Source organism: Trachinotus anak, unplaced genomic scaffold, assembly GCF_046630095.1.
Source record: "Trachinotus anak isolate AG129_WGS33_773 ecotype Australia unplaced genomic scaffold, CSIRO_AGI_Tana_v1 ptg000019l, whole genome shotgun sequence".
In the NCBI taxonomy this organism is placed as follows: domain Eukaryota; kingdom Metazoa; phylum Chordata; class Actinopteri; order Carangiformes; family Carangidae; genus Trachinotus; species Trachinotus anak.
This window is the reverse complement of record NW_027273870.1, coordinates 19,690,918-19,902,256: the sequence shown is the minus strand read 5'-3', so window position 1 is coordinate 19,902,256 and position 211,339 is coordinate 19,690,918. Positions and strand designations below refer to the sequence as shown.

General features: G+C 42.7%; 1 protein-coding gene across 6 annotated transcripts; it reads left to right on the top strand.

Moving 5' to 3' along the window:
• The first annotated feature begins 3,512 nt into the window (after positions 1 to 3,512).
• On the top strand, positions 3,513 to 168,408 carry bnc2 (basonuclin zinc finger protein 2). 6 transcript variants are annotated; one of them, XM_071504235.1, is made up of 8 exons: positions 70,459 to 71,031; positions 72,078 to 72,461; positions 76,106 to 76,168; positions 121,289 to 121,391; positions 123,337 to 123,572; positions 153,214 to 155,621; positions 161,494 to 161,567; positions 162,602 to 168,408. In XM_071504235.1, the coding sequence occupies exons 1-7, from the start codon at positions 71,029 to 71,031 to the stop codon at positions 161,522 to 161,524; spliced, it is 3,228 nt and encodes a 1,075-aa protein (XP_071360336.1). In that variant the 5' UTR covers positions 70,459 to 71,028; the 3' UTR covers positions 161,525 to 161,567; positions 162,602 to 168,408. The 6 variants fall into 6 exon arrangements, with proteins under 6 accessions (XP_071360333.1, XP_071360336.1, XP_071360337.1 ...); XM_071504232.1 differs by lacking the exons at positions 70,459 to 71,031; positions 161,494 to 161,567 and adding an exon at positions 3,513 to 4,257; XM_071504236.1 differs by lacking the exon at positions 76,106 to 76,168 and having other exon boundaries at positions 70,462 to 71,031.
• The last annotated feature ends 42,931 nt before the right edge of the window (positions 168,409 to 211,339 follow it).

The following is a 211,339-nucleotide window of genomic DNA, read 5'->3' as shown; positions in this document are numbered from 1 at the left end:
CCTTGAGTATGAGAGAGGAGACCAAGGACATGGGACATTGATTGCCAATGTTGAGTAAATGTTGTCCAGTTGGAAAACAGCTTTTAGATGAGAAAAGTATTTGACTTATCTCCAACACTTGAGTTAGGAGAGATGACAATAAGAAAATTCTGCATAGAACTTTCTCTGTATCCTACAGTTTAACTCTACTGTTGCTCAATAAATTGTTTACTCTTTTATGATCCCTGTGGCTTTTTTACTTTCCCAAACCAAGGGTTGAAGAATGGATGGTGTCTGAGGCAGAGGCCATAAAAATAAACCTGACTTGACATGATAGTAGCACATTACTTATCTAGGAGAAAAGATTAAGTTACCTTAAGTGCGCCGTTTATCAGGCATCAGAAACTGGTAGCTACTGGTAGTAGTAATAAAGAAACACCCTTGGAACCATTAACTACCTCATGATTGCTGAAGAGAACTTGCAGTATGAGCCAGTCCTTTAAAAAGTCTTCTGGGTCCTTGGGAATGGTCCAAATGACCTTTCTGGACCTTTCTATGCTTCGGTAGTGACTGGAACTTAATGAACAGGAGCACCTCTGTGGATTTGATGGATCCATGAGTGCAGAGCAGCCGCTGATGGCCATCCCAGGAGGTAGAACACTTCAGTAGCAGGTTCAATAGCTCATTATCAGTGGTCCCGCTGGGTAATTAGTGAACAGTGGGATCCCTTCACAGGGACAAATAAACACATACTCTTTTTCCCTATCAAGCTGCCGTTACTGGTTACGTGTCCAGTAGACAATGTACGTCTGTGTCTACTTAAATGTCAGGCTGGTGCACAGCTGGTATATCTAATACTAGATTCTTTGGGTCTAGTACCGATATTAACAGCTTTCACAGCCAATGATATTTGTAAAAACATAATAACATTTGACAAGGTCTCTTAAATTTGTGTTTGAAGGGAATTGAGACCAAAATGTGATGCACATTTTACAGTTAAAAATAAACTACTAGCTACTGATGAAAATAATGTGTGTGTCTACACAGGCTGCATAGTGAACACAGCATGTCAGTAGTGCAGCTTCTGTCCTCCATCAGGATGTTTAGCCCTGTTAGTGCTGACGTATGATCACCAATGTTTTGGAAATTTGGAGACCAACACGCAATTACTGTAGTTTCATATGGAAAACAGACTTGAATCCCAGTATTGATTCAAATGGAAGTGCATCACACACACAGAGCAGACAAATGAAAAACGACCTATGTAGAGTCAGTGTAAATGGTCTAAACCATAGCCTTAGTATTTCTGTACATTCATTTCTTGCTTTTTTTTCAATTGACATCCACACTCATATTGATATATCTGTAATAAGCTACTATCAGCTGATTATTGGCCTGGCTGTTTATCAGTCTAGCTCCACATAGTGCCATGCTCCATTTAATTCAAATGTTGAAAACAGTAAAACGATCGTAACGTTTTTATTTGTAAACCTGCACCATACTTACTCATGATTTTTTTGTGGCATAATCCAAAACAGCACCTTTCACTTAACACATTGTTTAAATGTTACAGGGTTGACGGGGCCAATGCAGACATGTTAGTGGGGGTTACCAAATGGGCCCCTGTAACTCTTTCCCACAGATATTCTGTTTGCATGCTTCTAATTTTTTCCAAATACATTTTGAGGGAACTTAAACTTGCTTGGCTCCATAATATCAGAGACTGACTTTTGCATCCTGAGTCTTGGGTTGACATGGTCAGGCAACAAAATGGTTGGTTAAATATTAAATGTCATGTCTCATACTTCAACTTTTAATCAAGAATGGGATCTTTTCCTTAGTCAAATGCTGTGAGTACCTAAACACAACCATCAAAAACCTGATTCATACATTAGTTATTCTGAACAAATATTATTTTAAACATTTTCGCAAATACATTTGGTATCAACATTTTAAAATTTTTAAGCTGATTAAAATTTTTCCTCATATTGTTAAGAAACATTTTGTCCAATTCATATCTGTTGCAAATCTGTGTAAATGTAATTTCTATCCAGTATAACACTCGCCAGTAACTGAGCTCAGAAGTGTCAGAGCATTAACATTATCACTTCTAAGTTAACTTCTTGCTGCAGCAACAAGAAGCTAAAGGAGTGCTTGACCCTGGTCATGCAATGCAGCCCACCCATCAACACAGAAGCACAAGTTTTCCATGATTATGAACTAAAAAGAATAACCAGGAGCTAAAAATGCAGCACGGCTATCCACACACCCACAATCATAACTATACCATCGCGCATCTTGTGTTTGTCATATCATAGATTTTTCATCTGATAGTTTGGCAACATGCTAACAGCAAAGAAAAAATGGGTATGTTGTGCTTTGATGTGCGGTTCATGTCATATTACTCATCCAGAGGTCCACTGGTGTCGATCAACACTGCTGAATAGAAAACACTTCCTGAGACAAATTAAAACAGCATCAAAGCCTTTGAAGCAGGCACAAAATAGATTCAAACATTGTTATTTCCTACACAATCCTTTAAAGGCTTTTTGTTTTGTTGCTCACATAAGTATGTAATATCTCATTTAATTAGCAATCTAAGCCCTCTGACAAACAGGCATATGGTCCTCGCTCTCCCACGGCCTTGGCCAAGGAATGAATATGCATATCCTGGGACCTCAGTAGCTTGTTACCCTGGAATGAATTCTACACAAGCCTAATCCCTGATCTATTATTTACCCCTTGACCAAACATGCAAGTGGGGCTTCCAGACGCTTGACTTGATAGAAATGACTGCCCTGGGACTCGGCTGCCTCTCTCACCCCAGTGGAGGAGCCAGGCTGAGGCAAGCAGTCACTCTGAGGAGCGCTGCATGTCTCTCTTTCTGCTCCACTCTATCCTCAAACGCACACACACTCAGTTAAACACACACACACCATACCCACACACCCCTCACTCCTTCAACTCTTCACTCTTGAGATGTCTCAGTCAAACGTTGAGCAAATCCTCATAAAAACAAGTGCACAATGAAACTTTAATGAGCGCGCCCACTTCTTCTGAGGGATCTGAGGGACACAACTTAGGAAATCAGTGTCACATCCCTGCAGTACACACACAGAAACCATAAACTTATTTCCTAGTGCCTAAGACACGTGCGTGTGTGCATGTGTGTGTGTGTGTGCGCGCCCTCGCAGTGCCGTGCGTGTAATGTGCTAGAGAGGGCAGACAGTGAAAAAAGTGAAAGTTTGCTCAGTATAAAATGAACTGCTGTGCGTATCAGCAAAAAGTTCACACAGCGTTTCAGAGATGGCAAGAAATTTAAAAAAAAACAACACTTGTATGTATTTTGTATTATTTATTGTCTGTTTGGCCACGTTTGATCAAACTCCTTACTGTTTAAAATACACATTATTTTGACAACAATAATATATCTGAGCAACAAATATACAGAGGCATCATCATCATCATCGCTGCTTTTCAGGAGTTTCCAGGAGCTGAAAGGCGCGACTCTTTGCCATTTCTTATCTCGGGGCTAAGGGTTTTTGGCACAATTTTGTCGCACACAGATGTGACTCTTCATCCCGACATCACATCGAAAAATCAGCTCACCGAGCACAGAAAAAGTCTTTGGACCCACAAATCGCTCGGGTTACAGTCACACACGGCGGGGTAAAACACTGGTCTGATTCACCCAGCAGAACACAGCAGCCACCTTCTCTCCAGCCCGGACCGTCCGCAGCTCTCCTCGGCGCACTGCGCTGACTCTGCAGAAGGAAATCATCGGGGGAGTGAAGGAAGGCGTTTTTTTTTTTCTTTTTTTTTTTTTCCTCCTTTTTTCCTCAAGGTAGGACAAGCAGTTACAACCCAGCGTCTGACTGTCAGCGATCCCCACTGTCTCCTTGGCTTCAGAGTGCGGTTTGGGAAAAGAAGAAGAGGGGACGGGGAGTCGTGGTCGTGCGTTCCTCTCCGTGAGACCGACGCGTTTCCAGACGCCCTGACGCGCGTTTTTTCTCAGCGAAGCAGCCCGGACCCAGTGGTTCACAGGTTGAAAAAAAAAAAAAAAGAGAGACTGTTTTCCCGCGTTACACCTAAAAAACTGTCATAAACGGCGATGATAAGTTTGTGAAAAGGACACCGACCGTGAATCACCTCAGACAGCGGACAGCATTGAAGAGGAGAAAGTTCCCCACTTGAGGGCGAAATCAGACTTTTCTGAGGACGCCAAGTTTGAGAAGTGCCAGGAGCCCCGGGGTCTGTGAGATACAACATGCAGCAATGGTAAATATGAGTTTTCTGCTCGGGCTTACTCCAGTTACTCAGCTGAAACACACCAGTCGAATAAACTGGGGAACTTTTTTTTTTTCTTCCTCCAACTTCTGTGTTGGTCTGTCATCTCTGCTCATCAGAGCGGATAAAAGGTTAACCAAGTCTTTCTGAGTAATTTAATTCACCCTATTTGTTTTTCATTTAAATGACTCATCCACTAGATACACAGGCGATGACTATATGCCTGCATTTAAAATAAAATTTCCTCTGCTTGTTCTGATTTGTCTTTACTTTCTCTTCCATTTTTGTCTCTCAAAATCATCAGTGATCACTGTATTTGTGTTGCTGTTAATCAGAAATGAGACCTAAAATCTGTGACATTAACAAGTAAATTAATAAAATGGGCTGTTACTTCACTTAATATAATTTTATAGTTTTCCTTGAAACTGTTTCTCAATTCCCTGCTGCCCACAGTGGAGTTACAAACTTTTACATGAGGTCTGAGTGACAAACTGTCAACTCCAGACACAGTGTAAAGATTTTTAAAATAGTTTTATTCATTCTTAACAAGTTATTTATGCCATAAGTCACTTTATACTACCTGTAGATTTGCGCCGTACCTTCTCACAAACTCATACAAGCCAGTGACTTCTAGAATCCAGTGCAATTTACACGCAAAACAAAAATAAATGGTGGTGATAAAAATGTATCAAGTGTGTTTACGAAAATAAATGTGAGCAGACTTCATTTTATTGCCAGCAGCAACAGCAAAAGTTATTTCTCAGGCCCAAAATCCCTCTGCTGAAAATCCAGCTTCACCTTTCTGCAGAATTCCTCCTTGTGGTGTTTTTTTTTCTGCAATCTTTTACTGATTTCTTCAAATATTTACTATCTTGTGTCAGTTGATGTTAAGTCAGTTTGCAGTAGTCCATCAAAAAAAAAAAAACATGTTTAAAGCAAACAAAGCTTTAGACTATTTTATTGGAGCTGAGCAACACTGTAATCTGACAGTGTCATTTTTTTTTTTTTCCTCCAAAATACACTTGCCTTACAGTGCCCCACAGAGTTTTTGCCTGTTTATGCGTCCCCGTGTTACGGTTCACCTCTAAAAGGAAAACTCAGGGAGCTCATGGGTAACCTGTGACAGTGAAACACAAGCAGAAGCTACACAGAGGCATTTCATGTCAATGTAAGACATTTCAGCGCGGACATATGTGAATGCTTCAGGAGACAGAGAGAAAGAGAGAGGGGGCTAGAAAAAGAGAAAGAGAGAGAGAGAGAGAGATTGAGATGAATGGTCCAACTTAAAAGCGCCACAAAAGTACCTTCACACTTTCATCAGCGAGATGTGTGTGAGATTAAAGTCTAGCACAGTGTTTTGGCCTGGTCTGTGTGTGTGTGTGTGTGTGTCAGGGATGTTTCATGAGCTTGAGCTGGTGCTGCTACTATAGTGAAGAATGCCAATTTACATTCCAGGAGTGTCATTTCATTACTTTTATCTCCATGCTGCTTTCTCCCTGCCAGGGAAGTCAGGGATCTGGATTTCCTTTACAACATAAGTCACACAAGTTAAAATGCTGGTATTCCCTTTTATCTGTGTGTTTCCTTCTTTCCCTCGTGTGTCAGATAATTATACACTTATTACATTCTCAGAGTTGCTGACAGAGAATAAGTGCTGGTGTGGCTGAGAGGAAAAGAAATATATATATATATTTTGAGGAAAAGCAAGATTGGACAACAAAATTCCACATAAAATAATGGGGAAAATGTCGAGGAAAATGTCCTCGTTATGCAGCGAGCAGACGCCCCGGTTCAGCCTATATAGCACTGCTACGTGAGGTTAAAGAAAAAAGTTAAAGTTGTCAGTGAGGGTGCAGCTAGGTCGTGATTCCTCTGGGTCCGTAGGAATCAGAGAGGGGAGAGTGTGTGAGAGTGTGTGTGCATGGGGTGGGAGCCACTGGTTAGTCGGTTCAATAATCTGCTGGACAGGTAGGCCTGTGACGCCCCCCTTAGAGAGGCTGCTAATGAAGAGAAAGGCTGCTTAGTGGTGCTCTGCTCTGACCTCACCAACCCTCCCTGTCCCCCCTGCTGGTTTCCTCTGATTACTGCTCACATCCAGAACTCTTCCCTCCTCTTCACCCTCTACTCCATCGCCTCTATTTCTCCCTGGTTTTCTTACTTTCTCATCCACATCCTCTTAATTTGAAAAGTGGATAATGGATCCATTGATAAGACATTTGGTGCATTTATATATTTTCTGCTCTTGTGAGTCATTGGTTATTATTTGTGTACTTGCTTGTGTTCATACTTTCTGTGATTCATTTGGGGAAATAATCACTTCTTGACCTTCATGTCCCTGCTCGTTTTCTGTGCAAGATTAGTTATGATGAGTCTGCACTCTGATGTAAAGAGCTTAACCCCGGTGTTGCACGGGTGAAAGGAAATAGGTGGGGGTGTGGAGCAGGAAGAAAAACAAACAAACAAACAAAATGTATTTTGGATGAAGGGAAATATGGACCTGCACTCATGCTAACAGGTGGAGATATTCAGCTCCCTCCTAGCTCCCCCCTCTCCATATGATACGTAAAGTCTCTGGTGACGCCGCAACACCATCAAAGTAACATTCTCACAGTGTTTTTATTTATCCAGAGGTGGGTCACCAGTGTACTGATATAGCCCTGCTAATCTCCATCTGTCCTCAGCCCCAATAATCTCTCGAGTGACTGATAGTGTGTCTTGGCAGTGACAGAAAAGGTAATATTTTGAAAGGGGGAGTGGGGTCATATACCTAACGGTGACTTGAGACGAAAATCTTTGAACACGACACGGCAACCAAAGCTGTGGGATCCAGCGACTAAACAGAGACACTGTGAAATGTTAAAACAAATTGGATCGCAGAACACCTAATTTAATAAAGAGCACAGTGTGAGACATACTTGATTTAAAACAATATACATATGAGAGACATAATTACATTTTTTGAACCTCAGCATACAAAGTTAAGAAACTAAATCTTCACACACTTGCACTCATGAAAAATATCAAATTTCCTCTGAGCACATTTTGAAATTTGGTCTGTGTTCTTAACTTTGAAAAAAAAAAGAGAAATAAATAGCAGGCGGTAATGAATAGAGTTAACAGTTGTTATGACATGAACATTCAAGATGTGTTTTGTCTTGTACCATCACACCGATTGATATCTTGAAAAGCTTTAATCTGCTAAATGATAGTAATGTGTCGGTGGCGAGAGGATAGATCACACATGGAAATGGCAAGTTAATCAGATTAAAATCAGGCTCAGCGCTACAAGCTGTGTTTAAACTGTAAGACGATACTCCTACTTACATGTGTTAAATTTTTTTTGCGTCCTTTTTTTTTCTACAGGCTTCATTTCACATGCTAATCCAAACACTATCATATTCCTTAAGGAAGGAATCAGGAAAACTTTGGTCTCAGAACATGAACACACCCAGTGTGTGCAGAAGCCGCACACTCCCTTAGTCTTTATTTGTTTAAAGTGAGAAATGATAGAACACATTTTGCACAACTCAACCTTTAGAAATACACCCCTACTGCATTTTTCTGTCTTCCTAGACACAGCCATGATTCTTACATTTTCAGCTGTAAGTTGGGGTGGCTTTAATTGATTCTGTCCAGAACTAATTACTGGCAACTGAGTAAAATAAACACTTCAGTGTCACTGGGTGGCAACGGTGCGATCGGTAGGGAAATTGCATTTCACTTGTAATCCATACGTTCTTCAGCAGGGCTAGAATATAATTCATGTCGACGCTATAGAAATACCAGAGAGCTGGACCTATGTAACGAACAGGAGTATAGTTGTAACCAAATGGCTCAGTTGGGAGGTATAGGGTTATGTGGTATAATTTATATTTTATAGCTCCCTCCTGCACTGACTGCGCTCCAGAATAAAGTTGTTCGATTTTGTTCCATGAACAGTGAGTGAGAAAATCTGGGATTTCACTTGTGATGGAAACTCCAGACACCACTTTGTTCCTTGCTTTCTTTTTGTACTTTTTTTTATTTTCCTGTTGAGTCTCATTTCTTGCTTTCAGATAAAAAGACACCAAACTGCTGCTGTTTCTATGCACAGTGTGTATGTGGATGTTTGTATGACTGAGTGTATTTTTTTATTTTTTTTATATATTTTTTTTGGGTGTGTGCATTAGTGGCCCATGCCCCAGTGACTCAAAAGGCACGGAAAGATCTCCTCAGGCCATACAGAGTGATTTGATTAAAAGAGAATAATTTGCGCTAAAGATGTCTTTTCTCTTCCTTCAAAAAAAGCTAGTGGAAGAAATCTGATATGACAAGATAAGTGGTGGCTCATGAAAAATTCCTGAGGACTGAGATGTAGCATGTTGACTTTGGCATGATTGCCCAGAGTGTCTACGTCTTTGCTAGTAACTGTGCTGACAATGTTATTTTTACCTGAATTGCCTTTGAAATAATTTCCCTGGTTTCTCAATCCAGAATTCTCTCATTTGAAATCTGTTTATGTTCTGTCAGAAGAATGGTCAAACGTCACACTTCATTCCAGGCATTTTTTCTCCTCACTGACTAAAGTACTCTTTAATGGTGCGGTCTTACCTAATGTGATTCCATACTGTTTAATACAAGAATTATTAATGCCTGTTTATTAAGAAAAATCAATTTATTCTACCAATGCAGTGTACTGAATTGGCACGCACTGGTTCGACCAATCACGATAAGCCCAATAATCCTCCAATATCACTGATTGCATCTAGCAATGCATAAGCACCTCAACGAAAGAGATGACAACCTGCGGTTAAGGTTTTCTGATGCAACACTACACTTCCTGACCTGGTCTCAGTGCCTGGTACATCACAGGTGAAATGTACTTCCACTTCTTACCCCAATGCTCCTGCTGTGGTTTGCAGCTCTGTTCGGCCCCCTCCCGTGAGAGGGCTGAACTGCTCCTGTGTCCAGTGTTTTATCGACCCATCCATCCACCAAGAGCTCCTCCTGAAGTGGACTCTGTGGCTGTGTAACACCTGGCTTCCCTGTTTTCTCCCAACATACATTACAGAGACCAATAGAGGGATTTGTCACTTTGTCGCTTTGGGGCATTTGCTGAAAGGACTGATGCTGTCTTACAATGACCGCTGGATATCACTTCACAATAAAATTGAACTGTGGGTGAAAATAAAATGTTCGCTGGGAGGACTGTCTCCTTTGTCCAGCTTTCCACTTGAGCCTGACTTCACTGTATTGGATGTTCACATGGATCACAGAAGATCTTTGGAAACAGGGTGTGCGGAAGGCCCCTGTTGAAACATGTATCACATTTACTAAATGGTGTTATGATGGCATTTCAAATTACTATGAACCAGCTGGCTCAGATATTCCCCAGATCCTTGAAGCTACACTCTGTTCAGACTACGTACTGTGTACCTTAGCACTCCCTTTGCTGGACAGTCCAAGATACATGTGCAGCAGTGGAGTTTACATCTTTCATTTTTGGTCACTTCTTCTTGCAAGCTGGGTCATTCAATAACAATGTGCTGTGTTTTTGTACTGTGGCACAGACTCCCTCTTACTCCCTGTTTCTTTCTTTAGCATCGAGAGGTTAAGACAGGCCATGGGACTAGACATGGGACTTTCTTGGGCCCAGATACTTAAATCCACACGTTTTGGGCTCCTTCACCCTTTCTGATCTATGGCATCGTGACCACTTGACTCTGAGGAGCTGTGATGGGTGGGAGTTGTGTTGTTGGCCAGATTTAAGTAGTGTGTAAGGCCAGTAAGGTCCGGTTTGCTTTGCCTCACCTTTCACTCCTACAGCAGTTGGTGGTCGGGGTCGTAACTTTGTGTCCTGTTGGTGTCACAGAAAAGGATAAAGCATTTTTTCAGGTTTCAGTCAGCCATTAGTTATATAGTGATTATTATCATTCCAAAGACTTCAAACAATCTCAGGATAAGTTCCGATCAGTTACAGTGAACATTTTGTTGCCGTGTTTACTTTGCTGAAAATACGTGACCATAGTTGTGGCACAGTTGTAACATGGATTGTTTGTTTGTGTAAGAAGATGCTGCGGTGACAGGACTCTCTGTAGTACTTTGGAAGAAAATACCGTCAGGGTTAAGTGACTGATCATGGTGACACTCTTTTGACTTAATATATGTGTCTCACTTGAGCAATGCACTTCCACAAAGACCAACTTTTTTTTCCAGCGTGTGGATTGGTAAAATAACAGGGAGAAGTTTCAACCGCTCTGCAAAATGTTCATGGAGGAGTCGTGGAGTGCTGCCACGATTTTGGAAATTTCTGGTACGTACTGCAGGTTACATTCTGAACTTACTTCATTTTTTTTATTGCAGAGTAGAAAGGGAGTAGAAAAAAAAATCTATTTTCCGGATATGCAATTATCCTGTAATAAATCCAACCATTTTCAAACGTAATACATTCAATTAATAAAATTTTGTTTTAGTTTAATTGAAAATGTGAGGTCCATGAGTCCATGTGAAAGAGGTGATGATGTAACACATCTTTTGTTTATGCCCTTTTTTCAGGCGACACAAGAAGACAGAGGCTTAATAAACAGGAAGCAAGCGTTTAGGTACTGATGTCGTTTCCGAGGAGCCTTTTCCTGGTAATTTCATTTTGAAGTTGTAACATGTTTTTATGTTGTCATATCTTATAAAACTTATTTCGATATCTATGTAAGACCTGAACAGTCAATAAACTGCATTTCTATTTAACTCCTAAGCTGTATACTCTTTGTTTTATTCTCAAACTTCATTTTAATAACTTTATGTGTAATAGTAGTTATGCTGTACATGCTATTGCATGTAGCATGATATTAGGCTTCCCTAATCCATTCTCTGCTCATGAGTATGTGGCAAAATATGTCCATTTTGATCAGCATACAGCTGGTTATGACCAGTTTTATTCTTTTTTCTTTTCCACTTCTATCACAATACAAAAGCAGTGTGCAGCTGTATAGCCCACATCTGGCTCTTGTTGGGTGTTTTTTTTTAGGTTGGGGATCTGGAATTTGAACATGGGTAACTTTAATCTGTGTGTTCATGTCGGGGTGTAGTAACCCAATGCGTAAATCCCATGTCGACTGGGTCAAGAGGGAGCAGTAGTCACCTTGGTTTTTTTAAGACTTTACTTTCACCAGACTTCATCTGACAGTGATTCTTACCTTAATCTATTGATAAAATTTCAGACACACTAGTAACCTTGTGGGCTGAATGTATAAGGAAGCTTCTATTAACCAGAATTAATACAGAGTTTTGGACTCTTTATCCTTGTATGAATCATGTCTTTGATTTTGGATATTACTTTTTAAGAGATCTGTGAAGGATGTTAGTCAGTGCATTGTGCATATGTTCAATTCTGTTGTGAAGATTTTCACATATTTATGTGACCTGGCTGGGTCAAGAGGGAGCAGTATTCACCTTGCTTTTTCAAGACTTTACTTTCACCAGGCTTTATCTGACAATGAGCCTTATCTTAATCTATTCATAATGTTTCAGACACACTAGTAACCTTGTGGGCTGAATGTATAAGGTAGCTTCTATTAACCAGCCTCAATACAGAGTTTCGACTATTTATCTTTGTATGAATCAGGTCTTTGTTTTTGGACAATATTTTTCAAGAAATCAGTGAAGGGGTCAGTCAGTGCATTGTATCTGTGTTCTGTTCTGCTGTAAACATCATCCTATATTTATGTGCCTAGTTGAGCATGAGAATATGTCACACAAGCTCTATACAGCATCAGTTGTTTCAGCAAATGCCCCAAAATGGCATTTGTTTACGTTCAAGTGATAAAGCCCTACAGTGGCACTCGTTATTATATCCCTAGTCCATCCAAAGGAAGAAGTTGAATGATGTTATTATAGAACTACATAGGGAGGAGGTCACAGTGGATGGATGGGTCAACAAAATGTGGTACAGGAGACTGCCGTTAGCTTCCTGTTTCCTACCAACAGTCAGCTTTGGTTTCTTTTAACCATAACCATGATCATTCCATAACTTTAACTAAGTGGTTGTTATTGTAACCAAGACGAAGAAGGTTCCCTATCCTTAATGAGGAAGCAATTTTAAACCAAACCAAGATGTTTTTCTTACTTTACTTTTTCTTCTTTATTTCGGTACTTAATTTCTCCGAAACCATTCCCTAAACCTAACCAAGTTGTGTTTGTGCTTAAACCCAACCAAACCTTAACCAGAGCACTGCCACATCGTAAAACAGATTTATTTTTCCAACAGTGATTTCTAATGTTTCTGAAAGGCACTGGTACTCTGTTCAGACTAGAGTGTCGTTTTGGATGGCAGATAAAAGAAATTGATTTTTTCTTTTAAATCTGGAAGACTTATTGTTATCAAAACCAGTCTTGGGATTGAAACAGTTGAAAAACCTTCATGAGGCCAGTCTTTTAAGCATTTCAGATGAAACAAGATATGTAGCTAAGCATGGCCACTACACACCTGCCAGCAACCACTCAAGATAGTGGGCATCTACATTCATATTGTTTGGAATGGGTCCTGACCTCATGGTTTGGGAGGCACACATAGATTAACTTTACAGAACTGACTTGATGCAATCTAATAGAAACATTTCATGGATTATGCTGCACCCATTGAAGTGTATAGTGCCATTCAATACATCGCCACAAACCTGGATGACATGTTAGAAGACCTACCCTGTGATTGTTAGTGACAAAGGTGCTTTTTATGGTGATAATCATAGTAATTAAGCAGTCCGAGGATGATAGGATTTTGTGTGTTTGTTTGTGTCTTAGTTCACTTTTCCTGTTTCAGGGAAACCTGACGCTCATAAAGGGTACATCTGTATGTGTGTGTCCCTGTGTGCATGTGATTGTGTGTGTGTGTTTTTGCTTGCATTTGTGGCTGTGTGTGTTTTTGGAGCTGAGAAGAAATCTGCTGACAGGTAGTGTGTCAGGAGGGGGGACAGTGGCGCTTTTGAGACAGACACAAGAGACGAGTCTCAGAGAGAGAGGGAGAGAGAAAGAGGGCCTCTTTCATGTGACTCCGCATTCCACCAAGGCACAGGCAGAGAGAGGCACAAGACGAGACATGCGTCCCCCCTCGTCACTCCCTCTGCCTCTTCCCCTTCTGCACCCGCTCTCCTGCCCTCCCCTCCCCATCCAACCTCCACCCCTCCCCTCTGCTAGTGACCTTAACATTTATCAAAGAACCCCATGCTGGAATTCCTCTTCAGCATCTGTGTCCTGGTGAGAGAGTCAGACACACACACACACATACATGACACACACACACACACACACACACACACACACACACACACACACACACCACCGTGTCGCAGACCAATCTGTTTTGAATATTGTGGCGCTGTGGAGGGGCTGTCCTTGTTGTTCCCTGAGCAAGGGAGGGTGGCCTCGAGACACACACACACACACACACACACACACGCACACACAGACATGGACACATGCTTGCGCACACATTCTCTCCTCCTTCTTGTTTCTTTATTGTACCTCCTGTCACTTTGTCCTATTCATTTAACCTTTCATTACAGCCAGCAGACAGCCCTGTGTGTGTCTGCACAGCTTCAGGAACAATGCCAAAAAAGCCCCACTGTCACAGTTATTAGATTCCTCTGGCCCCCTTTTACCCTGGCAACTCAATATTAAGAGAGTGAGAGTGAAAGCGGGGAGGCAGGATGAGGGAGAGGCAGAACAGGGAGGGAAGAGGGGGTGCATGGTTGACACTGCTGTTCAACTCCTATGGTGAAGGATCCTCTTGACTTGTCAAGGACATGTGCCACATGTTGATAGTAGACAGGTCTCAGACAGAACAGTGTAGGGAATGTTAGCCACGACGGAAAAGAGAGGGAGAAGGAGAGGACGGGTGTGGTGTGACTGTCTTGTGCTGTGGCGAGCAGCACCCTGGAGGAGTTAGACTGAAAACACAAACAGTTTGTGGAGGAATTCTGTTTTAAATGGGCAGCCAGGAGGGGCGGACTGGTCCCCAAGGAAGGATAGACCGGTTCCCTCTCCTTCTCCCTCCCTTCTTCCTTCTCTGTCTGTCGCTCTCTCTCTCTCTCTCTCTCTCGTCCTCTGCTCCTCCTCCTCCCCAAACCATATGAAGAGAATCTTTGTTTTATGACCCCTGTTATAAATATGTGTGTTTGTGTGTGTGTGTGTGTGTGTGTGTGTGTTGAGGTCTAAATAGCTATCAAAAACAATTTTCTCCTTTGCATTTTGAATGAAGTTAAAAGAATACATCCCAGGTTATTTGATTAGTTTCATTGTTCCAAGAGCCATTAGAGCAATAACATCTTTAGAGGGCCAACAGGTAATACACAGTAAGACAGAATATTTTGTAAGAAACCATTAAAACTCTGTCATTCACTCATTCACTCAGCCCTCTGTAAAAGCCATCCTGAAGAAGAGAGATATCTCATTAAAATTATGGAAGGAAGCTACGGTGATATCGTTATCTTTTCTTTCTCTGTTCCCTCTCTAACAAATACTCAGTAGTTTACTGTAATTGTCAAACACTTAAAATAAATAATCATTATCATCATTAACCAACGGACAGGTGTAATGTCACATGACAACATGTTTACGTTAAAGTAGCAAAGCCCTCTACTGGCCATAGTAATTATGACAGGAGCCAAGGAGGAAGTCAGGTGGCGTTATTATAAAGCGACAATGTCTGTGTAGGAAGGAGGTAGGGGTGGGTCGACAACACGAGATGGGAGACTGCAGTGTGTGTCATGTGTCAAACTGAGAGTCAGCGTTGTTTCTTTTAACCGTGACCGCCATTCTATAACCTTAACCACATTTATTCTTGTAACCATGACAGCATGAAGGTCCTGTAACCTTAACAAAGCGCTTACTTTAACACAAATCATGATCCTTCCCTAAATCCAACAAGTTGTTTTTGTGCCTAAACCAGATCCAAACCAAACCTTTATCATAGTAATGCTATTATTTTTCAAGAGAGATTTTTAATAGCTTTTGTCTGAGCTAATTCAGGAAATGCTTGAATCATATCAGAGGGTAAGTAAGAACAACCTACATCATTGTTTAGGTTCAAGGACCTGCTTGAAAGAAACCTTGTCTCCTGAAAATTACAGTTAAATATATTACTAAATTGTTTTCCCATTTGTTTTGTGCAAGCAAATGTAATCAGTGGCTGGATTATGTCCGGAGGCAGTGATCTTTTTAAGTGGATTAAGTGCCATATTAATGTACCACACAGGACTCACAAGTACTGTAGGTGGTCAGGTTGGATGGTTGGCATATAAAGCACAGGACAACATTTTGTTCGAGGTTAGGGAAAGATTGTGGTTTTGGTTAAATATTAATAAACACCTTGTGTCTCATGTAGGTAGGTAGGCAAGGTATTCTAATCCACAAATTCCCCTTGCACCATTTCTTCTTTGTTGCACACAGGTTTTGGAATATTTTTATTGAGTGGTGAAGCCAAACAAAACTGCATTTTTACCAAAGTGCAGTCGTTTCAGGTTCATTGTTGAATTTCAGATGTGTAATATGAACACGCTGTAGAAACGTCTTTAGGTCGGTTTCATGAAGGCTATGCTGCCTCTCTTGTAACACTCACTAAAGCCCAGTGCAGTCCTGTAAAGCTTGGTAAAGCTGTGTTTAGGTCAGTCCAGCCCAGTCAGCAGACAGTGGACAGTGATGCTCCTCCAGTAATACATTAGCTGAAATGGATCAGGGCCTGGAGTGGAAAGGCATTGGTCACTCTGGTGGGGGGCAATGAATCGCTCACCTGTCATTGGAGATTGAGCCAATACACACACACACACACACACACACACACACACACACACACACACACATAAATGAACGCACACACACTTTCCCTGCCCTGAAGACAGAGGGGCAGAAACAGAGCAACAGTCTGAACCCGGACCATCAGGCAGCAGTCTTGATGAAGTCCATCTCTCACTTCTGTCATCCCCCTGCACCTATCCCTCCCCCCTCTCTCTCCTCTGAGGCCACCGCTCTCTCTCTGTGTGACTGACTCTTTATTATCCTCATCCCGTCACTTAGTTAGAGCGGTGACCAGCCGTCTCTCTCTTCCTCTGTCCTCTCTGTCATCCCCATTTCCACCCTCTCCCTCTGCCTCGAGGCTGTCGATCCACCTCTCTGCCCCACATCTCTCTAATTCTCTGATTGGACTCTCCCCTTCCCCTCTCAGGGCTGTAATTGATGGTGGTGTTATTGTGCCCACTTCTCTGGCCCTAAAGCTGTTCCTCCAGGTCAGCACTACTCCACCATTTAAGACATGCTGGGAATGGGGTAGAAAGCGAAGAGCTTTTTCTTTTTTCCCTATGTGTGTGTGTGTATGCATGTGTCTGTATGTGTGCAAATTTGTGAAAAGTGCTAAAACCAGGCTAACCCATCTGCTTTGTCTCTTTAAGCAATCGAAGTGTACCTGATTGGTTTTCAAACAGTTCTTCAAAACTGAAAACAATCTTGACATTCACACTTGAACTTTGTCATTTTGAATAAGGGACAACATTTCCTCAGAACTACATGTTCCCTCTCAAGTGTAGTGTTTGCCCTTGGCTGCCATAGAAGTGCACACAGTGGCTTTGATTGTATCCTTTGTTTGGTGGTCCTTTATTGTAGCATGTTTCAACTTTTAAACTATTTTGCAAGCAAAATACGTGCGTGGTGAAGTAGTTTTCAAAGCATCCTGGAGGGTAAAAAAATATCTCTACGTGTTGGGGAGTTTCAGTTCTATTTCTTACTGTTTCTTACCTGTCACTTGTACAAAAATCAAGGTTCTCGTGCTCAAAATTCATTTCTGTTTTGAGTTTTTCACTTTTCATTTGATCTCAGTTGAAGCTATCTTGATGTTATGGTTCTTGAAAGATTTGCAAGGTTAAGTACGATACCTGCAGATATATTCACATTTACCCACTCTAGTTTTTTTTTCCATTGCTTGTCTTTGTGATGTATAAGGATGCTGGTTGGATGTGTGTCTTACCCTACACCAGATCTCAGCAATGGTACTTAGTAAGACAAGAGATGTGAAGTTTGTTTTATTCACTAAGCTCTTTCTCTCTCTTTTTCTGTCTCTCTTTGTCCCAGTCTCTGTCTTCCTTGCTTCCTCTCTCACTCTCGCCCCGAGTCCCACCCCAGCATGGACCTTGTATTTATTACCCTCTAAGTAATCACTTTGCTTTCTCTTTTGATAGACTGTTATTGCTCTAACTAGCTGAGGTCCCTATAGGTATTTGGAGGCTTTCCAGTTTTATTAGACAAAGGCCTCATTATTCAAGGCCAGCATTAAGACTACCATTAGATCCATTTGCCCCCTAGTCACATGTATCCAGTTGCAGCCAATTCATATTATAGCCCCTGCACACTTAGTATTTACAACACAAACATACTCATTCCCTCTTGTCAAAGTTAAATATAGACGATATTCAGAAAGCAACTTTGCCACTTTGTGAGAGGTTGGTGAAGTTTACAATAATAGTTTCTACACACATTTTAGATAACATAAATGTCTAGTACCTGGACATTTAAAAAAAAAACAACAACCCAAAAACTAAAATTTGAATTCCCCTGTGCTTTTGTCCAAGCAAATATGATGAAACTCCAGTGTTGGTGACTATTTCTTTCATTTTCAAGAGGATGAAACCAGATTTGAGCGTGGAGGCAGTGTACAAGCTTCAAGCATCTGGATAGGTGTTTCCAAAAGCAGCTGTTGACTGATGTTAGTGAGCTGACATTGCTTAAAGACGTGCGGCTGACTTACACAAAATGATGTGTTACTGACCAGAGTGCATTATACCTCCACGTCAAAGATGTTTTTTTCATTCTTTTCAACAAGCGCACATAGTGTTGGTTACATACTATTAGCAACTTGAGCTGTCTGTTCCGTTACAATATTCAGCATTGGTGAGGACCTGCTGTGTGGTAAAGTTTGTATTCCACTTGGAAGGCGGGAGCTTGGTTTGCTAATGAAGTGAACTGAAGTGATATTACAAACCATTTTTAGCGCCCACCCACACTGATATTGGACCAATCAAATTACAAACTAAAAATTCACATCCTGTGAGGAAATCTTGGAAATCAAGGCGGAAACGTTGTGCCTTTGCTGCAGATTGCTGTTCTGTGTAAAAGGTACGAATATGAAATGGGGGCTCATCGTTCTGGCAGTGTAGGTAGTCACAGAGCTGGATTGATATCTGTGAAAAAGGGAGAACCAACACTGTTTACCTTACATGACACACCTCTGATTCTGAAATGCCGTATGCCAGCTCGTTTGCTGGCATAATGAGTGGTCTTCTTAACAGCACTATAGCGCAATCTCTGTGTAAAAGACGCTTTCCTCTTCAGGCAGCCAACACACCCTCCACCCCGGGGATCCAAAGCATAAACAAAGAAACAACTTGTGGCAGAGAGGCAAAGAGATTTAAGGTGCTCCAGTTTTGATTTCTTCCATTTCTTTGTTGCAGCTTTTTAATTTCTTTGTAGCCACCTGTGTGTCCAATATGGTGCTCATCCTTCCTAATCGATGGGCCCTTATTGGGTTTCTGCGTTTGGTCAAATATCTCATCGCTTTCTGGCCCCTCAGGCAACAAGATCCAAACTAATAAGAAATCTCCTCAGTCTCTCGGGTTGGGTGTACAGATGAAAAAAATGATTAGTGCTGAGATAGTATGTATCTGTGACCAAAACCAGGTTTTCAACAAGTTCACCAAGTTAAAACTAAAGCCTCCAACACAGAAGTTGACATGTTTACTGATCTTGAAGAGGATGTCAGCCCATGTCCATACTAAGCTGCTTTTATTTGAAAGAGTCAAATTTATGGGTTTTTCCACAACCAAAAATGGACTTTTTCAAAAATGTTAATCAGAATGCAACAATCTAAAAGAACTGTTGTTGCGTGGTGGTGTGGATGGGTAAAAAAATCTAAAATCTTCAGATTGCTGTCAATATAGTGATCAAACAATACAGGAGTATTAGAAGTTGTTACACCTCTGTGTTCAGTAGTTCTGTATACAAATTTGCGTTTGTGAAATAATAATTTCATTGATAGTCCAAGTACAGCTGTGCAGGAATTGCCATTCACCTCGGTTAACACATGCCATTTACAAGACACAATCAAATTACTATTTATTTATTTTTTATTTGTCTGACAACAGTAACAAAAAAATATGTAAATGCAAATTTGTGTAACAAATTAGCCTTTTTCCTTTTATTTTTGAGCTTCAGTTTAGACACAGAACCTTCTGAAAAAATCCTGAAAATGCGAGTTATCTTAACATGTAAATGCTATTTTCTGTTTTAGTGTGGACATAGTCTTAGGCAGCTGTGTTTACTTATCGTGGTCATGTCTAAGATCAGTTGCAGCTATTGTAGCCTGTGCGCAGGTGGTGCTTGTGAATGTAGCTTACTGTACCTGAAGGAGCTTGGAACCTGAAATTTGTTAATTTGCTCAAGCTCAAATTTATACGATTAAAAAAAACAAAAAAAAAAACTCCTTGAAGAATGAAGTTTGACTAAAATGTCCTTACTTTTGAAGCCCGACCCTCATTTTTTTTTTTTTCATTGTATAGTGCCACACACAGACTTGCTCTCAAACACGCAGACAGAAATAAAAGGTCTCTTTAAAAGTGTCTCAACATGCAAGGATGGTCAGAGTAAGAGAGGGAGAGAGAAATGCATTAATGTCTTACAGCAAGATAACATTTACAGTATCTGAATCTATCTATATCTCCACAATTTATATCTTTACTGGATGTATACAGATAAATAGAGTGTGTGTGAGGGAGAAAGAGAGGGAGGGGAGCATAAAGAGAGAGAGAGAGAGAGAGTGCCACTTTGGAGTAAAGCTGTCATTACTCCGGCTGGCGCACTCCCTCATAAATACTGATAATGAGATGCTTTCAGCAGCGTAATCATTTGCCAATGTAGCAGTAGGTAATGTGAGAGGAACACTCTCTTTGCTCTGCTTCTGTCTGGAGATGACACAACAGATTCTATTTAGTCATTACCACAGCTAGCCTCATTGAGTGGAACAATAGAAAAGAACTGATTTTTTCTCTGGTTCCTGCAGGAAGAGAAAAAAAGTTGTGCAGATTCTTAGTCTGCATCTACTTTGCCTCTTAATTGAACTGCTTGAAGCAAAGCAAAACAAGAGGTAAATATGCAGGTTTGCGTACTATTCCCTGATCTGCATTTTCTTTTGTTTTTTTTGGGGGGGTTGCTTGCAATGGCAGCATGTTCAAGCAGGTCTGTTTCATTAAATTTGTGACTTTCAAGCTGCTGTTTGCAACATTTTCTCTTTTTTAAATTTAGCAGTGTTTCAGTAATAAAAGCAGCCCTGTCGGCATCGCAAATTTATTATAATTAGTAACAATCATATGTGAAACAGGACGCTGCCATCTGCAGTCTGCGTACAGATGGGCCCCTGATCAGATGGCGAAGCCACAGCTGGAGCAGTTTTTGAAAACCAAAACTACAGTTCACTTCTTCACATATTCTAAAGTCAACATGGTTTCTTTTAACCATGACAACCAAACATACACAACAATAAGTATAGAGGTGGCTGATCAAACTAACATAAGTGTTTTGAAAAGCTGTGGTGAGCCATGCTGCAATCTGACCTGACAATAGGATCAAAAAACATTTAAATATGTCGCAATTTAGTTATCACACGTGGATCAGTAGAGTCACATGGGCAATGACAAACAGCCTGTTTTGTCATTTAGGTTGGAGGATTTGTGTTCTTCACCTCCCTTCTTAGAGGCTCTTTGGCCTCTGTGTACTTAAGCTGAAATAGCCAGTGGGGATGTCAGACACATTTGTCACAGAGGAATGGAGGAGTAGTTTTGTGACACACCTTGAATATCCATGTTAAAACATTGTCTCTATAAAGCATAGGCGATGTTGCATAAGTTGTTGGTGTGTCTTTATATGTGGGTCCGTGTGTTTCTCTCTCATCATTTGCACCAACAGGTTCACTGTGTGTAATGTCCTAAAAGAGTTTGGGAGTTTCCCGCGGCAGGACGGCCACATTAAGGGCCTCAGACGCCCCCTCTGCTCTTGCCCCATGGCTCAGAATGAACTCAGATCTCTGGAGGCATTCCCAGGATAAAATAAACAAGAAAATGCCTTTGAAAAGCAGCCATTGACACTCCACTATATATATCTTTTCTATGGGCCATCACTCTAATGGGTGTTCCCTAAGAAGCCCTATGAAGGCACTGTACAGCATGTTATCTCCTGCTGCCTATCTTCCACTGGCCATTAACCAGCATCCTTGATCATTTTAATAGTCCCCCTATACTGAATCTCTCCGACTCTGCAGTGATTGGACAAACACTGGTTTCCCTAGTGATATGAGACGAATACATTGAGGAGCTATTGTGGTTTTCCAGGGCATCGCTGTGTATTGTTTACTGGGTCTGCTTGATTGCCCTCTGTCCAAATCAGAGGGTACAGGCAGGCAGGGCAGGGGTCTACAGGGACGCACTGTGTTGTGGACTGTCCCAACGTGCTAAGAATATTCACTCAACCCATGGCTCTGAGAGGGAACCCATCCATAGCTCAGTAAACACACACAAACACACACATAGTGGGAGTCATACATTTGTGCACCAGGGACCATGTGGCCGTGCATAAATGTTGTGTGTATTTGAGAGTGCTTGTGTGGTAGGAAGCCATGTCTGTCTCCACGTCACAGATAATTATCCCCTGTGTGACTCTGCTTTTCACAGTGGGAAAACACATCAGACCATCCTCATTGACAGTGGCACATACTGAACAGCTCCAAAATAATACCAACCATATGCTGGCAAGGACCTAGTTATGGGCTTAGTTTGAATAAATGTGTACATACATCTTTTCCTCTAGCCTTGCCTTTTCTTTGCTTTATTATTTAATGACCTTTGTTCATCATCTCTGACCATAGGGTCACATGGCTCATTGCTAGTGGCAACCAATTCAGTAAAAGGAGAAAAAAGAGCTGCTTTTCTCTGTTGTAATCTTCACCCACCTCTGATTTTTATCTGTTAATCCCTCGCTTAAAACTCATAATTAAGCTAATTAGACACTCTATCTTGGTACAATTGCACCTCATTGGCCAGATAGTGGGACTATTCAAAGAGCAAGGTTACATCTCTGAGTTAGATTTTGATAAATGCTAAAGGCCAACGCAGTCATTCAAGCTTTAAATAGTTTTAGTAGATGGAATTTTTTTTCTCCTCTTTAATCTTCAGTGCCGTTATTTTCAGAGGCGTATGAGTTTTTTGAAGCTTCATGGAATTCGTGTTTCACGGTCGTGGTTTCAGAGCAGGTCTGGTCTTCAAGGCTGCCTTGGCTGAGCTTGCTAACCAGCAAGGTAACATTACCATGTCTTATCAGACCAAAGCACAGTGAGCAGAATGTCTTTTTTCATTTTATAAATGAAAAAACAGAGAGGATTAAAGTAAGCCAAAAATATTTTTTTGTCTTTTACAACATTCTGGTTTAGCTTTGTCAAAGGGGTATATTAGTTATATTTTTGTGCCCAAAGAAAGAATAGAAATGCTGTTGGTCACACATTGAGGAAAGTAATTTAAGTTTGTCCACCTTGTTTTATTCAGTGTGTGCTTGCACTTGAAGAGGGTGTATTTGTATTTGAAGTCAAGATAAATTTAAATGTAAAATGTCCTTGGTTTTTGTTTTGACCTGTGTATTTGTGTGGAAAATATGTAATTAGCAAAAGAACAAAAAAAAATTTTTTCGGCTGAAAGCGATATCTTTATTTTCAAAGGAATGTGAATTTTTGGTTCTGGCTGACAGTAGCGGTGCTGTAATTTGATTAGTGCAATATCTGTATGTGCAGATACACATGCAGTTAACCAGCTGGGGACCAACGTTGTTGCCTGGTCCCATCTGTGATCTGAGCACTCCTTATGTTACTCTGTGACGCGGCACAGTAGTTACTCCACCTTCATGTTGTGATGGGTACAGGAATAAGCGTCGCTGTGAGTTTTGACAGTCTGGTCATTTGCTGTCAACACAACTGGACCTGTAAGAGACAACTTACGCTAGAGCCCCCTCTCCCATCCCCCTCCTGCAGTGCTGCTGAGTGTGCTTAGGAGCTGCTAATGACCCTGCAGGTGTTGAAATAACATGAACATAAAGTAACGTCTAGTGGGAATCAGTGTTAACGTTAGAAAGCTAAGTTAGTCTAGTCAGCTAGTTAGTCTAGTTCACTGTCTTCCACTTTTTGAGCAGATTACAAACCCGAAAGCACAATGTTGAATGTTGTAAAGGAGCAGATGGCAGTAAACAGCCCATAACCAACACTACATGGGAATGCTGAAAAGTAGAAAAAATGTCATGAATCAATGTGTGAGAGCTCCACAGGCCGATGACATACATGAGTGTAGAGCAACACTGGCTGTCAAAATGCCCATCACTGTTTCCAAAAATATGTCCCATAATGGTTTCATCCTCACAACAAAACAAAACAAAACAAAACAAAACAAAACAAAACAAAACAAAACAAAACAAAACAAAACAAAACAAAACAAAACAAAACAAAACAAAACAAAACAAAACAAAACAAAACAAAACAAGTTTGATGTTAAATTTAAGCACAACAAAAACAAACAAAAACAGCAGCAACAGCATCAACAAACAAAGTAAACAAACAAAACAAAACAAACAGGTGAGTGACACTTTTCTATTGATTTTTACCAATAGGGCTGTTTCCCATGATGCTGCCATCTGGTTCTGAATTTGCGGAAGCTGAGTGAAATAAAACCTGATTATCACAGAAAGATGTTGGGAGAATTCCACCTGTATGTTTGTTTGTGCGTGCAAAAGTTTTGACCCCGTCTCTGAGGGTTGCGGTGACTTGATGTTGTTTAGACCCATCTCCCTGCCTTCTCCCCCCCTGGAGACCTGTCTTTGTAGCAATCCCAGCATCCTGCTCACTGCTCCACTGCATCCATATCGCACTAATGATCATGGGAGTGGACAGCTGCTTAATGCAGTAGTGTCATCAGTGCTGCTTTCTGATAGCAGCTCCACTGCACTTGACGGGACTCAAGTGTATCTGCTCCACTCGAGCCCCCCACGTTCAGCGGTTCAACTAATGTGATTTTGGAACACCCCGGTAAAGGTGTATTAGATGTGTGCCATATCACATTTTCAGTGTATGATTACAAGACATAACACATTTGGAGTGTATGATTACAGATGGGGTTCCTATCATTTTTCATTGGTCATGACGCCATCAAATTTCAAAGTGCAGCTCTCAGTGACATTATGAATATGTCATAAATGATTCTCGAAAATATTCAGATGCTGTACTTAGGTAGCAACACCACAGTGTAAAAATACTGCATCACAAGTTCAAGTCCTACATTTAAAATTTTACTTAACTACAAGAGCATAAGTAAAAAAAAGTAAAAATACTCTATTATGCAGCTGTCAGTGTTTTATTATTACATATTTTACAGCTGGAATAACATTACTAGTAGCATTTTAAGGTGGTATGGTGGAAATAATTTCAATTACTTTATATACTGCTAGGCCGCTGTGTCTAAAAATCACCATATTCTATTAGCTGATCATGTATTCTGTATGTAAAATCAGTTAAACGAAGTGGAGAAGAAGTAGAGGCACTAAAAATGGTAACTCTGAAGTAAAGTGCTGCTACCTTAATAATTAATATCTCATAACCACAAATAGAAATTCATGACAAAACCCTGTGCTGGTTTTATTCACCTTCTCTCCCAGATTTTTTGCCCTACTCAGGGTTTGGTGACGACCTGGCAACCCATCGTGCACTGGGGGCTGCCCACTTGCTCGGGGATGGTCACCTGACTGCAGTATATGCAGCCATCCAATCATGCGCTCTCTCTCACACTCCGCTGGAGCGCTCCCGTCCGGTGCAGCTAAAATAACATCAGAGCAGTTGGAATAATACCACACAGTACAAGTTTCATAAGAGTGTGAAAGGTATACCAGTTCAAGGTGAACATGGGGAATCTTCTGCTCCACTTGCATGTGTGTGTGTGTGTGTGTGTGTGTGTGTGTGTGTGTGTGTTTCTTTGTGCCAAGTATTTTTGTTTTCTAGGCTTACCTTAAATAGCCACTTAACTCAAATCACAAAAACACATACTTTCTCATTTACCTCTTTTGGTATCTAGCTATGCACATAGTTTTCAACTTCATTGTCATTCCAGGAAAGGACAGGCTGGCATTAAACAAACAGGTCAAAGGAATACATTGGTGACGTGCAGCCCGCCTCACCTTGCTAACCTGTTTTTAATTACCAGACTGAGACTGAGACAACCAAACCAAGCCAGAAATACAGAAGAACAGGTTTAATGCAAACTGATAAAATAACTCTCACCTTAGAAAGAAAAAATGCTGCCAGACCCATTTACAGACAGCATTCGCATTTGTCTCAAAAGCAAGACTGATATCAATCCTAGTGGTTTTGAGATATCTGCTGCCATCCCAATACAGTGGACACAGACCATAAGCAGTTTTAATTGGAAAACCTTTCTGCAAAAGAAACAGTCCCATTAAAACTACTGTTAGTGTGCACCATGGATTATTCAGTGTAACAGTGGAAGAGATATTGCTGTTTAATTTATTTGGGGGAATTCTTCTCTTGTTCGAGCATTGAAAAAAAAAAGGTTACACTCCCCTCCTTTGTATTGGGACAGAGAAATATTTCAAAATCTCGGCAAATAAATCCAAAACTATCTACATGGCAAGATAATCCCAAAGATAAGGGGGAATATGTTTTTTTTTGTAATTTGGGTGATCCGACCCTTTAAATCTGTCAGAGAGTAGATGGGAGAGATTATGCTGCTCATGTGTGGACATCAGGGGATGGACCATCACAGCTCCCCTCCTCTCAGATGCCTGTCTTACTCAGTGCCTCTGTCTTTTCTTTCTTTCCCTTCTCTTTCCTTTCCTTTCTCTCTGTCTCTCCTCCCGTCCTCCCGTCCTTGCAGTTCATATTTCAGTTTGCTCCCAGGAGCTCGCAGGTCTGTGCCAGACGGAAATTCGCTGAGGCTGCAGGAGCCCCCTTGGAGGCCACATGGAGGAGGGACAGGAGGGGAACAATCAAGCCCAGTCCTCCCTCTCTCTCCCTCTCTATCCCTCCCTCTCGTTCTCTCCCTTTCCCATGTTCTTTTTTCTCCCTTTCCCCCTCTTTTTTTTTCTCTTTCTCCCTTACTCTCGTTTCGTCTCTCTCCCGTCTTTCTCTGTCTTCTCTGTATCCAGCCTGCCAGGCTACACAGGTCCTCAGGGTGACTTGCTCTTGGCTCAGGTCCCTCACCACAGAGCCCCTCTCCTCTCCTTCTTCACCCACCACTTCCCCCCAACTCCAACTCCTCCTATTGCTCCTGTCTGCCCCCCACCACCACCACCACCACCCCGCACCCCTCCCCCCACTCTCCTCCTTCCTTCTCCAACTCTCTCCCCGGGGGGGAAGACGGTGAGGCCATCCAGTCCCAAGCTGTCCATCAGCGAGGGTGTTTACTTGCAGCGTGACAGGCCGACACATCTGGAGCGCATATTCACTAGTGTTCACACTCTTTCTCCCTCTCACTCTTTGCTGGCCCTCTATATATCCTACCTCTGCCACCAGATGCATTCCTCGAGCTCATTTCAGGGCCCTTCGTCGTCGTTATGGCGAGCCCACCTCTAACTTTCATGCACGCACAGGCACACAAAGACACGCACACGCAAAGATTTGTTTTCATCCATTTTTCCTTTTTCTTTCACCCCTCCAGTGGTTTTTCAGTTGCATGACAGAAATTGGAGTTAACCACCAGCAGGGGTGGGCTGGGGGGTGGGGAGGGGGCAGAGCAATGATGGGGATGGGGGCAAAAGTCAGACTTCTCCCATCCACTTCTCTCTCTCTCTCTTCCTTTATCTATATCTCTATCTCTTTGCCTGTTCCCTTTTTTTCTCCTTTTCAGTGAGTGCAAACTAATTACAGCAGCTCCTCTGCTCCTTTTTGGAAACCCATGACTACTGGTCTAATGAAGTGACACTCTTTCTTCATCCTGTGTCTCTCTCTCCCCCCTTGCTCAGTCATCCTCCAACCCCCACCTCCCACCCTGCATCCCACCCACCCACCCTGTCTGTTTTCCCAACATTCCTGCGCTGGTGTGTGACTGTGATGGCTTGTCATCTCGCAGGAATGTCCTGCTCTCCCACCTCGTCCCCCTGATTTGGCGTGAAGCATTTGCTCCTGGTTTCCGACTGCACATGTACACACACACGCGCACACATACACACTCGAAATGCTAGCTTTTAAAAAATGTGTTCATGCAGATGGTGTCCATTGGGCTGCATACCTACCCTTGGCGTGCGGCCACAACAAGCACAGCCATTCTCAGATAGTCCCCAGCTTGTTTTTCAACTGTAAAAATTGTGCACAAAGTTATTTTATCTTATGTTGCCTGTGGTAAAAAGAGCCATTTGCTCTCTATGGTAAACCCAAAGAATTCTCTTGATTACACTAATGACTGAATGCAGCCTACCAGAGTGGTTTTTAAGGAAAAACACTTGTTTCATATATGTACAATATACGATACTACAATTTGCAGCTCATAAACCAAGGTCAGGCAGCACTGCACAAACTTAATTGTGAACAGGATTATTGGCTAAGTGTAACTAATGTTGAAAATTGAGGTTTTTCTGAAAAAGAAAAGAAGAAATAACATGGCTACAGTTTTATGTATCCTTCGTACAAAAAAATGGAAGAGATCTTGTAATGTGAAGCACATGTGACATGTTAAGATAAGTTTTAGCTTGGAGAGGGACACACAATGACTTTCCCCTCATCCATGCATGTTTTATATACTGAGGACTTATCAGAGGCCTAATGGCACACAGGAACATGCTACACTCAGTGACCCAAGGGAGAACTTTCAATGGAAGGTAATAAGGAAGAATATTGTATGTACGTTTCTATCTATGCGCGCGTGTGTGTGTGTGTGTGTGTGAACGCACGCAGCATAGTCTCCTGATTGGCATCATCCTCTGAAACAAGTCTGGCTCCTTCTAGATCCGGTTGACGTGTGTGCATGTGTGTGATTATTTGTGTGTGTCATTATTTGTCTGTGTGTGTGTGTGTGTGTGTGTGAGTGAAAGAGTGTGTCAGTGAATGTGTAGGCGATATCACCAGGCTCTCATGTTTATTCAGCTCAACGCCTGGATGACCAGGACTTATCCGCTGTCCTGATTACCCTGCCTGGCCTGCCACCATTAATCCTTCAGAGACCTCAGGCCCCTTAAACAGCCCTATCTTACGCACACATGCAGAAACATACGCACAAAGCCACACATGCATGTTCAGAATACATACCAAGGACACATTGTGTTCCTCACATTCATATAGATGTTATAAAACTATACCTTTTTTGTTTTTCTCTCTCTTCCCCACTGTTATATCAGGGTTGTCATCGAGGCAGAGAGTCTGCGTCTGTGTGTTTTTGTGTATGCTCTGTCATTTGGGCCTCCGGGAACCTTCCAGGCATCTCTGGAGGTCCCCAGTCCCTTTAATTCCCAATGAATTGTGTATGTGTGTGTGTGTGTGTGTGTGTGTGTGTGTGTGTGTGTGTGTGTGTGTGTGTGTGTGAGAGAGAGAGAGAGAAAAAAAAAAGAAATGATTCAGTCTAATTTGTGCCACAGTATTTTCTTTATCAGCTCTTGTAAGTCTCTGTGAAGGCCCACATAATTATATTTTATGTTGAGTAAAAATGACTGTATTGTAGTTCTTTTCCCATAACAACCATATTTTTCTTAGGAGACACAAGGTTTTTCTGGTAAGGGGCCTGTTGGAGCAAACTGACTGTGCGAGCATGTGTCTGCTATTGTGCATGTGTGTGAGTATGTGTACATGTGTATTTAGGACACCAGGGTTCTTTTCAGTAATAGTCACTATGCCAAGACATAATATTGACCATGGCTGTGTTCCCTATTCTGGTTTTGCCCATAATAAATGATGCAGATTAGAAAAGTAGAAACACATTGGGCTGATAAGTAGCCTTTGGAGCTCACTTGCCATGCCATTGAGGAAGGATGGAGGGGGTTGGGGGGGGGGGACTCTCGTTTCCCACTTTGCCTCAATTCTTCAGTATTGCAGTAACTCAAGGGTAAAGACGCTGTGTATGTGTGTGTTCATGAGCGTGCACGCATGTGAAGCTTTATCTGTGGTCTGTGTACGTTTAGAGCGGGCGGGTGGTGAGGGTGTTTGGACTCTGAAGGAATGACGATGGTGCATGTTGCCAAGTCCCATTTGAATATATACACAGTAGGGAACCCTCTCATTATAAACAGAAGCTCATACTCATGGGTGTGCAAGAGTGCACATAAAAACACACATGCACACGCCCACACAAACCTTGCAGAGGATGGGGACACAGCACTGGAACTAGTACAGCTGGAATAAGAGCGTGACTAGTTCATATCTTGAGGCTAAGGAAAACAAACCTAAAGTTGAAAACTGCGTGTGTGTGTGTGTGTGTGTGTGTGTGTGTGTGTGTGTGTGTGTGTGTGTGTCTAAGCGTGTGTGTGTGGCGGGAGGATATTTGTTTAAATGTGACTCCCCTTGCCATTTCAAATAGCCTCCATGAGATGAAACGCCTGTTTACACACACTATTGCCTTTGTCTCCTTCTACCTTTCCACCTATTTTCTCTCTTTTATTTATATGGGAGGGACTGCTTGACCACCTGAGCAGACGCACACATACACATACACACACTGAGAAACACACACTCTTACACACCGAGTCATCTCCTCTGACTCCTTCCCCTCCTCTGACATCGCTCCCTCTCTCCCCTCCTGTCCCTGTCTTCTCCTTTTTCCCATAACAAATAACAGCGCAGAATTCCCCTTGCTTCTCTCCTGGGGAATTTTCATTACCGCCCAGTCCCCCTGCCCAGAAGGACTCCCCGCCTTGAACTGTTCAACAGCTGTGGTGTGGACACTCTCTTCCAAAACAGGCCCACTGTTCACAAACACCCGCCGGACTCAGGGTGGGGACTCTGTGTCAACTTCCACAGCTCCAGAGACCGAGCTTCCCTCGCATGTGGCCCACCCCAGAGCCCCCTTGCCTGGGGAGAGAAAGAGACCTGATGCTGGGCCCTCACCTCTCCTTATGTTAGATTGAGAACAGCTTTCGGTGGGCCAGTGTACGGGAGAGGAAAGATGCTGAAGGATAATTCCTGTTTATTACACCTAGGGACCTATTTTCGAAGTTTTGGCCAACATTTGCTAAACCTCTCTCCAAACAGTGGTCGTTCAGTCATAGCTTAGCAATCATAACTTATCACAGCAGGTCTGAGCTTTGGGCTGTAGTAAGTGCAAAACTTGGCATTGGAGTGTGGGGTCTTTTTTTGTTTGTTTTAACCAGCCAAAAACCAAAAATGTAACAGCTAAATTGTAAGGAACGGATTAAATAGTGTGTTTATTTGTACCAACATGTGCCGCAATCGTTAGCATGTCCTGCTAAATAGCTTACTACCTACAGTACTAACCAAGTTTAAGGCCAAGACTTAACATATCATTATCTAACTAGACCAGTTTTCTGATTTGCAGATCATGTTGTGATAATGTAACTTGTCAATGGCTAGCACATCTAGCTGACTTTTCTCCTGGGATGTGCAGTGTAGGCCTCAGTGTCTGAGCATATACAGTATGTAATGTACCTGTCTGGCCATCAAGTCCATTTCTAAGACCCCTTTTACAAGATTCTCATTTTAAAATGAAACAATCAATTTCAACCAACTCAAAGATCTTATGATAGCTTAATTACCTTGCTAGCTGCAGCTGATAAAATCAGTTAGTCTCATTTCAGCAAGTTGACAGGCCCCGGCTGGTTTTGTTCACCTCCGTCTGAAACTAAGGATAAGAATTTTAAGTGGTAAATCTGCCACAGTTATCATTGTAAACTACATATGCGCTGTGTACACTAAGGAAGAAGAGAACAAAACAACGCCACTGAGTCAAACAGGGGCAATGAAAAATATCAGATAAACAAGCCAGATCTCAGCAAATAAACTGGTGAGCAGAATGTTATTATCACCAGTAGGACTCAGTGGCATATTTAAAATAAAATATAATGAAATGAAGAAATACAGATAGATAAGATAGATAGATAGATACTCTGTCCTTAGCAAGAGCAAGACGAGGTGCTATAATCAAAGGCGATTACTCATCGCATGCTGTGACGCCCCACAGTCAAATGCAAAGCAGCTTAAATTAAAACACACTTCATTTGAATAGATGAAAACTACATGGGAGATGAGTCGCCTTGTATCCCCGCCTGGCGACATTTATTTCCGTCGGATCAGCAGAACGTGATTTGCTGGCTGGAGGGGTTTTCATAGAGGTGGCAATGCATTTGTTGGCTTCTCTCAGAACTGTGTGTGTCTGTGTGCATTTGTGTGTGTGTGTCTGTGTGCATTTGTGTGTGTGTGTGTGTGTGTGTGTGTGTGTGTGTGTGTCTGTGTGCATTTGTGTGTGTGTGTGTGTGTGTGTGTGTGTGTGTGTGTGAGAAGCCCCTATCTCACGTCTTCTTTGGAAGAAGCTAGGAACACTTGGCAGCAATGACAGTGGAAGTCCCCAGCACTTGGCCACAGTCCTGTGTGTGTGTGTGCATGTCAGTGTGTGTCCTTGCACGGAGGAAACGGCCCATTTGAATGTACTGGAGCTGGGATGGGATCAGTGTGTGGGAGGTATTTTGCTCATATACCAAAAATGAGATTATTAAGGAGCAGACAATAGTCGACCACAAGAACACAGCCTGTTCCCATCTTACATCGGTGTCACAGTTCATTTGTGTAAAATTCTGTCGTTGTTCCAATCATTACTTCTTTTCTCACCACGTCAGTCCAGACTCACCGAAGCTTTAAGAAAGAAAAATAAATGAAGAGCAAGTTACCTTCCATTCTTTCATCTTCCTCCAAAGCTATCAACATAACTGAGGACACATTTTTCCTGCTCAAACACATTCAAAGCAATATAAAGAACATCAGCATGGAGGAATATGTAACACATAACAGGGTGAAGAGTGGATTTCTTTTATCCTACAACTCTTCAGCTACACCACATTTGGATTATTAGCTGCTTGGGGAAAACCGTAAAAAGTTTTTGGGACATTTTGACTGTTGGAAAAATTGTGTTTCCACCTAGGTTGTTTTTTAAAGTGCAGTCATGGTGTATACAAAAGAAAACTTAGGCACTAGTGTGGAATTACCTTTATTAGTTACAGGGCTTATTCAGGAGACATTAAAAAACCGAGCGGTTTTACAGGACCAGGTTTACAGCAGGTGCCTGAAGTTTGCTTTTCTATATGGGAAAAGAGTTTGACCATATTATCTATTATATATTAAGAGTGCAGACAAACTTTCCTTCTGGACAACAATAATCCGGTTCCTTTTAGCCCAACGATCACTGCAGAGAAGAAGGTATGAGGTTGAACTCTCATGTACGGGATGCTCTCGGGAGCCAGTGGGAGGTACAGTCATGTAGTCATGTAGTTATTTGGTTGGGAGACACCTGGCCTGAGTGGAGGAGCTCGAAACACTATAGGGCTGCTGCCCCTGACCCCCCCCATCCTTCGTCTCTCTCTCTCTCTCTCTCTCCATGCTCTTCTCTTCTCTCCAGTGGACTGTTTTGCTGCTGTCCCCCCATCTGTCCACATTCCATTCACCAGGATACCTCTCCATCCTGTCCCAAAGGAGCGTGTCCGTCTTTGTGTGTGCGTGTGTGTGCGAAGTGTGTATGTGTATGTGTGTGTGTTGAAGGAGGTGGCCTACAGGCCTTGCCTCTGGTCACTTTATTAAAGTGTGTTTTAATTTACTCCTGTGCTCCTGTGAGCCCCTGCATCCTGACACACACACACACACACACACACACACACACACACACACACACACACACACACACGAAGCAGCCCCTCCTAAGACATGGCTTATTAACTTCACTCCTGGCTGTCAGAGAGTTGGTGGTGGTGGTGGTGGTGGGGGGGGGGGGGGGGGGGGGGGGGGGGGCAATATTTCACCACATTCCTCAGTGTGGTCTGGTCACGTTGATTTTTGAAATCCTTTTAATGCAGTCACATAGTGAGACACACACTGTCAGACAGATGGACAACACACAACTTACGCATACATATATCTTCATGGCCATATGCACGGACACACATAACCCATAAACGTACAGACATGTATAGTTATATGGCCCTCCATGGAGTCTTTATGGGGTCAGACCCCTGCGCACAACCGACAGCAGCAGGGCTACATTTGTTATCCTAACAATTAACATGCTGATAATTGGTTATATACCACTTAGCAATAATCACTATGTTTGGCAACACAATTACTGCACAATCAGATTTACTCAGCTTTGGAGAGCTAATAAAAAGCATGTGGCCTCAGAGGATTTGAAGAAACTGATCAAATAATTCTTTTTCTGTGCCCCACCCCCCCCCACCCCCCTTTGTACATTGTTCCCTGAGTTTCTCCTCTGTCTCAGTATTAAATATGGAGGGAGGAGGTGGAGTCTGTCTCAAAGGAAGGGAGAGAAGTCATGTTGGGCTATCCTAAGGTCCTGGTGTGTGATGCTTGGGCCTCGGGCCCTCAACCTAGTCTCACAGTAGTGGCTTCAGGGCACAGCCAGAGGCGATTTTCTGTGTACATTTGCAGCTGTGTGCTTGTGCGTGTCGCTGTATTTCCATCTACCAGGGACCCAAGCAACATAAAACGGCTTGCATGCAATGGATGGTTTTATGTGTATATATTTGTGTATGCACGTGAGTGTGTCACCATGGCGATGTGTGTGTCCTTCGCTGAATGTAGAGTGACTGAGGCGGCCCGCTTTACATGTGTCACTCGTGAGTAGCTTGTGAAAAATGTATTAAAAGTTGTGGAAGGGCCAGCTGGGGTAAGAAAGGACCGGGGGAGTGAGATGGTGGAGGTGGGGGCAGGAGAGAGGAGGGAGGGAGTCAGGGAGTAAGGGGCACAGCTGTAGGGGATTAATGCCCAGAGTGGAGGAGCTGGAGCCCAGGAATGTTCCCCAGCGCCCCCTCAAGAGGGAGGTGAAGAGGGAGGGAGTGCAAGGAAAGACAAGGGCACGGGCCTCAGATGCGTCCTGAGCTGCCCAATCTTTACGTATGTTTGTTGGAGAAGAGGAGAGGACGGTATTTCATCCTTGTCAGTCTTATCCACAATCTCAATCTACTCTCGACACCTCCACCTCCATCCCACCCACTCCTCCTCAGGCACTTTCGCAGTGATCGGCCCTGGTTCACAAGACTTCTCCTCCCTGAGCGCTTTCTGTGTCACATTCTTTGTCTTGTGAGCGCCGTGATTTATGGATGGACACAGGAAGCATTGAGTGTGTGCGTAATTGCACGGTTATGGTCAAAAGTGAGAAGAGGGGCATGTATCAGACGTCCTGAGGTTTTCACTAAAATATCGATCAATTTTTTCCTCTCATGATCGCTTTGCCCTGTTCACCACACCCTGAATAGCAAAGAGCCTAAAGCTATGAGGACTGCATGAGATAATAAGCACAACTCTAACCGGTAAGGCTTCCTGTCTTTTGAAGCCTACTCGATGTTTTGTCAGAGGGCTTTGGTTTGTGTGATCACAAACATAAAGCTGTATTCAGGTGTGTTTTCGGTCTTTCCACTCCCTTCTGTGGGTAATCACGGTGTTGTGTCAGAATTGGTTTCCTCCTCCATAGTGGTGCCCTCCACCATCTCCTATTCACATCAGTCCCCTCTTTGTTTCTTTGGACTCTGGAGCCTACGCCTCCTGTCACTCCATCCCAACTCCCAGTGTTGACAGTTGTCGGGGGCAACCTGCTCATTTCCCCGTGACGTGTTCAATGGGGCTGCACTGATCCCTACCGACGACTCTGAAGAGGTGACCGCGGCGATAGAATGGGGCGCCTGTCGTCGTGACGATAAACCTGTCCGTCCATCGTCCTGCTTGCTCACCCGTGTCTCTCTTCCTCCCATTTGGAAACCACTCCACCTGGTTCGGACAATTACCTCACGTCGACTCGTCTCCCCAGTGCTGCCTTAACTCCTCTTTCAGCCACTTAAGTTGTGACGGGCTAAAAGGGATGCTTGAGCCACCGCCTGGCCCCGGGCACTGTTATTAGATGCTCAGAGTTTTGTTGACAGCCCATAAAAAAAGCTGTACCCTCTTATTGTGTGTCTGTGTGTGTAAAAGTGTGCTAAAAACCATACTGCGCCTCAGTGGAATTTACCACAACTGCAGGGTGTCTGTCCATTAATGTCTCTGCATGTGTTTAAGCCCTTTAGAACTGTCTTTTCTGATAACTGTTTCCTGTTGAAATTATTTGCACAACTGAAAGAGAAGGGGAAGCCTCTCTAAGCCACCATACCGCCCCGTATACCTTGTCCTGCCACCAAGTACAAGCTCAGACTTTCTTCTCAGTCTGCAGCAGGGTGGGGTGAGACAGCAGGCCAGCCAGCCAGGAAGCAGCTTGGTCTTACAGGGATGCAGGTCTCAACACATCACCTCTCAGTCAGTGACGCTAATGCTAACACTCAATCCCCTCGGCCTCCAAAGACCTGATACACTTCATGCGCAGAGCACACATTTCAATTTACACATGCACATTTACGTCAAACTGTATTTTTTCCGACATACACACACACACACACACACACATAAACACAAAGTTATGCTTCCTCTCGCTGTCATTAGCCACGAGAAGGACTTCAAACACCAGGTGATATCATAGCAGCCTGGGAACAAGCAGCGCAGTTTCCTTAATCTTCACATGACTTCTCAGCACTTCGCCGATGCTTAATTGCCAGGGAAAGTTTTAACATCTGCTTTTATTCAATAGTCTTTATTAGCATGACTCACTCTCTTTGCTACTGCCAGCCGCTTTCTACACCCAGCATCATGTATTAAAGAAAAAAAAAAACAAAAAAAAACAAAAAACAAAACCAAACAAAAACAGAGAAGGAAAAATAGAATTTGACCAAAAGTCCTACGCACACACAATGACTGCTAAATAAGGTATAAGCCAGGCTTTTGTGGGCACTTAGTCCTCGGAGGAGCAGGGTTTCATAATTCCAAAGCCATGAAAAAATCAGGGGATAACAAGGGGAGTAAAAAGGCTGTGCTGCTGTATTTATAGGGGTAATCATTAAGGGGAATTGCAATCTGAAGTGGGAGGAGGGGGCAGTGATGGAACTTTGGGGTTTTCCTTGTTGGTCCTGCAGGGACAATGTTTTGTCTTCTCATGTAACCTATTTCTGTTTCTTTCACTAACATGCTAATTTGAACTGCACCATGAATCGTTCCTCTTGTGATCAGATTCTCAAAAAATATGCGAAAGGGATTTTAGTTATTCCCATAATTTTAGAGTCCTACTTAAACACACATAATCATACAACCACAAGACAAGAATCCTATTCTTTTTCTCTTATTTTTAATAAATTTGATAAAGTGTCCTCAATTACCTTATTTAATCCAGCGCCACTAGAAGCCATTCCCCAAAACGTCAGAGTTTCAAACTGTGCAGAAGGCAGCAGCCTGCGTGGGCTGATAAACTGTTAATGGTCTGAGTAGGGATTAGTAATTACTTTCTCCCATGAAGCTGAAGATAGAAATCGCTTGATTCTTTTCTTTAGACACAGTTGTGGGGCCTCCATGGATACTTTTCATGCTACTGATACAGGACAGCCCACTAAACCTCTCAAACCTGTGGTTATTTAGTGTTTAGTGATTTGTGTGTTCCAGTGTGTGTGTGTGTGTGTGTGTGTGTGTGTGTGTGTGTGTATGTTTTGCAGCAGTGGTCAAACAAGGCCAGGATGTCACCATGACCTGGTCACAATGTGAGATCATGAATGAGGAAGGGAGGGAACATGGACTGAGAAAGACAGATTACCCATACAGAGACGTACGGGTAAAGAGTTTATGAAGACACAAAAATGTCACAAAATATAGATATGTATAATACAGTATATCACATGTAGATTTTAAATAACAATTCGCTAAACCCCTCCCCCAGACAGTGATTGTTCAATCAGAGCAACCCCCCAAGCTGTTTATCTTGACGAACCAACTCCTAGTATTTTCGTAATGATATTGGATGATAACATGCATTAATTTGCGGTAAAGTTAGCGTCTCTGTTCTGCTCTTTATTGGATCTACACCCCAGTCAAAATGAAACAAGCCAGCAGCGCACTTGCTAAACACACAGGTGAATAGTGATTTTCCTTTTCTCCTGGACTGTTAAAAGTGAAACATACTATTTGAAAATATGAATAAATACGAAAGCTAAGCGGCCAAAGAGTTTCAGGTTTTCTTATTGTACTCATCATACTTATACTAGGACTAGCTAGCTCTAAACCTCAATACAAGAACTTCAGTTGGTGAGAATGTTGCTGGAGACTGGAGGAGCTAACATTAAGCCAGCTTCATTGGCTAGCTAGGCCAGCTGACGAAACTGACAGTTGCCACTTCAGCTGCTTAGAAATGAAAAGCCGGCTGAAAACAAGGACTCACTGTTTTAGAAATTACGAAGAATTTCAAACACTTAATCCGTCACTGCAAATGGCATCTGTGGTTGACTTAGAGAATGGTCAATTATAGTAAAAATTAGAAACAAAACAAAACAGCCACTGTTCAACTGAAAATCCCAAGATATCCTTGAGAAACTTATCTTTAAGATAACATACCGTCAGCCTTTATGCCATTAATTTAAAGTCATATCCATCCTGGCGGAAAAAAATGCGATACATCTGGCAAACCTGTGATCTGACACTGAGCCAAGGAATTTGTACAGCAAAGAAAAAACATGGAGAGTCTGATAAAGGGGACGTGATCTTTAGGGAAACGTTGAACCAGACAGAAGGATGCAGCGTCAGTGTCTGCAGAAGAGGTAGAGGTGAAGTTGGGATCAGACTTAGACACACTCAAAAAGGGACAAACTGGATAGAAATGAAAAAAATAAATAAATAAATGAAGAGAAACAGAGAAAATAGAGGAGTGGGGGAAGAAAGAAAGAGCTAGCCAGAGAGGAGTTGGAGGCTGGGTGGAGTGTTTTTAGGTGTCTGGCTGTAACAGCATGGGTCTCTCCCCTGACACCTCCACAACTTATCATCCCCGCATTCCTGCACAGGGACACTCCCCTGCCCACTGACACTCCACTGTGTGTGTGTGTGTGTGTGTGTGTGTGTGTGTGTGTGTGTGTGTGTGTGTGTGTGTGTGTCGTTTTAAGTGAAAGGGCATGTTGGCCTCTCTCTCCCTGGACATCTGGCTACAGAGAGAGGGTTTGTGTAAGACATGTTTATGTATGTTTGTGTGTGTGTGAGATAGAGAGAGGTGGAAGAGAGACATGATAGACACAGGTTGGAAAGAAAGAAAGAAACGAAAGAAAAGAATGAAAGAAAGAAAGAAAGAAAGAAAGACAGAAAAAGAAAAAGAAAAAGAAAGAAAGAGCTGTATTGTGAGTGTGTCACAAACACAATTTCCCTTCACCACCTTAGCAGGGCCTTAGGTTGTGGCAGAGAGTACAGAAAACATCTCAGGGATTTCCTGCCATTCAAAACAGCCCCAGAGTCCGCTCTCCTCTCACATTCTGTCCACCTCCTCAAAGCTCTTGAAGTGAAGGGTGTGGTTAGAGACCCTCGTTAATTCATTAAGGCATACAGTCTGTGTGTGTGTGTGTGTGTGTGTGTGTGTGTGTGAGACAGGTCAGAGGAAACTCTTTGAGCACCCTACTGATTACAGCAGAAGTGATGTGTGTTATTACAGCAGCTCAGTAGACAATGCAATGTTGTGTAATGACAGAGGTGGAACTGCAGCCGTTTATGACCTCCTTTGTGTCATTATTTTGTAAATAATTAACACAGTTTGTAAATTTTGTGAGATGATATTTGTTAATTTGTCATTTTTAGAGGATTTTTTATTTTATTTTATAGAAAATCAACAGAACTTGGACTGAAAAAAATGTCAAAATTCATATTTCTCCAGTTAGTTCTTTGGGTCTTAAAATTATCAGCAGTACAGTGTTTGGATAAGGAAAGTATATATTATAAATATTTAACATCCAAGTACCAAAGTAACTAATTAGAAATAAATAAAAACCAAAACGTAACTCCTGAGCTAAGGGCTGAATAATGTTTGTACTGCAATTCCAGACTGACCATTTTCTGATGGAGCTGGTGAGTTCATCTTGTTTCAGTAAAGAAAACACCTGTTGCTGCAAGAACATGTGCTGTACTATAGCTAGTTATTGTTAATGCTGTGACTTTGCTTTGCTGCTCTCTGTATGCTAGTTTGCTGAAGATGGTTTTGTAAAAGAAGAAACATCACTCTATATCGTTTATGCTGTTTGGGCCACATTTGCGTGCAATGATTATATTTCAATATTTTGCCCAAATTTATGAGAATATTATATATTCATAAATTAGCTAAATTAGCGTATCAGCTAAATTGGTCAATTTGTCTAAAGAAAACAAGGGAGGCTTACAGAGGAGTTTACTTTCCTCTGACTGACTGGCTTAAAAAAAGACTCCAGGCTGGAGCTCAGTAACAAGCAATGGCATAATTTCAGATGATATTCATGTAGATATAAGATGCATTTGTGATTAAGTTATATAAAATAATTAAAATTTTAAATCACAATTGCATTAACAGTCAGAAAAATTGCAAAAAGATATATATTTCCTCACATCCCTGAAGAATCCTGTGTTGACTACAGAAAACGTAAGTGCAGTTACTGGAATTCATTGCCGAGTCAGTACCAAAAACTAAAGTTACAAGAGGAGTTTTAAACTATGATTTACATGGTCTTACAATGTGAGAATATGTGTAGAGGGATACACCTGTGTGAAAGTAAAGTCCCAGGTGTGTGTGAGCCCCACTGTTGGAGTGTTTTAGCTCCTCTGTTACAGACAGCCTCCCTCTTGCCTTTGAGTGTGAACCATTGTGTTTCTTTGATTCACTGGCTGGCTCTTGTCAACATGCGGCTCGTTCAGCCACAAGAGCCAGAGGGCACAAAAGCTCTGCTGGAGCCGCTGTTGGCACAACAGAGGGCCGGGGGAGCGGGTGGCTCTCCAAAGTTATCTCTCTGAAAGGAAAGTGTGTGCGCGCGGTTGTAGATACAGGGAGTGTGTGTTGTTTTACAAGCGCTCCTTCCCATCTCGGCCGCCCATTGCTTTGCTTTTAGACTGTGATTAATAGGAACCCGAGGAGGCCATCAGAGAAATGCAACTTTGCACAACTATTAAATGTTTGCTGTGCTCTGCAATAGTGAATGCAACACCTCTGCTAATGTGATCAGTTTTGCGTAAAACAAGGCACTGTGGTATGTTTAAGTTTGTATCATAGCTTAAATTATTCTGTTTGACATTTTGTTTTGTGTGGAAGAGCTACACAGCGAGGTAAATAGATGTTAGGATGGTACATACAGTGTTGGGTGCTTAAACGAGTATGTGCAAACAGACTTGAAGTTGCAGTAGCGCTGGTAGCACTCTGACTAATTTCTGGACATTCCCTTTTCTTCCTCAACCCTGCCTGACATGCAGGTCCCATGGTCTATCCTGTGAGTGTCTCAGCATGAATTTGTATTTGCAAATGTGTATATGTGTGTGTAGATATGAGTGTAAGTGTGTGTGTGTGTGTGTGTGTGTGTATGCCAAGCCCCTGTGCCCTCCCCTGTCTCCACGCCTGGATGCTAACCGCTAGTGAAGGCTAGCCAATTATCCCCAATCAAGCTACCCTCTCTGGAACTGGCGCGAGAGGAAGCTCCCACTAGAGCTTATACTAGTCATTATGGGGCACATCCTGACATTAACTTTCTTCTTTTCCTCCTTGACTTCATCTCTCCTCCTCCTCTCTTTTCTTTCTTTCTCTCTTTTCTTCCTTTCTCTCTTTCTCTCTCTCTGTCTCCTCTTCTGCTTTGTCTCTCACTTTCTCCTCTGAACGCCTGATGCAGCCATTGCTGAAGCGAAGCAACAATCAAACACACAAACTAAAAGCACATGGGTGCTAATTCAGGCCTTCCTAATAATGCATTAAGGAAATTTCGACTTGATGATGGAGGGGAGAAGCGTAAGCCATGCGCGACGTCATTTGCAAAGGAAGAATTAGTTGTTTTTTTTGTGTGTCAACTGTAGATGCCCAGAATTGCTCGAAAGATTGTGCACGTCTACCTACAGGGCATAGAGCTAGGAAGGCAGTGAATTCTGGGAAATGTCACAGTTCCCCTCCCCTCTAAAGACTGAGCGACAGATTGGACTGAAATCAACTCAGGTAATTTACCTGCATAGAGACAGTGATTACCTCCCTTCCTTTGTCTGTGTTTGTGCTTTTTTTTCCCCTTTTTTTTACTCTCTCTGGTGTCTCAAACTCTCTGACATCTCGGCTCAGAGAAACACAAGACCTAATTTGCAGTCCCTGGTCCTGCTCAGTCAGAGAGCTTCACATGTTTGATGTGAACTGTAGGGTGACATTGCCTTGTCTGTGCTCAGCCAGATCAGCAGGCAGCGAGAGAGACAGAGAGAGACCAGGCGAGGTGTGGTGCCTGTAGGTGATCCACTTCATTCTGCTCCTGTCTTGTCGTGACAGGACTGGCATTAAATGGAAAGAGGCAGTGATGGAGCAGTGACAGGCCCAACCCTCCACCCTCCCCCTGTGTGTGTGTGTGTGTGTGTGTGTGTACAAGCCAGCTTGCAAGCTTCCATATGCATATTTTTTTTGTCGCTCATTGGGACCTGACAACTGAATGGCACTTGAATGGCACTTTTTCCCACTGCTCATCAAGCAGTGGCCACGTTATGTTAATAACTGTTGTAGCAACGCTCAATAAAATGCACTTTCATTTAATTTCCATATATAGTACTTATGTGTCAAAGAGCAGGGGGGCGTGGGCAAAGCTACACACTTGAGATCAGTTTATCAATCATCGTACCATTTTGAACATTTCACCACACTTCACATGTAAGATCAATGAAAGCTGACGACAACTGATCAAAATGTTTTTTTTCATGTGTGTACTGTTCAATATGCACTTCAGACTCTTTTCTCAGTGATTCTATGTGTGTGTGTGTGTGTGTGTGTGTGTGTGTGTGTTTGGGGTCGGTGTGCAGCTCAGTTTTGAAGATACGCTTTTCTCTCTCCCCTCTCGCTCTCTTGTCTCTATTTCAAGCCAATTAGGTGCGTCTTTTAGCAGAGATTTGGAGTATTAGTTGAACATCAGCACCCTTCAATGTTGAAAGGCACATCTCAAATTAGTGAGCAGCGCGCTCTTTCCCCCCTCCTGCCTTGCCTATCACCATCTTTCCCTCCTTTGCTCCTGTGAAGACACAGAGGCCCCCGGGGCCCTGAAATGTCTCCACACGCTGGAAATTGAATCAAACGGCATCAATCAGGACGCCCTTTTTTCCTCCCTCCCTTTCACTCCTTCTTTCTCTTCTCTTTCTTTTTTTCTCTGTGTTTGGCGTCTCTAAGCAATATGCCAGGGTTTATAAACAGCACCACTAGGAAGCACAATTGGATATGAAGTGAGACAGAAGCACTATTTTTTTTCAGGGCTGCTGATGCTTTGAATTCATGTTCGTTCATCTAAGTCAGATTGCAGGCGACAGTTTTTTATTTTGCACATTATTCTATCGGCCCAATGTCTTATAAACACCATCCCTACTCACACACACACACACACACACACACACACACACACACACACACACACACACACAGAGTGATATTATTATCCTCCTCTTCTGTGGCTCTCTGCTGTAAAATGAGTTTGCCCCAACTCCATTAAAACCCGCGCCAGCCTCTCCCCTGACGCTGCCGCCCTATTTGCATGTGCTAGTGAGCCACTCTACGGAACGAAGGATCTCCTCTCTTCCTCTTCTCTTCCTTCACTCCGTCCCACTGGAATGCACGATAAGTGGGCAGATGACATTCACGGAGATAGACTGCAATAAAGTGACTCTCCCTCCATCGCCTCCTCTCCCCATTTTCTCTCCCTCCCATCACTCCCTCCTTTCTGTGCCACCCCATCAGAGGCAGAAGGGGGATATTGCGAATGACATGGGCAAATCAGTTGTAAATGGGCACTAATTTGATTGACATCTGGGCTGCTGTCACCGAGGCGGGCGAGGACAGGCCCCTGCCAGCAGACAGTGAGCGGCGTTTACCCAGTGCACAAAAAGCCAGCTTTCAACTAAATCACTTCTTGTCCGGTGGGTCCTCCCTCCTCGTCCCTCTCTGCCTCTCCTTCGCTCCTGCTGTATCTCCCTCCCCACCTCCCGCCACCCACCGCCGACTGACTCGCCAGACTCTAATTGCGTGTGTCCTTCCTCTCAGTGCAATTTTCCCATTACCGCCACAAGAGCAGCCGCACAGCTCATCTGAAGCGAGGATGTCTCCGAAATATGTACCTCCAGGTTAACCCTTTGCTAGGTTTACAGAGCCTCCTGCAAACACAGGGTGTATGGTGGAGTAAGGTGGTGTACTGGGCTTTAGTAAAAAGATGGCATCAGAAAAAGACAGATAAATTCATCTCACTTGTTTTTATACAACTTGGGTCACAGTTACTAGACTGTTATGCCTTGGTGACAAATCAAATAAATCCAATGTGTGTGAAAAATAAAAGTTTAACTTCTATGTTTTCCTTTTTTTTCCATGTGGTCCTGCTGCTGTCTCTCCACTCCGAAGGTAAGTTTCTTTTTTTTTCTGTTTTCGTTCCCCCTGCAGACACGTAAGTGATAGGGCCTCAGAGCTCAGTACTGTTAGCACTCATGCTAGGTTAAGCATGGCTAAAAGGCACCAACGAGCATGTTGACTCACAGGCCATCAAAGCATGTTTAACTCAAAGACTCAAGTCTCTTTCTCCCTTTCTGACCCCCCCCCCCCCCCCCCCCCCCCCCGCACTCCCCTCACTTCTTTATTTATGTCTGTGGTGTCGGATTGTGCCAACAGCAATGCCCAGGGCAAACAGCATAGACAGCGGTGACAATGAAATGCTAATAAGTGCTGTGTCATTCCAATACACACAAAGGCTTTTGTGTGTGTGTGTGTGTGTGTGTGTGTGTGTGCGTGCATGCACAGGCATGATATGTAGATGTGTTTGTGTTTGTATGTGTGTGTGAGTATGGGATTGTGCAAAAGCTAAATGTAACTGTATACGTAAAACAAAACACATGAAGTAATATGGTATGTAAAGTATATATTACTTATTCTGATAAAGCTAAGTGAACTGTGACACAACTACGCAGACCCCAGTGTTTTTTTGTCAGTGTCACTTCCCTCAGATGCAATCTTTTTTTTTCTTCTCATCTATGCCTCTTTGCTCACTTGGTTACTACAGTGCTGCATCATCCACAGTCAGTATGACTGTCCCAAAGTGCACGGTGCAATGTACACTGGAGGCACACAAAACAGACTTTTTTTTTTTTTTCCACACACAAAAACTTTTTCTGTTGGTTAACTCCTTATAAAGCCGTGTGAAGGCAGCAGGTATGTTTTAAATCTTCAGCCTCTGATCTGAGTGACCTACTTTGTCAAAGAGCATTTATGCACGCCAGCTCCACTGATTAAATTGAGCATAGCCACCACAAGTCTGACGCAAAATGACCACATGAATTTCGGCGCTGGTTTTCACTTGATTTACTGCAACATCACCAGGAGGGTTGCGATAGAGACATTCAAATGGATGCACCAGACACACACCATTCATGCATTTCCATTAAAAATTTTAAGACAATTCAAACTTCTCTCTCAGTTCTACATCACTGAACTTCCTCACTGAGTCTCTTCATCCAGAAACCCCAGGTTAGCAGAGAGAGAAGGATATAAAACTGCATTCTTCATTTGCCCTCTTTTCACCGTGTCTGCCAAACACACCAGCTGAAGCACCATTTTTAGTCATTAGTTGTCAATGAATGGTCTCGGTTAAATTTCATTATGGTGAAACTGGAAACAAGAAGAGAACATCTACATATTTGTGCATTATAGACAGGATCAATAAGGGCGGTGTCACTTTACAGATTCAATCAAATGCGACTTAAAATAATCACAAAAGGCAGCAACTATGCCCTCTTTACATTACACTTAACTGTGCTTTAAGCCCTTGATTCACAAGAGCGGAGCGCCATGACTTGATTTACAGGTATGAAACCACCCTGATTTTTTACTCAGGTTAACTTAAAAATCAATATGTACTAGCCCTGCACATGTGACAGTGGGGGCAGATGACCGGAAATAATAATAATGAAAAAAAAAAAAAAAAAAGAATGAAATATGAAAAGTTAATTTAAGGTTTTGCCATGCATTTCCACATGTGAGGTACAACTATGGTACATATATATTTGTGGAATACTTTTACAATAACAATAGAACAGTGAATGAGCTGGCTTAAACCTGTATACTTCGTTTCTTAGACTGTGAGTGAATCACATTCACTGAACTCATGTTTTAGATCTTTAAATTACTAATTTTGCATTTATTGTGAATTTGTACAGTTTTCCTCTCTTTTTTTGAAATGACTAATTAGTGTGAATGGACTTATTTCATGCTAACAGTGTTAGCATGAAACTACACACTACTATCACACAAAACAATCCACCACTGAGGAGCACTGTTTGGCCTCTGCCTGTTAGTGTTGGCCTGACAGTGTCCTGTAAGGCCAATGTTGCACATCATGTTTTGTCAGCTAGTTTACTATCACACTTTATGCAATAATACAGTACATGTCTTGTGTGTCCTAGAGGAAAAACAGGGAGGTGGCATTTGTGACTCACTGCTCTGGGGCCAAATCTGCAGTAGATGGAGAAAATGACTGGATACACACATACAGTATATACACACATGCCATTAAAGCTATAAAACCATGTTTTTGCTTTGTAAAAACTCTGCTCAGTACATTGAATACTCTATTCTTTAAAGAAAGCTGGAGGAGATAAATCCAGGTTGTGCGCGAGTGAGGAAACAAGGTTGTCCATTAGTCAGCTGCTGTGATAGTCTGAAGAAGCCACCCCTGGCCCCTAATGGCTTCTCCACAATAATTGCTACACTACCTCCTCTGTTCCTATTCATTACTACGTGACATGCTTTTGCTTGCATAGCCACTGCTGTACATGTCCACATCCTACTTCTAGTCAAAGCATCTCTGAGGAGCCCTGTGCTTTTCAAGTGTTGCTCTAAAAGAGCGGATCCAGGTAAAGATGGGACTCTGAAAAGAAAGGGCTTTTTTGCTGCTTCAGTCTCTTACCTGCCCTCCACTGTGTTTCTTTAGCTCATCTCCTCACCCTTTCCTTTACTCTCTTGGTTGCAAGCTGTATTGATACAGAAACTTAGAGGTACTCAACATGTGAAGGGCCACGTTCTTCATGCCTACTCTTCAGGTAACACAAAAGTACATCTAATGGTTTGATTATGCTAAATGTTTTGGGGACTGTGCAGGTTTCTTGATAAAGTTCTGACCTTTTGCCCATTGTCACACAATGAAACAGTCTACTTCTCTAACAGCTTGTGTCAGTATAAGGGTCCTTATACTTATGTGATGTGTGTGTGTTATGCATGTGTGTGTGCGTGTGTGTGTGTGTGTGTGTGTATGAAAGAGAGAGAGAGAGAGAGAGACAGGAAGAGAGAATGAGAAAGAGGGAGACAGGGATGAATGGAGAGTCTCACAGGTCCTCCAACTCAGCCCAGGTTAATGGAAACCATTATCACACACAGCCACTCTGTCTGTACAATCAGAGCCTCTCTCTCTAAGGGAGGCACTTTGTCACACACACACACACGCACACACAGACACACACACACAGAATATATTTGTGCCATATTCTTCAACCTTCCCTACTTGTTTAGCTTCCTACCGAACAAGCTGTTCCTCAGCCTGTGCAGGAGAGACTAATTGTTTTAGCATGTAGCTGCCACTCTTATTTTGAGCACTAAGGAACACTAGGGGTCATTTTACTGAGATGAGTCAGAAACTGTTAGCTTGCAGGCCTGACTCAAATCCCCCCCACTTTCTCTTTTATTCTGCTCACCAGCCTTTTTTTTTTCACTTCCTGAACCTGGAAATGCTTTCATATCAAGCAGCAAATGTGGCCCAACAAACTGTTTTTTTCTTCTTAAAAAAGAAAAGAAACAAATTCTGCAGTGACATAGACTCGCCTGCTACATTTGCTGCGAGGCACAAGGCAGCATCAAACATTTAGCGATATGTGAGGCACACTTAAAAGCACAAAACAGTTGTTTGCTGTGGAAAATTTTGGGCAGTTTTGTCTATATTCATGCCACTGAGCAAGCTGGGGTGTAAAAATGTAGTGATGCCTTTGAAAAAGAAAAACACTATCCTCCCACAGTGGCTTGATTGCTGAAAGCGCAGAGAGGTGAAAAGGTCATATCCAGTATCTCTCTATTTGCCACGTGTATTTAAAGTTGCTATCAACAATATTTTTATTAATAACAACGTATCAAATGACAATGTGAAAACAATGTGACAATATGGAGGGGATCGCTTGTAGTGATGAAACTACAGAGAATTATCACCTGAACCACCTGTCACAGTGTTGTTTCAGTAGGTCCTCGAACTGTTTTTCCCCACCCTCTGATAAGACCCATAGAAGTGCCTCCCGTAATAGTGCCCCTATGGTGGCAAGCGTACCAGATTTACGTTGCTATGGTTTCACTGATGTGGTTAAGCTTATGGAGCAGTCACAGCTTGGTTATGGAAAAGATTCTGGTGAAGGTATAGATAAGTGCTTCCTTGAGGTTAGAGGACCTTTGTCATCATGGTTACAATAATAAGGTGTGGTCATGGTTAAAGGAAACAACAATGACAATCAGTTTCAAACAGGAAATGAGCAGTGGTCTCAGATACAAACAGCTTGTAATGTGGACTGTTGCTCCTTATACTACTTTTTTTTTTTTTTTTTTTTTTACAGGAGGATAGTCTCTGTTTCAGGTGCTGCAAGCAGCTGTTTTAGGTAAAAACTGTAAAAACCCACTGTATACTACCTGCTCAACATCAAACAGAAGAAAGACACAGTTAGGAAGTAGCTGCTGAACATAGTGGAGTGTTTAGCAACTGAAGAGCCAGATATTCTTCCCAAGAGTTGGTAGAGACCAAATACAGAGCTAGAAGAGAATTAATATTGGATTTACATTCACCAGGTGACCAGAAACAGGAGTCTAAATGAATGATGATCTTTCTCCATAACAATTATTATTATATGTTAACACTTTTAACATATAATAATGTGCAATAGTGCCCAGGAGCATTATTGTCCTTATTTGACAGCAACAGGAGAAAAGTGACAGAAAATGAGGGAAGAGAGTAGAGGGGTGGCATGATACAAAAGTTCCCAGCCCGAAAAAAAACACTGAAATTCAGTGGTCATCGGAAGGTAGGACAAAACTACTAACACAACTCTGACCCTACAACAAAACGTTATTCAGCAGCGTTTTGTTTAGTTCACTCCATTTCCATAGGTATGGAAAAAAAAAATAATACAAAAAACAAGATGTTTGTAGCAGCCTGTGATGACCATTTGGGTTAACTGTTGACATCTTATAAGACTGAGCCCAGTCAAGTGACCAACGCTGGACTACCAACCTGCTCCAGAGTCACTGTATGGCTATCACACGGGGTTAAAATAATAATAGTAAGTGCTGAGTATAATTATTTATCTTAGAATATGCACTATAAACCTCAGCTTCATCTTTTTAAACTGCTGATAGAAAAGCTCAATGAGAGGCCGTGCAGCTGCACAAGTTGCATCATGACCAAAACTCCTTGTAGTTGTGTGTGTGTGTGCGTGTGTGTATTGTTAAATGCATTTTTGTGTGCTTCAGTATCAGTGTCCAGCTCTGCAACTGTAAGCAGCATGTGTGTTTGTGTATGCACACATGCCACTGTCTCTTTGTTGATCCTGTCTCAATCAGAGAGGAGTTGACCCATCACAAAAGCCACAATATTGCATTGTAAACACACATCCACACACACACAGACACACACAGACACGCACATGAAGCAGTAACCCTGCATTCCCCTGTAAACAGTTTACAGTGCCTTCTCTTTCCCTTATGCAGACACAGGCCAAAGCGTCAGTGTTGTGTTCAGCTAATCCCACTGTTTAGGCTTTGTTGGCGGCCTCTAGCTACGACTATGCACTGTATGTCCACAGGGAAAAAGTGGTTCATATGTGTGCCTGTTTGAGTATGTCACACACATTAAGGACCCCCCGCTCCTTCCGCACTAATCTTCATCTATATCAGTCTTATAGCTTGTTTGGATTCTGTCTCTCCTCCGTGAATCCTTCTTTCCGTCCCAAACCCCATTTGTTTAGCTGAGCTTGTGCTTGTTTTCTTGTCGCTCTCCCCTTGATTGAGGTTGACCCAGTCATCTTCACAACCTCACAGTATACTCTCTCTCTCACACACACACACACACAGCCCCTGACTGTGTGTATAGACATCGTGTGGTTTTGGCTTGCTTTGTGTAGCAACGGCCAAAGGTAGGAAATGCTGTTTAGATTAAGTGTGTTCTGATGTCCTTTCAGGCCTTGTTCCTGCTGGATCACAACCCGTTTGTACCACAAACCTCTCTAACACTACACGCGGAAACACCAGTGGTTTAGGGTTAGGGATAGGACAGTGGAGGTTTCTGTTATAGGATTTTACTAACCTCTTACCACATCCTTTGTATGAGTCTGTGACATTGCCTGAACGAAAATGATTACCGTCGGTGGGGAATGTATTATTTTGAAAAAAATAATATGTTTTTTTTGTGTCTGTGCCACTGCTCAACTGTTTATCCCTTGTCGTAGATAGGTTTCTTTGTCCCATGCATTTCATTTTTGCTAGATTTTTCTTTTGTTTTCAGCTTGCACTGTAAACAGCACAAATAAAAACTCATTTTATATACGTGTGGGTTTTTTGAACCTGATTTTTCATTTGATTTCCTTAGAGGTGCTCACGACTGCCAAACACTGAAGTCCAGCCAACTAGGGCACCTAAATAACAGCTATCAGAAGTTAAGAGCTGACATCTGATGCCTGCTCTATGTTTTAATAGTGGAGAAAGGGAAAGATTTTTGTCCATAAAGTCAGTGTGGTCCACTTATTTTCTCTCACCAGGCAGTCCTTAGCCGTGAATTTTTCCACGTAATGAAAAAAGAATCAGACACCTAAGGCTCACAGGCCTCGGTGTGTGTTATATGTGTGCTGCGTGTGTGCAGGAGCATATGTGTGTGGGAGTGGGTGCTGATTAGATAAACAATAATTGCAGGAATATGCAGTTTTTGCCATATTTTTTGTCTCAGACATGGCAGTTTGACTGTGACAGAAAAAAAACCCTTTTAGCACTAGCATCAAGATCAAAAAAGACATATCCTACCCTACCCATAATACACCTACCTTCCCATAATGCAGCAGGCTTTCTATGGAGTTTTAAGTCTAAATCTCAAGCTGAGACAACCCAGATGACATCATGAGGGTTATTCAGAGTCATCCTAAAGTATCAAAGAGGACATACTGTACAACTGACTACTGTAAACTCAATGTCATGTTCAAAATTAAGAGACTGCCCTTTAAAACTAAGCAAGAAAAACAATCACTGCTGAAACTTTATGTCTAACTAAGACCAGCAATTTCAAAACTAGTTGGACTTGCAGATCACTGCATGAGTATTAAAAAAATTCAGCTTTAAAAAAGTCTTGAAAAATTAAATTAAGCCTAATTTTGAAAGGAGCAAGCTTGTATATAATGTTTCGTTTATTTCATTTTATTATGTAACGCAAATAATCAAAGTTCCTTTGTCGTATATTTCGAAAGTTTTGTTCTTTTTTATTTGTTTAAGGTCAGATATTGTTTCATAGTGGTCTAAATTTAATAGAAGTATAAAGATTTTTTTGCTTATCTCCTTTGTAGATTTTTTAAAATTTTATACTAGCACATTTTTTAAATTACAGAATATTAAGCTTGTTTGTGAAAGGGAATTTACTGTAGTGAAAGTGAAGAAAGTTCAACAGCAGATGACGTAAACAGGGGAGATACAGATGACAGGACCAGAAAAAAGAAAAGCATTAGAAAAAAAGAAATTGCACTGTTGATATACACTGTGAGGGTGTTTTTGTTAGGCTGTGTATAAAAAGTGTGTGATGTGATGAGATCAGCAAGAAGCAGCAGAGACACCTCCTCTACACTTGTCTCAGTGGTCCCAGCATCATTACCAGCACCACCGCGGTACACTGCCTTATCTACTGTGGCAACTGATACAGTGACAGCCACTCCTCCAGGATATACCCACACAGTGTTCAACAAACTGCAGCAGTTCTCCCAAGGGGGCCTCCTCATTGAGGCTGCAGTCTACAGGATGTGTGGTGGCAGAGGGATGATAGGCAGGGTAGTTATTTTCAGTATCAGATCTTCTGTAATGTTTAATGTTTATGCTCAAATAATGAAATATTATGTCACATCCCAGCTTCCCTAAAGATCTGATCAAGTCGGGAGAGGGCAGTCAAGTCCGTCTGTCTGTTGTTTTATAATTTATACGTGCGCAGACACACACACACACACACACACACACACACACACACACACACACCTGTACAGAACATACTTGTTCTGCCACCTAACTGGAAATCCTCAACTAACCCCACGTGCCTTTGATTTGTGAGCTCAGCCAATTCAGTCACACAGGCTTATAGTCATTTAAAATTACTGCTCAGGTGGGAACCATGGATGCATATGTGTGTGTGTGTGTGAGTGTGTGTAAAGTAGTCTCTGTGACTTCATTCATTTTAGTGGCTGAAAACTTAGCTCACACCTGTTCAACTTGCCATGCTAATGCTCTCAAGTGGTCTTACTCACATTAATGCTTTGAACCTCGCACACACACACACACACACACACACACACACAGTCTCTTTCTTTCTCTCTCTCTCTCTCTCTCTCTCTCTCTCACACACACACACACACACAGTCCATCTGCTATTTAAACTTCATTGGAACCCAGTAAAGTTAAGATTCATTTTTATGTAGTTGGCTCTTTTGGTGTCCAAGTTCAAGGCTCTGTACTGCTATGAGCTTTTGCACCTGGTAAAGTGGCTGTAACTGGTTTAAATGGCAACACTGATTTCCTCTTTAAATAATTCAGATTCAAAATACAGTATCTCCCTCTCTTCTTACCCGCTCCTTCCATCTGAAGGAGTGGGTATTTCCCCCTTTCTCTGTCTTCCAGTCTGCCTCCTTCAATCTTTCTGCTCTCTGGCTACGAAATGATCTCAGTCGATTTATGATATGTATGGAGAAAATGAGAATATTTTTTCTTTGTTGTTGACATGAGAGGTAGTGCATGACAGTCTGATGTAGCCACCACCACATGTGGTTACATATACGTAACACTGTATGTTTTCTTTTGGCAGTGGAGCAGAGGATGACTATTGTTGCCCCTTTCAGACCCACTGTTATTAATCATGTGCGTACGTGTCTGTGGGTGTCTATGTGTCACTAAGAGAGTGCACGAAACAGTCACTGCATGGTGAAGGAACCCGAAAATACATCAGACTAGAGCCTACACTGTTCATGTACTGAAATATACACACTCGCAGTGATACAAGAGGACAGGAAAAAAGGAAGCATAGATCTGTAACTGCTCTATGTCAGTAAAACATAGTCAAAACTACATTTGGACTTCAACATGACTGTACAGCACATATGGATACAAAGTACTTTTCACCTTGAAATGCAGAGGCCTGTTCAAACTGATGAGTGTTGGAGTCACTCATAAATCACATTTTCATTAATGAGGTACTACAACACATTATTAACATTACAATTTCAAATTTCAATATCCTGTTTTTCAACAGACATAGAGGATATTTAATACCCTATTCACTGACCATGCAATCATTTATATAAACAGTAAATATATTAATTTACATCTGCTGGCGTGAGCTGTTGCCTAGCAACAGCTGCTGTAAGCAACAGAAAACAGCGACAGAAAACAGTTGGGAATGGTTTGGAACAATTTCTTTAACAAGTTATTAAGAGTGGCAGAAGAGACTGGCTACAAGGGGAGACTTGGTGGACATACTGTCGTCAGTTGTTTGTCTGCACTGTCATCAGTCATGTTCTTTTCAGAAAAGTGTCCACAGCTACATCTGTAAGATATCTTCCATTAAAATCTAATAAAATAACAACTTGATTACTGCCTCATTTATCAAAGCCCACCAGCCACAACAGCTCTGTCCTGTTGAGGCTGAAACATGCTTCTCTGGGCTGCAGGTGGACAAACATGCAGAGGCTGTTTGGAGACATTCATGTGGCTGTTTCTTTTAAAATTATGGGTACAACTTTTGTAACATTCACACTGTATCTTTCCTGTTTTGAAGCTACCTTCTGGCAGGAGTTGGTTGAAACAATTAACTTGTTTGATGTGCAGGTAGAAACAATACATTCTTGAGATGTAGGAGGTGTGAGCATCAGTTTCCCTGCTGGCTCCCATCAGCACCCTTCTCTGCGGAGGCTCCCATAGGCTCCCTGTCTACAGGTATCTTTGCAGATGAATAATTCCAGCACTAATCCGATTCAGTCACTAATACTTTAATTTGAGGATTATTTGCATCCCTTTTGTGAGAATAGCTGAGTGCAGCTAAGCTGTTACTCATGCAGTAGCTCTGTGCCCTTTTTCTTTGTTTTATGACAAACCTGGTGCTTAAACATTAAAATAACGTAAATCTCAGTTTTTGTAGTTTTTTTTAAATGGTGGATTCTTATAGATAAGTGTCTGCTTTTACATTGCAAACAGTGTGTATGTGTATGTGTGTGTGTGCGTGTGTGACCATGGACGGGTCCTATATGGAAGCAATTACTGGCAGCGAGGGCCCTCAGACACCCACAGTGCCTCTCACTCTGGGCCAAACGGAATGTATCTCCCTCCCCCTTTCCCTTTCTCTTTCTGTCTCTGCCTTTCTCTCTCTTTCTCCCTCTGTCTTTTTTTTACTACCTCTCTCTTTCTGTACCTCTCTCCCTTTCCATCTTTCTCTCTCTGGACTAAATTACTTTCGTATGAGCCCCAACAAAGGGGCAAGGTGAAACCCCTTTCTGCTTTTTTTTTTTTACTGGGAACAAAAACCCCGGCCATATTTTAATTCACATCACATATTTCCAATTTGCGCAAACAAGCCCTGAAAATACCAGCGCTAATTAGACTAAACCTAATGTGCCTGTGTGTGTGTGTGCTTACATGTGTGCATGCTCCAAGAGAAGAGAGGCCATCTCCAGTTGCATTACTGTACCCCCTTTGGGTGCTGTGCTGACTAGTTAGTATGCACAGTCAGAGCCATGTAGGATATGAGTTTTTGGGGGGTCCCTGCATCATGTGGTTTTGGGTGGAGGCGAGCTGCTATGGTGGCCACGGTCCTTCTTCTACGTCTATCCAGTGCGTGTGTGAGTGTGTGTACGTGACCTTTTTTTAGTAAAGGTAAGCTTGTTTTTTCAGAGGATCTTAATTCAAAATTTAATGCTTGACACACCAGAAGAAATCGAATTAGGGGTAAAACATCCACTGAGAAAAGAGAAGCCACAGATAAACTGGCAGCGAGCAGTGACAGGATTGCAGTTGTCAGGGTTTGGCAAACCATTGTCACCCCCTCTCCTGTTACAGTAAAGAAAAGCTCAATGGAGGAATATTGTCAGTTCTGCCAGCGGTCTCTCTTCCTCTGTCTGTGGGAACTGAGAAGTCAGTATTTGCCATGTGTATATCCCTCCAAACTGATTCTAAATGAGATAAATAAGTTCAGACTAAATTGGCAGCTTGCGTCCAAAGTGATTATTCTTCCCTTAATGTCTCCTCATTGGAATGGGAGAAGACTTGGCCTGCACAGGAATACCACGGGGTGTGGCAAGGCGGTCTTTTCCAACACAAAGAAGTGACGAGTGATGGCAGCCAGAGTTTACTTGTCAAGGTTTTTAAACACACACACACGCACATGAAGCGTTCTCATGTGCTAACCCCGTTCCCCTTCAAACAGTTTGTCTCTCACTCCACACTCCTCCAAACTTGGCCCGTGACAAGGCCTTACATTCCCTTCCCATGAGTCCTAGCATGGCTAGTCAGCAGAAGGACCCCAGATTGTGCTGGCTGCGTCGCCGCCTGCCTCGTTTGGGAGCGTGCCTGGGCCCTCCGTCTCAGTAACCTTGGTTTGCCCCCACTGTTTGTGAATTCCTGCCACTCCAACGGGACCACACTGTCCCCAGCAAAATGCTTTCTGGCACTGGGCAGCTGGACGGACCGGTGGGAAAGTGAAGTGAAAGCTCAGATTGTCTTTCAGGCAAATAAATAAGGCATGATTGTGGTGTTTCACCTAAAAGTCATTTAGTGAGACTGTTGGACAAAAATAGACAAGCGATGGAGTGTGTCTGTTATTTGTAACCCCATGTCAGGTCAAGAGTCATGAATTAGTGATATCTGATGATGAATAATCTGTCACAGTTTTAGATACGCATAATTACCGGTTAAGAAAAAGACATCTTCTTTCATCAGGTTAGAAACACGTTTCGCCTTGTTCTGATATCGTCCTGGATATGATTGGTGCTTTAGGTCGAGCTAAGAGATGTGATTGGGTTGCGAGGTTGCGATCGGTGAGTTTTCAAAGCCTCAGATTTCATGCAGCGGCGATGTTTTGTGTCTGCCAACACCCAGACTCTGGAGTGTTTAGCCTTCACTGCTAGTTCTGCTGTCTAAGGAATTTCATGGGCTTGAGTAATTTTTAGTTATGTCTCTCTCTCTCTCTTGGTTTCTTTACTCTCTTTCTCTCTCTTTCACTCCTTCTTGTTTAAAATCATAGTTATTTGCGGTGCAGCGCTGGGTTTGTGGTCTTCGGAATGGCTATATTATTCCAGTATTAGGTATCTAGTCTTTCACCATAATGTTATAAGAGGCTTCCATGGCTTAAAATATCAGATTACCTAAAATGGTATAAATATTAGTATCCTCCCGGTATTTTTCAAGGTCTCATTTCAATAGAGTCACAATTTGAAGCTTTGATAATCTTCTGTATATTCAAACATTTCTTCCAATAAATGGGAACTCCACCAATTTCACACATCAGCGTCTTTGGACAGGTCTTGGGTAGTACTACTGCATAGGTGAAAAAAAAAAGTCGGAATAAGCCTTTTGCGGTTTCAGGTGGTATGAAATATAAATAAATTATATATAATATAAATTGACCTACGTGATATCAAGGCTACGTTAACTGCTACTAGCATGAAACTCTATAGTTGAGTTGCATTGTGGGTGACATAGACACCAGATTTCAAACTGTCCATGTGAGTCGGACAATCTGACAAGAAATCGGTAGAGTACTCTTTTAAGTGAATCATATTACACAAATGTCATTTTTCTGCATATATGCCAACATTTTTAAACCAGTTTATTTGTAACCTGTTAATTTTGTTTCTTACTGTTCATTTTAGAGCTGATGAGTCAGGATAGACAGGAAAACAATCGTCAGGCTTGGTTTGCCTCCTCTCTTTTGATGATCAGTTAATCTTTTCAGTCATTTATCAAAGTGAAAAATTTAATATTTTCCATTTTCATCTTCTCAAATGTCAGGATTTCGGACTTAGACTTCTCAATATTATATCACTGTAAATTGAATATCTTTGGGTTTTGGCTGTGAGTTGGATAAAACATTTTAAGACATACTGAGAAATTGAAATCACTTGATGATCAATCGATTATTAGTAAAGATTATTGACACATTAATAAACAATGAAAAGCTGTTAACCTGTTCATCTCTTCTCCTGCTCGCCTGCCTGCCCACATCCATGCTGGTTCTTCTGCCTGTCTATCTGTTTGCTTGACGGTCCACTGTGTCACAGCGCTACTAATGGCCATTGCTGAGCCAGCCACTTTCTAAATGACAGCCTCCTCCGCTCAATACAGCTGCCCTGCAGTTATGCACTCACTCCTCTCCCTCTTTTTGCTTCTTCCTCCCTCCAGTCTCCACCACTTCCTCTCATGCACAATGCGGTGGCCTCCCTCTCTCGCGTGGAACGAGAAAAGCAGTTTCTTGTCAATTTTCTCTCAATATTTTCCACTCAACACGCCTCCTGATGAAAGAAACCTCATCTTGTCCGACACACGCACACTTTCATACATCACATATCGCCGCCTGAATGACTGACTGACAGTGTACGACTGGAGCATCTTCTCCCTGCTGCTCACCAACACAATGATTCGTTCATTCATCATTCACTCCTATCCAACTTCTCTCTCTCTCCCTCTCTCTCTACCATCTTTTTCTCCCTCTTCAAACCGTATCCCTTTCTCTCCTTTTAATCATCTTCATCGTGTTGTATGTCTGTGTGTATGTGTGTATGTGTGTGTTAGCAGCAGAGGTTGGTGTAGCGTGCTTCTTCTATTGTGAGACAGAGCTGTACTAAAGATGTATGAAGGCCAAATTGAGTTTGGCCTTAGTTTGACTACAGCAGCCCTGCCAGACTAAATCCTGGATCAAAACACCCTCATGATCACTCTCATTCTCTCCACATAGCAGCTCTCCAACCTCTGCATACCCCAGGTGCCACTTGGATTTAATGCAGTTCAAATTACTTTATTAATTCTCAAAGGAAAAACAGTAGCACTTGTCATGACTGGATGTTCATCTTGTCTTGCCTCTGTATTTCTCTTTCCTTAGACCACACACGTACTCACAAACTTCCCCTCTCAAAGTTCATTGGTTAATTCGCAGGGGGTTCCAGCATCCTAAAAGATGGTGGTGGCAACATTTTGGCACTGGCAGCTCATAACTGGATTGCTGTAATTATTCATTGGGAGAGTGATGCCTTCCAGGGGCTGAAGATTGATTAGGTTTGATATGCGACTTAGTGTAATCTGTCTTTGACCAGGGCTCCTGTCCAAATTGGCAGGAATAATAAAAAGAGAGGAAGTTATTTTTAAAGAGAGAGGAGAAACGAGTGAGCAAATGAAGATGGAGGTGGGTGGACAAAGGGAAGAGAGAAAGATTGAGGCATATCCTGTGTCATGTCTCTTGTGGCGCCCTTTGTCATACACAAACCATCAATCTGCAAACAACAACAGCCGGGCAACCATGTTGTTTACAGTTGAGCAAGGCTCTCAAGCTAAATAAAGCCATTCCAACATTAAAATGCTGCACCTCTTATTGTCAGCATTATTGTGTACTTAGTTCAAAGTGTTAGTTTTCCATGCGCATTTGGGGTATTTTTTTTTTTATTACGCCTTGCTTGTTTTGTCAGCCAGACCAACGCGATCCTCGGTTGTCTCATTTTCCACGACTAAAGTGTGTCTTCAGTTAATCCTCCAGTGTAAGCATGGCAGAACTTAAAAGGCTCTGATTAGGCTGTTGTGTCCCACAGGTTGGCTGGATATAAACTCGTGACACACTCACAGTGCCCATACATCCCCCAGAGACCTCTCTTTGTGTTAATTAAAGGAGTCTCAACTGCAATTAGTGGGCTTTACAATGAGCGTACCCACAGATAGACACGTACATACGCACACATACACATACACACACTGATACAGATGCATCCAAACTGTGAGAACGTTTATGGGCCAACAAACACTCTTTAGAGTTGTTTAAGTATCACTATGCTGTCGCGTATTGCTGTTAGGTCAAGTACCATACTGTTCACACAGTAGGATAGTGATCACTTTTAATAATGCAAGTCAAATACAGCAGCCCTGTTTAGTGATGACTCATGGAGTAAATATACAAATGCAAATTAACCCTGTGGAAAATAACCGACATCTAAAATCCTATAATTTCACTTGTTTTCAACGCAAATAAACTTATTAAAGAATTTTCTGGGATCAAGTTTGATTTTATTGATTGATCGATTGATCGGCCATATTGTGTTGCTTTAAAAAACTCAATTTCTTGCAAACTCCAGAAGGAGGACAAATATACTAGAAACATGTGAAATCATCTCATTCCATTAGAGTTGTTTTTTTAACGTCTCATTCGTATTTCAGGATGAAAATGGAGTCCAGTGACCCGCACTACCAAATAAATGAACCCAAAACATATTTTTGTGTTTACATCTAGTGTATATTTCCATGTAGAAAGTTTGGGTTTTATTCATCCAGGGTTTTAGATTTCTCCGATGCAGTGGAGGCTAATGAATTTTCTTTGTGGTGCTCAGAGCATAAAAATCATTTTAAAAAACCAGAGGCTATCTTTCCAGACACAATGTTGAACTTGATTGTGAACAATTACTATTCGTCATACTGGTTTGGAGGCAGAAAAGCTGAAAAAATAAAACCAAAACTGTCTGTCTGTCTATAATTGGATACACTAGACATGAGTGATCATTTTATGTTAATGTTTCATTCTTTTGTTTGTAGTTTGGCTTTTTTTTCTTGTCTTTTTGATGCTCATGTCTTGTGTATGAAGGGACTATTTCACATGGAGAGTTTGTTGGTCGAGATAGGGAAGAACCTCAGTTCACCCAGCCACTTGTGCAATCCTGCTTCAGTCCCACAAGCTCAGAACAGAGTGGCTGTGTTCCTCTCCCTGTTAACATAGAGCCTAGGTCCATGGTGGCCAAATGGCCCTTCATCCTGCCTCCTTATGAACCAAATTAGACCAGAGCTCTCCCAGTGTGCTCCAGCCTTGTCCACAGGAAATCAAGGCCATGTGGACCTTAAGTGAATGAAGCCCCACTTTGGCACATTCTAACTGGGGAGATGGTGGCAAGAGCAAGGCCCCCCTGGAGCTTGTCAGAGGTTGGGAAAGGACACACACACATACACACACACACCCACACACACAGGTGCAAATACCTATTTGCTGATGTTCACACAGGGGCACAAACTCACAGTGGATAGGAGCTGTCAACTCTGTGGCAACGCTGCTTAGCCACTCCACTCCCATATTTACTTATTTATTGGCAGCGATGGCTGCGATGACAGGGTCACTCACTCTCAGAAAGCCTCCCAGGCTCCACAACGTCCCTTCAAGCAGCAGCGTAAAAATTTTAAGAGCCCCAGGCCTGGTTTGATGATTTTGACGTGAGTTAACGTGTAGCTGAGTTGTCGGGTGCATTCAGGGGGCTAACTGTTCTAATGCGTTTACCCTCTTGCCTGCCTTGTAAGTGTGTGTGTATGTGTGTGTGTGTGTGTGTGTGTGTGTGTGTGTGTGTGTGTGTGTGTGTGTCAAAGCGAAGCGAAGTGTCACTTAATAATTTAGTCTTCGGTTTCGTCCCCCTCGCCACCCATCCATCCATTCACAGCCCTTTATGTCTTGCCTCTGGGAATGCGGCGGCCATCCCTCTGCCTCTCAGGGAGTGATAGAACCAGCAGAGACAGGTGACAGAATCTGGTGTGGTGGTGTGTAAGGACAAAGTGAGAGAGACTGACTGCAAGAGAAAGAGGGGCAGACAGCAGAGTGAACATAAACGCTCAGACACAGATGAGAATTAAAGGAGCTTGAGATGATTTATGAGTGACTGGAAGATAATGAACAGCAGCCACTGTTTTGTGAATCTAAATTTTTACAATGCAGGTTCATTACACAGAGACTCACGTCCACTCTGTCATTAAATCTGTCCTACGTGTCCTGTGCATTAAAGCAATGCAACGCAGACATGCAAGATGAAATGTACAGCCATGCCCTACACAACACACACACACACACATACACACACACACAAACACACACACAGCTGGGTTTCTGGCCTCTGTGCATGCCAGATGTAGACAGGAGATCTTTTCTTTCTCTCTCTCTCATCACTGTTCTCAGACTAATAGGTTCTTGTACTCCATGGAAGTGGTTCTAAGGCAAGAGCAGGAACTCAAAGCCCACACGCCAAAGCTGTGGCTACGGTTGTAATAATCAAATAATGTAACTTGGCCACGTGTAAGAATGTGTGTTAATACATGAAAGCTTTCAACAAAGTCTCCCAATGCCAGTGGCCTCCTATATACTTTAATATGACTTGATGTTCACTTAACCCCCCTCTTCCTTGTAATTGAAACCTGATGGTGGAATAATAATCGTTTCTTCATATTTTCTTTTTGTCTTTCTTTTTGCATTCACTAAGCTGATTTTTGCCTGAGCTGTGGGATAGAATTCAATTACAAGAGACTTGGAGGGCAGCAGTGGGCATTACACTTACAACGTCTCCATGGGCTCACAGGGAGAGAAGCTAAAATGACTTTTTAATGTTCGGACCATTTGATTGGTGCAGACAACATGCAGAACTTTTAAAATAAAAAATATATTACTTTTGAAGCTACACTTCCTACTTTTCTCCTCTTCATACTCACAGTTGAAAAAAGATGAAGAAGAAAGACAGAGGAGAAGGGATGTGCTGGGAGTGAGAATTAAACTCAAACTTGTTTTTTTTTTTTTTTTGTGATAGAAATTCTTCTTTCCTCAGAAGTGAAGACCTAAATCAAAACTTTGTTGCTTATTTGCGAAATGGTTTTACTACCACAGGATGATTTGTGTGACATTTATTTGGGAGCGTTTTTTTGGCTGGGAAGAGTCACAAGTGTTTGTGTGTTTGTCGTGTTGTTAGCAGTTATGTTCCTTGTCATGTGTGTGCCATAAATAAAGACTCTCCTGGCTAATGTAACCCACATGTTTTTTGTTCCCACCTCCCTCCCACCTCATCATTAGCTTTCGGAGAGGATTCAGATGGTACACAGCTCTTTTGGACCACATCTCAGCTTTTGTGAGGTCATTGAATTTTTATTTATTTATTTTTTATATCAAAAGCAGTCGCGGACTTCCCTGTTACTCACAAAGGCTAACTGGTATAACGTATGATTCCCATTACTTCACTACCTCACCACTGAGCAGACACACAGCTGGTTACCGATGACCTCTCTTGAAACAGATTTGCATACACACTCATACCCAGACATACAGTAAGCATTAGACTGATAAATCCCCATTTGGTTGGATTTTTGCACCAGTTTTTGGAAAGAAAATTTGATCAGGCCAGACAAGTTTCCTGGAGATACTATTAGTCCAAGGAGAAAGTCCTTGAAGCTTTTTTTATTAAAAAAAAAAGTGAAATATGAAAACCTTCCCTCAAAGCAAAATGTAAATCTTATATTTGTGTATCTTGTCTAGCCTCATACTCTCACACTCTCCTGTCACACTGTAGTTTAATCTTTTTGCCTATTTAAGGCCATCATCATGACATTCTGTCACATCTTAAATCTTGGCTGCTTGACAGATGATTTGGTCCACTGTCAGTTTCTCCAGAACAGATGTTAGGAGATGCTTTTGACTTGTTTTTACTTGCAAGGAAATGTTTTTCTCCTCTGTGGCAACAATACAAGTTACTAGGTATGTCCCCCTGATCCAAGTCCATTTATATTTTGTATCTGCTGATACAGAGGCAGGTGTGATATTTACATTTACCTGAAATAAGATGTGTAGCCTATGAAATTTTGCCTTATTTCTTAATCTGCATGTCTTGGTTCAAAAATATTTATAGGCCGATATCATATGAATGACAGTTGAACAGGGAAGATGCAACGCCATCAGCGAGAGAGAAGGTGACACATTACAGCTGATATAACAGCTTATCACTCATAATACTGGGCAGAAATAAAAGATTTAATTAATGATTTGTTAGTGTCTGATCTTAGCAAATCCCTGTCAGAACTCTGAGTCACCCGAACCTGTGCGCACAAATCATTTTTTACAGTCACATGAACTAATTTTTACCCTGGCAGGGTGGGAACTCCAACTCTAAAAAACGCACTATAAATGAACATGAAGAAACTCACTAGCCTAGCAACTTTAAGGCTACAAATAAACCATAATTCATAGTTCTCTGTAGGAGCTGGCGCTACACTGGGACTCTCCATTCAAAAATCTGAACATGTGAATATGTAATTTTCTAGTCCTCAAATATAATATGAGGATAGTTTAAAAAACATAATATCCAGATAAAAATATGGTCTTATTTTTGGGCCAATAAGTAATTTAATTTACTACTTCTGGTGCTGTATTTCTTGTAAGTATTGTGTCTTCCCGCCACAACAAACAAGCAATCCTCAAGCAAATATTTATGAAGGTCACTGCAAAAACCACTGACATCATGCTCTCTTTTATCTGGGCCTCAGCAGGTTGAGACAGTGTTTCAGTGTCAAAGGGAGCAGAAAGCTAAAAGAGGTAAAGACATATTAGTCGGGTCAGAAAGTGAGAAAATCTTGGGGCCGTGAGAGAGGAAGGGCAAAAACAGAATAATGAGAGATGGAAAGTTAGCAAAGAGGAGAGGGAAGAGACTGTAGGGAAAGACTTTGTCAAACTCTCAGTGCTGAGTTCAGTGGAGATTGGGTTGTTGGGGAGGGGGGTGTACAATGGGGGCGCTGCCAGGGTTGCCACGGCAGCGTTCCGGATGGGCAGGCGGTCTCCTCTCAGGGGGTGAGGGGGGACGTGGGGCTGTCAGGGAGCCTGGCAGGTAGAGACACAACGCCCTGTGACTGGGGGGGAGCACGGGTCAGTGAAAGAGGACAGGAGCGAGGGGATGGAGGCAGCGGAGAGGTGGGGTGGAGGCCTGTCTGATGAGGTGAGAAGAGGCAGAGTGAAAGGGGAGGGAGACACGAGGGAAGTAAATGAGGGCGGAGGAGGAGAAAAGCTAGAGATGATTAGAAGAGAATTATCCAAGTGTGAGTGTGGATGACTGCGGAGTAAAGAGGAGGAAAGAAGACGGAGAAAAAGCAGAGGGATGGCCTCAGGGTGCCCCGATATACACGTCTGAGAAATGCCCTGAAACCAACCCAGTCATTAGGCTTCTTTTTCTTCTCTCTCTACGACTTCTTTGCTTTCTTCCTTTTCCCACACACAATGTTCCCACACCTCTAGGCTCATGTGTAAGCCTTTCCCTGAGCCAACACACTTTTCACGAGGTAGTGCGTAGAAAAGAACACATAACCGTACGAAGCAGCTTACTGTGACTCTAACGTCAACGTCATTAAGATAGTTTACTCTTCAATAAGATTGAATAGTGTGGTTACATAACTATGTCAATTCAGGGATGGAGATTTTTGTCCATTCTTCTCTATCATGAAATTGTTGCCCATCACAACTTCTGCTTCCACTTTGAGCCTCCTCCATATTTGGGTTCAAAAGTAAATTTAGTTGAACTTTTGCTGTAAAACCTTGTTGGAAAATCAGGGTCGTGTGCTCCCCTATGACTCGCACAGCTGCCCTCTCTATTGGAAATAATGGTCTTGCTCTGTACAAGATCTGACTCACACTTTTGGTGTGTGAGCCTCGTTACCTATGGACAATGGATCCTCCCTTCAGGAGGGAGATTCTCAAAGCTCTGGTGACAGAGGGTCAGTTGGTTGAGTCGGTGTTGGATGGAGGGTCGTGTGAGAAAACAAAATTCAATCAGAAAAAGTATCTTTGCTGATGCCTGTCGTGTTACCGACATACTTGCACATGAATAATCAAACTATTAATCAAGTAGTCACAGCAATTTTAACAATCGGAGAGTTCATGGGTTTTGGAAAACTTTGGTAAACATCTTTCACTTCGTTTGGACTGAAAGATTAATCAAAAAAATGAATCCCCAGATTAATTGACCATGAAAATAAGCATGAGTTACTGCCCTACTAATCTCTAATGTATATATACAATGCATAAATGAATGTAGTGTGTTATTGGATTATAGCGAGTCTGTTGTATTAATGTGAAACCCTACAGAAACAGGTGTTGGATGAATATGTGTGTGTGTGTGGGGGTGAAAGTGTGTGGGGTGCAGAAAACGGGAAAGAGGAGGCCGACTGGTTGCTGTAGGATTTGCTGTGATTCAGTGACAAGAACAAAAGTCTGATCAGCAAGGTGGGTCAGAGGCGCACATGGCACATGTGTGTGTGTGTGTGTGAGTGTGTATGCATAACTCCATGTGCACCAGTGGTTGTGCTAGGTGCTGATAAAATTGTTTTTTTGTCTCCTGACCTCTTGAGGAGAGTCTTCCTTTCTTGGAAAAGCAAAACTAGCACGTGGAGCATTTAAAACATAACATGTGTCATTAGGTCATTAATTGCCGAATAAGTTATTATCAGACTGTGCTCTCAGCTGTTAACCTTTTGCCACTGTCACCGCAAATACAGTTAAAAATCATAAATAACTCAAAGAAGATGCCACACCAGCGATCTCTCGTTTTTTTCACAAAGGTGCACTTATTAGTGGAGGCCAGTTTGCAGCGATCAGTGACACAGACAATCATGTGACTCCCTCTCTTTTCTCACAGACCTTTCGGTGCCCTCGTCTGTCTCTTTTCTGCGTCTTTCTCCTCATCTCTCTCTCTCCCACTATCACAAGTGGAGAGCTGTTCCTGTCGGTGTCATATGATGTCTTGTGGCCTTGTAGTGGTAGCAGAACAGTGACACTTCTATCCCTGTGCCATCTGATCGACACGCCATTCCTTGTCACATGCACACACACTGCCTGTTTCAATGTGTGTGTTTGTGTGTGTGTGTGTGAGCATCTTCGTATGACCATAAATCAGGTCAACGACAGTACCAGCCCTGAGCCACGTGCTCCTGCTTATGTCTCTACTGTAGTGTACAAAGGCTGCACTCACTCTTCTGGAAATGCCACTTCCCACCAGTGTTAAATCATTATTTTGCTTTGTTTATTACAAATAATTTAACATGGAGTAGATAAAAAAAAAAATCTTAGAGCGTCCAGTCTGGAAAGGAGTCTGACGGGCAAAACAGCTGAGAGGATGAACTCCAGATGTTTCTTTCACATGACAACCTTAAGTGAACCAGTGTTCTCTCGCTGCATTCGAGAAGCATCCTCCTCAGCAAACAGACACTCATCAACCTTTTTCTACTGGCCTTAATCATTTGTTTCTGCGGCACATAATCACCATCACTGCACAAATTATGTTGTTCCACTTTCCTCTCTGCCCCCTGCTTCTGTCCTTCCATTTGCCCTCGTTTTAGTGTGTAAAAGGCCAATTTGAGTTGGATTTTGCTCGGTTGTGATTTCATTCCATGAAAAATTATCCCTACTCCAAAAACAAAACAAAAAAACAAACACAAAAAACAACAACCAAACAGAAAAATAACACAGCAGACAAGCATCTTAATTATGATTTTTTTGATGACATTTGCATCTGTTTTGTGCTCACTGTTGTTTGCTTGAACAGGTTTTCTCACTTTGCACAGAAAATGAAAAGCAAGGTACTTTTCCTCTCAAGACTTCGCGTAGACAGGGGAATTGGTTTTCTTAAGACTGTTTTAACAACTCACTGCTGTTGCACCCAATTTCTGGACTATTTGCCCCATTAGATGTCAGTGTTTGGGAAACAAACAGGTACTGCTGAGAGGTTTGATGGGCACAATAATGTGGACTTAGTGAAGGAGGCTGCCTCTTGAAATATATTTGTACCTTTTGGTCAAAAGTGTTGTAAGAAGTCAAGAATTCAAAGCTTTATAGTCATACTGAGAATAAGTTGCACTGTCTCACTGACTCTACATAATAAACAGAAATATTGTGCCAGTATCAAATTCTGCTGCTGTTCTGTTAAAAGAATCTTATAAAAAAAATACTAATATATAAAGTTAGAACATGAGAATACAAACAGAAGAAAGAAATAATTGAATAGTAAAATAATCAGTGAATTGATATATTGGATATCACAGCATAACTAAAGAAATGACAACTCCAGAATGTGAAAACATGTAACTATATCATTTGTTACATTTAAAATGATATCAACGCGACCCCCAGGCTCCAGTTGGGGAAGGTCAGAGGTCAAGACAGCAGACTACTTGTCTGATGACTCAGAGGCTACAAGCTCTGGCCTAAAGCCATCATTATCAGATTTTATATTCACTCAACTCTGCGCATTGTAAAGGAAATATCTAACATAGAGTAGGAAGGAATGAAAGAAGGGGAAAATTACTTTTATAAATGACTAAGCTCATGTATCCTGAAATGTCAGAGAGTAATTTTACTTCATGTCTTTACACAGAGCAGAGGAAGATCTGCAGCCAGCGATTCTTTTAATAATGTCAAATCATGAAAAAGGAAGCAACAATTTTTCCAAACAAAGGCAAGCGCGTAAGCACAATAATCCATATCTCAGGTAGTCAGTAAATGTAGAAATGGATTAGTTCACATCATGTAGGCATTTTAGTAAAGATATCCAGGACACTTGATATTTGGAGCCTATTTCATAAAAAAAGATTTGTGAGCACTGCTTGCACCCAGATGGCCTATCAAATGATTGCCATTCACAAAATGCAGATACGTTCGGGAGCCCTACCGGGCTCACAGAGGTGCCACAAGTATCACGTTTGTTTTGATGAGTGAAACATGTCAAAATAAGCAAGGAGGAAAATGATCTCATGTTGCAGTTTCTAGTCTCTAAGATCCTTTTTTTGATGCGGCACTCCTAGTTAGGGGTGGGGGGGTTGGGGGGTGAGGAACTCATACATTAATTATCATTTTTGGATAACTTATTCCTTCTGCTTTGACTGGGGGGAAATGAAGGCTTTGTTCTGTAACTCTTCCATCTTGACAATCCCTTCCTGACTGCGTGGACTGTGGGATTGTACCCCAGACTGAGCGTGCAGGTCGCCGGGGAATAAGGATGCTATGGCAGAGCTTTAACCTCATGCACACACTCGTATTGATCCGTACAAGCCTCAGTGACTGTTGCTACAGAGCAGGCTGCACTCTGTCATACAGAGCTCCCCCTGTCACCCGTCAGTGGCAGCTAAGGAGTAATACAACATATCACACACACACACACCAGGATACCACACACACCCATCAGCCTCTGGGCTAACACACTGCCACCAAACCCTGCCCTCTCCTCCTGTCTCACCTAGCCACCCTCAATCCCCATCTCCATCCCCCATCCCTCTCTTTTTTCTTTTTCTTTTTTGCTCTCTCTCTTTCTCTACCTCACTTTTCCTCTAATGAGTTGCAACACTGATAACGAGCCTGATGATCTTCCATTGATTCGGCTATCACTTGCTTGTCTGGTAATTGATCCGTAGCTGAGCCTCTAGTTAATTATATGGGCTTCGACATGGACCCCTGCCCTAGGGAGGTGTGGGGTGGGGTGGGGGGGTTCTCAAGTCCTGCACAATAATAGTTTTAATAAAGGAGCCTGAGGATCTCCTGCATCCTCTTTTCTGCTCTTTCCTAATTCATGTGCTTTTTCATCTTTCTATTTCCTTCTTCCTCCCTACCCCCCCCCACCTTCAAAAGTTGTCCATCTCCGTATTTTTACTTCTCTGTCTCTTTCTCGTTTCCTCTGTCATCACGGCCATTACCATCAGCAGAGGCAAGGGGAGGGGGAGGGGGGGTGAGAAAGGGATAGGAGTAAAAAAAAAAAAAAAAAAGGGAGAGAGTGAGCAATATTGGCAGAGTCCACTCCTCCCTCCCACAAATAACAGCCATTAACCAGCCAGGTCAGAAGCTGAGCCACCAGCTTGACTTGAAACACTGAGTGCCACTTGAAAAACCCACAGACTAGCACATTTACAGACGAGAGGGAGGGAGCAGGAGAGGGAGAGAGCGAGAGAGAGACAGAGAGGAAGAGAAGCGTGAGCTGGAAAGCAAAAAGGAACCTCTGCTGCTAAATTGTCACTTAATATAATTAGCCTCAGCCTTATGCATTACCTTTTCAATAAGTTGTTAAGAGAGGAGCTGGCAGTACATGGACAGGAGGTGACACATTACGCCTTTTACGACAAGGCTGCTAGTGGCTTCTGACAAGGTGCGCCTGCACTATGCAAAAGATAAGTGAAGAAAGGATTGGAGGGGGGGGGTAGTAAAAGAAAGAAATGGAGATCAGGAAGTGGAGACAAATATCACAAAAGGCAAAAGCAAAGGATAAAAGATGTAGGCAGTGATGGAGACAGGAGTGAAGATGTAAATTCAGCTTGACACAAAAGACACAAGTGCACATTTTCACAGTGGTAAGACACACTGCACTTTTCTCCTTGCTCGATGAAATCCCCTGTACATAACTGTAACGACCAGTGTGATAATCTCAGCAAAGGTTAACAGTACACCGCCATTAGGAGACCGTACAAAAGGCTTTTAACAGACAACCAAGCAGCCGTCTGGAGCAATTTACCACAAAATTTGAAGTTACTTTATATATCAGAAGCCATTTAATGTGGCCGAGGAGAGAAGTTGGTCCCTTTCTCTATTGTTCCTCGGCGGTGAAGAGATCACAGTGACATCTCCCTCTCAGTGCGGACTGAGGCACCTGGTCTGTCATTTCTCTAATGATGGTGGGGTGAAGAGACGGGGGTGGAGGAGAGAAGAGGAGATTTAGAGGGAAGAGGAGGAGGAGGAGGTGGGGATGTCTTCATTGTTTGAGACATGTCCTATGCTCTGTCAAAGGAAGCATAGATCTCCTTCTTTTTTTTTTATCCTCCTGTGTGTCTTTTTCTCCGTGTCTGCCTCCCTTTACTCCTCCATCCCTCATTTTATTCCCTTACCTTTGCTGCTGTGGGGACCAATTTGGCTAAAATGGAACCTCTTCCTCATTTTTTTCTTAATTAAAATCTGAGAGCCTCCGCAGAGGTGGGGGGTTCCTGTGTGTGTGTGTGTGTGTGTGTGTGTGTGTGTGTGTGTGTGTGTGTGTGTGTGTGTTCATGTGCATGCTGGTGGCAGATTGCCTGCGTTCCATTAGTCTTTCATTAGAGCTGGTAAAAATCAAACAAAGGCACCAGATTTTTTTGGTGATATAACAAGTCTATTGATATTTTTCTTTGGTTTTTTTGTTTGTTTTTTTTTATAATTGCCCTACAAATCCGAAATAGAGCCATTTTCAGCTTGATCAAAGAGGCTTTCTCTAGACTACAATCCTGCATTTTCACTTTTTGAAACAATGAAAGAAATACTTGGTAACACTTTGTCTGCAACAGTGATGCTTCTTTTCAAACTGTTTTTTTCTCCTTCAAGGTAGAAACTGAGCTCTTTTGCTAAGCACCACCCTTGTGTGCGTGTGTGTGTGTGTGTGTGTGTGTGTGTGTGGTGGGACGGTCCCACAGGAGAACTAAGTTGCTCTGAGACATACCGGCCGCTCGCAGCGCAAATGGTAATAAGGCAGAGGGACAAACGCCCCCCTCCCTCCCTTCTCCTGCTCTGTGATGGCGCTTGCCCCCGCCTTCCTGCCCCTAGCAGAGGAGGTGTGTGTGTGTGTGTGTGTGTGTGTGTGTGTGTGTATGACAGGGAGAGAGAGAGAGAGAGAGAGGAAGCGTGCGGCGCGATGTCATTGAGCATCTCAGAGTGGAGCGGCACAGTTGACTCAGTTGAGCCTGCACCGACCGGGACTCACACACACTCTCTCACACACACACACACACGCACTCCCGCTCAACTCGCTCAGAGAGCCACCGTCCCTCTCACACACTCTCACTCGCTCGCCCGCTCTCACATGCTCTCGCTCTCTCTTGCGCGCACACACACACACACACACACACACACACACACACACACACTCAGGCGCTCAGTTCAGTTCCTCAGCGGCTGCGGCGGAGGAACAGAGGAGTCAGAAGGAGAGAGAGAGAGAGAGAGAGAGAGAGAGAGGACAGGCGGCGGCACGGACGTCGAGAGAGGGACACAATCACAGAGAGAGAAAGAAAGAGAGAGAGAGAGAGAGAGAGAGAGAGGAGCGGGAGGCAGGGAGAGCTGGATAGCTGGTGGCTCACTCCCACACCTCATCTTCACTTTGCTGGGACAGACACAGAATTGATGGTAAGAGACATTCATGCGTTTTATCGGCTCAGCTGTTGGTTTTTTTTTTTTTTTTTTTTTTTTTTAGTTTGCTTGTACGGGACTTGTTTTGTGTTTCGGAAAAAAAAACAATGTGACTTTTTTTCAACATTTCTGAACACTGGTTTTAGACGCTTGATGTTCGCGTTTTATTGTGAAAGTCTTTATTTACATTTCACATTTAGATGTTTGTACTTTTTTCTTTTATTTAACAATGTAGTGGATATTCTTTCCTTAATCTTTATCAAGATTTAAGAAGTAGTTAGGAAAAAATTTGGAAAAAAAATCACAGACAACAGAATTATACCGGTAATTGAGCTTGTGTTCAGTGTTGAGTGAGCTGATGGCAGCTCCCAGGTTGTTTAACTTTTTCTTTCCTACTTTTTAAAAAAAATTTCTTTGACATTAGAGAACTATATGTCCCTGTATGAATGAGTGCATGCATGCATGCAGGTGAACATGTGTTTCATTGTGTGTGTTTGCATGTAAGTGTGTTTGTGTTGAGTCCATGTCCAAGTATGAAATGACTGACGGATGGATTACTGCAAAAAACTGAGGCCATGGGCAACATCATGCACCCCTCCTCACCTATTCCCACAACCTCCCCTCCTCTTTTTCTATTTTACTCCATCCTTACTCACCTTCTCATCAGCCCCCTCCTCACCTCCATCCTTCTCCTCATCCCTCCTCACCTCCAGTGCTCTGCTCATCTTGCCCTGTCCAAGACGAGGCCCCCGAGGAAATTCACCGCAAGCCCTCTTTTCTCTCTCTTCACGAGAATTAACTCCACACACACACACTCCTCCGCCACCAGAGCTGCCAAGAAAGCTCACACACACACACACACACACATCTACTCCCTCTGGCCCCCCTTTCGTGCTATCCTCCTTGAGACCCGCATGAGACAAAAAAAAGGCAACACGACCCCAAAAGAACCCACCTTCACTGACTTTTTTCTCTTCTCTCCTCCTTCACACTCCCACATCCCTCCTGCCCTCCCTCTCTGTCTCTCCCTCTCTCTGTCTAAGTCCAAAGAGGCAGAGTTGGATGTGAGAGGCAGTGAGTGCGACACAGTCCCACCAGAGCCCAGCACAGACCCAGAACCGGCCAGGCCACCTTCAGCCAAGGCTAACGGACCCAACGGCACTGCTGGCGTTTGCACGAGCATCCCCTCCAGTAGCTACAGTAGCAGCAGCACCACCACCACCACCTCCACCAGCAGCAGAAACAGCAGCAGCAGCAGCAGAAGTGGTCTAGGTGGCGTTAGCATCGTTAGCAGCAGCGCTGAGGGAGCAGGCGAAAGCTCCATGCAGTTCAGCACCAGACCGCTTAGTGCTGAGCAGCCGGGCTTCATGGGGACATGGCAGCAGCAGAGCACTGACAGCAACCTCCTCTACAGAATGTCCCAGCAGGTACGTCAGCCCAGCCTCACCCCCTCATCCTTTCCACATCTGCCTCCCCTCTCCTTCCCTCTTTCACTATCTTCAGTCTATAGTCAAGGACCAAACTTTTATTTTTCCTCTCGTGGTGTATGCTCAGACGGTTGCTTTTGGTATTCTTACTATCTCTGCATCTGTGTGTGGAAAAAGACGGTGTTTGTGTGTGTGTCAGTTGGTGTGTATGTGTAATTTGTATGGTATGGTGGGTGGTTGTGGACAGTGTTTTCTTTGTGATATTTCAAATTCTTACATGCAATTGCATTTTTTTTGCAACTTTTCCCCACTTTTGTAATACATCAGATTTGATGTCTGTGTGTGTGCCTGTGTGTGCCTGTGTGTGTGTGATGGTGTTGTTGTTTTACACACACCATGCCTGAAAGTGTTTCCATCCATGTAGCCTCTGTGTGTGTTCCTTTTAATTTGACTAATGCATGTCATTTTCTTCTCTCTAAAACAACTCAAAACAGCAGATTTTTGTCTATTTGTAAAAACACACATTTAATGCAGAATTTGCCCACTACCAGATAAATCATTTATCACAGCATTTGATGGATTATCCCTGTCTGGATTCGTTACATACATGCTTAAGTCTCCGTAATTGGTCTATGAGCGGTGTGGAGTTTAAAAGCAAGCAATAGCAGTGTTTTGGTAACCTCGGTGCCGATAAAGACTCGGGAAGGGGCACCCCTCTGGGACCGGCTAATTGACTTCATGTGGCCGAGGCAGGAAGCCCCTTGCGCGGCTACAGAACAGCAGAGGAGCCGTGAATGAACGCAGGCTCCCCTGGAAAAGTAATGGTGATAACGGATAGCCTGCACCGGCTGAGGAAAGCCCACATTTCCTCCCGACATTTCTCGCCTGTTATCGTGGATGTTACAATGATTTTCTCTCCTGTTTTGTAGCTTTGAAAAAAAAAAAAAAAAAAAAAAAATCAAGTTGCCCCCAAGTTAGAACAAGAGAGTTACTTCTTAAGGGAAGCGTGGTTGGAAGGGGGGGGGGGGGGGGGGGGGGTTGTGGTTTGGTCGGATAAATGTCAGGTAAGGAGTAGTGGGAAGAGGACTGAGAGTCGAGTTTTGTGTGTGTGTGTGTGTGTGTGTGCGCGCGTGTGCGTGCGTCCGTTCGCGATAGATAGAGGATGGTTGCTCGGTTGCAGTTGATCACAGCGGGACCTGCAGGCGCTCCGTACCTTGCACACGCTGTTACGCACTCAGGTCACAGCGGCTCTTGCGCAACAGCTTCGCCGTGACTATGTGTTGTAAATGATGAGAAACTTACTCTGTCACCTTGTCCGTGCTTACAGCATGTACAGTTTCTCCCTCTCTCTTTTTTCTTTTTTTTAATCCCAGAGGTCTAATCGCGAAGGTGAAACTGATGTGTTGAGACTAAAACATGCTCCCGATGTGACTGTTTTAAAACAGCCGAGACTGTTTTGTGTGTGTGTGTGTTTTTTCTTTTAATGAAATAGGCTATGTCTCCTTTCCTGCATTTCACTCAGCCTTTTCTCACCAAAGATTCCGTTTTCACACTGAAATGAATCGCATCCCTGTAATTTTCATGCGGCCTCCTGTTTTTTTTTTTTTTTTTGTTACAAGCCCCTTTCCTCACATTTTCCTAAAGAAAAAAATCATACCAGCTATTGATAAGTGATTTGGATTTGATGGGTGTGTTGTATCCAGAGAGGAGAGCGCTCCTCTCCTCTCCTCTTCTCCCGGTGTGGAGCAGGTGGATGGGCCCCTGCGCTCAGCATCTGCTGGGACCCCACGTTTGCATCCCCAATCCTTTTTACAAATGCGCACCGTTGTTTCAATATAATCAGCTGTGGGACTCGCTGTTATTTATCCTTCCTCGCACCACTTAGAAGACATCTTCCCATGTTTAGTAGGCATGACATAAATTCTCCGAAGGAAGCCTGTTCCTTGACAGACTCGCCTTATTGGAATCTAACCGATAATGACTTTGTGTTTGCCGAGGCTGGCGCACCCTGGGGTGTTGGAGGAGAGAAATGGGTTATGGGCTTGTGTTTCAAAATCTCCCCTCTCTCTCCCTTAAAGATCAACAAGGTGGCACAAGGGATGCGGTATTTTTATCGTTGTTAGGCCAAATTATATTTCCACCTGATCGATAGAGACGCAAAACAGCTCTGCGCCGTGTGCACAGGACAGATGCGGCTGTGGTGAGGTGCAGGGCATCACCAAGCCAGAACATTTGCTGATGCTTTTGAAATTCCCTGTAAATCACACAAAACTCACACACACGCACACACACACACACACACACACTCTGACGGGAGTGTATCATTTTAAATGACAGAAATAAGCTGTGGTTTACAGCAGGTGTCTGGTCACCTCGCCGCAGAAACATCAGTGACCGATACAGAAAGATAAAGAAAGTAAAGCAAAGATCATGAATCAGGAGATCTGATGCTGCACCTGCTTCTTTCAGCGTGAAAGAAAACAACATGAAGAAAATTGATATCAATTTGAAATCGAATATCTCCCGAAAATTGATTGATCTCACCTGTGATTGACACCTGCATTGGAGACATTTGAATATTTTTTTCATTTTGTTATTTGTAAATTATTTCAGAATTAATAAATTCATTCATTTACATATTCACTGAGACTTTTTCAAGACAGCGAGTGGTTTCCCTGCTCGAAATATTCTGCTGTGCTTTTACAAGCTGGAGAAAGTGCTGGAAAAATGAAGGTGGATTAAATAATTGTATTTATGTTTTGTTAACTTTGGGGGGGGGGGGGGGGGGGGGGGTAACGATTACATATCGATATCCTCATCTACCTGCAGTCGCTTCTCATTATTTTGTGTTTCTCTAAACTGTAACGAAATTAACAACAGTGGCGAGGAAGGCATTTTTGTGGGTGGATAATTTACACCTTTCACAACAGGCCTTAACAGGCTTTTAATCTTTGAAGAAACTTTTTTTTTTTTCCCCTAAGTCACATAGCAGGAGATTCACAGCCTTCATAATCCACGCAAGTGTCAACAGGAAACAGCATAAACAGCATGCAGTTTAAATGAAATCAATGAAATGGATTCGATAAATACTGCCTATTTTCTCAGAAATCGGTGCACATTTTGACAAAACACTCCAAGAGGGAACTTTCGGAATTGTTTTTATGGAGGGGGGGAAAAAAATGTACAAACATTAATTAGGAGTTGAATTATTTCCCAGGCATTACGGAGTGATAATATTTGGAGCCTTAATTGACCCGCTGCTGTACATGCGTGGCTATGAATATCGACCATGCAAGTTAAAAACCCCGGAGTTAAGTGATGCTACGAGCCTAATTGGTTCATCGGGGATAATTCCTCCACAATACAGGAGCCGCAGGCCGCGTCTTTTTCCACTTATTATTTTTTATTTTTTTTTATTTTTTTATTTTCTCATCTGCTTCAGGTCGGAGGAATGTGGGAACATCTGAGGGATTAGGAGAGCTCGTAAAAAATAAAAAAAAAATGTGCCTTCACTTCCACCTGAGGATCTGCTGCTGCCACCCAGGCTTACAGCAGAGCTCGGAGAAAAAGAAAAGATAGGAATCAGTGCATGTCTTCAATCTGAAACTACCTCTAAAATAGCCTCTTCCTTTTCTTTTTGCAAGGGTGCTGTAACGCGGCTTCCTTTGAAGTGCGACAGGTCGACTATGGGCCGAGACCTGGAAGAGGTACAGTGGCATAACAGCTCGCCTGGCTTCTGTCTGCTCTCAGTACTGCCTGCTCCATCCCACACCGAGCCTCTTATGTCCACATATGATACAAGGAATTTACAAGGGTTTATAATGTAGAATATAGATTACAAATACATGTTGAATTTGACACAATCATAATAATAATAATAATAATGACAATATATAAAAATTGAGAGTGTTTAATCTTTAATTTGTCCATGCATTTTTTTTTTTTTTACTTATCTAAAGCCTGCAGCATTTTCCCTTTTCTCATTATCATACACTTAAAATTTTAAGATCCCAAATCTTTACTAAAATTAAACTGAAAGGCCGTAAAACATTATGATAAAATCAATACTGAGATATAATAAAGTGATTTTTTTTTCCTTTCTTCATAAAAAAATGTGCGGTGATTAGTTCAGATGTTTTTAAGACAGTGTCATAAAGCACTCAGGCATTTTTGGCAGTGATCATACAAATATGTTAGCTTTGTGTGGTTATATAAAAAAAAAAAAAAAAGTCAACCCTAAATTTGTAATCTAAATTTCTTAAGTCTGGCTTCAGTTCTTCCATTTGCATCTTTCTTTATTATTTTCCTGTTTTCATATCTTGTGTCATATTTTAACTTTTCATTGTGATGAGTGAAATTTGTTGAATTTCCCATTATTTCCCATATTTCCTGAATGCACTGTGCAGCCTATACAGTCCTGTGTGTTTGCGTTAAACCACTGAAAGTGAATGCTGTTAGCTCTGAGGGCATGGTGACAGACATATTTATGGAATAACATGCTCTGCTTTGTTTTGTTTGAGTGAAGAAATGGGGTTGTTATTATCCTCCTCAGTGCAGATCACAGAGTGTGCTAATCTGCCTATTAACACACTTACAGCGGTGAGTGTGAGTGTGTGTGTGTGTGTGTGTGTGTGTGTGTCTTACACAGTGGGGTACAGACATGCAGCATGTTGCATATGTGGTGCATATGCATTGCTTCTTACCATTGTGTGGGACTGGGAGGCAGTGATTTGATGCATATGTGCAGCATTATCCACAGTGAGTGAATGTGTGTGTTTTTGTGTGTGTGTGTGTGTCGTTACACTCTACTGTTATTATTTCCATGTCTGTCTTTGATGGGTCGTTGCACACAGAGCATATGGATGTCTATACGTACATGTATCTGGTGTCAAGAGTGTGTGTGTGTGTGTTTTGTGTGTTCTGACGCTGAAGTTTTCGTGTGTGCACGTGTGCGTTAAAGGCATTCGTGTCTGTGCTTTTGCCATTTATTTTTCTGAGTGGGTGGCTAAATACTCATATGCCATGTTGTGTGAGTGTGTGTCTGTGTGTGTGTGTGTGTGTGTGTGTGTGTGTGTGCATGTGAGAGAGTGAGCGAGTGCAGTTTTGTGAGTGTGTGTCCTCTCTCTCTCTCTCTGTGTTTCTGTGTGTTGGCTCTGGCTCCATGTGTGTGCGGGTGCGAGGTGAAGTGTCTCTTGGCTGGCCTTGGCTAGAGAGCTGGAGGAGAGCAGAGGTGAAAGAGGAGATTTGCAGAAAAGACACGCACCGCTTCCCCCATTACTACTTTTTCTTTTTCTTCTTCTGCTTGTACTACGTCTCTGTCTCTCACTGCTTCTTCTTCTCTCACTGTTGTTTCCTTCCTTCTCTTCTTCCTCCGCACACCAACCCCTGCTTTCTCTCTTCTCGACTATCTTTCCTACTTAAAACTGTATCTTCACCACCAATCCCCTAGATGCTAAATCAGATCGTTTTATTCTGCAGCTACTGCCTTTATAGAAAGGGCTTTTGGGATTGAACCTGTGTAACAGAGGACCATTTTGGGTATTGCATGTGTGCAGCATGTTCAGGATTATCAATCGCAGTAAGGCACAAGGACAACTGTTAGATGTTTCTTAAAGCTACTTCTTCACCACCAAAGTTACTATTTCATCAGTAAGAACACATCTCACTGATGAAATAGAGAGATGTGTACCTAACTGGGAAGTTGTGGTCGGCTCTTATACTGTTTAATGTAGTTCTTGCAATGCTGCCAGACGGTTTAGAAGGTCCAGATAACATAGGCAGCACTGAGAAAGGCCACAGTGGCATTCAGTCAGCGGGCAGCTCCCTCAGTCTTTGTGCATATGCAGCCATGATGATGTGAGTGTTTCCTGAAGGCAGCATTATTTCTGCAGGAGAGAGCACAGAAACGTACGAGTAAGACTGAGTGGGAAGGTGGTGGCAGCTACTTGTATATTTACTGTATGTGTGTGTGTGCACTATTAAGAGCCCATCTAGTTTGACGGAGTAGGAGGATGCACAAGGTCCCATTCATGCTGTGGTCCCCACTATATTTACCCAGGAACCAACCAGGGAGATATGACGTCTGCAGCATTTTTACTTTAAACTTGTTTCAACTGGCTTTTTTAATATTTTTAAATCTTTTTAAAATTTTTTTTATAATTGCATCACCAAGAATAGGCTTTCACTTTTATTGAAACCTGAAGATATATTAATATCATCTGTTTCCCTGTCATGACATCTAATAAATATTTTTCTGTTTTACATACTCTAGACGTTTAAGTGGATAAAATCAATATGTGCGATTTTAATGCTGTCAGTGTTTTCTGCTTTTCTTGCGTATTACAATGTCAGATTTTTGAGGAAATCTGTCAGTAGAACTCCTCATGCAGACATCTCTGTTCTCTTTTTTTTTTTTTGCTCCACTATCGCCTACTTTAATAACCTTAAAAAAAATTCAAATTTTATCTTCATAGTACATGTATAAGCTTGCCAAGAAAAAAAAAATCCACCCCACACATGGCCATGATCATGTGTGACCTGGGTCATACAGTAACCTCTGTAGCAGTGCAGTAATGCCCTGCAGGACCAGCGTTATGGATAAGCACCGACCCTGAGTCTGCGTGCACGACCTGGGGCAACCGGCGATCAATAAGCATCATGTGAGCATCACTCACGGCCTCCGTGTCAGCTGTTTCCTGTTTGTCCTGAGGAGACGGCTGCCTCGCTGCCATGGTGAATGCCTGAATAATGGGGAGGACACAGAACAGTGTAGAGACGCTATCACGGAAGTCAAAAAGGGTTTCTTTATCATATGTCTGGCAGGGCAGAGTACTGCGTGTTTTATGTGTGTGTTGAGCGTTGAGGAACGATAGAAATGCAGAGCCATCTGCTCTCCTCTTATCAGGGGGCTGAGTGGTGAAATCTACTGGAGCTGAGTCGTTCCCAGGGATTTGTTTGAGTCCTGTGTGGCCATGTGTATGCGAAAGGAAAGAAATACAATATTTGTTTCCTTCTGTTGTCTTCTATCTTCTTTTATTATGTGATACCTTTCCGACAATATCAATAATCATTTGTTTTAATTAAATCTAGTGTGGGGAGCTTAGTAATGTGATTAGACCCTCACTATTATAATATTAAAAATAGAAGAAATACATGTCAAATTGGAAGGAAAAGAGTGAATTTCCTTTTAATAGTTTTGTTTTTTTCTAACAGATTAATTGGATATATTTTAGTTTGATCACAAATGTATATTTTTTTCTACTTTCTACTCTTCTGTTCTCATTTTCTTTCCCGGCGAAGCGACTGCACACTTCACTCTTTACACCCTGTTTTTCCGTCTTTCATTCTCTGCATTTCTATCAAAAGAAGGCCGTTGGTTATTTGTCTTTGGGTAGTTTCCTGCAGAGGGGAGAAGTCGCCGGTGTGAAGAGGAAGTGTGTGTTTGAAGGGCCAGTCGCTCAGGATGTCACCACCCCGCCACTGGCTAACGAGGGGGACATGAGCACAGAGCCAGGGCAGCAACACACACACACAGACAAACACACACACACACACACACAATCTGACACAGCAGGAATGCAGCAGCTGTCACCAAGGTCCAGGCAGTTATGAAAGGGTTGAAGTATAGTTGTGTCTTGTGTGTGTCTGTGTGTGTGTGTGTGTGTCAGTGTGAAGTGGCAGTATTAGGGGTCATGGGGGGATTGAGAGCTGGGAGGGGCCCTTGTTGGCTTCGGTGACCCACAGATTGCCACCAGCAGAGAGGATCATCACACATAATTGACTTAAGTGAAAAGAGAAAGAGAGAGTCAGAGGAAATGTATACATTTGGCAGCGGCCTGCAGTATTTTAAGACGTGACCATATGGCAGAGACATTGTTGAGAGAGGCTGTTCTTTCCCGTTGTGCGTCCAGAGGAAGGTGACATTAGGTGTGACCTGTGCTAAGTGACAGGAACCCGGGCATACTTTCACCACGGCTTCTCCCTTTTCCTGTTATTCCTCAACTCCTGTTATTTTGTTTTCCTTGGAGCTGCGCCAGCTCAACGGGCAAATCGACAGCCTACTATTTTTACATCCGTCTTTAAGGACTCCTGTCTGCTCGCTCTGCCTGCCAATTTGCCCCATCAGCAGTGGCAACGAAGACGAGCTCTCAAGGCACCGAGCCTTTCATTTTTCTCTTAGCGATGTGGCTAATGCTGTCACTGTTATTTGAAAAAGCACTCAGGGTGAATTGCTATTATTATTGTTAAAACCATCATCATCATCAGGCTTATTTATGGTTATAGATAATGATGGTAATTTTGTTCAGAGCCTACGATTGACTCCTTCTCTTCCCCCTGCTAATCTGACAATGCTGTGTGAGAGTGTATGTGTGTGTTTGTTTGTGCTGTACGTTTTCGATGTGATGGCAAATTATCAAAGTTGTGGAGAGAAAATAGTTTTCCATCAGGTAACAGTGATTTCATGTCTGCAGCTCACATACGAGGTGAAGGGAACTTGTCTGCACACAGGCAAGAATAAATCTATTACATTCCTAATGCTTATGTTGTACTCTGTGGCTTATGTGTATGTGTGACAGGAAGAGGAGGTGAGAGGCCTTTTCCCCCCCTCTATTTTCTGTTTCATTGCTTTTTCTCAGTCTTTTTTTCGCTCCCGTGTTTCACTCTCCATCTATCTCTCCACTCTGTTCTGTTCTTACTCCAGCTTACCGTGGAGATTTGATTGCTAGAGGCCCAGGGAGGATTTTAGGGAGGTTCTGGAGAAGGGAGGCTAGTGGTACAGGCTGTGGCAGGCTCATAGCCAACGTACACACACACACACAAAGATATGTAGTCTGACAGACACAGATACCCGCTTTCACACACTCCTATTTTGTCTTGTCTTTATGCAGATTGTGTAAATTGCTTTCTTACCATGTTGTCATTTTAACCCTGTGAAAAAACAAAAAACAAAAAAAAAACCCAAAAAACTAAAGTCGAAACTCATTAGCTACTTTTTGTTGTGAGCAAAGTGTTAAAGCAACATGTGTAAGCATTTGTTTGTGTTCTCTGCTGACTTTGTAAAGATGTTTGCTCTGTTGGATTAATAACATTTAATGGCCACTGTTAAATGCAGCTGCCTTGGCATCCCACAGCTCGTGTTTTTCTGGCAATCTGAGACTCTGGGTGGCTTGTGTTTTTGTGAGTGTGGTGTGTGAGTGTGTGTATATACCACCACCGTGTGTGTGTGTGTGTGTGTGTGTGTGGGCTGGATGGGAAAGGCATTGTGTGTTGTCACTGAGCATACCTATTCACTTGGATGTGACCGCCCCACACACTCTCACACAGGCTGTATTGAAGCCGCCTGCATGTGAGATGATCACATATCGAGCAGCAGCGCACTTCACTTCTAACAATCCATAATGTCAATTAAGTCACAAATGATCTAATTAGCCTACTGTGATAGACATCAATTGGTCTGACCCTGCAAATGCGGCAAACAGCCAGGGGTGGGAGGCCGCCAATGCACGACCTCTGGCACCGCACATTGTTGGCCGTTCACCTCTTGTGACATTTATTGTGCGATTGAGGTGACGGCGTCACTCTTTAACAACGGGACAAAGTGAGAATTCTTGTCAGGAAAAAGCTGTTGTTTTTTTTTTTGTTTTTTTTTTTTTGTCTGTGTTAAAAGCTGAAGACGTATTTGTGTTGTTGACACACACACACACACACACGCACAGGCACACACACACACACGTACACTGTTGATGTTTTCTCTGTAAATGGCCTGAGCTGCCTCTTCCATTGTCGGGAAACACACTCAGCGATAAGTGCTTTGTTGGAGCGCTGTCCGTTGCATGATGTGTGTGACTCTGACTGGCATTTAATATTTCATGGCATTTAATCCATTTGATATGTTTCCTCCAAATACAAAAAAAAACTGCAGCTTTTGTTTGCTTTATCCAGGCCATTACTTCAGAGCTTGTTGATCAGTTTAGATTTGTAAAGGGTGGCAACAAGGGATTTATCACCTAGATTCACTGCTATTTTTCTGCCCCACCATTAAAATAATGAATTTAGCATCTTGTTTGTCTAAAAATGGGCCTCATGAGGGCAAAGGTGATCCTTTGTGCCTGGTCCTTGCGCGACCAAATATCTCAATAACATTAATAATAAAAATATCATAAGCAAAGGGCTGTGAGATTTATTGCATGAAAGAAAGTGAAACGAGAGCACTTAAAGAGCAGTCAGGTTCACAGGATGCAGCGGCTAAGAAAGATAGCGCATTATGACAAAGAAGAGTAAAAGGAGCCGACAGCTTGAGCATCAGTCAGGAGGTGAGGAGGAGGCTCTCTTTGAGATCAATTGGTAATAGGCTGAAGTCACAGGGGCGATTAGAGGCGTCGACTTGCCTGTGTTGTAAATGCTGTCAGATCGGTTAAAGGAAGCCTAATACCTCTCAGGTTGAAAGCTGTAATAACATCAACTGTAACTGGATCCGCGGGGAAGTGCAAGTGAGTTTGCGTGTGTGCGAGTGAGTGGAAAAGGAACGGGAGGAAGGCGAAAGTATTTCATTGTGTGTCTAATGCCTAGGTGTGCGTGTGTTTGTGTGTATGTGCGTGGCATAAAGCAGCAGCAGGAGCATGCATAAAGGCAAGAGCCGCGGGGTTGCTCCTGGCATTTTTTCGGCCACCAGATGCCTGTCACTGCTTAAAGAAAAAAAAAAAAGAGCAGGGAATGAGGAGGGGAGAAGGACAAAGAGGAGGGAGGGGAAGGAGGGGGGGGCTGAGGGAGGGGTAGGGGGTGAGGGGGCCACCGCTGTTCAAATCATGTCACGTAGCGCTAATTCATCCAGCCTCATTAGAGAGAGGAAAGGGACCAGAGGGCCTCTCTTAGGACAGGGCCCAGGCTCAAAAACACACACACACACACACACACACACACACACACACACACACACACGTAGATATATGCATACACACATTGTCTCAGTTTTTCTCTGGCACATACTTACACACAGATGCAATTTCTCTCGTCCTCACACACACAGACACACACACACACAGACATACATACACAGATGACACTGGCACATGGCGCAGTGCGGGGGCAGTTTGGGGAATAGAAAATTGCCTTCTCAGGAAGGCCCTGGCCAATTAAGGACCTGACCGTATTGAATGTCAAGTGTTAATTTAGGCTCCCCCTCCTTCCAACCCCACACCCTCACCCCTCAATTTCCCAGCAGTGGTGGTGGTGGTGGTGATGCTGAGGGGGTGCACGCTTGTGTGTCCCAGAGATGAGCAAATACATGTCAAGCCAAAGTTGATTGCCTGCTCCGTATTATGTGTCGCAGACAAGTGGCAAATGTGCTCCCTCCTTTTAGCCTTTCACGTACCCCCTGAGGGACACCGCGATGGAAGGAGGAGGAGAGAGGGAGGATTAACTGTACCGCAGTGATAAGAATGGGGGGTTTTACACTGGGGAAGACGGGGCGGGGAGTGAAGGGGACAGACAGACAGAGAGAGAAGTAGAAAGAGGGCAGAGGGTTTGTTTGATCTCATAGGACTGGGTAGTGACTTTGATAGTCTTTTAATTGCCTTCCTTTTTTGCAGAGGTGAAGTCCCTGCTTGTGGAATAAACACTTTTAAATAGAGGATGAGTACATTTTCTAAAGTTTAGAGAGACATTTATTTAAAAAAAAAAACAAAAAAAACTAACCATTTTTAACTTTATCAGGAACTTTAAATGATCTCAACATGATGACTGTGTATTACACTCACAGCTGTTGGCATGGTCCAGGGGCAGGCAAGGTTGTTTGTGAGGTGGACTGATGGTAAATGCCCACCTCCTTACCTCCATGATCTAATAGACATCCACTTAGTCTTAATGGGCAGATTCCCTTTCTCCTCTCGTGATGACTGTTGCACTCTTCAAAAGGTGGAATTGCCAGCTTGTCTTTCCTATCAACCCCCCCACCCCCACCCCACCTCTGTTAGCCTCTGTATCTCATGTTCACTACCTCTCTCCCAGGACAGACGGGAGTATTTCTGACAAAATAAATATTAATGCATCACTCACATTCACACCGAAGCCAATTCTCCTGCTTTAACCAGCCCTCTGGCTACATTATGTTGGTCAAAGGCCCTTTGTTTTACATTCATGTTGGTACATTTACGTAAACATATGTGCCCGAGTTCCCGAGTGTGTGTGTGTGTGTGTGTGTGTGTGTGTGTGTGCGCCTGGTGATAGTAGTGATGTTGTGAAATTGAATAGAGAGGGTGAGTATTGATCATTTCCCCCTGTGTGTTATTAGTGCCTGCTGCTACTGACAGAGAGAGCATGAGCCGCCCGCACAAACACATACACACACACACACACACTTACACGCACACACTGCCATGTTTGCTCAAGAAATAGAGTATGTTGTTTGCATGTTTTGACAACTGTAATACATTGCGTCAACAGGGAAAAAGTATACTTTACTGCTACATAATATTTTATGGTAATATCAACATTATTGCCCAGAACCCGGTGGTGGAAACCTGTAAAATTACAGCTCTGGTAATGTTATGACAGACCAGGCTATGTGTCATTGACTTATATGCGTTGCGGGTCTTTTCAAATAGAGCCAATTTTTGTCTTCTCAGCTCACACGCAGCCACACGTACATTTCAGTTCTTTATTATTACAATCTGTTTTGTCAATCTGCTGTAAGTGATAGCACGTTTTAAGGTCACAGTGAAGCGTAATTCAGTCTCTGATCACCAATATCCAAACAGCCACCCGTACAGGCCTCCAGGGCCAGGGGAGAGGGAGGCTGTTAAAGCCCAGTATAAGTGCTCTGTCTCTGGGTAGATAGTGATGCCTGCAAGGCCTCTGGAGCTCCAGTGGTCAGCCAGGACTGGGAAGTCTGTCAAACCCTAATTGATCACCCTGACCTGGGGAGCTGAGGACAAAGGGAGAGGGGTGTGGAGGGATGAAATAGATAAGGCTAAAGGGAAAAGAAAGAAAAAGATAGAAGGAAAAAAAAGAAGAAATTGTGCGACTGGTGGCTTAATCTCTCTGGACTGGCCATTTTTCCCCTCTGGATGATAGATATAGTAGGCCTAGCGTGTGACACAGATGGATAATGCAGGCGTCTGGGGCGATAGAGTTATAAATTAACACATTACTGGACCTTAATGTGGACCACTGTGGACGACCCCACAGCAACATCATCAACCCTCCAGGCGCGCACACACACACATACACACACAAAAACACACACAAACACGCCTACAGTCTCACTGATGCGTCTAGCTGAGCTCAGGGTGCAGATTGTACTCCTCAAGTGGCATTGATTTGTTAAAGTGCTGAATTAGCAGGAGCAGTCCAGCTGCTGGCGCTTCTCGACTTTCTTACTCTCTCTTTTTCTGTATTTTACAATTTCGCTCTCTTAACTTCTCCTCCTCACTGTTTCACTCCTTCCCTGTTGCTTCACTTTACTTGCTCACACGCTGATTTTTCCTCCCTTTCTGCTTTACTTTGTTCTCCAGCTCACATGCTTGTCTCCACTCTTTGTACAATTGACTCGCCCCTTTTCCCTGACACACTTTTTTGCTCAGTCACAAGTGCTCCTTCAAGCAACTTTGCTCTCCTTGGTTGTCCTGGCAAACGCCTGTTTCTATTTTCCCCCTCTTCTGTCTCCAGCTGGAAGGTTTCACCTAAAAGAACAGTTGGTTTTTCTCTCCTTCTTCTTGTGGCCCACACAATATTCGCCAGCCAAAACTGTTATGTCCCTGACTTTGAGACTGAAAGGGAAGTGGTGTGTGTGTGTGTGTGTGTATGTGTGTGGCTGGGGATTGGTATTTAATAGCCAGACATACAGAAGAACTAATATCCAGAGCAGCAGTAGCCTGGACATTGTAAGGCCACACACAGTGACAAGGTCCTGCACAGCTCGCGGTATTTAAAACTCCTGTACCGCGAGGCAATGGCTTATACATCTACAAGCTAACCACAGTGAATTCCACTGGTGTAAATGTCATTTAACAACAAATGAGTGCTTCTGGAAACTGAGCGGTGCACAGTAAGGGTCACTGGTCCCTCTGTCTGCTGAGTATGTTGTGGTGTGTTGTACTTGGGCTTATGAGTCGGACAGACTGTCTGCTCTCTGAGTCCGAGTCAAGGCCCCTAGCCAAGAGGTGCAGATTTGTTAGTGTCTGCTCCATTATCACCCGTCACTCTCATGGTTTGTTGTATGTGCGTGAGTGAGAGAGAGAGAAAGGGGAGTAAAGAGACTGTCCCCCTCTTCCTTGCTTGCTGTGGTCCAGCCCAAACAGTTACCATCTGGTGACCAGCGACTGACCCTTTTCTTGTCTCACACACACACACACACACACGCAGATAGACATATACACACACTGACTGCCGGACTGTATCCAAGTGATGAGTGAGTGACCACCCGCCTGCCCCCCACCCCTCCCCACCTCCCCTGCCGAGTGGCCGTCTCTGCCAGACCTCCCAGGTCCCTCCCCTCGCTGCACATGATTGGTCGATGAAAGGTTGATGGGCGACTGATCTGTCCACAGCTCCAATAAAACGCTCAATAAAGCACCGATTCTGGTCTTGACAGGCCTAACAGAACAACACCTAAGAGGAAAAAGCACCTAAACACACATACAGTACACATGGGTGCACACACACACACACACATGCACATCATATTGGCCCAAAGTAAGCACATCGCCTCCACAGTTCAAACCACATTGCTGTTACTCCACGATTTGCTTTACTTGTGTTTGCTTGATTTAGTTAGGCCCCTTGTGCTATCGTCGTGTGACATTTTAATGTTATTTTATTATAATCTTATTTTTCTTATCCTTTTTCTGTATGGAGTCCACTGTGCCCAAAAATGACATTAATCTGGTTGCTTGCAGCTTTTCAAATGTGAATATTGGTGGGTTTTCATAGTCTTATATGACAGTAAACCAAATACCTTTCATGTTTGGATGTTTGTACGGACAAAATAAGTCATTTGAAGACATTAATTCGATAATAAAGAATAATAAAAAATAAAGTTGAAATAGGTAGTACATCTGGTTGACAGGAACAACCAGTCACTGTTTTTGTGTGTAGTGAGGCGCAACAAGAGAAAAATGGTGTTTGTGTCAAGTCTGCTGGGTGACAGACCGAGGTCAGAGGCAAAGAAGAAGTGACACATGCATCACAGGGTTGTGACATGTCAGGGTCACGACAAAGGTCACGTTGGATGTCCAGAGAAAACACACTCATCTCATCACAGCTCCACTGTGTGTGTGTGTGTGTTTTCCGGTTGAAAGTGTGTCGAGAAGTGACTATCCCTTCATAGGAAATGGGAAGTAGAGGCCAACGCAACCTCTGCCTCTCCTGGCTGGTGTAGTCCGGGGGAACAAGGATTGTGCGGAGAGCAGGTCACAGGCAGGGCCTAATGGCTGTGTGATGTTGCGACTACAGCCCTCCCTTCAGGTTAGATGCAAGGCGGGGACAGAGAGAACGAGAGAGTGAACGAGGCAGGAAGTGAAGTGAGCTTTGGGAGGGTGACTGCAAAAAAAAAAAAAAAAAAAGTGAGACAGAGCCACGGAGAGAGATGGAGTGAAAGCACAAGTGGAGCATATCAGCAAGAAAAACACTTAAAGTGAGGGATAGTGAGCGGGGATGGAGGGAGGCAGCCAGGGGGACTGTGGGAGGGAGGGAGGAAGGGGGGAGAAGAGCGTGCGGGCGTGTGTCCCTCGCCTGAGGCTGATGCATTGTGACAGTCACTTAGAAGGATTTCACTTCCCCTAAACTGTGGCTTGCAGGAAGAAACACCATAAGTTGGGACAATTATGGGGCCGAAGGAGATATGACAGGACACATGCAGAGTGAGCCACAGAGGGAGGGGAGGGAGGGAGGAAGGAAGTCAAGCAAGGGGGGTGTGAAACAAGGAGCGTGTGTGCGCTTGTGTGTATGTCTATCTGCTTTGTGTGTGTGTGTGTGTGTGTGTGTGCGCACGTATATGTGTGCACACACTCAGCAGAACACAATCATATCATCTGCTTGCATTTGGAGGATTGGTCTGTATATGTACGTTACATGTGCTGTCCAAACACTGTGTGTGTTTGTGGGTGTGTTTCTGTGTGTGCTTGCCTGTGGGGGCCAGGGATGGGTTTTTGCTCGGTGCACACGCCATGTCAGGGAGGGCCCGGCGTCTCGCTCCTCATGGTACCGTATGTTACCACTCTGCCTCCCTCATTCCTTCAGCCTCATGTCTGTAACTTAACCTGGTGATGGCGGGTAGGAGGGAGAGAAAGAGAGAGAGAAAAAAAAAAGTTGGATTCGAATGCTGCCAAGAAAACAGGCCCTATTTTTTCTATTCTTTGGTTGATTTGATTTCTTCCTGTTCTTTTTTCTTTTTGCATGCTAATAGTTTGGTCTTTCGTGTCGTAGCCCTGATAAGTGTCCCAAAAGCTCTTTTTGCTACAGTACATTGTGTTACCCTGTGCTGTGAGCTCTGCCAAGAATGTCACTGTAATTTGAGTGTAAGTGGATTCCAAGAAATACACTTTTCCTGTTTCATTGAGTCGTTTTGCTCTCAGTGCTATTATGTCCTTCGTGCGAGAGAGGTGCTGGTGAAATTGTCTCTCAGTTTTTCTCTGGCTCGTGTCTTTCCACATGGTACCTACACTTACAGTTCACCTACAGTTCTCTAAAGTCTCTCTCCATTTCTGTGTCTGTGTTTGTCTGAGCACAGCGCAATAAATAATGACAACAGCGAAAAAAGAGTTTTCATTTTGAAAAATATGCCACACTCGACCGCCCTGTAATACCATCTGTTCAAGCATAAACAGATAGATGTGCCTCCCTCCTTCTGTCTTTGTCTCTATCTTTATTCAACAGTCTTTTTCACTGTCTCTCAAACGCTTTTCTTTTTTCCCTTTTCTTTGGTTTTGCCTTATGTGTTTAAACAAATGCCCTCTATGCTGAGCCCGTGTGTCATTCATAAAAATCTATCAAAGCAAAGCTAATTTAAATCCACTCAATCTGGTTTCTATGTAGAGACTCTGATTTTAATGTCTCTGGCATTTTAAGTATTTACGTACGGAAGAAATAAGGTGGTTTTATCTTTAGGATCAGTCCACTTTGTTAACTGTGGAAGCCCCGTGGATGCTTGAAATTTTTATTTCACATAGTGACCACCTATAGTGCTAGTCACCACTTGCATCTGTGAGCTATTTGATTTTGAAGATATGGATAAGGACATTTTGAAGATAAGGACTCTCTTTAAACCACTGCAGCCGCAGTTTCCCCTAAAGTGATGTATAAACTAACCGCCATCTTCGCCACCTTCCCCCTCTCTGCGTTTCTCCCTCCTCATCAGTATGGCAGTTGTGTTTGCTGAGCTGGCTTTTGATAGACTTCTGTTGGTTGGTTTGGTCATCTGAGATTTGGTATTAGCTCTCTTCCTCTCTTCTCTCCTGCCCTTCTCTCTCTCTCTCTCTTCTTCCCTCCCTACCTTTCTCCTGTGGGTTTTGTTCACATCCAGACTGTGTTGTAAGACTGGTTGTGTGAGGGAGTGATGGATGGATGGATGGAGGAGGGAAGGAGGGGCAGACTGGGACAGAGGTTGAGGGGTATTAGACCCTTGAGCACAGCTGGGACCCCTACTATCAAAGAGATGGAAATGACCGTCTGCTAGCATTAGAGGTGCTGGGATGAAAGAATGGCCAACAAACCCACTGAGAGAGGAGTTTGGCACTGTATCGAGCCTGAGTACATAAACACCACTGACACCTCTGCCTGTCTCGTCTTGGGGACCAATAAGTGAGACTACATGCTGACAGACTGTACTCTGCAAAAATTCTATTAGAAAAGGTCCAGAAGAAAATTCAGGCAGGTAAAGAGAAAGTCATTTAGTCAGTTAGCTGAGCTGTATGTATATATTAGCTGAGGCATAATAAACAGTTTGCTTGAGTAAGTCTGTCTTTATACCAGCAGTAGCATGGTGTCAAAAAAGGCAGGGTTTTTAAGTGTTCTCAGCTTTTGCTGCAATACAAGGGAGCATAACCCATAATCAACCAATCAAACGTATGAAAGTACACATTCCTGAAAAGATATTTTCTTGCAGCAATTACAATGGTGCATAAATTGATTGCGAGTGGAGTAACCTTTTTTGGCATCTGATAAGCCTTCAAAGTCAAACTGGACTTCCTGGATTGTAATTTTCTCACCAGTGGTCATAGCAACACATCCACACCAACACAGTGCCTCGCCTTTTCTTTTTTTTTTTTTTTTTTAACACCGTACTATTTTTGGTTCGAGCACCTGCTAAAAACCGTCTTAAGCAAACAAACGGACTACAGGAGAAGGAGAAGATCCTAGGAGTTGTGCAAGAAGTTGTCTTTATGTTTAATCATGGCTGTGTGGATATACCCCTGCTTAGATGAACCCACGTCCTGACAGGGATTAGACTATAGGTGAAAAAAAAACAAAATAAAAAAACAGGCTACTTCCCACCCCCTAGTGCATATTACCCATACACCCTTGCAGCAGTCATTACCCATGACAGGGGTCAAGATGGGTCGTGGGCTAAGCACTCCATTGACTCTACAGTCAATAAAGGACTCGTGTCTATCTACAATGACCCTTACTGTGATGTGCATTTGTATGTTGGTGGTGTTCGTGAGAAGGTTACAAGTCAGCAGATTATGATCCATGTTGTGACTTGCTGAAGCTTCTGCTGAAGTGGTTGGAAGTAAAGTAAGCCTACTAACACATTTTCATATTAGAGAGGCACCGGGAGCATCATTCATCAAATCCGCAAATCAGGGCAAGTTGCGTAATGACTGAGACCCAATAAGGAAGCGAACATGGGCGTCTGTGTCATTGTTTCCGAAAGTCTCACTTTCTGCCTGTCCAGACTAAAATGCAACCCGATGTTTTCAAATTGAAATTAGGCTAGAAGCGTTTTCCAAAAGTCTCTTTCTTAGGGAGTATGGATGCCAGACATAAACATCACAAAAGTGATGTGTTTTAAAACTAAAACATATGAGTGTGGATGTTGCCTAAAGTCTCTTTAAAGCCTATCTCCACTGAAAAAAGTAGTTTTAGGAAGGTGCAACCATTTTTTCTGGTCATTTTCACCACTGGTAGCTGCAGCTCTCCATACAGTCCACACGGGCTTAAATAATTTATCCACTCTTGCTCTCCCTCGATCTTCCACTCTCTCTCCATGTCGCTCTCTGTTACCCCCCCTCCCCATTCCTCTTAGCACTTGCTTCATTTGTTTGCTTTGAGAAGCTAAATCTTGTTTGCGCATATTAATAAGTCAAGGCGGATTATCCCCACCACCACCCCCACCACCCCACCCCCACCACAGCCATGTAACATCCTAGGCCTCTCTGCTTATACTGTATTTGCGCCCGGGTGGCTCTGTTTGCAGAATGACCCACCCACCCCCCCATCCCCACCCCCACCCCCCATACCAGAGAGGCCTAGTGCGCGAGGCTAATTAGATTAATTCTGATGCCTGTAATGATTGCTCGCCATCTATTTTTAATGACTAGAGCATATCAAAGAATAGTAAAGCATGCTACCAGCGAAGCCTGCTCCCAGTCCCCCAGTGTGTCAGGCACTGTAGGGGGCACTGGCTTAGTGTTAGAGTGTTAGCATACTGCCATTGTGTGTGTGTGTCTATGTGTGTGTGCATACATTTGTGTCACTGCAGGCTAAGAAGGAACATGTGCTCAGCTTGGCCTCTGCCTGCCCCCCTCAAAAAAATAAATAAAACACAAATAAATAAATTACTATCCACTCACTGACATGACACTGTGATTTCTTTGTGGTTGTGATATACGTACTTCCAGCTGTTGTTGTTGTCAGTTGCTGCTGTTACACGTTTTTTTTATTTTAAATTCTGGAGTGACTGGAAAATATAATACAGGACCATGGTTTGGTTATGCAGTAAAACAGATGCAGAACAAATTTAAAATCCACATAAAGTAAACAGTATGAGTATTACCTTTATTTTGCTCTCCCTCTTCCATCTGATGTTTTTTTCTCTTTCAAAACATATCCTATTTTCCCAGCACTCCCTCTCTTGTACGGAATCAAAAGTAAACCTACTCCATGGTATGTCATTAAGCATTACGCCATGGCTTACACCTTGCCATCCCTGAGCAAGTGTGTTCATCACACCCCTTTATGCATTTGAGATGTTGCTCATCTTTAATGGATTGATCTCAGTCTCTTCCCTCTTTCTCTGTCATAAATATTTGAGAGGCAAGCAGTTCAAAAGTGGGGAAAAGGGGGCGTTTAGCAAAGCCATTTGGAAACACAAATCTGAAATGAGAGACTGTGAAGAGTGAAGGAAGGATGAAAAGAGAGGCGCTAGATCATGAGGCAAGAACAAGAAGTCATTCAGAAGAAGCTCTCCATATAGATGTCTCTCTCTCTTTCCTGATTTTTCTTCTTCTGTTTCTCTCACGCTGAATAAATACGTGCAGCTTACAACTCTCTCTCACACACACACACACACACACACACACGGGGTAGATTTCCATAAAATATTAAAGGAGGTGTTTCCTGTAATTATAGCACTGTTTGCCTCTGCCTCAAAGCCTGATCTGTAATTAAACAGGACTGCACATGCATATGCCAAAGTAAAGCGCACACCTCCACACCTCAAGACACATGCACATACACGCACAAACACTGAGCACGGTGCAGATTAGATCGCTGTAATTCATACTCTCTCATAACACACGCTCAAATTTGTGCACACACACACACTCACACACACACACTCAATGGTCTCATTCATAGACAAGTGCTCATACACATTGAGGCTTGAGCAAACACACACCTTCTACCTCTTCTCACACACACACACACACACACACACACACACACACAAACATAAACTCACTTCCACAAGGGAAAAAAGTCTGTAATATGCTATCTTTCCCAGACACCCTATTGTGATGTTATCTCCATAACTATCCATATATTGATCCGCCTCCCTCTTCTCTCCTCTTTAATTCTTCCTCCATCTGCCCCCCTCCCTCCCACCTCTCACCCACCCAGCCCTTATCTAATCTGGCTATGCCACTAATGGCAGCCATTCCCAGCCATGAACAAGTGCCATAATGTGCTCTGGTAAGCCTTTATGATGTGAAATGACCCTATTGATTGGCTTGCATCCCCACTGACAAAAAAGAAGTGGCGGCAGTCACTTATTACTGTTAATGAGCTGTGGGATAGGCCCTAAGTGGCACGGCACACGTGCACACGCATGCTCGCACACGCACACACACACACAAACACAAACACGTGCGTACATTTGTGCACACATGCGCGCTTTGCATAATTGTGGGGGCATTACTCCTACCTGTCTGTGTCCCGCCACATTTCAGCTCGTTAGCGATGGGAGGTCCCACCGTGTGGGCGGGTGACGAGCTTTTAATGGCTGCCACTTGGCATTGTCATGTCGCGTTTTCGATGACTGTTGCATCTGTTTCTATTTTTGCGTCTGTTGTACACACCTGGTGTGTCCGTAATGAACAAAGCAAAAGACTGCCACTTAGTCTGACAAATGATACAAGCTTTTGCTTTTTGAGTAAAACGTGTTTTAGCACAGGAGCCCAGATGTGAGCTGTTGTAGACAGTGTAATAGGAGCTGTAGCAGCAGTAAGTGTAATGATGGCCAAAACAAAACTGGGAGGTTTGGTTAGACACCAGTGTGTCAGGGCCACAGGCGTAGATCTGACTCTGACACTGTGCTGTGTAGACAGAGGGAGGGTGTATATGCCAAGCTGCTTTATGAATCAGAGGAATCTTCTTGCTTATGTGTGTGTACAAACGCGGCTTCTGCATGTTTTCCAAGCTGGCAGCGCCTCACGGGGATAATCCATGGGACGCATCCAATCAGCCGCAGTGCATGTGCGACACATGTTTTTTTATTCAATCTTCTTGTCTTTTCATCTTCCGCCACCACCAGAATGCTTCCTGCTATTTTCTTCCCAGCTCGGGACAAACGAATAACAGATGTGAGAGGTTGGAACATACCCTCCCCTCCACCTCTCCCCTTCCCCTCCTCCTGTGCTGTGACTAGTCTGTGACAACCTTTGTCAACTTTTGTACTCTCCTCCTCTCCTCTCTCCCTCTTTCCCGCTCTTTTGTTTCCCTGAAGCCTGCCCATCCCTTGTCAGCTATGTGGGGACATAAAGCTGCACCCATCTCCCACCCGCTCCCACTGGATGACTGTGTGTCTAATTTGGAGACTATTTGCCTCTTTTTGTCTCTGTGTGTGACCTGGATAATTTTAGTGTGCACATGTAGCCGGGTCTTGCTCCTGAGGGTCCCGACGTCTACACAATGAATCAGAGATTTATTTAATTTACGGGAATGACAAGTCAGCATGGATTCGAAGAATAACTGCGTCATGCAGTCGCTTTCACATTTTATTGAGACACATAATTTATTTCAGTGGGACTCAGAAGGGGAACTGCTGTGGAAAACAAAGCAGAGCAAAACACTTTGGAGAAGTGTAATCATCTTCAAGTTGAATGTAATTTGGGTTTTTTCAAAAAGTTGACTAAGCACTGAAATAGAAACTCAAGATTTCCAGTTATTGAAGTTTTGATCAGATCTTGTAGCTTATAGTAGGAATTTGTGGGGTTTTTTTTTTGTTTTTTTTTGCTATATGGCATCTGCAGCACTCACAATTTCCCATACAAATCAATTGAGAACCTTAGTAATTAAACTATAATTCAATACATTTGCTTATTTATTAGGTCCTCAAACGAATAAATCAATGCCATATCAATATTGCATACTTGAAAAGATTTATTCATGCAAGGCTGCGGCTGGAACAGAGGATATAGTGGGGTGTCTGGGAAGAGTCAATATTTTCATATGTAAGCCTGTGAAATTAATGACCTAATATCTGCAATGAGAAAGCTCGTTTTAAAGGCATAATCCTCTGTCTGTTTCTTGGGAAGACAAGAGCAACTGAATCAATGAAGGTTTAGGCTCTGGGAAATTAGAACTGCATACACACACATGCACACACTCACATTGACACACACACACACACAAACACGTGGTTATATCCAGAACAACACACAAACACAGTTTTATTCTATGTCGTATACCAGGCCCACAGCAGGAGCGAGTGTGCTGTTATTCGATCGCACATAGTGACAACCTTTAACAATGAGTGCTGTTGAATTGGTATTAATGTTCTTTTTTTTTATAAGGTGAAAGGAACTGATTAAATTGAAATTTACCTCGCACAACCTCATTTGCTGTGTGAAACAAAAAGCAGCGCATGACATTTGGCAGTTCTTAAAAGTAGCAATCAGTTACTGTATTAAATCCAAAGGCCAAATACGAGGGGAAACTGTACCTGCACTTTACATAGTGAAAACACATGTTGAAGGGGTGATTTCTAATTTTACTGTACTATGCACCAGTTCATGAACTGTATACTTTGAGGATTCATTCTCAGGCTGTGGAGCAGATCCCCTTTTCTTGTCATTTTGAGGGCTCATTTATTTAGGGTTGTGTAACTTGTATGTATGTAACCCTCACCAAGCTTATTGCCTACAGTGCCAGGAAAGACAAAGGCTCTTTTGCGTTCACCAAAGAGCAGTAGTTTCCTGCACACACACACCCCCACATACTGTCGACACACTCACACAGAATTAAAATGTCATTACTTAGCTGGAACGGAGGAGCTCAACAAGACAGAGGAGACGGGGAAAAGGAGAAAAAGAGAGACCAAAATGGTACTTAATTCTTTCATTATCCAAATGAATGAAAATCACATCAATTCATCAGGACAAGGCCATACATCTGTCTCAGAATTAACTCAACAATTACACAAGGAAGCTAATGAAGGCAGGGCCTCGGTGTGGTGAGAGCTTGCAGCAGTCAAAAGGCTTTTGATTCCATTTGGAGGAAAGACATGTGAGGGCAGCCTGGTCTGGAACCCGCTGACCTTCTTTATCTGACCCCTGACCTCCGTAGTAGCTCGGGAACTGGGCTGATAGCTGATTTGTTGGCTTGCCCAATAGCCCAGGGAAAGAGTGAAGCAAGAGAGAGAGTCGCAGAGAGAGAATGTGTTTCCACGGAAATCTTGTTTTCACTGAACTTCTCAGCACTCGGTGCGCTCATGACAATTACATGCTGGTTGGGTGACTTGTTAACAGCGTTGCAGCCTTGCAGCACACTGACCCCGCACTCATGCAATGTGAGTGCCAACACTGTGTCTCTACACCATGTTTTAGTATCCATAGGCCACAGCGGCTGAGGAAAATAGGAAGAATAGGGTAGTAGGGGGCATGTAGAGGACAATCATTAGACTGCACAGAAGGAGGGATGAGAAGAGGCAGCTGGGTGTGAGAAGAAGAGAGCGGGAACTTCAGCGGTCCCCGAGCATCTGGCAACGCGTTGCGGGGAGCCACGGTCCCTGTCATTAATAGTGATGAAATCATTTAAGCCATCAGGACTAAACGAGCCAGTTAAGAGACACTCAGCGCTACACTTCTGTCTTGAGACGGAGAGACATCGTCTATGTGCGCTGCTGGCATCGACACACAGAGAGGGGGGGATAAATGTGTGTGTATGTGGAAGCTGACAGGGTGTAGGAAGTACATTAACTGTGTTTTGTTTTGTTTTTTTTACTCAGCGGTGATTGCGATGAACCCAAGATTGAATGAAAGCGGGTTCCAGGGCGTGTGTGGTTTTAAAGTTATGCCAAAATGATCTTAAATTTTGTTTTGAATTTGAATTGTATGTTCTGAATGTGAATTGTGTGGCCATCACAGAAACTGAATGCTGTGATTTGCATCTGAATTTTGAAATGTTTCCGTGGATCAAATCTGGTGTCATGTTACAGTAAGTGCTACTTGAGCCACAATTTCAAATTCAACTTGCAGCAAGCTTTTAGTTTGTGCCAACATCCAGCCACCAGGAATGGTAGTACATACAGGGCAACAGACAGATATAGTTATTTTAAATGCAGCAGTAACTTAAATGATAAGTAGTAAAAAATTATAACAATTCAACACTATAACTAAAAATGAAACAAACTCAACAAGCACTCAACAAGAAGCTCAAACTCAAAACAGATTATGTACATTTATTTGGTTTATGGCACATCTCTTAAACCTTGTGATGTGTTTTGATGAAAACTGTGTATCTTGGTTAGATGGAGAAACACTGTGTTGACATTAGCACCAGCATTATAAGGTCACCACTAAATGAGCAGAACAGTAAATGTGGCCGTTTTTATATCAAGTTCCAGCCTCAGCAGCAGCCCTGTTCAAACACTTTCAACAACAAACAGGTCAATTATCTGGTCCAGGCACTGCCTGTACATTAACTCTGTGTTCCCCACTGCATGTGCATTATGCCAATGAACACTCTGCATTCATTTTTTTCAGTGAGAGGAACATAAACTTTGCATGTGTCTGTATGATACATGTTGGTGGAATCAACCAACAAACTGTATTATTGGTGTGCCACAATTTACAAGAGATGTGCCATCATTAGAGCTGTAGTGAGCAGAGAACCAAACCACTGGCTAAATCTGCCATGAAATACTAGACTGCTGCAATAAAACCTGAGCATCTGCACCAAACTGGAAACAGATGAACCCTGTCAAGGATACATTGTGTTTTTTTTTTTTGTTTTTTTTTTTCCTTCCGTGTTTCCTACGAGGCTGCGGGTCTTCTCTGGATAAGTGGTGAGAATGGTGAATTTGTGCATAATTACGTGTGTTGATGTGCGTGCACAATGCACAGCACATGCCTTTTATGTGTGTGTGCTAGAGTGCACACACTGGTGTACGCTTGTCGGCCTTTGTGTGTATCATGTTATGGTCTACACAAGTACTGAGGCCACAAAGGAAATCCATTGCCAACAACAGCACAGCTACTGGCAAGGAGCCATACCACCCCAGAGGCTTATGGGATAGGGTTTACAACTAGAGATGGAGTGTAGGAGGGTGAAATCTGTAAGGGTCACCCTGTGTTATACTGTATATAGTGTCCACTTATTCCTCAGAACACTGTCATATGCCTTCCTAGAAATCCTTATTTCTCACATTTCTCAATAATGACTTTGTTTTCATTTTGTACATGTGGAGATAAAAAGCAAAGCTCGGCCTATAGGCTGCTCCACACTCGTGGTACATATCGGGCTATTAATACCAAGCATTACACTGATGTAGAGCAGAGTACCAGAGATTTATAGACTACATTAGGAGTCAGACGAGAACATTATGGTGCTTATTGTGAATTAGGGCATGGGCTCTCTGCCTTGTTTGCTCCTGGGGAGAGGTCGTGATATCCTGTTACTTCCTCAAACCCCTCACTCAGAGGGGACAAGTGTGCTTTTTCCATCTCAGTCCTAGACAACTTATTTCCAGTGTGTTGGCTTTTCGTTATATAATGATATTTGATCGTTGGAAGGCCATGCTGAATGGCTGGTTACACTGTACAGATGTACAATGGTGATTGGTTTATTAGCCTTATAAACATAATGATGTGGTGTGTTTGCCTCTTTGGCAAAGCGGACTAAAGTAGCTGTAAGATGACAGGGTTCTGCTTCTTTCTCATTCTCCTGGTGGCTCAGTTAGATGATGTGTTATGTTTGTGGTAATTCATCTGAGTCTGTGTTAATAGTCAACATACATTTTCTGGTGGCATAATGTAGAATTTGAAGCCAGAGCCAGAAACCACCAAGCTCACCACTAAGCTTGCCTCTCCCCATCTCCTTTGTCTTGTCATCCTTTTTCTCCCCTTTTCTCCAGTGAGCATCAGTGCTGCCTTTCGTCAGTGGCAGGGCCATCTATTGACAGAGCAGTACATTCTAGACATATCTGGGGGATTAAGTTGCAAATTTAAGCAATGGGAAAATCAATGGGTTCCTCTTTTAATTCATGAGAAAGGCTGTCACTGTGAAAAAACAGCAGGGAGATGTGGCTGTTGAGATCACATTCATCCAGGGAGAAGCAGAGTAGGAGGAGGAGGGTGCAAGTACAGCATCCTTTAAATCTCTCCATCAAATGGGGGAAAGGCTGATGGTGACTCACCAGAGATAAAACCACTGGAAAAAAAACAAATCCTTTGTTTCCACCTTTATCAGTGGCTTTTGTTTGACCGGTCATTCATAGACTGATTGCTGAAAAAATTTGAACGTGATTGTACTTTTCCTCTATCAGAAAGCAGTGCACATTTTTAAAATGTAAATTTGGGAGCAGGAGTGTGTTTCTTGTCTTTTAAGTCCATGTAGAAACACTAGTACTCAGCAGTGTTGGGAGAGGCTGCAGTAAAGGTTTAAAGTACTACCTGGACTCTCGGCCAATAAAAACAGGTATCTGCCTGCGCAGATGTATAATTTTACTCTTGCCAGAGGTTTTTTCACAAAAAGCTGAGAAGTCACTAAACCCTTTTGTTTTCATCTGCAAAGATTTCCATCACAGAATCTCTATTTTTCATACAACAAACTTCATTTGTTTAAACTTTTACCACCAAGAGTTTAGAGTACAACAAGCTATTTATACGTATAAGTGACAGAAGAGACTTTATCATCATTACAAAAAAAACATTAAACATTGTTTTCCCAAGCACAAGTCACTTTTCTGGCGAACATTCAGTAAAGTCATCAGATTGCTGTGTTTTATGACTCCTCTAAACAAGTTGCGTTCATCCCCAGGTTACACTGTGTTACTGTGTCTCCCCTGCTGACTTCAGGGAATTTGATTTTTTTTTAATGAACAGCTCAATATCTAATTCATTAAAGTGGCTGTTTTATTTGATGCATTTTCCTTACTCCAGCTGAACCAGGGGAGCAAGCCAGGGGATGTGGGGAGATGGCCCTGTTGATGGACATGCAGTTGCACACACAAAGTGTGTCGAGTGTGTGCCTGCATGTGTCCCTTGGAGAGACTCGGGGGCTCTGGTCGATTGTGGCTCCTCTCCACAGGGGCTGAGAGTGGGAGTTTTACTCTGTTTGACTGCTGAAGGACGGGAGCTGTAATTGGCCTTGCACACACTCTCCCTCGTTATTAGAGGCAGGCCAAGAGGCATGCTTAACAATCGGTGTGGGGCGCACTGCCAGTGCTTTCTCTTTTTCTCCGAGCGTCTATCTGGCAGTGAAAAAGCATAAGGAGGCACGTTAGGCTTTAGTGCCGTATTAAAAATGTCGCCCATGGCTCCACTCTTTGTGTGTATGTATCCTCTGCTGCTCTGTAATTAGTATGTCTCTCATTTAGCAGCTCCTCCATTGTCCTCTCTGATCAACTGTCTGATCTCTGAGTCTCTACACAGAGACACTTCCCTCTCCAAGACACATGGCGAGAAAGATACAAGAGATACAGGTCATCTTCGGAAACATCCATTGCATAATATAAAAAACAGGGAATCTGGTATTCAATAGGTTGAGAGGCGCTGAAGATGTTTGGTAAAGTGAAACCGAGGGCCTTGGTGAAATATGAAGGGGTCAGAATAAGACTGGAAGGGGCTCCCTGGTTGAGGCCTGGGGGGGCAGCTGGGGATGTGTCAGGTGCCTGAGCAGCTCTCTGTGCTGGGCAGTGTTGTTGTTACACCGAGGGCAGCGCCACAAGTCCGAAAGTATTGATTTCCCGCCTTGTAGAGAGGCAGAGAACTGTCATGTGGAGAGCACTGACCTTGGTACACACACTAAGACAACTATTCCCTCCGGCCCCCCATGGCACAGAGAGAAGAGGAGGAGAGAAGCAGATGCAAGACACGGTAGCGGAGAGCAACAAACAACAACGAGCTACAGAGTCTCCTGCGAGGGGGGGGTGGGGGGAGGGGTGGGGGGGGGGGGGGTGGAGGAGAGGAGAAGAGATGAGGTGAGCTTGTGAGGAAGAAAAAGAGAGGAGAGAGAGAGAGAGAGAGAGAGAGAGAAGTGGTAGCAGGAAGCAAGAGAGAGAGAGAAAGGGGGGTGAGGGGGTGCTAACAGTCAAAGCCAGGGCCAGTTCCCCTGAGTTGTCAGTGGGCAGCCCAGTGTCTGGTTATCACGCTGTTTGAAATGACAATGGCTTGACTTGTATTTTCCTCCAGAGACCCAACTCAGATCTATAAGCCGGGGGGGGGGGGGGGGGGGGGGGTTGGGGGGTTGGAAGGAGGGAGGGGGAGGGTGGGTTAGAAGAGCAGAGAAAAGAAAAGTCTGGTCAGAAAAAGAGATGATAGAAGAGGGAGAGGGAGGTAGGGAACAGTACAAGAGAAAGCCTGACAAAAAGAAAAGTGAGAGGGGAAAGGAGTAAGAGATTGACTGCTTCTGTCTCTGTATCACTGCTGCGGTTGCAGCCTTTGAGATCTACAGAGAGAGACAGAGAGGAAGGAAGAGAAAGAGAGCAGCAGCAGCAGCAGCGGCGGCAGCAGCAGCTCAAGTGAAATGTTTTTCATGTGGAAGCTCCATCAGGACTTGACAACAAAAAGGGCTCCCTGTCACCTGCAGCTACACGGCGGGGCTCATCCCCAGTCACTGCGGAGCGCAGCGCAGAGAAACAGACAGAGAAAACACAGCCTACAAAGAGCTCTCCCCGGGTTAGATCAGGGTGACAGACACTTAAGAGACCCAGCTTTAGTCACACATCTCTCGCCTCAGATCAGGGTATTTTGCTAACAAGCTCGGCAGCAAGTTCCCTCTCTTGTACACTGAAGCTTATGAATAAAGGCCACTTTTTCATGATGAAGAGTTCTGTGTGGAGTTGTGAGGGAATCTATTCACAAAGTCTCTTCTTTTCTGGGGGAATCTGAAAGAAGTGGAGTCCTAATTGAATTAGCTGGCTTATTAGTGTTTGACATTGTAAGCTTGGCTATAAGTAAGGAAGTGGGGACTTGGGAAGTGGATTTAAAGAGCAGTGTTGGTTTTGGTTCTAATTTTACACTCTCCTGACACACATTATTCCCCTTAGCTGCAGTTAGGCCCAGATATGGTAATGCTAATAATATGTGTGCAAGGGGGGTTTAAGTGGCTCTCTCACCTCAATAGACAGGCCTGGGAAACACAGTCATCTATAAACCCGGTGGCTACAACTTCATCAGTGGTGCAGACGCATTATTTATGGGAGAGGCACAAAGAGTGGTGTGATTTAAAGAGGATCCATAAAGAGTAGAACGGGTGTCATGAGACAGAAAAACAAAGATACTGAGTTATTGTTCCATTTAAAGATAAGAACATTCAACCTTCTTCATCCTCCTCTCATCTTTGTCTGTTCACAATCCTCTTATTGCAACATGTCTTGAAGGAACAAACACACTAAGCACACCTTTGGCTGTAATACTGTTGAGCAACCTTGATGCTGATTTTTGCCTCTGTTAGTCTGCCTTAATTTGGCCAAGTCTAATTGCTAATTACACGTGCTTTTATTATCTTAGTGTGTTAAATCCAAGGGCTTTACCAGTATTATCTTTACTCACTGAAAGAAAGAAAGGGCCTTTGATCAAGATTAACAACCTATACTCTCCTTCAGTTTGTGGAAAGACACACAAACACACACATACACTTGCATGCATGCACATACTGCACAAACTTAATGAATCTGTTTCATCTCTCTTCTTGACTTTCTCTCTGTGTGCTGTCGATATTCCCCTCCCCATGCCCTGAGAACACAGTTTCTAAAAAGTACAACTCCATGTTTTTGGAGCAGTGTATTAAATAATAACACACACTACCACTGAAATCTTATTAATCAACTTTTTCAGTCAAAAGTAGTGTTGTTCTTGGTGCCTTTACCATCCCAACAGGTCAGTAAAGTGTTAAAAGTGACTCGGGCTGTAGTTAACAACTTAATCTTTTGCCTCATGTTGATTGTCTGCTTCCTTTGGGAGCACAAAAGGAACCTTGTGGCTTTTACCACATCACCATGAGTGCTCCGACCATTTAAAAACACAGAAACACAAACATTGGCGTTTATTGCACCTTCCCAAAAATATACTGGGGCAACTGGCAGCAAACAAATGAATAAATGTAAGCCTCCACAATTAGCCTTCACTCTCAGTGGATGCATAATGGATCTCGCTACACAAAACGATTACGTGCCGCTTGAGATGATGACAGATTGTGCTAAAAGGAGCTACTTCACCCACTTAGTCAGCTCTCTTTGGGGGTATCGAGCCGTTTGTATCTGTGGCGGAGAGGGACATGCCAGTGAGGCCTGTGAGCCCCTCAGCCTCCCCAGGTGCCAGAGGGCGTAATGCCAAGCAAATGCCCCGGCTGACACATGATAAACCTGGGGACAGGTGACCAGTGTGAAGCAGGCCATTCTTTGCATTCCAGACATGCCAACAAAGAGCCTGCGGGTCATTTTCACATCTTTTAAATCGAGAGGGAAAAAACAGGTCAACACTCGACACTTGACTGGTGTCAACAGCTCCGATGAAACAAAGGAGCGAAAAGGTTACACATTTTGATGATATAATGGCAGCTCTTTTTCTCTCTGTCTCTAGCTCTGACAGTGCTCCACTGTACTAATGTTGAAGTCAAACTTGGCATGTCCTCAAAGGCTATCAAATACAGTGTTGAGTGCAAACGCCAGTATATTACACTGAAGCCCTTCATGCCAGAGGTTGGAGTGTGCGAGTCACATGAAAATACACTGTGACGGGAGAATCCAAAGCACAGAAAACACTACGTCCAAATGAGGTTCTAGCTAATAATCTAGGATGAACAGGATTATTTAGGATCAGAGTTGTTTTTATGGCAAGAAAAAAAGAGAAAAGGGTGATGATATGTTGGCTCCTCAAACCAAACAAAAAGAGTGTTTTCTAAAAATGAAATTATAGTGTAATCTGTAATTTATGCGAATTAACAAAATGGTGACAACTTCTGATTGGAGGACAATTCAACAACAGAAGTCCAGTTTGAGTTTTGCTTCAGTGACAAAAAAATAACAAAAATCCATTATACTGGTTCTGAGCTTGTTTCTTTATTTAAAGTGCACTGTCACCTTCAAAAACCTATTAAGAGACAGCAGCTTCAAAACAGAGACTGCGGAAGTGAGAGGAATAAAGAGAAAGAGAATCAGAGATTGGTGTATTTGTCTGAGAACATAATCACCTCAGCGCACAACACAACTGCATTTCTTTTCATTTTCATCCTTGTTTGTCTCTGTGTGTTTTTTTTTTTTTTTCCTGCCCTGGTCTTGTATCTATCCCACATATTCCCCACTGCCCATGACATACTGGAAATGCCTGGTTAAGTGCTGTTCTGACATTAGCTGAGTGTAGTCACAGCATTTGGCCTGGGGACAAATGCTAGAAAGGCCCTATAAATATGGATGCCACCCACCCCTCCTCTTCTCTCCCGCTCTCCCTTGGCTCCCTGATGAGTTTGCATGTGTCTGTGTGTGTTTGTGTCTGGGTGGCACACCATTTGCTCTGTCACACCATGTCCCCACTGTTTGTTTACTCACACTGACAGAGATACACTCGCTTGCTGTCGGTGCTCACCACCTACGCCTGCTAACCATGTGCCAAAGAGCTCGCTAATGCTCCAGCTCCTCCTGTAAATAATGCATCCGCCAATGCCAGGCAGCTAGCTAGCACTGTCGCCCCAGATGTCTGAACTATTTCATAGGCTGATGAATCTGTCAGCCTGCACGTCATTCTCAGTTTGCCTGAGTGTGAGCATGTGTGTGTGTGTGTGTGTGTGTGTGTGTGTGATAGGGAGTGTCATTGTCACCTGCTGTTACATCGCAGAGCATCACACCCAGAGAGCTCAGTGCAGTGTGTGAATGATGCCAGCCAAGCCAGGCGTCTTCCTATGTGCCTACCTCTGCCCGTGGCGCCGTGGTGGCCCTGTGGGTGCCCCGTGGCTGCACTGATGCCAGCACGTGCGGAGCTGCAGGGAGGGTCCCCGTGGGGAGGAAGTGGGCCATTAGTACAGTCCTTGCCTGAGCGTTTTACTCCACTTCAGTACACATCACAGAGGGCCGCCCTCTCACTAACTAGCTAACATATGCTAATTAGCCTGGCGACAGAGCCAGTTTCTCCCTGCTTATTTGTAGCTCCAGAGCAAAGCTGGCTGGGAGGACACAGCCAGGGATTGACGCTGCTTCATTAAGTTTGGATGGGACAGGGGTGATTCTTTTAAATACAGTAGTGAAAAGGAGGTCAGAGTTCAGTCTTATCTGCAAACTGGGATGGTTGGCTGGCAAGTCACTGCTTTGAACAGGCATCGCACATAAATTAAGCTTCCTTACCATCTAGATTAGTATGGCGTGCAGTCTGCTCTCCGACCAACTCGCCTTTCCTGCAATGTCTTCATTTTCTAGAAACAAGAACAACCACAGCCTTAATGAAACTTAATGATGATAGTCATAACACAACAATAATCCAGTGGTCTGGAAAACTAATCAATGCGTCTTCTCTCCTTCCCCTAATGACCTGTGAAAACAAAGCAATAAAAAGGCGCCGTGTGTTTATTTTGGCCAAAGCAACAGGCTGATAAGAGAGGCTGGCTGATTAGCGCCAAGCAAAGCCAGGACGGTCACAAGGATTAGGACACTGCACAAAGCTAATGTCATCACACGAGGCGAAGGTGTGTGTTTGTGTGTGTGTGTGTGTGTGTGTGTGTGTACTTCAGGATCTCTCCTCTCAATTGAAATTTTGCTGGCCAATTTACTAAAATGTGTTCATTCTACCACTGTAGGCTTGTTATCTATGTGTGAAATAGATGAGAATTTCCTGTTTGATGTCTGTACACTATAATTTTCCTGTTACTGTGACCCCAGTCAGCGGTGCAAAGTTGCTCATCCTAGCAGTGCAATGATAAACACATGTTGTTTCCCCTGTGTAGTGGCTGACTGCTGTAGACCTTGTTTTAGCAGGCCTCTTGTCTGCTGGTCTCTGGTTGATTCCTCACAGTCTCAGGTGAGTTGTGTGCAGCTTTAGGACACAAATGTACCTGCAAAGTGGTGCAAAAGCACCATTCCTAAGAGTCATCTTTTCCCTTTCGGTCAGAAAACTATATTTTACACTATATACTACACTGTATATGTTAGTATTTTTTTAAACAAGTTTGTGATTTCCACAGTTTATTTTACAGTAAGATGGAATGTGTTGGTGACTGCTTTTAATTAGTTAAATAAAGATATGGGCAAGAAGGAAAAAATAATATTTGCTTTCACAGTGTGGAGGGAATTTTATTTAAAAAAGGGGGGGGGGGGGGGACACTTTCCTTTTTCCTCTACTGATTAGAAGCTGTACCATTCTTTCTCAACACATACTGTACTATAGTACATTGTGTGCATCTCACCAATGATACAAATAAAAACTAGTTAGTAGATAATTCACAACACTGGAAATCATATGCACATGTGTTACACAAACACTCAGAGGAAAAGACTACCTCAACATCGTTCTCCAGGGCCCAAACCAAATACATGTCATGCATACTATATTAGCACACAGAGAATTCCTGAAATTCTCAGAATTAAAAATGATTAAACAAACTCTGTAATAAATGTGTGTCTTATTCCCTGGTCAGATCATATGAATACCTAAACACACAACACACTTCATATGGCAACATGGGAGATCAGTGTCAGGTGGATTACATGGAATGATGGGGTAATGTGTCTTTTTTTTTTCCCTGCTTGCTGGAGAGCCTGGTGTCCTGATTAAAAATTTCAGCTCCACTGCCTTTCTAATTAATTAGCGAGGCCACTCAGAGGAGCGCTGTGGACCAATTAGTCTCTAGCAAGCCGATGATGCCTATCGCTACAGCATCACTGTACAGCTGTCGCTCCCCGCTCCGAGGACGGCTGGGGATGGACCCTCAGGTGGTCACACAGGTTCAAACAGCAGCGTGCGTGCATCAGATGTATGCACACACACAGCATAATGATAATAGCGGAAAAAGAAGAGATATACAAAATGTGCATGTACTGACACAGGTTCATAATAATATTTCTTAGACTGACCTCATCTTTCATTAATGAAAATGATCATAAACAATGGTATGCCTTTGAAGCCATGAGAAATAGATGTTTTAAGTCTGGATTAAATAGAAACAGCCCTTGAACTGACCTGCATTGTCTGAGGCTTTTGGTCTGCTGCCCTTAAAATATGTTGAAAAAAAAAAAGACTAAATCATCAGACAATGATAGTTTTGTGTCAACTAAAAATTACACCTCTTCTCAAAGTTACTGTAAGGCAATGCATTTGGAAAACATCAATATATGTCTACAGGAAACAAAGCTAAGCTAAGACCAGCAGTTTAGGGTCCTTTGTTTGACATGTTGAGCTAAATGTGGGGTACAGACTTACATGAGTGTAATACCAGTACTTGACATTGCTAACAGCATGGTTTTGAAAGTGGCCTGACTTAGGACAAAAGCCACCTGAAGAAGAATAGACCTCTTTTACACTTCTTCCCTCCTCTGCACGTTAACAACAAAAGCAGCTGAAATAAGATGGACCTTGCTTCTGTTTCTTAGGTCTGATGGTGAATTCATCCTGCATGCTGACCACAGGGCTGGGTGGGGAGAGGCTGGGTTGGGTTGAGGGGGTGGGGGAATGGGGGGGTGGGGAGGTGTCTGCATTTCTGTGGAGAGGTGGCAGGGTTTGCTGACTTTGTGAGAACGGACTAGTTATAAGACAGAAGAAGCTCATTTCCACTTCAAGGGGTCGTCTGAAACATGGCATCAGCAGGCCTCTCCGTTAGCTCTCGCACTCGCTCGCTGCGCACTCACACATGTTCGCGCTTGCACTAATGTATGTACGTGCCTGTATACACACACACACACACACACACACACACACACACACACACACACACACACACACCATCTGATCGTCTCACATTCACAGATACTCTTAATGTCTCCCCATTGCCTCCTCTTCCACAGTCTAATGTTTATTCGTACTTGAGGAAAATGCGCTGATACAGTTTTTCTTCAGGACTAAAAAACAGCCAAAAGCTAAGAAAAAATGAGGAACTTCAAAGCCCCCTATGGTGGTGGGTACACATTAATGAACACATCACACATTTCACACACGCAAACACACTCACAACGTCCTGCAAATAATTCACTTTCTCTTACAAGTTTAATTACTAAGTGGATTTTGGATTGGCACGTTTGAGCATTAAAAAAAATGTGTGTGTGTGTGTGTGTGTGTGTATCTGCTTGTACAGCACAGACGCACACCAACACAAGTCACTCTGCAAGCACAAACAGTCAATACCATAGTGGCTGATTAGTATGAGAAGAGGGGATGAATATTGGAGAAGGACTCTCAGGAGCCGCCTATGAAACATGGAGAGGATGTCAAAGCATTTTGTTCCCATCTCGTTCATTAGATTTAACTCAGGCTCGTGGATGTTGAGAGTGTTTTTAAGTGCACTCAAAATCACACGCACACACACAAACACAAAAAGACAAAAAAAAAAGGTACACTCTGAAAACAACACTGTTGGAAACAGTTGTAGTTATTAGATCGGCGTGTCTGACATTTTGTCGACATAAGTAATTAATTTAGCCTTTCTATTGGGAAAGTCCAAAGAGCCCAATTAACATGGCTAATATTGCTGCATCGTGTAAAAACATCATTTTTTTAAATACAGAGGGAATATTCAAATGACTTGCCTTCATTATTCAAATGTATAAGCAAAGTCATCACTGGGGAAAGAGACAAGACGGGATTCGCACCCACAGGAACACGAAAATGATAATCAATCTTTTATTTCTGCAAAGCAATCAAATAAACAGCACTTGTGCTTTTCTTTTATCTGGGTTTTTTCCCTATTTGTGTCATCTGAAATTTTAGGGTTTCTGACATCTGTTTTTATTTTTACACAAGAAATTTGAATGGCTCATTTTTTTGAAGATAATATATTGATTAAGTGCCATGTTGCACTGATTATTGTTAATTATTCAAAAGAAAGAAAATAGCAGATTTGGACATCGTGGCAGTATGCTTGCACAAGCTTAAAAGCAGTTAGGTATTTGATTGAAATTACAGAGTAAGTCAAGGGTTTGGAGAAAGAGAATTTTTGACTTTTACAGTTGGTCCAGTACACATGCTCAGACAGGAAGCCAGGCCAAGACTCGCTCAGTTGCCAAATCCCACGGCTTTGTAAGCAACACGCTGCAGAAATGGAATCAGATGAATAATAGTCTTAATTCAGTGAGTGAAAATGTAAAGGTCAGAAGCAGGAGTGAGGGACATTTTATAGTCTATTTCAATCTGTTTTTATAGATTGCTATTGTGGTGCTGTGTTTTCTATTTTCACGGCTCGTTCGGGTATTTGTTTTCTAGCGAAGTCAGAGGGCCCCACTAGTGCAAGGCCCAGGCTCTTGGCTCTACTCTCCCACTCGTATAGCTGTAACAAAGTCAATATTACAAAGAGGTAACACATGTCGAGGTATGCTTCAGGCCTGCCCTGGTGTTGTGATCCTGGATTGGGACAGACACACACACACACACACACACACACACACACACACACACACACACACACACACACACACACACACACACATGCACAGTGTAAAAGAATGCATGCCTTCAATGGTAGGCAGCCTACCTCCATGAAGAAAAATGTATCCCACTTTTTTTTTTTGAATCTCTTTGCAAATTTGTTCTCTGGTTGAAGCTAGTGCTTTGGCTTTCACACATGTGAAATTGTTCGTGTGTGCGTGTGTTTGCGTGGGGGGGGGGGGTGGGTAAGTGAGCTTCTCCTGCTACACAGTGTTATGTGTGAACGCAAAGTACTTGTTGGTGTCTGTGCGTTCACATAAATTTTGAGTGTGTGTGTGTGTGTGTGTGTGTGTGTGTGTGTGTGTGAGGGCCAGTTTGTTTTGTTTTTCCCTTACTTCAGCACATCTGAGAGAGCTTTTCTGGAACTCCTGAGCCCTGTCCAAACAAAGATGGCCGAATGTGAGGGATGGAGGGGAGGTGGATCAGGGCGTGCATGCATGTGTGTGTGTCTGTGTGTCTTTGTGTGTATGTGTGTGTGTGTGTGTTTGTGATTTTTCAAGTAAGCTGGGACCAGAAGGGCCTTGCGAAAAACCAAAAGGAGGGAGAGAAAACCGAGCCCCTGAGAAAGGCAGCTGGAAACACGGAGACTTGCGGTCTTTCTCTCCCCCACTTCTCCTCCTCCTCCTCCTCACCCCTCTCTCTCCCTGGTCCAGCTGCACTCAGATGTGTCTGCCTGCCCCCCCCCCCCCCCTCACCTCTGCACTCCCAAGCTCAATGCCACTGCCAAGGAGAGAGAGAAGGAGGGAGAGTGAGAGAGAGAGTGTCGCAGCTGGTAATACTTACTGGCCATTTTACCGCGGTAAAGGCATGAGATTCATTAGCCCAGGGCCTGCGTGTTTTGTGCTGAGTACCGGCCGTGTTATTGTTAGGATGTGGTAAAATTATAAATATGAAGGGGTGAGGGGGATTTTTTTTTTGGGGGGGGGGGGGGGGTATGAATCTAAGTGGAACGGGTGGAGAGGAGAGAGAGTCTGAGGTGGTGGGGGAGGAGGAAGAGGAGAAACATGCCACTCATTAACTCCTCTGCCACAGTCTTGTTTCTCATGATTGGGTGGCAATAAAAAAGTCTGTCACAATTTGTCAAAGTTAATGACTCAATGGCACACCAGCACTCAAGGGCTGGAAGACACGCTAACATATGTCGAATTAGTCAATAGCTTTATAATTGCAGGAATAAGGATTCTGGCTTTAGCCAAATGAAGCGGATTTAGAGGGTCCTGAGAGGGAATTTGCAATTTGGTCAGGTCGATTGCAGAATGGCAATCACCAAGGCTTGGCATTGCTCTCCTCATGCAATTGTAAAACTCTTTCTTTTGCTTCCTTCCCTCCCTCCCTCCCTCCCTCCCACCTGTTTGAGCTGTGTCTTCTTTGTGACCTGTGACTCTGGATTAGTGTCTAGCCTCCACTTCAGCCCCTCTATCTGTGAACTTTGTAAGACTGATAAAGACGAAAGCACCCAGATGGACTTTTCCTTTGGTCTGCCGTCTCCCTCCCTCTCTCGCTGTCCCACCACACACACACACACTTGGAGTCAAGACATTCCTCACTTCTCTCCCTCACTGTGGCTTTGGGAGTGACACACTTGTCATTGCAGTAATGTAGCCATTGGTTACTCTCCCTGTCTCTCCCTCCCCTCTCTAGCTCTATCTCTTGTCTTGTGTCCTATTTTCTGTGTCATTTGCTGACTGAGAGACTGTAAATACTAATGGAAGATGCAGCTTTTTCTTGGAGTGTTGTGTCTAAAGTGGGAACTACCAAACTGAATCAGGAGCAGTCTTCTCACTATGCTGGCTGAGGTAAATGATTGCACATCTGTGATTGCGAATCTGTGAATAACAACAATATGTGCATTGATTTTTCTTTCTCCTTGTTGCTCCACCACTTTTGGTGATATTTTATGGTCGCAAGAAAAAAGTAAAACGCAAGTGGATGGAGCACTTGGTTGCAAATGAACGGAGCGGTTATTCCTGGTTCAGCAATAGCTTATACATAGTTTTGTATTTCCACAGCTGTTGGGTGTGCAGGCCCAGGTGTTTACAAGTAAACCGCCATGCTGACACACTGTTTGAACAAAACTCTGAGGAAAGAAACAAATATTATTGCCCAGTCGTGTGTCTTGAAAATCAGCCAATCTGTCTACAGTAGTGTTCGGTTTAGTTGAAAAAACACATATACATAATTTGGAGATTGCTTACACACAATTAGTGCAGGCTTTTTTACATTAAAAAATGGTCAAAGAAAATAAAGAGCTATTGGCAAGATTACATCTAGGAGCTCTTCCAGGATTTCTCTGGCTGGGAGCTAGTTTGAGTAGGGGAATTCACTGTGTGTGAGTGTTTGTGTGTGTGTGTGTGTGTGTGTGTGTGTGTGCACATGTTTGCATGACAGGGAATGTGGGAGAGTGTGTGGGCGCTTGTATGTGTGTAGTTCAGGAGGTAGAGTCCCACCCTGTAGACATAGTGTGACGACTAAATGTCAATTTGGGGTAATCTCAGCAGTGCTGGCCTCCTGTCGTCAAGTTGCTGTCAAGCCTGCACAGTGTGTGTGTGTGTGTGTGTGTGTTGTGTGTGAGTGTGTGTGTGTGTTCCTTCGCCCCCGCACCAAAAAAATGATCGCCATGGAGAAGTCCCCTCACAGAGAGGGGTCGGTAATATGTCTAGGCTCTGACTAACACTTTCTGTTTGTGTTAGGGTGCAGATGGAGATGGAGTTAAAGAGCAGACGATGTTGGTCATCTTCCCTCCTGTCTCTATTTCCAACACCCCCCCACCCCAACTCTCCTTCAATTTTTTTCTGTCCCCTTTCCTTTTACTTCCCCTCTCTCTCTCTCTCTGTTTTGTGTCTTTTCTACTCTCTCACCTAAACATGTGTCCGGTCGCACCGTGCAGTCATGTCGCTCCCTCATGTTGCAGTGCGGGACGTCACTGAGACATTTGCATTCGGCAGGGGTGTGGGCCAGCGAGTGCAGGTGTCAGATCTGACAGGGAGTTGTCCTTATCTGGTGTGGGTCGTTCCCTCCGATAGGCTGAAGGTCGCAGCAGATCTAGTATATATTGACGACAATGGCCTCTTTTATTTTCTTTCCTTTCCTGTCCACACAATGGCCCGAGATAAGGAAGCGTGTCTCCGAACAATAGAAAGCCTAACAAGTTGTGGAGTGATTCCTGCCTTTTATGTTATTTCATTTCATTTATCAAGCAAAAATAAACATTTGCTGTTTTTAGAGTCTCAAATATGAGGATTTATCACTTTTAATTGAACATGTTCGGTTTTTGGGGTGGACAAAAAAAGTCAACAACAATGTCACCTTGAGCTCTAAAGCCCGATTGATAAGGATTTTTTAAGGCAGATGATTCTCATAGAAGCTTGAGTTTGGTAACAATATGTGGAAGAGGACCGTTTTTATTATAAACAAGTGATATGAACAAACATTGTTGATGAGCACCCATCAGACCCCTCTGATGAAGCCCAAGGATGTTGTATGGAATGGGAAAGGGAATGTATATCTGTCAGGAAAGGAGATTGTCCAAATTTGGTTCTTAAAGAGCTATGACTCTGCAGGAGTAGTTTCAACTACTGTAAAGTGTTCAGTGGTGGTACCAACCTATGTACTTCCAACATATTGTGGGGATTTCTGTACTGTAATTTGTTATTTATTGGCCAAAATATAGGTTTAATACTGGTCATAGCACTATATCAGTCAGTCTTATTTGTCAGAACCTTATTTTTTCGGCCATTTAGTTGAATCCTAATGCAAACACAGTATTTCAGTTGATCATATACAGTTTATATATGAACTTAAGCCAAAAGTTGCATCTAACAGGGGCAAATCCGGCCGATCTAACCTGACATTTATAGCTCAGCATTTTCTCCTCGCCCTCCCTACCTCCCCTCAACAACTCTCCTCTGCCTCCTCCACCTTTGCTGCAACATCTCTTCCCCACCTTTTTGATACACCAGCTTGCCTGACTCCCCCCTCTGCTGCTCCCTTGCTGTCTCGCTTCTCTACCTTTTCACCAACTTTCCCCTTCATTCTCTCTCTTTCTCTCCTTCCATCCCTCCCCGCCTCCCCCGCAGCACCCTTTCTTTGAACCTGGCCTTGTGTCTGTGGACCCAGAGGTCTGTCACTGGGCAGATGGTTTGATCTCTGGCTGGGGAAATGCTTTGAGGAGAGCTGAGAGGGGCCAGGGCCCTGGACCGGGGGCCTCTGCCTGGGCCTGCTGTCTACACACAAGATGGGAGAAACCGCTGCTCCCTTGATGCTTAGGTATTTGAACTGACAGTACAGTCCAGTGTTGACGGTGTGGTTCAGCTCTCCCACTACATAGACTGCACTGTCTGAGAGCATGGCATATGATAGCGAGATCACAGAGTTGTGTTTCTGGTCTCAGTATTGTGATATTACGCTCACTCTCCCTCTCTGTTGTTTCACAATATCAAAGCCAGCTGGGTCCTTTATCTGTCCACTTCATAAACAAGCATGACTGTCCTGAAGTACACGCACAGCTATTTATCATGCGAGTGAGTCAGACTGAAAATTTCGTCATTGATCTGATTTGAAATTTTTGGGGTGGTGCTCATGATGGAGAGATTTACTTGCTATGACTGTTTCAAACCACACAGAAGGAGTAGGAATGCTGGAAATTTTACTCAGTTGTGTGCGTGTTGGATTCTGGACTAATCACACGGGAGTTGTGTGTGTATATGTGAAGTAGTGCAGAGCATGAGTCATATCTGACAGCTGACAAACACTAAAAGACAAGGACTGGACCTCTGGTTGAAGTTGAAACTGGACCTCATCTGGAATGACAACTGATCGCAGATATCATCACTCACAGTTCAGTTGTTTATATTGTCCAGTTATGAATTTCAGATTTATGTTCCTGATTAGTGATTCTCATCGATGATGACTGCGGTGTAATTTCATCACTAGCAGGCATCAGTACCATATTTTGCAAAAAAAGTCTTCACAAAAGGTTGAAGGAAAGACTTGAGATGACAGATGGCATCAAAAAATGGCTCAACGGTTATCTGATTAGATTTAAACCAGGCTTGGTATATTCTCCACCACATCTGACATTTTTACATTTGCAGCAAATCAGCAAATTGCGACCCCCTCAGCGTTTGAGGCGGCAGGACCCGACGCTGCTACATCAAAGCAGGTGATAGCAAAGTGCAACAAGTCTGAGAGGCAGTGCCAAACAGCTGAAACTTATGTTTCAGTTTTTCACAGACACAATATGTTGACAGACCAATGAAGTTCAGATGAACATCACTGCTCACTAGTCTTTGCTAAATGTTTATTTACCTTGCTCACTTCATTTCCTAACGTCATTTTCAAATCTGGCCTCTTTCAAATTCAAACTAAGTAGTTTACACTGTGTTACTAACACGCCTTTAAAAAAGGCCTAAATCTAAACACTGTAATAGCCTTTTGTACACATTTGATCAGATTTCAGATACATTTACAGATTGACAATAACTCTTCAAATCTGTCAAGTCGCAAAGAGCATTAATTGAGAGTGCGTGCAAAAAGCAGACATGGCCGCTTCCATTTGTTTGACTTAAAGAAAGGAAGGAGGGAAAAAGAGAGGAAGAAAAGAGAGGGGTCCCAGGTCTCCACATGAATACATGAAAACACATGCTTCTCTTCTCCTTCTGTAATCCACCAGGGACTCACGCCCCATTTGGTTCCCATTAGCATAGCTCTGGTCGCTCTGCCCCGTGTCGAAGCCCAGACGCACAGCTGCACAAAGGACAGGGACCTCTGGCTCTGCGACTGCCAGCCGCTGGGCTCAAAACCAGAACTGACATGTAGGACGGGCTTTGCACTGTGGGGATTGCAGAGGGAAGACACTAGTCTTTTCTGCAGACTACAGTTTCCCCTTGTAAAGTGTAGCAGTGTTTTAAGCTGAAGTCAGCACACAAGTGATTAATCATTGTTTATTTTGTACCACTTTCTGAGGCAAGAAAGCTCTGTTTCAAGTCAAATCCAATGTATAAAATCAAACAAGCAAAAATTAGCCCTGGCATGAGGTATTTGCTCCCTTGTATTTTGTGGCGTGCTGTGTCTGACTACAAAGACTTTCTTTATTCAGCGTGTTTTATTTGTCACCTGTTTCCAATATGGACATCGTGAAGCCCTGATCTATCTGACGGAGCCAGGGCCTGCTTTATGACACGCAAAGCTGCTATGCCTCTTTTCCTACACACGTTGGCTGCACATTTCTGGCAGGAAATTGACAGCATTTCAGCAGCTAACTCATGGATGAGATAATATCTTGTGGGTGGAAGAGAGGACAAGATGCTCCCAGTGTTTTACAGTGACCCTAAGCAGAGACAAATTTAAATCCGAAGCTGCTGCTGCAAAGAGGAGGCACACACATGCACACAGATGCGCACGTACACACAGGGTTTTCATTTAAATCTCGGCTTTGCTTAACTCACCAAACAAGAATTGTGGTCTGTGGCTGTGTGTTGAACATGGTAAAGGTTTCAATTAAAGTAGGAGGAACAATACCCACCCTGCATCCAGCAGCTGTCTGGGTTGGCTTTCAGTTGTGCACTGTCTAGAGAGGATACAGACAGGCTGAAAGGGACTAGGCAAGTGGTGTTTTAGTGGTGTTTTCTGTGGCATATAGTTACAACGTCAACTGTAAAAAAAAATGACAGGGTAGCAATACAGTTGTACAGGATATTAGTTTAGGATCACCATCAATTCTAAGGCCAATTCAGTGTCTGTGTTAACCTCTATATATGCCTTTGGGTTTTGGGTTGGACTGACTTGCATATAACGGCATTTATTCTGGGGCCATGTAAGCCTGTGTTTCCCAGTCAGTCTGTTTAAAATCCTCTTGGAACTTGACTACAAGAGTCCAGGCTGAAGCCATCTTGTTTTGCAGCTCTTCTTTCCTGCAGTTCTTCAGTCCATCTGTCCCACTAACAGTCTTTTAATTGAGAGTCCTCCCCTGTCTGATGCTGGCCATTGCTGACTGTCAGTGTTTATACAATTGGGCTGGGACAGGGACTGCGAGCCAAGCAAAACATCCATGAAACATCAAGCCTCGAGCTAAACAAAACCCAGCAGTGAGACACACACACACACTTGAGCCAGATAAGGGATGAAAATGATGCTTTCTGAACGCAGCTAGGTTAAGTTCTTGACCATAGAGGCAACACAGCAGCTGGAAAGGAGTGTTGACTGTTGTCTGGGTCTAATTGCTACAGCATTGTGGGATTTTATTCACTTGCTAACAGCGTTTGCTTCCTAGCTGCTCATTTTTCTAGTGATTTACCAAGTCTCACACACACTTGCTCAAACACACCCCTCTGTCCTTTTCCTCACCGTCGTCCTCTTTAGTTTTGAGCCAAAGAGGAAACCCTGGCGAGACGTTAGCACAGTGACTAATGCTGTGTATCTGGCCGGGGTGCAGATAACACAGCCTCCTCCCCCGGCCTGCTGTGACAAATATGTGCGAGTGTAGCAGTGGGATCCAGGCCCAAGCTTGTCCCTGACCCAGGCCAGGCCAGGACACAGGTTAAACCACGGCCAAATGCAACCCAGACCTACACTGTCCAGAGGCAGTTGTGAGTACGTGAGAATCTTGAGAAGACGTCTGCATGATTTTGTCTTTCGTGTTTCCTCTGTCAAGCCACACATGCAGGCAAATTCAAATCCTTGATGATCTTGTTTGTGATGACCATCTCTGACACATCCATCTGTTCCCTCTCTTAAAGATTCTGTAATCAGTCTGTAATCTTTCATCTTATTGCGTATGATCAATTCTGATGCCGTCATATCTCAAACATCTCTTCTGTTACGCTTCTCTTACACACTCCTGACTTAATGCACAAATTAATCCCAAGAAATAACAGGCACAGTCCGTCCCCTCCCTTCCCTTTTCTCCCGTCAGTGCCTCCTCAGTTGAGGGGGCTTGCTGCTTTAATGCTTCTTAATGCTGCTGTCTGCTTAATGGGCCAGATATGAGAGGTGCTGCTAGCCAGAGTAATAAGTCAGTGATTAGAGGGCGCCTTGTCACAGCAGCAACCCCGCAGACAGTGGCACACTTTAATTGCCGTATTAGACGCCCCTTAACTATTTTGTCAGCTGTCATACCAGCTCGTAAACAGCAGAGGTGCATTTGATATTTCCATTTGTTTATTTCCGTCTGCTTCTGCTAGTGCTGCTGCACAGAGAAGTAATTAGAAAAAGGCTTGTGTTCTGTGACATGACGGTGCTAAATCTGGATACTCTCAATTATTGTTTGCAAAATCTTAATGCATGCAGAGGCACACAAAAAAGGAAAATCATTTTTGGCATAAAACCTGACATGAATTCAGTTTAAGGTGGAATGTTTAAGGTGGACAAAAACGTGCAACATGATAAGGGCAGCAATTAATGATTCTCAGAGCCTTCATATTGCAAAATGTTGCATATTTTGTCTGTTACTGGACAATATTCTAACATTTGAGAAGCAGTAATATTTGGCATTTTTGCTTAGAAACTGACTTAAACAATTAATCACTAAAACAAAATAGCTGCTGATTGTCAAATAGATTAATAGACTGTTTTTTTTCCAGGTCCAGACATGGTTGGATGTTTAGAGAGTGGCACAAAATCATTTTTTTTGGACATTTGATGTCTTTGTCAGTTAAGGTCATTTTTAATTATATACATACAGAAAATAAAAAATAGATTAAAGAAGAGATGGATATATTATAGATGCATCCTTAACCATAAGTTTAGATCTGCCTCATAAGATTTTGGTGAAAACATAGAAGACTGCATGTGATAGTGAGGAACAGAATTACAGAACAACTTAATGCACACAGATGTTGCTTCAAAGACACCCTGTTAGGTCAGGAAAACATGCTGTACTATGTACCAGCGTGAAAGATTTTTCTAAATGCAAATGTTCTTTGACCCATTTCTGTTAAAGTAAGCTCAGGACAGCAAGGGCAGACTTTTGAGTTTATCCTGTATCTGAAAGGTCACAGGTTTGTCCCCCAGCCGTTGCCTGTGAATGTTCGTGAAGAGACATGTCTGCTGCGCAAGTGTCCTTGAGGGAAGGAACACTGAACTCACTCACTGCACATTGCTCTGGATAAGAACGTCAGCTCAGTGCATAACGTATGTACACTCCAACTGGCACATAATCCTCACTCACTGCGAGGATTGTCAAGCCCGCACCTGGAGAGCTTAAAAACGGTGTAAAGTCAAATAATCTCTCTCTCCTGTCTCATTCGGTGTCAAACAGTGAGGTGACATGGTTAGAAGTGGTGTGATTTTGTGTTTAATCTTGGATTAGCCCGTGTTCACTTTGACACCTCCAGTTACTAATCTGGTTTACAACACCTTAGGGCGAGCAAGGCGGGGGGTGGGGGGGGGGGGGGGGGGGTGGGGTTCTGATAGATTTTATGGTCCCTTAGTAGATTATGAGTGAGCTGACTTTTATATCCTGAATGACAAGATATAGGTGTAATCCACTGACAAGGTAATGTTGTTTGCTGCTTTTAAATGGCAGAATGTGCACTTGGGTCAATAGTGGCAGGTTTGGTGCGTACGCAGTAATATTCATCTACCTCAGCTGTACAGCGTTGTGCTGCTGATCTGTTTCTATCTGGAAGTGCTGATTGACTCTTTCTGACATTGTGAAATATAGGTTGCTGGCGCAGACATGGACTCCAACCTACGACCCTTTGAGTGCATGTTTGTGTCACATCGTTGTCACACCTCTGCCTTGTAAGAGTAACGGCGAGACAATGAGAGATAGCATATTTAGTGCAGATTGTAAATACATAAAGTCACGCACTCTGATAACTGGGGCTTTTTGATGTGAGGACAAGCAGTCACTTTGTCATTCTTCCTCCTGTCTCTGACGCACAGCCTCATGTAGCGCCTTCACTTTTTGATCTGACAAGTTTCTTCAGCACTGGATCATTAGGATTTTCCTGTCAAAAGAAATAGGCAGCTCCTCACAGCAGTCACCTTGTACACTACGCCCAATTTCCTCCCTCACGCATTCCTGAAATATTTTTGCTCTGTAGTTTTCATGATTACAGATATTTTTTTTCTTTCCATCCAAAAAAATTAACACATAGGAAAAACCTTGTCATTCAGTACTGACTCAACAGCATCTGTGCCAAATGTAAAATACATTATTCTCATAGTGTGGAATTGCTGTTTACTATGCAGGTTTACGATGCAAGTTATTAACTCAGAGTTTTTCTTTTCTAACATGAGCAGCCAACGTACTTAAATTACATATTAATGCTAAGAAAACACAGTATTTGATTAAAAAAGAAAAAACAAAGATAAGTCTGTGTTTTACAAATCAAAGGTTTCCAGTATGTTTTTTTTCCAGTCCTCCTACAGCTGCAGATTCCCTTCAGGCAGTTTGGGTTGCAAAAGTGTTACTATCTTTATTCATCAATTCATCTTGCTAATGTAAAAAAAATGTCTGATAAACAAAGGGCAGCCAGTGCTTATTAAGATTCATGTTTCTAATTTCTTTTCCTCTTTTCACTCCTTTTCCTCCGACTTCTTGTTTCTCCATGTCGTGTGAAATTTACGGCTTGCAGCTGCTGCACTCATTTGGGTGATGGAGCTGTATTCATTTCAGTGGATTTCTGTGTTCATCACACATTGTCTGCGTGCCGAACAATTCTTTATTGTTTCATGAAAATGAAACATCTCAAAGGATCAAATGACCTGCTGCAAAATGTACCTGATTTTTTGGGGGTTTTTTTTTGTTTATGAAGGCGTGAGCTGCAGCAGGCCATGCATTGTGCTGTACTGAGTTGCCCTCGTCAAGTCTGGACACTTAACCTCTCACTACTAAAAGCTTCCCGGGGTCAGACTAAGTGCAGCTCTAGTGTTGAGTAATGGAGCCTCAGTCAAAACAAGTAACATTTCTACGTTTTCAGGAAGGGAAGTCCTTTTGTCGGTTCGCTTGAACTCTGGGAAATGACAGTATGGAGAGGCCGAATCACACACTCGAATGAAATAGTTCTTGGGAAATTTGTGGGCTGAGAGTTATTCTTTGTGGCACAGGCTGCAACTGTGGATGTGTTTTGTATTACACACACTTCGAAGGAGGTAAAGTTACCACAAAATACTAGTTAGTGCTGTATGGATGAGCTCGGACTCCTCTGCAACAGTCTGTGTAAGAGTTTGAATGACTGCTTCTTCCTTGTATTTGTGGTTGCTAAACTGATGAGTCCTCTGTAGTTCTCAGCTTTTGTGCTCTCTTCTCACACACTCATCATCTCTCCTTCGTACTTGAGCTGTGACTGATGTGGATCTCTCTCTTTTTCTGCTGTGTTTCTACAGGCCATTCGCTGCACACTGGTGAACTGCACATGTGAGTGTTTCCAGCCAGGCAAGATTCACTTACGAACATGTGACCAGTGCAAACATGGCTGGGTGGCTCATGGTAAGGAAACTTTACTGTTAAAATGACGGGTGTATCTAAATATTGAATGAATACATTTTTGTGAACTTTGTGTCTGACCCTCATAAAACTGCTTCTCCTTGCTGTGAAGAGAAGGGAGGTCCTGACCTACATGTCTAGTCTTTCTACTGTGTACAGAAAATTAACACGCATACTGCAGCATGAATGCATCTCACATATCCTGCACAAAAAAAGCGTTTTGTGCTATTTTTTATTTACTGCAGAATCCAGATCGTCTCTGCCTGTGGTTGTGATTGTACTGAAACCCAAATGTTTTTACTCATTTGCAACAGTAGAAGTAACTTTGCTGTTTTTGTTTTGCTTCTGTATTTTCCAACTGCTTTCAAAGTCATGTTTTTACCTTAGATCAAAAACAAAAAAAAAGAACACAACCACAAGACAGATACAGAAGCAGGAGACCACACCTTATGAGTTTTTCACGCGGGTAGAAGAAAAAGGGAGAGGAGGCATGAAAGTACAAAGAGAAGGAGGAGGGGAAAAAAGATAAAAGAAAACACCTGTTTGGCTTGCGTCCGCACAAGAGCGGGCCATGGGCCCTTCAGCGGATCGCACAGGACCCCATTGACTATTTTTTAATCTCTCCCTCTGAACTGTCAGGCGCCCATCTCTCCTCTCCCCCACTTTTCATTTCATGTCGGCATTGGCAGGGACTCTGACAAGTAGTTCTTCATTTTTTATTATGTTCGTGTCTGGCTGTACCGTGTTGTCAGGCAAAGCCCTCGTCAGCAGGAAAAAGCCGTCCCAGGATCAGAGAGAGACCCAACCAGGTGTCACCCAGACAGGCGGGGGGGGGGGCGGGGGGGTATGAGGTAAGGGAAGAGAGAAGGATTGAGGCAGGGAGGGAGAGAGAGAAAGAGAGAGAGTCGACCAGGTGTCGTCCAGACAGCCAGGGGAGAAAGAGGTGACTGAGGCCATGTTAGAGGGGGCAATAACAAAACCTACCTTGCGCTCACAATTAAGCTTTATGACCATTAACGAGTGTTTGGCTTTTTTTTCCTTTTTTTTCTTTTTTCTTTTTAACCCCTCAGGCAACACACAGGTTACTTTTTCTTATTGCTGGAGTTTGCTGTGGCTCCTGAGAGACAGACCTGCAGACATTACTAAAGCACTTCCACCTCTTCTGAATGATTTCTGGGTTAAAAAATGATTTAATCAAAGTGTGTTTTTATTTACAGGTAATACTCTCCTCAAAACACACCACTGTATAGAACTAAAAAAATAAGACAATACGTAACAGTACTTGTTCTAGTGGATAGAAGTGGACAGCAAGTATTTCTCATAAGGTTTCAGGTGTCTCTCAAGGAAATTAAACAAGCAATTATTTGTTATACATTACAACCATTATTATAGAAAATATGGTAAACAATTTCGTATGTTATCTCCTAGACTGATTATAAATGTGGATCAATATAGTACTGGAAATATTAATATCATAAATACCAGAACCTAAAGGTGCCTTCTTGGTGCATAAACTATTTAAGCTCATACCTGATATAAGATATAAAATAATCCAATAAGAAAAGCAAGTGCAGTCACAAATAGGATAATTAAGATGAGAGACAAAAGGAGATGTAATGCAGGTAGGGGTCACGATAGATACAGAGGAGGCAAATAAAAACGAGACGCAAGAGCAGCGTAATGTGAAAGAGCAAGAGATTAGATTAAATAGGAAGAATGGCAGATGATTACATTAATGCCATTGCATTTATCTGATAGATATGTTATTATCAGCTAGTGCTGACTGTGCAGCAGCCTCCTGAGGAAGATCTGGGATGAGGGAGAAACTTGATAGTCATTAACCGTGTGTGTGTGTGTGTGTGTGTGTGTCTGTGTGTCTGTGTGTCTGTGTTTCTGTGTGTGTGCATTTTCTTTTCTTTCTCCCTTTGTCACCCGCTCATTCACACAGCTCTGGACAAGCTCAGCACCCAGCACCTCTACCACCCAACCCAGGTGGAGATCGTTCAGTCCAATGTGGTGTTCGACATCAGCAGCCTGATGCTGTACGGCACCCAGGCTGTACCCGTCAGGCTCAAGATCCTTCTCGACCGCCTCTTTTCTGTGCTCAAGCAGGAAGAGGTGCTGCACATCCTGCACGGCCTGGGCTGGACCCTCCGAGACTACGTCAGGGGCTACATATTGCAGGTCAGTGACCAACATTCATGCTACAGCGACGAACACACGTAAAGCATCATATGGGTTTAGTGTAAATGTCAAGGCCAAATATTAGCAGTTCTTGCTCCGTGCTTACACACAAATACATCCCTACACATGCTTTTATATTCGCCTGCAATTTACAGCGGGGATGGAGTCCACTGTTATCACTACCATTACTTTCTCACCAAGTGTAGTATCCACAAATTTCTTTGGCATTGCAGTTATTTTGAGAGGTATTGATCAAAACCACAACAGTGACAATCTAGGCCACTTCAGTCCCATTGCCCATCCATTTTCCTCACATTTTCCCTGCTGTTACTGCTACTTCTCTCTGCCTCCTTTTCCTGCCCTGTCAACACTATACCCCTCTGCTGGAAAAAGGAAAGGAATAAAAAAGCGAAGAAAAATGTCACCCCAGCAAACTATAAAACCACTGTAGTGCGTTTCCTCTCTCCATCCATCCCTCCCTCCCTCCTACCCATATAATTGCAGTCAGACACATTTCTCAATCAAAGGTATGGAGGTTTTGGTGTTGAAACCCAAACCAAAGTGTTCCTGAATGAATTAGTTAAGAGCGAGCGAACATGTGCATGTGGTTAGCTGTGTATGTGTTTGTGTGTATATGAGTATGTATGTGTGTGTGTGTGTGTGTATGTGCACATGTGCTTATCTGTATGCGTATATGGTTTAGTGTTCCAAGAGTGTAAGTGGAACAGCATGGTGAGGAGAGGGTGGTTTGTATGTGGAAACAGCTTCTGTGAGTAAAGCACTCGCAGATCCAGTCCCTGTCTGTTAAAGACAGAACACACACACACACACACACACACACATACACACAAATCAATATCAAACCAATAGTTTATCTATATGTATGCTGTATATTACAATTTGTAACAGAGTAAAAAATTATGTAAAAACATACATATATCTGTGAATGTATAATATAATATAATATAATAACTTGAGAGTGACTATATTATAATCCAGTAATATTAAAATATGTAGTTTATATTTTTACATTTAAATATTTTTTGTAATTTTTCTTATTAGGGCAAATAAAAACATTTTAGGGCTTCAACTGAAGATTATTTACATGACTGAATTATCATTTCATTAATGATTTCTATTATGTATTTGCACAAAATTAAACAATCATTTACTGGACAGTAAATTAAACAAACAGTAAAACATGAGCAATGATGACGCAGGGTTATATCCCCAAATTCTTCTCGTATTTGTCTGACCAAGACAAGCTGCTGAATGCTGAAATGACCATCCGAATTGTTGCAAAATTAATTTTCTGTCAATGTTGAAATGCTCCAAATCGGCAGTGTGAGAAACCCTTGTATTAAGTAACCATTGGAGCACCGTGGTTCCCATAGTCGTAGCTTCTGTGTTTTTATCAGCTGGTTCTAATAGTCAGCTGTTGGGAGCACCATTGCTCAACCGCTCAGCCTCATGTCACGCTACTGGCTAAATCCTCTAGATCTCCTCAGAAGGGCTTCAAAGGGGCCGCGGCCGTGGAGAAGCCGCCAGTCACTTAAGGACAGTAAGTAGTCATTGTACGGCCCTATTAGCCTGTAAGTAGCTATGAAATTCAATCATCTTCCCCGAGCCTCCGGGCAACGCTTTGTGTCAGGGGTGTGTTCCCCACTACTATGCTGCGCTAAATGAGAGATAAAATGATGAGAACAGTATTGCAAACGATAGATAATAAGTTGTCTTTTTGATATTGATGTCAGGGGACGTTATTTGATGATAAATTACTTTACCGTAATCCTGGCAGTCAGGCTTTCAAGTGCTTGCTTGTACTGATTTAGGATTTGAATAAAAGTGTTTAGGCCACAGGAGTAATCATGTTAATTTCTATTTTAATGAGATATGTTATAAATCGCCATAATTATCCAGCAAATACATCCACTATTTCAGAATTACGTTCTAATGAAGCCTTACATTTTCTTTGAAGGTTTTGGTTAGCTCAGCTTGTACATGAGCACATATGGCTGTCTTTGTTTTTCTTCACTCAATTTACTCGTCTCATCTCCCCCGTCTCTGCTAGGATCGCAAAACGTATGACAATAACAAGGAATAGTTTCCATCGAGAGAAAAAATTCTTCCGTGTGTTTGGTGCATGGTGTGTGCTGGGTGTCAGTGTGTATGGGTGTCAGTGATGCGTCAGAGAGCTCAGGACACTGAGCTGACAGAGTATACCCGCAGCTCCTCTGATGCCTGACCACTGAATGCATGCAGTGGAAGAGGCCGGAAAACACACACTTATATTTGACCAAACACATAGAAAAGACTCAGCTTCCATAATCTGCTTTCTCTTATCTGACCGACAAGTGCTCTTTCTCTTTGCGACAACACCCGACGTCTTTCTATTCATACTGCAATTATCTAATGTAGTTAATGCAGTGTTGCAGTGTGGCACCCGCTGACCTGTCGTCTTGCTGAGGCAGTGGTCACCTTTAATCACTCCCCAGCCACCTGCTTATCCTCATTTATGTTCCTGTGATCTCAGCCATGCACCTGGGCAAACACACCAACTTTGTCCTTAGTTGCGTTCTCTGTAATTTCGAAGCTGTAAGTAGTGTGTGTGTGTGTGTGTGTGTCTTTATGTGCCGCCTCCACGTGCACTGTCCTGGATTAGAGCTTCACCAAGACTCATCTGGTTTGACTGTCTCACTGTGAGGATATTTCAGAGACCTCTCACAGTGCTCACCTGCTCTTCCTCAGCAGCGCACCGCGGCAGTGAGCCAAACACCTACATACCTCACATATACACTGATGTACCAGAATAGCCGAGAACAATCGCTCATGTGTTGTTCATTCATATCAGAGGCATCGGTGTTGTCTCACCACCACCCTGCTTACGTTCGCCACTTTACCACATTAGCAACAATGCATTTAGGGTAGCTATCATTATTCTAACCTCTGCAGTCAAGGTTAGACCATGAACTCACAGCCTCTACAGTAAAGTAATACCACAAACATGTCATCATAGCCTTTTAGGTCAAATTTACCAAGTAATAAATCTGTGTCAACACCTGGAGTAAACTTTACCCTCCTGTGTCCTCTCTGCCATTCACTGCATAACAAAAGTAAATACATCAGAGGTGTGACTAAATATGCGTACTCCCTGCAATTTACCTTTGTAATAGGCTCCTTAAAGTGAAGAAATTAATCGATGTTATTAAAAGCTCAGTGGCTTATCATGTGGTTGGAATTTTGATTTGTAAAGGGGAGGAATAATACATGACATCAATAACCATTAAAATGAGTGATTGTCTTTCTGTCTCTCTCTCGTTTCATTCATCTATAAACACTGTAGCTTGACCTTCAGTTCACACACTGCTCTGTTGTAGCATTAAGTCGTATACCACCAAACCTGCACAGTCACTCACTACAATATCCATACGCAAATGTATGCACATAGGCTCATCTGCTCATGTGAACGCACATCGGCACAAAAGAGTCTGGATGTTTTTAAGTTCTCAGTAAATACATTCTCGAAGTTAAGATGAGCCAGAAGAGAATAACTCCATGTCATCACACGTACTAGAGTTTTTGTTCAAAAGTTATTTCATGACCTTTGCGATGTTCCTTACCACCATTGTATTCCATACGGAGATTCTCCTGAAAACTCGCACAACAATTTCTGCCAACTTTAGCAGAAGGTGGTGTAAGATCTGCTGCTCTTTTTTGCTCACAGCTCACAATAAGTTAGCTAACAGATGTGTTACATGCGTAAAATAATCATTATTATTTCACTGTAAATTTTCCATTGTCCGAGAGGCTGACGAAAATGGACATATACATATGCCTCACACTTTTGTGAAGCAGGTAAAACTAAAAACAACCACGTAGCAGGAAGTAGCATTTTGCTATTGATAGATAGAGATATTAACTGTAAACATTTCATGAACAAAGTAACCTGCCTTGCTAATAAACATTATCTTATTTTTTTTTAAAAGGCTGCAAGAGTCCAGGTCAGAGACATACTCAACTTCTTGCAGAGCAAATCTAAGGAAAACATGAAATCACCCAAATTAAAGCTCCAAGGCTTTCACCTGATGACTGAAAGTCATGTGTGTAGCTCTGGGTATAATATTCTGCCCTTCATACTGCTTTATAGCTCTCTATTTCTCCCCTATCCCCCTGATTTCAAGTTCAATCCGAGTCAATATGTGAACAATACAGACACATTTATTCGTTGCCAGAATTCTTTGCCCTTCACTTTGGCAGGACTTTTTACCTTCTCCACTCCTCAGCCCTTCATCCTTTTCTCCTGCTTTCTACTCATCCCTCTCTCCTTTCCTCTCCCATGGTTGTTTCCAGACAGACCCACGGCCAATGCGCACCAGATGCCCCCACCCCATCCCCCCCACCCCCCTCCGCCTCATCCCACAGCCTGTCACCGCTCACTCCTCTGTTCGATACAGACAGATGGAATTGCTATCAGTACTGGCTTCTCTGTCTCAGCCTCTGTCTCCCACACTCCACACTGTCTATTTTGTCTTCCTCCTTCTTATCCCTTACCAAGTGAAAAATAAGTAGAGGGAGAGAGAGAATGAGTGGAAAGAGATGGAGAGGGAGAGCGAGATACAGCCTTTGCAGCCAACATATGGGCCAAAGCCCAGGGTTTTCCTAAGCGACATTCTCAGTAATGTTCTGTCCTTGTAGAACATTGGGCTGCCTCCGCTTTTATGAGATGTGGTTTTCCTGACTCCACACGGCTTCCAGAAGACCCAGATGGAACCGCTAACAACCCCCACCACCGCCACGCAACCACACACACACACACACACACACACACACACACACACACACCATACACACACAAACAGTCTTAACCCTAATTGCACACACACTCGCAGGAATTCTTATTCAAACTATCAGGCACACACGCAGCCACAAAATCACACTCGTCTACCCCAAACGGCCCTCCAACATGGGGCTTTGTTTCAGTGGCAGTTGCATGGGCATGAGTTTGTTTTAAAGTTGTTAATAGAGGAAAATATTCTCCTAAATTATTTTATTATATAGCCACTTGTTTGGTAAATATATTGTTTATCTACTGAGAATGAAGGTCGGAGGTGGTGTTGAAAGGCCGCAGGGAGGATGTGCTCTCATTCAAAAAAAGACTAGTCACTGTAATGTTGTACATGTGTACTTACACATGTGGAATATGAGATGTAATTACATGGATTAGGGTGCAACAGTGTTTGTGTAAGACAGGAAACCATTTCCAGTTGCAGGTGGGTCCTGAGGCCTTAGTCAAGGTACCACTCAGCTTCTCTATAGTGGTTTAGAAAGGTATTTATTGAGTTAGAGTCACATTTCAAAACGTCTATCGTCTTTTTTCCTTCCCTCTCCCTCACCGCACTCCCTTTCTGCGTTTTCTGTCTCTCACTCTGTCAACTGTGAAGGTCACCATATCTCTTGATCCTCGCCTGAGAAACTTCCATTTTAGGTAGTCAGGCTCCGTGCAACAACATTTTTTGGACACAATCCCCTTCTCCAATCTCCTCCATAAGGCACACTTGTAACCTCTATTTTCCTCCTGTCCTCCTCTCCTCCTCTCCACCCTCCATCACCTCCCAGTGCCTCCCGTCTCTCAGAACCTGTTTTCTGTTATCACTACTTAATGCCTCACCCTGGGAGATGGACGGGGGAGAAAGCATTCTCCCAAGGTGGAAATTCTTACGTTCATATGGTTATGATTTGGTGGGGAGGTCAGGCTCGACTTTTGCTGGAAGGCTTACGGTTGGCTCTGTGCTGGCCGTGCTGGGCTCCAAGCACATCAAAGAGGGCCGGTGTACTGAATCAAGGTGATTCTCCAACCCCCCCCCCCCCCCCCCCCCCCCCCCCCCCCCCCCCCCTTCTGCACACACATACACACACTTGTCCTCCACAGTGCTCTTAAGGGTGTGTTCTCCCTTCTCATTCTCAATCGCTCACTTCTAAGTAAGCTGGAGATAAAAGGATGTGATTCCAGATTACAGGATCAGTCAGAGAAAGGTACAACAGCATTATCAACGAGGCATTAAAACCTTAATTTTTGATAACAAACTGTATATTAAAGAGAACACTTCTTTATCAGCAAGAAATATTGAATCCAGCATGCATTATATTATCATAAACAATCTTTTTTTTTTTTTTTTTTTTTTTGCAGAAGGTGTAAATGTCTTCGCTGTCACTTTTCTCACAGCTTGCAAAGCTCACAGCCAGCTCCTTACACAAGTTCTGCCCATGCCAAATCCCCAGTCCCTCGCTTTTGAATCCTGAACCCCGAGCCTCAAATGAATTCAAGCTGGAGAAGCAAGGTTATGAGCAGGTTACATTGTATGCTGGAATTTGGGAAATAATTCCCCTTATATTGGATTTGGATGGCAGTCTGAATTTTGCCATAGATTCGACAAGGCCTCACAAGCTGCTTAAAATCGAGAAAAAATAAAAAACTTACCACTTATACGTATTGACATTAAAGCAGTTTGTATGTTTTGAGAGGAAAATAGCTTCCAAAGAGAGTTAAAAAAATATATATACATTTTGTGTTCATCTTTGTCTTGCTTCTTAGCTCCATGAGCTGGACGGTGGTTCTAGGTTTACTGAATTCGTGCTCTCCCTTTAATGAGCAGAAGACCATTTATTTTTCTCTGTATTTTCTGTTTATTTGGCTTCACAGAGGCTTGAGTTGAAGTTTGGCTGACTTAAGGTTTCTGATCCTCTTTGCCAGATAGTTTTCACGCTGTAATATCAGAGCTGCAGAGATAAGACAAAAATGTGTGCTGTACCTGCTGGCGCATGGTCACACCCTTGCGTTTGTGTGTCATGCATTCACATCTTTTACTCATACTGTCCTTTTTTCTTTTTTTTTTTTTGTACACAACCTTAGCCTTTGATGTCATCAATCCCTCCCTTATGTTTTTTCTGTTCTGTCCATGTGTTGTCATTTCCACTCTCTAGTCTAACATAATACCTCCACTACAGTCTCCTCTGTCGCCTCTTAAGGATGTTTTCTCTGTGTGTGTACTCAGGTCTTAGCTGTTATGAACCACAGTACCTTGCTGGGTTGTGTTATTTATCTTTATATTTTTTGAGACCATTCCTACAGCAACAACATTCAACACTGTGATGTGCTCTCCTCCTTCTCTCTGTCATCGATAATCAATTCACACACTTTTTGTGGTTTAACTCTTTTCTACCAGTCTCATAAATATTTAATACGACTCTTTTTTTTTTTTTTTTGACTAACTGCACACATACATATTTACAGACAATATATTGTGTATGATCATTTCCTAACCCTTTTATTCAGGGAGTCATTCACCAGTTTAAAAACATAATTTTTTGACTTGATTATTGCATCATGCAGAGCAGGCCTGTAGTAGCAGTTCATGCACTGTGGCCTAGGATCATGGATGCTGTATCACGTTAAGTGATAAAATAAAATTTAAAAAGCCAATACACACTGCAATTTCTTCTCAAGAGACATTTAAGCAATTACTCCACGTTTGGAAATCCCTTTAATGCATCCATTACATGCTTGGTGGCCACATGTATATTTCAAAATCTTATTTTAACTTGCGGTGGATGACCCAGTAGATGGTCAAATTTAAAGATCATGAATATTCCATGACAAAACATATGGGAGTGAGACGTGTGTGTGTGTGTGTGTGTGTGTGTGTGTGTGTGGGGGGGGGGGGGGGGGGGGGTGCTCTAATAAAATCTGACTGGGGAGTTAACATGCTGTGCAGGGCAAACATGGGAAGTGAAAATGATATGTTTAACATACATGGTCAGGTCTAGGGCCCCCCATGGGATCCCAGTAGGGGTTTGATCAAACTACCCTCAGCACACACAGTATATGAGCGCCACCTTCTTCCCCATTTCCCTCCTAAATCCCCATGATAAGGCTGACTTCAAAGCCTAGAAGCCAATCCTACAGCTTTGCCTGAGATGCTGGTTTGATTCACTGGCTGCATCTCTTCCCATGGCCCCCAGCACACCCCAATACACACACACACACACACACACACACACACACACACACACACACACACACACACACACACACACAGATAGACACAAATCCTTCTATTCAGTTTCAATCTATATCTGAGAAAAGAAGCTATCTCTGTCCTCCTCACAGTATCTCTGGATCTAAGTGAGGAAGAGGGGCCACCAATGCTTCTCTTCTCCCCTCTAAGTTCCACTGGCATGTCATAATTAGAATAAAAAGGAATATTCTGCCTTTATTAATGGGGTGCACGCTTTCACCTAATCCCCTCTGAACACCCTGTTCCTCCCTCCTCCTCCTCGCCTGCCCCTTGTGATATGCGCCATACTGATGTAATGGGATCTCTGGCTCTCTCACTGCGCATTTGCCTTTCTCTTTCTACCCAGTGACCATACCCCCGGGGGGAATTCCCTCAACAGGTCCTTGCTGCTGCCCTGGTGTGGCTGGAGATGCTCTCATAGTCAGCTCATCTGCCAGGCTGCCTATCAGGAATTTTTATTTACCTCAGCCAGGCTCTGCCCTCTTTACTTTTTCAAAGAGGGCCATGTTATAATTACCTCCTCAAACAGAATCCCGCTCTATCTGTCGGCATCCCTGGCTTCATATATCCTTTTTCATAAGTTATAATATCCTGTCTCGCCTGCGCCGGAAGGAGGAAATGGCTTCTGAATTCTGAAGTGGCTTTTCAGGGGGCTACGGGGGTTTGTTGTTGCAGAGGGAAATTGAATTTTACTTCAAGGTCAGCGACACTAATGACAGTGTGGGAAGGTGTTGATCTCGTGTAGCGCTGGTTTGTCTAGCAGCATCCCACTGTATCGATCTGCACAAGAGATTCTAGTCCTGCATTGATTGTCGCACTGAATTGTTTTGGAGTGAGGAGGAAATCACAAGCGTAGTATAAGCTGTGATTTGGGACTGCAGACATCCTCTGGGGTCAGTGCATGCAGATGGAAAAAAAAAAAAAAACTACATGAAAATTCTCCCAAAACTAGTAGAAATGAAGTGCAGATAATGTACAGTAGCAGATACAGTCAATAAATGTCCTGAACTGCGCCCTCACATTATGACTGATGCTTAATATAGCCGTTGTAAGTATACATACACTCTAAATACCACATGAGAAACCCAAAATGTGCACAGACACTCACACAGTCCTACACAGGCTCAAAAAAAAAAAAAATACACCCACCCATACAGATACCAAGAGTGCGAATTTTAACCAATCACTTTCATGATTCACTGCTGTTTGTATGCAAGATGGTTAGTTATGGGTAGGTGCCCTGCGGTGTGAGTGAATGTGTGTCACTTCCCCCACAAATGGAAACATTTAGACACTGAAGTGTATCCTGAGGTGAGAGCTGTAGAAGCTCTCACTCATAAAGTAGCGGGGAGGCAGCCTGTAGAGGAAATGAGCTAGGCAGACTGGTGGAGGGAGAGGAACGTGACACACACTGAAGGACCTCACACACACACACACACACACAGCACACGCGCGCTCTGGTGAACCACACACTGGTGACTGCTGTGGTTGTGTCTATCAGCGTCTCGTTTTTCACCAGTGTCTCCAGCTGTGTTTGACTTCCTGTGTTTCAACGTGATGCTGTGGTGTCATTGGCAGGAGGACACAGCCTGTACTGTACCTCCACGTGGTGTGGTAGTGGTTGAAAGGTCCACTGACCCCATGGTGAACTGACACCAGTGCCGAGGCACCTGTGGAACCCACCACAGAATACAAAATAATGTGGGACGGTAGCTGAAACATAAAGAGGCTTCTCAGTTCAGGCGTTTTGGACGGATTTTGAAACAAGTCAACACCTTACCGCCTCCCTCTTGCCTCTTCTCTCTCTCCACTTTCACTATCCTCTCTCCCTCTCTCTCTCTCTCTGTTGTGCATGAGTGCTTTTATTAAGCAAGATGACCTGTCATGCAGGTGTGAGGAGGAGGTGATGACTACCCCCCCCCCCCCCCCCCCATCCCCCCCCATCCTCCACCTATCCTAATTTTCTCTCTCTCCCTCCCCTCCCTCCCTCTGTCTCTGGTCTAAAGAAAGACACTACCTCTCCTCTACCAATTGGTCCGGCTTCACTTCACCTCAGACAGGAGAGGAGAGCTGGACAGAGGGGTTAGAGGAGGAGGAGGAGGTGATGAGAGGTGGGGAAGTGGAGTGAAGCCTCGGAGTGAGAGCACAGCCATGCACTTCACTGAGAAGGACCCAAGAAACTTCAAAGTCAGTTGAATTCCATTGTAGGTCAGGCTGGTTTTAATGGTGATTAGTATTAGCATGCATTGCAGGCGTTGCAAGCTTTTGTTTGTTTGTTTGTTTGTTTGTTTTTATTCGCAGCCATGCCAATAAACAATCAGTGCATTAAGTGGCGAGCAAATGGAATCAATTCATCCAGTTTTGCGCAGATGAGTGCAGAAAACGAGGCGTGAAGCAGCCGCTCTCTGTGTTTGGAGTGGCTAATTAGGAGCCCATTACAGGGCATCTCAGCATGGTGCTACCCTGATTGTTTATTAGAATTTCACAAAGGTGAAGGAGAGTGAGAGAGAGAGAAAGAAAAGGGGACTAATAGTAGTAATAAATGGATAATAAATGGATACCTAACAGAGACACACACACACACGCAGCCTTGCTGAATGCCAGCCCCTGGGCCTCCTACAAAAAGGGCTCTTGTAAAAGTTGGGAAAAAAGAGAAAAATCTCTACCAGCACCGTGCATATGCTTGGCTCCGTCCTCTTAAAGACTGTCTTATTAAATGGGTAAGTGGCTGAGTGCTGGGACCACCAAGTGAGCCGTGCTGTCACTGGCACACAGCTTTCTGTGGGCTGAGTGCCGTAGGCGTAGACAGGATATGATATAGGGTCACCAGAAATGATGGTTTAACACTGGATGATGCATCAGTTCCCAGCACTCACTGCTCAGCACTGCCAGTGGCATTTTTCTAAGACTTTTCTGCTCCTGGATTTTCTTGTAGAAGATGCAGAGCTAAGTTATAGCCTCCCACAACTCTACCTTGGAAGAGTGTGTGTTCCTCTGTGTGTGTGCGCGCCTGTGTGTGTTGGAAGGAAAACGCAGTAATCAAGAACGACAACAGGGCTTACTGGAGAGGGAGGATCAATACACTGCTACAGGTGACTGACCTCAGTGAGCATACACGCATGCATGCAGGATAACCACACACACAAACACACACATTGAGGCGTAGGCACATGCACCAGTCAGTACTTGTGGCATTCTCTCCGCTCTGTTGTCTCCACCTAACTCTCTGGTTTACTCTGTGTGTGTGTGTATGTGTGCGCTCACACGCAACCAAGTATTACTCTCTCTCATCTTCAGGATCTAAGGCTTGATGCCAACTGGTGCTTTGGTGCCAGGCACTGCCTTATCACCTCCCCGGCACATACACGCATTCACACACACACACACACACACACACTCACTTGCATTCTTACTCACATGTGCACTTTAAACAACCTCGTTGCGAGAGCTTGTGCACAGGCGCTCACACACAGTCGTACATGATGATCTACCCTTCACATAAACAAAGATAAGAGCAGGAACGCGCAGCACAAGGCCCCAAGAGGTACAAAGCTATTACTGGGAGACCACAGTCGCGTGGCTGTGTGTGTATATGTGTGCGGCCGTGTTTGTGTTTGTGTAGTGCCAGTTGCAGGGCAGAGCTCTCGGAAAAGCAGCTCAGAGTTTTGTGTGTCACCATCATTTGCCAGTGTTGAAGCACTAACCATTCCTAACTGCGTAACAGGAGACTGCCAGTGGTTGCGTGAGGTGCTAAACTCTTCACTGACTTCCTGTCAAGATCTTCGCCACCAGCCGTCACCGCGTGCAGATTCAAAAGATATCTGACAATACAATCACAGCAAGTTACTGAACAATGTGCCAAAGGGCCCTGACAATTTGACAATGACTTTGTCAGCGCCAGTGTCTCACATTGAGCATCGGATCACACCTTATGTCAACCCTACTTAGGTATGGGGTGTGCCGTCTCCGTCTTGATCCCTGACAAAAATCCAGCCTGCTGAGGTGACACAGTACAAAGCGTTTTCCCACTTTGCCAAGCTGACAAACCTAATTACCGTGGAAAAATTCCTGGGATCATTCCTAGATCAAGTCTCCTTAGTACTGTGAGCTGCACACCCAGCGTCCCTCAGGATTCCATTGATTTCCCCGATTCCCAGGTCTGAACACTGAACATGTCTCGAAGCTTTGTAATTACTCCCTGAAATTCCCATGGTGTTATCTTTAGGTTTATAGAAATCACAGGGTAGAAAATATATGTTTTGCCTGTTGAGTGAGGTGAGATCTCATTACCTGTTTATTAGCTTTAAAGCCTTGAAGCAGGAGTTGTAAAAGTTTGCCAGTAGTGACATCTATGAGTCAACTTGCCATTTATTAATGTTTAAAGAGTTTTTTATTCCGTTCAGAATCATTCTCTGCTCAACACAGTATGATTTGAAAGCTAAAAATAGACAGTTTCAGGCACTTTTTTTTCTGGCTGAGTGACAGAAGTTTGCCTTTGTGTAGCAGTGGAATGAATTCCTCAGCATTATGACCACATCAGTTCCTTCAGCTCTTTGAAATAAATGCAGGACCGAGGCAGTTTTTTTTTTTTCTGTTGTTATCAGAGCGTAGGCCCAGCCACCTTCTCCCTTTATGGGCATGTTTTGCTAATCTTGCTACTGGCCTCTCTACTTTTTAAGTTGAAACAGGTGTTGCACTTATAATGCAATCTTATATTAGTGCAAGCACCTCAGCTCATACTCCTCTGAGGCTGTGTTTTCTTTTGCCGACTCCTTTCTTAGCAACAAGGCCTACACCTCATTTGGTATGAGTTAGAGACAAGTCATTAAAGCCATTTGAACATCGAAGTAATTGTAAGATGGACTTGTCAGAGGCCAGATATACTTGTTTGAAGCCCCGTCGATGCTTCAAAAGGCAATAAAGAATTCATGTGCTGGCTCTGAACCAGTCAAGACAAAAGTTGTGTCCAGTGTGAGTCACAACTCACCATTTCTGTTTTCACTAACCACTGTGTGCGTGTTAGTGAGTAGGTGAGTTTTATTGTCTCCCTTAAAATAAAATTGGTATAAAGTAAAAATCAATCTGGCACGGGACCCAGCAAAAGGTATCTGTTTTGGTCCCCTCAGCCACCCTCCTCTCGGCCTTTTCTTCCATTTTCATGTCTAAGGATAGAGAGATTAAAGGGAGGCCATGTCTCAACCCTAAAGAACTGCCATCACTCAAAGATGAGCTGTGCCAAGCTCCTTTCTCTCTCTCTCTCCTGTTCTCTGTCTCTGTCTCTCTATCCACTGGATGCACAACATCCCCTGGTGCTCTTTGGCCCTTCTCTTCATCCTCAACCCACTCACACACACATCACACCCATGATTTACTGTCATACACTCCTGTGTGTATGTGTGTGTGTGTGTGTGTGAGGGAATGTGTGTGTGCACATATGTGAACTGTGTGCATGGCAGTGGCCACATCAAATACACTAAAGCAGCACTCCTCTGAGACATTACCCCATCCATTCTCATTCCCCCATACTGATTCCAATACAGAAAAAAAGTCAACATTTCAAAACCTGAAAAAATTAATAAATAAAAGTAAAGGCAGACTACATCTGGCACAATGTCTGTACTTAAGGTTTCCAAGTATGTGTCTGGGGAGGAGATCTGGTGGGACGGAGCCCGAGTCGGCTTGGAAGCAGTAGAAACGGATGTCACACTGGAAATTTATACGGTGCGGTTCAGGGAGCAACGGCTGTAAATTGACAAGTGATGCTTGTGAGCAGCGTTACCCGTCTGTTTCCCTTTCTCTCATCTTCTATCTTTTTCCGCTCATCTTTTCTTCTTTTAGCGTAGCTGTTACTTCTTACATCTGTGCTCGCCCCGAGCGTTATTGTTAACGGGTGAGAGATACAAAAACAAGCCAGAAGACTAAAGGGTGGGGGGGTGGGGGGGGGGGGGGGGGGTAGCTCTGTGCAGAGACGTGGGAGAAAATTACTTGTATTCCCCGTGTGACATGAAATAGTGACAGACAAAAAATGTGAAGCGCATTTGAAGCCAGTACCTTTAATCTCTGAAATAAAGCAGTGTTTTGCTTGGATGAATGTGACCCTTAAGTCCTGTTTTGGCAATGGAGGGAGAGAAATGAAGGGAAACTGTAGTACAACTCGAACATTATAATGCAGTGTCACCAGCACCAACATTTACTATAATCGCTGTCATTTCTTCCTGGAAAAAATATTTTATACGACCTAGGCTGTAAGGCCACAGTGTTGAGGCTGAGTGCGTCTGTGTGTGTGAACCTCTGTGTGTATCTGTGATATACTGTGATCGAGTCATTCTAGTGTATAAATGTCTCTAATGGCAGCACTCTTTTTAATAATACATGATCCTCTTTTCTCTGTCCCTCCTCCCCATCACATCGCGTTTGGAGTGACGGCCACATGAGCCACCAGTCCTCCACTGTGTGCAGCAGGTCAACCAGACAGAGAGCATGTGCATAGGTCCATGGGGCTGGAATATGATGCTGACACAGAGATGCACACAAAGAAAGACAATTGCCGACTTGCAGTAATTTGGCAAGTGAAGTGCGCCAAAGTCATTTAGAGGTTTATCAAATCCATGATCTACATCGGCTTTGATTTGTAAAAATGCATTTGTGAAACCTCTGCTAAACCTCTTGTGGTTAATTCTGAGTGGGGGCCTTTGTAGCAAAATATGCTCTGGTTCAAAAAATTCACAATACAAAATAACACACATAGAGCTATCCTCTAAACTGCACAGAGTACGCTACTATGCAGTATTATATCTATCCATGTGGAGAGCATGTGTTGGAGTTTGCGGAGGATCACAGGAACTGGAGTCAGCCAAGTGAGCCGCAATCTGACAAAGACATCATCGACCCAGTGGATATTTTTAATAATTGAAAATGTTATTTCATTTTGATTCAATAGAAAATCAAAATCGTTACTCCCCACAGTGAAACCTTCTGAGAAGATGAAGTGTGCTGGTGATTCCGCTTCGCCGTGCCAGTCAGCGCTCACACTGCCTGGCCAGCTTCAGCAATGACATCTGGCAGACTGTGCTTTTCTCCCACCAGCGTTGCCCGCACACTACTTGAGAACAGACAGATGCCAAGACCACTGTGGCAGCTCCGTCTTGCTCCCTCTCTCATTTTTTTTTTCCATCTCCCAGTATACCAATCGTCTCTGATATGGGAAACATGCTGTCACATCTGGGCCTTCCAGAGAGAGAGAGAAGTGAACAGAGAGATAATATGAGACAAACACGGGTAGAGGGATCATCAGGGCGCAGAGACAGGAGCTTGTTCACAGCCGCTCTCATGCACGTACAGCACATACACACATGTGAAATGTCACAGGACCAAACATCAATGTGGGTGCCATGAGGATGATATCCCTTTAGGGTGACAGCGTGATAAGAAGGGTGTATTAAACTATAGCACCCGTACAGCATGGTGCACGTTACTTGCCGCACCCCTACCTCGTCTCTTCCTCTCTCTCCCCCTCTCATTAACCTCGCCTCTGATTGCCCCCAGGACTCCCTTGTGCTAATTAGAGGGGGGGAAATATGTCTACGATGCATGCACTCCTGTACAAACACACACACACACAGAGGTTTGCGCTGCTGACAGAAAACCTGCTGTAACTGTAGGTGTGAAAATGAAAGGCTCATCTGCCATTGTGTTTCATCTACGTTCTGAATGTGTTGGCAACTGCAGGGTTAACCCCAGCAGGTGACGGTTAGCAGCACTGTTGATTCCTTTTACACAGACAGCCTTCATCTCCGTAGTGCTCACTTCTTGATTTAGCGCGGCTAAATCAAGAGGTGAGCGTTTTGCCTCGACATGACACAATTAAGGCTGAACAGGATGTGTAACTGTGAATTGATCATTTCACTTTGTTCCCTCTTGCCAGTCACTTATTATATTGGATATTGCTATAATAATACAATTTACCTAATAGGATCAGTGAATTAAAAAAAACCAAAACAATATCATTAATGCAATTCCTTTATGTCTTAATGAGGATTGACCTCTTGTGGTGAGATAATCAGGAGGATGCAGATTAACTGATTGCCAAGATGAATTGCTTCACACACACAGAGACACAAAGAGTCACACAATGACTGTTCCCGGCTCCTTAGCGAATTAAAGCCTATTGACAGAGAAGCTGTGCGGCCTCTTCCAGCGCAGACATTTCTAACCGTGCTCTGACATCTCCATTCAGGGGGCTTTTGTGTGCAGGGGAGCAATTTGTGAATAAAGAAGGGGCCCATTCTCCTTTTTTTTTGTTTTACGTGTTGTTAGGGACAAGCACAAGCTGACACAAACATGTTGTGGGAGTTGTACAGCAAATAGCCATTTGTACCTGGACTGGACCTAGGGAGAAGTGGAGGGGGGGGGGGGGGGGGGTGTAGAGGGAGGCAGTGGGGAAATGGAGAGCGAATGAGAGAGTATTTAAGAGCACTTGAGTGCCAGCATAGATGTAGTCACTTCTCCCAGTGGACAAAACCAGGCCCCTCTGCACCATGGCATGATTTTTCACTTTAGCAAGCACCACTCAGTGCTCCTCCTTCAGTCCCCTCTCAGTCACTGCGTGCTTCAATGATTCCATCATTCCCTTTCATTCACTCTGACTACAAGGGGCACAAGTGCGCGCACACACACACACACAATTTGACCCATTTGCCCCCCTGCCATGGGTAGTAAATAATTCCATTGTGAGGGCCATTAGCGAGTATCTCAAGGGTTAAGAGGGGAAATACACAGGCAGTCAGATGGGCGATTAGACAATAAGAAGATGAAATGTTCACTATTGTTTTGTTGCTTAATTGTTTCACAGAGCTCACATTAGACCTGTGGCTAATTCATATGCTTAATGTCCTTTTATTTGCCCTGTTATTTTTTTTCACTCTCAGGGGCGTACATACTGTAGAGATGAAGACATTTACACACATACGCACATGTGCACAGACTCTCGCACACATTATTTGTATTGCTACCTCTCTCACATGTGGCAGCAGGTTACTCTGCCAAAATCTAATGATCAACAGACCTGGTTCCCATCACTGTTTAGGATTCAGCATCCCTTCAGACTTAAGGAAATGTAAAACGCAATTATGCAAAGTATAGTGAGGGCAGAGCCAAAACTCTTCGCCTGTCCTCCTGCATTCCAACGGCAAAACCAAACTGTTTGTGTTAATGTACTGACCTGTGTGTGTGTATGTGTGTGTGTGTGTGTGTGTGTGTGTGTATTTGGGTGTGCATGTGTTTCTGTATGAGCAGGCCTAGAGCAATGCAGCTTGCCATTTTAGTTGAGGACTGCACCTTACATGGCTAGACCACAGTTTTGCCAGTGACATAGCCTTTTAAGAATTAGTGTCACCAAGCCAGAAACCTCAGAAGGGAGACTGACGCGGAACAGTGTAATGCATCTTAATTGTGGGTGTATGTGTATGTCTGCATGCCTTGTGTGTGTGGTGTGTGTCTGTGTTGCCACACAGCCTACAGTCAGTCCTGTACACATGAACCTGTGGACACACTAACTGGTCCTCTGAGCCTTTAGTTCAGCCACTGTCAGAGGGATCCTTGTATTTTTCCACAGGCATGTCAGAGGATTACACAGTCCCTCTGCTGTTTCACTGACCTCCAGCTACACACATACACACGCACACACACACACACACACACACACACATATACACACACAAACACACGCATACATCAAAGCTGCTCAGCGTAGTGCCCGGCACTGAGTTAGGGGCACACTGGCCTACTCACTCAGCAGGCCACTGGCACACACCCCACATCTGCCTGCAGGGATTGCCAATGGCAAGCATGGCCCCAATGTGTGTGTGTGTGTGTATGTGTGTGTGTTCATAAGAAAACTGTGGCATATAATTTTTGTTGGTTACATGACTGTCTGAAGTGTTTACAACTATTTATGTGACACATTTTGTGGTACCATTAGTAAACAAGGCCACAGTTTTTTTGTTTTTTTTTATTATTTCCAAACTGCTTCCATTTCACCTGAAATATCCACATTTTCCACTTCTTTTTAGCCTAGCCTATGGTCTAGCACTAGGGAAAAAAACTTAAATTTTAATCATGCCATATATCAGCTGGATTCCAAGACCAGCTTCCAGTAGTTTCACTGAACTTTTAGGAAAACCTGAACTACACAAAAAAAGTCAAGCATTTGCTAGAACCCTCGCCCACTCAATTTTCCCATTTTTCATAAACAGGAAAATTAAGTTTCCTCAAGAAAGCAATGTAGGCTGGGTAATGAATAGAATAGGACATGTCCAAGCCTTTCCATTTGTTAACTTTAAATCTAACTGGTGCTTTACATACCACACTGACTTCTCAAAAGGAAATCAGACAAAAAGGTACCTGTACATGGGTATTGGGTAGCAATGAACAAGAGTTATATGCAATGTGAATTATTAAAGCACCGCGGCACATTTGCTTAGGGGAAGATATGGTGTGTGTGAATTATCTCTGATCAATATATAGAGTTTAGTGGTAACATGGTTCCTAATTACGCCTCCATTTGACCACACGCTCACCTCTTCTCCCACCTTTTTGTTTTCTTCTCTTTACAAGCTCTGCTTCCATCCCACTCTTCCTCTGTCAGCCGCTTTGGCCTACACACAGAGCAACTATACAAGCACAATACAAATCAATGGGTTCGCACATTAACACACAGACACACAGCAGACAAGGTGCGGGCTTCAAGACCTCTAACCCAATCACCTCTAGCCCTCCGGGTTGATCAATAGTCAGAAAAAAAAGCATTAACAGCCCATCGCACTCTTTCCATCTCTCTCATTCTTCACTAATAATTCTTTCAATGTTGTCTCACTCATTCCTTCCCATTTTCTTCTGCGGCAGAGAGGAAAGTTTATTTCCCAGAGCTCCTTAGAAATCCCAGAAGCCTGTATGCCCCCATCTCACCTCCAAGCCACAGCCAGACACCCTGTTAAAGGGTATTACTATCATTACCCCCCTCCCTCCACCCCAACAAGACTCAGACAGAACCTGGACATTAGCTAATCCATACTTATTGCATCTGGGTTCCTCTCACTGCCTTGTAATTCATATGGAGAGACATATTAGCACGACATATTAGGCTGGCAACAGGTCTACGAGGCGAGATGCTACACTGACACTGAATTGACTTAGCCGGAGCCTCGTGGGACGTTGTAGGGCACTGCTGCTAGCTGACGACTAGGGCCCAGTCTGCCTGTATTGAGTTTCTGTGATGGCTGTTTAGCTTGTAGTACTAGACAGGGCAGAGAGGGGGAATGGAAGGTGCTCCAGCTCATTGCATTTACTGACAGGAACCCTGCAGACCACAAGGCTATAGAGATCAATAGCACTGCACTGCATAGCACTGGCAGACCAGGCTAGACGCAAACACAGGAAGATTGCGTTACAGATAGGCTGAAATCAGGACAAGCATACAGTGTTATCAACACAGCAAAAACACATTCAGTTCGTACTTAAATTCATTTTCTGATGCACCATTGCATCCCCTTTTTAGACATAATCAATATAAACACCAGTGTATGTTCATACGTACACAATCTGTCCCTAAATCTTATAGACACGCGCACACAGGTTATGTTTTTGTCTGGTGGTCCTGGACCTCAACCTCCAGGGGGGCCCTGCATCCCCTCTCTGAACAAACAGAGCAGCGGCTTGCTTCACTTCCCCAGTGTCACCGGGGCCAAACCCAGACATTGTGTGGCTCACTGGCCTGCTGACACGGCCACCCAGCCTGCCAGGGATTTGCCGCTGGGTCACAGAGTTGACATTTATTAAAGGAAGTTGCATGGAGAGTTACAGGGAGTTGACAGTCCTCTCGTCACGTCGCACTCCAGAGCTCAGAAACCTGTACGGTACACACCCCTCTCTGTTTCCAACAATAAAAGAAACAATGAAGCTGTTAAGTACTGTATGACCCTCCCAGGGCTCACTACAATGAGAATGACAGCTTTCATTTGCCTGACTAGTGCCACTGGAGTTTGGAGTTCCTTGCTGGGTATTACACCTTATAACCTATTTCAAAAAGGACCTCTTTGCATCTCTAAGGGTATAAAATAAGGATGTCTGCTCATCACCAAAAAAATCAAATCTAAAAAAAAAAAAAAAAAAAGAACACCAACACACAAACACACCCTTCAAATCACATGCAAAAACAAAAGCCTATATGTTGAAATTACTCTTAAGTGGGTAGAATGAATGATTGTGAATGAATATTTGTGAGCCACGAGGGGGGATGCAGAGTTTAGTGGACCATGAGGAACAATGAAAATCTAAAAAGGAGAAGTCAAGTGAAATGGATTGAGTGTGGTGAGGACCAGATGTGCCGTGGATGGATCAAACATCTGCTGGACCTGCAAGGCCTCAGTGGTCTTGAATGACCCCCATCATTCCAACTTTCTCACCATGCGTCCCAGTAAACCTTTTGTTCTTCTACTATCTGCCCCCTCATATAGATCAAAAGTTGTTTTAGTAACTGTTTGATTTTATTATGAGAATCCAAATTAAAAGGTTCTCATCTGAGTTTTTGTGCGGAATACAAACTTACAAACATGTAGAGGGATTTTTTAAAAAAAACACAGATTTTACACTGCAGATTTGATTTTTTTTTTTCTGTTATTGTTCTCTAGTCTGTGTTTTGATGGTCTAGAGCTTTTCTTGGTGTATAAGTTACAGTACAAAGAAGCAGCACCAGATGGTAATGGTGTTTATTTTTGCAGTAAGTAATCACCATTCTGGAACTTATGACAGTAGACAGGCCCAGGGACCTGGAACCATGCCCCGAGAGACCTGAGCACCACTTCCTGTTGTACCCACATGATCACAGACGCATACATACGCAATCACACATACACACATTCACGCACACATAAACACGAACATCCTCTGCGCTGCTGGCGATGTGAGCCCCTGGGCCACAGGGATAGATGTGTTCTGGCACATAGGTTAGGGGAGTGTGAATTACACTGCAGCCACACTGGCACCCTCCGCCTCCAAGATGAATGAGCCAACTTACATGCCAGGCAACAATTCCAGTGAAGCAGTTTCAAAACAGGGAGACTGATTTGGGACCATTTTACCCACTCAGTGCTCTATTTCACTGTGATAAAACAATAATATTCCTAGCACACACTAATGCACTTCTAACATTCAGCCTTAGGTGTAATTTACAGTATTGTTATTAGTGTTTCTATCTTTCTTTCCCAGTCTGTGTAGAGAGAAAATGTCTTCTTCCTTTAATAACCCATTGGCAAGATGCCAAACTAGACTGAGAAACAATTAACCTATCACCAATTTAAATTTAAAATGTCCTTTTCACTAAAACACTAGAATCATTCTGAGTGGGTGCTTTTTCTTTCATATTTCAATTTGTATTCTTATAAATTTTAAAATAGAAATGAAAAGTCTTGCTAAAACAAAGGAACTTAAAAAATATATATAATACATTATATTTTGTACCCTGAATATATTCTATTTTATTTTAGCCCTTATTTTTAAATTTTATTGTATAGGTATCAGAAATGCCATTACCTATTTTAGTTTTTCTCTCTTGGAAAAATGTGTACATAACATTGCACAAAATTCACCATATATTATTTTTCAAATACAGATTTTTAAAAAGTGACTTGTAGCAACTTCTGCTCTATTAGACAGTTCAACAGAATAATAAAAATTGATTTAAATCCCAAGATGTTAAATTTGCATGGTTGGCTGCAGAGCCAACAAAACCATCAGGACATACTGCATAAAAATTTGAGCACTTGTCCAGCACTCACAGATATCCATTCCTCCAGTGATTTCTGAGGACAAACGCAAAGATTATACACTGCTAAAACTGCTAGAACTGATTTACGATTGGCAAGTCCTGAACAACATCTTGTTGCCAATTCTCCAAACAGTCCATATCACAGATTCCTAGTTAACATGACAGACAGAGACTCCTTTGGGGCACCCAGACCCCCTAGTGGCCCTTTCTCCATATGTGAGTCAGGGCAGCAGTGAAATACTGTCGGGGAAAGGAGTGGGGTGGAGGGAAGGTACCAGAGAGAGAGGCTCGAGTTAATGGTCTTGCATCTTCCTGGCAGCATGTCAATAATGGCTCTGATCACATTAAGTAAAGAGTCCATTAGCTTATTCTCTTTCCTCCTGCATGCTCCATAGCAAAAACACTGGAGGAAGCTGAAAAGCTCCTCTAATGCAGTGTGTCTGTGTGTTACAGACACCTCTGCCTGACCAAAACAAAACGACTTGGGAGGTTTACCTACACTATAATCCATTATCTATTCACATCTATTTCCTTTTACATTGTAACATGAAAGTGATGTGTGGATTATTTTGATTGTGTGAAGATCAACGTTACATTCCAGGAAATATAGAGGAAAATTCAGGTAAAATGTAACACATTTTTGCAATTGGGGTTGAAACTATTCAAAACTTTATATTCAGAATAGTCTCAAACAACTTGTCACATACAGGATTTATGAGCTGGAGCCCTCATGTAAAGTTTTCATCTACAGTAAATACAGGTTTATGCTTTTCTGAGTTTCACCTTTTTTACTTACTTACAAAAGACTGTTTGCTCCCCATTACTAGCCTAGGGATATAAAGAGTAAAGGGGCGGGAATTACACAAAAGAGAAAGAGAAATGACTGATGCATCAGGACACAGTACAAACATGTAACTATGTGGCCAAAGAGCAAATTGTGAGCATATGTTAATGCACCTTCTCTGCACCGGCCTCTTGCCAAAATAGTAATCAAGACAAAGGAGATGTGATATAAGAGGGAGAGAAAAGCAGGTTGTCAGCCCCCCCCCGCCCCTGCATCTCTACCAACACACACACACTGGACAGACAGACCATTTCTCAGCCGCTTCACTGCTCTCCATTGGCCCTGGAGGGAGCACAGCGGCCCCCACATCTGTCTCCCAGGCCCACGACAGACCTGGCTGCTGCATCCAGACCCAGGAGATCACACGAATCATCCTCAATTAATGTGAACCATCAGGCGTTCCCTCGCTGCTGCTATCACTCCACCCCTCTTCTCTGAGGCATCCCCTCTAGCTCAGTGCTAGGTCCGCTGAGTTTTACACATTGACCGTGGCTACGGTTCCTTAGCACAGTTGGGTGAGGCAAACCAACGTTATTGTGTATGCTTTGTGAAAAGAGACAGGGAATCAATACATCAGTCCAGACCCAGACGCTGCTCACATGTAAGTGCTGCGAGGCGGTTCTTCAGAGGTTCTGAACTCAGAGAACAGTCGACTTTGCTCTGCAGCGCACCGGGGCCTGAAATGGCTTCCATGTGCTGCCCCATCTGCACCTCTGCTGGGCTGTGGCCAAAAGACTGTCCTTTCCACTTTTTAAAGATGCCGAGGGACAGTCTTAAAACAAAAAGGGGTGGTGATGATGGTGGTGGAGGTCAGGTGGGGTTGGATGAATCAGAGTTTAGGAGACCTTTTTGAAAATGGCAGGTTTGTTTTCAAAAACAGATAATGAAAAAAGACAAGTCAGTGAGAAAAGAAACGGGAACTGTTTACAAAAGGCCACCTGGAATCTGGGATGTGCCAGATTGTGACTCACCCGTCTGTGGTGAAGTCCTCTATAATAACCCTGCCTGATCCCTCTCCCCATCCTTGCAGCCTGCAACTGCACTATAAATCTCACTCCAGTCGATTAGTGTGCCCTTAGCAACAACTAACACACACTCATGAATTTTTAACCAAAGCCATGAGTTAAATCAGGTTGAGAGGTGAAGGCAGGGTATCTCGCAGCCTGTTGGTTGATCAGCGCATCTGGCCCGCCGAAATAAGCCCCGTGGCCTCTTCACATTTACTCACACCAGAGCCCAGCAAGCAGTCCTCTCTGGCAGTCATGAGCATAATATTGACCGAGGCAATGCCCTTCGCATGGTTGTTAATTGAATTATAAAGTAGGAATCAAACTTGAATAGATCTGTTCCAAGTTGTAATCAGGAACATGAGCTGGTGCAGAGGGTCCTGTCTGGACTTTATTGAATCACCTGTGTTTCCATCTCAGCTGTCTTTTAAAGAGGTTGATGTTATATGGAAACAGGATTTGGGAAGTCCAACTTTTGTGTCTATGCTCTTCCACTTTCCTCCATTAGAAATTAATGGCTGTCATCTTTTAACAATTAAGGACTGTGACTATTGCATTTTTATCATATTCAGTTAAGCTTTTGGTGTGCACAAATTAACAAATGCATAAGATGACACAAGTGACAATAAAATACAATATTTGAGCTGCTGTTTCATCTCCAGTATCTTCAGCATTTGCCACCAAAACTGCAAACTGTCAGTCATGAAAACCAGACTACTATTAGGAAGGCATTAAGATTTTTTGCAGGCTGATATATTGAAAGACACCTGTAAACCACATAACACTGTAACCTTCCATAGATTTCTTTTTTCCTGTAGACATTTCAAAAAGGTTTCCTTCACTAAGTGATAGCTTATTTGGTGAATTCCCTGGGGCTGTTATAAGCTACCACAAGGTGACATAATTAGTTGTTCCACAGGGACACTACTCTGTACGTCTGATGATAAGATGACATGATTTTACTGTTGACTTGTTAACTACATATCTTTTGTTCAGTTGTTTGTCAACTTGCAATAAAGATGTAAAGTTATTGCTTCTGAAGTTTAGAAAACATCCAACATCTAAGGTGGATACACAAGGTCACATCCATAGTAACACATTCTTTTGATGCGCAGAGAATAAAGGAGGAATTTACAATGATCACAGAGTGCAAATTTCAACCTCTATGATTCTTACAAATGTCCTCCACCCACGTCTGGACGTAGCTACTGATTTCCCTGAGGTCCATCACAGGGGAAGAAGTAGAGCTGGTTGTTCACACATGACCTCTGACCTGCCACTGGGGAGCCAATGGGGGAGCAGCATGTGTCTTGGGAGCTCTTGCCCTCTGATGTGATGGCTCCAGGCAGTGGGCTTTGCATGAACCCATCCCCCCATGGCACCCTTTGCCACTAGATCCTCTGCATTATTCATATGGCCCGATATGGTGTGGAGTGGGGGGGGAGAAACAGAATATGAAAAAGGAAGCACCAAGGTTCAAGACCTTCTCAGATCACAAGGAACTTCTGCTTAACCTCCCCTGAAGTGGCAAACACAGGGATAGAGCAGTTTCTTTTTTAAAGGAACTGGATCTGAAAGCAGGACTGGAGATCAATGGGGATTCCCTCGAGGCTTGGTGGAGATCGCATTCACTGCAAGGTGATTGGTGAATCAATGTGGTTCCCATGGTTCACTTTGCCATTGTGAGAACTGATCCTCCTCGTGCAACTGTCTTATGATCAGTTGAACTGCCCTTCTCTTAATGTGGAATTAGTGTAGCTGTCATTCTACGCAGATGTACATAATTGCCAGTAAATGCAAATATCAGAGATGTTGTGTGACACAAGCTCTATGAGTGTCAGAGATCTCCCATTTGATCTAGTGTATACAGGCACAGGTCAATACGATGTATTCATAGCTAATATTTTCCTTTTTTTGCTGTGTGCTTAGCATAGTATCTCTCTTCATGCTTGCCAAATAGACTCAGTCATTGAGTATGATAGGTGATGATTAGTGAAAAGCATATACATGTTAAGCTGTTAATCCCAAATGCACACTATGCAACCTAACAACACTGCACACCCCGGCTCTTAATACAGCCCTGCACATAACCTGCTAATTGCATAATTGCCTGATTTGTTTTAACTGACAGTGGTGCCCTGGTCCATGACAAGGCCATCATTTGCTCATCCTCATTGTCAGCAATTTGCAAGGTGGATACCCCAGTACACACCCACTACACAACATCCAGCAGCACAGTATTAGAGACAGCCATGAATTAAGAATGCATTGCAGCGGCAGAGAGATGAATAAATACAGCCGTTGCTAGATTAATTCTGAGAGACATGGAGGCAGGCAGATAAAATAAACTAACAGCAGCAGGCTGTCCACCAGATAAAGTGGGTACCCTATCGTCTCTCTTCTGTAATTACTGGCTAATAGTCATTAACCTGGCAAACAGAGGTTTAGCTGTATTGTTTAAAGGACTCTGGGATGCATAATGACAGACTAATATGTCATAGCACTGGTGGAGATGGGGGAGGGGTGGATTAATGAGATTTTCCTGGAGGGAGTGTACAAGAAGAGGTGGGGCACGCCTGGAAAATATAGGGGAAAGAGGGCCACATTAAGCTAATTGGAAGATGAGTGCCTACTTGTAAAAGTGCTTCTAATGGCATATTTGTTTTTGTCTCACAGCATCACAGGGCTAATGCAGGGGAGTGGAGTTGTGAGACTTACTGTGGTAAGGACTACAGGGGCCTCTGTTTACCTACAAATGTGTGTCAACACACTTCTACTAGATACTCGTACAATTCATGCACATATTTTTCCACCTTTGATTGTATATCTTTTTTTTAATGTGGGTTATCTGCATTAAGCATTTTTGTCTGGAAATTAAGATAAAATGGTATATTGCAAAATACAGTGTAATTAATGATGTACTGCGATAGTATTTAACAAACAGCCATGCACTGAAAGGTTATTGCTATAAAAACCAGTAGCAGTTCCCACATGGACTGAGTGACCTTAAGCTTGTCCCTTCACATCCTTCTCTAGACTGATTTGCTCCATCTCTTGTATTGACTCTCTGCTCTAAGCCCAACCCCAACCTCAAAGCTTGTTGACTGGCCTCCAAAACTCAATTGACCAAGTGAATGAAGAGAGTTTGGATAGCGTCCTCTAGCTTTCTCCCAAGGTCCAGTGCATAGCAGAGCTACTGACCTGTTCTGACAGCTGGCTGGCCCTTCCATGCACTAATGGGTTGCAGTTTGGCCTGTGTCACTGTGTTTTGGCTTTTGTTTAACTTCATGGATGGGGAAGTGAAGGCACAGGGTAGGATTAATAGAGGATAGAATAAATGTCTAAACCCTGTTTGTTCCAGTCAGATTGTGACTGGGCTGGATAACTGCATGTTGGTTTGAAGGGCGGCACTGTTCAAGCCATCTTGTTGATGTGTGTAGAAATGAAAAGCTTTTCTAGTTTTACTTAATGATTTGACTTAATTCTTGAGACTAATGACTCGCATTTATTAAAGGAGCTCCTATTAAGTTACCGCCTTTTGGGGAGCTTGTGGTTCTTATTAATGTTATTTCAATCTTAATTTGAAGAGCAAACATCAAAGTGGGGCAGTTTGGAAAGTGATATTAAGATGTCTTAAACTGGCTTAAACTGAGTTAAATATGGCCAACCAATGATCCCAAGAATGCAAGTACTATCTATTGCTATTTGCTGCAGCAGATTTTTCTATTCGTAGGAATTATACACTTTAATTGCATTAAGAATTTTTTCTACTTATAATCAGAGTTGTAATTGTAGGCTAGTGTATTTAAATTTGTAACACTCACAAATTAATCTTTTTTGTCACTAGAAAATATCAAAGGACTGCACCACTTCTTAGAACTACAATTTCTTAAGAAATGTTCTGGTTGTGGAACTATTTAAAGATTCACTTTCTAATTTGCTTTCATTTTTTGTTTCAATTAAATCAAATGGAAGTACTAATGCCCAGATGGCCATGCAGTATGAAATAATAGTGCCCAGGCTAGAATTTAAAGTCATACCTCCAGGCAAAACTCCAGAGCGCACACAGAATGAAAGTGTAAAATGTTTTTTAATGTATATTTAACAACAAATACCCCAGTGACTATTGATGTTTCGTCTCAGAAGAATCTATTTCTCCAGTATATCTGAGGGCATGATATGAAACCACTCACACTTTTATTTTCTCTGTTTTTCAGCTCTTCTTCCTCTGTGTCTCTCCCTCACTATCTCTCTTTTGCTGTCTCTCTTAAAACATTTATCTCCTGTTTTCTCCTTACAGGCCCTTTGTGCTTTGTGATGTTGGTTTTTACAGCTTTTTACTCACCAGAGTTGCCATTTATGTTTTATAGATGCCAGCAGCTAGGAGCACATTTGAAATGTTACCATTTCACTGTGACTAATTGTCATCGCTTGCGTTACTCCCTTGATGTCACTTGCGTCTGGTCCCCTAGGAACCTGGTTGTGAACTGTAGTATTTACAGTCTCTCTCTCTCTTTATCTCACTCTCTCTCTCTCTCATCTATTTCTATCCTGTTCACACAAACACTCATACCTTCTTATATAACAACATCTGTGGCAGCAGTTATTCTATGAGTATAATTTTGTAAAGAGTTCTGTCATCAGTGCTATAAAGCAGCATAAGATGTGAGTTCATACACAAAGACAAAAATACTGGGTCAAACATTCATTGCTTCAAACTCAACCACAAAGTCAATTCTCAGGATCTGCCAAGATTATTTTCCCAGAATTCCTTGCCATCTCTTGATGTTTGACAATGTGCACATTTTCATGGGGTCTAAGCTTTTTATTTTTCATCTCCGAAAGACTCTAGCCAAGTAAAGCGCTCAGAATAACACCACAGTCTCATTGGAGCAGTTCTGGTCTCTTAGGATGGAAACTGTAGAACACAGCAACCGGAAATCCCAAGGGTTATTAAAAATAATCTATCATTAATATTTTTTGCTCCTTTCCAGCCTCTGTCAACTAAAAATGCATCATTAGTTGAGTGTGCCCTTAATGCTATGGTCATTTATTAAAAAGTATTTAATCATTAATATTTAAGGTGAAACAGGTTGTGCATCCTTTAAACTTTACTAACATACTGATATGATTAATAGTTAAGGTAACACAGGACAAACATCCTTTGGACCTCACTAACATAGAAGCATGATAAATATGCAAAGGAACAAAAGATCAATGTCACTGTCAAGGCATCCTCCAACACAACCTTTAATAAACATGAGTTTTTCTCTTTGAATGTCCATAGCCATTCCCCGATACATAGTGTAGCAAGTCCCATCCTCCCTCAAGCCTTTCACTGCCTTAGAGACATAGAACACACTGAGAAAAACGCCTGCCAACCAAGGTGCGATTAGTGGCTTGCATTAATTATTCTATTATTTCTGTTACCTACTTTTTTCTCACACAATTTTGTAAATATCCCTGGGTACTGTTTGTGTACAGAGGGAGTCCCAGCAAGAGTTCACGTCTTTTACAAAGCTGTTTTAGTGAGTCTAACAGTTTAACATCCCTGTAGTGCCGGAAGTCACATAGACCTGCTGATAGCCCCACCTCTGTGATTTTGATTTGTTTGCTTAAGACTCAATTAAAATCTTGCCTACTCTCATCATTGTGTGATTAATGATCACATTTACAGGGTTGGCTTATAGAAAAAAGTAGATGGGAAAGAATGACAGTGGAGGGGGGAGATTTAGTTACATTTTGCTCCAGGGGCCTCTGAATTTCATGAGCAGAAAAGCTTGCCCTTACAAACTAACCTCTGCTCTATCTTCTCCTTTGACCACACAGATTATGCACAATCAATAATGGTTTGTATTTTTGTCTTCTCTCTTGTCTCTTCTGGGGCATCTAGGATGCTGCAGGCAAGGTGCTGGACCGCTGGACCATCATGTCCCGAGAAGAAGAGATCATCACCCTACAGCAGTTCCTGCGCTTTGGTGAGACCAAGTCTATTGTGGAGCTGATGGCCATTCAGGAGAAGGAAGGTCAGGCAGTAACAGTTCCCTCCTCCAAGACAGACTCCGGTATTAGGACATTCATTGAAAGCAACAACAGGACCCGCAGCCCTGGACTCCCGACACATCTGGAAAACAGTAGCCCATCGAGCATTCACCATTTCGAGAATATCCCCAACAGCTTAGCCTTCCTCCTGCCCTTCCAATACATCAACCCCGTCTCTGCCCCAATGCTCGGCTTGCCCCCTAATGGTCTGCCTATGGAGCAGTCTGCCCTGCGGCTCCGGGAGCCCAGCCTGCCAAACCAAGGTGAACAAGTTGAGACTAGTGAGTCAGAAGTGTCCCTGTCACCTTTCCGCACAGGCCAGAGCCCTAGCCGTGGAGCCATGGGATCCATTAACAACAACATTGAACCCAAGACAGAGCCTAACAACAGGGCATCACCCATCTCACCAACCCCTTCCACCCAGCAAGCTCAACAACAGCAGCAACAGCAGACACAGCTCCAGCAGCAACAGGGCCAACAGCAGTCCCAAAATCAACCTCAGCAACCCAACAGCTTGAGTGACCATCAGGTTCACCACCACTTTGTAAAGGATGAGCAGTCTAAAACCATCACCCATGCCTCCTTTTCCTCCAAGATGCATCGCATGCGACGCATGGGAGCCACTTCACGCAAGGGTCGTGTGTGCTGCAACTCTTGTGGCAAAACCTTTTATGACAAGGGCACACTTAAGATACACTATAATGCTGTACACTTGAAGATCAAACATCGTTGCACCATTGAGGGCTGCAATATGGTCTTCAGCTCACTTCGCAGCCGCAACCGTCACAGTGCCAATCCCAATCCACGGTTGCACATGCCCATGCTGCGCAATAACCGCGACAAGGACCTCATTCGTGGCAATTCAACCACTGGCACACCTGTCATCTCAAGCACCAAGAATGGTGGCTTCACACTCACCAGCCCTGGAAGGCCACCACTGGGCTTCACTACTCCACCAGTAGACCCTATGCTTCAGTCACCCCTGCAAAGTCCACTGGTGTTCCCCTCCCTGAAGTCAGTGCAGCCAGTCCAACCAGTGCCCCCATTCTACCGTACACTCCTGTCCCCTGCTGACCTCGTCAGTCCTCCAGTGTCACTGCCCACCAGCCCCATCCTGCCCACCACCACTAACAGTACCACCCTAATGGACCAGCAACAGCAAATCCTGGCTACTGCAGCTTTAGCTTCACATAACAATGTTCATGTATCAGAGGCTGGACACATGTCCCACCGTTTACCTACGCCTACTGCCAATCAGGACCTCATCAGTGGCAGCAGTGACCCCACGCCGAAAAAGAAGCCTCGTAAATCTAGCATGCCAGTGAAGATTGAGAAGGAAGTGATTGATGTGGCGGATGAATACGAGGACAAAGATGAGGATGACAATGATAACATCCACCAAAATCACCACCATCACCAGTCATCCCTTCTTCACAACAATATCAAAATTAATGGAAATTGTAACAGCAACAACAGTGGCAGTGGTACCGGGAACCACAGTGGTGGTAGTGGGCAGCAATCCCCTTCTCAAGATGAGATGAGCCCTGGCTTAGCTCTGAGAGGCATGATGAGACAAAGTGAAGATGAATGTCGGGAAGGGACTGGCAGTGACAGCAGGGGTGGAAATGATCTGCGAAGCTCTGGTGAGCTACGTTGCATGGACAGCTTCACCTCCGAGGACCAGGACCATGAGAGAGACTTTGAGAATGAGTCCGAAACCTCTGATTCTAAGATGTTCTACCGTGATGAGCTCATGGATGTGGAGGAACAGCATAAACACAGCAGGGGTGGAAGGGGTCTGGACAAGGAACAGGATGATGAGGGTAGTGAGGAAGCCCATTTGAGAAAGGAATTGGAAGGCAAGGGCCATTCATCACCCTCCCTTCATCAACCCCCTATTAAGATCAAGGAAGAACTCAGTGATCCTACTTATGACATGTTCGGCATGGGCCAGTATGGCCTGTATAATGGAGGCATGGCAGCAGCTGCTGCCGCTGCTGCAAGTATGGCTGCCCTGCATGAGAGCTTCATTTCTTCGATGGGCTATGGTGCCAGCCCACCCAAATTCCCTTCTTCTCAATCACCAGAGGGAGATCCATGCTCAAGTCCTGACCCCAAGATCTGCTATGTGTGTAAGAAGAGCTTCAAGAGCTCCTATAGCATGAAACTGCACTACAAGAATGTGCACCTCAAAGAGATGCATGTGTGCACTGTGGCTGGCTGCAATGCTGCTTTCCCTTCCCGGCGGAGCCGCGACAGGTTAGTGCTAGAACTTGGTAATGTAACCATTTTATTTTAATGTTATTGTGAAAGTCGCAGGTAGGTTCAATGGAAATGTTTGATTCAGTTGTAAATCCGTTATTATTCAATAATCACACACTACATAAATCTACAGAGTATACGTCTTTTTTGCAAGGATATAACAGTTTAATAAAAGCCATGCCAAAACATGGTCAGTAGATAGTAGCATTTTTGTGAGATATGGATTTTCATTTGATGTTAATAAAACAAGATTAAACTGCAGTATTTCATTACTGTATGAGATTTACCTGCATAGGCTATCACTTAACATCTGTTAGCTAATGGAATACTGAAAAATGAATTCAGGGACATCTGCTCCTTGTCAAGTCAAAGTTCAGAAAAGTAGGGTGTCAGGATGAGACACACACACACACACACACACACACACACACACACACTTCATACAAGCACCAGGTTGTATCCATCATCCCTCCAGCAGCAGTGTGTTGTTTACTTGCCCTTACTACCCCACCTTGTCACAGGGAGGTGAAGGCGCATATATTAACATAGACAGCGGTTTGTCAAACCACTGCATTTATTAGCACATTAGGAGGTGAGGCTAGCCATGCTCACCTGGGCTTGTTAGCACATATCAGTCCCACACACACAGAATACATATACAGCAGCAGCACTGGCAGCAGATTGATGAGGAGGAGGTACATACACATCAATAGAGCCCTGGGCTAGTATGGGATCCAGAAGGGATAACGAACAACTGTTTTGTTTTAGGTTTTTTTTTGTTTTTGTTTTTTGCATCATGGGAGTGACTTTCAGGTGTTAATCTGGCCAGCATTCAGCCATGCTTAATAAGTAGAATTTGTCTTTCACAATCCTTTAAACATCACCAATAATTTTATCCATTAGTGGTGGTATTAGAAAAATTAAACTGATATTAAAATAAATGTGAATTCATATTTCACATTTGATGACACAGACAATCATACTCCCTTGAAACAAATTGTAAATGCCTCCTGCCCCTCTAAAATACACAGCACTTCAAGTGTAGCAAATACCTCTCATGCTCACACTCCATCTCTTTAATAGAACTCAGCTGCTCTACATAAGTTTTATTCCCTCTGTTCCTGTTGTTTTTTTTTAATTAATAATAATAATCTTGTAATATCTATGACAAGTGAGAATTTAATTTTAGTGACAAGGAAAGTTACAACTTACTGCATGCTTCCAAATGGCAAACAAATCTTCCCAGACGGAGCTCTATATTTCTCTTCAGTGTTTTGTCACTTTGGGGGAGCAGAACAGGAGATAAGTTAACGTTAGTGAAGGTGCAACCCTGCTGCTTACCTGACACAGCTGTGCCGACAGCAGCAAGATGACAGCAAGTGTTATTATAGCATCCAGTGCCTCAGTGTGCTGTACTGCCACCAGTGAGTTTGTTAGCTCCTTTCTTTTGACAAGGCTTTAGAAATAGAAAATGCCCAAGGCATGACCGGCCTGCTGTGTAACATGAGCGTGCACACAGACGCATACTCACACAGATGCACACACACAGATTTGACAAACAGATAAAAAAGAAACAAGAAGAAGAAAATGAATGTATTCTTGACTTAGAGTACAGTTCCCTAGTACATTAATTAAATCAACATGAGAAATGTTTTTAATGTTAGATAGGAGTTAAATTGCCACTGGTAATCAGCAGATAATGCCTATTGAATTACAGTGAATCAAGAAGTTAAATTCCTACAGCTGCCCTGCTTTTTTTGCAGTGATGTGATTTAGTCTCATTTGTACTGAAATCTGCTGTCACGACCCCACAATGGCTTATGGAACAGAGACAATTAAAAAAATATTTGTCAGAAAAGGAGAGGGAAAAGGTTGGAGATGGGAAGGCACATTTTCACAAATATGCAGCCAGACAGTTGGTACCAAAGCCAGGAGTGAGTGGAATGCTTTATACGGAGCACAGAGGCTTCAAAGATTAAACTACACTGAACAGAGAAAAGGTAACACCTCAGCATGAACTCTCCCTATGCTCTCTCCTCCTGTGTCACTCTGGATGTGTGTGTGTCTGACAGTTTGACTCCATGATGAGAAACACCAGTATATAAACGCCATTCAAACACATAAAGTGGCAAAACATATGGGAGACAGAGATAACTTTGTAGCAAGGAGGGACAACTGTGAACATAATGCGTCTGTGCTGTATAGCTCTGGGTGGGTGAGACCTAAGCGCTGTATTGTTTCCATACTTTTTCTGTGGGGGATAAATTCCTGATGGCATATGGGACATATTACTCCGCCGCTGGTTCAAAAAGTGAACAAAACAACAGAAGAAGGGCATTGCATAGCTTAAGGAATCCTGGGGCTTTTAGACGAGTCAATGCACAAGCCAGGCTCTCATCAAATCTGTCCCTGGATAATCCTCTAATGATATAATGTATGTTTGAGTGTAATGGTAGCAATAAAATGGGAAAATAATTTGTTTTTTTTTATAAGAGCAATTGCTCTGATATGATTAAGAAACTGCAGGTACAAAGATATTTGAACAAAATAATGTTTACCATGTTTATTACTAGTAAATTAGATCAAGTCAAACTCCATTCTTTCTCCTAATATGATTTTTTTGCCAACAGTGTTGGCAGAACGATTAATACACAGCTCTTTGCAGTGTTTCACCTCAGACATAAAGGGTTGATGAAAAACAAGAATTAACACAAAGTAATTCTCTCCAGAAAAAACAAAAAAAAACAAAGAACCACTGGAATAATAACCACATTGAATTTCCATGAGAGGAAGGTAAACCAGTGATTTTTTTGTTGTTGTTTTTACAGCTGAATAATATATGCTAAAGCAGCATTATAATATGCAGTCCTGCTTGGCTTCCTCTTCTCAGTACCTTCCAAACAGCTGTTGACATCCAGCAACAGGGAAGTCTAAGCACCTCTGCATATCTGATTAGTCCGTGAGTGAAAAGCCAAAGGCACGTAAACACACCATCAGACACCAGCATCAAACGCTCTCATATCAAAGTGAAGAAGAAAACGGAGGAGAGGTCATTTGATCAACAGAGAAAAACAACCAAGAGCCAATGACATTGTCAGAGTAGGACACTGTAAATGTGCTGCCATGGAAAAAAGTATCACTAGTGTTTGTTTAGTTTGGATCCCTGCACTATTTATAAGACTGAGGAATGAACAGCAGATCTCACATACATGCATACACAAATGTGTTGAAATTTTGTACATCCTTATGCACACATACAGGAAAGAGTAATTCATTGTGCCCTTGAGCAAGCATGTAACGTGTGTGTTTTTGAGTGTAAAACAGAGAGCAACATAAGTGTGTGTGCGCGCGTGTGTGTGGTTTTACAGTGGGGTGTTTTCTCCCAGCCTCCTGGCCGCCTGCTGCACAGAGGTAAATGATTGCATATTTATTGTGGGGGAGCGAGCAGCGTCGGTAGAAGTGTTGAAGACGCTGCATGATTAACTGCTGGAAACGCACACATACCAGTAATCATCACCGTTATTAGTCTCGTTAATCATATTTTTTAAACTGGTGACAAGACTTGCTTTATTTATCTAATTTTTATCAGCCTATCCCGCTTCTTTCTTCTTCTTCTTTTTTTTTTTAACCTTCACTCCAGTTTTTTAACCTGCTTCTCCTATGTCGCTACACCAAGTTGGTGTCCTCCCTCATCCACGTTCTCATGGTGCAGCAGTGCACAGCCCGTCGTCCCCACACGGGCCACTGCAAACGGAGAGTGAAGGTTAATTATGTTGGAGAGGCTCTTTCCTTCCCTCTCCTTCCTCTCTCTGTCTCCCTCGGCCCCCACACGGCATGTGGGCCCGGCTCCGCTGCTCCACAATCCGCTCTCTGTTTGTCTCTCATAAACAAAGGGCACGCTGCTCATAGAGAGAATATGTTAGCAAAAGGCACTCACCCCAGTTGAATATTATCTGCTGATCAAAAGACTCAAACTTGAAGTATTACATCCCTTTGGTTTATCATTGACAGCTTCCTTGTGATGTATTTTGAGGAGAATGAGGGGAAATATTTCATTCTTAGATGAATAACATATAGACACCCACATGAGCACACTGTCATCAGTAGAATTCCAAGTAATTTGAAAACATAAGTCGTACATGAAAATAATAAAAATAAAGAAAATTTCATGCATATTTAATGTCTATCCACTACTTTATTTGAGGGTACTCAAATCATTGTTTGTAGCTTATGCTGCTGAACAGACTGAACCAACGCGAAGGAGATATAACAGTGGCAGAGAGTGATAAATGTTACTAAAACTCTTGTCCTCCCACTTACACCCAAAACCTCATAACACACCCCAAATGACAGGAAAGACAAAGAACCACTGGTGTCAGTTTAATACCACTCAGCTTTCCATCTCATTTACGCATTATGAGTCATTTAGACGACATACACACAGGCGTATACACACATGTACACACTGACACAAAAACAAGGGCAAGGGCCATCAGATGATTAACGCCGGTTGGGACATGGCACACTCTCGCTCTACCTCCTCTGCACAGTCAAAAATGGGCTCTCTGGAGGCCTCCCCCATCTTTTGGGCGAAGATGAGACTGTCAAATTGGTTTGCCAGCCACATTACTGGCCAACAGGGAGATAGAGTTGGGGGTGGGGGGTGGGGTGGGGGGTGGGGTGGGGGGGTGGGGGGGGGTGGTAAGGAGTTGGGTTTGGGGGAGGAAAGATAGTGCGCACTGAGGTGGTGGAGTGATGGAGGGGGATTGGGAAATGGGGCAGAAAGTCTAAATCTGATAAATGAAGGGGTAACTACATTATGCCCACTGTGTGTAGATATAGCTGATTTATTCTGATTATTTAGGGCAAGGAAGAAGTGCCAACACAATAGTTCAATAATGTTTTTGCAAATAATCCTAAACTGGACTCTTTCTCTCCTCTTCAGATACTGAGATTAAATTATTTCCAAATGGTGACAAATGATATATCATGAAGTGACCCTTTTTTTTCCTTCCATTTTATTTGCATTGATCTGTAAAATGGATAAAAAGATTATCGCTGTAACTGTGAATATGCTTCATTTAGATACTGTTGTAATGTTCTGATAATGTGGTGTGCATTTTGAGTATTTAAAATGGCTACTGTAGGTATAGCGCAGACTACTTACTGCATGATACTTAGCATGTTTGACGTTAATATCTTACAACTGAGATAGCGATGGTTAACTTAGAGCTTATTAGCAGTGAGAAGGTGTTGTTTTAGAGATGGAGACATGTTGCAAAGGACCTGCCTACTTGAGCATCATCAACAGCATCCTGAGTTTCAGGCTTCAGTGAGCAAATCTATGGCCCCTCCTCACATCAAAGCCTGTTGGCTGGTATCCCCACAGAAACTGTGCCCATTTTCTCACTTATTGTTCACTGATTATGGCATTTTTCAGACTTTCTTGAAGCATTCTGGCCTCTCACAGCTAAGCATCCACACATGTATTTGACTAGACATGGACACAGCGCTACAGACACTGAATCATGACTCCCATGCTCTAGCCATAAGCTAACACCATATGGGTGCAACTGTACTATCAAAGGATAAAAAAGAACAAAGGATTTATACAGTCTTTTTGATCGAATCCTGCTATATGGAGGTAGTATATTTTCTGTTTTTCACACATACACACACGCGCACACACACACGCACACACACACACACCACCACGTGCAGACACACACATGTACTGTGACAGCCACAGCCAATCGATCTGCCACGCTCTCTCTCTCCTCAATGCTGACGATGCTCGAGTGGACGGGCTCCTGGTTGCTTGGTTCACAGAAAAGGGTCCCTCAAATGAATGTATTTTTACCTCTTGCAGGACAATGTCGGATAGGGAAGTAAATAATTAAAGGAAAGGGACCCTTTTTGACTGCATCAACCCTGCCACTGCTGGTAAGCTCTACTATCCATTGTGACTCCATTTTTGCCCATCCTGCTAAGGATGACCCTTGTCTTTTTTTTTTTTTTTTTGTTTTTTTTTTGTTTTGTTTTTCACACGTGCCCTCCCTGCATGGAAACCCTTCACATTAAAAGGCACTGAGTGTTTGCATATTTTCTTATTTGATGACCTGATATGAGAGGAGTGGGCCTTGTGTATGTCATATCTGACACCGGTCATTAGTTGCTTAAGTTTCCTTTATGTGTTATGCAGTTTTATTGTGACATGTGTGCTGTGGGTCCCCTTTTTCTCAGTCCCGACTTGGCAGCTGTGAAATTGGAGCAAAAAGGCAATGAATTTGATTTTTTCGAGCCCATTTCACCTTGCATCCTTTAGCATGGCTTTGTATGCTAACTGAAATCCTCACTAATCGTATCCTGGCTTAAGCATGGCACTTAGTTTGTTTCATCAGCTGTAGCACATTGTGTGATACAGTTTGCCTTGTGTTTGGGAAAAATGCCAGCCTTAATGAAATACAGGGCTACATAAAGACATGTTCATTGAGGTGCTCGATTAAGCCACCTCCAATAGGGAGCGAATGCGATAATGCTGTCAGGGCCTAGTGCTAATATGCTATCCAGTTCCTCTCGATTATCACATTACCACAGCTCGAATCAATTGATAAACTCCCATTCAATATGGTGGAGTATTTAATTGAGTCAGAGTCTATTGGATTTGAGGGCTGTGCAGTGCAGACATGCTGACAGCAGTAAACACTAGCAGGGTGCACTTTTCTGAGGAGAGCTGCAGGGTGGATTTCTCTCTCTGTGTGTGATTTTCTGTGTACCTCAACTGATAGTAAGAATAATTAATTACATATGTAGTGGTTTTTAGATGTTGAATCTTTATAGTCTACCATTTCATAGACGTTGAAATCACTTGACTATGTGAAAAAAATATCTATTTTAAGTACAAATATATGGATTTCAACGCTGGATTTTTGTATTTGTATTCTGATCCGCAAAAATTTTATGTTTGTCCACATTAGGCACAGCTCCAACATCAACCTGCACCGCAAACTGCTGACCAAAGAGCTGGACGACATTGTCCTGGACCCCCAACTCACGCCACTGCCCAAGGACCTGCGAGCCGAGTTACTGGCCAAGATCTACGCCGGGCACCACATGGGCTTGGACCCTATGGCTGGGATGGGCATCGGAGGCGCCAGCCTTGGACCCATCGGTCTGAACCACGGTGCCCGTTCCCCCATGGGCAATGAGTATCCCCACCACCCTCTCAACCATGACCTTAAAAATCACCACATCAACGGTTTCTCCCAGGGCCAGCCAGATGACTACATGGTGCTGGACCTGAGCACCACATCCAGTGTCCAGTCCAGCAGCAGTGTCCACTCCTCACACGAGTCAGATGAGGGCAGCGATGAAGGTATCCTACTGGATGACCTGGAGGAGGAGGAGGGAGAAGAGGATGAAGAGGAGGGCAACAGTGAGGGGGAGGACTGCTCCCAGCGTGCCAAAAGGCGTGCTGAAGGGGGGCATCGGGATGAGACTGGAGAACTAAGAGGAGAAGGACACCGTGAGGGGTTGGAACCTTCCTCCTCACCATTCCTCCTTTCGTCCACCGGGGGCAGTAACGGTGGCAGCAGTGGGATCCTCTGCAACATCTGCCACAAAATGTATAGCAACAAAGGGACCCTGCGTGTGCACTACAAGACTGTGCACCTGCGAGAGATGCACAAGTGCAAAATCCCCGGTTGCAACATGGTGTTCAGCTCTGTGCGCAGCCGTAACCGACACTCTCAGAACCCCAACCTCCATAAAAACATGCCCTTCTCTACAATAATAGACTAAATAATGACTTTCTGCTCTACCCTCCTGTCAGTCTGCCCGCTCCTCCCTTCATTCCTCATCCTTATTCCTCCTCAAATTAACTTTTAACCCCAGCCCAGGGCCATCAAATACAAGCTAAGTGCTTGTATGCCTCCTGCCTGTCCTCTGTAAGTCATTGCAAGACATTTCTATGTCCCTCTATAAAATTCATTGACTCTAAATACAGTTTATTATTGTGACCTTTGACTTTTCCTTCTTTGGAAGAACAGGATGACACTCGAATACGGAGTTTGCTTTATAACAAAACTCCAGTTTGTTTTTTTTTCATAAGCCCCTCCATCTTTCCTTTCAAACTTCTCCCCACTTTGTTTTTATGTCCGTCTCCAAAGAATCTATTCAAACTCTTATTTGTGACTTTGCCTGCAGAAATGATAGTATTGAGAAAAAAAAAAAAGAAAATCTTCTCGTTGTATTTGTGTAATGATAGCTTTTAAATGAACCCCTTACAAAAGCATGACAGCTTCATTTGTAAATAATGTCCCAAGAGGCTTTTGGTGTAAAAGAGTTGTGTTGATGGTTGTTTGCTTCTTTTTTCTCTCTCTCTCTTTATGGTTTTATGTTACAGTCCAGTACAATACTTCCAGCTATAGGCAAGAAAGAGGTAGCATCTTACTAGCTTGATTCATTTATGTTAGCTTCAAAAACATGTTTTAAACTGAGTCCTAGGAAAAAAAAGAATATCATGTGACTTGCTTTATCTACTTGTTAGGTATTCAGAGGTTGCCGGCATGCTTTTTTTAGGCTCCTACACTGATATCATTCTCTGTATTTCTATTGATTTTTTTTTTTTTGTCTGTTATGTTTATGAGCTTTAGTATACTAATTCAGTTTTTGCACTTTGCATCTATTCAAGGGGATGTGTAATATTATTATAATGAGGAGTTTTGCAATGGTGAGTTTAGGTGTTATTTGGGGTCATTGGCGGCTACAGTGCCAAGGGAAATGACAGTACCTTCAACAATCTTGTGCCAGTTTCTTTTTGCACGTGCTGTTTCAAACACAGTTTCACAACAGAAAACATCCCTGAACAAAACCTGAGATCTTTCCTTATCTCTAAAAAAGAAAATGTATTCAGAAGGTGTCTCCAAAGTGTCTTGCTTCAAAACTAATCCAGGTGTGACTAAATATAAACTGCTGCTCACAAACACAAAGGAGTTGAAATCTTGATAAAATCTCTCCTCTTTAAGTTTAAGGAGAAATTTGAGTATGGTTACCAGTTATGATCACTATAATTACTTACAGCGGTTTAGTGAGGTAAACTGTTTAAAGCATGACATTATTGTGACATTGTCAAAGTTAGCAATGCAAGAGCTCATGTTTGTTCTGACAAAAGGCATCTTAATGAAATATGACTGTCCCATAGATTTGAAAAAAAGGAGAAAAAAGATGAAAATAGTCCTTCAACTGTGACCAAAACAAAAGTGTTTGCTGAAGAAAAGCTGTTTCAGTGTGACATTGTACTTAAATCATGCCCCATTGGATTAATATGATGCACTTGAGTCTTAAATCTTTTGCTGTGATATTTTTGGTATCGGTTTCCATTGCTGAGTGTCAGCTACAAATGTAATCTATGAAAAATGTTGCCATTTTCCTGGCTGTTGGTTGCAGCCATTTTTATCATGTCCATGACTGTCTTACGGTACAAATATTTCCAGTAACTGGGCAAAGTAGCCATGGGAAGGGGTATTTATTGGTGGGTGATGTATCTTCATGGAGATGTTTTTGTCCAGTATAAGAATATTTTTTGTAAAAAGACAAAAAATAGAGATTGTTCCTCAGTTTGACTTGTCTATCAATGTTTTAGCAATGCCATGTGTTACTATACAAGGAGATCTTCTCTTACTTGACTGGTGCTACACACAGAGGGAAAAAATATGCAGTGTTACATGGAGTGCTGTAAAGTATTCACAACACCTTACATCCATAACAGTGTTGAGTTCCATTTGTTTCATACTTAAACCATTTTGCAATACAGACATGACCTATTCTAGTAAAATATTTCATGTCTTTTTTATGACTCCACCTATATGACACATGCAGTCCTCAGTCCTCTCTTCTCAGAGATAAAGAAAGCGAGACAGAGAGCTGAGGCTGATGGAAAGGTTGCGGAGGTGGAAGGCTGACTAGGGAGGAAAGGATGACAGCAACGATCATTAAAAATGTGCTGCTTCTCCCGTTACCTGGAGGCGTCCCTGCCATTCCAGCTTCTTCTGTCTAATATCTCACTTGTCACTTCGTTACACTGCCAGATGCCAAGGCTGCTGACATGACTGTGACACTGACAGAAAGAGAAAAAGAAGGACAGAGTGTGTGCTGTGAACAATTCAATTGGACTCACTCAATTTAGTTGAATTCAATTTGTCCATTCATTTTCTACACGTGCTCATTCTTATTCAGGGTCGCTGGTAATTCAATTCAATTCCATTCCTCTCTCTTGTTCTGTTTTTTTTTCACTTTGTCTGTCAGAACACAGTCATTTAACTACCGCCTTACCCATTTCTTCAACCCGCCACTCACTTACCACCTCCACACCCCACAGCGCAGGTCCTACAGGGACACACACTAATAGTGTATGCTTAAGTTCACCAGACGGCCATGGCATAGGAAAAAGGGATGGGTAATTGCCTGTTTATCCCAAGTGAAGGGAAAATTGAGTACAGGAACCCCTGCCTTCTCCCAGGAGTGGGTTTCACTGAGGCGCTTGCTGCCTCATTCACTCATTCAATCCCTGCGGCCCTCGCTCTGGCAGAAATAAAAAAGTGCTACTCCAGGAACCCTGCTGACAGCTGTCTCTCTAACACACAACCATATACACACACACACACACGAATGGAGGAGAGTGGCACACACTCATATATGCTTCCTACTTACAGGCCAGAAGGATGACATGAACTAGATGACTTCTTAACCTCTAGTGATGGGAGAGACAGGGGCAGAGAAAAACAGAGAGTATGAAAGCTTCCATCTAGTATTAACATTATAGCCTTTGCCACTACTCATAAAGCTAACCCTCCATTACAGAGCATGGTGTGCGCTGGGAGTAAAGCATGGAAAATCCAAAGCTCTTATTATTTTTTCATTCTAAATATCCCAACATGTTTAATAGCTGATAATTTGTGACATTTTACCTAAAAAGGACCGAGATTAAATTATGAACATGGCCAGTGAGCTAACAGACTGAATTGAACTCTCTGGAACTGAGAGAGCTGTACACACCCAACACATTAAAATTAAAAGTTATTTTAATATAAATGTGTTGGGCCCAGTAAGCTCAAGCTTCTATGCCCTTTTTGATCTGAGAAAAAACAAGTTTTCAGACTTTTGTTTTTTTTACACATTCCTTATGTTCTGTACTTTGTCCATTTCTCAAGCAGCAGCTGCAGTGCATGACCTCTCTATCTGTGTATTTGTGTGCACCACACAGAAAGCTGAATATGATAGAAGAGATTCCCTTACAACACCCTACTCTTACCCCCTACGGGCTCCTTCTCTGTCCTGCACAATGCTGGTCATGGCAGCACAGCTCAGAACTGCAAGACGCTGGCAACAGAGCTAAGAAAACACACAAACAATTGTCCGGCATAGCCAGGGAGACAGACGGCAAGGGAGAGAGAAGGGAGAGATGAAGGAAAGGGATTGGGCGTAGGAAGTGGTCTAGCTGGAGCCTTGCGGCAGTCACTTAACAAGGCAGGGGAGAAAGAGAGGAACACGGGGAGGGAAGAGAGCAGCGGGGCCAGGGCTCCCCAGGACTCATCGCCAGCTTCTTCTTGATTGCCTGCTGGAGAGCGATGGAACCACCCCTCACATTTCCACCCCTCTCCCCTACACTCTGCTCTCCTCTGAGAAATGACCACCAATTTCCGACACTCCTCTGAGAAAGCCCCTGATCCAATCTTTGTCTTTCTTACTTCTCCAACCACATGAACCCAGGTGCATTCTGCTACCTAGTGACCAGGCTATGGGACGGCAGGAACACGTCACTTAGAGCGCCTCATTGGCCCAGACCATTGGAGTGAATCTTTAATATTTGATTAGAGGAGCGTCAGGCATCAATTATTCTGTAATTCTACATAGCTCACAGGGGGAGAAGGAGATGGAGCGGCTGACCTGTTAATCACTGTCCGTTTTGTTCACATCACTGAGTGAATGAGGATGAGAGGTGACACGGCAAGCAAACTGTCCAGTTAATGTAGCTCATGGAACAAAGTGGGATTAATGGGACATCATAATAAATATGTAGATAGAAGAAAAATACACACACGTGTGGGTTTGTATAGATGCTTCAGTCTCATGTGTTATGCTCTTAAAAAAAAAAAACCAAAAAAAAAAACCCTCATTAATCTGAACTGGAACCTGTGAAATGTCAGTGATCCTGAAAAAAAATGCTGTAAATTCATGAAATGTTTTCCATTGTGCCAATCATATTTTACAGTCTTAAAGTATAAATAAGCTTGAAGACCTGGTGAATTTAGATTTTTTTTTTTTTTTTTTTTGTTATCACATGTGTTTTTGTGTATCCAATGCATTTGTGTCTGTGTCTTAAAAAGCCCGTGTTATGGCATTGGCACTCGACAGCGTTGCATGGCTACAAAGTCGCACTGCAAAGAACAAACACAGCAGAGGAGCTTGTATCACTTTGGTGTCAAAATGGTGATTTGGAAGCCTCATGAATACTGTACGTTACCTAAACAGGTGTTTCCCATTTGCAGACAGGAGGAAAAAAAAAAGGTCCTCTTTTTAAAAGACTCTTTTCTTTTCTTTTTTTTCTTTCCTTTTTGCCTTTCTTGTATTGTTTCTGTATCATAACTGTCTATGGTTTTTGCATAAAATGCATAAGGGTTTTGGGATGTAAATGGAATTTTATTCATATTTTGTCCAAATACCTCTTGTAATTTGTATCAGAATTCTTGTACAATTTTTATATTAAAGATTTATCAGTCACTGGCATTTTGTCATCACATTTTATTCAACTGTGACAGACTTGGACCCATAAATAATTACTAGACTGTGTTATTTTGAAAATGTTCAAGTGAAGCAGCTTGTAGAAAAAAGAAAAAGAAAGGAAAAAGCCAGAAACAATGTGTCAATCAAACCATTTGAACCAGACACTGTGATTTCAGCAGGTTTTACTGGGCTCTTTAATTACCCTATGATAAAAATCATTAGGGAAAAGGCTATCTTGACCAATTAGTGGACGATTAGATTAATAGAGTTATTAAAAGGTGTACTGGCATGAGAAGAAGGCGCTGCTGGTTTGAGCAAATTACTAAGATGGTCACTGACGGAGGGAAACAAAGGACATCCACTACCTTTGTTAGATCAAATGCTGAAATTAAATTAAATGCACTCGTGAATCCAATATTTTTTAAAAAAGGTTTCACTTTTTAATGCAGCTATGAAAGAGCACAAAATATATTGAAAAGCAGAAATGTCTTTTGAAATGAAAAAGCGTTTTTATGACTGATTTAACTTCTTGAAAACCATCAATGTTTTTATTGTTGACTCCACATAAGATGAATATTAGAATATATGACTATTAATGTCCTCAAAAGACTTTAACAACAGAACAACGATGTGACACCGAAGACAGAAAATGACAACAACAACCGACAAATGCAGGGTCATTTTGCAAAAGCGACCTGTGCTGACATCATTTGCTGTGACTACGGGTCAAATTACAAATTGATATGAGCTCCAGCAGGGATGTCATGTTTGCTCTGGTAACCAACAGGAAAATAATGCCTCCTCCCTCCCCTCTGTGAAAGTGAAGGAGTGACACAGGCCTTATTGACCTTGAATTAGACACCATTCCTCTTTGTCACACACCAGTTCGTTGATCCCCTGTCATTGTTGATAGCACACACACACACACACACACACACACACACACACACACACACACACGTAACATTTCCGAATAATAGCGCTGGATGGTATTGATTATATGCAGGGTTAGTAAGAGATACTCCTCCACTTCTCACAGACATCCTCAGCCACCCATCTTAAACACATACAGTGCACGCTCCCTACCTTGGTGACAATCTCCCACCAAGGAAGCGGTGGGCGCAGTCTGCTACTAGGCTGACCTCCTCGCTACATAACTGAGCATGTTGATGGTGGCGGCAGGCCATCGATTGGCCTGACAAACACTCTGGCCCTGCGCTGACCTTTGAGAGGCAGAGCTCTTTGCTGTGGGAGAATACATACAGACAAACACAGAGAGAGAGAGACAGCCAGTGAGTTTTGTTGTGTCTGAACTGGAGAGGCTGAAGACGTTGACAGGGCAAAGATGTTCATCAGCCCATCTGTCCGTCTGTCTGACCTTAGAGATCTGCAGGATTAGTAATTAATTTGCTGTCAGTCCATCACAGAGTCTGTGTCTGTGAATGACGCGCTGGTTCATGTTTCGGAAATAAGTTTCCAAAGCAGCAGTGTTACAGGTTTAACTATGGCTGACTTACAATAAGACATCAGATTGGTTATACAAGAATTGCACACCTGTGCATACCAGTACTTCACAGAGAAGGGAGACAAATCACTACATCACATTCATCTTCACATTTACAGGCGAGTGCAGTATATAGGACAAATAAATAGGACACAGCTCACTTTTCCAGGCAGCAGCACAACTCAGGGATCTGAGGCACAGCTACATATTGCAGAGATTATTTCAAAAATTCAAATGAAAGACAATAGGGTTTGCAAAACATTTCAGCTGCAAGTTTGCACATAGCAGGTACAGTCTCCAGGTCAACAGAACATGCAAACGCCATGACATAGGGGTCTGACAGAAGAATCAAGCTTTAAAGTGTTAGTATTAACCGTTTAGACAGCACGCCACCCTATAAGATTGTAAAATTACACACACCTTAAACATGTAGTCAAACTGAGATCAATTTTGTTATTAGGAAATCGATTTTTTGAGAATCCTGTGCAGGCAGAAGCACCGCCATTTATACAAAATCAGCTGCTGTCATTCTCTCCACCAGCAAAGCATTTACAGACAGTAGCTAAAGCTGTTAGCTAATGAAAAAAAGCGTCTCTTTTTCAAAAAGATGGGGTGATAAGGAACATATTTTTCACTACAGCACAGTAATGTTATGTAATGTACCATTTTAAAATCAGGATATGCAGGGAACTAAGAAAAAAAATATAATGTGATATAATATTTTAGTCTGCAGCTTAGTACCTTATCTATGTGATTTTCAATGAAATGAGAGCTTTTAAGGTATGAGACTGCGGAAAAGAGAGGTAGAGTCATCTGCCAACACAAACTACTAAAGGCTCCACTCACAAATAAAGATGATATAGACATTTTTGTCTATTGACTTTGAACCACAGTAACAGCAAGTCTTTCAAGGCTTAAGATCAGTATGTGTTTCTGTTTCTGTATTTCTGTCAGTGAAAATATATCAGTGAGTATGTGCAGGTCATAACGATACAAATAATTCTGTGGGTAAACTATTTACACAATTAATAAAAAAATGTACACACACACGCAGGCACACACACACCATCCCGTCACCACACTGACAGTGCAAATCAATTTCATTGAGGACTAATTGATTGTAATTGCACAATACAATTAGAGGGTAAATTACCAGAATTCAGCAGAACAGATTTTATATGTCACTGCTTTATCCCAGGGCTGCTAAATTTAAATCCATCTTTAATGTAACAATGAACAGAGACATTTCTTTCAACTCTCTGATGGGTGCAACACATAATTATTCTACAAGGGACTGTATGACTGTGAGCAGAGGCACTTATAAATTTTAGTGAATAGCTGAGGAAATGTGGAATTAAAGGGAACAAAATAGATGGTGACTCCTGAATTCTTATAAAAACTTATCTGTGGTAACATGAGCCCTGACTGGGATGGACCACATACACGTATAAGACTTTTTACTGGGCCTTATTGATTTGGTTCTACACCAGTGAGGCCTGCAATGCTGGCTAATGCTATTGACGAGCCATCAGTCTTGTCCAGAAGTGTGGAGGCATGCAGCTCTTTTTCCAAGACCAACCAAGGAAGGAGAGAGGAAGAGGAGAAAAGAAAGAGAGGGGGAAAAACATCAATGGACAGTGATGGAGAGTGGGGAGGAGGGCGAAGATGCAAGCACAGCAGACAGGCTCAGACCACTGTCCATGGTTTGGGAACACTAAATTAGAAAAAAGACAAAAGGGATGAGAGAGGGAGAAACTGTAAACAGCCGCATCGATCCAACTAGTGTTGGGCAAATCAAACCATTACAGCCAGAGTCTCATGCTCCGGAGTTGAGGGAGATAGTGTGAATATCTATACACTTCCCTAGTGAAGAGAAAAGTTTTCACCAGCACACACACTGGATCTCTTTTAGAACTGTTGGATTTACGAATTGTTTAGTCTGCTTCACCCGCTACATAACAAGGTGGGAGTGCAGCAGGACAGGAAGGGGTTAACTCAGAAGAGGGTGGAAGAGAGGATGAAAAAAGCCCTCTGGCAACCCAGGGACAGAGGGAACGCTGAACTCATCACAAACCCCTCTCCTGGCGTCCGCCAGCACATAATGACCCCAACAAGACGGGAATCCCTTTTAATTAAAGTGAAGGGAGATCAGTTAAGCAGATGGTTGCCGACAAATATTAGGGGAAATAGAATGTTTAATGGTCTGTGCACTTATCGCAGGCTATTTTCCACACCCAGCCCCAAACTGATAAACAGGACAGGGCCTTGTTAATCAACCTTACAACCTTTAAAGCCCAAGATAAGAGAATAATTCGGGATCTTTGTAAATTAGCTTGAGATGTGGCTAAGACTCTGGCCCCTCGCGTACTCAGGGCCAGACTGTCGAGGAGGGAGAAGAATTTCTATCAGAGTAATAGCCTTGCGCCATGGTGAAGAAGTTTGGGGGAAAAGTACTTTTTCTAGGGGATAAGGATATTTTTTCTGGTATTTTCCTGAGTTTTTATTCCCCTTGTGGTTTGACCCTCTTGCCACCACCCTGCTGCGCTCTTATCAGTGACACAAGAGAGTCACCCGCCTCCGTGGAAATAATCTAAACAGAGAGGCGGGGAATCGGCAGCCCCAACCGGTGGCCTGTGCGAGCAGGTTAACGGGCCCTCACCCCTCTAAGTCAGACACAGGTGGGGGTGGCTTGTGTTTATTTTGCACATGATGGATTGAAGAGGAAGGGATTATCAACAACAGTAGCAGCCCTGTGAGAACTGTAGCAGGTATATTTTTGCTGTAACAAGCCTTTGACAAGAAAAGTATTTCTTTTGATAAAACACCGCAGTTATTCTAAGATCTAGGGCTCATGATATTAATTTGTTAGCCTAATCCATCACCTTATATTAAAACACTACGGTTTAGCATTTTGCCTGACACCAACGAAAAAACAAAAGAGTGTTTTCAGTTCCTCTCTAGAAAAAAAAAAAAGAGGGGCCTTAAATCATTTTAGTCGAAAACACCAAACTTACAGCTGTGATCCAAAGGTGATCACATAAGGGATCAACGATCATGTTTGGTGTTTTATTTTTCTGGGACAGGCTTGCATACCACACTTAGTCAGTCAGAGTACTGATCCATGATGAGCCTCCTGTGGTAAAACCAAACAAGTTTTAGTAAGAAAATTTCTCAAATGCACTATAACAACCATAGAGTATGTATGTCAGAAGATGTCAAACAACACACACATTTCTCGCTTTGCTTTCAGTTCAGTCCATAAATTTGTTTGGTGAATTCATGTTATGATAATAACAAAACAAAATCCACTACTCTGTTTTCCTCAGACATCCTTATCTTGCTTTTTAACGCTGTTTGCTTCGTGATATTAGGTCTACATGTTGTGATCACACTGATACAAACAGTAAAATGCGGAAAACCTGCAATGAACTTAGACAACCGACATTCAACTTACGCTGTCCTCAGTGACCATAGACTTTTTGCCAATGCAAATTTCCCCTGTAGTATATTTTACCTTTTCTTAAATGAAAAACATGTTTGCTGAACTCAGCTCCACCTCTTCCTACCCCCATTTTTTTTTTTTTTTTTTTTTTTTTTTTTTTAAATCACACACAGCAGAGCTATACTTCATTTAGCCAGCATTCAGAGCATTTCTGTTGTTTTTTTTTTTTCCGGACACCGGATTGAAGGTAATTACATAGAGAAATGCAGACATTTATCAGTGCTTGTGGTTTGGGACCTTAAATGGTCCTGCTGACAATTTTCCCTTACAGTAGGCCACTGTGGAGCTGGTGGGTTCTGTTCGGAGCCCCAATGCTGGGCTTGAAAGCTCAGAGTGCTGCCATATGTTGGACCTCGCTGGTGCCAACAGCAAATGTGCTGAACAACGCGACTCAAACCATGAACTCCGTGCCTTGGCAGAGGGTGTGTGCACGGGCTACTAGCAGGAACAGTGAAGTACGCAGTTAACAAAAGTAGATTGCGTATACAAGTCTTTAAGTGTTTGTGTGTGTGTCTATAATTCTGTCTACCTGTCTGCTCGTCTGTCCAGTGTCAGATTGAGAACACATTGCATCCTCCTAAGTCTTCACACACACACACACACACACACACACACACACACACACACACACACACAGACACACACGCATACTTATATTAGCCTGAATATCCATGGAGAACATCCCAGATTGCAATGGGTCACACCTGGTTATGCTTCTTCCCTGTCTCCCCTCTCGCTCTGCTCCCCGGTTCCCACACCGGCGGCATCTGGAACCTATTGGCGGCAGAGTCACACCGAGCCATAAAGCCCTCAAAGGCTCACAAACGCACTAGGGGTAGAACGTCAAACAATGTTGGCCCAACAAGCTGCCAACAGACACAATGCATCTTGAACCTGAACAAACTCCACTGCTCATTTTTTATCCTCTCTGTATGTCTCTCTAAACTATTCCTCTCTTTTTCTCTCTCTCACAAACACCACCTGGGAATGAGTCGAGGGGGAATTTTACATTTTTACCCCTAAATGGAATTGGTACTGATGCTGAGGGAGCTAAATGTGGCTCAGGCGACTGAGACCATGGAGAAATAGATACGGATGAGGCCAGAAACTTGCTGTCAAAATAGCTTGTAACAGAAACAAAACACGCAGACCTTATAGCAATTAAACAAGTACTGACTGGCTATTTAAGGTTTCTAATAAAATGATCTCAACAGTCACCATACACTGGTCAAGGTGTCGACAAAGGGTTAATGACCGCTTATGCCACCCGGCAGATAATGTGATCAGGAGCATGAGCGAGACCCACTGTCACACAGCCATCCTTTTAGACATGAGAGGAGCGGGGGTGGGGGGCCATTCTGTCACAGCCTGGTAATGCTCTTATCGATTCTCCATATCTGTTACGGAGGCTGGGAAGCACGTCCCAAATTCGATATGCTTTTAATAGGGGCCAAGTTCTCCAAACAACACAGTGCCGATCAAAATGGGAAAAAAAAGAATCACTGAAAAGATGACAGCAGCAAGAACAAAGCCTGCGCAATTGAGCAATTACATAAAACTATGTATGTTACGTGTAGTTTGTCTGGCAATTTCCTCACACACTTTATATGTTGCTCTCTTTCTCCCAGCCATTTCTCCCCTTTTTGATTTCTGTGGCATAAAAAATGTTGGCCAGTGTTTCGAGCGCAAAAATCTGTGTTGGAGCTATTTCAAACCAGCATTTTATTGTTAACAAATGCTGCCTTTGATACTGGCTACAATAGGCGATACTTCACTGTTTGTTTGTGCTGGAGGTGAAAATGAGTTGCTAACATTTGGAAGGGAAAGCTTGTGAAATATAACGCAGCAACAACACAGAAAAAAAAATGGCACTCTTTAATGTCGTGCAGGAGCCGGCAATGTTTTTCCACTCATTAGAGTGACTTTGAAGTGTGTGTCTGAAACCTTAGCTTGGGAAATCTGACAGAGACAAGATTGTGGTGCGCACTTTCTTCTCCAAGAACACCGCGATTCAAGGTAACATATCCACATCCTATTAGTTTGTGGTAAACTTACCAATTGGATGCAGACAGACTGTGGTATTAGGCGGTACAGAATTTGATCATGTTGCCCATAGTATAAAATACAGTAGGTCTACATGGGGAGATAAATACACCTCTGTCAAATTTAATTTCACCTCACGACTTTGACCACAACAGCATTATTAAAAGAAAAAAGGGTGGATTTCGTGTGAGAAGCTACATAAGTGCTTTGCTGGGCTCAAGTCCTAAGGACCCCGGTGAGGGGTAGCGCAAAGTCTTCCCTCTTCACTGTCAGACCCCAGGGTGCTGTCTAAATTAACTGGGACGAGTGGATTGTTAGAGGGATGACCCTTTCCCTGTTCACCCGGTTCCACCTCCACACACACACATACATATACACTCCATCACACATACACACTCTCAACGTCAACCGCTAAGCCTCAATAAATCTGATAAGCCACCCTGGTGGCTTCTGTGGCCAATCCGCGCAGAGAACAACATGGCTGGTATCAGGCAGCTGCAAAGCCCTCGTCAAGCGGGACTTCAAAGTGCTCTGAAGGGCCGCGCTCGCACCCCTGAAAGCTGGCCCGTCTCTCAGCTCTCCCTTACCCCACCTCAGCTCCCATCCTCTACCCCCATGCCTGGGTGATGTCATTATTGAAGTCTTTGGCGTGCTATCCGAGGAGTAAGTTACCATTGACAGGTTCAGAGCCTGGCTGGCTCACCCATGAGGATTCATGACTTTGAAGCTATTGGCCTTAAGCTGCAAATTATTCTTTTCAGGCTCTCTCTGCTCTACCTACAGCTTTAATCCACACCCTCCTTCTCCTCAGTACACTCAAGCTCCACCAGACAGCACCCACAAGCCTTCGCAGCACCCACTAGCCTGCACACAGTCAAATGTATTACAGATAGAGGTAGTGAGATACAGACACTCAGAGGTACAGGGAAAGCCAAAGTCAAACACATGCTCACTCATTTTCTGAGATATCTGGAAACATATACTTTATTGAATAGCCTCATCGCCCCCCCCTCCTCAGTCCTGTAAAGTTAATAACACCAGCAGGGCAGAGCAGTACCAGACTCCAGCAGCACCGGCAAAGATCCTCTTAGCCCCATCCCATCCATTCCTCACTCCCTTCATCAGCACTTAGTGGACATCTGTGCAGTGCCAGCCCTCTCCATATGCCACGGCGGTCAGAAGACAAACGATCATGTCAGTGCAGTGGCACGCCTGTATGTCTGATGCCACACAGGGGTGCAGGGTGGGTGTGGTGAGGGACGGAGACAGGAAGAAGGCCAGAGCCAGTTAGGAATGGGCTGGGTGTGCAAAGCTTCCAGCGCACAGGGAAAGGGGCAATAAGTTATCTAAACTGTAAACACATGAAATACCAAAACTAAGAAATGGCTTATGTAGCTAACAAGGCGAGAAAAGAAAAACACCTTAAACTCTTGCTCTCCATGGGCCATAGAGTTGGTTTGGCTTGTTACGTCCCATTTACTGCATATATACATTATATTATTGCATGCTGACCACTTTCACAAGCATACTTTTTTTTTTTTTTTTTTTACAAATTTTCTACTTTCTGGGCAGCCATATGTTTTTATTCATTTTGCTATGGTTATAATATAAACTTTCTACTGCTACATCCATTGTCAGTGCTCTCTGATGGACAAATTATGTATTTCTAAATTACCTCAAATCTGGTTTGACATTTCTTTACTGCACATTCTTGTTAGTAACTGGCCGATACTGATATATCTGCAATAAACTAATATTTGCCTGGATGATTTATTGGTGTAATTCTACTTTGTAATGCTGGGAATTACTAAATTCATTTTCTTACTTTTTGTTCTGTAGGTGGCATGACTTTGATTTTCTGAAATGGTTAAAATATAAATGTAATGCTCTTCAACATACATATCTCAAATACATGTTGGTGCATCAAGGAACATAATTGCCAAGAGAGCTCTCCTCACTAACAACTACATTACTGGTGAAAGAAAAATTAGCCTCGGCATAGGAATAAAAAAATAGAATTAAACAAAGGCCACACATTTTCACAGTGATGGATTATCAGTCTCACATTTCTGCAACTTGATTCTCAAAGGGAACTGTCATGAATGAAAACAAACCAGTCTGCCTGGAAAGTAAGAAATCAATGTAGAATCATGAGGTGTGGTACTATTGATGTAAAGCAATGAACTCCACTGGTACTGGCAATACAACTGGCATGTTTCTTAAAAGTGTTTTATGTAAGTATTTTAGTTTAAAACATCTAATAATTCATCAAAATTATCAACAGAATGTGAAGAAACAACAGTTTTGACATGCGGTCAAAGAAGTCTATGTCTTCTGAAGTTAGCATGCTAACCACCTAGCCACAGCTCGTGCCATCTGTTAATACCACTTTGTCCCTCAAGAGGCGACAGTGGGTCAGCGTAGCATTCAGTCTGCTCTCAGTGCAACATGAGAGGATGAAGAAGAAGCTCTGGTCAGAGGGAAAGATGGAACCACATTGGGCAACAAATATAAGAAGTGATAAAAATAGAAGCAAAACAAGAGTTAACATTTGCGTTGTTTTCCACCACTGGAGACAGCTCTTGGCAACTACAGAACTAAAGAAGTTTGATACTGAACTCACAACATTTCTTCTAGCTAAGTAAACAGCTGTTAATGCTAATGTTGGCTATGTAGTGACATTTGGTAGACCATGGTGTACAACGAATACTGGTCAGCATAGTTTTACTATAAATCAGCAAAGACGTCTGGATGATTTCATAGTGCAAAGAGTGATCCACATCCTTCCCACGGGAAAAAGAAGGTGATGAAATGAATGTGACTGAAAGGTGACTTTAATAATTCAGGAACACATAAGGTTAAACTTGTCATACTTTAAACCCAAGGCTTGAGTTTCACATGTTAACACAATGACTCATTCATCACCCTCGTGCTCGTGTGCTCCAGAATCAAAAATCTGTGTCCAGCCCAAGCTGAGGAGAGAAGAGATTGGTGGTGGGTGGGGGGTGGGGGGTGGGGGGGCTCAGAGATGAGAGAAGGTGTGTGTAGAAAAGTAGGGGAGGAATAGCAGTATTCCCTGGGTAACAGGCTCTGGCGAAGGAACTGAGAGGTGTTTTGGCTTGTGTTGCATTCGGGGAGAGTGCAGCGTCTCCCAGAAGGAGGCTATAAAAAGACAAAGGAGGCAGGAGGCCATGTGGAGAGACTGTTGAAAGGGAGCAAACACCCACTCCATAATCCCACCACTGCCACCATCACCACCACTGGGATGAGAAAGAAACACACACTGAGACCAAGATCACATAAACGCTTCACTAAATTGCCACTGCAAACACACACACACAAACACGGCACGTTTAAACTTTATGAGTACAATTGGCTAGTTGGTTTTGCAGCGGTCAAAACTCTAGCAACACTTGCAGTATACAAAAGAACTTTATTATTTGACCGACACATTTCGACTTGCGGCCTTTATCGAGGTCATGGTTTCGCAGCATCAAACACTGTGCACATTGTGCATTACATCAAGCACAGACGACTGACAGCCACAACAAACAACTGACAGAGAGCCACCAATGCAAGGTGCTGATGGATAGTTCTAAGCAAGCAGCGTAACAAATGTGGATGCACGTGCAAACAGCTCTAACTGAGCACTCAGTGCCACTTACATATGTAAAGGATAAAAATACAGATTAAGCATCAGCTCAATTTCTGAGAAGAACTGGAGATATGACTACAACACAATGATCCCAAGAGGCAACAAGACTTGTACACATTCACATTCACAAAACAAAACAAGCCCTTAGGCCTTAAGTTTCCTATGACAGTTCGATGGACATATGAACAAATATACAAAAACAAACACATAGAGAACACATGGTGGTTTTCACAGAGCGAGCGTTGAACATGCTCCCCTCCTGCCTACCCGCAAATATCTGAACCATGAGGTAAAGTTGGCTGTCCTTTGTGAACAACAGGCATAAAATGTAAGTCTGAATTCCTGATGCAATACAAATCAAAATCAAATGAATACGAAGCCCCTCTCTGCTTTTGTTCTACTCCTGTCTTGGCCACCGTGGCCAAGATGGTCAGTCAAAACATGGAAGCCTGATTTGAGTGAAGGGGATGAGACATGTGAGAAACAGAGAGGAGAAAAAAAGGACAAAGGAAAAAAGAGAGGATGTGCCATATCCAATTCTGAATATTTACGTGTAAAATGTGCTCTGCAGTTCTTTCCCTCTAGCAGGTCCATGGGAATGCAATGCTCTGGCCCTTTGCCTGGGTAAATGTGTTCCCTATGTGTGGGCTAACTATCCCCCTGTGTTGTCTTCACCAAAAAGGGGAGCAACTGGGCAAGGTGCAGGAGAAAGGTGTCTCTGGTTAAAGAGCTTTTTTTTCCTACACTTACACATTTGGTTGAGGAAAGAGAAAGAAAGAAAAAGAGAAAGAGGCAGGGATGGGGTGGGGCGAAACAGAAAAGCCATGGCTCTGTGGTTGAACCTAAGTGTGGGAGGTCCAGAAATCTTCCCCCACCTCCACCACCACTACTATTAAATACCTTTGGAACATCCCGACTGGCTTTTAAACAGAGCTGCAGAGGGTAACTGGTGGATATGGAGGAAACTAAGCATGCCCAGAAGGGGGGGATGTTGTGAATCGCTGGGTGTCCATGACCTGGCACTGCTCTAGCCCTCCAGCTCATTGTTCTGGGCCCAAGAAATCCTTTATAAGCCCATTAGAGTGTGAATTTTACCAATCAAATTGGAGTGTCTAGTACTAACAAATGCTAGCATTGGAGTTTATTGCTGTTTGAGCCCTCCTGGTGCAGGCCTTATGGACTACGTGGTCAAGCTGTTAGCCATTACATTGACAGGCATGCACACGTTTCTACATCTGGCCCTCTGCAGCTCTAACACACCAAGCCAATTACATGTTGTTGTTCTTTTTGACATATAATGTTTTTCGTAATCAGATAATTGCTCGACCCTTCAAACTCCCCCTAAACAGCATTTTTCTTCCCGTGTTTGTGTGTTGCAGTTGAAACCCTGTGCCAAAACTGCTTCATCGAAACTGCTAGGAAGCACTTTTTTTTTTATTTCCTATGTGTGTGTACAAGTGTGGTGTATTTACACAACATGTCTTTCAGGACAGTATTCAAGCCTTTGTGAGGATGTAAGAGAGGTGAGAAATAAATCAATGACAGTCAGGAAAAAAATAATTACTGGAAACCCTCGCTGAAAATTTCTTTCACTTTCAGAAGTGTGCACACATGCAGAGGAGATTTCCTGAAACATGTTCTCCAAGACAAGAATCTGTCAGTTTCCAAATACTTGCATGCGAAAACGGCCACAGAGTATGCTGAATGTGTCAAAACCTTGATGAAGGGAGGAGATCTCCTGATTGAGTCATGTGGTTGCATATTATCCCTCAAATCAACCAGCATGTGCTCTGCACTCACATCTGCCCAGAACACTCAAATCTTAAGTACACCACAGCTCTGCCATTTAGCCCAAAATACTTCACACCCTCTTAGGGATATAAACATTATTGTTGGAAGGCATATAAATGAAATGCAATCTAATGGTCAGGGTGAAACCATGATCTGTCTTTAACAACAGACCTTCCTTCTTCTCAGAATTTATACTGTCTGAAACATTACGCATTTATGGGGAATATTTGCAGAAACCTCAGGAATCTGCCCTTCTATGATTAAGACATTTCCATAAAACTACATGCAGTCGTGCCATTTCTGTGTGTATGCAGCTGCAATATATATGCAGAAATCCAATGCAGAAATATAACATTGTACAAGAAAAAAAATATTTTTCAACAATGGCTCTCTCTGTAGTGTGCATGCATATGTTTTTGCCTTTATAGAAGTCCTCTCATTAGGAGCAATTGCCATCTGCACATTGAGCTACCCAGTGGCTGGGATAATTGTACTGCTAATTGTCATGTGGTGTCTGCTGGTTGCCAAGAATAGACAGTGCCATGTGGCCCGGTGTCTTGGGGTTTGTTTCTGGCCTTGATAACTTGATAGGGAAGATGGGAGGGCATTGGTCTCCCAGAATTGAATTAAACAGTAAATACTGTTTGTGTTTTTGTCACGATTTCCTGCTTGTTAGTAGTCCCATTAGGGGCTTATCTTGGAGCGTTGGCTCTCTCACACACCCTACCCCTTTCTCTCTTTCACACACACACACACACACACACACACACACACACAGAGGAAAGAAACACTGTCTATTTTATGCTCTACAGATGAAACGCATTAGCAAATGCATGGCAAGGGACACTGAGGGAGGGGCAAAAAAGCCCTCCTCAGTTCCAACGACATCAGCATTTTTTCGCAAATTTGCAATTAGTCTTAAGGGCCGGTGTAAATTAGGTCTCCTGACAAATGAGCAACCAGGACAGGACATGAAGTTTCAATAAATCTGAGAGGCTGCTCAGGGCATTGGTGTCCTCTTACTCTAAAGCATCAAGAGAGTCCCAACAGACAGCAGGGAGAGATCCATGAAATAAGCCCAGAGAGCAGCACTCACCACAGGGGTTCACAAGCCTGAGCTCCTGCCTCTCCCTTCTCATGGTTCCATGAAGGAGACCATGCCATAGAAAAAGACAAGTATTTCATGATGGAGATGTGAGAAGGGGGGTTGGGGCTCGAAAGCCCTGATAAGGAGTCTCTAATGTGGGTAAACTAGCACCGGTGTCTGTGTCTACACTCATAACTTCATGGATGAGACCACTTTACGCTGAGACACTGAGAGTGAGAGTGCCGTGGTCCCATTCAGGGGAGTCTAGAGTTGCGTCTCATCAGTGTTTAAACATATTAGAGCGGGGCCTGCGCTGTTGCTGATTTGATCTGCTGCCTCAGTGGAAAGACATAAAATATAAGGTTTTACTTTTTAAAGACTGTGCAATTCTCTCTGCATGGTTATTGATGATGCATCAACTTACACATTTGGCCATTGCACAGGAGGGCTTCTGGACAAGTATGACAGTTAATGGAGTTGGCAGAGGAAGCCTGAGCAAGGATCAGGTTCAAATGGATTCCTAGTTACTGTCCATTTAATCGAATTGGACAAAATAACACGCCACAATAAAGTGCTGCTTAAGGTGGAGAAATGCGTTTAAAGAGGAGGCAAACTGATGACAAAGCGAGGGAATGTAGGATGGGACTGTGAATAGCATTAAAGCCCCATTTGTCTGCATTACCTGTATGGAAGGGGGTTGAAACTTCCACGAGAAGGAACAGTGATGGGAGAGAACAATAATGTGGTGGCAGGAGGGACTGCTTACTAGGTTACACGCAGATATAGCCCAAGATTGAATTGCTAACAATTGGAATACTTGGAAAGTACAGATTGAGACATCTGCCTCGTGTTACAGCATGATACATATACTATCACATTATGTGACCATGTACTCGGCTATTTGATCAGTTTCATGGTGCTGGATTAGGAGCTGCAGTGGTGCCTCAAGCACTGGGACTACTGAACAACAGGCTAGTGGTTTTACCAAGCACTTCCAGTAACACCTTATCTAATTCACTACTGGCATATCACTCAAGTCAAATCAGTGTATCTTAACTGAATTCAATACAGTCCACTTTAATGTGAAACATCATATAAATTCAAGTTCTGTCGATGTATTTTCCCTGTGCTGTCTTATCAAGGTCAGTTTAGATGAATTATTGGATGCGGTGTGAAGTTTAATTAAAAAAAAAAAATGTTTTGTCCCTAAATTCATTTGTTGACTTGTTTTGTCATCCGTTGAGTTTATTTGTTCATTGTTTTGGGAATGTTATGCATTTACCTAGAAACAGCAAGATACAACAAAAAAGAAGGTCAAGCGCTGAGTCTGTCAGTATCCATGGCAACAGCTACTTCCTGTTCAGCCGTGGAAAGTGTGTCCCGTAGTTTACCTGTTTATTTATATTGTAACCTCTTCCATAATACAGAGAACCATCCATAGCTGTGAGTCTGATTCTGAGCAGGATGACAGTCAGGACTGAAGTGCTGGTAGATGTGTACCATAAATATATTTTTGGCCCATAGCTCCAGCTTTAGTGATAGTTTTACTACTACACCAGTGCATGCTATCAGGGAAGTAGGGGCAGACTTTGGCTCTCTATACACCATAATACTGCAATCTGACAATAAAGTGTAGCAGCAGACTGTGTCACATTCAGAGCAAAACTGGAACAGGTTTAAGATCAGTATCTACACAAAGGGAATCAACAAGGGAGGCAGGTAGCGGGAAGAGAGGAAACATGGCGACGATATGTTGAATCAAAGATAAGTGTGTTCTTCCTCTCCAGAGAAAACTATCTGCAACCCTGCACTTCTTGGCTGCCGCTGAGCCGGTTGTGTTTTGCAGACACTATTGACACAAAGTAAAGCTGATAATTAAATTACATGTGTTGTGGCAGTCCTGAGATACTTTGAATCATTAGCACATGTAGGGGGAGGAAGGAAGCCGTTGTGAGAGGCAGTGTGCACGCTCAGATCAGGTTTGAAGCTTTCCCCATTTCTGTCGTGGGCTACGTAATAAAGCTTAACGACAAACAAACCGTTAATGATGGTGGTGTAAAGAGGAAAGGAAGCCAGTGATTCCAGTAAAGCCTGGCCACTGATTCCCTGACATTCTTACTGGACTTGGTCCCACACATCATTTTCAGGAGGGAGAAATAAAAGAGGGAAGAGAAAACATTGAGAGTTTTCCAGTTTGGCGTCTGCCCATCCATTATAACTATAAAGGCTTTCACACAATTCCTTTGATGCGCATCACTGATTCGTGCTTCAGGGGCTTGTACTGCTTGCATGGGAACAGTCTATCTAAGTGACAGCTCCTCAAGCTCTTGACAAACACACACATACACACACACACACACACACACACACACTGACTAAGGCAGCTGTTTAAAACTATTACATCTTGTTTGGTGTGGAGATAGAAAAATGTTTCAAGATCATAAATGTCTCCAGTGGATCTGTATGATGCCATGTCCCCTTAACTTAAAAAAGACATTCAAATGCAACTAACAGTCCATTTCTGCAGCACATTAACCTGCAGTTTAGGGATTAAATCTCTCTCTACCTCCCTCTCTGACTCCGGGCTCACCAGTCCAGTCCCTGTCCTAATTGAGTCAGCTCTCCTCTGCTGCTTGGACCTTATCGTATCACGCTTTCTAATTGACCTGCGCTGCTTCATAAGACAATGCGCCAGGAGCTTGACAAAAGTTATTAATTTTCACTTTGTCCAAGGCTCTGTCCCAATTAGGTCCCCTGGCTGGGGCCGACAGGGCGGCTAACGTGATTACAGGACAAGCTTATTAGTCTGCAGCAGCATAGAGGAGCAGGAGGAAGACCCTAAATGAGAACACACAACATAGTGGGCGATTACTAGAAGTCAGCAGCACACTGGGATTTTTCTTTTTTTTTTTTCTGTTCGGATTTCATACATGCATACGCACAAAAAATGTTCAAGGGTTTGAAATGTTCGCTGTTAGTAAAACGAAAGGTGAATAATCTGCAGCATTTTAAAATCAGATCATTACGTGAACTTAAAGTTGTAAGACATGTTATATATCCTTCACTAAACTATGTTGGTTTCAACAAATCAGACATTTGCTGTGATTCATATTCCTTGGACTTCCCTGTTCTTTCCAAAGGTACGCAGCTGCAACTGTGAACTAGGCAGCATGAAAGCAGTAGTCACAGTGAGTCTGGGGGATGGTTAAGGAGAAACCATGCGTGCCAGTGCTCAGTGAAAGTTCACCAGATGCCAGGAGCAATGGCATCACTCCAGTCCTGACTTGTAGCCAAGTGGCTCTCAACTGGGAAGAGAGTGGACAAGCTTTAAGGGAACCAATCGGACCCAATTAAGTATAATTGCCTCAAGTCCATCACAGTTTGGTCAGAAGCTTCTACTTTAGTTTTCTTCACCACCTCAGTCACAAGGTACCAAATGAGAATAGTAGCTACTAAATTCAACAAAAGAACCTGAACAAAATGGTGGCCCTTGCTGCTCTCTGAATCTGCTTGATATCCTTAATCATACATGACATGTATTCCAGCACAGGCACGATGAAAGAACTGATTTTAAACATTAAGGATTTCAGCAAATTTCAGGTTCCACGAACTTCCTGAAAAGTAGCTGATGATACCTGCAAAGAAAGCCACAACAGCAGCATGTATTCTGAGCCCCCTTTCAAGTTTAGTTACAGTGCTGTCATGTTCAATCAAACACTGTTCTGAGGATTAAGATGGGAGAGATTTGAAGCCAGCTTGTTGAAAAGAAAAAAAAAAGAAAAAAAAAAGGAGTGATTCTTTAGATGGTGACTTCAATAGCCCTGAGTGCAAAATTACTACCGCACTACCATGCCCGTGGGGGCCGTTTTAATGACAGCTCACAAAGATTGGCTTCACCCACCACGATTAAGGTTACCCTTCATGATCAGAGGCAGAGCAATACAAACAGTTAGTCCAGGAAAACAAGTGAGAGGTTTGACACAAAGACACCTGCCCACTCAGCAACTCCTTGTAGAGTTTCAGCCATGGGGCCTCGCCTGTAGCTACCTGGCTAACAAGTCTAAAGTCCTGTGGATGATAGGAGAGTGACAGCGGCCTAGCAAGCTACCTCTCACTGATTAATATTTCATCTTGGAACTTTGGCCCTAAGATGTATCATACTTGTCTGAGTCTTAGATGACTTAGTGCTGAGACTACAAAACTAGGGACTTCAACCCTATTTAAAATCTTGCAACTTTTTTTTTTTGCCAGCATGTCAAATGTTTTCACCAACAAAGGAAAACTGCTTTTGCTGCTGTCTTTTGGTAAACTCATTTTTATATTATTATTATGTAACTTTACATATTTCCGATTCTGATTTTTTTTAAAAACAGCTCAGCACCAGTGCTGTGGAGAGAGAGAAATTGAAAATATACATTATTTCGATTTGGTCTGGAAATTCAGACAAAAAGGAAATTTCATTGTAGACTCTGGCCTCAATATTGTAGTGTCTGGCTAATTAATGTTACATTCTGTCCTTTGCTCATCCATCATTGGTGGTTTACTGGCAGAACTCTGGGGGTAAATATTTCTCTTATCAGATTTTCCTGGCAAGCGCGCCTGGTATATAGCACAATTTATCATATCCACTTACAGTACAACATAATGAGGCATAATAAACAAGGAAAACCTTCATTTGATTATTTTCATTTTGTGGAGGAAAAAAAAACATTTCTGAGGGTTCAATAAAAAAAAAATGTCCTGTTCAGGGACCCGGTGGTGAGAACAGCCTCTCTGTTTAGTGTCCTGGCCTGGCTCGAATGAACTACAATTAAATGAGTGTAATAGCAAAAGCACTGACACATGCCTGGGTTCTGCAACGCGTATGCCATCACGTGGTGGTCTCTCATTGTGTTTCTCCCTCTGAGACATGGGACAAGTCCTGCTGAAGTGTCTAACTTTTTTTCCCCTCCTTTCAGATGGCTTATTAAAATATTTACCCATGCTGCTCTGTCACTTGGAGAAAATGAGAAGACGAGGATGCACAATCAATAAGCAGGAAAGGCAAAGTCCAATTATGTAAAAGTGTAAATTATAGATTTGGTGTGATGCCAAGGACACGGGCACTCTATTGCTCTCTTCCTTATACACACTCTCTTTCTTTCTCTCTCTCTCTTTTGCATGCACACACAGAAGCAACCAAGAAGAAAATATGAAATTCTAATGTTTTGAGCCACAAGCTATTTCAAGAGCAGTGTGACTACATAGAGTACATGTGAGACCATATTTAAATTTGGACTCTTCAGCATCGGGGCACACATTTTTGCTGAAGGTTTATGAAAAATGCATCTATTAATTCATTATTTCGATTGAACCTGTATTACAAAGCCAGACACTGAAACACAACAGTGATTCTGTCTGCCTAAAGTTTCTATTTCCATAATTTAATTGAGGTCACACAAGCAGCTTTGAAGAAAGTCAAATGTTATGGGGCACAAGCTTCGCCATATGTTTGCATTGACCTTTAATTTTGTGAAATGTGTGTTACACAATCCTCAGCTTCCATGGGTCAACCTCAGTGATTATTCACAGCGAAAAACTAGCAGCTGTTGACTCTGACAGCCACATTCCTCTCTAGCCTCCTGCGTTTCAATTTGTCTTACAGCAAAAAGCCCTTCCGTTTTTAAATACCAAGCAGGGCTTTTTCCCACACAGGTCCCGCTGAGGTGAAGAATCCCACTCCTGCCACCACAACAGCAGATACGCCAGGGTCTTCTGAGAGGTTAAAACATTCTGCCGATGTTGGAGGAGGAGAGATGAAGAGAAGGGGGAGGGAGGAGAAGAGGGTCTCTCTGACAGTCAGAAAACAGTCCCTCACAGCGTTCGCCCCAGCCTCTGCTGCAAAAACAACACTTGAATTCCTAACAGCGAGTGCCAGGTGGTCACAAGATGAATTCATCAGGGCAATGCATAACGCAAAAGGCAGAGATTATCACATCGCAGCAGCCCTAGGGCCATGGCAGCGCAGGCTGATTGGAGACATGGAAGGAGGCCCAAGAGAGGCGCTGGTCTTCCCTCTGGCCAGCGGAGAGGTGTCGGTCCGCTCCTGGGAGAGATGGAAGTGTAAGGGAGAAAGGAGGGAGGGGGTGGGTGGTTCAGAGGATTGGTTCACCTCGCTACAGGCAGCCCTCCCATTGGGGCAGGAGCAGGCTAGGAGAGGCCTGAAGGCCACACACACACAGAAATACACACATGCATTCTGCTTTTCAAAAGACACAAACACACAACGATCTTTTCAACCAGATCCTTGGCAACATTTTTTTCTTGTCATGGGACTTGCAGTCCCAACAAGATAAGGGTTAATATCAAACAAGAGTGCTCATATGCTTTGCCACTGTAACCCTGCATTGTTGAATAGTTAAGTTACTGGCAAGTGTGTGTGTGTGTGTGTGTGTGTGTGTGTGTGTGTGTGTGTGTGTGTGTGTGTGTGTACTTTGTAAAGGTGATGGAAATCAAGAATCAACTACACTATCCAACAAAACAATGTAAAAACAGATACTACAGTCATTCAGCAGCTCATCAAAATGGCCAGATGGGGGATATGTAAAATCTAAGGAGCATCAACACTGAGTTTTTGTATAAACTATGTCAGAGTGGAGTTAATATATTTATTTTAGTTATCTGCCAGACAGAAGCTTTATGTGCTTCACAGCCGTCAAATGTTATACAACATAGTTTGTGGTTACATCTCAGCCAGGGGTTAAGTAATTTTGTAATAGACAAAATTTTCTGGTGATTCTTACACAGGTTTTATTCATTTCATTTTAAATCACTTTCAAAAAATGAGACAATAAATGAGGTTAACTATCAGTCAAGTGTAAAGAAGAGGGTCATCTAGGGGCATGTACCAGTGTAACCTCTGGATGCACTTTCTCAAGTCCATTAATCGTAGTTTGACAGTATTCAAGAGTAAGTATTAGAAACATGAACAATGTAATATCAAAACAATATCAAAATAAGACTTGCCACATAACAGGGCTTTTATTTCATTGTTGTTAAATAAAAACAGTTATTCATGTTGCAATTTCTACAGCCGCCAAAAAAAATCTTTTTGAAAGGTTTAGACAAGGCCGCTACTGAAACACTGAAGGCTGTTATAGTAGCATCGGGCAGAATGTATTCATCATTTTCTACTTACTTTCTCAAACCGTTTGACTTTTTTTTTAAAATAACAGATCATTAGATATACATCAATTATAACACCTGAAACATTTCCAGTTACCATAACAACATTATATTTAAGAATGACATAATGACCACCCTAATACTCTGATTATAAATAGGATAAATAGGCTATTTCCTCTTTTCTTTTTGTACATGAACCTGTTCATTTAGAGTCACGAAATCCCACAACCAGAGAATGTACACGCACAGGTACAACAGGTCACAGCAGACAAATCAATGTGTTGTGTTTGCCTCTTAAATATCCAGTATTCATGGAAAGGTGTGTACATCTTTTCTGTTCAAATGAAATGTTTTTAACAAGCTCCTATAACGGTTGAAATAAAAAACAAAAGAAGATAAAAATTTGCACAGACTCAAATGTCCTGACCTTTTTAAACCAACAATCAAGTCCACCAGTAATTTGTATATCACTGCCATCTCCACCCAGTGCTGTTCACTTCTCTGCCAGTGTTTCCTTCTCTTTGCTTATTCTACATAAATTATTGACTGGCTAATTTGGTCTGCTGGCCCTGTGAGACACTGCAGCATCGGCATGACAGCTTTATCTATCAGACTGAGCCCAATGACAGCCTTGTTCCGGCAGCGCGCGTGTGTTTGCCTCTGTGTGTGCATGTGTGTGTGACTGTTCATGCATGTATGTGTGTGTCATGTGTCTGTGTGTCAGTGTTGGTGTCAGTGTGTGAGCGGGGGCGGGTGGTGGAGGGGGTCAGGCTCATTCTCAGTTGCATTAGCACAGGAGCAGGGACTGGGACACATCAACATCTTAATCAATACGCGAGAGTCAATTACTGAGGAAGCGCGTGCTTAAGCAAGATCTGATTATTGGGTTCATGTTCAGTCCACCAAATGGACCGAATCAATGCGATGTGATATGTGCTATATACACCCCCTCTCCCCCTGCTGCACACACACACACGTTCTCATTCCTCCTGCTTTCGCATCCTGTCACCTCACCCTGTGCTCCCTCTCCACCCGCTGTCCCCCACCCTCTCACATTCCTCATGGACACTTGAGGAAAGGAAGGGAGGCTGATCAAAGTGACAAAGAGGAAGAATTTATGCTCTGGTGCGGCAACTAACAGGACTGCGCTGAACTTGTCCAGACAGCACAAGTGTATTAAGATGAAAAGGCTGGAGGAGCTTCAAGCTCCAACCTTTAAATAAGTCATATTTGGGCATGATTTATGAAGATATAAGACAGCAAAAAAAAACAAAAAAAAAACAGTGAATATCATCTTAGAAGATATCTGGATGTGCTCACTCCACTCTACTAAACCAAAATACACTTTATAGTGAATGAGTTTCACCACTCAGAGGCTGGCTTTGATAAGCCCTGTTTTTGTTCATGGAGATTCGCTGCAAAAGTAATCACACTTTTTGTGCATTGTTTCAACTGTGGATTTGAATTTGTCTGTCTCTGATGCTTGCTGCTGATTTTAGAGAGCGCAACGGGTTCTGTTACTTTTCATCATGTCATTCCAGCGCTGGGTAACAATATCTAGCATTCTACACCTCTTCTCAACCACCCAATTCAATAACGAGTGAAACACTAGTGCCGAGATCTGCCTTTCACTGGAATATTTTCAAGGGCTTTGTCTTTGTGTTTTTAGATATCGGTGGGTGTGTTTTTTTTTTTTTTTGTGTCTCTTTTCAACATTTGGTTGTCATATTTGCTTTTATTGAGGATTCCGTTTGGTCTGGTCTTCCTGTCTATAGCCCGTCAACTTATCAAGATGGATCACACAGCGGGTTGCCTCACTTCCTCGCACAGAAGCCTCGCCACACCTCGGCCCCTCCTTGGCCCGGAACCCCACCTCGCGGTTGGACCACTTCTTTATTTACCTGACTGAAAAATTACACCTGGAACATGGAGGACACAACAAAGGAGAGAGGGAGGAAAAAGAATGTGATGAGAAGCCGGGTGGTAGTGAGAGGACCAACAAAGCAAGAAATCAATAGCCCAGAGATTTTTAACTAAGGTTTTTTTTTTTCCTCTCACTCTCTGTCTTTTTTTATCTCGTAAGCTGCCAAACATCACCAGTGAAACTTGCACGAGGCAGTCGTTGCCAGAGGGTGAATCATAGCAATATTGATTTGATTATGTAAAAGCTCGGTGGAACCTCAAGCCAGATGCAGAAATAACTCCTCACCTAGGTCCTGCGGGAGAGTACACACACTGGTTTGGAGGAGAAAGAGAGAGACCAAGAGAGAGACAGAGAGGAGAGAATGAGAAAAATAGAAAAAAATATTGTTGAGGATAAAAGCATAATTACTTCCCTCACAGCTGAAATACGTTTCTCCTGTTTTCTGAATAGTTCTTACTTTTGTGGCCCCATGCCTCCTTTTCTCCAGCCTTGCTGGATGATAATTAACACCGCTCCACTGTACTGAATTAGGAGCTGACAGTTATGAACTCGACAGAAGAATAGACAGCTACCTAGGAGCGTGCTACCCTAGTTGATCAGATCTGTGTGCATATGTGTGTGTGTTGCCAGACAGCACCACGGCTGATAGAAAAAAAGGCAAAAGAAAAGGCAGAGCGTGCTTGGATTCTGATCTATGGCACCCTCTTCTGGACCCACTATCTCTGTTTCTCCTCTCCACAGAGAATACAACAAAACTTAAGCAAATTGTTGTGTTACAATGGTTTGCATTCATCTACTTATTCACCAACAAATAAAACATTTCTATATTAGAATAAGCAATCAAATATATTTCTCTCAAAATTAAATTTTTTTGAAAAGGAAAGCTCTAGATTTCTGTGTATATGTTCAGACCTGATGTACAGTGTGATCTTTCAGAAACAACAGAATTTTGTAATCATGATCTTGGAGTTAAAAAGAAAAAAAGATCGAGACTTATATTCTATTAAAAAGAGACCAAAAAAACTAAGTTGAGAAGGGGTACAAAAGATCAAAACACTCCTATATAAGATTTGGCGACTGAACATTTTGCTGGAGCAGGCAAAGCCCGATTAGACTGAAAGTGCTCCTGGGTAGGCTCTAATTGGGCCACCTTTTTTACAGCGCATTATGGGAGCCACTGATCCAGGGTTCTGTCTTTAACTGCCCTAAATTATGATTCCACCTCACTGAATCTCCACCCCATCAAATGACTGGAACATTCTGGTCAGCTCTCATAATTGGCCCGGGCTGGTATCTCATGTAAAATACTAATCAGATCACATGAGTGGTGGGAGTGTCTTCAAAGGGAGATGGGGTTTCACAGAATCTATCTGAGCGTGTGATTAGGTGGGCATAAAATGGGCCAGAATAACAGATCTCATTAGACTGGACTGTATGCCTACATTTGCTTTTTTTTCTCCTTCCTGAGCATTTTACTCGTCTGGACTTCCTCTGCATTTTTAGAGGCATCTGCGCGTGTTGGTACAGTAATGCAAAGCAGATCGGTCTGAAATGCTATTGTACCCTTTCCCTCTGTGCACTCTGCAGGGCTCATACAGTACAAGATAAAAACGAGGCACAGACACAAAAGATGTGCTTTTACAATAACTGTGTATTTACTCCGATGTAACTCAAGTTGTAAAAAAAATATGATCAACAAATTATTTCAGAATTTTTCATGGGTTGATTCTGACACTCAAATCACCTGCGCTTTTGAACTTTTTGCATTTTTTAAAATCAAGAATTAAAACTGAATATTCCACACAGTTATTATTGCAGATTACCTAAAAACTGTATTGCCTATTTTCTTCTATTTTATATTGTGAACTGAGACGGATTCCCTAAATTATACTCAAATTAAATATCACACCAGTCAAATCTTTTTCTAACTAAAGAGACAATTTTGATAGATGTTTTGCCTATTTTACCTTTAAATTACTGTAAATAGAGGCAATTAAAACAAAAATGTCTTTTTTTTTTTTTTTTAGATTTTTTTCAGGCTTCGCATTCAAAAAATATCAACCTAAACCTAGCATGCCATTTAGTTCTGAAAGAAAATTGGAAAAGCAACCATTAATTTAAAGTGAGTTTGTCACCAAATGAATTTCTCCCTCATTCTGGATGATTAGGTATTAATGTGATTTAAAGTGAGGGAATGCATGGTTTCATACTTAACTGGCATTGACTGGTTTAAGAGTAAACATCAATTCCAGATGCACATAATCATATTACCAGGCTAATCAGCATTGATTTCTTTTTCTCAGATCAAGATGGAAAAGGTTGCATGCAAATAAAATAAAAACGCATTTTAAGCATGAGGAGCAGTGTACACAAGGAATCTGAAGGACAGATTGCACTTGAGGTTTTAAGTTTGGAAATAAAATTGTTCCTTTGTTGTGACTGATAATAATGCCTGCACTCTCTTCTTACCTGCCAAAAAGCTAATTCATCTGTTACTGTATCCAGGTAACCTCCCTCAGAAAGGAATCAGCCAGTAGCAGAGACTCTGCAATTGCTTGATAATAACATTGGAGCTCTTAATTAAGGTCTGTTTCAGTGAGAAGCCTTCACTTCTGTAAGCCCCCTCTTCAGAATAAGGATAATTCCCATTCATTTGGAGGATCTCTTAATGATCACTCCCACACTGGACTCAACCTCCAAATAATACCATGCCTCAATCAGCATATTCCACAATCAATTCTGAATGGATTTCCTTTGCTGCTGATTACTTTAATAACTTCACCATATCTATTAGCAAATGGGCATGTGAATCTTTGTGATGATTATCATTTAGCTATGAAAGGGGAGGGGGATAATTTAATTAGGGTCTAATATTGCTTTGCTCAATTATGCTCCAGCAATGCATGTTCCTTTTTATTATCAAAATTGTTGTTTCAATATAGTCAAATATTGTGATGTTTAAAAACTAATAAAGTGGGAGTAGAATTACTTAGATTGTAATGTCAGATGTCAGATCAAGTTGTTTTTGCTGCTTTGCTCACAAAGGAAAGATCACGATAATGTGCTATGTGAACCAATCTCTAATTACATCACTGGTGCTCCTAAGATTTGAGCTCTGCGAGAGTTCACACACTCCAGTGGGTACACACTCTTCTAATGAGATCCAAGCACAGGATATAGACATATTTTGCAAGGAACTAAAGCCTTAGAAGGAGGACTTTCTTGGACATAATCCCTCCCATCTTATATTTGTTTCAAGATCTGAATACCTGTGTGACATATCAACTGGAAAAAGGGTTTTTAATGTTCAAATTCAGTGCTTCAAAAGAGTTAATAATTCAAAAGTAGGCTTTTATAGTATTTGTTGTCTAAATGTTTAAAGCTAAATCTTAACCTGCTATCTAAATAATTGAAAAATGAGTCAAAGAAAACTTATTTGAGGATAATAAGTGCTAATTTAGAGTTACTAAAGTAACAATTTATATATATGGATAATAACAAAATATTTCATACTTGTGTTTCAGTTGAATGAAGGGCATACAATCTTTGAAGAGCTGTATAAGAGATTATTTAGGCAAAAATAACTTCTAGCAAACTATCACATTGCATTTGAAGAAACCTGGACAGTTCAACCTGACTGCATACAAACACAGTAGCTGCATTTGTCATCCCATCTGACAGAAGCACTGGAGAGTGTCATAAAATGTGCATTTGTCATGGCACATACTGATCTGTCAGGAGACTATCATTCATAGTTCATAATGCTCTTCCTCCCTCTGCCTATCCAGCAACATTAATGTTGTTTAAATGCCCAGTGGAGCTGCACTACACCAGATAGCATCCATCTCCACCAATCAGTCAATCAGTACCTGGGAGAGCCCCAGAGAGCCTCTGGATTAGGCCAGTTAGGGTGCTCTCTGGTCTAGTTAGTGGATTAAGACCCTCTCTCAAAAGGCTCAATAGAGAAAGCCACACAGAAAGGTAACATAACTGAAAAGTAGTATTTCCTCTGTGTAGTATTTGTGGCTTGTGGTCTCAAATGTGTTCCTAATTCCTAGGACAGATGTAATTGTTGTACTGTTGGCTGAATGTGGTCTGGTCCTGTGCGGAGCAAGTCTGTGTTGTATTACACTTGGTCACAGAAAAGCCAGGAGAAATAAGTTGCATTTACAGTGTAGCACGACTGCTGTTGGATGTAATCACATTAAAGCAATGTGTGGAATTTCCAATTATTCATCATAAATCATACAAGTAAACCACGGAAATCTCAAATAATCTACTTTGACCCTTGAACCTGAACTGTTATCATTTCCGCTCCAGAGATCTTTATCATATCAACTTACAATTTACCCTGTCTGCTGCGCTTAACTGAAGAATAAACTACTCATGTCTTGCTCCAAAGAAAAGACACTGAAAGTGTGACTTGCCTTTCTGTTGAGGGTCAGAAATGAACACTTTCAGACTCCCAATCTGTCTCCAATGAAATTAGCACCAATTATGAGTATAACATGTTGAGGAATCTCATAGTCTGCTGCTCCATTTGTCCTGAGCTTTGAGGACAGTCCCAGGAGCAGCGGGTTTAAGATAGGACACACCATTCTGCTGGGGGAACTTGTGGGGTCATTGAAGGTACACAGGCTTTTTCCCCCCTGACGCATACAAACATTCAGAAATTAAAAACACTGCAAGGAAAAACAAGCAAACGCTGCAATTAAAGGCCAATCCTCCTCATATAAAGCAAAATAAAAGCACTGTACAAATGGCAATAAACTGCGGATAATGACCTCAGGATGCCAAAGTAATATTTTTCCCCCCTTTTTAATTGTAGTTGTATTCGCCCTCACCGTTTCATGTTATGGGGTCGGGCTTTTTAAACTTTTCACAGCTGTGTGGAAGGGAAGGGGACAGCATCCTGAGGCGCTTTCAGGCCTGGTGAGGGGAGTCGCTGTGCCAGCTCCCAAGACTTGGATTCATTAGCCGCTTTAGCAGCACAAACATTACCTTAAATGGTGAGGCCATGTGCTGGCAAGGACCCACTCTCGCCTTGTTTCAATTACATGGAATCAAACATTGCAGGTATGCTAGGCACAGGGTCTTTATTGAAAGAGGGAGAGGGAGGGAGAAAGTGGTTTACAAAGCCCTTGCCCTCCCTCATCTGTGAAAGACGGCCTTGTTTTATTTGAAAAGTATTGTAAAACAAAAGAAAGTGGTAGTTTGGCAAACAGTTGTGTTTTCAGTAACAATGTGATTTCTTTTCTTTTTTCTTGAACAAAGCTGTGCTAACTATTATATGCCGAATTTTATGGTGAGGTTCCTTTGATTTTATGTGACTTGTCAGCCTTGTTAAAACGTCTGAAAAGATTAGAGTTGGATTATACGTGTCACTCCACACATGCATGTGTTTCATTATGAACCTCGGGCCGATCTTCAATATGCAGCGCGGCATTCCGGCTGTTTGCGTTGTTCTCGGGACTCCTGGAGTGCCCACAGCTGGTGCCAAAATAAGGCCTCGTACCTCATTGCCCCTACACCACTAAACAGCTCTAATGTGCTCACACATCTACTAGGAGTCTTTACAGGTAATGAGGTCACCGCATTGGAAAGGGATCATGAACACATTTCTATAATGTGACCCAACTGGAGGGAATTAGACGGTGTGGCAAGTCGGTACACAGAAAAACGAGAGAACTCGCACTCACATAGAGGGTAAGGTGCAAAGCTGAGGAGTTCAGAAAATATAAAAATGGCAGCCAGGTTTGTGATAAGATGGTGACACCACTACATTAAGTACAATTAGAATTCTAATTGTTTGTACGGCACATCTCAAGCAGAAATCAATGAAAACAAAGCACTCTGGCAGACTGACAGGAGAGGAGGTGACTTATACAATATACCCTAGGTAACAAGATGAAATAAAAAATAAATATCGTGTCTTCTGTTAATTTTATAATAAATTGACTTGGAATGTCTTAGAAATGAACTATCCCATGACCAACCATGCCAAAGTCAAGCATACTCCCTTCTGCACAAGCATTACTCTCCTTTTCCCTGTTATGTAAGCTTGCTTCCCTTGTAATATGCAGACTAAAACAGACTTGACAGACAAGCATTTATCTTTTCCAAATAGTGCATACATATAGCAATGTTGGTTGTAGCCTAAAACACACTCATTTCCAACCTGGTATCATGGGTCTTTAACCACAAAGACTAAGAAGATAGAAGAGTTTGTGGTGTTGCAGGCACAATGGCATGGTGCATTGAAATCGGTGTGGGCTTAAGTCTGGCTCTGGCAGAAATGGACCAAAGGTTTTACTCCACTCGTGCACGGGGAAGACCAGGTGGGCATTTGCTTGGGTTAGTGGGTGTAGAAACAAAATAACTTTTCCGGCAACTTGTGACCACAGATTAACAAAACATGTAAATTATGCAAGTGTTGTGTGTTTGCTTTTTTTGTATTTTTCGCTCTGCTAAAGGTCAAGAACAGTTGACTTAGCCACCAGCAGTGCTATGAAGATGAGAAAGGGAGAACAAAAATCTGGCAGCAGTACAGAAGATTCACATTTGTGATTCCCTGCAATGCAGCCATTCTCTGTTCTACATTATATTCAAATGTGTTAATTTTATGTGAGTAAAGTACAGCTATGACACTGTTATAAAAGTTTATAGAGTGTCTTGTCAGCTCTTTAGCAACATCACTTATATCTCACTGTGCCTTCCAAAATCAATACAATATTTTTCTCCCAATAAATAATGTAGGCCTGAAAAAGGTCCAAATGCACGCATCGACAGTTGGCTGCAATTAGGGGGCGGCGGCAGGAGTAACTGATGACAGTCCCTCCCTCCCTCTGGCTCACATGGCATCAGCAGAAAATGAAGACACCGAGACCACTTTGTCACCGGCTGAGGGTGGACCTGGAAATGACTCCTAATGGAAAAAGGGCTCCCTGAGCCGCCACTGCATCTGCTGCTCCAAGCACTTTCTCCGGGCCGATGGGCCAGCCCCAACCAGTTTCCAGCTCTCTTTATCTAAGCCTTTAATATGCTCTGGGCAGCCAGCAGCGACCGCAAGCTGAGGTCAGGAGGCATCAATGGTTGAGTGTATGTGTGTGTCTAGTCTCTACACATTTGTGTGTGTTGCAGGAGTGGATGGCAGCAAGAAAATGCTATTGATACCAGGCTACCAAGAATGTAACAACATTTAGTATGTAACACGTAGGCCTCTAAATTTATGGTGGTAAACTGGTGCAAACAGCCGATAACTCTGCTGACTGCAGTCTTGATGGAATCTCATTTAAACTGGTCCACACTGCCTTTGCTGACATGAGTGTGTCTGAATTGAAAACACAAACAGACGGTCACAAGTATTTTTTATAAAACATCATAAACTTTAAAGCTTTGCACATACAACTGTTGTTCTTTTAGCCATCCCATGCCACCAGATCACACTGCCATGTAACAATAATCCTTAGCATGTTACATTGCTAATGGGTATATGCTAATATTTTATAGGCATCTTGTCAGAAGTGTCCAACAGGTAAATATTTTGACCTGCTGGTGAAATACTCGGTTAGGGACAATCAAGTGCCATATTTCATGACAACCTATTGGGGCATTTTATTCTGGGCAAGTTGACTAACGGAGTGGCAAATGTGCACCCAACTTATGTTGCCATTCGTGGAGCCATTAGCATGGCTAAAGAAGGTACTGCTGGATAAAACTGCCGCTGCCACTGGGCTGCTGTTATACTTTTACAGTTTTCAAGACATTTTTATCTAACTCCTTTTTTTCCCCAAGCATATTACTCTCTAAGGATTTTTTTTTAGCTCTCCAATTACTTCAGGAAATTTGGTGAGAGATAAAAGTAAGTACCAAAGCAGTCAGAGATTACAAGCCATACAAGCAGCACTGTACATGCTACATTCTGGGACTAACTTTCTAAACAGGCTGCTCTGAGTGGGTGACAGAGATGGTAAAAGAGAGCCTCCCTTTGTGTCACTGTGCCCCGGTCTGCAGGTGTCTCCACGTGATGGAGAGGGCTCTGGGAAACATTTATATCTCAAATCCACTTTATCGACCGTTCCCCTGTCAGACCGGAGCTAGCACTGGTAGGGGGTGGGGGGGTGGGGGTTGGGGGGGTGGAGGAGAGCAAGTGGCTCTTAGCACACACGCTGACACTGAAGGAGCCTCTAGCACTCACTCTTTAGCTGTGAGTCTGGAACCTCTTTATGGTGATTGTTTTATCAGCGTTCCTGTCCATCCCCTGGGAGGCTGGGGCCCAAGGAGGATGACCCTCATTTTCTGAAAGCAAAGTGTTCAGTATTGATCAGCAGGAATGAGCAGCCCGTGACATGGGTTAATTTACTGGACCTAGGAAGGTTCATTGTTTCCTGTCATTCCTGAACTCATCGCACTGACCTTTACCGCCGTGTCCTGCCATTCGATGTGTGTGCACACATGGACATGTAGACACACACACACACACACACACACACACACACACACACACACACAGAATACATACTGCTCAAATGACTTCACTGCTCACTGCCTGACCATAGCAAGGGAAAAAGTGAGACCGACACATTGCCAAACAGACAGACAGATGAAGACAAAGAGCAACCACCCCTCTCACAGAAAAATAACTTTAAACTCAAGTAAGTTTCACCCTGTTTTCTAAGGGAGAACAGCTTTCCACAAAGGGAAAAGAAAGCCAGAGATATTGCAGTAGGTATACCTGTCGGTACATTGTGAAGGAAAATTGACGAGGCTGATGATTGACAAAGAGATGAGCCTCAAGTCGCACAATTGAAATGGTCATAGACTTAATGCACCAGGTCAGAAATATATTCCACGGATACTTCACTGAATACGTAATCTCCCATTCAATCAACCATAAACTGAAAAGGGCTCAATGTCTGAACATCTTTAAGACAAGATATAATCAATACTAAATTCATAAGCTGTGTTCAGAGTGTTGAGAGTGACAGAGGTCGAAGGTCATTGTCTGTGGGTGAAAAGGCCAGTTTAGTTACATCGAAAGGTCAAAGCCTTAATGTGAGGCTCAATTGCAAAACTTATTAGGGGCATGGCCTAACAACCAAGCTACACAGTGAGGGGTTACATCACTTTGGATAATGCAAACTAACCATGAACAACAGAACAAAGGAGGGAAGAACTTGTGATGTACAGAATAACTCCAACACTGTAATTTTACAACAAACAGCAGCTACAGGCATGTAATTGTTTAGCTGCTTTTATAATCAAAATCTAGTCCTTCTGGAAGTTTCTTAAATCTCCACACTCCTTCCACCTCATAGCTTGGTTTTTGCTGATATGCATTATCAGCAGTGAGACCTTATATATAAAGGTGCGTGTCTTTCCAAATCATGTCCAATTTACACTTACGTTTGGACTCCAATCAAGATGTAGAAACAGCTCAAAGATAATTAAGAGAAATGGGAGGCACCTGAGCTAAATTTCAAGTATGACTTATGTCACACTTGATATTTTGGTTTTTACTTTTCACTAAATTTGAAAAAAAATGTAAATTCTGTTTTCACTCTGTCACTATGTGGTATTGAGTGTAGATTGATGAGGGGAATAACAAATTTCTCAAATTTGAGCATAAGGTTGAAACACAACAAAATGTGGAAAAAAATGAGGGGGACTGAATACTTTCTGAATGCACTGTAGATGACTTTTAAATTGTGTGTATATTAACAGTATACTTATATTCACTTTCTACTTTAGGGTAGCTATATATTAGTGCACAATTTAGTTAGTAAGCTAGTAAAATTTTAATATGCACTTTTTTGTGATTTTCTGATATTTTACACATACATGCTACTATTCACCCTAGTGTATTGTATCATTCTATCATGGTCAGGGAAAGAAATGAATTACAACCTGCTCAAGGATGCATAGTAAATAAAATCAAAATGATGAAGAAATAGTACCAATGAACTGAGGATAATAATTTACACATGAAGAGCAGACAAAGGCAAACAGCTTCAGCACAAAGGCGAAACCATGTCCCTTGATTCAGAATTTCCTTGCTCGCATTTGCCATGTTTGGTTAACACGGTGGTTAGCTTTATTTATTTTGCCCACTTTATGCAGGATTCACCCAGCTCAGGAGGCTGGGAGGTAATAAATCCGTGAGGTGTCATCTCGCTCCCCTCCCCTTTGCCTGGCATCTGCGAGTGCTACGCCACTTCTGATTAGTGCCGCCTTTCCCTCCCAGAAAGCCAGCAGACAGGAACAAACTGATTACTGCCCATCTTCAGGGGATTGGAGACACCTAACAGGAGGATTACATTAACATATTAACGGATGCCCCTCACCTGCAGCCCTCTTAATATCAGTCCCATGCTCCTTTATTTTTTTAGGGAGGGGTTGTGGTGCGTGTGTGGTGCATTTCATCTTCAGATGGAGAGCAAATAAATAAAGAAAGATAGTGATTCCCTCTCTCTCCCAGGGTGCGCTATCTGTCATTGATGATAGGTGAAGAGGAGAGGGGTGCCTTTGAAGTTTTTCGACATAAAAAGGCGCAAATAAACGCAAACACATCCTTTCAGCTATTCACATGAAATTAGGACCTGCTGAAGACGGGAGTAGGAAGCTGGCCTCCGCAGCCACACCTAATCACTCTGACGGCAGCAAAGACTTCAGTCTCTACTCTACAGGGAGCATCAGAATTAAGAATGAGGAAAGAAATTCAAAAAAAGAGTGCTTTAATCTGCCTCAGCTACTTTTCCACTGTTTTTAACAATGTTCTGTTGAAACAAAACAACAAACAACAAGCAGAAAAGTTTTGCCGCCCTCTGAAATCAATATGAGGAAACTTTGAGTTGGTTGACAGAAGTGCGGATGGAGTTGACTCTGGCTGTGATATCTTCAGTCTTTGATATTTTCACTGTGGAAAAATCAGAGCATGATCCTATGAATCAATTACAAGGGTGGACGGGATAGTCCCTCCTATGAACTACCTCAGAGTAACAGCGCAGACAGTGATAGTTATCAGAACTGTAAGTGTGAGGGGGCTCCTTTCACATTATTATTTGAAGCACTGCTCTAGACAAAATGAGCTAACTGCCAAAGGAGATAAAGGGATTTAGAGATTCAAAAGAATAGAGATTTAAAAATTAATGGTGGAAAGGATTTGCCTTCATGTTTCTACAACTTGTAAGCAGAACATGACATAAAGAGTCAGGGAGACAAATTGCTTTTTAGAATAAAGTGATGGTAAAAGGGAAAAAAACAAGCTGTGAATATTTAATGGGCACCGCAGCCTCTTCACAAACAAATCAATATGGTGATAGTAAACATAAGAAGACTACTGTGGCACGCAGGCCGAGGAAGAGGGGAGGAGGACAGGTGTCAGCGGACCCAGCCACAGAGTTTGGGTTTACCTTGACATTTCTGAAGGTTAAAAGATTGTAACTGTCTATCTGTGTCAGTCACTTTGCTCAAAGGTCACAGCTAGTCTGGTTTTCCTTAATTATACCCTCAGATTTCTTCAGAATGCACAGACACCCAACAATCCCAACTCCCTAAACAAAGGCCACCGAAAGGTTGTAATAGAGGAATACATAAATAAATTTCAGCATTTACACTGAAGGCTTGGTCACATCTGATTTCTGACAATGATTTATATTTGCAATTCATTAATTAGAAAGTGATCATTCTTGCTATGTATGTTATAAACAAGGGGTACTTAAATAAACATTTTTAAACATTGCTTTGCTGCTTCACTAATTAGAGCAGGGTGTAGGAGGGTTTCTCTGTGCTTTCAAAGGGCTTCACAGTGACAGTTTATTTTAGTGGTCAGCGAGCCCAGAGTATCATTTTATTTGGTCTGGTGTTCAAATTTGTACAGCGAGGTGCATAATGCCCGGGCAGCTGAATGAATGAAGAGAATATTGTGTGAGTCATTCATATTTTTATATATCCAGATGAATATCCACATTTTTAAAAAAGCCAAAGATGTCTACAAATGTAGCTATGATGGTGCGTCTATAATGATATCAGCAGCCATCCACTTGGAGTCATTAGACATGATGGTTGCTCTGCAATGTTGTATAACAGCAAAAGAAACCATTTTACACCACTTACACCTCGCAAGGCCCCTTTTCCCTCATAGCATCCACATATTCCAGGAATTCAATTACAAGGGTGGTCTAATGAACATAATGCCTTCCTTAGCCTCCCAAGTAATCAGATGTAAACATCATTAAATTTTTATCAGATGCTCTGAAGCACGAGCATTGTAAAAAAGAAATCCAGAGAGGACTTGAGGACATGCTCTGAAGCCAAATAGTGGCTTTTCTCTAAATTAAGCATTTGATAATCCTATAGTTTTAAGGTGTTTATTATATTTTGTCCATGCATATTGAAATTACTGAAAACATTTATTTCCCCATTGCACTGTGGAGATAGCGACGCATAACGTCAAGGTAGGAAAGGAAAAAGGGAACTGATTTCTGACTTCTGTAAACCGGTTTCAACCATGGGTTTGACAGAATCAGACTTCAACAGATGGACTGATCACGTCTCTGGAGCCTCCCGGAAGCTAAAGGCAAGACCCCAGTAAAACTTAAGTTAACCAAACTCAGGTCCACCTACCTCTCTATTCTTGAACAACAAATCCAAACAACACCAGTAGCTGACGAGCTTAACTCAACATAACCCCAACATTGTCTGCAGCAACAAAGGCAACTCCTCTGACATAACCTACGGATTCTGCCAACCTCCCTGTGACAACAGCATGGACAAATTCAGGACCCCCTGAACAACAAAGAATGAAGACTAGACGGTGGCTGAGAGTCACCACTGGTGACTAATCAATAAGTAAGTTTGGTTGGGACTTTTTGTTCTGGACAGTAGTGTCTCATCCAGGCACATTATGCTTCTCCACCATGTCCTTTATGGTGTTATTTATTTGTTGGATGTTATATTTGTTATGACTGCATGAAATGCTGAGTAGTAATCAGATGAAGTTACCGCCTTGAAACTAGAAATTCTGAGAAACATTTCTTCACTAGTTTCTGTTTAGTTCCTTGCACCCCCTTGCACACAGGCCCTTCGTAATACTTTGAAGCTTGTGAACACAGTTGTAAAATTTCCCATACTTGACATTTATGTAGTTACTGTTTTCATATTGCTTCTTATGTGTACTTATTGTGTGCAGGCCTTGTGAACAGGACTTTACAGTTTGCTTGTCAGTTACTCTGCCCGTCACCTTTGACCTGCTCTGGAGCACTAAATGCTTTTCTTGTTTTACCATGCGAAGCAAGGCTGAAATAACAACGCTTCTCTTCCGCTCAGGGGGCATGTAAGAAAATGGCACACAACCTGAAGTGAACAATAGTATGTGCACTCAGAGCACCTCTCAGAGCATTCCCCGAGCTGAATGCTCCACCGCTGTGACCAAGCCCTAAAGTGAGCACTGGACTCTTCTGAGGCATGAAATAATAATAACATCCCACTTCCGTCTCCCTGCTAGAGAGGTGGGGAGGAAAGTATATGAGGGCATTCTATTGTCACCGTCCACTAGAGAGATACCAGTATCCCCGAGACTTTAATGGGTAAGACAATAGGGCTGGCCTAAAAAGGCTTCCCATTAAAATTTAATCAGAGACTTTTGTCTCTCACTATATGTGACGATCTGTGTGTATGTGTGTCTCCCTGTGTGTGTCTGTGTGTGTGTGTGTGTGTGTGTGTGTGTGTGTGTGAGTGTAAATGACTACAGGGACAGGTAACAGCACTCACAGCCCATCTTCATCCCCTCTCGTGTTGTTTGTTTCAGGTTCATCCCTTTCATGTACCTTGGGAGAGTTATTTCATTTTCTCCCAGGTGTGTCACTACCCTCCTTTAACCACCCAACCACATGGCAACTGCTTGAAAAAATGTTAAGGGCAAATTGGATTAACACCACGGTCTATGGTCTGGGCACTTAACAAACACAGATGCACTTAAGGGAGCCCACAGAATGATTTGTGACTGAACAAAGAACTGGAGAGATGGAGCCTGGGCACAACCACAGGACTGGTGTAATATGTCATCTACCGGAAGAGCTATCGGCTCAGCCTACTGGAAAAGGAGTAAACTCCCAAGTGCTGAAGGTAAATTATATCGTGTCCAGTGCTTCTGTTCTACTTTTGTGGCAAACATATATATTCTTTTTTCTTATCAAATCACAAGGTTTTTGCCTAGTGAGAGACAAATTTTGTGTTCTTTTCAACACAGAAACCATTTCTTTTAAAGACTTTTTTTTCATTTGAAAAGTTGATTCATCTTTGAATCCATCTCATATCTTTTAGTATTTTAAATATCCATTGGTAACAACTAAAAATGTAATTTTCTTTTTAGTTTTAAGCATTTTTCATTTTCTCCTGGGGCATTCAGTGCAACGAATCAATAGTGGAGGTTAATGCATCAGCATGATGAACATGTTAGCTTACAGTAGGGAGGTCTGACCCCAATAAACCTTGAATAAATTCTAACATTATGCAGCTGTGGCCTGTTGCATTGGTAGGATTCATAAAAAGATCAAGTTCATTGCTCTCTCTCCCTCTCTCTGTCTATCTATCAAGTTGTTGATGTGTTTAGAGAATGCACAATTGCATATGTTTGTGTCATAAAACCCAGAGGGTTAAAAGGTAAAGAAGAAACTGCCGTAAGACCGCAGCTGCCAAAGTGAATTGATGATGAATTAACTGAGGCTCTGGAAAGTAGAAGTGAAGTTTAATTTATATACATAAGCACATACAATAGTTTTTAGCTTATATGGAATGGGTCCCTCTTCACTGTCTGGAGTGCTATCTTTAATTGTACTTTATTTCCCTTCACACTTTGGAAAAAGCCATTAATAAATGCTAATACTACAGGGCCCTATCAGTTTCATCTGGTGACATTTCATGGCGAGGCTCAGCCATTGATTACCTCTCTATGCTTTGTAATTGTTTCTTCAAGGTACTGTGATCCAGTGTGCAAGTGAAGTTCCACATATGGATTTCTTTCCAATTAAGCTTGGAATTATTCACAGGGGGCTCACCCTTGACGGGCTGCAAACAATGACATAACATTGGAAAAACATTTTTGAACCAATCGATGAGAAACAACCAAATGATGTTGGCTGAATGATAAACAGCTCTGCTTCCTGGACCTACACCATCAGGCTCTTAAGAGGTCTCATGTCAAGTAGAGTGACACACACACACACACACACACACACACACACACAAGCATACTGGGAACAGGCCTGATCTTTTAGTCTCAGAGGCATCTCGTTCTGCAAGGATCCTGCACCACCTGGAGATGGAGAATAAGCAGGTAGGGAGTCGAGACCTGTGGGGAACACTGTTCCAAAGGAATGGCTTTATGGAAATGAGGGTTAAAGGGAGCATCGTCCATCCTCTGATATGGAGCCTATGAAGCACTGACCCATGCCCCCCCACCACTCTCCAACACGAAACCATGTTATATGAGAGGGGGTCACCGTTCACCCTAATCACGGCCGTGACATGACATGCTGTAGGTTGCCCCTCAGTGTTAAATATTTATGTCAGCACTGCTGTATTGCCTTGATGGCTGTCAAGACTTTGACACATGCTCTCTCTCTTTCTCTATCTCTCTCTCTTTCTCTCTTTGTGTTTCCATTAAAATTCAACAAAACAGAAAAACAGCACAAAAACACAAAAAACACAAAGGCATATGCTAAAAGTAGAGGCTTTTATGTATTTATAACAGCAACTGGCCACAGGAACTGACACATTACTGCATATGCAAAGGCATGCGTATTTTCAGGTGCTTTTTTGTTTCACTCAGAACTCAACATTAGTGTGCTTTGGTGCCAAAAGACCAGTTGGGACTGTCCCAAAGATTGTGGATGAAAACAATCTCTCAATCTTTGGACAATTCACCAGAGTCCTTGTAAGTTTCTGTTTTAATTAACGCAGCCTCAGTTCAGTAAACTAGAATATACAAAAATGCAAATGCAAAGCCAACACATGGCTTTATGTCCTCTCACATGACGCAGTCTAAAAGATTTTGGGGGTGACTTGAGATCACTGGAGGCAGTGCTCTTCTCCTCTAGCCCTGCTGGCTCCCCCATGATAGGTGTCAAAGATATTCTAATGAATGTCAGAGTACATTTCAGGGGGCCATGCTCCGTACAAACCACTGGAGTGGCCCATCTTATGGGGCTGCCAAACCCCCTCCACTCTAAGCTCCCCACCACTCTCTTCATGTTCAAGAGGGTTAAGAAGATTAATCAATGTCAATGTCTTTTCCCTTTTGAAGCCAATAAGGTGCACACTGTCTGGCCATGCCCAACAGAACATCACTTTGTTCCGTCGCACAGCCGCCCCTTCGCTGCCCTCACTGACCCCCCAGCAGTCCCACTTGTCAAAGTCAAGGGGGCGTTTGGCGTTTGGTAGAGACTGGCCTTCCGGATAGCACTCAGCTCCGCCCTGCTTGACCTATTCTCTGATATTTGACCACTCGGTTGCAAGACACTTGCTCTTTCGAGCTGAAATGTCACTGGGGCATCTTGTCAGCTCACAGACACCTCGGCCTGACAAGCGATTTTACTTTGGTGTGCTACAAGGCAGAAAATACAGGGCCGTGGCCTTGACGCACATAAACTGTCAGCTAGCCAGCAGGACTACTTGTTACTGACTTACTGGCCCAGTATTAAAACACAGGATTTGGTAATACCATGTGGCTGCGACATTATATCAATACTTGAAAAATGACGATGGCCATGGATGAGAAATGAAAGCTGTAGTCTACCATCCTCTGGATGAAACACTACGTGGTTCAGAGGGAGTACACAAAGCTAAATCCAGTTTTAATTAATACAATGACAACAAACTTAACAAAGCAGGTATCCTTGGAGCTTCACACATTGGCAAAAAAGGTCAACTGATAACCTTTGACTTCCCCTATGTTAAGCTCCTACCTCCTTTTACCACTCCTACTTTCACTCTCTCCTCCCCATTCTTTCTTTTCTTGTCATCCCAACCCCCCCTCCTGTCTATTCACCTTTAAGGTTTTTACTAAATCAGCATGTTCTTCAGTTAAATGAGGGAACGCGCACTCCTCTCCCCTTTCTTTGACCGCCAGTGGCATTGCAGCATGAAAGAGAAGGATGGGGATTGGAAGTAGCAGTCACATCATTTCTGGTTTGCGCAACCTGCTCAAAGTTTGCAACTAAATGCTTGTCTCCAGTCGAGCTGACAGGGGAGAAGTGGGCGCTCAGTGAACCATGGCCGGGCTGCCATGAAATGACAGGAATCATTGGCATACATTTCAAACAGCCTCGCGCTATCCTATTAAAGTGCCACATCCCCACTTTAAAACAGACAAGAAGGAATCCGCTTTGATAGATAGAGACTAAAATGGCTTATTGATTTTCTCATCCCTTTTTTCTTTGTTAGGAACTTTTAAAAATTAGACCCCAAACTTATCTTTTTTTTTTCTTTAATTACAAAAGATTGGAAAAATAAGAAAAGTGATCTCTTGGGACATCACAGCTTCTGTATAATTACATTCATTGAAATGTTTAAATTGTTATGCAATTAAGGAAACACACAGCACCAAATTCTACTAATAGACTGTCATGTAATTACAGCGTAAATACACTGAATTAAGAGTTGGGCAATAGGATGAAATAACATAGTACAATCTCATTATCAACAATTATAGTGAGGTAAACAAAAAAAAAACTATTTAACATTGTTAATAGTAAATTATAGTGAACTTAACATTATACCATACTTTTAAATTTTTTTCTTATGCTCGTACCGATTCATTATGTTGGCATGTGGTACACTGGGTATAGTTTCAGTGGTGTTATGGCTTTAGTAAAAAGTAGAGCTTTATTCCACAATTTATTCACTCACCTAAAGACAAGAAACGATCCACTATGTCATTAGTAGTGACAAAATTAAATCAAATGAGTGACTGAGTAAACAAGCCAACTGCTGAGGTTAGAATAACCCTACAAAATGTATAGTTTTAGGTGTTAATTATTTTAACTAACAAGGAGCTTTTTCATGCAATGTCACTGACACATCTGACAATAATTGTGTCCACGGTATTTTGTGCATACTGTAGTTTTTCCAGAATATGACATGCACAGTATAAATAGATCTTCTGCATACTGAGGTGAATTTGATGTTTCATAATGCTGATTTTTAGTGGTGTCTATTAATATCAGGTTTATAAGAGATGAATAGAACCAAGAGATGGCAATGAAAAAGTATTTTATCACAGAGCTACTGTTCACAACTTGACTTCTCACAGCCTTTTAACTTAACTGCTTGACTATGACGGCTTATTGTACATTTAACCCATTATGACAGAGGAAGTAAGGAGAAGTAATGGTCCTTTAAGCAGTTTACAAAGCTGTTAGTAGGAGAGTAGGGAGTCATGAAGTAGAATCAGACAGGGGGTGAACATTTGGACAATGGTAGAAATGTTTGAGGAATTCGATTTTAAAAGTATATCTGATTGGATTAAGCTGGTGCTCAGGTTTTAGGAGATACTTGAGGCTCAGACTGTAAGAATAACTGCACCGTTTATATGAAATGTTCAGTAAGTGCTAAAGACCAATTAGAGGACAGCTCCAATGAAGCTTATCCAACTATTCTGTTTCAAAGCATATTTTTAGGATAACTCTAACCTTTAAAATAGAGCAATGTAGTTCAGTGAGATCGGTTACTTCATAAATATTGCACTGTTAGAAGGATAATCAAATTAACATAATTATTTTAGAGCTGCCTGAGGCAACTGATTCATTCAGTGTCAAAGGGCTAGTGTCTAGCTGCAGGGTTGGATTTGATCAATTATATCCTTGTACTAAAGTCAACTGCCTGAATTTTATTAAAAGATCAATTAAATTTACTAATTTGTTACTTTTTGACTAGATTGGAAATTCAGGGACACCTTGACACAGAGCATGTAGATTTAAACTTGGGGTCAGAGCTCTGAGTGTCTATTCTACGCTTCTGCACTGCCCAATACAAACACATATCCACAGAATTAGCCTAATCTGTGACTGTAGCCGGACAAAGTCCTAACAACCTTGTCAAATGCTTTGTGCCTTTCAGAATAGAGACTGTGTTCTGGCCCATCAGTTTCATAAGGCCTACATTATGGATCGTTGAGTATGTTGAGACACCCATAGCAGGGGATCTGCTGCCATGCTTGAATCCCACACTGCTCAGCACAAATATTACAGCCATAAATGGTGTAAAACACAATGATCCGGGGGCCACGGCCATCTTCCTCTCATCTATCATTCAATCCTCTCTAATTAGGGTCTTTTTGTCATACTGAGAGAGGGGCACTGAGTAGCACTTCTGGAGTGTCAATGGTACAAAAGAGGGGGTCTCATTTCCATCTGACAGTGTGATGGAGATTGAATGTGAGCTTTAGGAAGATAAATGGGCATCCCGCAACCCTCCGACACTATCTGCAAAGCTGCTCTATAACCCTCCCCGGGGGAATCGCTTAACAGTGAATATTTGGGGCCTCTTTCGTTAAGTTCTAGTTAGGTTTGTCAATAACTTGTCAGGTGCCTTACTCATTTCCGTTAAATTAGTTAATATATTCAGGGAAAAGAGGAATTCAAACCACTGAAAACACGGATAATGTTCAAAACAGTCAAGGATACTGGTATTGTCATTGGGTTTTTGGAATTACGGGGAAAATTTTGTAGGTTTTGAAGTTATGTTGTCACTATAACAAAGATATAATTTGGTCGGTTTGGCAAATAAAATAACTAATTTGAACAGTGATCAGTTGACAGTGATCGACTGATAATGATGAGAGAAGAATACTTAAGAATATAAAGATTTTTATTTAAAACAGAAAAAGATATTTTAACTGAAGATATTATGAATATTTCATGTGGTATAATTATTATGATAAACAGACTTGTAAAATCCATCCATAGGTCTTCTATTTTATTCCGTGTAACTGCAAATGCAAATTTTATTTATTTTTAATTTTTTTTAAATCCATAACTTTTGGCGTGGCTCACAAACAATGATTACAACTATTATTTCATCATCACCCCAACTTGTTCCAAAGGAATCAGGTTTATTCTTTTAACTTAAGAAGAGGTAATTATTTAACTTATTCTGAAATAATCTTCATTTGTGACAGAGTGTGGGCGTGCACCAGAGGGGATGAGTGAATGTAATTGGGTGCACATGTCAATGTGTGTGTGTGTGTGTGTGTGTGTGTGTGTG

Excerpts from the sequence above, each read along its gene's own strand:
- bnc2 (XM_071504232.1), top strand. Across the intron at positions 76,169-121,288 it reads TGGGCCGAGACCTGGAAGAG|GCCATTCGCTGCACACTGGT; the intron begins GTACAGTGGCAT and ends GTGTTTCTACAG. Across the intron at positions 155,622-162,601 it reads TCCCGGCGGAGCCGCGACAG|GCACAGCTCCAACATCAACC; the intron begins GTTAGTGCTAGA and ends TGTCCACATTAG.